General features: G+C 40.8%; 9 protein-coding genes across 17 annotated transcripts; 5 read left to right on the top strand and 4 right to left on the bottom strand.

Moving 5' to 3' along the window:
- The first annotated feature begins 11,044 nt into the window (after nt 1-11,044).
- Nucleotides 11,045-36,410, top strand: LOC110957058 (5'-AMP-activated protein kinase subunit gamma-2-like). Of its 4 annotated transcripts, XM_022202894.2 has the most exons (16): nt 11,048-11,312; nt 12,761-12,826; nt 14,730-14,979; nt 24,326-24,552; nt 26,849-26,900; nt 27,784-27,890; nt 28,665-28,746; nt 29,439-29,497; nt 29,602-29,647; nt 29,766-29,820; nt 29,925-30,051; nt 30,307-30,472; nt 30,569-30,606; nt 30,701-30,847; nt 30,949-31,042; nt 35,034-36,410. In XM_022202894.2, the coding sequence occupies exons 1-16, from the start codon at nt 11,229-11,231 to the stop codon at nt 35,063-35,065; spliced, it is 1,632 nt and encodes a 543-aa protein (XP_022058586.1). In that variant the 5' UTR covers nt 11,048-11,228; the 3' UTR covers nt 35,066-36,410. The 4 variants fall into 4 exon arrangements, with proteins under 4 accessions (XP_051809917.1, XP_022058586.1, XP_022058602.1 ...); XM_051953957.1 differs by lacking the exons at nt 30,949-31,042; nt 35,034-36,410 and having other exon boundaries at nt 11,045-11,312; nt 30,574-30,606; nt 30,701-30,846; XM_022202910.2 differs by lacking the exons at nt 11,048-11,312; nt 12,761-12,826; nt 14,730-14,979 and adding an exon at nt 18,122-18,245.
- Nucleotides 36,411-39,493: 3,083 nt separating this feature from the next.
- Nucleotides 39,494-67,219, bottom strand: bcl2b (BCL2 apoptosis regulator b). Its single transcript, XM_022202880.2, has 2 exons — nt 66,021-67,219; nt 39,494-42,102 (listed from the first exon to the last, which is right to left on the bottom strand). Exons 1-2 carry the CDS (start codon nt 66,567-66,569, stop codon nt 41,965-41,967), a joined length of 687 nt encoding a protein of 228 aa, XP_022058572.1. The 5' UTR covers nt 66,570-67,219; the 3' UTR covers nt 39,494-41,964.
- A 629-nt stretch (nt 67,220-67,848) lies between these two features.
- On the bottom strand, nt 67,849-75,064 carry kdsr (3-ketodihydrosphingosine reductase). Its single transcript, XM_022202868.2, has 10 exons — nt 74,870-75,064; nt 73,515-73,604; nt 73,160-73,216; nt 72,958-73,023; nt 72,770-72,865; nt 71,993-72,184; nt 71,593-71,676; nt 70,747-70,830; nt 70,520-70,621; nt 67,849-70,425 (listed from the first exon to the last, which is right to left on the bottom strand). Exons 1-10 carry the CDS (start codon nt 75,056-75,058, stop codon nt 70,306-70,308), a joined length of 1,080 nt encoding a protein of 359 aa, XP_022058560.1. The 5' UTR covers nt 75,059-75,064; the 3' UTR covers nt 67,849-70,305.
- Nucleotides 75,065-75,649: 585 nt separating this feature from the next.
- vps4b (vacuolar protein sorting 4 homolog B) lies at nt 75,650-85,463 on the bottom strand. Of its 2 annotated transcripts, XM_022202850.2 has the most exons (13): nt 85,015-85,463; nt 83,192-83,303; nt 82,518-82,618; nt 80,808-80,919; nt 80,120-80,270; nt 79,894-79,952; nt 79,636-79,755; nt 79,331-79,487; nt 79,039-79,187; nt 77,806-77,887; nt 77,507-77,726; nt 77,253-77,393; nt 75,650-77,163 (listed from the first exon to the last, which is right to left on the bottom strand). In XM_022202850.2, exons 1-13 carry the CDS (start codon nt 85,033-85,035, stop codon nt 77,062-77,064), a joined length of 1,527 nt encoding a protein of 508 aa, XP_022058542.1. In that variant the 5' UTR covers nt 85,036-85,463; the 3' UTR covers nt 75,650-77,061. The 2 variants fall into 2 exon arrangements, with proteins under 2 accessions (XP_022058542.1, XP_022058549.1); XM_022202857.2 differs by lacking the exons at nt 82,518-82,618; nt 83,192-83,303; nt 85,015-85,463 and adding an exon at nt 81,848-82,136.
- Nucleotides 85,464-86,043: 580 nt separating this feature from the next.
- LOC110957020 (laminin subunit alpha-3) lies at nt 86,044-142,404 on the top strand. The gene is given in 78 exon segments (XM_022202839.2): nt 86,044-86,671; nt 87,260-87,412; nt 96,106-96,223; nt 97,517-97,635; nt 97,726-97,896; nt 98,521-98,621; nt 100,096-100,211; nt 100,959-101,006; nt 101,009-101,076; nt 101,541-101,631; nt 102,751-102,882; nt 104,729-104,779; nt 104,902-104,949; nt 106,056-106,190; nt 106,833-106,967; nt 107,617-107,751; nt 108,019-108,071; nt 108,560-108,659; nt 109,513-109,565; nt 109,703-109,808; nt 111,680-111,779; nt 111,867-112,023; nt 112,619-112,757; nt 112,938-113,080; nt 113,250-113,353; nt 113,442-113,598; nt 113,935-114,098; nt 114,202-114,310; nt 114,401-114,498; nt 115,742-115,940; nt 116,121-116,247; nt 116,519-116,667; nt 117,143-117,258; nt 117,484-117,695; nt 117,871-118,075; nt 120,612-120,756; nt 120,863-121,003; nt 121,467-121,628; nt 122,287-122,388; nt 122,484-122,567; nt 123,003-123,233; nt 126,344-126,457; nt 127,146-127,264; nt 127,362-127,442; nt 127,552-127,652; nt 127,783-127,836; nt 127,930-128,081; nt 128,560-128,670; nt 128,767-128,878; nt 129,097-129,261; nt 129,409-129,605; nt 129,866-129,982; nt 130,261-130,415; nt 130,657-130,798; nt 130,925-131,024; nt 131,104-131,220; nt 131,323-131,493; nt 131,597-131,748; nt 131,871-132,074; nt 132,150-132,298; nt 132,459-132,621; nt 132,719-132,846; nt 133,170-133,314; nt 133,426-133,521; nt 133,648-133,805; nt 133,901-134,018; nt 134,122-134,262; nt 134,355-134,485; nt 134,706-134,840; nt 135,005-135,125; nt 137,737-137,870; nt 138,017-138,197; nt 138,347-138,505; nt 138,598-138,763; nt 139,125-139,279; nt 139,493-139,586; nt 139,999-140,118; nt 140,930-142,404. Coding segments are annotated over 78 exon segments (10,245 nt in total). The 5' UTR covers nt 86,044-86,404; the 3' UTR covers nt 141,073-142,404.
- A 697-nt stretch (nt 142,405-143,101) lies between these two features.
- LOC110957009 (tetratricopeptide repeat protein 39C-like) lies at nt 143,102-154,414 on the top strand. The gene is given in 15 exon segments (XM_022202828.2): nt 143,102-143,561; nt 144,754-144,802; nt 147,261-147,363; nt 147,366-147,388; nt 147,563-147,677; nt 147,784-148,180; nt 148,600-148,768; nt 148,885-148,978; nt 149,060-149,167; nt 149,239-149,348; nt 149,434-149,557; nt 149,654-149,751; nt 149,926-150,030; nt 150,130-150,168; nt 153,620-154,414. Coding segments are annotated over 15 exon segments (1,770 nt in total). The 5' UTR covers nt 143,102-143,415; the 3' UTR covers nt 153,710-154,414.
- A 1,614-nt stretch (nt 154,415-156,028) lies between these two features.
- LOC127535610 (nicotinamide riboside kinase 2-like) lies at nt 156,029-156,977 on the top strand. Its single transcript, XM_051953965.1, has one exon. It carries the CDS (start codon nt 156,427-156,429, stop codon nt 156,865-156,867), a length of 441 nt encoding a protein of 146 aa, XP_051809925.1. The 5' UTR covers nt 156,029-156,426; the 3' UTR covers nt 156,868-156,977.
- A 7,014-nt stretch (nt 156,978-163,991) lies between these two features.
- LOC110956990 (oxysterol-binding protein-related protein 1-like) lies at nt 163,992-190,787 on the bottom strand. 5 transcript variants are annotated; one of them, XM_022202801.2, is made up of 28 exons: nt 190,656-190,787; nt 190,175-190,309; nt 190,005-190,090; nt 189,839-189,913; nt 189,518-189,629; nt 189,344-189,429; nt 188,790-188,934; nt 188,505-188,572; nt 187,697-187,741; nt 187,264-187,337; nt 186,438-186,501; nt 186,189-186,290; nt 185,954-186,079; nt 185,700-185,778; nt 184,005-184,111; nt 177,782-177,950; nt 175,802-175,994; nt 173,565-173,640; nt 171,707-171,841; nt 171,381-171,478; nt 171,055-171,237; nt 170,866-170,973; nt 170,470-170,559; nt 170,123-170,249; nt 167,668-167,784; nt 165,990-166,113; nt 165,812-165,902; nt 163,992-165,286 (listed from the first exon to the last, which is right to left on the bottom strand). In XM_022202801.2, exons 2-28 carry the CDS (start codon nt 190,296-190,298, stop codon nt 165,184-165,186), a joined length of 2,907 nt encoding a protein of 968 aa, XP_022058493.2. In that variant the 5' UTR covers nt 190,299-190,309; nt 190,656-190,787; the 3' UTR covers nt 163,992-165,183. The 5 variants fall into 5 exon arrangements, with proteins under 5 accessions (XP_022058493.2, XP_022058500.2, XP_022058509.2 ...); XM_022202808.2 differs by having other exon boundaries at nt 190,579-190,705; XM_022202817.2 differs by lacking the exon at nt 190,656-190,787 and having other exon boundaries at nt 190,005-190,086; nt 190,175-190,191.
- A 15,997-nt stretch (nt 190,788-206,784) lies between these two features.
- Nucleotides 206,785-213,262, top strand: LOC110956843 (histamine H3 receptor-like). Its single transcript, XM_022202580.2, has 3 exons — nt 206,785-207,588; nt 208,187-208,353; nt 210,891-213,262. The coding sequence occupies exons 1-3, from the start codon at nt 207,336-207,338 to the stop codon at nt 211,641-211,643; spliced, it is 1,173 nt and encodes a 390-aa protein (XP_022058272.1). The 5' UTR covers nt 206,785-207,335; the 3' UTR covers nt 211,644-213,262.
- The last annotated feature ends 4,989 nt before the right edge of the window (nt 213,263-218,251 follow it).

The following is a 218,251-nucleotide window of genomic DNA, read 5'->3' as shown; positions in this document are numbered from 1 at the left end:
TTTTGGTTAATAAAATATAAACCCAAATATATTCAGTTTACTGTGATAAAAACCAAAAAGATTTACATTCATGATGCAGGAATCAGGCAGTTTTTCACTTTTTATCTTAGTTTAGTCAGAAAGATAGTTGATAATGTGTGAATTGTTGCAGCTTGTGAGCCGTAAAAGGTTTTAATCTTTGGGGCCGAGTGTCAAAAACATTTAGAAACCAACATCAACAAATCACTCAAAGATTTGAACGTCATTAAAGGGAAATCCATCTTTTACATGACAATGTCTTATTAAAGGGCATTTATTTCCAATGTAAATGTGTGATATTCATCCTCTGGAGCTTCTCTTCACATTGTCTTCTAACTGGGCTGGTTTGGTCGGGAGCACGTGCAACAAACACTTGAAAAACTGCACTTTAACATCAATGAATGACACTGAAGTTTAATCTCTACATAAATGAGACTGAGTCTAGATGTGCTGCTCTGTGATTTACTCCTAAGCTTAGGGAAAGTTCAAACAAAAGAGGACAGTTCAGATAAGACTTGAGAATGAGCTTATTTTGAACAAACATCTCAGACTTTCTCAGCTTCAGCACCTCTAGCAAGATATTTTAACAAGCAACTCAAGAGATCCAGAAGTTGGAGAGAGTTAGCTTTACCTGAGCCAAAGAACATGTGGGACGCTAACCTAGCAAACATTTCAGACTTTTCTCTGTGAATTCTGAGAAATAATTTACTATTTAATGACAGAGCTACACATCTGAACTCAGTCTCATTAAAACAGACTCTAATTCAGTGTCATCCATCCATATTAAAGTGCAGTTACCCAAAATGTTTGTTGCATGAGCTCCAACAAAATCTGTCCAGGTAGAAGGCCACTTTGACAAACAGGAAGTGGGAGATTCCAAGCAGATTTATAGAAGGGGGAACTGGACTATACTAAGTGTGGTCCAATATAGAGGGGTGTTTTGTGGGGTTTTAAGGCTGAAAATGATTATTAGTGAGACATCTGGAGGAGATATTCATTTGCAGTAAATGAAAGTATTTAAAATCTTGGAATTAAACTTAGAAGAACACAAACTCTAACAGAAAATCTTGTTGATACGTTTTTGTTTTGTTTACAGATGTTAAGTTAAAGGAGTTTTATTTGAGCCGTATAACCAAGCAACTCACTCCAGAAGACAGAGCGACCACAGGTAGATAAAGGTTCAGAGCCAAAGTAGCACCATTTATAAATGTATTTATTACTGTAAATCAGTCCTTCATAGACTTTTCAGGAAATTATTATCTCAGGTTTTCTCTGCTATTTATATTTTTATTATCTGTGATTATGTCATTATTGTAAAATAAAGTTGGAGGCATAAAGACTCATTTAGTTATTCTATTCCTGAAATCTTTGCAGAACTAAACTTCCATTTTCCTTCTTGTACTTCTGATACTAGAACTAAACGTGTCTTCAACACGGATCATCTGGTTTTAATGAATCAGCAGCAACATCACAACAACAAATTTTGAACAAATTAATGAAACGGATGTCATTTAAAGCTATCAGAGTCTGTTTTAGTGTCACATTAAAGCTGATTACTGGCAACTAGAACATTAACGTTACTGTTTTAATCACATTTAAGTTTCCTGAACTTTACATTAATGTCAACCAGCCACAGTTTTATGAACTTAATGAACCAGATTACAGGAACACAACACACTTCAGCTGCTGACAGGAAACAACACAAACATCATTAGCTTGATGCTACATTTAGCTGATAATCAGGACTGGTCAGCTAGCTTGGTTAGCATCGCCAATTCACATTAAAGCTAATATTCACTGGATGCTAACTCTCTTCTCTGGTCAACATACACAAATAAACTCCACCAACTCTTGGGGTTCACTGCTCACATTATATCTGACTCTGAAGTTGAACATAAAGTTCATTAAAACCGGCACCGATCAGTAAATTATCATTTATTCCCAGAGGAAAATTTTACTGCTCAAAGCTTGCTCTTCTACAACTCAGGAGACAAATTTGAGATTCTCATGTCAGCCTCATTTTAGTTTCTATTTTGTCTAAAAGTTTCTCATATGTTTCTCCTAAAATTCACTAGGAGAAATAGGTGAGACAGGATAATTAGAGGGAGTCATACTTGAGACTTGTGGGAGATACCTTGCTAATCTCAATACAGTGTGTTTAATGGCTCCTTTATTTCTCCTCTGGAAAAGAAAATGAACAATAGTGGAGCTTCTACAGAGCAATATGTGAGAGTCACTCACACCTCCACATGAGCATGACAGACTCATAATCGAACCCCGGTCTTCTGGGTGTGAGACAGCCACTCTACCCACTGAGCTATGCCACCCTATGCATATATTACTCTGTACACACACACACACACACACACACACACCTTATAAATGCTGCAACAAATAAGAAGTTGCCAGGATACAGCCTAAACATCTTGAGGCACTTATAATAATATATGGTGACTTCAATCATGTCACCCTCTCCTCCCACTTGACTGGATTTATCATTCTAAACACCACGGATCATTCACTCATAATATCGTGATGGGCCTCTCTCTGGACTGCAGGACGGAAAGATATAGAAGATCTTTGTACCCACAGCGATCAGGCTTTATAATTCTATAGCAAATAGCAGATGAGCTGACAGAGAAATGAATTTCCCTTTTGGGATGAATAAAGTAATCTGAATCTTTATTAATTAATTTAAAAAATATCATGTGGATTACAATAAAGTCAACATGCTAGATGATTAAAAACAACCAAAACGTTGACCTGAGTCTGAGAATTCAGTGAGCGCTTGTGGAGATCTCTTCATTTGTTCTCTCTGAGCTTAGTATGAGATGCATGAACTGAAGCTGGGATGAGAACAGATTGAGTTCTTAGAAAGAGCTCTCTGATTTCTCTGCCTGAGATCACAAAGAGACACAAAAGTTGAGAAACTCTGAGAATTATATGAGAGCTTGTTGAGATCTCTTCTGAAACTTTAAAGGAGACTAAACTGAGATTTAGTGCATCTTATTGCTCAGGAGAAAAAAATGAGACACAGGAGAAATAAGCCTTAGTCTCAGTTTGGTGTCACAGAGATCTCAAAGTTGTCTAGGAGAAGTAAATTAAACATTTTTGAGATCTCTTTTTGAATTTTCTTTTCCTCTGGGTTATTTTATTATTCCTTCAGTGTCTGTTGGTCCAACCAGCCGAAGGACTGAGTTACTAAACTGAAAACTGATTAAAACAAGGCAACGGACAGTAAAACTGTCTGTGGAAAATGTGCTGCTGCTCCACCAATAAATACCAACAAACTGAAACAAACTTGGTGGAAGTGTTGCTTTTAGTGATTTTTTAAATAAATAAAAAATATGAGGCTTTTATTTTTCTGGAAGTAAAAGGAAACGTTGCTTATCCGTAGTTTCGCTAACTTAGCTTTTGCTGCACTTTCACCATGGTCTAACTGATAGATCTTTTTTTATATATTTATTAAAAAAGCTGCACTTCCTTTGTATATTTGGTCGTTTCTTATGTTGCTGCTGTTTCACTGAAATTATTTTTTAATAATATCACTTCAAATACAGATAATTGAAAAGAAATTAAACTGGCACCGGGGCTGCAGACTGCGACTAAATGGTCGCATTTTGCGACCAAAATTTGAGCGAGTGCGAGTACATTTTTCAGCTACTCACGCATGTGCAACCAGTAAATTTGACAATTATTTTGTAAATTACTACTGAATATTTTTTGTTGCTTACAAACTTCTGCTCTACACTGCAGCCCAGTAGACAGTGATGCACAAAGGAGCTGGTTTGCCAACCGACATTAATTCCAAAAGAAGAAGAAAGGAGGCGAACACCAAAGAAGAAGAAGGCGGGCCAATGAGTGTGAAGAGCAGGGGGCGAATGACGGTGAAGCTCCTGATGTTTCACAAGGCCTTTATTTACGTTCAGCCTTATTTTAAACACAAGTTCACCTTTCTGTCCTTGACTCCTTTCTTCAGGAAACACCATAAGAGTTTGTCCCATTCCAGCTAGCTGCTTCTAAGTTGCTAGACAGCAACCGCGTGTAAACGTTTTCTTTCATCTTTACATGGATTTTCGGACTTTTCGGCAGCGTCTTTGTCATGTCAAGAAACCACTTCTTAGAGAAACACTTCCTGTGCTGCTGGAATGGTCACAAAATAAAAGCCTGTAGCATTAAAAATATGCCTTTAAAATAAAAGCCTGAAGGGAACGGTTATTTTAACATTAGCAAAACAAAGGCTTGCCAGAATTGATGAATTGATCAACAGACCTTAATAAAGGATAATTTACACGTGATTCGGTATAAATACATAACATGCACATGCATAACACATGCTTGTACTCAGCACAAGGTCTTTTTTATTATAGATTTCATCCGTCGGAAATTATACGTCAACTAAGCAGCTTTGGCAGAGTACTGCGCTCTCTGAGTGCTTTTCTTGTTATGTTTTATCAACTTCTGCACAATAAATTGTGAATTGAGAACACAGTTTCTCCATTCATTGTGCAAGTATTTATCAATAATACAGTGAAAATGAGAGGAAATGTGAATATTTACTTTGCAAGTTGATTTTGGTGTGCGCCCCTAAATTTTCCGCTTGTGCTCATAAAATTTTAAGTTAGGGGCCACTGTACTCCTCGGAAAAAAAGTTAATCTGGAGCCCTGGGCTCTGAAATACTCAATGAACTGATACATCATCTAGTGTTAAACTGAATAAGAATTCTTAATCATATAAAATGTAACTGACTGAGCTGTATTAATTAAATCGAGATGTTTCACATTGAAAAAAAACAAAACCTTGACTGAAAGATTTCAGTCAATTAAACCATAAATTCATTTACTGAAGAAAACCATCCTTTAATGTCTTAACTTAAAATGACCTACTTTAAAAAAAAAAAAAACTGGTGTAAATTAAAAGTTTCACACTAAAGATGAATCACTGATGAACATTTCATTGCATGAACTCAATAATTATGAGGAAACAGAAATCCATTTCTAATATTTCTATCAAATATGTTTATGTCTATAAAATATACTGGACATCAATAAAAGTCTCTGCATAGTGAAATATATGAAGTCCATCTGCATTTATACATCATATTGATGTTTAAATAACGGGAACTGCAGCCCACGTTCAGTCAAGTTAGCAGAAATACGGATAAACAACGTTTCCAGTTATCTCTTGCAAAATAAAAGCCGTGATTTGTTTTACAGAAAAATTACATGATTTCAAAAATGTGAGTGTGAAAATGTAAATCAAACTGTAATAAGCGTTAGCTCGCTGCTCCACTTGCTCTGAATATTTTTGTTCTCGTCATTGTCAAGCCCAAACGAAAAATTAATCCATATTCTGGCTGCATTACCAACAACAGCATCCATGGAGTGATCGGAAGTTAGCCGACCTAGCGTAAGTGCTAATGAGGTCTGCTCCGGCATGGATTATTACTGTCACACATGTAGTTTTGAAAAAAATCTTCTACAAGACACAGAACTGTAGGTCCGTTTCAGTGTGAGGTCTAATGTTTCTCTGTGTGACTGTGTCTGACTTCCTCTCATAAAATCCTCCTGTTCAGTGTAAGCTGCAGTCATAGATATCTATCTATCTACTGATTCATATCTATGTACACTAGTCTGGTCCGATGCAGTCTCGATGATGACGTTTCACGAGTACGTGACAACACAGGTCGGACAGTTACGTACTGAGAAATGGTCACAGTCTTCTTACCGCAAAGGTACAAAACTGCTCGTCTTCTCCTCCGGCATAAGAAAACTTCTTCAACGCTTCTTCAAATCCAAAGGAAATACGATCAAAAGATCAAACTCACGCCATTGCTAGGGACGCCGATCAGAACGGCGTCCCTAGCAACGGTCTGCTAGACAGACGCACGCTAATATTTGCTACGTAAATTTGCTGCTGTTGGATAATACTGTAAGAGACTAGGGCCAAGTGTATAAAAAAGACGTAAGGGAAAACATACCTTTTTATTCTTCTCTCCAAGTGTTTGCAAACTTTCTTATCCCGCTGTCTTCTTTGCAACTTCCTCCTGGGTATTTCCTGTCGGTATAAAAGATCAGTCCCTTCCGTATGGTCAGCTCCCCCTAGTGGCCTGGCGACCTTCCGTGAATTTGCAGCATCTCTCGCAGTTGTTTCGGGGTTTGTATGCAGCATTTCCCTTTTGCATTTGTTTTGTCGGTTTGTGCGTTTTTGCTTATGCAGCGTTTCTGTGAATGCATCGTTTTTTTGTTGCAGCATTTCTCTGTTGCATTTGTTTTATGTGTTTTTGGGTTTGCATCATTCCTGTGTTTGCAGCGTTTTGATCGTTTGTATTGCGTTTTGGCCGTTTGTATTGCGTTTTTTTGTTTGCGGCGCGTATGCCCTTGTCGGCCACCGTAAAATATACTCAGTCACCACAGGAAATTAATCAGACTTCAATAATTATTACTGGAGTTTATACTCAGCGACAGTTAACCCAAACAAAGAAGATATTCATAATTTTCTCGACAATATAAACTTGCCTGAACTAACGTCAGATTACGTAGACATACTAGACGCTCCATTGACTATCAAAGAATTACAGTGTGCATTAGACACTATGCCAGCAGGCAAGGCACCTGATCCTAATGGTTTCCCTGCTGAATTTCTTAAACATTTCTGGTCAATGTTAGCACCCCTTTTATTCAGCACAGTGACAGATTAAAAATAATGGTTACATAAGTCCGCACATGAATACAGCTGCAATTAAATTATTATTGAAACCAGACAAAGATCCTGCGCTTCCTTCTAGCTATCGACCTCTGTCACTAATCAACACCGACATCAAAATTATCTCAAAAGCACTCGCCTCCAGGTTGGAGAAAATTATCCCGTCAATAATTCACTACAATCAAACAGGATACATAATGGCCGACACTCCACCAGCAATATCAGAAGACTTCTAAACCTAATCTGTTTGACACAGCGCCACGACAAAGAAGCTATTGTTATGTCACTGGACGCAGAAAAAGCCTTTGACAAAGTTAATTGGTCCTTGCTCTTCGCTGTGCTCCACAAATTTGGCTTCGGAGAGTCGTTTACCCAGTGGGTATCAGCCCTGTACAACTCACCCAAGGCTACAGTCACCACTAATGGGATCACTTCACAAAGTTTCAGTCTGCAAAGAGGAACAAGACAGGGATGCCCACTCTCTCCCTTATTGTTTGTGATCTTTATCGAACCATTAGCAACAGCTGTACGTCAGAACACCGATATCAAAGGTGTCTGTGCTCTGAAGTCTGAACATGAAATTAACCTATACGCAGATGACATTTTACTTCATCTACAAGAACCCAAAACTTTAGTAAAGGAAGTATTTAACCTCATCACAACCTTCTCCCGTCTTTCAGATTACTCCATCAACTGATCAAAATCAATTATATTACCTTTAACAGAAAACCTGTGGAATTCTACGGTCCAAAACTTGCATTATTCAGATATCAGATATCTGGGCATAAATATTTTCTCCAAACTCTCAGAACTAGTTCACCTGAACTTCACCCCACATTTGGACAAAGTCTGTTATGATATGAGGCGTTGGAACAACCTCCCCATCTCCCTTTTAGGATGAATAGCTACAGTCAAAATGAAAATATTACCTAAAATCAACAATCTCTTCTCCATGATTCCATTTAAACTCACATCAAAGTGGTTCCAATCATTAGACTCTGCCATTGGCTAATTCTACTCAAAGAACAAAAAGGCTAAAATCAGTTTGACTACCCTCCACAAGAATAAACCCGAAGGGGGACTGGAGGCTCCCAACTTCTTCATGTATTACTATTTAGCCAACCAACTACAATATCTCACCAAATCATCCACATGAAGAATATAACTCCTGGGTGGAACTAGAACAGTTAGATTCTCATCAAATCAAAATCTCTGACCTTCCCTTTATCACTTCTGCCCTTAAACATCACTCCTGCTTCAAGAACCCTATGATCGTTTCTACCTTGTCTGCTTGGTGGAAAACGCTGGAAGTCACAGGGTCCTGATTAAAACTCAGTATACTCTCCCCAATCTGACACAACCCTGATTTTGCAAACAACAAAATAGTTCTTTATTTAAGCACCTGGGCAGAGAGAGGACTCACCCACCTCCATCACCTTCTGGATGATAACATATTTAGGACATATATAAACTTATTCCAAACATTTGAAATAAGAAATGGTGATGGGTTAGGGAATGGTGACGCTGCGGGGAGAGCGTCCTGCATCCTGGACGTGCTAGCTCCGGGGTGTGCATGGGGACTCATGACACTTGCTCTGGTTCAGGTGGGGGCTCGGGTGGTGGGTGGGTCCGTGTGCCTTGGGCCGCCTGGGTCGGTCTTGGCGCACTGGAGGTGTTGGTAGCTGCTCCCTCTAGTTCTCGGGGTCCCATTGATGACAAATGACAAATAAACTCATTCTGTCTTTCACTAGTATCCTCTTCCGGCCTATTCTATTCTATTCTAATCTATACTGTCAAGACATCCACAGTTATGGTGTTCAGTACCATTTGTTTGTGTATTTATTTATTGAATCTCTTTTTTTTGTTTTGTTTTGTATTATTGATGGGCAATTAGTAGTCAGGAACAACACAGCACCTGACACTCTTCAATTGTAATAGCACCACGTGTTAGCTCCTATCCCCGTTCGTCCTGTTTCGTCCTGTCCAGCCTTTGTTTCCCCTGCACATCACTGAGGTGCAGCACTGCCCTCCCTGGCTCATAATAGGTAATTCTAATAAAGAATGTCAGCTTAGCTTTCAGGGAGGGCTGGTGATGGTCACACACATGCACTGAATATTAAAATATTTGGCTGCAAGAGTAATATATGCATCAATCTCATAAACTGTTTAACACCCTTTTTGTGGAGTTAAGCAATGAGAATAAATGCAGACAAATCAGGAAGAAAAAAAGAAATCGGAGTACCAGGAAAGTAAATTTCCAACATAAAGTTTAAGTTTTTTTTTTTTTGTTTTGTTTTTTTTTTTTTGGGGGGGTGGGGGGGGGGGGGTTGACATGGGGTGGCCAATCATGCCTCCACGGAAGATCCGCCACTGGCTTGTAGGCACTAGCCATGATAAGTGCATCACTTCATCTGCCTCCCTTCTTACCCCGATGCACCCCCCACCCTCGACTCCCACCAGTTCGCATACCAAGCGAATGGATCCACAGAGGACGCCATTGCCATAGCTCTGCATGCTGTACTGAGCCACCTGGAACAACCGCAGAGATATGCCAGGATGCTCTTTGTGGATTACAGCTCAGCATTCATGACAATCATACCGGACATCCTGATCAACAAACTGGACACCCTGGGCCTCCCCGATCTCACATGCACCTGGATTAAGGACTTTTTAACCAACAGACCCCACCCGCACACTGAACACTGGTACACCACAGGGCTGTGTGCTGAGCCCCCTCCTCTATACCTACAACTGCAGACCGGCCCAAAGAAACATCATCATCAAATTCGCTGACGACACCACAGTGGTCGGTCTGATCTCAGAGGGAGATGAAACAGCCTACAGAGGGGAGGTCCAGAAACTCTCAACCTGGTGTTTAGTAAACAACTTGACACTAAACACCACAAAAACAAAGGAGATCATCATAAACTTCAGGAGGAACAGAACCGACCTGCCCCCCCAACGGTGAGTGTGTGGAGACAGTCCACACATTCAGGTTCCTGGGAGTCCAAATCTCCGATGACCTCTCCTGGACAGATAACATCACGGCTGTAATAAGGAAGGCTCAGCAGCGGCTACACTTCCTGAGAGTCCTCAGGAAGAACCTGGACAGGAAGCTACTGGCTTTCTACCGCTCATCCATAGAGAGCCTGCTGACGTACTGTATTTCCACCTGGTATGGGAGCTGCACTGAGGCAGATAGAGTGAGGCTTCAGAGGACAGTCAAAGCAGCACAGCAGACTGTTGGCTGTCTTCTTCCTTCCCTCATGGACAACTACTCCAACCGATGCCTCAGCAGAGCTCAGAACATCATCAAGGACAGTTCACGTCCCGGTTCTCAGCTTTTTGATCACTATAGATGTATTAAAGCGAGGACAAACAGACTTAAAAACAGCTTTTTTCCGAGAGGCACCACCACCCTGAACTCTCACATGTCTCACACCCAGCCAACAATATAGTGTAATTGTGCAATATACACCACTACCTCACTCACTGTTATTTATATTCACTCCGTTATTTATACTGTATATATGTAAATAGACTGTTTTTGCACTGTCTTTAAGATTCCCTGGCACTGAAAAAGATAGGCTCCGCAATCTCGTTATACATTGTATTGTATAATGACAATAAACAATAAATAGTATTCTATTCTATTCTACATGCACTGCAATCCTCTTAAATAAGAATACTTTTTTGTTTTCTTCTCTTTTTTTCACCAAACTAAATTAGACCATTAGTACCACTACTACTAATACTAATAATAAAATGTACAGGTGGTCCACACTCATGTCCACATATTAGTTCAGCTGATATCTGAGCCGCACTGACATCTGTTGGTGAAGCATTTGCGTACATCAGACCTGCCTGGTGTTATGTCAGAACTAGTTTCCCTTACGGGGTATTTTGCTGGCAGTCTGCTCTCGGTTTTGCCTTTTCTTGTTTAACCACCTTCCTATCCTAGAAAATACTTGTGCGAAGTGAAAAGGGAACGAGCTTCAGAAATGTCATGTAAACATGGCAGCTTCACAATGTCGCTGCTCTACACAAACAAAATAGACAGTGATTTGTGATACGCATGCCATTTTACACCGTTCATACCCAGTGTGATTTCAAAAAAGATCCAAAAGCGGTGTTTTTACCAGAATTGTCCCCAAAAAACGATGCATTGCTGCCGTTTCTTCCCTCTCTGGCGTTACAGAGCAGAGCCCATAGATATGGCAGAGCCGACCACACGAAGGGGGGGGGGGGACACACACATTAGGTCGGGGTGACGGATCGTGTCGTAACACCTGTAAACAGTCCGCGTCGCAACTCGTTTGAGGATGTGTGCCCTGCCTCTTTTCAGGGCCAAGCCTACTTCCTGGTGGATGAGGCAGCTCCTCCGTGTTGTCGTAGTAAGAAGTCCGGGGGGCAGCTGAAGGGACGGTGGAGGCTGTGGAAGCTCCGTCAGCCGTTAGTTAGTTAGCATACTTTGTTAGTTGCGTTGCTAATTTTTGACGAAACAATGGGAAGCACCGTGATGGAGTCCAGCAAGGAAAGCTCGAAGAAAATGCCAAAGAAGAGGAGAAGTCTGCGGATTAACATGCCAGTGAGTCGGTGAAGTATCAACTAATTTGGCTTATTTAGAAAAAAAATCGGTTTTCTGAATAACTTCTGGGGTAAATGAGGACTGAAACTTTTAGCCATTTTAGCCGTTTTTTGCTACATGCTTGCTTGTGTTTGCACGCGACGTAGCAGAGAGTGTGATTGACAGCTGTCTCTGTTATGACGTGCAGCTCATCAACCAGTTATCTGCCGCTAAATATGACATTTATTTTAGTGTTGAGAGGCTCGAACAGTCCGTTATCAAGAATAGACGTTTTGCACAGTCTACTTAATAAATATTTTACCAACGTGTCCAGCAGTAACCCTTTTAATGCGGTGTCATTGTAGCCAACTCCCCTTTTAGGGTTGCTACTAACAGCTATCAGTAATGAGGGCATCTGATAAACAGGTTTAATTGTTGCTTTAAAGAGGCTCAAAGTTCACTGAATAGTTGCTGCTCAAAAATCGTTTAAATGGCTGTAATATAATTGCTCCTGCTCTAAACGATCATGTACCTCAAAAATACTTTAAGGGACCAGAGATGTCAAGCAAAGGAAACATTTCAGAGGAGCCAAACCAACAAGTCATGAGTCATTATGGCACATACCGCTGAGCTTTGTTTATTTAAATTTCTCAATTGCCTCTATTCATCAATCTGGGCAATTAATGTCTAGGATTGTGTATATCTTCACTTCACTAGCCTTGTTAACTGAATAGTTTTACTGTAGGCTTTTTTTCAAGTTCGCATCGTCATCTCCTGGTAACTTTGAGCACACTTTGGTTTGTATCTATCTTATTCTGCATGAACTGGATACAGTCTGCCAAAAAAATATGACACAACAGAAATGCTCCTGAGGGTGATATTGAACTTTTCATTACGCATACATACATATGTGCTTTATCTCTTGGAAAACCCAACATACGCTTATGAATGCGGCAGTGTTTTTGTGGCTCACACTCGAGTGCTACATGTTGGATCTCTCCACCACTATGTGAACTTCCCCATCTTTAGCATGCTGGAAACACTATGCAGTTGCATAAAAATATCAGAACAGCCTCGTGCAGCTGCCTAATTATATCTGCATACTAAAACCAACTGACTGCTGCAACATGTGTAACATCATCTGTCTAAAGTGGAATGTTGAGCCCTTCCCTAGGTATGGGGAAGAAGCGTGTTAGGTATTGCGTTTTCGTGCAGAAGTTTCCATAGTGCTGAAACATGTTTATGTGCTTTTTGAGTGGCAACGTGAAAGCCTGAAGTCGGTGTTGTTAAAAAAAAATGTCCCTTTCACTCCTCACTATGGCAAATGTTGTCTATTTTGTTGGCCATAGCAGCATGTGGTGGCAAAGAAAGCATTCATGTAGCCCTGTTATAACGTGCCTTTTAGCTTTTTTGTTGTATTTCTTGGAACTCAGTGTTGTCGTTAACACTTCAATCTCTTTTCTGTGCAGGATTTTGGTGCGTTTGCTTCCCCTCAAGTGGAAACGAGTGGCTCAACCAAAAGTGGCTCTCAGATGGTACATTTAATGATCTTTGTGTCATTATTTTTAATTTGAATGCCAATTGTTTGTTTTCTTAAGCTTGATTCCCCCCCCCCCCCCCCCCCCCCGATTTATCTTGTCTGTTTGGCTGTGTTTTTTTTTCTTTGGACACATTTAAACGTGGATTTGGGAGAGCAAAATATTATACAAGGCCATCTCTTCTCTGCTGCCAACCCTCACTGGCTTACAGTAACATTACGCCCACTGTGTCCAGGCATAGCACGAACACATACAGGAAATTGATTTTTCTAAAAGAAAGTAGTCTCTTCCTACTGTCTGCTCTGGTTCATTTGAATAGGAATAACATCATACCATTATCTTAAATCAGCTAAAGTACATATTTCAGTTATACCTCAATAATGTTTGTGCAGTGTAGATAAAAAAACCCACTGTATTATCTTGTGTTTTGTAAGAGCCGGTTTGTATCCAGACAAAACCCTCATAGCTGGTTCACTTGCCTTAACAAGCTCTTGCACAATGAGAGAGTGAGATTTATTGGCAAACAGAAAAGATGGGTGTGTGCTCTCACTCCCTCAGATTGCAACAGGATTGGTTTAAACAGAAATGTGCCTATGGAGTAGGGCCAGGCTTCAGCAAATACCATCCTGAACTCTTGTTAAAGAGACCAGACAAAACAGTCCTTCCTTTTTTTTTTCGTTTATTTTGTCGCAGATAGGCTGACCTTGCAGTCTTCAGATGAGTATCGTTTATTTGCGATCATGCAGTTTATGTATTTTTTGCTTAGAGTAATTATGATGCAGGTTCAGTGTCTAATAACGATGTTACCAAAACACCCTTGTTGCATTTTATTGTTTTCAGTAAATACAACCCCTGGGCTGGAGATCCCTGCATATTATCATGCTTAACTGTATCAGAGCCCACAAACAGTTAAAAGATTTGTTGTTGGCACATCCAGAGCAGGCAGCAGTCGGTGGTGGGAGGAGGCTCTCGTCTCTGTCTCCAGCTAGATTGGCTGCCATCTCCCATGTTTTGTTTGGTATCTGCACAGCAAATAGAGAAGGATTTTTCTGTCTGTTTACATGAAATTGACCTTGCAAAGACAGACTTATAAACATACAAAGTCATAATGAGCAATACTGTTGCTACAGTTTAAGTAAAAGAAGCGCTGATTGTCTAATAGTGAACTCGATGGGGCTGTTCCTGACTGTGGTGAGACCATTTAACATGAAGCCTCTGCTAATGTACTGTCCAGCATAACATGGTGGCTGAAGAGAAACACAGTAATAGATTTTAACAGTACTTTGTCTAATTTAGTTGCTATATGTAGTGATTGTGACATAAACTGCAAATATGTTTATTGAGCACTTGTCTTTTTAGCTGTAATTGAATCTTGTAATGGTTTATATAATGTCATAATGAGACACCACTAGTTTGGATTTGGTGGATTTGAATTTGAACCAACCTAAAAACTCTCCTGGTGGAAAAAAATCTAGTGATCTATGAAGTGTTTATCAGTAATTCTTTTCATTTAACTTTGTGTCGCATCTAGATCATGAAAGAACACTTCCCTCATGGCACTTTGCACATGAGAATCACATGATCATGCTGATTTTTATGAGTAGCCATTAACTGCTTCAAAATGACAAACTAAACAAAACAGTGTCTCATATGTGGAGGAAAAAAGGAGAAGTGGCTGGAAGAGCAGGCCCCCATACAAAATGCAATCAGTGGCTGTCATTTCACAATAAATCTCTTCTTGACATTTACTTGTTCAGTATGGCCCTTTGCTTTGCAGAGTTTTTTCACTGCTTGGCTCTGCAGCCTCTTGCTCTTTCACATAACACAGTGGGTATACACTAAATGTTATCCTCGCTTTTACAGTCCAGGAAAATAAAACCGCTTTTTTATTGTCTTTCAGGGAGTGCGTCACATCCGTTCGGCCAGCCCCACCAAAGGAGTGTCTCCGAAGACCTCACTGCCCCCATGTCCCCAGTCTGCTCCAGTGCAATTAAAGTCTAATTCAGGTTCACCCAAAACTATCTTCCCTTATCCCTTGTATCAGAACTCCCCACCCAAGTCCCCCCGTCGCCTGAGCTTCAGTGGTATCTTCCGATCATCCTCCAATTCTCCAACTGCAAGCATCAAAATCTTTTCCAGAACCAGGAGAGGTAAGTAGGAAAGAACAGTGCATTGACTGAACCGAGTTTATGCAAACTGAAAAGGTGACTAATGCCAATTGGTGGATTATCAATAATGTTTTTACAAATGTGCACATAGAAAATTATGAAATATTTTAAATCAATCTAGGAGGAAGATACTTGAAAAGGCAGCGAGACACAATAGATGAAACTGGTTTGTCTGACGAATTTCTTGGGTTTCCTGCTTCACATACAGGGTCAAACCACATACAGGAACCCGTGTTTATCTGATTGAGTTCGCGAGTTCAGATATTTTGCTGCTTGAGGCAGAGCTGATATGAAAACACGTCCACCAGCATTTTCTCAGCTTTACCACTGAACATTGATGCACCAACAAGAGACAGAAGTCTAGGTTTCTTGTTGATAAAAACAGAAAAATCCACTGCTTTGTTTTCTGGTGGTGACAGATGAGTAATCACTTGAATGCAGATAGTAATCCCTTCATCATCAATCATCTCCTTACTGATGTCAACAACTTACTCTAGGAGGAGGAAATGGTTGTTGTTGTCAGATCAAGCTATCAGTCCAAAACATTAAGCAGTGCATTGCAATGGCACTTTGTTGTATTAAGTTACACGTTTGGCATCCCACAGGTGGGAGCCCGGCCACAGTACATTCTCCAGCTGCCATTACAACTCATTAACAGCATAATGGTAATAGTGGTAAGTGCAACTACGTAAAAATGAGGCAGACTAGGCAGAACAAGGCCTCGTTTCATGAAGAACAGACCTAACTGGCAGATTTTCAGCTCTCGTGTCTCCATGTATTTGGGTGGTTGATCGTTACATAACAGAAAACAGCCCGGTCTACATGGAAACAGCCCTCGCTGGAAGCAGCATCAAACAGCTAAAAGGATGAGTCATATGTTTTTGGCTCACACATATACCCATTCTTCTCTGTTTCCTTGCAGAGGGTCAGTTTGGCAGTGGCTGGTGGAATAGTTCAGTTAGGGCCAAACCTTGAGAGTCAACATGCTCTGTTTCCTCCGAATATTGTTATTGATGGTAACCGAACTGAAACGCACCAAAACACACACTACTGCTACAGCTCTGCAACGGCAGCTGGTCAGAATTACTCGTGTGCAGTGTGGTTTGAGACATAGCATCCTCTTTCCTGACTGATGATGTGACTTTAAATGATTAGCGGTCAGTGATCATAGTGGGAAAGTATGCTTTTAACTGGATATCGTACAGTGACTGAGTGGGCACATCAACTTCCCTCTTTTTATTAGACAAATGTTTTTGTAGACACCCTATTTTCGCCACAAGGGTGTGCTGAAGGCATAGCGATGTCTTACTTGATTTTCAAACTGCTGTTAATGAAGCTGTTACTTTAAGGCCTCTACATTATTACATAATTCAGATTTTTGTAAGCAATTGTTTGGTTTTCTTTGAAGATTTGTATGCAAAACCTGAGCTTCAAATTTTGCGTATAATTTTCTAAGGTTAACAGTTTTTTGTTGTTTTTTTTTGTCTCAGGTGTATTTATATCTTCATTTGCTCCAAATATGACTAGAATGTTGCTTCATTCCCTGCTGGTCTAAATATGTGTTTTCCCATCGCCTGGACTTTGTCAGTCTCTCACTACTGGAGGCAACTGAAGTATGTTCATACCCTTATCTGGAAGTGTCCAGACTCTCAGGAGCTCCTCTCACAGCCATGCAGGGATTTTTTTTCCCTCTCTCTCGCTCTCCCTGTTGCTACTGTGGACTGACTGTTGTCAGTAAATAAAGAAACTGGGACAGTTTTGACTGTCTAAATTCATAAAACACAGACCTTACAAGGGCAAGATGATTTTTGTGATAATGATTCTTTTTTTTTTTGCACAGGAGAAGACTTTAATGGACATAAACTCATACATGATTTTTTCTGTAACACCTTGCGGTGAAACTTGGCAAACTTCAAATTAAATTACAATGGATTAATTTTATTAGGTTAATAAAAATGTTATTACAGTGGCTGTGATGGGATCTCATATTGGCCATTTACCCACTGAGCAGAGTGGAACACTTGCATAACACGTTAATTGAGAGCTGTACTGGATATGCTTCAGCTATTGGGAGCAGCAAATACTGAGTGGGCCATCTGTTAAGGGTAGGAGAGGGTGGAGGTATTGAATGGAAGCTTTCTGATCAGCTGACAGAACATGGGATGTCCCCCTGCTGTCATCTGACGGGGGCTGGACTCAGCAGTCTTAAAGGTCAGGCCCCCAATAGTTACAGACAACTGACTGTACAAATGACAGAGATGCAGGAGCTACAACCTTTGCATTCTTCTATATAATCCTTTGTAATGCTGAACTGTAAGATTAGACAAATGTAAGATGAAATAAGGTTTTATCTCACGGAAAACTGAAATTGCTTTATTCTAAATGTACATTGCATTTTGTGAAGACGGAATGAAACAGATGTTCCTGTCCTGAATTTACTCTGTGGGAAGAAGGAGGGCAGTGGAAGAGGGGGCGGGGAGACGTGCAGCCTGAACCAATCAGTGCTTTTCCTTCTGAGACTGGCCTCCTTTTACAGGCTGCTGACACGAGTGCTATATTAAAGAGACGCCACCCACAGCTGCACCTGACAATTTACAGCACTGACGCTGCTGAGAGGGAGAAAGGCACTCCAGTTCCTCCCAGTTGTTATTTGCATCACTTTAAAGGGGGACAGATCTATGCTGAGGCTCCGTGGACTTAACAGCCTTCTTACTCATGTCTTTTCTATTCAGTACATGAACTGCAGACTTTGCCGTGTGCCCTTTTTTTGCCTGGATATACCATTTTGGCTTTTGCTGGTGACTTACTGTGGTTGTCATTTTCTGGAACTAGAAAGAAAAATGTAATGTCCAGATTTTCTCCTGAAGATTAACAAGAGCTCAGGAAGAACATCTCATACATCAAGTCTTCATCCCCTGATCGAAGGTGACCAGCATCTAAAGGACCATCTCTTCTTTAAAAGACAACTTTAAAGACTAATCTGTGATCTTTTGTCTGTTGGAAATACTTTTCAGTTTATTTTCTATAAAACTTACCTCATCTGGCAAATGGAGTGACTCTCACTTGGTGCCGTTTTGAGCCTCTGATGTGCGCCTTTCGTGATGCAGATGGTCATGGTCAAATTTACTTTTGAGCCCACAACCCACTGCGTTTCATGAAGAGGTTTGGCAGCCTGAGGAGGAGCAAGAAGCGGAAGGAGCAGGATGGGCTAGGAGGGAGGCATCAGTCCGAGGCGTCGTGTCTGTCTGGTAATGCGCTGTGCTCTGCACCTGCTACATCAGTCCTTATTTTTATCTGTGAATATCCTGCAGATTCATCTAATACTGCTGTTGTCATGGATCTTATGTTTGCTCTCTGCTGTGCGCATAGACTAAAGACAGTCACATGCTAGTATACCTTTTAAGGACTTTACATTTGTTGCATAAATATTTCCAACATTTAACATTAGTGCTATTCTCAAAACTTAAATTACTGTAAAGATGAAGCAGCCGCTTTTTAAATTGAACCAAAACTCTTCTCAGCCTGCATATGTATAGGTACTAAACGCTATTTGTTGTTGACACTACATGTGGTCCATGTAGTTTAGGTGCCGGTTACACAGCTGGTCTCCTGTTTCACGAAACCATGCAGTGCATCCGCATAAAGTAGCAGGACACAGGATAAAGGAGGTAAAGCTATGTTTGAGCGCTAAAGAAAGCAGTTAGACATTTGTCAAATTCAGATGGATACAACTGATTTACTCCATATTGTGTTTTGCTCTTCTTAACTGATGTCTCCAATAATTTTGTGATAATGTGGTATGTTGATGTAATGTATTAACAAAGCAGAACTACAAAAATGACATTTAGTTGATTCGTAGTAACTCCTCATCATGAAAGACTCATTTTTAGCCAGTCCACCTGATATAGTGTCACTTCAATGTCATTATTTCTGTCCTATATCCAAAGGTAGTTCGGAATAGCTGCTCCCTTTTGAATGCTTCATTAAAATAGACCAAAGCATTTCAGTTTATGTAGGAATGGCCAGGACAGAGTGAAGGTTTCAATGTTTTGGGACTTTTTTTTGCTTATGTGTGGAGGCATTGTCTCTGTATATAATATTCCTTCAGGTTTTCATGATAAGAAGCAACCACTGAAAAGATGAATGTGATTTTCAGAAAGGCAGAACACCACTTGGATGTAAAAATGCAGTTGCTGCAAAGCTTTAGCTCCTGATGCTTGAAGAATGAAGCACTGGGGCAATCTTTGTGGCGTTCAAGTGGCGCTTTATCACAGGCTTCACAGCTCCTGATTTAGAGCTAGTCTGACCTCGGTTGAGTAGATGAGAGCAGCAGAGTCCTGTCATAATGATGTACATCCTTATGTGGCTGTATAGATGTAGTGTTCACCATAAAGGCAGTATATGAGATGATGACACCTCAGCCTTGACCACAAGTTCTTTGATCCTGAGCCTCCATGCTTTTGGGGCCGAGACCAGGTTGCTCACATTGTTCTCTGCTGCCTTTAGAAATTCTAATCTACAGGTTAAATTTAGTAGCGGCCAATTAGAAGACATCTGTGTGCCTCTCAGCAGTACTTTGTATGTCAGTGTGAGTTGTGACTGCTCATTTACATGTTTGCCGTGATGCAGTTTGCACACCTGTGTGATTGTGTAAGCCTATCACTGCTGAGGGTGTCAAGAGTCACCTCCTCTTTTTGTCAGGAATCCTGTATTGTAGTGTTCTTTGCAAATTAGTTTAAAGCCTTGCTGCTCATTGGGGTCACGACTGTCATATTCCCCATTGCTTCACAACCTACACAATAGTCCTTGCCAGAACACCCACATCAACATAGCCATTCATGGTTTAGATTCATTCTGGTGAATTTCTGTCCACGGAATCTGTAGCAGCTTGTTAACTTTAACTGTAGAGGCCTCACGACTGCTCCAAGATCAGCTAATGAGGTTTGCATTGCTCTGTGTCAGTGTAGCTCCATGTCGACTCCTCAGGGGGCACTCAGATCGAGAGGATCCGCTTTTATGGGTGATAGAGTAGCACATCACTGCAATAAATTGTGCTAACACAACCAGAAGAGACAAGCCTGGTTACAGATCTCTGAATAACTGTACATCACTTATATATATATTTTTTAAGCAATCGGGAGTCAGACTGCAAGGATTATTTTGGTCTTTAACCTTTTTTGGTCTGCCTAATGTAGGAAAATGTCCTAAAGCTCACATTAATGTTGCTTGTTGTGTGGAACCTTCCAAACCTCTAAAACATGCAGTCGACTATGATACTAGCCAGAGGTTGGTTGGTTGCACTATTTTGGGGATTACGCTAAAATCAATTATTGAAATAGTTGCTGTGGGTTGTTGTGTAGATAGTCTAATTTGATAACTCAACTAATTATTTTAGCTCTAACTTAAAATTTGTGATCTGCTAATCTTCCTATTATAAAATACTAGAAAATGTCATTATAACCTCCCAGGCCCACATTCCAAACAGACATCTTTACATTGATCGTTTTCTCTTTCTTACTGTCCAAAAATACTGAACTATCCAGTTTGCTGTCATAAATCTGCCCTCACAAATCAGAATTTCAATCAAGGGACTGTTCAGTGTTTTTGCTTAGAAAATGTCTCATCAGTCGTCTAAATAGCTGCAGATTATTTGATTAATTCCACTAATCATTTCATCTTTCATTTAAAGAGATGCATAATGATGTGATATGGAAAAATTAATTTACTCAGATTATGACGCTAAAGAGAGCTGAGAAATTAGTGCTGCTTTTTCCTCCCTGCACAGACAGGGCTGGCTTATTAAATTCTCGCATTTATCTTTTCTGGATTAGTGTGATTCTGAAATACAATATAAAGCACTGTGTTGGGCTTTTTATTTTATTGATTTATTTAAAAAAAAAAATTGGTGCTTATAAAGTACAGCAAGGTGTCCATTTCCTGTTTCCTGGGTGGCGCCTAGCTGCCCCCCTATTAGCCAGGCTGAGGAGAGGGCTCCCAGCCCCGCTGTTATCTGCTCCTGTGGAATGTGCCACAACAGCGTGGCTAAAATAAGAAGGCTACACAGCGGAAGCAGGGCACACCAAAGAGGGCTGGTGCACGCCAACTAAATGTCAAGCGATAGTGTGGAGTGCGCTTGGACACACTGAGGTAAAATGTTCACTTGACACACAGGGCCTCCTTTAACAAAAACCTCTCGTAGCTTAAATTCATTATTATTCTCTTGTTAGTGATTATATGTAATTAGTGACAGAGGCATTGAAGCTGATGGATGTAACAAAGCTGTAGTTGGTAGAAATTAGGAGTAAAGTCACAGTACCATACTGGTCCAATACAGAGTCTTGACGTCTAACTCACTTAGTAGTAGAACTGGCTAAACTTTGAATGATGATGCTTTATTTATTAGTCATATCCAAATATAAGCACTTATTGAGGATCCTACTTTGTATATACCAACTGAGTCAAGCCTGATAGACTAAAACTTATCATGCTGTCAGTGGAGACTTCAAATGAAGTAATCTTAGCTTTTCCATCCCAGACCGGTGCTGAAATAGTAAAAGTCATCTGGACATCTCATGGTGGAGGCGGTGTAATGTGAACCCCTTTGGACCACATCATGCATGTCACTCATTGTCTGACCTCAGAGATATGGCACTGGGTGGAGCCAGGACAGCGTGAGTGTCGCATGTCAGCCTGCGTAAGATTGTGATGCTTGATGTGAAAGAGCGTGTGCAGGCTGTCATGTGACGGTGACTTTCAATCTGATACTGCTGCACAAGGAGCTGCGTCACACACAGCTGACTGTTACCACTGGATCCAGGTTCAATGTGCTCATGTTGTAGTCAGCCTAGTTTCTAAGGAGGGATGCCAGTGGCAGTAAAAACAATACATGATTGACATTTTTTTTTGCCAATGTTAATCCATCAAGGGTTCTTCATTAACACAAATCAGGAGGATGCTGATGTCAGCAGCCATCAGTTCACTGCAGTGTTGTTGAAGGATATTCCACAGGAATAAATACACCCTTTACTAATGGCAAATACAGTCAGTTAGTTAATGAATGCATGTAGAAATGTAAGACTAGTAGAATCACATTTAAGTGTGTATCACAAAAGTGTAATTGCAATGAATTTAATGGGTTTTATAGAAAGACATCATCATTCATGTTTTATTGTCAAGACATGCATTTAATTAGTCATACTAAGGATTTAATGAGATTCCAACCCAGTGAGAAGTAAGAGGAGCTCACTGCTCAGCTGTTGGACTCTGGATTCAATCCTCCACTTCTTGAGCCCAGTGGAAAGCTGCAGCATCACGTAGCACATAAAATTTAACAAGACTTAAAATTCAAGAATGTTTTTGCTTAAAGCATGCTTGAGAAAGAACTTTTACCAAGAAAGAAACACACAAAGCAGGTGGTACACTGACAACAGACTATCAACAAACAAAAGGCTCTGCACACCCACACATGTGTTTTCACTTCTGCTTAATTAGACTTCAGCTCAGGTTGAAGCTAGACTGTAATTACATTCCCACACAGTCGTGAGAGGAGGTCTGATGCAGAATAAGTGAAAACACCACTTTGGTGTTTTTGTTTTCAAAGTAAATGTGTGACTTAAGCTTCCTGAATTTCACGACGCATTGATGGCAAAAGGAAAAAAATAATTATTCTGATTATATTGTAAGGATATATGTATTTGTTGTAGAAACTTCAGGGGTCAGGTTTTTTTCTTTTTTGTTCACACTAGATGGAATAAACTCAACTCATTGGATTCCAACTGTGATATTTTCTTTTCAGGACCAATTATTAGTACTAAGAAGGCTGCAAATATACCATCCATTGCTTAATGTTGGTTGTGGTCGGAGGGGCCGTAGGCGCGGATTTGCAGCCACGCTTCCGTCAGTCTGCCCCAGGGCAGCTGTGTGAGTGAATGAATAATGGGTCCATTGTGAAGCGCTTTGAGTGGCCAAAAAAGTGCTATATAAATCTAATCCATTATTATTATTATTATTATTATTATTATTAATTCTCACTAGGGTCGCAGGGGAGCTGGAGCGTGTCCCAGCTGACTCAGGTGAAGGCAGGAGACACCCTGGACAGGTCGCCAGTCTATCGCAGGGCTACACATACAGACCAACAATCACACTTGCATTCACACCTGCAGGCAATTTAGAGTAATCAGTTAACCTCAGCATATTTTTGGACTGGACTGCACAGTGTTGTAGTGGTTAGCACTTTTCCCTTGCAGCAAGAAGATCCCGGGGTGGGCCTGGGATCTTTCTGCATGGAGTTTGCATGTTCTCCCTGTGCATGTGTGGGTTTTCTCCGGGTCCTCCAGCTTCCTCCCACAGTCCAAAAATATGCTGAGGTTAATTGATAACTCTAAATTGCCCATAGGTGTGAATGTGTGTGTGATTGTTGGTCTGTATGTGTAGCCCTGCTTTAGATTGGTGACCTGTCCAGGGTGTCCCCTGCCTTCGCCTGAGTCAGCTGGGACACACTCCAGCCTTGCGACCCTAGTGAGGATAAAGCGGTGTATAGAGAATGGATGGATGGCTATTTTTGGACTGTGGGAGGAAGCCAGAGTACCTGGAAAAAACTCACCCTCGCACGCACAGGGAGAACATGCAAACACGAACCAGGGATCTTCTCGCTGGAAGGCGAAAGTGCTAACCACTACTCCACTGTGCAGCCCAAGTGAAAATTCCATTTGGAAAACTTACAGTAACACAAAATGTTGCTTTACAAATGTGAAATGAAAAGAGAACTTTTAAACATGTACCCCTCAGTGTTGATTATCTGATACATGTGAAGTGCAACAAATCCGATAGCGCTGTTGGTGGGACATTGCTTTTTTCGTGAAATGATTTTATCTGGAATCAGTTGTTGAAAAGTAACAATACGAATAATTGGAAAAATGCTGATTGTTGGATCTGATAATTGGACAGGCCGATAATTAGTTGACCCTTAGTCAATGTAACTCAGTTTTGAAGCTATCTTTGTAATGGGGTTTTCCTATTGCTAGTACATCCCTGTCTGTCAGCACCTGGGCTGAAGCTTAAACTCTGCATTTGTGTTGTTTGTCAGCACTCAGGACTCTCGGAGTTCATGATGGGTCTCATATGCATTCCTTCTCTCTTATAGCATGTGACAGCATTAAAGTCATCTGCAGCAGTTGCAATTGTAGCACCCCAGTCTTACCAGCTAAGCCGATCTTCGATGTCAATCAGCACTGCGTCTCGGTGTCTCTGAACGGGCAGTATGGATTGACATCGAGAGTAACAAGAGATAAGCTGAGTTATCTGTACTGAACCTTATATCTCTCTGCAGCCTCTGGACTCTCCACACCTCCCACCACCCCGACCCAGGCATCCAGCCAACCTGTGTTCACCCAGGAGGCCCAGCAGAGCGGCCCCAGCCCTGAGCGCCTGGAACCGAGCTCTCGCGCTCGCTCCCTCTCCACACCTCCGGACACAGGACAGCGCCTCAGCCTTCCTTCTGCTAAACCCCCGATCCCCTCATCGAGCCCTGTGCCATCTTACTCTACCTCACAACAAGTGAGTCACACTGCAGAAAATGTATTTTTTTGCATAGAAATGCTGTCTATTTTCAGAAGGTGTGTATTTTTTGTGCGTATATCGGACAATTCAGTGGAGATCTGACTCAGATTATACAGAGTTTGGTGGGAGTTCCTGCACCCCAACACTGATAAGAAAAGATAAACCTGGTATGTGCACAGCGTCTTAAGACTCTGTAAAGTCAGTGCATCTTTTGTTATTTGTGGAGCAGAGATTTAATCAGTGACATCACAGCTACAAAAATAGTGCAGACCTCACCTCTGCAGTTTTTAGGTTTAAGAGAAAATGCTTCTCAGGTATTGACTGAACTATTCTGGGGCTCTTGAATGAACCGAGTGAAGTGTATGCTGCACTATATTTTCCTTCCCTGTAGGTAAAATGTTCTGTCTTTCCACTAATTTGATATCAGCAGCAATGATGATACTCCATGGGTCATGGGATGTTGATGCTGATAACTGCTTTTCGTTTGTGGCTACATAACAGTGGCTTATCATGCCTTCTGTTCATGAGTCATGCGCTTCTTTACTCAGAGTCATCAGAGTTTATTAGGACAGTCGTGAACAGGAGGCATGAATGCAGATCTCTTAAATTTAAGCTCTGTTACTTGAGCATTCTTCATGTGTCAACACAACTGCGCTTACAGTGTTTGCTGTGAGCACCAGTGGCAGAGCTGAGGGTGTAAATATTGTCATGACATTTAAGCCATATCTCAATCAGGATTAGACGTCAGCTAAGTCACTGCTGCAGCAAAAACAGCTGAGAACACATTTAGTCTTTGTCACAAGACTTTTTCCTGAAGCTTTATTCGGATTCGGGCAGTCTGAGTCAGGATTTGATACCAGATTTCCTTCAGCTAAAGAGGAATCACTTGGCAACTCCCTGTGCCATATTAATGAATAATTATCTGAAGACCTGTCTCAGCCTGTCTGCTTTGAGTGATTGTGGATTCTAGCCAGAGTTAGTAAATCAATATTTCATCACTGTTGATATTAACACCCAGGGACTCGTGATCGTGGTTGAGGGGGGATGAGTCGGTGCCCGTCAGCCCCTGTGTGCCTCCCCCATCATGCATTAGAGCGCCTCACAAAATAACCCACCAGAGTTGTAGTTTACCTTTTGCCAAATCCAATTTTAAAAGCAATTAGTTTAATGGCTTTGTGTATGTCTGCTTCCCTGAGGTGCTGCTGTAATACAAAAGCAGGCCGCGTGCCTGCTATGATGCGGCAGGGTGAATTTTATGAAAGTGCAGGGGTTTTGTTTTGGCGAGAGAAGTGCTGTGTCACCATTGCAGGGCAACGCTGGGGACTGTTGAGCATCCCAGAGCAGGTTTGCAGGTTTTTCTCATATTGCTGCAGTAGCTTGTTGTGAATGCACTTGCAAATTAGGGACCAGGGGAAATCATCAATCAACAAGCACACTTTGAGTATGCAAACCTCTCAGCATGACACAGCATATTTCACACTGAGAGCTGGGCTAGGTTGTGTGGGAGATGCAATTAGCCCAATTTGCATGCCATATTCTCAGGCTGCTGCTGCAACAGCCAAGGTCGCAGAGAGTTGTTTTAGTAGATATCAGCCATGTGTCTCGTTTTGTCTGAACATATTAACTTTGAGGATGTGACAAGGCATCCCCAGCTTCTTGCTGCTTAGCAACGTAAGGGATTTCCTAATATGGCGAGGCGGCCAGGTTGCTCTGCATGGAGGGGTGTGTCCGCGGCGCACCGTGCTTCCTGCTTTTCGCCCACGCTTCGTGCGAGAGACTTTTCAGTGCGGTGAGTTTTGTTTGGCAGATTATGGCTTTCACAATGAATTCAGCTGATTCGTTACAGTGGGATTATTTCTCACACGTCTGTGCCGTGGCTGTGTGAGCAGCTGCACACATCGGTTCCCCCCTACTGCAGCAAATGGATCAGGAAGGACTGTTCCACTCCCGAGTTTTTAAGGGGTGTGTGAGGTCTAATAATAAAGTACCGCCGAAGTTGCCGCTCCACAGCACAAGGTTTCATGTCACGTTACCTGTGTATATTTAGCGGACCTGGAGGGGCTTCGTGAAATCGCTACGACGCCGGTGTGGCGCGACGCAGTTCGGTTGTTTGGTGTTTTGCGCACCACAGTCGGTGTGATCATAGTCTGCTGGGCCCGCTGGGGGAAAGTCGGCATCGCTTCAGTCTGCTGCTCACTCACGATTCACAGCAAAGTTTGTGCTGGCGTGTGTGGTGTTGTGAGGATTTGCTGTGCTCCTCACTGCAAACTTCTGCCATTTCTCTCTCTCTCAGGTCTACGGTTTATTCGAAGGCATGCTGGAGAAACTTGAACTAGATGATGATGGTAAGTGCTCTCTTTTACCACTTCAAACACAGTTAGTACTGGTTTAATATTTGGTGAAGGTGAACAGGCATTCCAGTTATGTTGCTACTGTCAGATGACACGAGAGTGAATTCTGTTTTAAAGGATCTATTCACAGGGTGCTGTAGTTTCTGTTTCGTCCTATCCACAGAGATCCAGTGATTCATCCTGTCTGAATTGTATCAGAAATTTGAAGAATTCTCTCTATAGACTCCTTACTTCTGGTGTCTTATAATGACAAATATGCTGCTTTAAATGTCTCAGAATTTCAATTAATGGTAGTCTAAACATTAAATGTAGATACTTTTTTCTTTTAAATGGATCCAACAGACCTCCTGTCTGATTTGTATTGTTGTAGTTAAAGATTTTAAACATCCAGACTTTGCAGTACTGAATGCTACTAGTAACTATTATTACTGTTATTATTATTCTTATCAAACCGCTAAAACATTTTGTTGTCATCTTGAAATGACATTAAACAACAGGTGTTATATATGCAGTTGCTATATACATGTGTATTTTTTATACAATACATGAAACCTTTGCTTCATTTTCGGACATTATCAATTCATATGCCCAACGTTTCACCACCACATGTTAGAAATAATTGCTGTAATGTTCAAACTGCCTCATCCGTGAAGGATCTTTGGTACTTTACCTCCCCTGTTTTCCCACTGTTTGTGTGCTTGTTGATGCCTAAGTCAGAGCATAATTATCCGTAAGATGGAGCAGTAAAGTGGCTGTAAGTGGTTCAGGCCCGTAATGGTTGTTTAGGCGTTGTGTGTTGTTTCCAGGCTCTCATTATACATTCCCTGTGAGATTTCGCCTTCCTCTGAAAGTATTTTCCTACTTTTCTTTCTTACAGCTGCTGAACCTGAGAGTGATATTTACATGCGCTTTATGAAATCCCACAAGTGCTACGATATCGTTCCCACAAGCTCCAAGTTGGTTGTGTTTGACACAGCGCTCCAAGTTAGTACTTTATTATTTTCTCACTTTCTCTTTTTGTGATGCTAAACATGCTATGCTCCTTGTGCTGTTGCAGCAGCATGAAGTGCCCATTTGCGTGCAGACAAAACTTTTATAGAATTTTGCGGTTGCAGTCTTGAGAACTGAAACAGACATTCAGTCTGAGTTAATGTTCAAGCAACAGTTTCTATGAACTAGTTGGTCATATTGTCATGAAAGCTGTTAAACACTAATCCTAGGAAGGTCAAACCTCTTTGATGTGTAGATCTTTAACCACAAATTGTACTGGAGGTAGGGAAAACTAAAACAAAGCAATTAAGAGGTCAGACTGCATTTCAAAAGAGATATGAAGTGTTTTTCTGCTCATTAGATTAGACTGTGACAGAAACAATAAAAAGTGGTTGTCACATGATGATCGTTGCGGCATCTCTAGATTATTTTCGAATGTATCTTTTTTTTCTTCGTTATTTAGTCCGTAAAATTCTACAATTTTATTTAATGGCCAGAAATGTTTGGAGAGTTCAAGATTACATCAGGAAGGCTCTTGTTTTCGCCTGACCAACCAAAAAGACAATTGAGTTACTGATTTTTGCTTGACTGAACAACTGATTTGATTAACCTATTATCCAAATTATTTCTTATCAATTTTCTCCTGATATTTATAGAATATTAGATCAGTTTTATTCTCTTGCAGGATAATCACATGTTGTGAGATAACTTGTTTTTTCCTGTCTTATACTGGATTTTTTTATTTTTATTTTAACTGTTACATCGCAGGTTAAGAAAGCGTTTTTCGCCTTGGTAGCCAACGGTGTGCGAGCTGCTCCGCTATGGGACACAGAGAAGCAAAGCTTTGTGGGTAAGAAACCTAAAATCTGTTCTGCAAATCTTCTTTAACTCCGGGACTAAAATAATTGTCAATAGAATGATGCGTTTCCATACTTTAAAGCAGTTTGTGTAAAAGACGGTCATAGTTGTGGCGGTTTTACATTGAGTTTGTAGTATTAGACGAAACACTTGAATGAGTCTGCATATTTCGGGCCATAATTCATTTTCTTTAAACACCAACTTTTATGTAATAATTTCTTTTAACTGAGATAAAAATGTCCTGGTGCTGGTTTGCTACTCCTAAGTAAACACAGAGGAAACCCTATGGATTACTGCTGCTGGTCACAGCTAGTGGAGCGTGATGCCATATTGAGCAGAAGTCATTAGCGCTGTCATAAACCATTAAGCACAGCAATGACTTCTCTGTATTGACCTGAGTTTAAAAAACATCTCTGCTGAATCGTAGACGAATAAACCCTCTGTTAGTTAGACCGTGCCAAAAAGAAAGCTAGCCCTGATTTGATGTGCTTTATTGCAAGTCAGTCTGTAATGAATAATGAATGCCAAGCCAGTGTGAGAATACAGCAGGGGGGGATTCAGTGATGTGTTGTTTGAACCACGCCCTTGTAAGCGCTGTCTCTGCCCGGTTGCACAATGCCTTCAGGCTTAGTGCTGAATGCTGTTTGTATATTCAATGTGTTTTAATGCCTGTTTTCTTTGCAGGAATGCTAACAATCACAGATTTCATCATCATACTACACAGATACTATAAGTCACCAATGGTAAGTGCACTTGATAGATAAGGTTTGCAGGAGATTTCTTGTTTTTTTTGCTTGTATTTTTTTTTTTTTTTTACAATTAACTTCCTTTTCTTCTTGTATTTCAGGTGCAAATTTATGAATTAGAGGAACATAAGCTTGAGACGTGGAGAGGTAAGTATTGTGTCCGGTCATGTTCTGGTTGTGTGCATACATGTATATATGTGGTTTTCTTCTGTTTTTATATTGGCATAATGTAAGTTCCTACCATCTTTTGTTCCCTGCTACACAGAGGTTTACCTTCAAGCAACATTCAAACCTCTAGTCAACATATCGCCGGATGCAAGGTGTGTTTTCTGGAATAATAGTATAAATGTTCATCTTTTGGTGCATATCCAGCGGATTTGATTGTGCTACTTGTAACTAATCATGATGTTTGCTGTGTTTGCAGCCTGTTTGATGCAGTGTACACCCTCATCAAAAACAAAATTCACCGCCTGCCTGTCATCGACCCTGTCACAGGGAATGCACTTTATATTCTCACACACAAGAGGATCCTCAAGTTCCTCCAGCTGTTTGTGAGTCCCAACGCATCATCACACAGCACTGTCATTCCGTCGGTGTATGAGTGTTTAGCTTGCATAGCGTTTTAATCAATATAAGGATTTGCTCAGGGAAGGAGCCTTCAAAAGGTGCTGCCCATGCCTGGTCCCACTTTCATTTGTCTGGTGCCCCCTAGTGGTCAATGTGGAAATTACTCAAATGCAGCTGATGAGTTGTGTTAATAGTGATGTCTGCAGGCCTCATTTTGTACGTGTGTTTGTGTGCCTCAGATGTGTGAAATGCCAAAGCCAGCTTTCATGAAGCAGACTCTGGGTGAGCTGGGGATTGGTTCGTACCATGACATTGCTTTCATCCACCCAGACACACCCATCATCAAAGCACTCAACATCTTTGTGGAGAGGCGAGTGTCTGCTTTGCCTGTGGTGGATGATTCAGGTGAGATGACAAACTGCAGTACTTTTTACATAAATTGTTAGTAAATGATCTTTCTTTCTCACTGGAATTGTTTTTTTTTTTTCTTTCTTCTGACAGGAAAGGTTGTGGATATTTACTCCAAGTTTGATGTGATTGTAAGTTTAAATTTCTACAGTGTCTATTCTTGAAGCAACAAAATAACAAACTGCTTTGACTCGGTACACTGCATTTTTCTGTTTTTGTGTGTAGAACTTGGCTGCTGAGAAGACGTACAACAATCTGGACATTACAGTGACGCAGGCGCTGAAACATCGCTCTCAGTACTTCGAAGGAGTTATGAAGTGCCACAAAATGGAAACTATGGAGACCATTGTGGACAGAATAGTCAAAGCTGAAGTAAAATTTTGAAAACACGGACATATGTGTTCATTTAGTCCCCAAGAAATAAGTTGAGGACTGATTTCGTGTTCATCAGTAACTGTGTGTTTTTGTGCTAGGTGCATCGGTTGGTGGTGGTGGATGAGTGCTCCAGCATCGAGGGCATTGTTTCCCTGTCGGACATCCTCCAGGCTCTGGTGCTCAGCCCTGCAGGTATAGATGCTCAGCATTGCTAGCCCCAACTCCCTTTCTGTCCTGGACCCTGAGCTCTTTCCCCCCACCTGCCCTCTAACCCTGCCCCAGGTAGGAAACACGCCTGTTTGGCTCGTGGCTAGCTGCCGCCTGTCGCTGGCTGTAACGAGGCGCGGTGCCCGTCCCGCATCTTGTTTGTCCTGCTGGGTGCCGCTTTATGCAGCAGTGTTGTGTGGATTTCTGTGTCAGGACAAAGGGCTTGCCATCCTCTGACGAGACAAGAACTCGCTGGTAGAAAACATGCTGCTCTTTCACACACAAATTGACTGTCTGGTCTCTGTCTAATGCACTGAAATATAGTAATTGGCTTTCAAGAGACACTGGTTTTATGCTTAGTGGTTTGAATAGATGGAACAGTGCAAGAGTAGCTCTTCTCTGAGTGGGTTAAAGAGGAACTCCACTGATTGGACACACGTTGGATTGTAGGGAGCGCTACTGTGGATGTGAAAAAAGGTTTGTAAAACATTTTGTCACTTAATATGGTGCTGTTCAAAAGCTAACCAACTGTCTCGAGATGTCACTTGAGGTAGAGGCTGAGAACTTTAAGGTAAACTCTGTAGCCTGCTCATCATCTCTGCTTAAGGCTTGAAGCTCTTTAGCCACTACTAGCATAATACACACAAATCCTAGGCTGAAGTGTTGCAGATCAAGTTGCATTGTGGGTAAAGTAGGCACCAGGTTTTAACAGGAACGGAGACTGCATGGAAGCAGAAAGACAATGTCAGCTTTAAGTCTTTATCTGACAGAGTTGTAGAAGCTGTACTATGTATGTTGCTCAAATGAATAATCCTAAGAGCATTGTGAGCAGAACAGTGAAACAAAGTTGTTGCCACACTGAGGATATATTTATTAGCACTTTGAACTCCAAGCAGTGTCTATACAGTTTCTGCTTTTGTCACATATTCACTCACCGTGGGCTCATTTTTCGTTGCAATATAAAGTCCTGCACCTCTATGGAAACGGCACAACCATAGCTAAAAGTAGAGAGACCTCTGAAATGTCTTCTATGCAGTATGACAGAGTTATAATGCTATGAATCATGAAAAAAGAGAAAAACCTGAGTTACTTTTTTTCCTAGAATTTAAAAATCCTGTAATGTACAGCATTTATCCAAGAGTTCACGGGTGTCACCAACACTAGAAAATAAAAATGGCTCTGCCTCCTCGAGATTTGTTACTAGTTTAACTTTTAATTTGTTTTCATACTTTTCTCCTGCCTGCTTTGTGTAAAAACAGCCTGCAGTTTAGCCTAAAAGACACTGAATTTTTGTCTCCTGACATTGTAGCTGAGTCACTAATGGCTTCACTGTTGCACGTTTTTGATGTGTGTGTGTTTTTTAAACCGGAATCTGATTCAAGCAAGCAAATTTTAATTTTTTATTTTTTTTTTTACAAATTTTCAATTCAGACGCATAGCATAAAGGGATTTTGATTAAATATTGCAATTTTGGGCTTGGTTAAGTTTCGCGATGGATCAAATAATCACTTATTATTTAAAAAAACAATTGGAAAATTTAAAATCTAAAACTTCTTTCTGCTCTGATGAATGGTGTCATTTTTATAGGTTTCTTTAATGACTGTATGCCTTTCAAATCCATTGGTATTGGGGCTTAAGCAAGACTTGAGGTTGCAGTAGATCTTCATTACTTTCATGCTTTATGCATCATGTGTTTTCAGTTAGTGTGAGCATCAGAGACGGTACACTGCAGCAAATATGATGTCTGTATCTCAGTGTTTGTTGAAGTTATAGTTGCTGGAGTTGGGTTGTTTTGAGTTATTATTCCAAATTTGGTCCAAAGATGAGTCCAGAGGTACCACATTCAAATTAGTGGTACACTGGTTAGGTTGCTTTATGAACAGGATGTTCCACTGTGGTTCATTTTCCGGCTGTTAAATTTGTGGCACACTAATTCAGAATGTGTTCCATGTAGAAGCTTTTTATGCTTCATATTCTGCTCAGTTAATGTTTGGTTAATATGATTTAGATGTAGCTGCACTGAGCTCGACCTTGATGTGAAGTTTGTTCTTCATTGATATGCCTGAAAGAAAATGGCATTCTTGCACAATTTTAATGACATAAGCATTCGAGGCTGCTGTGTGTTCAGGTTTTAACTTCGTCAGATCAGAGTTGGAGCTTAATGCAAAAGGAGACGCAGTCATTAATTATTCTATAAATTCTGTATTTTTTTGACCCAGGGATCATTGACGTGTTTATACAGTTATTTGTATTCATGCATTGACACATCCTCACTCTACTCAAACAGATTCTTACTGGGTCTAAACAAAGTCCAATGGGGCAGTTGTGCAAGGCTTCAAAATGAATAATAAATTTTGTTTTTGAAAACGGGAAGCTCAGTTTAGACAAACGTGACTACATGCTGTACAAATAGGCAGAATTGTGCTTACTTCTCCTTTTATTGACTTTAGTTCTGTTCATCATGTGCTCACAGAAACACATAGTTGAACAAAATAAAATAATAAAAGCTGACATGTAAACATTGGTTTGTAAAGAAGCTTTAGTAGAACATTTGGAAAATATGGACTAGTTTTACTTGTGAGATTGGAGGTTGCATTATGCATCATTATTAATAATGAAAATGAATAGAAACACTTTACTGAGATGACTGTTAGGCCTCCATCAAGCACCATGATGATGGCTGAGCCTATATCCCACAGATGAAATAATATTAAACGTTTACATTATCATAGACTGGGTGTCTGTAGCAGCATTCACATGCAAAATCAGTCAAACATATTTCCATCCCGTGATGCTGTGTTGGTGTGTCTATTACCTACTTCAGTATGTACTAAGGGTGTGTTCCAGTATCTATACTATGTAGTTTGTCAAATACAGTATGCAAAAAAAAAAAACAGGATGCCTGACTACATCTGTCTGCATTTTGCTATATGCAGGCCAACATGCTTTTCTCGCTTTTGGGCTCAATAATTCAGTGTCAGGCAGAAGATACAACACACTTGGCATGGATAACCACTCATTTCACACTGTAATGCATATATGAGCAAGAAAGTTAAAGCTTAAGACACAGTGTTATAATGAAGCAGTATGTCCCAGTTATGTGTGTATATAAAAGTAAAAAGATAAAATGTTTCATTTGGAATGAATCTTAAATGTTTTTCTGGCATGTTAAATAAATAGTATGCCAGTATGGGCACTGCAACACGCCTGCAGTTTGTAATCTCCAGCATCACCCTGTAGTTACACAGAGAGTGGGCGGCGCTAATGCAACAGAGTCACGCTGGTGTAAATGTTACTATGGCCAAACAAACTCGACAAGAAAAGCACTCCACCAAGGCTGCTCAGTTGTTGTATCCTTTCTGATGGCTGAAATATAGATACTGAATCGCGTGACTTAAATATGTAGCTGGTAGCGGGAATTGATGGGACTGGGGAAAAAACCCCACAATTTAATCAACTGTTCCTTGTATCAATTCTGACAGATAAGTCCGCAGCAGTCGATTTGTAGTTGGATCGCAATCATGCGATCGTCAGCAGGCAGATGATTTAGCGTTCACTTGTAATCATAGTTACAGTGTCGCTATCTTGCATTGATACAGGAATCTTATACAAATCTGTGGATCCAGACTATAAGCCGCATCACTGCCCAAATCTAATCAGGTGGTCCTTGTGTCATTTCTGACCTGCCCTGAAAATTTCATCCAAATCTGTTAGCCTGTTTTTGAGTAATGCTGCTAACAGACAGACAGACGGACAAGTGTACGCCGATCGTCGCATAACTTCGCCGACACTGCATCTCTGAGAAATGATTTTCAAAAATACACCAGCAGTTGCCACTTTTCACCATTGGTGGCAAGATTTTGTAGTTTGCTACTTTAAACCGTTGTCATGCCGGTACTCCACCACATTGATTTCTGCATCTCATCTCAGTTGAGTCATACTTCCCTCTGCTCTTTCTGCTTCTTCTCCTCCACAGATGCCTGTAAGGAGGAGAACCTGACTGAATGAGAGAGGAGTGCATCAGCTTTAGTGGAGATGTGGTGGGAGTAAACAAATTGAAAGGTTAAAGTCGGGAGTGTGAGGCTGAGTGGAGCCAGTCTGAAGTTCCCAGAGACGCCTGCACCGGATGCTCTATAAAGGCTTGGAATCCAAAGAGCTAGACAGCTGAGTGAAGTGGAGTTCTGCACTGAGGATCATTTTTTGGGGGGGTTATTTCTGTTTGTTTGAACACTGATCAGATGCACACAGTTCATTACAGAGTATATAGGCACACACACATTCTCTCACACACACCCACACATACAGACAAATACAGCCCCTCTGGGTAAAGGGAGAAAAGTCAAGTCAGATTCTGATGAGTTCAGGACTCAGTGTTTTGGGATTGTGTAGTTCCAGTGATGATGCTGTCATCAGATGACGTAAGCCTCATATTGTAGTTGACACTGAATGTCATCACCTCCAGGAAACTTTGCTGTGGAAAGGTGAACATTCAGAGATGCAACTGGGTTTGGAAGCCAAACTACACTTCAACTACAGTGTGGCTGTTTTATGACAGTTCATAAAAAAGGATGTTAGCCCGTGCCAATAGAGCGTTCAGTGCCCAATCTTGATTTGTGCCTTTTGTTTTACCATCTCCACATTGGTTTTGTGTCCTTTGGATTTGTTTTGACAAATGAGTGCAATTATTTGGGATTGTATAGAAGGTGAATGTGTAATACTGAAGCAGATGGCAACTTGTACCGTCTGCTCCGATGATTTTCATTTATTTGGTTGCATTTTTTGTGACTAATCTTTTAAACCGTGTCGAGAATTTCGAATAGATCAAACTCCGGTAAGGAAACCCTAAATAAAGTCAAAATTACTTTGGCACTTTTATGCGGTGCCGAGACAAAAAAAAAACACAAAAAACTGTACATTAACGAGGATTCTATGAGTGAGTCCCTCTTGCTCGTCCCTTAAAGATGCTGGGGATTTTTTACATTCATTGTCAGTGATTTTGATGCTTCAGATAGTCTGACACAAACATGCAAAGCGACTCGGTTGTCTCAGCTGTAGCTCGACAGAACTCATCTCCATCTTTGACTGTAAATAGGATCGTTTTTGGGAAACGTGTCACAGAAAGCTTTATTTTTATGAATGTGTCAACCTGATTAAAGAGACTGCAGTTTTAATGTTATTTTTGTAAATACATTGTGGCAATATGTCTAGTTCAGAGAAACTTTGTATCGGATCAACATGTACTGTAAATGTGCAAGCATGAGAAACTACACTTCAGCAGTATGAATGTTATTTGTTTTACTTTTTCTATTTTTCTGGCTGCAGAAAAATAAACGGACACTGAATGTACTTTAAAGCTACGTTCTTTGGATCTTTTCTTCTCTCGATATACTCATGATAGCGGGAAGTCTGTTTATTTTTGTTTCGCAGAGATGCTTAATATGGAAGATGACTATAACTCTTAAAGCTTAAAAATGCTTTGCTGGTCTTTGTTAAGTTTAATATTGTAACCAATGTGGAGAGTAGCAGAGTTTATCCAGATTCTCACTGGGGAAAAAAAAAAGTGAGGTAGAATTAAGTAGTTCTACCAACTCTTTGTCCTGATGGCCCTATAGCAGATGTTTTTCAAATGTACACATTGTTCAGGCAAAATAGGAAACATACACTCAACAAAAATATAAACTCAACACTTTTGTTTTTGTTCCCATTTTTATGAGATGAACTCAAAGATCTAAAACTTTTTCCACATACACAATATCACCATTTCTCTCAAACATTGTTCACAAATCTGTCTAAATCTGTGATAGTGAGCACTTCTCCTTTGCTGAGATAATCCATCCCACCTCACAGGTGTGCCATATCAAGATGCTGATTAGACACCATGATTAGTGCACAGGTGTGCCTTAGACTGCCCACAATAAAAGGCCACTCTGAAAGGTGCAGTTTTATCACACAGCACAATGCCAGTGTGTACCAGTTCCCGCCAATATCCAGCAACTTCACACAGCCATTGAAGAGGAGTGGACCCCCCCAATAAAATAAAACTGTACCTTTCAGAGTGGCCTTTTATTGTGGGCAGTCTAAGGCACACCTGTGCACTAATCATGGTGTCTAATCAGCATCTTGATATGGCACACCTGTGAGGTGGGATGGATTATCTCAGCAAAGGAGAAGTGCTCACTATCACAGATTTAGACAGATTTGTGAACAATATTTGAGAGAAATGGTGACATCGTGTATGTGGAAAAAGTTTTAGATCTTTTGAGTTCATCTCATGAAAAATGGGAGCAAAAACAAGTGTTGCGTTTATATTTTTGTTGAGTGTACTTCAACTCACATGCCAAACATGCCATATTTATTTTTATTTGACATTTTTCTAACAAAACTATTAAGTTTTGCAGTTGTTATCTGTCTGTTAATGTTCATTTTGGGCCAATACAATATTTCATGTTAACACTTTTATCTGCAGATACCAACAATAAGCCTGATATCATTGTGCATCTGTAGATGTTTTAATAAGTAATTAAGGCGCATTAATTTAGTTTTTTTTAAAATTTGTCTGGAATTGAAAAGGCAAATGTGTGATCTTAACTGAACTACAAAAATCATCATAATCATCACTTTAGCAACAGTCTTGCATTAGTTCCCTTATGTATTTTTTTTCAATCCACCCCATCAGCCAAAACATCAGCTTCATAAAATAAATGTAGAGTTGTGTTATGGTGTGTATGTGTGCACCAGAAGTCTGTAGGAGTTCATCATCAAGAGGATAGGATGGGTGTGATCCCAGTGAGTCGTACTTGGTAGTCACCCCACACACTTTCTTCTTCCCTGCTGATTACCATCTCATGTGAGATTTAGTTGCTCGTCTCCCCCGTTCTTATTCCTTCTTCAAGTTCCTGCTGCTCCGCCAGCCACAGGCAGCTGAACAGCCATCACCAGAGCTGTAAGCTGTTGAGCTCTCAGCCCTGGAGCCTTTTCTCTTCATGGCATGCTGCCCTGAGGATATTTTAGAAGCAGGGATAGGCAGCCATATGTGCCAGAGTGCGCTGGGAAAAGGGTTTTTAATTCCAGCTGAACACTATAGCAGCTGATGGTATGTTTGAATTGGTCGATGATCTCCACGGTGAAATGAGGTGTTGTTTTCTGTAGATGTATACTTTTTTGTGCAGACTCTCTAAGTCAGTTTTTGGTTGCCTGGTGTTTCAGATGCTGCTGGTACATGAGTGCAGCAGCCACAAGGTGACACTGTAGCACACAATACAAGCAGAATGAAGCTTCACCCACAATCTGGTTCTCCACTTGATCTCATCCTGGTGTAATATGGAAACCACCTCTTTCTCATTGAATATTTACATCCCAAATTAGACATTAATGATCTCAAAGCAGTGTTTTCTTCTGTCTCTTTCAAGGGAATTACTAGATTTCATCAGGAAGTTTTTTAAGGCAGCAAAGTTTGCCTCTAAATGAGCCAAAGGTACCATGAGTAGATCTGATGGACTTCCAAATGAGGGGTAAAACTGGACCAGACTTACCCCAGACAATCTGCTTTGATCTCCCAATCTCCCCTGTGATATCCGGCTCTGGGAAAGCCTCCTTTACACCTTGTAGCCCTAAAGCAGAAGAGACACAGGGGCTTCACTCTCCTCCCCCTCCTCCCCTTCACTGCCCATCTTTCTGCCTTTCTCCACGCACACATTCACCATCCACCATCCACCCTGCGCTGGACTCTCTTTTGAAAGTCTAGGACTTGATTTAAAATTCCTCTTCAGAGCGTGTCATGCATTTTATATGCATAGCGAGTAGTTTTTGGTGGGGGGGGGGGAAAGAGGCTCCAGCCCAAATGAACTTCCCTCTCCGCCGCCAGTTTCCTCGGGGATAAATCTGTACACACCACCATCACCACTTCTCTTTCACTCCTCGCCCCTCATTTTCTCGCACCCACTCAACTCTTTCAACATTAGTTTTACTGCATCATGCTTTTCACAAATTCCACCGAGCAGCCCGGGCGCCGCAGAGCCTTTGAAGACAAGTGTGATCAGAACAGAGGCAGGGGGTGTACAAAACCTGGCCGCGGGGCATTTGGGGTTTTTGCACTCGTGTTTAGCAGCGTATGGAGCAGAGGAGGGAGGCTGACAAGTGCAGTGTTTGGGGACAGCTTTGATGTCTGACGGGGTGCGGCTGCCGCTGCTTCTTCTGCTGCTTCTGCACAGTCCTTCACACAAGGAGACTGTTGCGTTGGCACAAGCTGAGCTCACACTGACAGAACACAACTGTGATAGATAACAGATAATCAAAAGAGCGCCGTTGATTCACTGCCAGTGCACCTCAACATCTCTTATTCTCTTTCTGCCTTGCTGACTGGCTCACAGATGAAGCCGGGAATCAATAACCCCCCCCCCCCCCCTAAAAAAGAAAAAAAGAAGAGCAGACACAATATGAACTTGGACGGCATCTGCTTGAGAAATCTGGTTTATTAGGAACAGTATGATCCTGCTAGCTTATCGTGGATATAGCAGTAAACAACAGAAACACAATTCACTTTTTTTTAAGTGCTACAGGTTTGCGATTATAGACATAAAACAGTACAGCAACCATAGTGCTACATTCATAAATGCACAGAGAATATAAAAATTACAGTATATTGCTGTTAAACTGTTCCTATTCCTGCTCATGAATCACCTTCTGCTTCTGACACACACACGTCACTGGGAATATCACACACTGTGAGCTGTTGTAATGACAATCCGGTGGTTTTTATAGTGATAACTGAGACGAGGTTTAGGTCTGGCAGGTCAACATTTTCTTTTCTTTTTTTTTTACAGATAAGCACTGAGTTATGATTGGAGCACAAAGTTGACAAAAGTTAAGCTGATATAGTACAGTAACACTAGACAAACCCTCCACAGAGAGATCACTGAGCAACTCTCGTTAAGCTACTTTGTTTTTTTCTTTTTTAAATTAAAAGATTAATACAAGTTAACTTTGGTTTCCAGCTCTCTAGAACTATACTGTAAAGTTGTGGCAGTTTAAGCTGTAAGTAAAAGTTAAAAATCAACAGTATAGCAGCCTTAAGCCAATATTAATACGACACAGAAAATTCACTTTTTAAACATTTTTCTTGTTATAATAGCAGCCAGGAAATAATGTAGTTACAGTGTGATTCCATAGAAGAAGAAAAAAAAATGGTGAAAACAACTGATTTCTCATCAAAGCACTGTTAAAAATCTGTGATCTGGTACCTCTGAATAAATAGAAAATGCAACTTCTTTGTTGTTATTTCATCTTCTAGTCTATTCTGTTATAAATATGGTTACACATAGTGAGTATCTATTGTGTTAAGACAGTATCTTTCATCCATGCAACAAAGAAGTTGGAGATTTTTCATTGACGGAGAAATAAAAATCACTTTTCCATAACCGACTTGCTAAGCACTGTATACGACGAAATATTTGGGAGCCTTTGAGCTGTTTCCAAATTTTTCCATCAGACTGTAACACAAGACAAACATCGATAAAACAGGCTGAAAGGAACAAATCAATGACTGGATGCATTTGCGGACCGGAGAGAAGGGGCATCTCAGGTTCCAGCACACGGGACTCTGACTCTGGTGTCCGCTCAGTCATCTGTGGCCCAGTTTCCGAAAGTCCACGTCTACAACCACCTCCTTACGAGTGGGTTCTCTGCCGTTAACAAGTCACTGTTGGGACCCCACGTGCTGACAGGGCCAGCTCTGAAACCACTGAAACAATGTGACCACAAATGGACGCAGTGAGGAGTAAAGACAAGCTGCTACAGAGGTAGAAAATAAACCCAGATTGATAGTTTGTAAGGTTGCTGTGTGCTAATGGAAAGGGCTGTGATTATCTAACTTTTAAAGGGGAATAATTTAGCTGAGGAGTGTTCTCGTTCGCTTTACTTTGCTCGAGGAATGCGCTCTTAAAATGGTCCGTTTATGCTGCAGAGGCCTCCTCCCTCCAAATGCAAAATGTTTATTTTACTTCTACCTCATTCTCTTGTGCTGCACTCCACGTCTCTCTCAGGATATTCAGCAGCTTAGAAACATTTTTCAGGTTTCTTTTGCATATTCTCTCACACGCAAACCGCTCAATTTGGTTTGGTGTGCTGCAAAAAAATAAAACCAACATTTAAAAAAAACAAAAAGGAAAGAAGGAGCTTTCAAAACTCTGCAAAAGAAAGCTCAGTCTTCCACCGGCCCGTCCTCCATTACAGGCCAGGAAGAGTATAATGGTGCGGCGTGTGCAGAGTTCACTGTCTGAGGAGTGAAAGCAGAAGACGCACACTGCGCTGGTCGTTTCCATTATACATTCTGAGCAGCTGTTCTGTGGAGGAGGTCCTTTGAAGGACGCCTGCAGGGAGATAACTGGAGTCCACAGTTCAAACGGGGTCCTTCACCCTAACAAGCAGGGGCGGGGCCGCGGTCGCTTCCTCTCTGCCAGTATCACCCTCACACCCCTACTGTCAAGGCCTCCGAACAGAGGTCCCACTCATGCAACGTCTACACTAACACTCAACGTTCATGCTATAACTAGTACAGAAGCAGGCAGAACAAAACAAAAAAACCAAAACAAAACAAAAGAAAAGATGCATGCCACTGATTCCTCATCTCTCCTCAGCTTAGTGTGATTACATCTAAGATGCCTCTTTTCTAGACATCCTTTGCTCTAAGGGCCGCGCCCCCGCTTCCTTCAGCCGTTTTGATTTGTGTCTGTTTTGACATGAAGGGGCAACAAGGAAGGAGTTTTCTGCGAGAGGCTTTGAAGAGAGCCAGATTCAGAAGAGTCTGAAGGTTGTCTCTGAGGGGTCAGGGGTGTCTTTAAAAGGAAAAAGAAAAGAGGAGGAGGAGGATGCTGAGAAATAAAGTGAAGCTGATAGAAACGAGGGCTTGTTCACTTTTGTGTAAGGTACGCTCCGATGGTGAGGCTCGCCGCCCCGAGTGCTGCCAGACCGAAAACCGTCTTGATGGAGGGCCAGGAGCAACTGAAGACTGAGTCCCTCTGTCTGTCATACAGCTCCACGAAGGCATCCTGAGAGAGACAGAAAGACAGACAGACAGTTTACAAGAGAGACAAAGAATGTGCCTCCTTGGATAAACCTGCCATCATTTTTATTCCACTTAAAGACATGCAGTACCTATAAAAACTATTCACTCCCCATGCAAGGTTTTCGTCATGGTCAGTATGATGTTTTTTCTTTTTCTTTTTTTTTTTTACAAGAAATCACTGCTAAAGACTCTTTCATGTCCAAGTGAAAACAGATTTCTACATCTTTACTATCTATTAATTAAATCCTGGAGGGCAACCTGATACAGTCTGCAAGAGAACAGCGACTTGGAAGAAGATTTGTATTCCAGCAAGACAGTGACCCTTCAAACGTCACACAGAAATGATTTAAAGACAACAAGGTGAATGTTCTAAAGCGGCCGAGTCAGGGTGAAGACCTCAGTCCAACTGAGAATTTGTGGGAGGACTTTTGCAAAGACGTATGGGGTAAAACTGCCAGATTCACAAAGCTGCTTGGGATCCATTCACACAGGCTGTAATTGTGGGCAAATGTGCATCTTCTAAATAGTCGTGAATTTGGTGAAAACATTTTATTTTTTTAAATAATAGACATTACTTGATCCTTTTTGTAAATTCTTGGCAAAAAAGCCTAATTAAATTGACCACGAGCCAAAGTTGAAAAACAGTAAAAGCAGAAATCTTCCAAGACTGTGAATCATTTTACAGGCACTGTAAACATTTCAAATATAGCCACAACTATACACATAATTCTACTTTTATTCAAAATCTGAACAGGCTCCTAAAATAATTAGAAAATGAAACATCTACTGATGCTACTCAAAAAGAAGTCAATAGTACATTTGTCTGGGACTCTATTCAGCTGCAGATGGATGGATATTTGAAGCTTTAGTAAATATTTTATGTAGCAGGGAAGTAAATGTGGGACTAACTCAAAATAAACTTCAGTTTCCATGTTTATATGCACATGCAATGAAGAGCTGTGTCCATAGCAGCATCTTAGTTGTGTGTTTTTAAAGATTTATTTTCCCTCTCTGAACAGGGACAGAATATGCAGCGAAAAGAACAGCAAATGGTCCCCAGCTGGGATTTAAACAAGGGATCTGCTGCTCGTGGCATATGTGCCCATGTAATGTTCACTGTAACCACTCAGCCATCAGGTCGCCCCTCATTTAAGCTTTTAATAATTTTTTTGACAACAATGGATGAGGAAGGAGCACAGGAATAGCATGCAGTATGTCAGAGGTTTGGCTACACACGCAGTAATTAGAGGATCATTATTATTCATTGTCTTTTGTGATCTTATCATGTAAACAAATTAAAAATGAATAAATCATGCGATATATTTTAAATGCCGTGAGCTCCGCAGCTTCATTTTCCTTAATTTTTCTTGCATTGAGCTGCACATACAACACCCTTCAAAAGTTTGGGGTCATCCAGGCAATTTCAATGAAGACTCACACTTTTATTCGTTTTGACCTCCGTACCCCTTCATAAATACTCCATTAATAATCAGCCGTTTGCAGCTAGAATAGTCATTTACCACATTAACAATGTCTAGACTGGATTTCTGATTTATTTAATGTTATCTTCATTGAAAAAATTGCTTTCCTTTAGATAATAATAAGGACATTTCTAAGTGACCCCAAACTTTTGAATGGCAGCATATGTAAAAAAAAAAAAAACAAAAAAAAACATAACATTAAATAAAATAATCAAGAAAATAAAAGTAGAACTGATAATTTTTTGGACTTTTCTCTGATTTGGGAGAACTGACCCTTTAAATGGTAACTCCCTCGGCTGCCATCACATATGTGTGTTATTACACCCATGCCACAGGCAGATCCATTACTGTTCATCAGCTCTCACACCCTCCTACTCACAACCTCAGACACTCTTCATGCTGAATAACACACACACATACCAACTAAGCAGAGGGGAATCACCAAAAGAGCCCATTCGCAACAGATTTTGGTGGATATTGTTTTTAGAACATGGATGAGTACTGCAGCACTCAAGCATAAATATAGCCCGTTAATGTTCCTCAGAGGGGTCTGCGCTTTCTGCTGCTAGCAGGAGCTTTAAAAGAGGCATGCTACAAATTGGGAATGTGTGAGTGAGTGTACATAAAGAGCATCTGTGGGGCGAATACCATGACTGCATGTCTTCGACGAGGAAATACAGACATCTGCTCATAGGCAGTGACAGCATGAACAGCTGGACGGGAAGTAATGCTGCTAAGCTCTCTGCTGTCCCCCACACACGAGTAGATTAACCAAACTACAATAGAGTACATTTTAGAAAGGTTGAAGGGAGGTAATATCAGCATCTCCCAATGAATAGTTTGTCTTTTGTTGTACTGCTGACCACATTAGTAGCTGCATTGTGAATCTGCGCATCTTTGATGTCTTTGTTTCCATCTGTAATCTGACCTATCTGTGAACAATGGTGAATTGTTAAGTTTGATTCACTGCAACATTACTGTGTCAGTTCCCATGTGAATCTATTATCATTCTATTTTAATCTGTCTGGATTTAAGCCAATTTACTTACAGTAATTGTGTTTTGTGTTACTTTTATTGGAATACACGTGCTTTATTTGACCTTGATCCAGTTGAAGTAAATCTGGTTAATTATCCTCTGTTTCATAACTGTCACATTTTAGCACAGAGTTTCCTATTATCAAACAAAAACCCACACAGGCCTAAAAAAAAAGGAGGCATCCATTCTGAAGGGCTGTGGGGAGACAAAAGCATTTCCTGCTTCCCTTCCCCGTCCTGTGGCATTCCTGAGGCTGGGGGCTGGTGACACAGGGGAGGAAGGATCAGCAGTTTCTTCCCAGTTTAGGCCCTCTGGTGTCCGCACCTACAGTAAATCAGCCAGCAATATCTTTTACCACATGGCATTCTCTTTGTTGCAGCCGAGCGTTTTTAATTATCCACAGCTAAGACTGGAGTCTGCATCCACGCTCAGAAAAGCTGTGCTCTGAGCTAAACACTAACCTCAGCATGCTCACAATGGCAAACATGTGACAGTATCGTCTTACTGCGACCTGTTAACATTGGATAATTAGTACTAAAGATAAAGTGCAGCAGAGGATGATGGGATATCATTAAACCGAAGCACCAGAGCGATCACTAAATTCATCCTGAAGGAACAATGAATGCTAATCCACCCAGTAGATATTGAAATCTGTGGGGAAAGAAGTGCTCAATACAAGACAGCAATGTACAAATACTCCATTACAGGTAGAAGTGCTGCATGAAAAATCCCATTTTAGTAAAACTACTGTACTAGCAGCAACTAAATGTAGTTGGAAGTATTCAAGTCAATATACAGACTTGGTCCTTTTGGCTGATATATGATTATATCGGACATTATTTGATTGTTAACAGTGAAATGTTCATAGCTGCTGAAGGTGGAGTCAGTTTGGACTACTTTAAATCCAGCTGTACATACAGTGACAGCAGATGACTCTAAAGGGGTTGATAGATCATTAATGGGAGAGGAACAAAGCAAAAATAAATTCTGAGACATAAATCTGATTTCAGCTTTAAACATTTCATCTCATCTTTTGGATCTTGGATCATTTAATCTTTAATTTAATCCAATTTTATTTATATCGCAGCAATTCACGACATGCCATTTCATAGCATTTAACATAGTAAAGTGAAGACTGTACGAATATTAAATAAAGAACCCAACAATCCAAAGTGTCAGCGCTAGTGGAAAGGAACAAAGAAAAAAAAAACTCCAACAGAACCAGGCCCAGGGAAGGCAGCCATCTGCCTCGACCAGTCGGGGTGAGGGTGGGGATAATGATGTACTGTATTGCAAAAGCTTGTTATGTCATCAATCTGTATCTCAAATGTAACTAAAGATGTCACATTAATGTAATAGAGTATTGAGTGCAATATTTACCTCAGCAATGTAGTGGAGTTTGAGTGTAAAGTAGCTTAAAAGGGAAATACTCAAGTACAAGTAGCTTAGTAATGCACTTAACAGCAGTACTTGAATAAATGTACTCAGTTACAATCATCTGCTGACTGATTTGCCATCAGTGGAGCTTCAAAAAAATCCCAGAAAACCAGGGCCATTATGATTCATCCTCTGGGTACCATGAGTGTCTGACCAAAATGCCTTATAAGTCCATCTAATCGTTTTAGAGAGATTTCAATCTGGACCAAAGTGGGAGGCTGACCGGCGTCACCCTCCCTGGAGCTCTGCTACAGCAAAATGTCAGACAGCTTTACTATTCAGTACTGAACAAGCTCTGTCTGACTGATGACACCTCCTCCTCTGCAGGATTCAGGTATTAATAAGAGGACAAGCTTTTCAGTCAGACCTCCAGCCGAGGATAATGTGCTGGCTGGCAAAAACACTGCCATCTTTTTGTTTTTTTTCTTTTCCTCACCTCGTCCTGGAACATAACAGTTTGCTGAGGCTGTAACACCGGACCCAGCGGCAAGTGCATGTGACTGACCGCTAGCAGGGCTCGGCGAAATGGCAAACTCATGATATGTGTCCTTGAAGCGTCCCAGACAGTCGCCGTAGATTATCGTCTATTTAAGTCTGAAACAAAAGTGGGCCAATTACAGTAAGAGGTTCGTAAGAGCTGTGATGGATGTTTAAAAGAATCCCAGAAGGGCAGCGCAGACTGAGTCAGGGGGAGAGCCGGGAAGCAGAGACGGCGGAGGAGGGGGAGGATGTCAGGTGGATATCATGAGACTGAGACATGCTCCACTTCAGCTCCTGGAACTTATTTTCACCCACACAGTAGCAGGCAACTGCTGCCAACCATGTGAGTGGTGTGAAAAACAAACACTGGCGCTCTCCATTCTTTGCCTTCTTTCTCTCCTCTCGCCCTCCTTTTCTTCTCCTCCATCTGCACTGACTGTCATTATGAAAATCTGAAGCCTTTGAAGAAAATAATGATAAGCAGCTGCAGAAAAGGACACGGAAAGTTGACGGGGACCGGAGAGGACAAAACATCTGCATTCAACAAAAGATTTTATGATCCTCAAAAGCTCATTTTTGCCCTGCAGCAAAGCCATCTGCCACCAGCAGCAGGTGTGCATCTGGGAAATAAAGTCCAGACTACAGGTCTCTGCAGTATTCATTTCTCGGATCAATGGCTTTTAAAAGGTCACGGCCAATCTGCGGAGACCTGGAAGCCAATGGGAAAGTCTATCCAGGTTTACACACTCGCTTTGCTTCATTTTTTACTGCAAACAATGAATCCCTGAGAGGGATCCGCACGGAGCGAAAGAGTCAGACTCAACAGTGAGGACTTGAGAGGATCCCGTACTCAGCCATGGGGTGGCAACTTTCTGCCTGAGTGTCATGGTTACCCAGGCTGGAAGCTTCACACACGATTTGCTTTTCCCACCAGTGGGAGAGAGCCTGTCCTCGACCTCTGATTTGTTTTTCACATGATTTACACCTCTGGGTTTTTGCTCGGTGTCTTTCTCATGGACACAAAGAGATTTCTACACTGCTGTCTCCCTCGGACGGCCTTACACTATCTTATGGGCAACAGGAAATACCAAACATTTGTCAGTTCCTCTGGGTATCTCCCCCTCGCTTTTGGGAACGATTCCGCGGCTTGTGTGGAAGATAATGAGTCATCTTGTGCGCTTGGCTAGCTCTGTTAAAACCCCAAGCAGCACTTTGCCAAAACAGAAAAATGATTAGGCAGCCATCTCTGTTTTGGGACGTTTCTGTGGGTAATTGTGGGCAGACTGAGACTGAGAGAAAGGGATGTGGGTTAAAGTTCAACTTGTAATTAAAGTGCCTGTTGTGGCTCCGCTGCTATATTCACCCCTGAACCGAGCTTCTCCCCACGCTCTGTTTATTTCCTAAGCATTCACGTAGCAGCATACTTATAATATTGCATATGGTGCGCCTGCCGCCCCTCTTTGATTTCCTAATGAGCTTCTTGCAGACTCTCCGCAGCTAATTAAAGTCAAACAAAACTCCCATTTCAGTAGCCAAGGGGGAGTAATGGAAGATTTAAAAAAATGCAAGGAAGGCATTAATGTCCTTGTAATTGATCTGTTTTGATCAAAAATATATATTTATATCTCTCCCTTTCATGTGTGAGTATTATTATTTTATGTATGAATGCGTACACGGGTGCAGAAAAACACTCTCTAGACAAAACATTTGACAGGACAGAGAGCGCTCGTCTGGCAGCAAGGTCAGGATCGATCAAGTCCCCGGAGAGTCATCCATCGACCAGCCTGGCAAAAATGAGATGACGGAGGAGTTTGTTGCAACACTCATTACCCGGTGAATCCCCCTGTGTCAGCAGCAGCAAACAGCTTGGAGCTGAGGACACTGAGCCCTTCACTACCCTGTGACAATACTGCAATACTTGGAAACAACAGCTTCTCAGCCAAGTGGTGACAAACGGGGAAGCTGGGAAGCCGTACAAACGTGGCTCAGTGAATACACAAACTTTTAGTGGATCGGACTGGAAAACAGTAAGGCTGGCTCATTTGATTTGATAACAGATACTTAATTGACTAGTTAATCGACAGGAAACTACTCAGATCACTCTTTCCTGAAGCAAAAAATAATATGATTTTAAATTTGTTGGTAAGAAAACGTATTCATTTACATTTTGGCCTGTGTTTTTAGGACTTTTTTTTCTTTTTTAAAAAAATTGAATTTCCCTTCGAGAATAAATTAAGTTGTTGTATCTTAGGGTCGCCCACTTAAAAATATATATTTTTATAAATGTTAATTCATTCTTATATTATACGTGAAAGTAAAATTACACAGTTTTTACAGTATCTAAGTCAGCAAAAAAACATACTTATTTTCTTTTATGCTTTGCCCCTATTTCTAAGAAAAAATATATAAAGGCTTAAAAATTGTAATTCATTTCAATTTATTAGATTTCACACGCTTTCTGTGTTTAATTAAATACAGATGATTTAGTAAATATTTTGAAAAACTTAGCCAAAAAAAATATTAAGCTAAATTTGAAAAAAAAAAACAAAAAAAAACCATAGGCTGAAAATTGCACATAAAGTCCAAATCATAAACTGTATATTTATTCTAATGGTCTGTGTGACTGAAAAATGACAAAAATTGAAATAAGGTATATAAAAAATGCTGTTATATACATGTGTTCCTTTGAACATGCAGTTTTGTGCAATTTCCAACCAAAATAATTTTTCATATGATACAGTAACACCAGATTAAACAGAATTTTATTTAGGTAAGAAATACTCAATCAATTAAGCATAAATGGCTTCCAAAAGAATCTTTAGAAAACCTGGAAGTTGAAGTTGACCTTGCATATTCTTTCAACATTTTAGCTGTTCTCCATCACTGACATCCTTTTAAAACACCATAATGTGCTATTTATTAATGAAATAGCGTAGAATAACATTGATCTGATAAAAGAAAGTAGACGTTGTGAAACAAAAGCAATCGGAAACCTTCCTCAGCCTCAGTTTGCTTCTACTCTCGTTTCATTGCAGACTCAGGTTTCATATTTTCCACAGTCATTACATTATGTTCAAGCGCAAAGGAAGAAACTATTTTGACGTGGGATTCTACCCTAAAGCCTCATAAATATTCAAATGTGCGTCAGCACCAGCGCCGGCAACATTTGTGTGTTTACAAAACAGCTCGCTCTCCCGTGGGAGTCAGCCTTCTGCACTGGAACATGAAACGTGATCGCCAGTAAATCACCCACACTCCTCATGACACTCTGCATTTTTTTTATTGTCTCCATTATTCATTGTCTAAACTTGCCAGATAAATGAGGACCGCGAGACTTCGGTTTCTCTGGAGGTGCATAATGCTTCAGTAAACTTGGTTTTTATCCCATCAGGGAGGAGACGGAGGAAGAGAAGAAGTACTGCAGTCAAACAATCCAATTTGTACAGTAGCAGAGAGAAATTATTCTGAGGTTTTTGGCAAACAGTGACAGGTTTTAAATTGACCAGTATTTCTTTATGCACTCACAGAACCTTGACTGAGCAGTTATGTGATCCGATATTCTTGTTGGGCACATTGATTTTTACTGAAGAGCTTTGATCCGACATGAAATGAAGGACTGGGTAACCTTGCAGCCTCTGAGGAGCAGAGATCCACACTGTACAGACTCTCCTGTCACTTGCTCTCCCTCTGCTCTTCTGGTGTATCATCAACTCTATGCACTTCACCAAAGCTCAGTGTATCATATACTATCAGACACTTCTGCCAGCAAAGACACATCAAAGCAAAGGACAAGCCACACATGGAGACAATCTCTCTTCCCTTATAATGAACCTCTGCAGCTCAGGCGCTGTGTTTCTTTCACTCTTTAAATAGAGCCACTGTTGTGATTTTGACCTTGAATCCTATTTCGGCCTGAATAGTTCATCCAAAATCCTTCACAATCACCAAACCTAGGCACAATGGCTCCCCCCAAATAGATACAATGCAGCTTGTTGCAGATGGAGGTAGTGTGTAGCCTCCAGCACTCCTAACGAGACTCTCACTCAGCTCACCTGTCCTCATTGCACTCAGCTGGTGCTCATCAGCCTGCGTAGTCTATAAAAGGAGGTTTTCTCCCTCAGTTTGGTGTGACACCAAAGAGCCAACATCTTCAGTTGGTTTCTCTTGGTTTGTGTGATGAGAGTGGTTATGTGTTTGGAGGGAGAGGGTAAATTCTGGCGTTTTGTGAGGGTTTATCTCCAAGGAAATGGTTGCACTTAATATTTTCCCCCCACCAAATGATTCTACCGTTGTTTGAGGCCTCTTTATTTTAGTTTTCTTTCTTCTAGCAAAATTAGTGGGTGGCTGTGGAGAGTCATAGCTCCACTCCACCTTTTAGACCCCAAAGGCCTTATTTTTGGTTTTTTGCAAAGGTGCAGATTTTCTTTTTGTTAATTTCCCTGTCCTTCACATCATTGGCTTGCGGAAACGTAACGCAGCTAAAAAGGGGCTGTCTGCCTCGTCTGAGGTTGTCTGCAGTGGGAGCATCCGGTCCAAGAGGAAGTGACAGAGTGACAGAATCCTGTTGGACAGCTGCTGCGCTGCTATAAATACCCAGGCTTCATCTGAGCTTCTGGTTCAGTGCTTCCCAATCTAATAAAACAACTCCCATCTCCGCTGCTCAGTCCATTTAAAAGGGCACCGATGACGCGCAGGAGCAGAGAGGATGGAAAAGGGCCGCTGAGTCATCACCCACATGTGTGGAGGCCGGTGTGCTTAGAGTGCATTAAACACGACCCAAGTGGCTTTCCAGTAAAGACAGGATGTCTGCCACTTGGGTGTCTAAGAGCTCAGTGTTCTCTCCGCAGAGGCTGTGCATAGTACATCAGCTGCTCGAGTGATGTGTTAGTGGCTCTAAAAATCCACATACGCAGTGTGAAAGCAAATAAACGGTGGAGCTTTTTCTGAGATAATTGTGTGAAACCTTCTATTCTGGGTTGTTTTGTTCAGATTTTGCACTCAGGAATACCAAAGAACACTTGTGTAAAGAGCTGCTTGGAAAGTGAAAGTGCTTCACTATCTGTGGCATTTAAACCACACAGACGCACTCAATGGACTTAAAAGGCGAGGTGAGTTAATGATTAGACACTGAGGTAAAAATTTTACATTTGGAGCTGCTCTATCAGCTTTAAATCAGCTTGTAGTTGTGTGCACGAACCAGAGCACCTCTTATTTTAGCAAAACACGAGCACACGAGAGCCCCTGAAGCTGCACTGCTGTGCCTCGCTGGTTCAGATAGAAACCTCCGATAGAGACCGTGGGAACCAGCAGATTCCCAGGTGGCCTGTAGCTTCTCCTGTAACAAACAGTCCATGGGAGAGGCTCATTTCCTGTGACAAGGGCGGCACGCTGCTCCAAGCCTGAAAAGTCAGATCCGCTGACCCCTGAAGACCTTGAGACCACACAACCACCATCTCAACCGGCAACTCCACAAATAGCCCGAGTGAGCTGAGCCAAAAACTGTACGTGGATTAATGAATGGGATGTGTGGGAACACCATCTGCAGCCGACCGTCATACTCCATGTGAAGCGCATGTGGCGGCTGATTGTTCTGAAAATCCCAAGAAACTGAGTCATTTGGTTTTTTGAAATGATGCATTCAGCTTCCCATCGTGGCTTTGTGAGTTGAGCTTTTTTCTTTTTGGTTTTAAGGCCCTGACGTAACAGAATTACACAATCCCAATGTTCCGAACAGCGCTTTTCAGACATTGGTGACAGGCAGTGAAAGTCTTTGGAAAGGATTTCAACAGTTCATTTAGTGTTAAGTCACTTCCGGTGCCAGACGCTGCAGGAATGACATCACTGTCTGGTTTGAGACTATGGCTTCTCTGTGGTACAGCCAAGTATGGTTAAATCACAGAGTCTGTGCGGGTAACTAGGGAAAGACTAGAGGCAAGCCAAACATGTAGTCATACTAATACCGTGGAGAAAGCAGAGGGGGGAGCAGCAGGGGAGAGATACAGCTGGTTAGACACTGTAACTAAGAGATTTGTATTTGTTTTGAACCATTAAATGACTCCTAAATCTTCGCCCCGAGTCGAAGGAAAAGCAAACCGTAACAAAAGGGCAAGTTTTATGTTCACAAAAAAGCGGGAATGTTGTGATTTTTTTTCTTTGATGAAATCCCAAGTTACCCCTGTAATTTAGGAAGTGCTGCCAAACAACTCAAGTGTAATATCATCTAATAGAGAATTAAACATGTCAGTGGAGGAGAAAGTATTAGAACATCAAAGCTAGACACCCAGCGCCTCCCGTAGTCTCCTCTTTCATACGGGAGACATCTTGTAAAGTCGGCCGCTAAATGAAAGCTTGTCAGTTTTGGCAACAAGATAGTGGAGCGCTTTACGTGATTAGAGTACACGGGGGCCAGGTTTCAGGTTTTAGCTGTGTTCTCCGTGTACCCATGTAAATGAGAGAGGCCACAGTCTGGGACGAGGCATGCTGTGAGGAGAGCAGAGCGGAGCAGATTGAGGATCTCAGATGTCCGATAATGTCAGAGAAAACAATCATCTGTTTGAGGCACAGCTCTCTCAGGAGGAACACCTTTGAAGTGGAGAGAAGAGAGGAGAGGAGTCGAAGCGGAGTTTCCACAAAGTCACAGAGAAGTCATTCACTGTAGCTGGTGGAAAGTAACGATGTGTGTTGACAAAACTTCTACTTAATGCCCTCGGATGAATCTTGTAGAAGCTAAATATTCATGCTTAAATGATCAAGTCAGAATAAAGAAGTTATGAGGGATCTGATTGCCATTTAAAGTCAGTAACTTTGCGCTTCATCAAGACTGTTATTCAAATACTGTAAACTCTTGATTGGTTCCAACCCCTTTCATCATCTGAGTCCACTTCAATCTAATTAAAAGAGCTAAAACAAAGCAAAAACCACTGAATAAGTAAGACATGCCAACATGTTCTGGCTTGTTCAGAATCTTCATTTTGCCTGATTTTGCTTTGAATACAGTTCAGAGTTTCTACTGCAATGGAGCACTTTCACAATGCTGCGTTGTTACTTCACTAAAAGATCCGAATACGTCCTCTTTCGCTGTTCGCATGAGGGGATTAAAAAAGACCTCATGTGGGAAGACAAAGCAAAACTCAGTGCGGTAAGGGAAGCAGCTTTCCCACAGACTGACGACTGAAGTTGCAAAATCGTCTCCATCTTGCATGGAACATGAGGTCATTTTGAAACAAGGGGGGAGAGGGAAGGGGAAGCAATAATTTTTGTTACACAATCCGATTTCCGACTGAGAAATCCAAGCATATAACCACAGCCTATGTTATGTATGATTGGGAGCTCTTTTAAAAGCAATCTCAGAATGAACTCTACTTTTCCCGCTGCCCCCCAACCACCACCACCACTCTTCTTCTTCTATTCAGGCTGGGAACACTGGGGAAAAGTTCACTGACCTCTCTCAGGCAACCAGCTGATTTTCATCCAGGCAGGGGAAGAGGAATGAGAGGAATGCATTGATGTGTGGAAACAAACAACTGCACTGTGTGTGCCCGAGAGGCCTGATATGAGGAGGAATGAGCCTTGAGATAAGTCAACTGCAAGAAACATGGCTACACCCCGCACTTGCATTATGTAATACAACAAATATGTCTTTTAAGTGAGAAAATGTACATAACTGAAGCCTGATCGTGCAGCTGTGAGCAGAGCTGGATGTTAATTCCATCACCTGGTCCTTCATCCTTACTTTGGTTTGAGTTCAATGTGACTCGCAGAGACCTTGCAGAGAGCGATGTTGTGCAGCGTTCTTTAAAAAAGGCCGATTGTTTGAACTATCTGGAGCGGGTTGGCTCATTCAGAGCGGTGTGACCTTCCTTGTCTGTGTGCAGAGACCAAAGGGAAACAAGCACAGCCTACCTGATGAATGATAATAAGTTGGCCATTGTGACGGGAAAAGTCTGGTGTGAAAATGTGCAGAAAACTAATGAGGCATGTGTTAGTTTCATAATGGAGGATTTCTCCATGGAATCATCCGTGGAGAACGTCATTAGTGGTCTTCAGCAAGGGTTTATTGTGAGGTGAGCTGCGCTGATCCTTGCTGTACACTGATAATTAGACTTTACAGCTTCAGAACGAGGCCAAAGGGAAATGGATGTATGCATATACAAGGCTAACAGTGTCCTAAATGCACTCACTTGGAGTTTGTGCGATGTAATGCTCATGTGGATGTTTCTGCTTTCTAGTCAGCAGATGGATCAGCTGAGAATCAGATGATTGTTGAGTCAGATGACTTTAACAAGCACCTTTATCCTAAGTTTGCTCTATGAATTTCCGTGGAGTGACGCTATTTTCTCCTGCATCGCCCACTTTTTCACCAGCTTGAACTCAAATCAAAACCCCTTGCTCTCTTCACTCCACAGTCTTTTAACCATGGTGGCCTGATCTCCCACTGCCTACCATCCATACATTTTTTTTCCCAGCAATTACCGTGTCAGTCTCGACCTGGCTGCAGCACATGTGGCAGTAAGATTGCCTCTTTATAGCTTTATAAGCCTCTTCTTATTGCTCGCCCTTCCGTCTCACCTCCTCCTCCACAACCCTGATCAACACCTTCTGATCAAAGACACCTTCTGAAGTCCAGCTATTTCATCCAGGAATATTTTTAACCTTCAGTCCTCCCTGGAGAGCAAGAATGTGGACTCATTTGAATTCCGACCTAGAAACACTCAAGGTCAGATGGTCTGAGAGTTGATCGTGACAGACTGGGTGGTATCAGAAAATGAGTTTGCAAAGCCGGCTGATAAAACGGCAGAGTGACAATCAAAAGGTTTTTTTTTGTTTTTTTTTTAACTTTGGTATATTAAAATTTTCCTGATTAAAAAAATAAAGCAACACTTATTGGGCTCTTTATTCTTTTTTTTAAAGACCGTTTTCACCACCAAGTGCCATAAAATGTGAAAGATAAATGAAGCACTTTATAAGTCAATTTGCAGAGTTGATTAAACTTCTGGTGGTTATATTTGCCGACATGAGCCTCGTCTAGACGGGAGTTAAAACTCCCCTATAAAGCAAAATGGCGCCTGACATAACTGACTCCTGGCATCATAAAAATTTGCTCTGACATAAGTAATAAGATGACTGCATCCTTACAACATACATGGCGTAAATCATCGCCACATTGTCAAAAAAAAAAAAACCTAGAAAAACTACAAAACAAAATCACTAAGAAGAAAGAAATCACTGTCAGTTCTGGTGTTTTCAAATCTCCATGTTTTCTTTGAAGTATCTGTCATTATTTGAAGGTGCAATGACAGCCCAACAACCAATTAAAGGCAGCTCCCTCAGAGTAGACTCAGTGAAATTGTTGTAATATTACGCCCTGGCAATACTGGGTTTGCCCCTGCCAGTGAGATGTCGCTGTCAGAAGCGTGCAGTTGTAATACTCTGAAAACAGCAGGGGTTATCTGTGACGATGCCAGTTGGAACGTGCCGACAGAATGCGGTTGTAGGTTTGAGAGAACATCAAGAGTTCAGGATGGGAAGGAGATTCGTGCACGCTGCCCTAAAACAATCTGTGGCAGCGGGAACAATGTTCCCTTGGCAAAGCTTTTATCTTCCAAACTTCAGAGGCCTATCGTTTTCTCGGCACTTCAAACCTAATCAGTCGCCATCAAAGGTGACTGCGAACAGGGTGGTGCTGTGTGAGCTTTGCAAGGAGCAGAAGCTTCAGGTTGTCAGAGGAAAGAAAAAAAGTGTTAAAACGTCATTCCAAGGTCTTTCCACAAAGGCATGCTTTCCTTCAGAATGAATTTAGTTAAATTGCCTTCATGCACACTCTGACGTTTACAGTCACTGGTTCACTGTGTTAATTGAGTCTCTGCTCAGAGACGCAAACACAAACCATCGGAAACGCTCAATCAATAGAACATAGTCAAAGTGATATCCGAGCAATGGCTGACCTCACTCAGCGTCGACAGAAACGGATCAGATTTCCTGTGGCCTCCTCGCTCTGCTGCCAAAAAAATCGCACTGGGGAAGGGGGTGCAGGGAATTATTTACTCCAGACCTCCACGGATCAGGCAGAGAAATCTATTTACCATTATCTGGCTGTTGTCATTTTTTGGAAGGCCATGTACTCAGCATTTCAGAGAAAGAGCCAATAATGGCATGCTGTTTGTTAATGGCCAGTGCTGTGGCTAGTTGCACCGGGAAATCCCAGCAGAGGTGTGTGTGTGTGTGTGTGTGTGTGTGTGTGTGTGTGTGTGTGTGTGTGTGTGTGTGTGTGTGTTTGTGTGTGTGTGTGTGTGTGTGTGTGTGTGTGTGTTTGTGTGTGTGTGTGTTTGTGTGTTTGTGTTGAGGCTGAATGGCACGGCTAACAGGAAGCAAGGCACCCCGGGGCCATCTGCTCCCTGCCATGGCTCACATGTCACCCTGTGACAACACAGCATTATTGATTCACACTACCACATCCGCTTCTGTGTGTACACGCTGATGTGCCGCAGCATATGTGTGTGTATGCATATGCGCGTGAGTGTGTACACAGCCATTTTGTGGACAGCAAATAATTGATTTGCACCAGCACATCCGCTTTCTGTGTTAGCCTGCCAGCGTGTATGTGAACTTTATAAACATTAAAGGGTCAGTTCACCAAATCACAAAACCATATTTTACCACTTAACCAGCCATGCAGATGGTTTCATTTTTTGTTTAAAGCAGCACTAGTTTGTATTTTTGTATCAGCAGTGGGTCAAATAATCCAGTTGTCCTCGCCTTTATGGAGCATTTCGGCATCTTTCAGCTGATTGTTCTGGTTTTTCAACCCAAAGCTTTAGATTTACTCTCATCAACCTTGTTGCCAATGACATCAGGCAGCTTCAACAATCTGATAAACCTACTGTATGTCAGTAGCTGTCAAAGTTAGCAACTAGCAATGAACATAGCAGAGCACTGTTCACAGATAAATATATTCTAAGTGTAAACCAAAACAGCATTTTCAAGACACTGAGAACTGGATTTAAATGTGTTAGGTGCCAGGCATATGAGTTAGGTGCCAGACACTCAATTTTCATGTTGCCTTGAATATGCTAAATGAGCAAACCGTAGTCGATAATAAGTCAGTGTTACATTTACAGCTATTTTTGTCATCCCAAAGTGACCGAAACGTTGGTAACTTCTGCTTTACAGTGTCTTTGCTTCTGAAAAATAAAGTGTTTATTTTTTTCATTTAAGAAACACAAGCATTTGTTTTTCCATTTTATATTTCTGACGGGCATCAAGAAAAACTTCAACATATATCTGGGTTACACTCCCAATGCAACCGCGCCTTTGCAAACTAGAAAGAAATTTATGAAACCCTCCACGCTGCTTTTCAAACAGAAGTGGCCATTGTGGCTCTGGAAAATAATTGAAAATATCAAATCTCTTTTAAACCCTTTTGGGGGTTTGTCCCAAAAATATCTACAGTAGCGAGACAATCGGAGGAACAATTTAACCTTGCCCTATATTGATATGCTACGCCGCTTGCCAGGGTGTGCCTAGTGGCAAAGTCAACCCATGTCTCAGTAGGCTCCTCATTATCCAGCGAGCACCATGACAGGAAAGGTGGAAAACTCTTTTATCTGCCATCTCAAACGGTTCATTAGGACATTTTTTTTTCTTTTTCCCATGCAGATTAGTGGCAGGTTTTTGTGATGTGGGCGTGACGACGGCACAGAAGCAAACAGGGCAGGGATTTATGTGTAACAGGACAATTAAAGGACCACACGGGAGCAGTGATGGTAACACTTCTATATTTAGAGGCCTCTCACATGTCCCTGCATTTTTCAGGGATCTGGAACGTTACCTGACACTGGAAGTCAGGTCTCAGGGTATTAGTGTGTTATTTGTGAAGGGATGGGGCACGTGTATGTGGGTAAATGAATATGTCTCAGGTGCTGGGGTAAGAGAAAGATGCATGGCAGGGGAAAATGGAAGAAAACTATGGGAAGAAAGGAGAAATATTCTCTCAACTGGAGCACAGGCGGCTACTGGAGGGGCGTCCATTTAGTGTCTGAGTTTATCTGTTCCATATATTATTTATCAGCATGTGCTCTGAGCAGGACAGGAGTGCTTTTAAACAGCTCCGGCACGTGTCCTCCATGAAACAGGAAAACAGCAGGTTGAGGTGATTACTTATTTCAGCGAAATAATAAAAGGAAACTCAATCACATGGATGAATTGACCAATCTGTGCGCTCACACGACCCCGGAGGTCTGACATGGGGAGGTTTTTGCGGGACACAAAGTAAACAAAGCCCCCTCACGTCAGCACGTGTTCCCGAATGAAACATGCTCCGTGACATGATTATCTAACAAAAGAACAAAAAGGAAAAAAAAAAATCACCCACACCCTGCACCGGCCACTCAGGAAAGAAAAACCCAGGTCGTCTCCATTATTTATTTACAGTTTCTGTTCCCCAGCAGACATTCCTGCAGCTCTCCTGAGGAGGCCCAGAAATAAGCTTGCAGGACGGGGTGGAGGGTCTCTGGAGAGAAGGCAGGCCGTGGAAAAAGAGGCACAGCCCTCGTAAAGCACTAGAATTGTATTCCCCGCAACTGTAACAGAACAGCATTTTTTTGCCCTTAATCTTGTTTTTGCAGTGTTTTTTTCCCCCTTCATACACAGCAAAGGTCCACATTTCTGGCACGTTCATGAAATGCTCGGCATGTGTGGAATGGTAAATTATGGTAAACATGACACAGAGGCAAAGAGTGTCATTTGAAGCTGAAAAGAGATCAGACCCAGTGTCTGACCTTATGTTCCAGTCTAAGGCATGACAAAAATCCTCTTTTTAAGTGAATCTAGTTTCAGAGAGACCTCCTCTGTCTTCATAGCATCTTCTTCTATGATTAAGACCGATAGCATAGCTGCAGTTTGGGGTCTGAGTCAGTTTTATTGTCAGAAAATGAAAGCGTTGCAGTTGAAATTGCGAATAAATGACTGAATTATTTATTGCACTGCATTCAGATGAAACAAGTCTCAGATTTTCTGCTGTCATGGACATATACATGCAAATGGTCGGTGTAAAAGTTAAGGTAAAGTCCAATTATGTTGTCATTATAGACTACATACATAGATTAAACCTTTTTCAGCGTCAGAACTGTCTGAAAGAGTCAATATACTGCCACTCAAACTGTAAAACTAACAGCAAAGGGTTAAATCTGATTTCTTAAGTATTCCACACACAAAACTAAAATATTTGGATCAAAGGTCTTTGTGCTTTGAGCGTCTCACAGACCCAGATAGCAGAGAGAATACAGATCTCTGCAGGCCTGCGACTGAAAGAAAAGCCTTCTTGTCAGCCTGATTCAGAGTTTCAGCCCAAAGCAGCCTGCAGTTTGTAGGAAATGTTCCTGAGATTACAGTTGCCGGGCTGATGGGTGTAAACACAGTGGCAGATGGTGAGCGACCGAGGCCTGCGCAGCGAAAGGGGTACAGTACAGGGGAAAATCTTGGCTGCTTCTCGCCACATTAAGCTCTTTTGTGCTGTACAGTCTCCATTACAGAGCTGGGAGTCCACGTCAGGAGATAACATTGTTGTCAAAATCTCCAAACTCAGCTTTAGTTAGAATTTTTTTCCCCTTGTCTCTTTTGCTTGCAATTACATTGTTAATTGACGGGTGGGAGGGAAAAAGCCCTAAATCCTATTTGCATGAGTAATCATTTATTCCTCTGTCTGATTGCTGGAAAGAAGAAAACAGTGTTCAATCCGCACTCTAATTTGTGAGACCAGACTGTTCAGCAGCTACAAATTAACAGATGTAAAATAAATAATTTAAAAAAAGGGAAATGATTGACAGTGATGGCACGCAGCGTGAAAAGATTTCTAGCTCAGAACGGATGGATCAATCATGACTTATAGAGCTCATTACACTGTAAAGCATGTGTTCTCAGATGCAGCGTTCCTTTCACCGTCAATACAGACTACGTTTTGTAAGGAAAACGAGAGTTCAAAGCCGAGGGAAGCATAGCCTCGAACACTTCCTGAATGCTACCCTGATTAGTATTGACTCGTGTTAAACAGACTGAATTTGCATCCAGGAGACGCAAATTGGATGTAAGTGAGATCTCATCGAGAATTTTTTCGTGCTCTCCTAAGAAAGGCTGCCTGAGCGCCTCCTTTGTGATTTAGTTTGTTTGGGTTTCTGCGTTTTTGTCCCCCGCTCTGCCGACGTGTCACCTAGATGGAGATTAATGACTTCCTTGCTGTCCCAGATCCACTCAACCTCAACGATGAGGGGCTCAGCCAGATGCCCGCTATACCATAGCAACATGCAGGTCCCACCCATCGATGAGCGGATTGTGCTCAGGGAATCCCCCACAGGATGGACCCAACCCAGACTTACATTGTCCTCTCTTGACACACACACACACACACACACACACACACACACACACACACACACACACACACACACACACACACACACACACACACACACACACACACACACACACACACACACACACACACAGAGAGAAAATAGAGAAATAGGCCACCTGGCGAGCAGAAGCATTCCAAAGACACCTGATCTTGCTGTCTGAGACTTCAAAAAAAGGTTTTTAGGTGATTTAACTCCTTCCTCTCACCTGCTTTACAAAAACAAGAGTCTATATCCAAGCTAGCAGCTGCCTGTCACTGTACAGAGCTAAATGCTGATGTCTAACATGCATGGTGCATTGTTAGTATGCTGAAGTAGATGGAGCTGTTGTTGGTTATTCATTCATTCATACTGGAAATATGACTATTTTGACCCACATTCTACATAAAAGATGGATGAGGTGAACAGAGCTTCACCCATTAGACTGTCAAATTGTTTTGTGAAGCCTCGAGTTTAAAATTTATCCGTCATCATTTTTGGTCTTTTGACGAAGAAATAACAAAGGAATAGGTAGATCTACCTAGAGAAGATGAGGACACTACACACAGCAATATGGTAGCAACTTGTCAATAACAAGGCAGCCCTGCCCTAAAACATAAGCTGTCTTATCCTATATTTTACTTTAAACATGAACATAATTTACAAAATCTAAATCTCACTGTGTTCAAAAAGGCTTGAAACTAGCGATTGGGACCATAAACTCACTAGGAAAATGTTTACAGCGGTAATAATTCAAGTTAGAAGTATAGCCATCTTCTCATTGATGTTGATACAAATTGGAAACAGAGGCGTCGCCCTCTACTGGTCATTATAAAAGATGCAAGTTAAAGGCATGTTTACATTGGCTTCGCTTTTTAGACCCGGACCTACTTTCATCTTCGATTGATCTCACATAACCAGACCATTCAACAAGGAGTGATCAAAAAATACTCCGGTTCGTTTGCATTTCTTTTAGTCAATCGCATACTTCATAGTTGGATTAGGTGGAGCAAAGCCAAATATGTAGCAACAACGTGATGGAGGAATTGTTTTGGTCGATCATTTGCATGCAGGGAGGCAAGCACTGTCATTAAAATGGAAAATTCACTGAAAGAAAATAGCTGCGGTGCGTTACTGCATGATCCAAACCCTCAGAACCTCCTCAAAGCTTAAGATGTTCGATGTATTTGGTTGCTAGCCTGGAAGTTGTAGGTGTTTTCCATAGTAAGGGGGATTTTGAAAACATAGATACAATAGATAGTGGAAGGGAAGAAGAAATTCATGTGAAATGTGCGGCCAGTGGCAGGCTTATATCTGCAGTCTGTGTTCAGTGAGTCAGAGTTTTAGAGACCTATGCTTCAGCCTGATGGTGGCACTAAATTAACATTCAGTGGATCCTCCAATTATTGTAACTCGTAATGTCTGAATGCAAACCACCAGTGATGATACTGGAGATGACAGTTTTACCATAGTCTTTATGATTCATCTGTTAGGAAACATGGATGTCTCTATATAATTTTGTGCAGTTAAGTAGGTGTTGAAATCATAAGATAAACAATAACTTTGACCTGCTGACGGCCAAAATGTAGGATTCATCAAAACGACAATATCTCATGGTAATCCATCTCATAATTATTGAGATAAACCAACAGACAATGCCATCTTTCAGCATGGCAAAAAATAACCCCGACGATTAGAGAGCAATTCCTTTCTCAACATCACATCTTAAGTCGTTCTAAGTTAACCTTCAGTTGTGAAACTGCTGTTTTTCTCTTGAAGCACATTTTGGCATTTCACTCAGTGCTGCTCCTTCAGCCAGTCAGATGTCTGAGGTCAAGCATGTAATTTCAGAACTCGGACGCCGTCTGCCACTTTGTTCAATCACTTGGTATTTACTGCGAGCGCCTGTAAATAAACACAGGTGCGCCACGTGTGGGTGAGGCCACAGCCTGAACGCAGTCGTCCTCTGAGTGCAATTTCTGTCAACACGGAGGCTGAATTTTTAACTGAACGTTCAGGACAATGAAAGGACGGTGTTTCACATCCTGGAAGTAATTAGTGCAGAATTGGAGCCATTTCACCTCCAGATGGGTTGTGCAAATACAGCGACTACTTTGTCGCTCCTGAAAAACAGGTTTTGTTTGACTAAAAGTATATTTGACTCACCAACGATGCCTAGACTCAACAACGATTAGTGGGCGCTCCTATTTTGGGCTCAAATTGTCTCAAAAACAACAGGAAGCAGAGGGTGGCTGATGGAAAGCTGTTTCCACACCACTCTCACATGTCAGAATGTCAGTGATGGGTTGATTAGCTCCCACCTCTGTTTTTAGAGCCGTGGAAAACACAAGACTCACCTCTTCTCCACAACACATTGTGCGTGACGGTGTAAGTGAGCACAAACACAACCTGTCTAAACACACATTTAACCAAGTTTCCTGAGCATCTTCTAAGTTTGGAAGCTGTGTAAACTTCATTTAGAAGAATAATGTTTCTTTTTCTGGTTTGTACCTTCACTCAAAAGAGACTGAGCTCATCAGAAGTGCCTTTTTTTAGCCTGATTCCTTGCTAACCACCTCCTGGCAGATGGGGGATAAACTGGCCCATATGCACCAATAAAAAAGAGTGACCCCGAAATAGATGGAGTCTTTCAGCAAAGCCTAATATGAGATTAGATGTAGAAACGTAGCACAGTTGCTTCATCACAATGCACTCAAAGCTTTCACACACACAAAGACTGGATGCCAGATTATTTCCAAACAGTGGTGGTCATTGTTCAGTCCTCACAGGGCTGCAGATGCAGCTGAGGACGCTGAGGTCACGTCCCTGTTTTTTTTTTTTATTTCTGGGGGTGTCCAAGTACATTTTCAATCATAAACTTGAAAATGGAGGATATTTTATTGGCTAATTTCCAAGCTCAGTATCCAGTTATCTTAAGGTAACAAGATAAATTAATAAAACTGTGTTTAGACTTTAATGTTAGAAAATGCAATTTGGAAAAGATAAAACTGCATGGCTGAATAATTCAAGAGTGAAAATAGAACATCCCAGTTACTGGATAAAGACTGTTGAGCTTGTGGACAGAATTTTATGGTATGGCATCTCTACAATTCTGATTAATCTCTGCACCATTGTCTGTAAATTCATAATTCAGATAAAGGTCAGATCAAAATCGACCGACTTGTAGTTGCCGTATACGTCTCAAAGAAACTTCTCAAACCCTTCATTATGAAACAAAGTCTTTAGTTCAGCTTCATCTGTGGACAGCATGGGAAAATAACCTTTTTGTCTCATGCTGAACAATACAGCGACTTACACTATATCACATTTTAAAATCTAGTCAGCGTGTCAATAAAAAATGGAGAAGCCAAATATCACAAACCCAATCTCGAGCACAGACAATGCTCTGTATCAGTTATTAAAGGTCATGTAATACCTACAGCCCACACTTTGGGAAATTCCCTACCTGACAGCGATTCAAATGAATATTAATCAACACCAGCGTCTATCTATCTGTCTGTGCTGAGGATAAAACACATGAGCCAGTGCTAACATATTAGGCTGTTCTGGAGTCTATCTGAGCTAAAAATAATTTGGATAGGATTTTTGATTCCCCAGAGTGGAAATCCACCAAATTGACCCAAACTGTAGGCATATGCTTTGAAATAATCCTAAATAATCCTTTGGATTAAGGGGCTATACTGTGTTTCTCTCTCCAGCGGATGCAGAGACAGTCATATCCACCCAGCTGTAAAACACAGACTATGATGACCTACATTATTGCACAGTGGGCACAGACTCCAGAGACTTTGAGCAGGCATCTCAGCGGCCCAATCTGTGCAAGCTTCAAGGGGAAGGTCTGAAAAAGCAGACAATAGAGTTCCAACCTCGATGCACAGAGGACTGCATGTTAAACACAGTGGCTGCAGATTAGCACTGCGTGTTCCTGGAGGGCCCTCCCTCTGTTGCCTGCCTTTGATATGTGGCACAACCTGCCACCTCCAGGGGCAAGGCAGACTCAGGGGGAATGTTAAACGGTGCTATCCTTCGAGATGAAACGTTCGATATGAATCATTGATGGCCCCCTCAGCCTCCTACAAATACACACACACACCCCCCATTTAAGATACCTTCCAGCGAAGATAACCAGGCAGCACAAATGTTATTCTCTCATTAGGTGTGCTAATTATAGGCCGATTCACTGCACATTTGCAGGTTTTCAGGGCTGGAAAGCCAAATAACAGTTTGCAGAATGTATCGCGGCAATAATGAATGCTACTTCTTTCAGATTTCTCCCTGAATGTGTGCATAACTAAGCAGGTGAAGGTGGAGCATAGACGCCTGTCCTCATGTGTAGCTGAAGCATATGTGTCACTTAGATGTGTGGAAAAGGCCTTAGATAGCTGAAGCCTGTCCAGCTGTGCCCAGAGGCCTGAACGCATTAATGCAATAGTTTTCTGTTTGCTGACATGTGTCTGGCCTCCTCCTCCATCCTGCTGGAATCATGGACTAATGCATCCATTGACAGGCAGCACTGATGCACCATCCTGCACATTTAAACAGATGCTGTAATATACATTTTATACTGTCTAGCAGGATGCATCAAACCCTGGAGTTCAATGACCTTCTACTTTCCCTGAGATCACACTCCACTTCCCTCTAAGCTCCATGGCAGCTGTGTGGCCGCCACTGGCTGTACACTTGACAGGGCGGGTTTTATGCGGGAGCGTCGGGAGGTGTGACACAAACCACCCTCTGATTGGTCAGATAAGTTTAACAGCCAACGCCATCCTCCAATCAGAGCGGCTCACAAGTGAGGCCGTCCATCTCGAGCGTCTGCGCTGCTGTGCGTCACGAGCACATCTTAAGAATGATTTTATTAATGATCGACTACACGTGTGGTTTCGATATTGAGCCACATTTAGCCACATCAGAACACACCTTTAGGTCTCAGTTCAACATGTGTGCATCAGCTGATCCCACAAGCCCGCTTTAAAGTCCCTTCTATCAGAGCTACGGAGGACTTCTGCGCCCCCGTGGCACACAACTGCAAAAGCGCTCAACTACACGGAATCAGACCTACCCATCCCCCGTTATCTTGTATCCAGCTGTTAAGAGGTCCATTTAAATACTCCGTCATCCACTCCGCGATGTTGTCCACCTGCGATGTCATCTCCTCTTTGGCCGCGCACTCGACGCACACCGTCCCCCCGAACTCGAAGAAAGCGATAATCCGGCCCCAGTTCACCCCGTCCCGGAACAGTTCGTCTATCACCTCGGCGAATCTCCTCTGCGCCGTGGTGGTGGTGAGATAGAGCTGCCTGGACATCTCCGTGAAGTCCGGCTGGTACAGTCTTTCAAGTTCATCCCCAGCCTCCCGCAGGACTCTGTGGATGGCAGCGTGCGGGTCGGACTGGGGGAGCCGTCTGCAGAGGTGGGGGTCGCTCTCGTTGTCGGGCCCGGTGCTGGCTTCATGGCACCGACGGACCAAAGTCGGCGGAGGGTCAACTACTGACCCGTTATTAGCAGCATCTTCATCCCGGACATCATCAAACCCCCACACGTAGCCCCGTTTGGAGAGTTTATGGCAGATGTACTTTTCTACAATATTGCGATTACACTCGTTCGCCATTCCGGCTTCTATTGGCACTTTGTCTGTTCAGAGGTTCTCCTAAATCAAATGCATTCTGATCGAATTTGTGCGCTGTACAACGCTCTGCACAGGCTTGTCCAAAACTAGGTTATATTCTAATGCAAGCGATGCAACGACTGATCCCACACAGGGAGCGGATACTTGGTAGATTCAAGGGGAAATCCCTTGAACCAAGCTGCGCAGAAAAACGTTTAGAAGTCAAATTATACGGAATCCGTGTGAGCGGCAGTCTTCATTTCCCGAATCCTTGGAGGGACGTTGGCGACCTTCTCTTTGCATAGAAATCCAATATGCGGAAGAGGTTGGAGTAGTATTGCTCTATTCCTGTGCACACCACCCAGACGTGGATGTGTTCCGAATGAAAAAAAAAATCTAAATGAAAGCCAAAGTTGTCTGCGCGTAAAGGGGCTTTGAACGCGGCTGACTTATTTTAGCAGCGTTACGCACGACCTGGCGCGGGACTGTGAGCCAGACAAGGTCGGACTGAGTCCGCTTCCACGATTTCTCCTCATATCCTCCTCAGCAGCTCCCTCCCCACTGCCAGTGGGCCGCGCTCTGCTGTGAGGTATTCCTGACGTCAGTAGCGGAAAGTAATTCCTTTGGCTGCGCAGCGCACACGAAGAACTGCACTAAAAACCATTATTAGTCCATATTCTCCTGGTTGCACGTTCAATACGCGTTTTGCAGCAGCTTCACTTAGAAAAATATGAGCAGAAAGGCCTTCAGTTGCTTTCCTACACAACAAAAAGGTCTGAAAGGATTATTCATGAAGCGCACAGGAGCACCCCGTCCTGCTGAGGGACTGCTTTGATGTGGTCCAGCCACCCCCTTGTGGATGGAGATCCAACCTTGCAGTACAAAACTGATCCACCTGTATACACTTTCCCTGTGTTCTTTTATTCCCATTCTGACCTCTTCTAGCCTACGTGTAGTTTTATTATTTTCTATCAGGACAAACAAGGTATTGAAAGTCCTGCATTCTGCAAAAAAAAAAAAAAAAAAAAATCCTCCTTTGAAAAGTCTCTCCTGGAAGGTTAAAATCTGATCTTCTCAAACAGAATACCTAACATCCACCTAAACCTTGCAACATTCAACTTCTTAGCTCACGTAGAATAAATTGAGATTTGATTTTTCTGTACTTCAACTGAAATTCAGCCAAAGAGGTTTTTAGGTGTAAAAAAACAACAAAACTAGCCAGCTACAGCAAGGAGGAGACGTCTTAGGTTACAAACTTCCAGAAATAAATGAAGGATAAAGATTTTAATTTTTTCCTCACAGGTATTTATTTAGTTTATCATGTAAGAAAATAAGACAAAGAAACGTTCCACTTCTCACATTTTCTTTCAATGGCACACAAGGTGAAGGTGTTAAGTTTTTTGGCAGAAAAATAAAGTAAAAAAAGCAACAACAAAAAAAAAAAGAATGAAACAAAAGAGTGCAGTATGACTTTCATGTTCATTAAGTATCTGTTGATGACACCATTAAATGGGGGAAGCTAGTGTGGCTGTTACACAACTCAAATCTTTCGGGTATGTTTAAACATACGTACTGTAAGCATAGGCTTCATTTGCATAGCTTAAAGGTGTTAATTAAAACAAAACTGCTTTTTATATGAGCTACATGTCCTATCAGCTATGTGTTGCTACCTTAAGGTAAAAGAGAACTTCTGAAAGCAAGAAATGCACAATTATGAAAAGCTCTTGAGTGCAGGACAGTATGCCTCTAAACCAATATCAAATGAGAACATCATCAAAACATGAGTCATCCATTCTCACTATCATATCTTGGATTTTCAGTAAGGCTTCTTTTGTCATACAAAGACTAGAAATCGACCAAATACACAAAACAGCTGGCTTTTTTTTTTTTCGACACCAAAAAAATCATTTTAACTAATCTGGTAAACCACATGTGGGTGAAGTCACATTTGTCTGTGGACAGGCCCATTCTTATAGCGGTCGCTTTGTCAGTAGTCACGTCTTAAGGCTCAGAATGGGTCCCCACGCTGCTCCACAGTTTGTACAAACTAAGATCAACAGAGCAGCGACGTCGAAAAATAAATCGCGACTAAATGGATTGCAACTACAGAAATTGTCTTAACACATTTTGGCATTCAAATATTGGTGTATTTCAAAATAATATTCCTATGTTCTGATTTGTATGCTTTGTATTAAAGTACATTCTCCCCGATTGTGATGGACCGAAGGAAGACTTGCAAGAGTCCAAGCTGTACTTTTTTCTCCCTCTATGCAAAATGTTTAGAAAGCCATATGGTGAATAAAAGATTTTTCAGGACTCGACAGAAACCAGGAGGGAGTCGATGTTCTCGTTTAGAGTTACAAAGTCCCAGCTGTGCATGACAGGGTGACAGCATGTCAAAATGAGAAGGACAAGGACCTCACTTCCACGCTAGTCCCTCTACTATTTTGTCCTTCGTGTAAGACAAATCTCCAGCGCCCTCACTAGACCTACAGAGACATGACTCGAACCAGCGAGTCCTGCGCTTTCCTGGCTTGCGCCAACCCAACAGATCCTGCTCGGATCTTGACTGTGGGGTGGCTGAATATGTGCACCGACACATAGAACTGCATGTAAAAATTATACGCTTCCTTTCACAAATTCAAAGTGTTACAAAAGTATATTGGTTTAAATGCGCAGGTGAAAAGTGAAATCACGTGCTGTTTTTTTCCCCCCCTCTCTCCATTTTTAGACCTCATGGCTTCAACCCATATAGTACCTGCTTTCCTTCTTCGATGAACCTAGCTGGAATGATGAGAAAATAATTTGGTGTCTTTAATTCCCGAGACAATAAAATCTAATGGCTTTTCTCTCCCCAGGGGTCGGCTCAGTCACAGCGAACACAAACACACACATTCACACACACACAGCTCATCCTGCCCAACACTGCATGTAAATTTTTTTGAATATTATTATTTTGTGGAAATTACGTTTTTGCATTAGTAAAATAAAACAAAACAAAAAACCATGCTCTCTCTCACTTGTCAATATCACTGAATAGTGCATTTGTATCACGTCTCGGCTTAGTTCACACACGGAACACAAAAACAAAACATCCCACAGCGTAAACAAAGCGCTGAGGGTCATAACTGGTTTCAAACACAGAGGTTATTCAGTCAAAAGGGAAGGTGCTTTGCCTGCAAAGACTTGTGGTACGAAATGGTGGCGAACAATGGGCTTGTTTAGTGAAAACTGTAAAATTCTTACCAGGTGGAGATAGTTTGGTGGTACATGCAAGAATACGACAAAAGGGTGAGCGTTACCATTCTGTTTTTCACTACAGCCCCTGGTAGGAGGGAAGTTCAAGCCATATTTGGCACAACCAGTCAGACGAGCTATCTGCTGCTTTTTTTCTGTCGGCAAGAATGGAAACATGACTGTGCAAAATCAAGCACAGAGTAAGGCTGCTCCCACAAAAAGAAGCAGGTGGACACATTGAACCAAAGTCACTGGAATGCTCTGAGAGAAGTTACAAATCAAAATGGCTATGGAGTGGTTACGTCACTGGACAAGCAACAAGTAAACATCTGCTACTTTCTTTCATCCCATCTGTCTTTTTTTTAATATCAGAAATGCACTTGACTTGGCCTGTTTTTCCCCACCTACGGTTGTGCACTTGTACAGCTGGAGGAAGGGACTGGAGGAAGGGAAGCTGTGGAGAAAGTTGGGGCACTGGGCTGTGAAGAAGGTAAGGCTCCCGTTACTCCCTCTTGTCAGCTGCTTTCGACTGCTCTCTTTGAATCATGCAGCGGCGTACGATGCTGTCAAAGCTCCCCAGGTAGAAGAGAGCGATGGTCCGAAATAAGCCCATGGTGACGATCTGGACAGAATTTGAGAAATGAAGGCCGGAGCTAAAAACATGGTAGGATAGTGCTGCCTCTGCCACTGTGATAACATTACGTGTGTGGCTGTACCTGCTGGAGACCTTCTGTGATGGAGGTGACGGGTGACATTCCACAGGTGAGGGCTGACAGCATGTAACCATCGGGACCAACAGAGCTGTTGAAGTTCCCCTGCTGCAAGATCAAAGGAGAAACAGGCCGGTAAATGCACTAAAAATATCAGTTTGCCTCATAAAGCACAACATATATTTTAAAAAAACGGGACATTGGGTCACTGCAAAACAGACTGGGTTTCTTACCACTGCGTCCCGAACAACGATTTTAGCCACTTGGTCTGGTTGACAAACTCCAGCGGTTTCAGAGATTAATCTGGTCTCTAGAGGCTGGAAGAAGGGGAGAACAAACAGGAAAGGCTGTGAGTACCAGCAAAACTATCTACTCTTAACAGGGATGGAATCAGCAAGTTCTGATTCCAGCGGAAAGTTGTTGACGGGGGGGACGATTCACAAGAATGACCCTGGCAATGATAAAATCCGCGGAATTCCGTGGATCCACGGAAAATTCTCATCCCTGTCTTAAAGCAAAATTAATTATATGCTCTAAGGTTAGCATTTATTATCTTTTTTTTTCATTTTATATACATGTATCTTTGCTGTTAGAGTAACTTTGCTGTAGCTTAATTATAGAAGAGGTAATAAGAGCCAAAAAGGTTAAGGTTTGAGGTCAACCAGACAGGATATGTTTACGCCCTTAAAAGTTTTTTTGTGTTAGGAAAGACAGACTCAGCATTTCTTACATGGTTTGGACAACTCTGCTGTAAGGTTTAAACTTACAACCTTTTAAGAATGAGCCAATAGGAAAAGAAGAGTGAAGTCCGCCCCCGCCAATGTTGAGTAAGTTCTGTTCCCCATTGCAATGATGTAATTTCATCTCCATATTGGTAACAATCAGAAGACTTACAGACCCAGCAGGATGTTTGCTATCTTATTCAAGGGTAGAATCTGGGAGAAAAAAATCCCAGATATTTATCTCTAGTGTAAAAACAGGGCTCCAAGAAAATTAACATAAACAAACAGGGAGAAAGCCGCAATGGGATCACATCTTTGACACAGTATTTCTCCAGGATGTTTTTCATAGATGTTTACCTTTGTCTTGTTCTCTTCAGCCAGCCCAGGAGTGTCGGTGTCAGGAGGATATGCCACCGTCACATAGATATTGTATGGCTTTATCTGCAGCAAAAGCAGCACAAGAGACGTCTTAGCGGCTTCACACTGATGACAATTGACAAAAACAACAGGTTTTCGATATGCAGCAGAATTTAGCATGAATGCCCCCTATTGGTAGATCAGGAGCTCTCATTACAATATTCACACCACTAACATACACCCCCTCATCATCTGCCAGCAACAAAGGTGGTGTGAAAATATGTGCTAAATTATTCCAGCTACGTGTATTTTGAAAATAACTTGAGCTGCTGTGTGTTCGGTTGGTCTGCTGTCGAAATCTTTGCAAAAGCTTATTTCAGCTGGAGAAGGGAAAACGAACCTCCATCTGCAGCGACTCTGCTAAGCCGCGCAGCGCAAACTTGGATGGGGAGTAGGCCGTGTATCCGAACAGACCGATCTGTCCCGCCTGGGAGGACACGAACATGATGCGGCCCATCCGTCGCTCCTTCATGGTGGTTATCACGGCTCGTGTGGGGTAAACGCTGCCCAGGTAGTTCACCTCCATCAGTTTCTGTGGAGTATAATGGGGCAGCTCACAGTGAAGTGCTTTGCTAATGTAGCTACAGATATTCCCAAACTTGATTACACTTTTTTTTTCTACAGTGTATCCATTGATGTGGCGTATAAAATATTATCTGAAAATGTAACCACTTATTAAACCACTGTAACAGTAAGTAAATGTCCTGTAAAGTCATAAAGCTTTCAAATCTTACTCTCTGGAAAGTATTTAATGTATAAAACGCATTTCAAACGACCTAATCTCTGTACTTAGCACAAATTTATCAAACTGATGTCTTGCAAGGTTATTGGAGTGTCTCCTCTGCAGACAATGTTTTAAGTCTATAAATAAAACACAATTACCAGTCCTGAGCCAAATCTCATGTTTCATTTTAACGTGGAAACATATGACCTTGGTAACACTCATCTATAATAAATTCAGAGAACTATCTCCTTCAAATTCTGACATTTTCCCCTTGGTGTGAATATGAACTGTGAATATTTTTATCTTACATTTATAATACAAACAGTTTTTAGTGTTTTTTTTTAATTATTATTATTATAGCCGACTGACAGAACAGTGGCCACATGCACTTACTTTAAAACGATCCACCTCCACTTCCTCAAACTTTCCAGAAATGGATGTTCCAGCACAGTTCACAAGCATGTCAACAGGTCCCAGCTTCTCTTGAGCCTGCATGACAGGAAACAGCCACTTCAATACTTCAGTAATAAATTATTAAAGGAATCCGAGATGTTCCACTGGGGCAGAGAAGGTAACATTACCTGTTTTATCACATTTTCCACCTGACTATAATCACTGGAAACATCCACTGATATGCAGAGCACCACCTAATAATAATAATAAAAAAGGACATTTTACTAATGCAAGGCTCCACCAGCACTCATGCTCAATATCAACACATGCAGGGTCATAACAGGTGCTTTAGGGCAGTTTCTGAAAGCAGGATCTGTCAGAAACCCATACCTGCTTGTCATTGATGGCAAATTTCTCCACCTCTTTCTTTGCTTGAAGCAATTTATCCTAAGGGGGGAAAATACATGTTTGATCTGTTAGAAAAACCTAGGGAAATGTTAATCTGAATGTCATCATGGCTCACCTTCAAAACTACCTTGAAAACATGTCAGATCTTTAGAACATTAATAGTCACGTGCAGGCAAATTAATTTTGCACACAAGTAGAGTAATCCTCCAACTGTCATAAAACAAATTCACCCTTAGAGTTTCATAAGTGTATGACCTCAAAGGAATTGGCTTTAACAACAGACAAGCTGTGGCTGGGATGGAGGCAAAGCAATGATTGGTTGAATGTTTGTGCTGACCTCGTCTCGTGCCACCAAAGTGATGAATGCTCCTTGCCTGTAGCACTCAACTGCAATGCATTTCCCAATCCCACTTGAGCCTCCGGTCACCTTTGAAAGGATAAGCAGATCATTCATCAGAGGTCAAATACAGGGCTGACTGGCATGCAGCTCACAGGGTGGTGCACAGCTAAACTGGAAATGCAATTACATTTCTAAAATATCATGCAAACAAATACAGTTAAAGATGTACAAGTAATTTCTGCTGTCAGCTGTCAGTGACAGTTCACTAGGTACAAGTAGCTAAAGCCAATAAGATTTTGTTTAAACATTTGCAGTTTCTGATGCTATTGCATTATGCTCAGAGGAGTTTCTAACATTTAGCCGACCCCCAGTGACATAACCACAAAGTTGATCATTTACTAAGCCGACTTAGAACTTCTCTACAACTGCTTAAATAAAACTAAATATTATTCTAATCTTCATGAAGGTAGGACATGGAGCAAGTGCCATATCAAAAAGTAACTGTTTGCCAAAAAGTGATTGTGCATTTCTTGTTAAAGCTTTAAAGTCCAATTTATACACATCCACAGCTGATTCTATCTGCATCGGTGGTAATAGCAAAAGTGTGCCTTTGTTTAACTTTAAGTGTTTTGTGTAACTGAAAATTGAGAGCAAAGGAATGAAGTTTACAGTAATCAGGCATGACATTTAGGATGATTGTAGGCGATGCTGTATTACTGTTTGGATATGTGTTTTTGGTACGTATAATACGCTGGTTTAGATTGCGGTTAACATAATTTACAGGAGGGGTTTCTGTATTCATTCTGTAAGCTATAAGGTTTAAAACTTCATGAATGAAATCAAGTCATTTTGATGTATTAGCAGCATTTCAGTCAAAATGTAGAAACAACAAACACTTTTGGCAAGTGGGAATCTGCACTGCATTAATTGAATTAGCTATTCCAAACAAAAACAACAATAAGTTACAGTTTATGGCTCAGAGCAGGTAAAATAATGCAAAGCACAACAATGGAAAAGACTGCAATAGTCTTCTCTAAAGGTGTCATGTTGTAATTAGGTGGATCTCATAACGTGGCAGCTAATTAGGTAGCGTTAAGTTCTTACATTAGCAAACTGCAACGTGGGCGTGTCTCTCTCAGTAACTGACAGTTGACTGTCGTAATACATTTAGAACTACAAAAAATATATTTTGTCGAAAAGTTCTGACTCGTTACTGACCATAGCGTTAGAGCTAAAGCGTGTACATAACCTAACTTTAATGGCTAACGTTAAACTCAGCTAGCTACAGTCACGAGTGGACGTTAGCGGCCGTTACCAGCCGAAGTAGCGACATAGCCGTGTGGTGCACTTACCACGACGTGGGCCCCGTTCAGTTTCAGAGGCTTTGGACTAATAAGGGGCGATATCATGTATAACAACAACACAAAGGCAACGATGAAGGCAGCGACTACAAGAAGCATGATGAATGGCAGAAGGAGCCACCAGGAATTGATGAAAAGCCAATCTGTGATCGTGGAGCTGAATCCTTCTTCAGAGGACATGGGTGAAATCTGGCAATCGTTAGCTTGCTTGCTAACTAGCAGGCCAGCTTTTGGGGTCCGATAACAGAGCTACGAGGCAGGCGGCGTCCCAGAAAGGGGGTGGCGAAACACGGAGCTCGGAGGAGGAGTTGTTCCAAGCTTTGGCAGTGAGTCACAGACGTGTAGCGGTCAGGTTAAAGTGCCGCGGTGAACCTTGGCTCCCCGTGACAAAGCACAGTCTGCTATAACCAAAACAAATCGAACTGTGTACTGTGAGCGGACCCTGGACGCTCGTACCTGGTACTTGTAGTTCCCAAGCCCGAACTGTTTCTCTGGAGTGCTAAACGCTGCCGGAGTGTTTATTAACAACAAGTCCCACAATGCAACGCGCCACCAGTTGACTCGTCGCATCTGTTTTAGTTAGCTACACACCTATGCTAAACACCCGCTTTGGACCCACCCAGTCAACAGGTACGCTACGGAGGCTAACTAAACACCGAAAAAGACTAGCTAATTGTAACTGTCAAAACTTTAGCATTAAGCTACATCTCCATTTAGGAGTTACTGTCATTAACAAGTCGCTAATTGTTACAAATAGAAAGTAAACCGCCCTTTGTCGTAGCTTCAACTTTTATTTACACTGTGGAAATGAAAAACAGAATTGTATGCATGTGTGTCCTCTTTACAAAGAAAAGGCTCAAGAGTTGGCTATATATATGTATAGACATTTACATTAAAATGAGAGGTGTTTCCCATCGAAAACTCACAAGAGACAGTTTGCACATCTCATAAAGCAACAAAGTACTGATGTAGACAATCTCTAAAAGAGCTTACATGAAACTTACAGGTACTATACATGTCTTAGTTGTAGTGACACTGCACTTGATATATAAGCAGTATGACTAATTTAGAGATGAACCAATACAAAAAGAAGAATCTTGCAGCTTTTCTAGAAGGCACATGGTGCACACTGCCACTTATGGCTACTTCATGCTTGGAGATGCATTCCTATGTTGTAAAATACACAAGATGATGATCTCTCTACCTGAGCCATCAGTGTCCAGCTTCAACAACCCAGTCTTGTTTTATCAAAATTCGCAATGTGACTATCTTAATCTAAGGCTTAGTTCTTTTTTGCATTTTTGATTAAGGATAATCAGCAAAGCCTGTGGATAGGGATGGAAAATATGTACAGTAAGTTGTGGGGAAAAACAAAAAAAAACAAAACACGAGCTGAGTGATAAAGCAATTCAAAGCTATTTAGTTCTTGAGAAATGGGACAATAATGCTGGTCCGGCACCACTGGTGATCCACCCCAAACAGCTGTATTTGGTTCAAATAAAAAATGAGCAAACACACACAATTGTCATCTGTTTGGAAACTGGCTAAACAATCCAAAATTAGCCAAAGGGCATAATGAAGCACTCATCCTGAGTATCTCAGTCTCAAAACTCTAATGTCCACCACCTCAATGACGTATCTCACCGCAATAAATTCTATGGACTTCTAAAGTACAGTATATGCAATAAACTGCTTTTTTTTTTTTTTGCTTAAGAAAAAATAAAGAACTGGTAGGGGGCATTTAAAGGACACAAGAGCAAATTATATCTTAAAATAAATTACCTTCATTTCTAAAGCCTTACTTGCCAAAACTGTGTATGTCTGCCGTTAGTTTCTCTAATCTGCTCAAGTATTCTCCTCATCAATACCTTTAGTCTGTAGGGCATTAGTAAAACAACACTCTAAGTTTCCTATATGGTGCTGAGCTTTTATTCAAGTCTGCTATGAGTGGGAAGTCTTATTTTTCTTTGGATAATAGTGAACATCAAATAAAAACAGGTCTTCCACCCTTTGCGTGGTTATCAGTTTGGCAAGACAGAGCAGTAATCTTGCCCACTTAGATAACTCATGAGGATTACTGAATGGTTAGGATGAGACAGAGAGACAAAGAGACAAGGACAGTAAAGAAACACAATCACAACTCATTTGCTTTGGTTTGGCTTGGCTCAGCTCAATCACCCAACCTAGCCTTCCTGTCCAAAATCCTCTGTGAATTTTTTCAGCTTCTCCAGATCCTGTTCGTTAACTGTTGGCTTTGTGTTGGACTGAGACCTCAGCATGTCACCCTGTAAAGACGAAAAGAAAAAAGAAATGAAATTTCTAAAATGTCCTAAAATGAAAATGTCTGGAAAATCTAATATTCTTATGTCCTTACCATGCATACTACAGGTTCCAATAGCTTCTCCCCAGGGACCTCCATCCAAGTCATTTCAATTGCGTTGGGATCGCCTGGTGAGCAGGGAGTCAATAGGTCATCTACAATAACGTTGGGGTCGGTTCTTGATGCACCTCGCACCTTTTTGGACCAAATAAACAAACAAAATGAGAGAAAACCAAAGTGACAGTGAGTCAAATAAAACATGCAACACAGTAGAGCAAAAACAGCAACAGATATTCTGAAAGACGTACCCGTTTGAAATGGGTTGCTGACTGGACTTTTCGAACAGGCTGCATGAGAGCGTCTCTGACAATAATGCTGATATCTGCTCCTGAGTATCCATCTGTCTTTTTGCCCAGAGTGACAAAGTCAGAATCAGTGAGGCTGTTGGGGGTGGAGCCCAGATTGAGCTTGAACATGAAGGAGCGGGCGTGTTCTTCAGGCAGCGGGATGTAGATCCTCTTCTCAAACCTGCGATCGTATTATTTAACCGGTGAGCACGGGTGAATGAAAACAGAAAAGCAACTTTTAAAACACTAATAACAATTACCTTCTTCTGATGGCAGAGTCGAGAGTCCATGGGATGTTTGTTGCTCCCAGGACCAGCACTCCCTCATTGTCATTCCCCACACCTGTAAGAAAACAAAATGAAGGGGTTTCTCAATTGGCTCCCAATATTTTGATGCTTTTTTTTCATGTCAAACACCCTCAGCTTTCTACAGATTTAAAAAAAAATTACATTGGATTTGCATTACTGAGCAACCACTAAGAATCAAGAAATTGGATGCATAGATTTTTTTTTGCAAGCTTACAGACACACAGATGTCTAGACTAAATTATAACTATAAAATGAAAATAGATGATTGCAAATATGCCTATTCACAGGCAAGGAGTAAGTCTTAGTTTCTGAGCATGTACCTCACACAGCAAAAGATAAACAGAACTATAGATATATTCAAGGGTTGCAATATATCGTACAAACATTTGTGTTTTTGTTCTCTGCATTTGAAAATTAACAAGAGGAAATTTACATAATGTTAAGTGGTAACAGTTACACATATTGTCTCTTTGAAAGGACATTTTTTGGTTTTATTTTTTATTGCTGCTATAATAGTTGAAAGAAAGCCCTATAATTCCTTCCACTCTCGAGTTCAATGCAGGCTTTTGTTATTCGCTCACCAGTCAAAGGTCACATTCACTTTTACATCTGTTTGCAAGTGTGACTGGAAATCAGCACACTGCTAAGTTTAACTTGACTTACTGTGCTGCCACAGCAGTTTGTTGTCCATGCAAACATCCCACACAAACCAAAATGAATGAAGGTTTTATCAGCCATTGGAATTTATGTATTGACTAAAACAACAACCCAACTATTTTAAGGATGTACAAAAGTAGCATGTAGTTAGCCACACACTGTAGTAACAAATTTCTCCTGGTTTCTATGGGGTTCTATGGTGACCCATTTGTTTATCCCATGCTATGCAGCTAAAATGATACAAGTGGATTATTAGGATACAGAAACATATCCAAACTGAGAGGATGTTTAACTCATTGAACAAACATCCGTCTTCTTCCTGAGCCACCAATTTAGACTCCATAGGCTGTTTACTTGTTCCACAGACAATTACAACAAAAATAAAAACAGACATGAAAAATTTACCTCAGATTTTCAGTGACCATTCCATACTAAGAGTGGGAACCCTTTAACACTGAAAGACTGACGGACTACATTTTTCCAAATATTTAGTGATTACAAACAACTGCAGTATCTCATCAGACTTACCCTGCATCTGAACCAGGAACTCTGTCTTAATACGACGAGCGGCTTCGCTCTCATTCTCACTTCTTGACCCACACAGGGAGTCGATCTCATCAATGAAGATGATAGATGGCTTATTCTCCCTTGCAAGGCTGAAAAGATTCTTCACCAACCTGGGAAGCAAAAGGGGAGTTTTTAGGAAATTAAATGGCAACATGCTGCTGGTTACAATCTATTTTTTCATACCATTATTCCATATTATGTTAGATGACGCACTTAATCCATGGTTCTGCCAATTACTGCTAATATGACTCACTTTTCACTCTCTCCCAGCCATTTGGAGACAAGGTCAGACGAGGAGATCGAGAAGAAGACTGAGTTGTTTGCCTCTGTGGCAACAGCTTTAGCCAGGTAGGACTTTCCTGTACCTGGAGGCCCAAAGAGCAGGATCCCCCTCCATGGAGTTCTCTTTCCTGTCAGCAAGGAGGTAATTTAATCCATGTTGCTGTTACCAAAACACCAGCACTCTGACACAACTGCTCCATGCAACATAGATGCATGCTTCTATCATTTAAGAGCAAACCAAACAAGGTCACCTTCTTAGCAACTAAGATTTAATACCTGTGAAAAGGTGGGGGAATTTGATTGGAAGAATAACAGCTTCTTTCAGTGCCTCCTTGGCTCCCTCTAAACCAGCAACATCGTTCCATTTGATATTTGGTTTTTCCATAACAATTGCACCTGGAAAAAATAATATAGCATGTTACAAAGACGTCTAAATAATACTTAAATGATAAAATATAGTGCAATTTAGTTCAGATGAAAAAGTACAAAGCTTATAGAAGATTTACTTGGCAGAAATTACAAGGGACTACAAACCTGAGAGTTGATTTTGAAACTTCTTCTTCTCTGGATCATCACCCTCATCACTTTCATTCCTGGACACAAAAACATAGACATAAATAAAATGAGTCTGTATTCAAGGTAAAAAGAAAAGAAAAACACATTACATTATTGTCAATATCAAGATGAAACTGACTTTCAAATCATATCTGTATGACAACACATTATTTAATATACCCCACTACCCCTCCCCTTTACACACCCTTTGTCATCAGACTGTGACTCTTTAACAGGCTTGGCAGGGGGAGCTTTCTCTTTCTTCTTCAGATACTCCTTCAGTTTCTCTGCTCTGTCCAAGTATTCAGCACATTTTGCCCTGATGCTCTGTTTAGCTTTGTCGCCCTGGGCTTCATCTGTCAGGAATCAGCACAAAAAAACCTTACACACAAATTATGTCAGGCTTAAAGAGTTCTTCCTACATGAGACATCATTCTGCTTTTAGCAATAAAAACAAAAGATCCCTACTATTTTCATCATTCTTGTCATCATTACTGCTACTTTGACAGTGTACAAGATGGTTTCCATACCAATTTAAATTACATGAATCAATCCTTAATCAGTCCCACAGTAAGTTGTCAAGCTACACCAATTTTCAAGTCCCCATTAATTACATAGCACGTTTTGTAGCAACAGTCATTGCACCAGAGTGTGTTCTACTAGAAGAATAAGATTGGCACAATGAATAATCCTAACCAGTTTAAATATTTAGGTTACGACTCCACAGTGTTATTAAAATGTGAATTTACCTGAGTAATTTAAATATTAAGGCACAGACCCTTCAATATTATTAATTATGGATATTAACCTGGCTAATTTAGAACAAATTTAAAAACTGTAATCATTGGACTTGCAACACTATACACTTAATGCCAACTTGTAGTTTTCCTTACATTTTACCACATGGAGGAAGTACTGAACAGCAGCTTGGTACAGGCGCAGAGCCTCCTCGTAGTTCTGAGCTTTATCCTCCTGAGCCGCCTTGCTGGCAAGATCAATGGCTTTCTAAAAAAACAAAGTCAAGGGACAACGCTGGTTATATTGACCCCTTTAGGTACTGGCTTTAATGAAGAAATAAGGACTCTGTGAAATGAATGACAATGTGTTTGCTTAATTAGTGTGTCATGACACAAAGCAGCCAATCTAAACAATCTATACATCAATCAAGAAGCTAAATAAATAAAAATAACAGATGTAAGCACAGAAAGTTATGAATTTAACTGAGTAGGAGTGAAAAAAACACAACATTTGTCACTTGCAGGCAACATTCTCATAAACAGATTTTTGATAGCCTACTAGACGTAAAGATCACGTTTAATGCTACACCTGCTCTGTGTGGTGACCCTACACACACACCGGGCCAGGAGTGACTAAATCAGACTTTGAAAGCACTTTGTTTCACTTCCTTTTAGTTATCCTAGCGATAGTCTGCAACTATAACACGAGTTATACCTTTAAGGTAAATACAAGAGTGTGACTTTTTTTCTACGTATTTAAATTAAACATTTTTGGAGACCGAATAAAAGTGGCAGCTAGCAACCTTAATCTCATTAGGTAACACGTTAGTCACTAGAAGCTCACGGCAATCTTATACAGCTACTGCCACAACAGCAATGAAAAACAGCAATCTTTATAATGCATACAGGTCATAATGTTATCTTTTGGAAGCCTTCTGAATGTTTACAAGTTGATTGCCGGAGTCGTGCCTTGTTAGCTATCTCAGCTAACCATGCTAATTAGCGGCTAATGTTACTAACGCTAAGCTATTTTACACCGTTGGAACCATTTACACCGGGCACAACCCATAAAAACTAGGCCATACATTTCAATTGTAAGCAACTAGGATACTTTAATTAGTTTAGTTCGAAGTGTAAACAACTTTTAAAGCTAATTTAAGCGCTTTAGCAGGCTACAGGGTTGGTCCTCAACTTACCTGTAAATTATTGTTAGTAGCCATTACGGCCGATCACTTGTCCAACAATCAAAACGAATGCAACGCCGCGGTATATAAACAACTTTTACACACTCCGCTTTAGAAGTCCGCCGTACACGAAGAGTGTTAACTCGAAAATCGAGGTTTTTATCAGACTTGTTTTCGTTTCTTGGATCGCTCCCGAGTCAGATCGAGGAGGAAACTTCCGCATTGAAAAGTCGATACTCGCGAGCACGGAATATGATGACGTCAAGACGTAGCCTCCATACGATTCCAGCCACTCCTGGCAATACTGCGTTTTATAATGTTCATATTTAGAGTGACTGTATTTTAAAACTACAAAGAGAATATGGGTGTCATTTGAGACTAAACTTGCCACCTATTTTTTTGGTTACTATTTTTTTTCTTTGTAATTGATGTGGCTTGTTTTTGTGGTATCTGTGGGTAGTGGTTTACCTCATCTCTTTATGAACAGTCAGTGAATGAACTATGAATAAACTATTAACTTGGCCATTATAGCATAAAATTCTTAGATACTGACCACTTACATTAGGTTTCGAATTAAGCTGAAACTTAATTAAAAGACTGTTACAAGTCTGTTTACCCGCACTGTTGGAATACTACTCTGATTGTATTAAACAAGTATTATATAAGGCATTTCTGTAAGGACCTCTTTATTCACTTGGTACTCGTGTAATTCTTCCACTCTGTCCAGGTACTGTTTACATTTATCTCTAATTTTCTGGTTGCCATCTTTCCCCTGCGGTTCACCTGATGAAAGAAACAACAGTTGTTAAATGCCATAGGTAACAGACATTTTGTCACATACCATACCAAGAAATACACAAATGTAAATAATAAAGCGTAAAATTTTCTAAACTCTTTTTAACTGTTTCCATTTCAGGCTCCCGGTATTGTGCGTCATATTGTCACAGTTTACTGGGATGCTTGAAAAGAGGAGAGTTAATGAGTAACAGATGCACTTATAAGATAAGTCAAGATGTCTGCAGTCAAAATGCCCTATCTGTCATGTCAGTTCCTCTTGGGACAAACACAAAAATATATATCATAACAAGTCGTGATACATGTTCATTTGTAGATACTAATTCAAGAGGTTCCAAATGTGCAAAAAGGAATAATTTCTGGCCAGAAAACTGTTGTACAGGCACACTTTTAGACACAAAACAGGTAAACATATAAAAAAATTTTTTAAATCAAAATGTTACTTTTAGGTCCTAATTGACCCTTAAAAAATGACAGTTACAGTAAAACCATGTAAAAGACTGCAAGGATGACCTATAGCCTAATGTCTAATACATTAAGATTCCAACCGTGGTGACGCACGTTTCAAAATGTGCAGAAAGTACTTGACGGCATGTTGGTAGGAGCGGATGGCTTCTTCATAGTTCCCAGCCTGGTCCTCCTGTGAGGCCTTCTGTGCTACAGCTATAGCTTTCTGAAAGAGCAAGAAATGGATGAATAATTCAGATACTATCATACCTTGTGTTTCTATAGAAATCACTTTGACAATTTTGTATCAACCTCAAAATCACTTCGGAGCATCTTAATGCCCCATGAAGTGCAATCTATTTGCACTACTAAAACAAAAGTATAGTATAGTATAGTATAGTATAGTGTTGTTGTTTTGCATTGTGAAATCTGAGCCATAGATTAGAGATGAACAATATTTCTTTTTAAAAAATCATCGTGGGTTTGAGCTGAAATAATGAGCTGATTGGTTCAGAAGCTGATGTTGGCAAAATGAAATATAGTTTTTATGCTTTTAGATATCAAAATATTGCATTTACAGCTATTAAAATAACTAATTAATCAGAATTCATGTTATTATAAATGTGATAATTTAGATTTCTGGCTTCTCATCCAACTTATTAGGCAATTTTCAAATATCAGCAGGTTCTAATAACCTGTGATAGATAGTGACAATTTAGAAAATAAATTGTCTGTCAAGAACATACTGTATATACTACCGTTCAAAAGTTTGGGGTTACTTATAAATGCCCTTATTTTTTTTTTTAAAGAAAAGCATTTTTTTCAATAAAGATAACATTAAATGAACCAGAAATACAGTCTAGACATTGTTAATGTGGTAAATGACTATTCTAGCTGGAAACTACTGATTTTTAATGGAATATCTACATAGGGGTACAGAGGAACATTTCTAGCAACCATCACTCCTGTGTTCTAATGCTAGAGTGTGCTAGCTAATGCTGTTGAAAGGTTAATTGATGATTAGAAAACCTTTGTGCAATTATGTTAGCACATGGATAAAAGTGTGAGTTTTCATGGAAAACATGAAATTGCCTGGGTGACCCCAAACCTTTGAACAGTACTGCACATGCAAAAAGTTACTTGGTGAAAATAATAGCGTATTGCGTAAACTCCTAATTTCATGACCTTAGAAGCTCTATCTGAATTTTCTGTCAAATCTTAAGTCATTCATGCAACATTGTCGACATTTTGCATAGACAGAAGTTTATTGTCTTGTTTTGAGATTCATTTGCAATTGCTGTGTGCAGTTTTTTTCTCCACAAATTCAGATACAGTCCTTTTGTTTATTAAATAAGGCACCGTCTACTTAACATCTGCCTGAGCAGATAGAACCTCGATACTGTGTGGATCTGTGTAAATCAGTTATTAATATTAGAGGAGGCTCTATGTGAAGTCCACTTAGGACCCTCACAATCTCCAACCAGCAACCACACTTCAGAACAAGACCCAAAACTGCTGCTGATCAGATTTATTATGTAAGACACAAAAATCAGAATCAGAATCACTGACTGGCTATACCCCCTACTTAAAACATCTGATTAGTTGGGAATGAATAATTTCACAGACTACCTCTGGATCTGTAGCCTTCATGTGAGTCACTATATTTGGTCAGTGATGATGTCCTACCAGCTCTATTAATGCAGATATATTGACACAAAAGGTCCTGCATTCATTATAATAACTTCTTATTGTGTCATTGTGGTATATTGACCTATTTTAATTAAACACGCAATACTTAAAGAAATAGCCAGACTGAATCTCAATCATTAACAAGTATGTGTGTCAAAATTGAACCTGTCAGACAACAAACATGAACCACACTTGGTGGATTTGTTCCTATCTTTATAGACAACATATATTAAGATTGTTCCTCCTACCTGTAGATTTGTGGGCTCCATACAGAGTGCTTTCAGAACAAAACACAACAGATTCACCCTCTGATCCCCTCCGGTTTTGTTTCGTTTACCCAGCAGTGCAGTCGCTGTACGGCTAGTTCCTGTTTGCGTTTTTCTCCCTCAACATTGACACTTGCGTTCAAGAAAGCAGCCCGTCCACTCCAAGGAATGGCAACGATGCTGGGACGCGGAAACCCTCCTGCCAATGAGTCACTATGCTAAATTGTTGTTGTGCCAGTTACCAAAGACAACACGAGCTCCCGAATCATTGCTTTAAAGTTCCCACATAGAAACAGCTGTTTTCTCCAAACTAAAGCCCGGACAGCAGAACACATAAAAATTTGACAGAACGGGTTTTTCCAGTAACTCCGTCTGGAAGCTCTGGTTTCAAACTGCGAAACAGAAACCTGGAACTTTAGCTGTGTGCGTGTGCGTAACACCACAAACCGGTCACTGTTGTGTGGTGAGTGCTTCCTCCGCTCGAGGGCACCACAGCACCACTTTTAAAGGAGCATTGAAGTTTAACCCACTGGTGGGGGGGTTCCATATATCTATGGTTCCATAGGTTTGGGGCTCATCTGAATCTGCATAAAAGTGTTTTTCCATTTTCATATCAAATACGTAAAACTATAAAGTAAGAATTTCATAAAAATCATGCATTTTTTACAGTTTAAAATACATGAAGAATGCAGATGCCCCTTTTCCTGTTTCCACATTTTCATAAATTCATATGTAATTCAATCATTTATGTTCGTTTTTTGCACGTCTTCCTTTTGTGTTGCCCGAGAAACATCACAGTGCTTCTCACAGTGACACAAGTTCTATTTTTAAATGGCACATTATCACAGAGCTTCATTAGGATGATTGTGGAATTAGAAGGATTAGGATACAAAAACAAACTCTGCACCTAGTAAGTAAGCGCACATGACATGCTTTCATATCACGTTAGGCTTCAATGCAAGTTTTGTTTTTCTTATTATAAGAAATGATGGACCGAGAGAGATAGAGAGAAGAAGAATGAAGAGCTTCTGTGAAAACCGTGACAGCAGACCTTTGGCCCCACTCAGTGGATAAGCGTCGAGCTGAGACCATCGGCAGCCTGACACCTGATAGCTACACTGTGGCGCACAGTTTGGTTGGGAACACGGAGCGCTCGTCGTGGTTACACTTTGGGGGGACATGCGGCAGAAAGAGAGCACACCTTCAACAGCACAACATCAACTCAAAGCTGTGTTTGACTCGAGCAGACGCGTTATCCTTCTGAAGGAACCCCGCGCGTAAAACTCGCAGCCCATTAGCGCGTTTCATGGGGATTTATAGATGACAAGACCTGCACGCTGCGGGTTGTTCTCAGCATCTACAAGGATCTCCGATGTGGAACATGGCGAGAGGGATGAGGGGAGCTCATCTCCTCGCTGCATTTTGGATTATAACTCTGTTCAGGGACGCGGATGGACAAGGGACTTCTAATGACTTAACAGGTTTCAGTTTGAGTCCACCGTACTTCAACCTCGCTGAGAGCGCCAGTATTTCTGCCTCTGCAACCTGCGGCCAGGATGAGACTGGCTCACCGAGATATGATTTGTACTGTAAGCTTGTCGGCGGTCCCACAACTGGACTTCCTACTCAAAATATACAGGTAAGAAGAATAAAGTGGAAGTTTGGTGCAACCTCATAACTTTTCATGCGTGCGTAAAAAGGAACAGCAAGCCATAGAAGCACTGTAATCTTTAACTGCACTGTAGTTGGGTGCATATAGTGAATAGTAAGTTATTTTTTATCAACAACTATTGATAGAAAGTCCACTGAATTGCTATTTTTTATGAAGATGGTTCCGTCATATGCTCCTGCTTGTACATGTTACCACTGGAGCGTTTCGAGCCCCTTGGGGAACCCTGACAATTCTGACCAAGTTGTACAACTTCCAGAAATAGTTTTACTCCATTGTAGTTGTGTCCAACGTTTTCTAAAGCAAATGTTCTTTCAGCAGTGGTCTTACTCCCTGAGGAGTTCCCCTGAAGGGCCCTTCTTTACTGTAAAAAGCACAGCACATACCCAGGCTTTTTTTTAAAGTCAAGAATTCTTTTCCACACAATTGGTTGCACTATTTCTTTCAGCAGGGTATTTTTCAGTGTTATTCTATCAAAAAGCATTCTTGTGGTATGGTGGAGTTTTTTTTTTTTGCTGTGGGTATGTTTCTAAACACCAAATATTTGACATCATTTAGGGTCAGTTTTGTGACTACTGCAACTCCATTGACCCGAACAAAGCTCACCCGGTGACCAATGCCATTGATGGGACAGAGCGCTGGTGGCAGAGCCCTCCTCTCTCCAGGGGAATGGGCTACAACATGGTAAATGTTACCCTGGACCTCGGACAGGTGAGATTATACCTTACCCTGTGCACGAACAGATGTTTACCAGTTGTTACCTGCCGTGTGAAAAATGACAGCTCTTTGTTGACAGTAAAATATTGCACCTGAATGTTACAGAGGGAAGCAAAGGAAAATGTACTTGTGCCTTGGTTGTTGCTCTACTGCTGTGAAATGAGCTATTCCGTTTGTGTATTTGTGTATGTGGTGTCACAGCAACTCCACTGTGTGAAACTGGAAGTTTGTGGTATTTTTGGCACCACTTTCTTCATCACTGCTGTGTTTTTCTGCTGCTGGCTTGTTTTGAACGTGCTTGGAAGAAAGTTGCTCGGCTCATGGTGTTTCATTCACAAGTATTCTTCAGGTGTTACACGATTATGTTTTCAGTTTGAGCTTCATCACCTCAGCTAGCAGTAATCATGTGAATAATGTGCTGCAGTTGGACTCTTGCCAGGAGTCAAATTCACGCCCCCTTTGGCTAGAGAATATGCTTCCATCATGACCCGTGTCTCTGGCAGGAGTTTGGCTAACGGCCCATAAAACTGCACCTCACGCTCAATTATCCACTGTGAGGAAAGAGAGGAATGCTGTCTCTGGATTAGGGATCAGAAGGATGTGAAATCAGATTTGAGAAGCGCAGGTGGAGCCCTGGAACTCTTGCATGAAGAGGGGTCTGACTAGTTTTGGAGAAGAGAGTAACAAAAGTGCTCCTCACGTGTTGAGTCTTTGGCTCCCAGTGGGCGCTGTGTCAGACAATGGGTGTGGGCTTTTCTGTCTCTGTTTTTAGACAGGCTGAGCTGAGCAGAGATCCTACACGGCTAAATATAGTCCACGCTTACAAGAGGATGGACACATGCAGGGCCTTTAGGGATGTCTGCCTTTAATACGTGGTAATGCTCAGTTTATTTGGGAGCAGGGGAAAGCAGCATTATTGCATTATGTTGTGCTAAAAAGAGTGTGGCTAGATCTGTGACTGTGACTACCAACCACACAACACCCTGCCCTCTCTCAATGCAACGCCACCTCACCCACATATACCACACACCTGTCATACACATTTTTCTCTTAGTGGCATCTGTTGCAACCGGCGCGACTGTAAATAAGGTTCACCTGCCACCAGAGCATCGTAAGCTGTAGGTTGGTTTTAGCGCTCATATCTTCTAACAATTCAATAATTCCAACTGAACTGGGGGGGAAATCGTAGCAAATGGAATGATGATGATGATTTAAGTGGGCAGCTTTCTAACCTGTAGTATATCAATGCAGTGTAGTTGGGATTCTCTGTTGTTGCCAATGACAATAGATTTTCGAGACACGTTTCCATAAATGGGAGCAAAAGTCTCAGTCTAGAAACAGAAAAGACCCACAGAATATGACGATATATGTCTGTCTGTGATGATAAATGCTGCTTATATCCCCATAATTTATGACTGGGTTTTGAAATGTTGTGACGTTCTTCAGGCATGTTTTATTTACCTATCAGAGGGTTTTATTGCTCCCCTCCACCAAACAAATGCAAGCTTATCCAAGACAGTGCTGGAGCCGTAAAGTTGTATGACTATTCCCCGTGCAACTTGGATAGCTTTATAGACTCTTTTGAAATCCACAGGATAAATGATGCATTCAGTGAAATATGTGGGCTAGAACGAGCTGTAAAGGTGCTGTGGTTTCTTTCAAGACCTGTGCAGGTGGCTGTCCTGCTGCCGTCTGTACAGATCTATGCAGATATATTAGATAATGGCACAGTTGATGTTTATGTTAAAATGACGAGGTTCAAAGAGACGGGCTTTTTTGACAGAGCCGTTTCCGGTTTTTCTGTTTCAAAGAAGATTGTTTGAAGCAAGGTCGACCAATGATCAAAAGTGAACTTGGCCAGACAAATTCCACCAGCATGCAAGTGCCTTGGCTCAGAGGAATATTGGTCTGTTGGTTGGATTGAAATATCTCAACTACACTGGGATGGGTTGCCAACATTCTGAGTTTTCCTCTACCACCAAGAGATTTACAGTGAACTGTCTTGATATTTATGGACTGCCGTAAAATTTGATATAGAGGTTCCCCTTCGTGTTAATTCTTATGACTTTTGGGAATTAATGACTTTTTTTCTGAGCTGCAACTGCCCTGATTATTCTCTTATCCAGTAAAATATCACATTTTTTAGATATTTTTTTTTGGACTTTGATGTATGTGTGTTTAATACACAGAACTAAGATGGTGCATGAGGAAAACTTTCTCAGCATTTCCACACTTTAGACTTTTAGCCTCATTTATATTCAGGTAAAATATCATAGCACCACTGTCATGAACCAGAATAGAGGTGAGCTGCTTCTTATGACATGATCAGTTTCTAAATTGCCTCCTGCTCAGAAATCTCCTCTGGATAAGCTCCATGCTTCAGACAGGTCAAAGCAGCCAGGCTGGCTGCTCCCTGTTTTTGTGACTTCTTGGCTTTTGACCTGTGACCCATAATAAATCCTCTTTCAGTCAGGAAGCGACCTTAGTGATCTTCACTTGGCTTCTATATGACAGTTAAAGATGGTGTTTTGCCTAAATTACCTCTAGAATATTTCAGAGTGTCGTGAATTGTTTTTGCTGTTAAGCAGATATTTATTGAAAACTAGGTCATTTCTTAATTGGTTCACTGATGTAGCTTCTGTCTTGTCTATTGGACATTTTGTTTTGCCAAATAGATTAATATGTCAAGAGCTAATAAAACATTATCTGTCGATCCCATTATATGATACATCTATCCCCACCATAATTCTGACTACTTTTCCTGGAACTTTTGCTCTTGTTAAACTATTTACGGGACACAGTAGGTAAGCCATTGTTCTGCTAGACATTTACACCATGTATCAGACTGCCAGTCACTCCTTTTTTCTGGGGAATGTATTTTAGGAGCCCTGACCACATGTGCTTATCTGCCTGAGTGAGCCCAGAGTAGACCATGTGAGACAAACATACCAGGGCTTACTGCTGTCTGTCTCCTGTTTGATGACACAGAACTGCTTCTGACTGGTAGTAGTCAGGCACTGAATGAATATAGGATTGTACTGGTTTGTGATAGGTTCTGATTAGTTGCTGATTCATGTTCCAGGGACTTACTGGTGTTTTTTAAGTGAAGGTTAAAGCTGCGGATTATTTCTGTGGGTGTCAGGTGTTTGTTGTGTTGATGATGGAGCTTTGTGTGGCGGTTTTGTGGATTTAAATTGTGTAACAGCTTGCTGTTTATCTGTGATTTGTGAGTTATTAGCTCATCAGGCTGTGGTGGGTGTACATATGAATACCAGAAGTGCCAAATCCATGACATGGCTTTGTAATGAAGGAGGAGAAGAGTGATCTGGTTCAGGTTAGTGCAGTGGCTTTAAATCTGCTCACAAATATGCAATCGTCAAGAGAGAAAGCTTCCAAGAACTCAATTTTAGAGACATTCCCCGAGAACTTAATCCTCTCTCTCTCAGGAGTCCGCCTCCCACCAAAGTTGGTTTGAATGTTTTATTTGCAGCCGTCGCCCCCTTTTGTGTTGGACTCCTTCTAGGCGGTATTGTGTGACATCCTTTCTGTGCACTCAGAGTCTCACAAAGGTTTGGTTCTTTTTGAGCCTTGCTGAAAGTGACCTGACCTTCTCTTTTCACGGGATAAATAGACAGAAATAGAGAGGTGGTGTAATTTGGTGGTGAGAAAGTACTTAAACGGAAAACGCACACAAACACACAAGTCTCGACTGAAAACATTTCATTTTCCCTCTTACTGAGCATTAACACTCATTAAGATACAACCAAGCATGATGCTTGCTTGCATGCATGGATGATCTTGTGAGCACGCATTCAGTGTACATCACTGCACTGTGTTCTTTTAAATCATGCAGCAAATGGTTTCAAATATGTACAGGCTGTAATCCTAATTAAGGTGTCACGATTTGCATATATTTTCTCAAAATGACAAAGAATGGAGTAAATCACTCTTGAAAATCTAACCTGTTCTGCTGTAGACGTTGCTTTGTACTAAAAATTTGTTCATACAGTGTAGTTGGCTCAGTCTGACCCGAGAGACAAGATTGACTGGGAGGCATGTCCCTATGGCTGTGGTGACGATGGAGGTGATGTAAGTGCCTGTCTTTAGCTGGACTGCCTGAGGCGCCAGGCCAGCCCAGCAGATATTTACTACTCCACTAACAGCCGCCATGTGCTAGTTAGCAGTAGCAGCCTGGCCTGGAGGGTACATCACGGGTGACTGTTGGACCGCAGCTCCTCCTAAATCTGGAGCACCGATGTGGAAAAGGTTGCCGGGGTTAATGTGGGATCTGTTCACCTTTGCAAGGCCTTTGTCGTCAATTCGTGTACAGTAGTGCTAATCAGTTGTCACAGGTTTTCTGACGCAGGCATTGATGCAATGGGACGTGTTCAAAGAGCAGAGGTTTTCCGACAGCCATTTGACAGAACTGTTTTGTGGTCGTCTATATGCATTGCAGTTGAGGTCATGAATAGACATGCATCAGTATAATGATGCAATAATTCGATGGTATTTCAGTCATTTCTGTGGAAACATTGCAGTCAGAGCGTAATTATGTTTTGTGCTTAGTATTTTCAATGGTTTTGGTTTTGAACCAGTTGCAACAAAGATTCATATTTTAATTAAGACTGCTGATAACAAATGCAAATTGGAAAATATCATGCTTATTATTTTCTTGTCAGATCTTTGATGCTGAATAGTTTATGGTATAGTCCATTTTGAATTCTGCATGGCTTTAAAAAAGAAGCCATCTAATGAATAAGCAAACATATAGTTTCACTGCCAAAAAGCACACATAAGTGGCCCCACCTCAGGCTTTTACAAAAAGAAGACTGGCAACAAGTAGCAGCTTGTTGTATGTTACACCTACAGCTCTCTTGTAACTTTTAGCCAACTGTTCTTTGTTACCGTCTAACTAATTCTGTCATGGAGACTGAGAAAAATACACCAGACTAGCCCCTTCCCTTTCCACCGCCCACCTGTTACCACAAACAGTTGTACATTGCATTGTTACAAACTGGAGGGCAACTCCTCCTCCCCACCGGGCTGCAGTATGCTCTGTCTAGCTCGGTTGATCCGCTCCAGCAGAAGGTGATGCCTCCTCTCCTTTGAATTGCATTCTTCTGATCTCACATCTCAGGGCCTCGCTTAGATGGCTTCTATCTGTCAGAACTCTGATCTCTCAGTAGATTTAGTCTTTATGGCTCTGCAGCGCCCTTTGGTTGGAATTCGGGATTAGGATATTCAATAGCTGCTTCTTTACTGCACTTAATGAAAATGATCACTGCTGGATTGCTAGCATACATCTCATACCTTTTGATAGAGTTTGATTGTACTATACATTAGTTATGCACAGTGCCTCATCTTGACTTGGCAGCACACGGTACTTAGGGTAATGGAATAACTTTAGATTATGAAATAATGGAACAGTTATTGCTGCAGACAACATAGTTTGATGATTGAGAATTCTGTGGGACATTCCTACCCGGTTCATTTTACAGTACACTTCATTTAATCAACATAAAGAGATTATAATCAAAGAGACGCACGCGACAGGCACGGCAACATGAGTAACTGGCTAAGGGTCACGCAATCAGATCTTCTGTTTTAGATCTTTGATTTTTCTGTGAGTTTAAACGCTGCTCCACAGCTCTCTTACCTGAAGGGCAGGCATGTGTGAATTTAGAGGCTAAGACTTGTGTGCAGTGGTGCTGCAGTTCACACTTAAGGGTTGCAATTTATCACGCTTGAGCTGTCACACACAAACTGGGTAATAGCCATCAGGGGTCATTAATGTAGACTTGATAATTCATGCAATACACACGCATTGGACATGTAATGTTTGTAGTAAACAGATTTAGGAGTGGCTGTGTGTGTGTGTTAATTTACACATTGCTACTAGTATACTGAGAAAGGGATAAATGTTAACTTAATATGCTGCTGTTAAAATGGTGTTTGGTCATGAGGGACGTGGTTGTTTCTGTTGCCCTCTTGTGTTAATTAGAAAGCTACAGGAGATCTGGATATTTTACCCCTTGTATATTTGACAGAGGGGGTCAAGGTTAGTAATTTAAGAAGGCTGGTAAAAGGCGAAGAGGGTAGCTGTCAAACAGTCCATACCTGTCACAGCTCAACCCCTGGCCTTTCTGACACCCACCCACAGCCTCTTATGTTAAACCTCCTGGTATGATACTCTTGTCTAAAGCCTCAGGCTGCAGATCCTGGGAGAGGCACAGGATGGCTCTGCTCAAATGTTATTCCAAGTGCTTTTGCCACAAGCTTGTCAATCTGTTTCATGTCTTTCATGCCCCCGGAGTCCTCTGCTCATGTGCAAAGCATGCCGCCATCACAATATTTCATGCTCCCTCCAAACAATACGTAGGTGCTGGACATATTTCAAGAGTGTGTGTTTAGACTGGCAGGACACAGTTGGAGAGACAGGCCTGAAATTAAGCAAAGCCATGCCAGGACAGGCCTCCTTCTTCCAAGATCACACTGTCTGTTTTTGACTGGGTCTGTTTCCGGAGGATTGTTCGTGCCAACACTGACATTTTGGCGTCGAGTCAATATTAGGTGCCACAGTACAGAGATGCACAATTACTCAATTAAAAAAAAATGTGCAGAAACTAATGTTAGTTGATTGACATGCAGGATCCTTAGCTAGTTAGTGTGGAAGAAATATCCTTCACATTTAAGAGCAGGCTGGAACATCAGGAAAAGTGATGTGAATGTATCACTACCCAGTGGCATAAATCGTCAGAAAAACACAGCTGGTATCTGACTTTACCAACACTCGGGCAGAGGTTTTTCTATTTTTGATCAATTTTATGTTTGTGAAACTGGAGGATCTGTTCTAGTTGCCATCTTTATCGTGGCAAGTGGTGGAGATTTTCACTGCTGTGCGTTGCTGCCAGTGACTGGTTCCTGAAAGCAGTGGCATGCTCTGCTTTGGGGGCATTAGGAGGGACGGGGAATGTGGCGCTATGTTTGGAATCTGAGATGGGTCTGCATGCCAGCCAGCACGTCTCTAGCCACCCCTACCCCTTTTTCACCCTCCTCCCATCTCACCCTCCTACTTCCCTTCTCCCTTCCCTCCTTTACTGTCATCACCAGCGTGTGAACCAAACTTCTTCCTGGTTTTCAGGAGAACCAGCATATTGATAGTAGGCAGCTTCCAAGCTGAAAACTTCTATTTTTAGACATTTACCCATGGCTTGTGTGAGCCATTTATCTTCTTTTTTGTCATTTGTGCATCCTGTTGCATGTGAATGGAAGTGTTCTCTGATTAATTTCAAGACACGCCCCATTCAAGGCTGAGGCTGGGAGGAAGCTGTTTTATTTACTTACACCCGGACTGTTTTCCTCAGTGGGAACACTGATTAGAGGACGGTCAAGTCAAAGACTATTCACGATTTGCAGTCTAATGATTTTGTTGTTACTTACTAGGCATTTTAGACACTCTTTAAAGAACAAGGACAAACAGTTCCGCAGCCGACCTCTGAACTCTCTCACAATCCATCAACCCAAAGAGCTACTTGAACTTGAGAGTTTTAATTCTCAGTGTTGTGGGGGGGAATCGTGCAAGATAATCATGGATTCTTTTTGGCGTAGTCAGTGACTCGACCGCCGAGGCTTTGCTGTGATTTACTTTGCTTTGATATAACTCCTTGCCTCACGCAAGGAGAGACAGAAACCTGAATATTTCAAATGCCCGCTGGGGTTTTCATCAAGGTGCTGAGGGATGCTAGACGAGTGCGGGCCTGCCTTCATCCCTCTCAAAGAGAGACAGTCTATAGAAATGTCTTTTATTAAAATAGCACACCATATTTTAGATGCAGTTTTCATTCATCATTGCAATCCTGAGAGCAGGTTTTTTAGGCTGAACATTTGCGCTTACACTGCTCTGTTTTCAAACCTCATTGCTGCGGGGCTTTTGCCAGCATTTAGATAAACGGTATGTCAACCTTTTATAACAAGACAGGGGTGTGGTGGTCAGGAGTAGGTGAGGCTCTATGTTGACACTGCAGGTGTCACGTGCAGCTCGGTGTTACAGGGTTTAAATTCCAAACCAAGTCTGTGCAAAAAAGAAAGCTTTGGCTGTCGCAAATTACCTTTGTATTGTACAATGTTCAATCAAGCTGAAGTCAAGCTGGATAATGATGTTGACGTACTGCACAGGAAAGGGGCTGTATTGAGCGTCATGAGCCGGACAGAAAGCTCAGTGTTGGCAGAAACAATCATTGGCATTATTTTCTGCCCTTGATCAGACTGTATATACTGATGGAAGGTGGAGATATAAAGTTCAAAGAACAGATGGGGATCATGTGGGCTTAGCTGATGTCTTTTCACCAACCTAGCTGCACCTGCACCATTTTTGGACTTTATGCAAACAAATTTAAGTGAATTGTTTGTACTTCAATGTGGCTGCACAGATACTGCTGAAGTTCAATTAGAAGAGTAATAAATTAGTGACATGGGTAAGACTACACTAAAGTCATTAACTCTGTAGTGATCATTTATAGAGAAACAAGAATCAAGCTGATGTTGTGCCCAGACTTTCCAAAGAAAGGAAATAGGAATAGTTTCAGAGCTCCAGGCCAAGCAGGGCAGGAAACTACAATTTTTGCCAAAATCCGCTCTGAGCAGTGGCTGCCTTTTGTTTAGCCTGTTCTTTGTGTTCTGGTTTTTAGCTCTTCCATGTAGCGTATGTCCTCATCAAGTTCGCTAATTCACCTCGTCCTGACCTGTGGGTGCTGGAGCGCTCTGTGGACAATGGGAGAACCTTCACCCCCTGGCAGTATTTTGCACGTAAGTTATCATATTATTGTATTTAGCAACACTCAGCCTTTTATTGTATGTATTAAAACACTTTGTGCACACTGCCTCAATTCTCAAATGCTGAAACACAAGGACTGAATCACCTTATGGACTTGCTGATAAGATTATGACATAGAAAATTTAAGATTAACTTGCTTACGGAAGTAACCAGTCTCCCAGGATGGCAGGAATTTGTAAGCAAATCAAGAAAATTTGAAATGCACACTTAAAATTTTGAGTAAATCTGCAACATTTTCTTCATTTTTTGTCAGAAAAACACAAACAGTGCTTTGGCCATCACTTTTGGTTGCAGGTTTTCTCTTTGGATTAAATAGCAGAAGATTGAAAATTCATAAAGATGATGTGCAAACAACAGCAATTACTGAAATCCAAAAAAAGCAGAGATAACTCATTCTTTTGCAATGAACATTTATAGCAGACACTGGCTAATAAAGTTATCAGCCTACCAGTGAAGGTAGTCCAGTACATGCGTTACCAAAACCTCTGAACTTGCACAGGCCAATGAAATGCAGTCATTAGTAACTTTAATAATTACACGTGGGCCTTTCTTGCCATGACAAGTCAAAATGTCTGCTATGAAAAAGGCCTTTTGTTAAGACGGATTTAAATATATTTACAGCTGTATATTTAATCCTGGTAGTCTGATTTGACGGCTTAGGGCAGTTAAGAATAGTAAGTGTGTGTGTGTGTGAGTGTGTGTGTGTGTGTGTTTGTGTTGAATCTTGGTTTTGGAATATATTTTGTGTTAAGCGTGACAGCGGGATGCAGTAAATATGAAACCCTGAACTACATACCTAATACATGTTTTATATTTGTCGAGTCGGCATATTTGAGTTATGACGAGGCAGCTGCTCACAGAAATTGCAAAGAGACAGCTGTGACTGAATCTCACTGTATCTGCTCATATTTACTTGATCCAAGTTCATGCTCATTTGTTACCTTTGAAAGTTTAGCACTATTTGGTTAGGCTTGGTTTTTGCCTTTGAACAATATATTTCCTTTTGCACAAATACTGCAACTGGGTATTATTCTTCCTATAATTATATCCCTAGTTCAATTTGTCAGTACCATAAATTAGCTTTTGTGTTATTGAAAATATTCTTATGTGAAAATCTGAATCATTTTGGAGATATTCCTGTGTTGTAATAATTGGTGACATATCATCCATTTAAAAACGTCACTACCATTACCTTCAAATGCAAGATGAAAGGAATATGGGGTAAGAATATGAGTAGAAAGAGTTAAGAGCTCTTTTTTCGGCAGATTCAAAGCGTGAGTGCATCGAAAGCTTTGGAAAGCAGCCCAATGCACGTATAGTAAATGATGACGACCAGCTCTGCAGCACAGAATACTCACGGATCGTCCCACTGGAGAATGGAGAGGTAAACTCTCAAGTAGATAGACAACCAAAATAGTAACATTTTATGAAGAATCAAAGCACAGTTGTTGTACAATAACCTTGTATTGCTCAGATTGTGGTGTCTCTGGTGAACGGTCGGCCAGGGTCCAGAAACTTCACCTACTCACCGGTGCTGCAAGACTTTACAAAGGCTACAAACATCCGCCTGCACTTCCTCCGTACCAACACCCTGCTCGGCCACCTTATCTCCAAGGCCCAGAGAGATCCCACTGTCACACGCAGGGTGAGGCACATACTGTACAATCTCACACCAAGGTGTCGTGCTGGCAGACTCTTGTTTCCCATTTGGGCGAGCCAAATTTACTGCTATACACCACCTACCTGCCAGCTCCCTTTTTTGCTGACACAAACACACTGGCCTGCTCACACATTCATCTATGTCAACACCTAATGCCAGATCTGTCTGCCCATTCATCGGGATAATTCTGATAGCGACTAGTTTGGACAAGTCCAACATGCTGCAGGTGTGAGATATTCTTAAAGCAGAAGAAACAAACACAGTAAGGTCATACTGATGATATTTCATGGTAAAATTCTGAATACATAATTTCAGGAATGTATCTGAGATTCATGTCTCTATTGTAAACTCAAAGAATGGCGCCGTAATGTCAGCTGTTGATTTTTGTCTTACCTTATTTTATATATTGCCTTGATTCACCTTGTAAAGTTTGCCTTGGCTCATGAGTCACTGTTTAAGTTTGCACTTGTCAACTGTGTGACTCACTTCTGCTGCCAAGCAGAGCCAGACATTTGTTCTGATGTGGATGATGTCACTGAGTTGCTGATGATAACATTGCTATTACTTTGAAAGTGTCCAGATGATAACGTTTTCGTTATTTGCTGACAGTATTACTACAGTATCAAAGACATCAGCATCGGTGGACGCTGTGTTTGTCATGGGCATGCCCAGGTGTGTGGTGGGGGGCGTAACCAGGACAACCCAAGCAGGTTAGTAATGCACACACATGCCGTCATCAGCTGTACTATAAATATTGACACAATATTTTTTATTATTGCATTTATGAAATCCAACCTGAACCTTTTACCTACAAGTATTGCAACAGTTAACTTTAAAGTAGGGATGTTCCGATCAAGATTTTTGTCCAATCCGCTTTAGACATTTAGTATCTGCTGATCCCTGATACCATATCCCTCAATAATACACACTTAAAATATTGTAGATTAGCTGTACTACCGGATCCCAGGAGGCAGTCACTCAGACTACAGGCAGCTCTATGTTGGCAACCAGAGAGCATTTTGGGGAGTCTAGCAAGCAACAGGCCACCATGACAAAGACGTCTGTGATGCTTACAGATATCATAGCTCATGTACTTGTGCCCTGCTCAGATAAGCTTGCACAATGTTCCTATATCCTGAAGGCATATGTTGCAGAGTTGCCTTCCCTGTGTTATCTTTTTTTTTTTTTTTACTGTGAGTTGCAGATGATCAATAGTTATTTCAAATGTGAATTTCTAGCATCCTGCCACAAGTTGTCCTCTCCCTTTATGATACCTTTCTGACAGTGGATGTAAACAAAGAATTGGGATTAGTGTTTGACAATATCAGTGAATTAAAAAAATGTCTTGATCAACCTGGATCTTTGTCATTAGCTTGGGTCTTAACTTTCAAGTTAATCTTCAACCAAGGACTCCACGTATTCATTAACAGAGCTGAACAGTCTTTTGTATAATGGGCTACACTTTGTATAGCCAATTTAGTACAATGACTTAATGCTGAAAATGAAGGGGCAGAGATCACTAAAATGCTGCCAAATATGGTGTATCAAGTAAAGCACAGATGCAATCAGGACCAGTGAATTATTTCTGATGAAGAACAGTTACCTCATGTGTTTATACGCTGACATCACCATTATAAAAAGCAGTCGATTCTTTTCATTTTTCTGTTTACTTGTTGTGACGCTGTAGATGTTTGGGGAAGAAATGGAAAGATATGAGATAAAGTGCTGCTTTGATGCACTGTAGCCGTCTGCATTGTGAAAAGTTAAGCAACAGAACAACATTCTTGGATGCCTCATTGTGCCTTTGCAGCTGCCTCACTGCTCTCATCGCTGTCCTTTTCAGGTGTTGTAAGAAGCTGTTTTCAGCTAAACAAAACTCCGATACATCACAACATCAAAACGCAGACAGACAGACAAAAAGAAAGACAAAGCAGAACAGATTTTAATGTACCTTTGCCTGATCATTGGAAACATGACTCCAAATGAATGTTGCTCTGTGTGTGTTGGATTTATAAATGGGCATCTGTTTGCTAATGTGTTTGCCATAACAACCTCATGGTGTTAATGTGTCAATGATGCACAGCTTGTACTGCTGTTTCAGTGCTGTCAAATAAACTTTGGGGATTTTGGGTGAATAAGAACCTTGGCACTGCTTAATCCAGGTGTCTCATCTCCTTTCTTTAGATTCCAGTGCGAGTGCCAACACAACACCTGTGGCGAGTCATGTGAGCGCTGCTGTCCAGGCTTTAACCAGAAGCCGTGGCGCGCTGCAACTGTTGACAGCCCGAATGAGTGCCAACGTAAGTGTACATGTGCAATACTTCATTTGGTGTGTAAACAAAACCACATCCTGCTACTCCTCATGCTGTTGGCTCCTTGAATTATGACCCCTGGAGAGGGCTGGAGTGTCCTCTTCCCTCTTGATATTTTAGCCCTGTTGTGGATGCCCTGATATGGTGCTGTAGTGAGGCTCAGTGAAGAGTTGAGAGGACATTCCTCATATGGTATGTGTAATGAACAGCACAGTGCACAACTAGGCACTGTGGATAACTGCTTTTGGTCTCCGTGGTTAGCTGGTCATTCAGCGAGCCAGGCGGGCCTGAGGCAGTGAAAGCTTATCAGCGAGCCGTGGAGTCAGCCAGCAGAGCCTGTGTCAGCTGGGATCTAATTGCTTTGGAGTGTTGACAAATTTTCCCGTCCTGAAATACGACTTTACAGCAGCCACAAATACAGAGAGAGAGAAAGATGAAGAAGACTTGTAATCCAATCAGTGAACTCACACAGTAGAAATGCACCCCAACCATTCATAAACATTAATGAGACACAGGGGTGGTACACAGGAAGAGGATGTACTGTCGTGTTTAGTCTGGGTTTTACAGTTTCTTTAAGTACTTAACAACCAGACTTATAACTCCTTTTTGAAGAGTGAGTAGCTTAAAGTGCTTAAATACAGACCAGGGAGTCAGAGGTAATTTGCTGACTGTATAGAATGAATCTCTGTGTGTGTGTGTGTGTGTGTGTGTGTGTCTCGGGGTTTTCCTTCTCAGCCTGCCAGTGTTTCTCCCATGCCTTTGACTGTTATTATGACCCAGAGGTGGAAAAAGGGGAGCAAGTTTAGACACCTTCGGCAGGTATGACGGAGGAGGAGTGTGCATCAACTGCCAGGTATGAAATTCATATCAAGTCCAAACTGATTCTTGTGTGTGCTTATGTGTGGCTGTAGTGGTGGAGGGAGTATGAAAATGATGAAGAAAATTCCATGTTGCATGTGTAAATGTAAAGTCCTCTGTGGAGCATTGCATGTGGCATCATTTACCATACAACCTATGCAAATAAACTCTTCCAATAATCCACTGTCCTTTTATTATTCTAAGAAACTAATTCTGTCTTTTTTTTTTTTTTGGCCAAAATAAAGTTGTACTGAGTGCCATATTAATATGGGATGCTATACAATATGATACATATTGCGTCCTCTCCAAATACGGTGTTGTAATGCCAGGAACTAGAGATCCTACTGTATTGAACAAAGAGCAGTCTTGTGATCATCCAAATTGTGTTTTGTATTGGACACCTGTGTTCATTTAGTTAAGTTTGTGGGGGTCAAGCTTGATTTTTCTATTGTTCTTTAGCACAACACGGCTGGAGTGAACTGTGAGAAATGCCTTGAAGGCTTCTACAGACCATTCGGAGTACCTCCTGAATCTCCCACAGGATGTACACGTGAGTTACTTTGTATTTCTTTACCTTGCCAACAAAAAGATGCCCAATTATAAACTCTAAATATCATTTTCTTTTTCTTTTGAGAACTTTGCTTGGCAAGGAAGTGGGTGTTGGATGACTATTTTGGAGCTGGTGGGAAGAAATGTTGGCAACGTGTGCATGCTTATTTGTGTCAAAAAGTTTAAGAGTTCACTGATTTGCTTTATTGTTTGGGCATTTTTTTTCTATTATTCAGTTTTATTTATGTTGTGGTTGGCTATGGATTGAAATGTCTTTTGTGATTCATATGCGAGTGCTGCAGTCAATTTTATATTTACTCAACAAATTAGAGTGATAATAGTGTCATGTGTAGAACATCTTGTCAAACATACTGCTGTAGTGACTTGCACTAACAGGAAAGAAGAACATGTATTGCTATTTTGTGATCTCTGCATCAACATGATCTTTTATACACCAATTAAAATCAGTTTTTGCAGCTGTTATAATCAGTGCAATGAAAGCATATGGCAAAGAATTTGCAGGATAAAACCCCAGATAGATTAGAAACCAAATAATGTCTCGCCATGTAGGTATTTGACCTACAGTGTGTATGACTAACGAGTGAAGCCAAAACAGAGATTTAGTCAAAGACGGCGTTAGCATCTTGTTTTAGACCGACTCAAATGGCACCAGTGCACAAGCACTGCTGGCACCAGCGCTTGTATTCATACTAAACTGGGCTCTGCCATTGTTTACATTACTTTAATGGTCCATGGCTGGTCCTCGTGGTATAAATAGCTGCCAGTTGTGTTTGGACATTACAAAGCAGTGGAATTAAACTGGTTGCCCTGAGCACTTTGAAAAGTAAACGATAAAATCCACAAACTCAATTAAGTCAGCTTAGCAGCGGAAGGTGTTCAGAGTCAGTAAATGTTCATCATTATCTGCTTTTAGGTTCCCTCATTTTGACATGAAAGATGGTTGAAAGCTTTCTATTGTTGTTATTGAGATTTCATGTTATGTACAGAAAATATCTGCAGTCAGTTCTTTCTGTGTCATGTAGTTGATGTGCATGTCTTAATATGGTGACTGTTATTTATTTAAATGTATTTTTCCTAAAAATTTTTTTACACATATCAGCCTGCAGATGTGATGAAAGGACTACAGCTGGCTGTGAAATGGGTTCTGGAAGGTGTATCTGCAAGCCACAGTTTGCTGGAGAAAGCTGCAGTCGCTGTGCTGATGGATACTATTACTACCCTGACTGCATTCGTAAGTTTAGTTTTGCTTAAACACACCACATGCTGGATCTGAATTTGATTCATTATGGATCGGAAAATAAAGAAATGGGCAGTTGGAACACATAAACATGCTAAACATATTATTCTGTAGTATCAAGCTTCTAAGTCATGGCATGAATCACAGTGAGATAACTTTAAGTAAAAGCAGAGTGAAGACTTTCTGATGTGTTTTTTTTAGCCTTGGTTGACAGGGAAAACTGCACTGCGTGCTCAGTGTGTCAATTTAAACACATTCAGGTGAAAATTAACCCATCCTCTGATTGCTGGAATTGGTTTGTGTTCACCTCTTTTACTCTTTCATGCTTGAGTTTGTCAGTTTTCATCCTGAAGGAAGGTTTTGTCGAGATGGAAAGCTTATTTAAAAACAAATAATCCTTTAATCCTGCAGGGCTACACGTGGGGCAATGTATGCACTTGCTTCAGTATCTCAAATACCATATCTGTATCTAAATAAATAGATACAGATATTAAACGTGCAAAGAGAATTTCCCCGTGTTATCTCATTCATCTGATCTGGATCCAGACTCAGAAGTCTGTAAGGGTGTTGAGATAAGCCACCCAGTCAGTCATCTTTCATCTGTTTAAGTAATTTAGTTTGTTCATTCAGTGTTTTTTCTTTGTATGACTGACATCTGTCTTTTACAGCATTAATGTTCTGTGTTCCTGGAATTTTTTGTAGGGAGACATTCATAATTCTGTTTTAAAAACCAAACAGATCTGTAGCCTGTAGACCTGCCTGGAGTCTATTGTTTGTTATGTCTTTAACTTACATTTCATTTGCATTTAATTAGTGAAAGATTTATGACTCTCAGTTATTAAAACAAGGTCTCTTATGTCCTGCCTGCTAGCAAATACAAACTAGACTAAACAGGAGGCTGTCTGGGATTCAAGAGAGGCTTCTCTGCGGTTTTGTGCCACTGTATGAAAAGTGTGCAACTTCTTGAAGGTGAACATTTAGAATAAGACTTTTTAACATTTGCTTTTAAAGACCACTGTGGCTATAACTGACAATTACAGCGCACTGGTAACTTTGAAAACATGGTGTAACAGTAGCACATGTACATAAAGTTAGCAAAATGCATCAAGCTTGTGTGTTACACAAAAGTATTTCCATCCATTCATCATCTATACACCACTTAATCCTCATTAGGGATGTGGGGGAGCTGGAGTCTATCTCAGCTGACTTAGGGTGAAGGCAGGGGTCACCTGGACAGGTTGTCAGTCAATCACATGGCTACATATACAGGCGAACAGTCACACTCACATTACCAGTCAATCTGACCATGTTTAAGGACTGTGGGAAGAAGCCAGAGTACCTGGTGAAAACTCATGCATGCACAGGGAGAACATGTAAACTTTATGCACCAAACCACTGTGCACCCTCACTTTTTATTTGATTATCTAAAGTTTTGTGACACTAGCTAGCTTTAGCCACCTTGAGATTATGGTCATGGTCACCAACACACCAGGTGCAGCACAACTCTGAATGTGCAGACTCCGAAGCCTTTTAAAGGCAGTTTAACAGCCTCATTGAAGTTAGATTAGAGGACAGATGTCACTTTTAAGTATGTATGATAAACAGGGGCAGCAGTCTGTCCAGTGGTAACAAAATCAGCCCTCCAGCGCCTGTGAAACTCAGTAATGAACAGATTTTATTTGTCAGATCTGCTGTTTTTATATTCCTTCACTAAGTTGATTTCAATTCTTGCGCTAAAAGCAATTCTTCTCTGCAATAAATAAAACTGACACCTGAGGTTTCACTTACTCACACTTTCATCTCTGGAGGTCTTAATTTTGTGCCTCTCTTTTGCAATCAGGGTATCCAGTGAACCCGACGACCACCAAATCCCCTGCAGGTCCAATTGTAGGTGAGTTCAGTAAACACAATTTTGCAACATGTCATATCACAGCTTAGTTTGACAGACATTTCTTAAACAATCGTTTAAAATGTTATTGCAATCTCTTGTACTTTTCCCCCCTCTCTGTATAGTACCCACTGCCTGCCCTCCAGGTTATTTCGGCTCTCCCAGCTGTCAGCGTGAGTGTGGTTAGACCTGATATGCTGTTTTCATGTCTGAGCTATGTTAACCGCTGTTAATGCCTCGTCTCATTTGCATTGGCTGTATCTACAAAAACTCTGTTGATACTGTGTCCTTTGAAAAGCCTCTTTACAGGGCAGTTATTGGCTTTTTTGTCACGAGAGTCACATTTATTTGCAAGACACTAGGCTGTTAAGAGGGACTGTAGAGGACTATGTAAGGTGCCACTCAGTCTGATTTGGTCTTCTGTAGAGATAAAGGTTCACAAACATATGGTGGAGGTCAGATGAGTGAAGGCTTAATGTATATAAATGTTAGATCATGTTTCTAGACCTTGTGAAACCTGGCGAATATTATGTTTGGGTTTATTGGGATGGGAAAATACTGATGTAATGCAAAAAACATGCACAGAAACAGAAGATGACATCCAATTGTTCAGCATAACATCTCTACGTCTCAACTTTTCTTTTCCGTCAGTGGGGATTTAAGTTCAACTGGTCTCTGTCCTCTCATGACTACAATAGTCATTTGGGACTGTTCAGTGTGAACTTGCCAGTCTAATATTAGGCCTCTGCTCTACATTCCCTTTTCTGGTTTCCTTCATGCTGGGAAACTCATTATTAGTAATATGGCATTTCTATTAAAATGAAGACCTTCAGCCCTTGCATTTTTCTGTAATCTGATTTGGTTGGAAATGCAAACAGAAAACAACTTTCCATTTACTCCAGGGCTTGTCTTTCATCCAGTGAACTGACTGTGAAGGATTTTCATCAGCAGCCTTTCAAAAGCTGATTTTAATGTTTGGGAACTGCTCAGAGGCAAGGAAAACTGTGGCAGTGTTTCTGGTGAATGTCCTGTCTTAGTGCCAAGTCCATTCACATACCAATACCAGGCGAGGCTTGGCAAGACATGGGCACCAGTGTGGCTTTAATACAAAAGTATAAATCATTCTTTGTTGTCACGGTAAAGGAAAGAAAAGGCTCCGACTCATTTATAAGCAGACTTAATAGTTCATCAGGGTTACTCATTTGAATTTCTATCAGTTTGGATTTAATTTGTTTGCTTTAATTGTTAAAATAAACATTTCCAATGTGTTTGTGCACAGCGTGTATTTGTGACTACAGAGGGACAGCGTACGGGGTGTGTGATGCTTCAGGACGCTGCCTGTGCCGTCAGAATGTGGAAGGGGAACGATGTGACCGCTGTCGACCTGGATACCACTCCTTCCCAAATTGCCAAGGTGAGAGAGAATCGCCCCGCACACGAACATTCACCCCTCACAGACTGGAAAATATACAAACTTGTACTAAGGTTACGAGAAATGACGAAAAACTGTTGCAATACAGACATAAACAAAGGCAACAAACCAGAGAAGTAAGTACATTTTCACATGCCAGTATGACCAATGGAGGTATTTTGAACTAACTGTGGGGTTGGTGGGCAAAGAATTGGAACAGTTTGTCCAGTAAGCTTGTGCTGTATTGTTTCTCAAAAGTGTCCTTTTGTCTGCATGGACCAGCATGCAGTAGTTTCTGAAATAAGTACACTTTGAAAAGAAAAGGCCTTTTTTTCCCGCCAATTTAAAGTCTGACTTTAGTCTTTAAACCGTAGATGTTCCTGTGAAGCTCAGACAAGTCAATGTAATTTTAACAATTACCTAAATTACGGTAATCTGATAGAATCCCCATGTTTAAAAAATTTATTTGAAAGTATATAGTGTATGTTGTATTATTATGAAGTTATTTCTTATCTGCTGATGTTGCAAATCATTTCACGTTCATATTTCTACATTAGACTTGTGCAACCCTTTTATTTAAATTTTGAGGAATCAAGTACTTCTATAACAGCAAAATAAACTATAATCATTTCCTCCTTCCCTCAGCGTGTTTCTGTGATGGCTCTGGTGTAGCTGACAGAGTGTGCAGTCCAAACGGTCAGTGTATTTGCCTCCCCAACTACGGTGGACGGGAGTGTGATGAATGTGCACCAGGCTACTATGGATACCCAGACTGTGCTGGTGAGCAGGTTGAGCCCTCTTACGTCCACAAGTGTAACTAAGATAGATAAACCAGTTGGTTGCATGTGACCCCTGCTGACCTGAGTGCTGGTGGAAAAAAAACGTCGCTTCTGGCTTCACTTGGATCTTCTGTGCCCTCTTCTCATGACTCTGAAGCAAACAAACCCATTCTCCCACAGCATCCTGTAAATTTGTCATCTGCATAGACTTTCCTAATGCAATCTGCACGACACAACGTTTCTCAGAGAGCTGAAATATGTGATATATATATATATGCAGTTTTTCCTTGTATGGAATCATATTCCCAATAATAGACAACTGGGAGTCACTTCAGGAAATCTAATTCTTAAAATAGAAAAGCTCATCTCAAAACCAAGCTTACAGAGGAGCATTTATATAGCATTAAACTGTTTATCTGGTGCTTTTTTATTGCTCTTTTTATGATTGTGCTGTGTTTACTGATGCTTTACTAGCCTCTTTTAATGTTTTGTCTGATGTTTTGTGTATGTTATTGTATTGTAAAGCACCTTGTAACTCCAGTTTTACTGTAAAGTGTGACAGAAAATGGCTTTTTTTTTTCTTCTTGATAATATTATTAAAGTGTTTTTCATATCAGAAGTTCTTATTTCCATTTGTTTGCTATCTCCAGCTTGCCAGTGTTCACAGGAAGGCTCATATGGCACAATATGCAACCCAGTATCTGGTCAGTGCCTGTGTCTGCCAGGTGTGGTGGGCCAGCAGTGTGACCGTTGTGCATCTGGAAACAGGTTCCCCCAGTGTTCAGGTAACCACATCGGACACCATCACACTTTTTAAAAAGTGTCATGTTCAGACAGAAGCAGGCAGAAGCTGCAGTTAGATCAAAACCAATAACGTTGAATGTGATGTGTCCTTTTGGTAGAATTCAGTAACATTCTGAAGTTCTCAAAGATTTGATGATATTTTCTGTGTTGATGTAAAATATATGACTATTTTTGTACCATTTGATTAAAATGTATTTATTTAAAAAAAAGAAACTTTTGTTTATTATGTGTTCTTTTTGCTTTTCCAGCTGCCATCAGTGCGTGCAATACAGCAGGAACTGAGATCTCAGATCCTCAAACAGTAAGCCACTCTTTAATAAACGGTTATTTTGTATCTATTATATCCCCACCTAGATCATGTTTTAGTGGTCTTGATAACGAGAGGAGTTACAGTCTAAATCCAGGGCTGGGTGTGGATTTACAGAGTAACAATCATTTACTGATAACACTGCTGAACGTCATCCAGCTTTTCCCAGGAAGTGTTTTTCCCATGACACGTAAAGGTAATTAATAAAGGAAAAGAGACTTCCTTCCATTTTGAAGAATAAAAACAACAACACGGAGTAACGCTCAGCTATTTCATGTTTCTGGGAAGTCACTTTCTACCTTATATTTGGAACGTAAACAATGTTTGAAAGAAAGAAATAGAAACTGCCAATTTCCAGTCATCCAGAAAACCTGTACAATATGCAGGCACTTGCGACTGATTTGATCTGGTAAACAAATATAAGCAGGCTTCAGCAGAGGCTAGCAGTCACAACAATTCAGAGTCCTTATCTGTTGTTTCAGGGCTCCTGCAGCTGCCTTCCAAATGTAGAGGGAACTGTTTGCGACAGGTGTAAACCTCTCTACTGGAATCTAGCTACAGACAACCCTCGTGGCTGTATAGGTAAGTAAATATAAATAAAATAAGACAACTTTACTGACTTAATTTGTAAAGAAGTTAAAGAAATAGCTGGCCTCCTGTCAGCCAAAAGTGCCTCGGTTTCATTTTTTCCTTCTAATTCTGATCACTGACCAATTTCTTCTCCAGAATATTAAATTGCCAGTAGCAAGCTGACAAGGTTCTGATATGGGTCTTGGCCTCTTTTACCCAGTGGATATGTCAACATACCCCTGTCATCAAGGTCGGATCTGCCTTCCTGTCCCTCAGGCGGAAAATGAAGAATAACACAGCACACAAGCAAATTCCTGTTAACTGCTCACAGTGTGAGATTTCATGCTGTGACCACACAGTAATAAGTATCCGGTGGCATGTTAGAAACAGTGCCTCTGGATTTGTTCCACTTCCAAGCTTACAAAAGCCTATCTCCATCTAAATCAACCGAAAATCCTCAGTATTAGAATAATAATTTGGATCCCAATATAGAGCCAGTGGGAGAACAGTTCCAGGCTTTGTCCAGATATCTGTCTTATGTTACAGTTCTGCTCTGTTGGAAGAATGTTATCACTACTGCACTGCCTGAAGACACAAGAACAGAGGGAAAGTGCTTTTAACATCCCAAGAATGCTGTTGGTTGAGAGTGGCCGGACATTAAGGGATTTTTTTTTATGTTACTGGGCTGATCACAAGCTGTGGCTGAAAAACTCCTCTGGACCTTTGATGTACAGATCGCTCAAAGATTGGAGAGGTTTTTGTTGTGATTCACTGTTAGAAAATCTGTAATCAGAGTCTATTCACTACAGATCCTCTGTTACATTTTCTTAACCTTGCTCCTCTCTGTCCTTCTCTCTCATCACAGAGTGTCGGTGTGATCTGAAAGGGACTCTGAGTGGTGTTGGAGAATGTGAACAGGTGAATATTTTTACCTCTGGTGATTTTACACATCTAGAAACCAACCGGTGTTGTATCAATGTCAACAGTTAGAGAGTTTTGGCTGCTTAACTAGACTTTTCAAATATTGCTTTTCTCTTGATTGCCTGTTTGTGTAGAAAAGCGGACAGTGTCACTGTAAGCCTAATGCATGTGGACATGCATGTGACACCTGCAAGGATGGATACTTTCTGCTGCAGAAAAAGAACTATTTTGGTTGTCAAGGTAATATATTCTTCTGTACCAAAATTCCATCATTACCTTACTTAGATATTACAACAGATGAGCAAACTCATTATTTTTTTAAATGATTTTGACTATACAGTGAGAAAGGCTCAGTACAAAGGCTTATGCATGAAGCTGCACGAGTTGAAAATGTAAAATTAGAGCTCACCAGTTTTGAATATAAATGTACACTACAGTTCATAAGTTTAAGGTCACCTCGGCAATTTCATGTTTTCCATGAAAACTCATACTTTTATTCATGTGCTAACATAATTGCACAAGGGTTTTCTAATCATCAATTAGCCTTTCAACACGATTAGCTAAGACAATGTAGCATTAGAACACAGGAGTGATGGTTGCTGGAAATGTTCCTCTGTACCCCTATGGAGATATTCCATTAAAAATCAGCTGTTTCCATCTAGAGTAGTCATTTACAGTCATTTTAAAGGGGCAGACAAAATAAGACTTGTCTTCCTTCTGCTCCCTTTCATTCTAGTTTGGAGACTGTTTTCATTTACATAAAACATTTTTTTTATTTTACAAATGAATGAAATAAAGAAGGGGGCTGCACAGTAGAATAGTGGTTAGCACTTTTGCCTTGCAGTAAGAAGATCCCCGGTTCAAATCCCGGGGTGGACCTGGGATCTTTCTGCATGGAGTTTGCATGTTCTCCCTGTGCATGCGTGGGTTTTCTCCGGGGACTCCGGCTTCCTCCCACAGTCCAAAAATATGCTGAGGTTAATTGGTTACTCTAATTTGCCCGTAGGTGTGAATGTGAGTGTGATTGTCTGTCTGTATATGTAGCCCTGAGACAGACTGCCGACCTGTCCAGGGTGTCCCCTGCCTTTGCCCGAGTCAGCTGGGATAGGCTCCAGCACCCCCTGCAACCCTAGTGAGGATAAAGCGGTGTATAGAGAATGGATGGATGGATGAAATGAAGAAGAAATGAATGAAATGAAAAATTTACCACTTTAACACTGTCTAGACTGTATTTCTGATTCATTTAATGTTATCTTCATGCTTTTCTTACTGCTATTATCTAACTGCTTTTCTTACAAAAATAAGGACATTTCTAAGTGGCCCGAAACTTTTGAATGGTAGTGTACATCCACGACATTCAAGCCCAACAAGTTAACACAATGCTGATTTGACCAATCAGCACCAGGTGAATTGTTCTGTATTTCGCAGTATGCAGGAGTTTCACATCTCATGTCTGACATTTCCACGCTAGTGCACCGGTAATGAGATTAGTTGAAGAGGAAAGCAATTACTGTGTGGACTACAGAAACTAGGAGCATTTTGGCAGAAAAACATAGGAAGGGACAAGGAGAAGTTTCTGATGCTCGAAAATACAGTGACTAGGCACTTTGAGGAAGGACTCTCACCCCCATAAATATTCCACTCTGTACGTTTAATCTGACTTTTGATCCTTCTTTATGTGGATGGTACTGCTGTTGAGAACTATTATGATGACTGAAAAATTTGGAAATAAGTACTCGTCTTTACCAGTGATAACTTTAAATTTGATAACTCTGTGATGGAAGCTGCTGAAAATATATTTGTATCTTGGTAAAGTATTTAATGACAAAAAAAATATGTTTTTTTAAATGATCAAGCTGCAGATAGACCAGGCCAGGAAGACACTTTACAGTATCTTAACTAGAACTGTTTGACAATAGAACTGCAAAGGTTTGTTGTGTACTTATGGGAATTAATTGATTTTCAAAGTACAAGGTTAATTTGTTTATTATTCATTTATTTAACTATCTGGAACACGCGGCTGTATAATAAAATGTTAGTTGCAGTCTCTTTATGCCACTCACAAAATAACAATATGAGTTTTTATTTTCCTCTCTTTCCTCCTCACACAGGTTGCCAGTGTGACGTAGGTGGTGCCATTGGGATGGGATGCGATGAGGTGTCGGGACAATGTCAGTGTCGGAAGAATGTAATTGGCCGGAAATGCACAGAGTAAGACATGGCTCATTTATGTCGCAAAGCATTAAGATTAAAATGAATAAAATACATCCTTTAACTTTTTTCTCCATCTCTCATTAGGCCAGCACCAAGCTACTACTTTCCCACTCTGCACCAGATGAAGTTTGAAGTGGAGGATGGCACCACACCAAATGCCAGACCTGTACGCTTTGGTTACAGCCCCCAGGAGTTCCCCGATTTCAGCTGGAGAGGCTACGCTGTAATGTCTCCTGCACAGGTTTGACTCTTTATGTTAGTACTTTAATATACTCAATACAGAGTTGTGATCACTGACGGTTATTTTTGTGGACTATCTGCGAATTTAGTAACCTCCAAATTTCTCTTTTCAGTTCACTCTGATACCACTATGACTCTTTTGCTTTTGCCACTGCACAAATGATCCTCCTTGAAGCACACAGCCTCCGATTATTTCAGTGCTGGTGTGTGAATGTGCGCACAAGCTGTCTTAGAACTAACACTCTCTCTCTTCAGCCAGAGGTGATCCTAATGCTTACCCATGACTTTCCTGGACCTTTCCATATTGTATTGCGCTACTCCACCCCCCAACATAAGGGGAGAGCGCGAGTGAGAGCGTGGATCTTGGTGGTGGACGAAGCTGACTTTCAGTCGTGCTGTGACTGTAAGTGAAGGGTCTGCTTTGCTTTGGCTATAATTTACTTTCTTCGCCTTGCTTGCTGCCTTGACGATTAACCCGCTCTATTTGCTTCGCCTCTCTGCCCACGTGACATGATTTTTCACCTTTCTCTTAACCTTCATCGTCTACTTAAACCCGTGCCATTGTGTTCAGCTGTATGTCACTGTCCTCCCTGCAGAGTGAAGTCAGAGTAACAGTGCATGTTGATCCGAAAGACGGGAGGCAGCACATATTCCGTGTGGTTATGCGGTTCATTAACCCCAGCAGCAGCAGTGTGACTGGTAGCATCAAGGCTACCAGTAACAGAGGCACTGCAGGTAAGGCTGCCTCTGACACCGAATCAGCTCTTTCACCATCAAACTGTCAAACCTAATCCATCATTAAAGCAAACTTTTCCTTCATGACATTAATATGTAAGCTGGTGCATGGTCTTAGTGCTCGTAGACTCCTTCAGTGAGTGTGTCCCACTATGACCATCTGTGCTTGGTGCTCTGCAGGGTCAGATCAGAGCAAAGAAGTAATATTCCCTCCCAGTCCCTCCCCATCCTTCCTCACTGTCCCAGGAGAGGGCTTCGCTGAGCCCTTTACATTGACCCCTGGGAAATGGCTCATTCACATAAAGGCAGAGGGGGTTCTCTTGGTGAGTTTATAGGAAGACCCCGGAAAGAAGTTGTGAAAAGTTGAAAAAGGAAGAATTAGTCTTCTCTTGTGTAAATTCTCATTTTTCTATGTGTCATTTGTTATAGAGGAAACTGTAAAAGTGCAACAGACTGAAAACTGACATGCGCATTGTCACTCTCCTTGATCAGGACTATTTAGTGCTGCTGCCCCGAGATTACTATGAGGCACCGCTGCTGCAAGAAAAGATCACTGAGCCCTGCACATACTTACCCACCTCAAACACGGATGCAAAGTAAAATGCTCTTTTTAGTATTTTTGATCCATATTTTTTGCTTTATGTATAATTTGTTGGTCAACTGTAATCCCTTATGTTGTCTCAGCTGTCTCTTGTATAAGCACATCGCTCTGGATGGATTCAGCTCTGCACTGGGCACACAGGGAAAATTCACCAACCGAAGTGGGCGCAGGAAAAGGCAGGCTCGAGTGCGCCGTCCCACCCCAGATCACCCTGAAATGGCTGCTCTCAATGGAAGACAGGTTCGGTATAAACAAATCACTGTTAAGGTATAACCTTTTTGCACGCTGAGCTATAAAACAGATTGAGGTCATCAGGCAATGTTCCATCAGCTGTTCCAAAGTCCAAAATAAAACCATGTGATTGAACTTTTAGTTTCAGAAGTAATAGACTTGAATTACTTTCCAGATAGCTAAAGATAAATCTGTAAATGAGTACTTTAGCATGAAATTATACAATGATGTTGTATCAATTACTTTTTACCTCCCTTAATTTGGTGGCTATTTTCTGGGAGCTCAGTTTCATTATCTTAAAATCCCTAAAAGTCTTCTTTAAAATGTATATTCTGTATCCTGTAGTCGCAGCTCCAACTCAGCCTGCGTGTGCCTCGTCCTGGCCCATACGCTCTTGTTCTGGAGTATGCCAGCGAGGTGGATGCTGTCCAGAATGTCAACATACTCATCAGTGGCCAGTCAGGGGGCCAGATCCCTGCCAGGGCCAACATTTACAGTTGTGCCCTTAGGTGAGATTTGCTGCTTCAGCTTTCACACAGCTTTTACCTTATGTGAAAATAATAATGCCCTGGAGCCAGCAAATTGTGGTATGTGCTTGTTTTTCTCATGCAGCAATTTGTGCCGGAGTGTGGCTGTGGACAGCAGAAATCAGGTGGCAGTGCTGGAGTTTACTCATAGAGCAGAAGTTCTTCTGCAAACCTCCACTACATCATTCCTTCTGGTGAGGGGAAATGTTTCCACAGGATTATTATAACTCCTCAAAATCTAGGCAGCAGCATGAGATTTAATGCAAATTTGACTCTCTCTGTAGTATAAAGTGTACGCAGTGCCTGCAGAGGAGTTCTCCACTGAGTATGTAGAGCCCAAGGTGATGTGTGTCTCTACTCATGGTCGCTTCACCGAGGACAGGTAAGTGTTTACACTGCAGTTTAGGAACTGCTAGATGCTAGACTGCATGCTTGTGTTGCATAGTTGTTTTGGAAAACAGAGACATACAGCTGTTTTCCAGGTGTAACTGCATGCATTCCTCCAACTGATCAAGGTCACTTACCTGAGGCTGAACTCAGGGTCAAGCTCTGCGTTTTGTCACTCTGTCATCTAAATCTACTGTCACTCTACAACCTAATGACCAGGTTAAATGTTACACTTTTTACAGCTGTCAATGTGCGGCTCTGTCATTTACTTTATAGCTCAACCTGAACAATGTAGGAGAAAGGGGAAGTATGTCAACAAATAAGTAGTTGGAACCGACTTGGCAGAAAATCTCAATCTTTTAGTTAAGGTTATGGTTATTATACAGTGTGCTGCATATGCCCCCCAGATATTGTGGCTGTAGATGAAACGTCATGGCAGTTGGCCTAATGACCAAATTTTCAATTTTACAGGGGGTGCTATGGAGCAATTTTGCCCCACATGCGCAACTCCCATAAAATATCGAATTTTTCGCCAGTCCTGATGTGCATGCAAAATTTGACGCGTTTTGGGGTATGTTTAGGACGCCAAAATGGAGTTGAAAAGACGGGAAAAGAGTGAAGAAGAAGAAAAAGAAACCCAAGAGTTTCAGTCGGGTCCTTCGGCACCGTCGGTGCTCGGACCCTAATAGTGCAGTAAAATGTGTTTGCTTTTGAGCCTCTAAAGTGTTAACTGTTGCAAATAAGAGGTTTGATTTTGATGTACCGTTTGTTCAAATACTTTATGACTCATTGTGTATCTCACCAAACTATGCTTCCATATTAACAGAATATTAAGGCTTCTCTTTAAAGTAGCAACTAGAAGTCTAAATAGCCTAAATATTTGTGTACAAATTTAGTTGTTAAATCTGGAAAGTCAAAGTCAAAGAAAATTTCACCAAGAGAGAAATGCAGGTTTAAAGGATTTAAAGTAAATTTGAATTAGGAAGATGAAGCATCCGCAACCTAAATAGTGAGCCTGTAAAGCTATTATACCTTAGAATTATGTTGTTTTTTGCACACTGATGCAATACAGTGTGATGGTCGAAACATTTTAGGGTTTTTAAAAGGATCATTAAAGATGAATGCTGTTGGTCATGATCTCTGACTTGCTTTGCTTAAAGTCACTTTAAGCTTTTAACTTTTAACCACCATGAAAGCACTGTAAGTAAAAATACCTTGTTGCTGTTCAATGCTTCTAGTCGGCACTGTGTTCTGAGGCAGTTCGATAAACCCACCTCAGCCTGGATTCTGTATGCGGCCCGTGACGGACAGCTGTTGTCCACGCCGGCTGCTGCTCTCCAACAAAGAGAGAATGAGGACTGGAGACGGAGACGACAGTCTGGCTTGTTCCCTGTCCGTGAACCTCAAAGTGATGGGACTCTGCTTAAATTCCCTCAGGTATCAGTGTGAAAACTACACTCTGCTCTTCCTCAACTTGTTAGATCATTTGAGCTATTCTGGAGCTGACCCTGCTGCTTTGTGCTCCAGACATTCTGTGCACCCTGTCATCACAGTCATTTACACTGTCACCCTGGCTGGTTGACACTTTATCAAGTTTTGTCCTCACTTTTTTTTCAGACGGGGATCAATTTCACTCCCAAGGTGCCCCTCCCAGGCAGATATGTGGTTGTGGTCCATTACCGCCAGCCTGAACATACCTCATTCCCTGTGGAAGTGCGAGTAAATGCGGGACGTGAATGGAAGGGTGAGTGCGTGGGAGGAAATGGACTCATTCATGTCTGATCAAATTGAATTAAAAGGGTTATTGGCTCTCATTGGATATTATGTGTTAACCTTGGCAGTAACTGTAAAATCCATCTCAGTGAGGTTGCAATTTTCCCTAATAGCAAATAAAGACCATCAAAGATGTGGACCAACTGCCCTAAATAACTTTAAAATGGAGATGGATTATTGTGCAGCACGCTATTCTCCTCTGTCCTTTGTTTTCTTAACGTTATAAATACCTTTTCTTACAGGTTCGATAAATGCAACATTCTGCCCTGCAGTCTCAGGCTGCAGAATGGTAGTCATTGCTGATGGACGCATTGCCCTTGACTTGGACAACAATTCCTGGCAGCCACCCACCATCTCTGTGACTGTGCCACCTACGAAGACTCTAATCCTGGTCAGTGTTTTTTAATTGTCTCAAACACTGCCTTCAGGCAAATGAGAGAAAATTGGAAAAATAACAGACACATTTATTAGATGTACTTCTGTAAAGTCTTAAGATTTAGGAAGTCTGTGTTTTGTATAAGAGTTTAGCAAGCTGACGTCCTCTCTCCTCAGTGTTATGCCATATCCCCAACAACAACAATGAAGGGACTGTGTTCTACCTGGCAGCCCCTTACAGCTTTATAAAAGCTAAGCTTCCAGCTTGTATGAGGCAGGGGGGGCAGGATGGGTTTCGCTTGTGTGCTGTTCAGCATGCCTTACTTTTCCTTTTACAGATAAGATCAAACAAGAAAATATAGCAAAATCCCTTAAAATCCTTAGTTTTATCACTCTGTGAATCATTACAAGATAGCTCAGACCCAACCAAACAGGAACTGTTGTATGAGATTGTGTGTGTTTATCACTTGATATGTGTGTGTCTTGTGTAGGATTATATCTTGTTGGTTCCTGATAACATTTACACCCCAGAGCTCTTGAAAGAGAAGCCACTGGATAAATCTGCAGCTTTCATTCAACAATGCAGAGGAGAGGGGTTCTATATTGAGTAGGTATCCACCATGCAATACAAACTAAATAGTATATGTAATAATATTGTATTCTATTATGTGCTATGAATTTTTTCCTGAATGATATTTTCTTAGCAGTGCCAGTTTGATATTTCTACAGTTTGTTCAGTACAGCAGATGCTTTTGGAAATGGTGCCCTCTAGCTGTTCTGATCCAGTATAAAACCACATCTGTATTGAAAAGATTTCCTTTAATCTTTTTAGCCCCAGGACTTCTTCCCAGTTCTGCAGAGACTCAGCCCGCTCTCTTGTAGCATCTTATAATGACGGAGCTCTGCCTTGCAACTGTGACAAGTCGGGTTCCACAGGGGCCGTCTGTGATCCAGCTGGAGGACAGTGTCCCTGCAGGCAACATGTCATCGGGCGGCAGTGCACAAAATGTGCCACAGGATACTATGGATTTCCCTACTGCAGACGTAAGTGAATATTTGACTTGAGTGAGCCTGTGAGAATGCCCTACAGGATATTGCTCAAGAGAATAAAAATATACACACACAAGCCACATAAATCTTTGCAAAACTTTTTCTTCTTAAATCAGCATTTGCTCCCTTTAGCTTCACCTCAGAATTAAACCTCCTCTTCTTTCTGTAGCATGTGAATGCGGCCGTCGGCTGTGTGATGAAGTGACAGGACGCTGTATCTGCCCTCCTCAGACTGTCAGACCGGCCTGTGATGTGTGTCAGAGTCAGACTTTCAGCTACCACCCTTTACTGGGCTGTGAGAACTGTGAATGCTCTCCAAATGGCATAAACGTAAATGCCGGATCACAGTGTGACTACGTTACTGGACAGTGCAGGTGGGTTGAAACCAACATGGAGACAAAGAGTTTATCATCTATTAGTGGCAGCTAGTTAATTTTTTCAGGATAACACTTTTTGTGTATTAGAAATATAGAAATGTAAGAAGAAGAAGAAAAAACTGATATGCATACATTCAAAATGCATAGAAAGTACCATCTACTGGACATTAAGAAAGGCCAGCCTCCAAGACTTATCTTTTAAGCATCAACCCTGTGCGTTTGTTAAAATATTTCAATCTGTACACGCTATGGAAGTAACAAATTAAATGGTCTCTTTTTATATTTGTTATACCCAGTTGTTGTTTATCTTTAGATTTGCCAAACAGTTGAGATGTCACTCTATGATTAATGTTGCTCAAATTCATTAATGCTTAATAATATAATCTCTTAATTCTTCTTAATTGCATGATTGTGTAATTTCTCCATTGAACAGCTGTGCAAGTAATGGCTGTCCCTTGCCAATACCAATCTTTCATGCACTAATTCTCCAATGAGGATAACAGCTGGAACGCGAGGCCTGAATTTTCAAATGGTGACAATGAAACATGACGCCAAACCACTAGATGGAATAGACGAGGTGTTAGTTCACAGCCAAGTTCAGATTTTAGAAGTGCAAGTTTTAGGTTAGGCATCTGGTCAATCCCAGATTAGTTGTGCAACACGACAAGAAGCCTGAACGTACAAGCCAGACTCCTGCAGAACTATCTTCAGCGACAAAACTGACAGATGACACGACCCCCACTCAGTCTTGAGTGACGTTGATTTCCACGTCATCTGAGGAGACTATTATAAAGCCTTGATTTCTTTGTGTTAGCAGGCTTGACAAAACCTAAAACCACAGTATCACCATGGTGACTATCAACTTTGTCTAAACCCTGGTTTCCCAGATCTGTTCACATTTCTATAAAAGGGGATGTTTAATGTGTCATTTGACTCAGCAAATGGACCAATATAACACACTGTTAAGAATATAAAAAATATATTACAGCAAAAAGCTCTGTTAGTGTAAATAAGGCATGAGAGGAATGATGCCAAAAAATATTATTTGTATGCTTTGATATATTTATTGTAACATTCAATGCACTTCAAGTGCTTGCTAGCCATTTTTAATGTGACACCTGCACATTAGAGCTCATAATACATTTAAACATGATAATTTAAAAAAAAAAAAAAAAAAAGCCCGTTTAGGTCTGACACTGTTAGAGATACACTACCTTTCAAAACTTTGGGGTCATTTAAAAATGTCCTTATTTTTGACAGAAAATTATTTTTTTAATGAAAATAACATTAAATTAATAAACAATAATCTAGACATTGTTAATGTACTAAATGACTATTCTAGCTGATTTTAATGGAATATCTACATAGGAGTACAGAGGAACATTTCCAGCAACCATCACTCCTGTGTTCTAATGCTACATTGTGTTAGCTAATGGTGTTGAAAGGATAATTGATGATTATAAAAACCCTTATGTAATTATGTTAGCACATGAATAAAAGTGTGAGTTTTCATGGAAAACATGTAATTGTCTGGGTGACTCCAAACTTTTAGATGGTAGTGTACATTGAAATCAATTTAGTTTTTGGCCAAATAAAATTAAATTCATGTAATTAATTGAGTATTCTCTATAACAAATATTAAAAGGACAATCAGTTTTCTAGTTTGTGTTCATATATTCGCAGTTCAGTATTGTAAGATGGGACTTGTCTGCAAATTAGGACCAAAGATGAAAACTTATTGACATTTTCTGCATAACTAACTCAGTGTATGTAGGTTTCCATGGCAAGACGAGACATGCAGTCTGTGCTACTGTAGCTGCTCGGCTTCATTAAGTGGCATTACTAATGCACAGCTCCACAGGTTTGTACACATAATGTATTTCCACATCTGGGAATATTTATTGCACATAGAGGACATCACCGGCTGATTTAAATCTGAAACTCTGAACAGAAGTTAGCTGCACAGCATAAGTTACAAAGATGATCCATTCAGGTTAAAAAACATTTGTACCACTGAAAACTCTGGCTTTAGGCTCAACATACCTCACTGCAAACATTCATCTCGCTTTGTTGTACACCCCTCTGGTCATTGTGGGATTACACAAAGAGACAGAAGCGTCTGAGGCAGAGAAATTGTGACAGATTCTCCAAAATGCTTGAAGCAACGTACCTGCCAAGTATTTTGAAAAACTGTGTAAAAAATACACGTAGGACATTGAGGTATTGGTTGTTTTAAAGGCAAAAGGTGGTTACAAATAAATTAGAAGTTGATGTAGTTTTTCTTCTGTTAACGTAATGCACTTTTTTGTGAACATCATTAATAAATAGCAACTGTTCATGACCTTATTTTTAAAGTTTGTGCAGCTGCCTTTTAATACCTAAACTTTGCACACTACTGTATATTTTCAGAGATAATGGGATGGATGAGCAAATGCCATTATTTAAAATGTATCTGTCAACCTGTTCAAACACTGTTTCAGTTTTTATTGCAAATCTTCAGTGACAAAAATAATGTGTGTCTATTTTCACACAGTTGCAAGCCGAGGATTGGAGGGCGGCAGTGTGATCGCTGTGCTGCAGGTTATTATCGCTTCCCTGACTGTGTGCCTTGTGACTGCAATCAAGGTGGCGTTACATCCAATGTGTGCGACCCAGATACAGGCAGGTGTCTTTGCAAGGTGAGTGAAGTTCATCACATTTCAGTCCTGTTTTCAACTCCTCACTACACATTTGTCTCTGTCTTTTCTTGGCCTAACTTCTTTATCATTGCTGACATGTTTTTAGAGAAATGTGGCTGGCATCAGGTGTGATACTTGTCGGGAAGGTTCCTTCTATTTTGACCCCTCCAACCCTCGTGGGTGTACCGGCTGCTTCTGCTTCGGAGCCACTGACCAGTGTCAGAGCTCCAGCAAACGCAGGGGGAAGGTGCGTTTGCTTTTCATGCCCCTGCAGGCCTATGAATGCCTTTGGAAATTGTATGCCTGCTGAGCTTCCTTGCTGGTAGATGTCATTTGTTTGGTGAAAGCTGCACATGTGGGTGTTGCTCAGGAAAACAACCTACAAGGTTTATAGCAGAGCACATCATACCATGCAATGGTAAATTTACTGGCATCTGGGGATATTTATAATTTAAGTATTCAGAGATTTTGTTGGTAATATTTTGATGGTAATGTCTCTAAATTTACTGCATGAACTCATGGAGTCATTCACTTATGTGTTGTGAATAGTCCTAACTTCATTCTTGATGACATTATCAAGTCTTGCTGCACTGATCTTCATCTTAATTAGTACTTGGTCTGTTGATAATTCACTAACACTTCTGTCAAAAAAATATTTGGAATAACTCCAAATATAACTACATTCACCCTTGCGTATACCCTGTTATTAGTTTGTGGAGATGCGAGGCTGGCGTTTGGAAAGCCCCGACAAGGAGGAGGTTGTCTCTGTTCTGAACTCTGCCAGTAACACAGTGGTTGCAGATATCCAGGAGCTTCCTGCTACAGTTCAAACGCTACACTGGGTGGCACCATCGTCCTACCTGGGAAACCGGGTGAGTGCCTGCAGCGAGGAAACATCATGGAAATGAGAAAGCTGTTGTCAGAACATGTGTATTGGTGTGTGAATATAGAAACAGATTCTGATCACATTATTTTTATAGTCATTTCATTGAAAAAAAATTCAGAAAATTAAAGTTTTTACTCACTAGTATAATTAAGCCCTGAGAATGTAACTAAACTTCTTATTCACCATTGTTTTCACTTGGAAATAAAAATAAATATTAGTTTTCATATTCACTTTTTGGTTTAGTTCATGACTGCCTCACTTGCCATTGTTGTTCAAAATCCCCGCTTTAGAGTAGAGTATTGTAATTGACATTCAGGTGTTTATTTTTTTGTTGTTGTTGTAGTTTTGCACCTTCCTGATATTTTTTCACTTAGATTTTATTCACTCACATTGTATGCCTTTTGCTTTTATGGATTCTGTTTGGAAATGTTAATGTGTCTAAATTCTTATTGTTGTTATTATTTGGGAAAAAATGAGGTAAAATGCTGTTTTAGCTGATGAAAGTAATAACATGAAGTAATACTTTCTGACTGAAAAATCCCCAGCGTGAATTAATTCAGAATTGTTCTTTAAGCTATTTCACTAGACCCAACAGTCTCTTCCACTTAAATAAGACAGCTTTGGTCTTCCTTGTTTTCTTGTAGGTTTCTTCTTATGGTGGTTTCCTGACCTACCAGTCCAAGTCTTTTGGGATTCCCAGCGAGGGGATGACTCTGATGGACAGAAGACCCGATGTTGTGCTGACTGTATGTAGTGCTACTAGTTTTTCCACTCTTACAACTTTTACTTTGCTCAGTAATAGAAACACAGCTTATTCATCCATTTCATTATTTCCTCCTAGGGCAAGGATATGACCCTGGTCTACATGTCTCCACAAGTTCCACTTCCAGACAAGCTTTTTCAGGGTAGAGTTCAGCTCTTGGAGGTAAAATAAACAGTTTGTCGATTTTATGTACAATTTAAAGCATCATTAGGCTGTGATTTTAAATAAACCACAACGTATGAAAGTGCTGAAAGGCGCTGAACAACTCACTGATTTTGTTTCTTGGACCCTTACTGCTTGGTTTTTTGGCTCTCTGGCTGTTAAATTATAAGATATGTCTGCTTGATGTTTAGGTTTTGAACTGAAATATCTAAAATAGAAGGGGTTCATCCTCTGGCTAGTGCCGGTGTGAAAATTAACAGCGATCTGTCATTAAATTTCATTATTTCTACGTTTCAGAGATTTATTTTGTCTTCACAGTGCTGAGAAATATGAGTGTTTGATGTCCTGTTGTGTAATGAAATGTTAACTTTAATTAGAGTCCCCCTGCCCTGCTGATTTCTCAGGATTAATCCTCAACCTTTCTGTTATTGGCAGGGAAACTGGCGGCATGCTGGCACCAACAGGCCCGTGTCCAGAGAGGAGCTGATGATGGTCTTGGCCGGTCTGGTGGGCCTGAGGATCCGCGCCCTGTACTTTACTCAGAGCCAGCGACTCAGCCTGGGGGAGGTGGGCTTAGAGGAGGCTACAACCTCGGGAACTGGAGGTTCTGGAAACACTGTGGAGGACTGTTCCTGCCCCTCTGAGTACACCGGAGACTCCTGTGAGGTGAGAAGTTCAAAAACCATACAGTGTATAAAATGCTTGTATAAAAATATTGCCAATCTTGTATCCTCCTGAATAAAATTAAATCAGATTCTACTTTTCCATTGATGCTAAAAGGTTATCAACCCAACATAAGTACAAATAAAACTTGGGTAATCTTGTCTTTAGACAAAAATTTGAAAGGAGTCTGGTTTTACTGACTCTTCAATTCAGGAAGTAAAGAATCTCCATTGTCGGTATAGAGAGAGAATGTGGAAAACAAACAGAAAAAGATGGTGAAAAGGTGGAGAGATTAGGAGCTTTTTGTCAGGCTTGAGAAGCAAATGATATAATAAGTAAGGTGGGGCAATGTGCTGATTTAAACGGCATCTTGACATCTTTGAAGAGCTGGACCTCCTCATAGTTTTAGGGTGTCCTGACATGCCTGAGCCAAGCACCACACCCTTCTCCTAGTGTAAAAAATGCATCAGGTGACGTGTAAAATGTGGCCCACACTGGAAAATACCACTGGGCGAGATGTGCAGCCAAATTATGTAGCCTCAGGCTGGGATATGTCGTACATTCATGCAGATATAATATTAGCGATGAGACAGCTATAATCACTGGCATGATTACAGCTCACAGGAGCGTAGTACAAACAACCATGATGTAGTTGCTAAGGAAGAGCTTCACTTGAATTCTTTGTATCCTGGGAATGGAGCTGACTTGATCTATTTTTTTAATGCAGTGTTTGTGCTTTTAAATATCAATTTAAAAGCACAAACATTGAGCTTTTAAATAAAAGCAGTTGTGAACACAGAACCAAATTTACAATGTGGACAGGGTAGCAGAGAGCAGACATTGTCTATATATTGTTGGAGAACTGCAGTAATGTATAATAACACACTCATTTTTAAACTCATTTTATTATTTGTGGCTGTGCCGTTGCCATAGATCTACCTACCTGTGTTAGTAAGCAACCACCTGATTGGGTGTGTTTAAAGGAAGTTCATTTTATGTGCCTGGAGGCGGTATGACAAGGCGCCTCACCTTGACACATTAGGTGTGGTACTTGGAAACATATTGTTACTCATAAACCTGAGGGTGTTCACCTCACTGCACCGACAGTATGTCCACACCCAGCTGTGCTTGTTGTCTGAGGAGTGTGATTCAGGAGTGAGTTTTTCGTCTGTGTTGTCTGAGGATGTCTGACTTTCCTCTCAGTCATATCTGCTTGCACAAACTCTAATATAAACCACACACGTATACAGATTAAAGCGGAATGTTAATACACTGTTGAATATCCACTTGCTTTTTCAAGTGAAGACTTAGTCGCCTCACAATATCAGCTGAAAGTAAACACAGCAGCATTTACAATATTGTGATTTTCCTTAATTCTCTTGAGACAGTTGATTTGCTGTGCATGAATACTCACTCTTGCCCCCAAATTTGAGTGTTTGAGTGTGTCTTAAAACATTCCGTGTGTGTTCATGTGTGTGTATGAGAGCAGGAAAAGGACAGAGAACATGTAAACACATGCATGTGTGTGCCTGCATACACTCATGCTGATCCAGGAGACTGACTCAGGTGAATGGGGTGTGTCCTCTTTGTGTCTGGGTGTGTGAGTGTGAGCATGTGAGTTTAAGAGGCTGAGGCAAGGGAGAGTGGAACATTATTTCACACAGACTAAGCGTTAGGAATGCTCGATACATGCATGGATAGACACTGGTGTAGAGGGGTCCTCTTACAGGCCCTGATATGTTGGACTTTGATTGGACTTTGCTGCGCTGGCCACAGGCCCTACAGGAGGGGAGAGAGACCCCGCAGGCATCATGACAGATGGGCTCAGAGGATACAGTATCCTTCGCTTCATGACCAGGGAACTCAAAGGATAGAGTATCCGTCAGTAAATGACCAAGACAACCGATGGTTACGCTACCCCTCAGTGAATGACAGAGGACAGACAGTTCAATATCCTTCTGTTAACGACAATGCCAGTTCTCAGATTCAGGTAAAAATCTGTGAAAGTGTCGTGTATCTTGTTGTTGAAAGAATGTTATTTTACCTTTGCTGTGGGTTTTATCAGTAAGTGTCAAGTGTGGATTGTTGGGGACTTACAGACTCTTATCTCTAAACGCAAAGGGCACCCTTTAGTGTTAACTATTAATGGCACCAAATTGAAGTTGAGGTTGCTGTGTGCTGTAGCCAAACAGAGTTACAGTGTGGGAGAATCATCCTCTGGGAGTGGTGACAAAATCTTTGGAAACATTGCTGTGTTTTTGGTAAAATAAAACAGATAATGTGTTTACAGCTCATCTGCTAAACTACAGGGATAATTGGAGTTGTGTTATGCATTTGCATGTATCGTCATGCAGCATGTGTAATATAATGATATAGAACTTAAAAGAATGATCTTTATGAGGAATTTATTCTTATTGTTAATAATGGGAGACACATAATGGTGCAAACCAGTAAGGTTTTTTTTTCTAGTATTGAATTTATTGGATTTTTATCACATTGTTGTAAAACAATCATATTTTTTTAGGATTTAATTTCACTGAATTGGCCAAAAAAGTTTTTTCATCTATTTCTCAGTCTATTTCAAAGAGTGTATTATATCAAGATACACTACCATTCAAAAGTTTGGGGTCACTTAGAAATGTCCTTGTTTTTGAAAGAAAAGATTTTTTTTTTCAATCAAGATACCATTAAATTAATCAGAAATACAACATTGCTATTGTGGTAAATAATGGAAACGGCTGATTTTCAATGGAATATCTCCACAGGGGTACAGAGAAACATTTCCAGCAACCATCACTCCTGTGTTCTAATGCTACATTGTGTTAGCTAATGGTGTTGAAAGGCTCATTGATGATTAGAAAACGATTGTACGATTATGCTAGCACATGAATAAAAGTGGGACATGAAACTGTCTGGGTGACCCCAAACTTATGAACGGTAGTGTATATATGTTAGTCATATTAAATATAACATGTATATTTCTGACTTCTAGTATTTTTTGTTCTTTTAAATTACTTTTAAATTCAGATATATTTATGCAGTGGTGTACCAGGGTATATGAGTTATAATTTGATTAGGTTGGGTAATCATGTCTTTGTATTTTTCTTCTCCAGAAATGTGCTCCTGGTTACTACAGAGATGGCAGCCAGCCCTACCTGGGCCGCTGTGTGCCCTGTGAGTGCAACGGACTGGCCAATGAGTGTGAAGACAGGACAGGGAGATGCCTGGTAAGACATATGCTCTACCATTAACCCCTGTGAATGACTTCATGACCACAGTTGTTATCCGCACACATCTAAAGCCAAGAATGATTACTTCAAAATCCCCGCTTCTGTTGTGAGCCACAGTTTAGTCATTGTCTAGACCTCTCAGCTTCAGTGCACATCTGTTGGTACACTCTTATTACACAACCTTGCATCTTATCACCATCAGAAACCTTATCTGATTTGGCCGGATTTCCCCATTTTGGACTCCTCTCCCTTATTAATCTCATACCTAGGAAGATGAGCATTTACGCAATTCAAAGTCTCAGCTGTCTCTGTTGTGCTATTGTTATGCAAGATGCTCAAGACTGGGCCTGTGCATGCAATGCACGCATGGATCCACACATTTGCAGCTCAAAGCCAAATGGACACAGCCGGCTGAACTCTCTGCTCGGTGCATGAAACACAGTCTTTGATGGGTTTGGCAAAGAAATGTCTTTCTCTTTGCCCCTAGATGTTTGCATTTCTGGCTGATTGTAATAAAAGCCTTGGTGTTCATTTGATTTGGTGCAGCATGTGCGTAAAAGGCTGCAGTATACACACGAATATGTTTTTTTCCATGCACTGTTTATCTCTTATTGTAACATTTCACGCCTCCGCTCTTACTGGATATTTTTCAAGTGCTTCAATTAATACATAATGTCATTTCCAGAACTGTCAGTACAACACAGCTGGGGACAGATGTGAACGCTGCAAGGAAGGTTACTATGGAAACGCAGCTCAGAGGACATGCAAAGTGTGCCCGTGCCCATTCACTGCATCCACAAACAGGTGGGTGAAAGAAATAGAAATGCTAAGCCGCTGTACTATGATAAAATGGAAATGAATATTTTGGGAAATAAATTGTAATCTCCCTGTTGATCTTCAGTTTTGCAGTAGGTTGCAAAGAGGAATACGGAGACATTAAGTGTATATGCAGAACAGGCTACACTGGTAACCGGTGTGAGAGGTGAGTTTTTCTATACATATAATGTGGCAAATGGGGTGAAATTAGAATTTTTGTTGGCTTATGTCTAATTTGGTGCTTGCTCTATGCTTTTTATTTCTCCCTCCCATAGCTGTGCTCCTGGTTACTATGGTGATCCACTCACACCAGGTGGAAGTTGTCGGCCCTGTAATTGCTTTGGCAATGGAAACAACTGTGATCCCAGGACTGGAGGTTAGATCATTAGACCTCCATTTTAAAAAAACAAACCCCTTTGTTTACATTTCGATTGCGCTACATTTTAGTTTATTTCAATCCCCCTCTTTAAAATATGCCGTTTTTCTTCTTTCTTTCTTTTTTGCAGTTTGCAAAAACACACTGGAGCCAGGAGACACAAACACAGATGAGCACTGCGAAGGTGAATTACCGCAAAGAATCTGATGGCATGACGTGCCATTTACAATAAACTGGGTACATGCCTCTGCTAAACATGTCCTCTTTTATATTCTAGAGTGTGATAATTGTGCCCAGACTTTACTACATGACCTGGAAAAGCTGGATGATGAACTAGGAAGGATCAAGGCTCAGATGGACAACGCCACTGCCAGTGCTTCTTCTCAAGACAAACTGAAGAAGTTGGAGAAGGCTATATCAGACACAAAGGTAACATGTCACTGCACTGTAACTCTGAAGGCTATTTTTAGTGAAATGGAGAAAAAAGCCACTGTAGATATTTAAAAGCATAGATTAATGACTGATACTAAAGCCAGGACATTGTCAGAGACACAATGAAATCCACTGGGTTTTTTTTCAGAATTTGCACTTTGCACATGCCCATTACACACACAATACACATACACACAAACAGCATGGGCGTGCTTGTTCAAACATTCGGCATTCCTGATGATAAGAAATCTCAGTGAGTTCTGTCCCGCGGTCTGTGTCAGCATCAGTTAGAGACTTCACTAATGAATGCCAGTGTTTGTCATTTCCCCTTCTTCCATCATCTCTGTGTTGCATCCACTTCATCTGAGTGCGCACCCTTTGTGTATTCATGAGACACAAGGAAATAATTCAAGCATCGTCACACGATTTACACCGTCTAAATGTGACTTCATGCAGCCTACTTTACATTTTGCAGATTCTTGTCAACAAATACAGCTCTGCCATTAACAACCAAAAGTCCCAGGTCAACCAGCTGGAAGAGGACACCAGCGCTCTTGCAGACGACATCAGCTCCCTCAAGGACAAGGTAGACTATTTTTATTGTTGTATCAATCTTCAGCATGCTATGATATGTGGAGAAGTGTGTATGAATGCGAAATGTCGTCATCTGTTTTTAATTTAGGCTGATAAGAAGGCTGCTGATGCTGACAAGGCAGTGGGGGATGCCGAAAAAACACACAAGAGGGCTAAAGATTTGGATGCAGACATTCGCGACATGCTGAAGAAAATCCAAGGTAGCATAAACATAAATTCAGTGGTAGCACATCCCTGTTCTCTCTGTTGGTGTCATACTGTCACAGCTTTCTTTTTGACTCTGCCTTCTTCTGTTTTCTGTGTTGATAACCTGTTCCCTGTTGTACATGCTTTTGCTGCGTATATATTCATTTAGTGGTGCTGATTATCAGAGCTTAAATATTTGCTTTATGAAGTGTGCTCTTTTGCGCCCTTGAAGCTCTACTGGACCAGCTGAAGACTACAGACAACAGAGGTGATACGCCCAATGAAAACTTGAGTAAACTGCTGGAGGACGCTGAGCGCATGGTGAAGGAGATGAAGGACAGGAACTTTGACCCTCAGAAGACGGCTGCTGAGAAAGAAAGAGACGAGGCTAAGAAACGTACGATACTTGGTCTATGCTTAGTCAGTAGAAACTCAAAAAAAAAAAAGATCTAGAATCACATACTCAAAGTGGTTGTTAATTGGGAAAAAAGGTTACTAGTGACTAACATTTCCTTTAACCTTTCCTATCTTTTCTATTCTCCAGTGCTGGACCACATCAAGGACAAAGTAAGTAAGCAGTGTGACAAAAATGAGGCAGACGCAGAGAAGATTCGCGGCCTTCTGAAGGATTATGAAGCCAAGCTGAAGGACCTGGACAAGGCTCTGAAAGAGGCGTCAGATTTGGTGGAAAAAGCCAATGCCCAGAACGGCCTCAACTCTCAGACAATGGAGGATCTGCAGGTAATAAAAAAGTACTTAATCAGTCCTGAGGAACCTGCATGCGTGTTGGTTAATATTTTGCAATTTTGCAGTCAAACTACTGTGAAAAAGCATATGATTCTTTTTGTCTTCATGGTGTATTTTTTTTAACTTATAGCCTGCATAATAATTTTAATGTGTTATGTGTTTAGAGAAATAGGGTCAATATCACAAATATTTTCTACAACAGTAGTCAATACACAATTTTTCTCTAATCAGATTGATTCATTGTCTTCCTACAGAAACGTATTGATGATCTGAAAAAGGAGAGGAAGACTGTTGAGGACCAAATGGGCTTGGCAAAGGATGAGCTGAAGAAAACACAAGATTTGGTGAAAATGCTCACAGACAGTAAAACGGTATAACTGACAAATATGCATGTTCTTTACCTCAATATATGTAAACATTTTTGTATTTTTCTGATTCTCAATTTGAGCTGAAATATATTTTGACACACGGTACCTGTCCTGTAAAAAAATGTCTTCATCCCTGGTTCCACACCAGTGAGCAGCCAGGTCCTAACATGCCATCCAGTCAGATAATGATCAGTGTTTTTGCTTGTTGTACTCTGAGGTCATTGGCATTTCCTGGTACTATGGTCTACTTGTACCCATTCACCTGTTCTTCTCCTCTGTAGGAGTATGAACAGCTGGCAGCACAGCTGGATGGTGCCAAGAGGGATTTGACCGAGAAAGTGAATGAGATTTCCAAGGCACCGGGAAAAAAGGACCTTGTGGAGAAAGCAGAGAAACATGCTAAGGAACTTGAAAAGCTGGCAAAGGACCTCGAGGAGTAGGTTGATCATACATACTATAAGGACACATTACCTCGCCATAGCATGATGCGTAATGAGCAATTTGATTGACAGTGCTGGTATTTATGCTATGCAACACTTCTGCACTAGTTCAGTGGAGTTCAGGCATCAACTTCCAAAATATGTCATTTGCAACTATTTTTCTTTCTTTTTATGTTTCGTTAATGCATTCTTCATGCATATTGATGTGTTTTCTTCCACCGATGTCTCGTATAATAGTGCTGTGAAGAATGCAAGTGGACGTTCTGAAGTGCGTAATGCTAAAGATGCTATTGATGCCTACAAGAACATCACAGATGCCATTAACGCTGCAGAGGCAGCTGCTAATCAGGCCAGAGATGCTGCAGACAACGCCTTGGATGTAAGTCACAGATTTTATATTTTGGATATAAAGTAGCTACACAGGCATGATGTGAAATTAGTTAAGTATTTATATATCATTTTAGAATACTGAATCACTTTAACTAATGTCTTTTTTATGCTTTAGAATGTAAAAAACCAAGGACTCACAGAAAGAGCAAAAGAACTGAAAATGTCAAGTAATGATCTAGTGAAGGAAGCACAAGGTGCTGAGAAAGACCTTAAAGGTATATTACCATCCTCTTACACTGTTTTTTTTTAAATAACCCAAAAGTTCAGTCACTAATTCTTCTTTTTCTGTAACAGACGCTGTCGATGACCTTAACGATCTGAAAAAGCGCCAGACAAATGCTGAAAAGAAGAAGAAAGATCTTGAGAACGACCTTCTGGATGCACAGAAACAGCTAAAGAACATCAAAAGAGGTATCATAGAGTAGACACAGTAAGTGTTACACTGATTTGATCTGGAAGAGACCATCACATCTATTTACGGTATTTGCTCTTGCATTTGTTTCCCTCTACTAGATGACATTGACGATATGATCAATGAGGCCAAGAGGAAAGCAGCTTCAGCCAATGACACAGCCAGTGACACTATGGACAAACTCAACGCCATCAAAAATGAAATTGATAAAATTAATGTCTCTCCTGTGGACTCTAACCTGAGCAATGTACTCAATGATGTGGACCAGTCAGGTGAGATTTAAAAAAAAAAAGTCACATTCAGCAGTACTTTTTTTTCTTATTGATTTTTTTACACATTACAATTTCTTTTATCTTATCGGTTTTCTATTTGCAGTGAAGAATTTGTTGAACACCATCCCATCTCTGAATGATAAGATCTCAGAGGTGGAGAACCTGACCTCGCAGTTCTCCCCCATCAGCAACATCTCTGAAAACATCAAGAAGATCAAGGAACTCATTGAACAAGCCAGGGACGCTGCTAACAGGGTGAGGCAATGCATCCACATGATATCTACTCCGCTTAGTCCTCCAAGTCAAATTTACATGTACCCTGTGTAATATCTTTCATGGCACGGTTTAATTTCCCCTTTTAAATGTCTTCTCTCTAGATTGGGATCCCTATGAAGTTTAAAGGCGATGGTCACGTAGAGCTGCGTCCACCAAAGAATCTGGAGGATCTGAAAGCCTACACGTCACTGTCTCTGTCGCTGCAGAGACCTGGTCAGGACTCAGGCAGGGGAGATGGAAGACGTCGACGCAGACAGGCCCAAAACACCGCAGACATGTTTGTGTTGTACCTTGGCAATAGAGATGTAAGTAATTCCAATCGCATATGAGCATTTTGTTGTTGTAATTTATACAAGGCATTAATAAACTGTGTCCCGTAGTCCTCGAAGAACTACATGGGTATGGTTTTGAGGAACGGCATCCTGTACGGTGTGTACAAGCTCAACGGACGTGAATATGAGATGAAAACAGGCGTCATCAGTATGTCTCCGTCTGAGCCAGCCACGTTTGACAAAGTGGACCTCCGCAGGTAAACTTAGTCATTCTGTTGCACATTTACATTTCCACTTCTATCCACCGCAAGTTTCAATGTAGTTCTGTTCATGTTTTAAATTGCAAAAGATTGAATACATTCGTAAAGAATGTGCATGTTGTAAAAATTTGAATTTTCTTTTCCTCTTATGATTCAGAATTTACCAAGACGCAGAGATGATCCTTACCAAAGATATAACCTCAACCACGCCTGGTGCATCGATTAAGAGCGACAACCAAGGTGAAGAGAGCAAGAACCTCCTGGACATCAGCCCCAGTGACATTGTCTTCTATGTTGGAGGCTACCCTTCCAACTTCACAGTAAGCAGCAAGGAAATAAGAACAGATATACCATTATTTATTTTCTTTAGCTAGCAGTGGCTTCATTAATGCCTTTTTCTGTTTTTCTTCTCTACAGCCACCACCGTCTCTCAACTACCCCATGTACAGCGGATGCATTGAGTTCAGCTCCTTTAATGACAGAGTGATCAGTCTGTACAATTTCAAAAAAGCAGAGAAAATCAATCTGGAGACTCCATGCAGGAGGTAGGCCATAGTATGATTAGTATGGCAAATAATTAAGCTCTAGATAATGATTTTTAACTAAAAGGAGTTTGTATTTCTTCTCTATGATGACATTATGGCGGGTTCATGTCATGCTCTCTGACATTAACGGATAAAAATGTCCACCTCATCCCTCCTTGGTAGCCTAGCCACTGCTTGAACTGCTGCTTCTTTTTTTTTTATTATAGTTTTCACTCTTGTTACTCTTGAGTCAATGTTCTTAGTGTGAAATGATCAAAAATGTGACAGTAAACATCCATTTCAGAATCAAAATACTTGTCTAACTGATGCTCCACTCCCTTCAGGTATGCACATCCGGTGGATTCGTACTACTATGAAGGCACTGGATATGGCAAAGCTTATATAACAAAATCACTAAACTATCTCCTCGTTGATATGTCCATCTTTGCTCGTTCTGAAAATGGTCTGCTCCTATACGTAGGAAGTGAGGTGAGTTAGTGTTTGTGTGATAAAGTCACATTATGATATATAGTTTTAATGGAATTATATGTACTTTTTGCAAGAAAATGCTCATTTTATCTCCCGTTTTCTGTGACGTAGAACAAGTACTTCATTGTGACCATGGAGAAAGGTGTCATTTTCATACGTAGCAATTCGCTTCAAGCACCGGCTACAAGTAATGCAAAAACATTCCCGGTAAGAAGATTTATTTTGCAGTCACTCATTTTTTTTCCTCACTAGCTACCATAACTCAGCCAGATGACACTGATCTATGAAGAACCATCTATTAATCTGCATCTTGCTCCTCTTTAATTTCTACAGACAAGTGACTGGACAGAGATACAAGTCATTATGACAGCCGGAGGAAGGATTATTGTCCGCAAGGCCAGCAAAGAAGTGGCCTCAGCCCAAGCGGAGTACAACGTCAGAGACTTTAAGGAAATATATATTGGTGGTGCACCACAAGACTTGAGGGAAAGGTATGAGGTTCTCAGTATTTCTTTTCTTTGAGTGTGTGTTGTGAGATGATTGCACTTTATCTGGAATAATGTGATCTTTTTTTCTCCCCTTACAGAGATAACATCACTATGCAGCCATTCAAAGGGTGCTTGAAGAATCTGAAGCTGTTTAGAGACTTTAAACCTGTTGATGAAACAGTGGGCATCAGCAGAGGTTGTCCCATGGATTCCCTGGTATGACACTAACCTCAGCAATCCAAACCAGTTACCAACATTCATATCAAATCCCAGTTAAGTTTACGTGTCAGCTAATGAACTAATGCCCATGTTTATGCAGATGTCACGGAAGGCAGAGTTCAGCTTGGGGAGCTCACTCTCAGCCAACCTGCAGGGCTTCAGTCTGAGTGGCAATGTTATGCTCTCCCTGGGATTCAAGAGCACAGATAATCAGGGTCTCATTTTGCAGGACAAAGAGCAGGTGAGTGTGTGGCATTTTAGATCAGATTTGAGTGACAACAGCTTAGTCAGATTTTAAAACCCACCTATTTTTTTTGTTTGTTTAATTTACAGGCTAATGGGATTAATATTGCATTGGAAAACGGCTATGTGATTCTCAATTTCAACAACAATATGTGGAAATCTAGCAAACAATACCATGATGGGCAGTGGCATTACGTGACCGTAACCAGAAGAGATGGAAGGTATGAAGGAGGCAATCATTTCACATTTAATTAGTTGAATTAGTGTAACCATCCAAACATATTGAGCAATATTATGACAACTATACAGATTAATCTGCATTTGATTGCGGTTTTGATTTTTGGATTCCGCGATACAACTCAAACACCAGAAAAATTCAATATAAACAATGATTTATAGTCAATAGCACAAATGCAATAAATCCGTTGATGATTTTTCCAGGATTGTGGTGCTTATTGATGATGAAGATAAAGGTCAGATGCAGAGTGGCGGCACATCCATACCCGATACAAGCGGCGCCATTGTCCTTGGAAATGACAGGTTCAAAGGCTGCATTTCCAACCTCTACACAAGACGGTAATATTTCCTCACTTTGCATTACATAGCGGCATTATCAATACCTAAAGACTAATGAGATGTGAAACTTTTATTATGGAAGTCAATGTGATTACTTGCATGCTCAACGTATGTTCACTTAAATGTGAGCTCTTTGTTTCAGACGTTATTTGTTCTGTTCACAGGCCAAACAATCTCTACAAGGCTGAGGACTTCAGCTCTTTCCAGTCTTCTGGAGATGTCCTGCTGGATGTGTGTACTGCTGACAGTCCTGCTCAACTGATGCTGGCCCACATGCCTAAGAAGGTGAGGGTTTGTTTTACATGCACACACTAATCCTTATTAGGAGTAAAGTAAGGAAGTTATATTATCAGTCCCATTGCTGTTTTCCTGAACTAGTTAAAACCTTGCTTTTTGATAAAATTGTATTATTTCCCCCCCAAAGCAAATCAACATTTGTTAAGAAAAGACATATTGTTTGATTGTCAGAGTATATCATATTATTTTATGGTTAAACTGTCTAAACTAAGATGTGCATTATTACCATGTGACTTGATGGAGAGTGATTGATCACGCTCACTAGAAGTAAGTCATACGCAGCTTAGTCTTTCTCTTTTGTAACTTTCATTGACTTGACATTGTTTACATGATATTTTGCTGCCTTATTTCCAGAGATGAAGAAGAAGGAGTCCTCCTGATGCCGACAAGAATCTAATATTGACTTGAAAAACTGCCTGTGTGCACAGCAATGTTTTGTAGCTTATGCACAAGCTCATTTATTTGTAGTGTAACTCAATAAAAAAAAACTTGCATGACTGCTTCAGTAACCACATGATTTACTAAATGTATTGTATTTGATCAGATTTGTCTGTTCTATTTAAACTCAGTATCTTCAAACTTGTGAATAACAACTTTGAAATTACTCCATGTCTCTTCTCTTTCTTCCATGTAACTCTCTAACAGTCATTCACAAGCACTTTCCTCTAACCCACTGATGTCACACTTACTGCATTCATACACAGTGATCCCTGATTATTCAGCTATAGAAGTGGCAACATCAGTTAGTAAAAAGCTCCAGTCGTAATCCTTGAGCATCTGTTTTTGCTTTTTCACCATCAATATTTAATAAACACAATAGGACCTGCATCTGAGTCTCAAGATTTTCTGGGCTGTTATTCTGTTTAACTGATGGAATTCTTGTGAAACTGACTCGAGCATGCGTTTATATTAGGTGTTTAAGGACATAAAACCAGATTAAATATTTCAAACTTTAGCTAAAATAAACATCAAATGGGAACCCTTGTTACTAATCCCATGGTGGTCCAGTTAAGCCCTGTGGCATTTTGTGTATAATTTTGGGCTAGATAAATAAAAATGAAACCTCAATTAACTTTACAATAAATCATGTAACCACTGAGGTGTATAGAAGCACATCCTGAGATGAAATAAGAATATTTCTCAACTATTCTTGGCTTCACAGTCATTAACATTATAATATTTTGTATTATCACCAGTATAAAATATTTATTATGATAGTTTTTATTCATTTATTTGATTTTCTAACCACTTATTCTCCAACAATCTTTGACCTACAATAAATTGCCTGAATTCTCAGCTGCTTGCATTGGTTCACACAAGTACAATAACAAGCTGACACTATAGGCTGCACTGAAAAATATAATGGGGTAACTGAAAGCCGAAATAGATGAACTGGTGCTCTGAAAGTCACTCATTATCCATGAGGTTCTCATGTTGAACTATGTGAAGGAATAAATATCACACTCTGTATGCTGATCTTGTGGTGTGTGCTGAGCCTCGTCCATTATTTATATTTGTGTCATATCAAGACCTCCCGAGCCATTTCAGAAATGCATGTTAGTCTATTTACATTCTTATGATCTGTGCAACCCTATTGCAAGTACACCTGTCCAATGCAAAACTGAAATCATCTAAATCAATAGCAAACTTCTACTATTTTGCATGTTGAACTGAACAGTATAAGTACAATTTCTGATTTATGGTGAAATCAAATATAGCTGTGAGTAAACAGAAAGGTGGTGAAAGCTGTGCTGTGAACGTAAAACCCCAATGTAACCAAAATAATGTATTTAATACTGTATTTACAATTATGACCCACCAATGGCTCCAATGCTAATATATATATATATATATATATATATATATATATATATATATATATATATATATATATATGACTAATAAAAGCTAATATTAGGTTATCCTCAACTTACAGGTGCCAAGAATGGCTGAAATAAGTTGGACACATTATTTTTTCTGCATTTCAGTGGCATAAGATGAATCTGCCACAATGTTGATAACAGATGATTCATTGAAGTAATTTTCAATCCCATATTACAATGATGTACTGGTTTAAGTTTAGAAAAACATCAAGTGCTGGTTTTCTTAACCTCCTATGATTTTAAACTAAAACTAAACTGATTGGGTTTTGGGCCCTGCAAATGACCAAAACAAGCAGTTTATGTAAGCTAATTTCAGATCTGGACACCTGGAATCAACATTATTTCCCAATTATTGTACATTTTAAAGCCAAAAACATTAACTGTTGAGGAAAAACGTGCAGAAAATAATCAGATATGAATGTAAATGCTATCTGAAGCCCCACATTCATTCATCCCATGCAAAATACACCCCAGTATTAACAACTGTGGGTTGAACTTGGAATCTCATGTTTGGCTGTCATGAGTGGTAAGCCCCAATGCGATAAATAATGCATATTCACTATGATTTTTAGAATTTTTTCCATGATATGTTGTTGTGCCATCACCTTTATTTACAGAGTGGAAGCCATTCGGGATCAGCGCAAAAGTCTTTGAGCAAGTAATCATCCCAAAGTCAGCTTACTCTGAAGGTTTCTCGTTGTTTTGTGCTGTTTCAGGTTGGTGTAGTGCCTGTGGTAAATGACACTGTATCAGCGTGTCCGTTACCAGCGCTGGTTCCAAATGCTTATCGCATGGGGGGGCCTGTTAGCAGCCTGACCTACAGCCTGCCCCTACAGGTCCTACAGCCCAGGTGAGCAGCTGCCCTGACTCTCTAACATGCATGCATGCTTTAAAATAAAAATGCAAGATTTACAAAATGCCCAGTGTGCTTCGCTGAGTCAACGATATCAGAGTCAACACAGGAAATAGGATTTTTTTTTTCTTTATCCACCACAGACCCCACTTCTCTGTCGACGTGAGGACTCGCTCTCCTGAAGGTCTGCTGTTCTTTGCTACAACCAGAGGAGGGCGGTCTCATCTCGCTTTGTACATGTCCAAGGGCAGAATCAGACTGTCGGTGGGCAAACAGAACGAGATATTTAACCGAGAGAAGTACAACGATGGAAAGTGGCACTCGGTCAGTGGGTTAATATGCTACAGTCACACGTATTTAACACAAAGCCAAACTGACCAGCAATTTTGATAACTGTCACCACTGTATCACCAAGTCCACATTGCAGAATGAAGCTCAACACTTTGTTCATGTGCTGAATATACTGTCTGTAGATCATATTCAGTTTGGAGAAGAAGAAATTCCGACTGGTTGTAGATGGCATCAGAGCCAAGGATGGTCTGCTGACTAATGCTGAGCTGACATCTATGCAGCAGTTTGTGTCACCTGTGTACCTGGGCAGTGCTCCAGAATCCCTGCACAAAGAGCTGAAGGTAAAACAAACAAACACATATTTCACACATGAAAATATAACACAACAAAACAGAATGTAATTTTAAAAATTGCGTTCTGTTTGTGCTCTCAGTCCAAGGCCCTTCCGAAGCAAAGCATATCCGGCTGTGTGCGTGGTTTTAAAATGAATGGAGCGCCAATGTCAAATCCAACCACGAATCATGGTGCTGGTCCCTGCTTTGAGGGACAGACACAGAGAGGAGCTTATTTTTCAGGGAATGGAGCTCATGTCATTATCAGTGAGTACACATGATACTGTGATAATAATCTCATTATACCACACACTTCCATTTCCTGTTATATTATGATGAGTATAAAACAGGAAATGCATGAATAAAACTCTCTCGGTTGCCCTACAAATTGATTTTGCTCTCTCCCCTTTCTCTACAATTACCAGCAAATTTCCTTTCTGCAAAATTGGTTGCATATTATATATTTTATGAGTTTCAGAAGAAACTGTACAACCTGTGTTATTGATATGCTTACTTTATGGCTGCCCTCTCATTGTTTTGACTTTTTTTTTTACAGTCTCAATTATGCTATATTTTCTTTTCAAGGCAATGATGACAGCCATGATGGCATCTATTTTCTGTATTTCAGATGACTCCTTTGTTGTGGGCTCCACCTTTGAGCTGCTGTTTAGTATTCGTCCACGGAATCTGTCTGGCCTCCTGCTTCATGTTGGCGATTCCAGCAGGACTCATTATGGACCTGCGATGGGCCACTATCTCAGCGTCTATATGCTCAGGGGAGAGGTGAGACCACATGTCTGTCTGCAATATTAGTTTGTGTAACCTCAGGGGTAATTTGTAGTAAAAAAAAAAAAAAAAAGCAGCAACATCAGCCAAATCAGCAGATCTACTCCCCAGATTTTGTTAGCAGAGTATCAAAATGGCACATAGAGACTTAATTCATACTAGACCTAATGTGGAAAAAAGCCTGATGTTTGGATGTCCTCCCATATCCAGGTGGTGGCACGGGTGAACAACGGAAAAGGAGAATTCATGGTGTCGGTGAAGCCAAAAACTTCTCTGTGTGATGGAATATTCCATAAAATTTCAGGTAAGAGTACATTAAAAATAGTTTAAACTTTCAATCATGACCAAAATTAAGCTTTTTACTTTGTTAACAAGTCCGAATAGTAACACTATGGGCTTTCTTTATCATTCTTCTCCTTCAAAACCAGTGTCTGGTTTGAATAGGTTTGGCTGAATCAGTCCAATTTTACGACATAATATTGTGTAGGGTAGAGTAGTTTACAATGTTTGAGCAGAGCTGTAGGTGAGCTGGAGTGCTCAAGCTGCAGCAAGTACTGGAAGGGTGAGAGGAGAGTGGGGCTGTATATCTGTGTAGCTACACATTATACTTGTAGTTTTTGGATGGCATGTAAATGACGACCAAAGAGATACTTTAGGACCTGATATACTCATGTACTTGACATGCACTGATGTAAATATGTCCATTTGCCTTCTAGTCATCAAAAGGAAAAATGTTATACAACTGTACGTGGACACAATGGACAATTACAAGATTGGACCACCATCTTCCACTACCACTTTGACCAAAGACCCACTGTATGTGGGTGGCATTCCTGGTGAGTATTTACCAGTTCATTTTGTAAATGATAAAGTAATCTCTTCAGTTTGATTAGTGAAAGTATTGTATATGGTATATTACAATATGAGGAGTAAGTCATATTGCATCTGTAAGTAATATACTAGTATAGTCAAAAGAGCCATGTCAAGATACTGTAGTATTTTTACAACAGTAAAAAAAAATCACAGCAATGCTACCTATGAATATGAATTACTCATAAAACATAGAATACTGTAAATTTCATAAAATGATTTTAAGGTAGCCAATATGTGATTTCTTTCCATTTTTTTTTTAACAAGCAAACATAAGCACTGAGAAAAAGTGTACAAAATATGAAGGATTTGAATCCACATAAGTTTTGATTTGCTCATAGATAAGGATAAGGATAAACTTTATTGGTACCACAGTGGGGAAAGTTCACCGTTAAAGCAGCTCCAAAAGAAAAAGTATAAAAGTATACAGGCAGTGCAAGAATAAATAAGAAAAAAAAACAGTACAAAAATTACAAATAACATTATATACAAATGATGGTATCAGTTACTGCACATAAGTAGGTGGAATGCGTGTGTAAATTGGGGGAAGAAAAAAGTGCAGCAGTGAACAGTACACAGTGACGTTTTTAATGCCGCATTGTACAATCTGACAGATGCTGGAATAAAGGACCTGCGGAAACTTTCCTTACACTTAGGGTGTAACACTCTGTGACTGAAGGCGCTTATAATCAGTACAAGATACGTGAAAACTACTTCAGCTAGATCTGATCAAATGCAATCATTTATCAGTTCACCAACTCCCCGTTTCTCCTGCAGAGATGTTAATACAACAGGCGCTTCCTGTCACGTCGTCCTTTGTGGGATGCATCCAGGACATGAAGATCAACAGCGACCCGGTGACCTTCGACAGGTCGTCAGGCGTGTTTGGTCCAGTCAACCTCAAAGAGTGTCCAGGCTAAACAAAAGCATCTCACATGCATCATCATTGAACAAACCTTGGGACCACGTCCACCACAAACAATGTGCAATCTGTTACTAAGACAGAGAATGTGTTTGGTTATAAGAATGTGAGTATTTTGAGGAGTGTGTTTCAGCGTGAGTGAGTGAGTGAGTGAGTGTGCGAACGAGTGTGATAAATAGAGGTAGCAGCTTAATGTTGGCTGCTCTTTTAAACATTTCTGTATTTATTTTGTCATGAAACCATGTATTACATCAATTCATGAATGCATAGTCTACTACAAGCTGTATTACAGTCTGATGTGTTGGTCCACTGATTCTCTATCGACAATCCAATGGTAGGGAGTGTGTTTGGGATTGAATGAGGCTGCATGATGGGCAACCCAGCACTTTAGGAAAACAAATAATGCCTTTTGTGATGGTGCTGTAATTAAGATCAAAATTATTAATTCTTTGTGTTTGTTTATTTGATGTTGGATGCAAAAGTTTATACTACAGAAATTATGTTTACACCCACGGTGCTCAATTCAGTGGCATTTCAGGGGTTGCCAAGTTATTCTATATTCATATCCACTTGCCAGCGTGTAGAATTTTGCATTTTAACATCTTTAAGAGACATGGAGTGATCGCACATGTTTTTCTCCCATATCGTGTTATTGTGTCTTGTTCTGAGTTTTTTTTCCCCATGTCGCATTCCTTTTGCATGTGGATGAGGATGCTAGTTTCACCAGAAAACAGCATGTACTGAATTTTGTGTCTATTAGTCTAATAACCCATATAGATGCCATTAGAACTAGTCTCACAGCTCTGGTCAGTCATGGTTGGGACCATTTACTGTCAAATTGAAAGTAATACAACAAACAACAAAATGTATTTGAAGTACAAATTTCATCAGCAAATGTTTACTTTCTGGCTGTGTACATTTAGGACAAAATTGATTTGATAATATATATTGATATTAGGAAAAAAACATTATAGTTGGACACATTTGTACATGCATTCCTGTCTTGTGACCACATATTTGTAAAACTTTTTTTAACCTCTTCCATTAATTCCCTCAATAAATATGTTATTACTAAATCTTAGGAAAGATCATAAGATCATTTGACACTCCCAGGTTTTTTTCTGTTTTTTTTTTTTTTTACTTTAACTGTCCCACTGTATTCGGCACCATCATGTATGTATACTTTTGATTGTAATAGACACATATAATTGCAATTTTAATAAAAAAAATAGGTCTCATGTTTAATATTGGTAAATTATATATATTAGGGGCAGTGGTGGCTCTGTGGTTGAGGTGATGTATTTGTAAGAAATAAAGGCTTCCTCTTACAGACAGACGAAATTTTGATTTAAATCTAGTGCATTCAAATATGGTACATTTCTAAATACCCTTGATTGCCCTGAGAAAATGGTAATAGTGTCAGGCACTTGCTTACCAAAAGTACACATTGTATTGTACCAGTCTGACAGTAATACTTTTTTAATTTTTTTGTTTTAGAAGTGCGTTTTTAAAAAATAAACTCTTTCTTGATAAAGAAACTACTAAATTATCAAGAAAAAATAGAGATTGAGCGTTTCTTTATCATTGCAATACTGTCTGTACAGACGGTTTAAAAAAACTCATGCAGTGGGACAGAATTTTCTGTTAAATGGAAATTAAAATAAAATAAATATTTGTTAGATTTATATTTAGCTGTTTTTTAGTGGTAAATGATAAAATTGCCGTGTTTCGTACTACTCACTTCACTGTTGAAGTCCTTGAATTGACCACGCCCACTCTGGTGCTGCCTTCGTAGATAGTCTGTAAAATTTTGTCTACAGATGTTACTATGGCAAATAAATGGTAAGATATCAATAAAATTACACCACAGACAAACTAAACAATAAATTTCAGCACATTTTTTATCTTCTAATAAAATACAGCTAATTTTAAGAGTCATTGCTACAGGGATTCAAGAAAATGTGTGGTTTGTAGGCCAAACCTCGTGTCGGTTGTATAATCTAGTGGAAGTTGTGATAATTCCGGAAGCGCGCAAAGGTAGCGCAGATCCTGTCTGCGCAGGAACACAAACCGGCGGTCGGGCGGCAGAATACGGAACAGCGACAGACAACCGGCAGGTAGCGACCAGCGGAGAGACCCGTGTTCTTTAGCAGACAGCAATGTGACCCATTAATCTCCTCATTTAGAAATTCAGAGATGTCTGCGTTTGTTCAGAACTGCGCCACTGGCTGAGACTGTCCTGACTGTAAGTAAACTAAACAGAAGCACCGCACGTCCGTCCCCTCCCTCCTTCTCTCGGCCGGCCGCCTTCAGCTCCTCACCTCCGGTGTCGGGTATCTTAATGGCGGACCCGTCAGAAGCAGCGCCGGGCGGCGTGGAAGAGCAGAAGATGGAGTGGGTTAACGACGCAGAGCTGGCGCTGAAAGGAATCAATATGCTGCTCAACAATGGCTTCAAGGAGAGCGACGAGCTCTTCAGGACATACAGGTCTGTGTCAGTTTGTTTTTTGTGCGCTCAGTGGAGCAGTTCACTGGTGATGGGTGTGATGACAGGTGTAGCTAATGTCTCCCAACTTGTCATCAACCAGCTTGAGTGTAACCAGTGGAGACACAGAGGCATATTATGTGTGTTTAGCTTCCAAATTAAAACCCAGTATCCTAATCACGCTTGTCTGCTATGGCACCTTATAATCTGGTCACAAGCAGTATCAGTATAGTTTAATTACTCTGAGCAAACATCCACACCCTGAACTTGTTATTGAGCAGTCTACTGATTTTAGTAATGCTGATCTTTATTTATGGTGACAGGCTTAAGCAGTGAGCTTTAAAGCACATGTTGACACAAAACACTCGCCTGACTAACAGGTTGTCATTCCTGCCATGCCAGTAACTGACTTTAAGCTTCTTTGTGCAGGTTCAGATTGGAATTTGTGATCTTGCACATGTGTGGAGTGTAATTTAGTGTCCAAATAGGTATTAAACTTATCCTCTAACATCCCACAGGGACTAAACGCCCCACTCCAAGGGTGTGAGATAATCAACATGATAGGAAAACAACTTTTATATACTCTGCATACTCTGTTAAATGCGATGTGTGTGGTTTAGCCATAAACCACAGATTATTCCACTTTCCTGTTGGCAGGATTTTGTATACCTTCCTCAGTCATGCTGTGATGCCATTATAGGGGCTGATTAACTCGAGGAAGGGTTTGCCTTCAACTTGAACGTTGATGCCACAGGAGGTCATCTCCATGTGTCCGGACCCCTGGTGAACAGTTTAAATGTCACCTTTCCCACTAATTGCATTTAGCACTGGGTGTTCTCCTGTTCTGACTGTATCAGCACATAAAGATGGAGGGAAGTGAAAGACACAAGCACAGCAACTCCGAAGGCGCTTGTGACTGGCAGTGTTAACCAGATCTCTTGCTAAAGTTCCCCTGGTGGTTCTGTGAAGTTGCATTACATCTGCGGATTGTGGATGAATGAAATCACCGACTCTGTGAAGGGATATCTGAAGTGCCATATTCCTTTCAAATCAGTCCTGTTGTGCCTCAGCTTGTTTGTGTTTTCTTAGCGATTTGAGTGAGATGCATTCAAGAGGCTTGTCATATTTTTGTTGCTTCTTAGCAGCGCCTCCCTCACTGTCACGTCACTTATCTTCCCTTTTTCTTCTGTTTCAGAAGTCACAGTCCTTTAATGAGTTTCGGGGCCAGCTTTGTGAGTTTTCTGGTAAGTACAGAAGCAACATGCCATTACAGCGAGCGCTTAGTTCAGTGTGTGGTCCACGGACTCACAACATTTTTGAAAAAAGAGACTGTGGAACACAGTTAGTTTCATTATGAGACTGAAGGAACTTCAGTTTCTTGTGTTTCTTCAAGGCACCCAGCCAGCTTCTTTTTTTGCCCCTTTTTCTTCCGGCATTAAAGCAGACATGTGACCGATGAACACTGAATTGAGGATTGCATTGATATGCTATTTTTTCTAATCCAGTTTTCGCTCAGTTATGACATTACATAACATTCCTTTGACTGACGCCTTTGTCCAAAGAAACTGCAATTGGTGCATTGGAACTCAGAAGAGACAAGAATTAGAAGTGAACAAAAAAACAAGTGCTCAGGATTTTTCTTGTCAAGAAACTGAATTATTATTCATTTATTTTAAAAATAGTGTTTGAATACATAATCATTTTAAATCTATCCAGTATGATGAAAATACGAGTCTGCAATAAATTCTGCCCTTAAAAAGATAATAATGCACTGTTTTGACTGATTATATTAGAGAGGTATTTAACTGACACCAAACAAGTTGTTTGTCTATATCTCGTCAGTATGAAGTCTGTGATTGCACAATGTAATGGTTGTGGAATATTGACACCATTGGTGCTTAGATTGGTTACCGATAAACTTCGAGGTGTGATTGTCATTGTGCAAAATATAACAAAACTTGTTTGGAAACTCACAGCAATCTGCAGAAAACTTGGCTTTTAGTTCTGTCCTCCAGCTGGTACAATGACAGCTGACTATTCAGTGTTAAAGCCTTAACACATTCCAATACAACAGCACCACCAACTATGGCCTCAATAATAAACATAAAGCAGAATAATCTTTTCAACAGTGACAGGAACAACTGGAAGCTTCATAAAAGTAGAATTCAGAGAAGAGCCAGCGTATTGGATCACATTAGATTGGATTACATTGTAGAGGTCAGGTGTACCGACCAAAGAGGACGTTGATTGTGCTTGAACTTGACAGTTATATTTAACTGTGCCAGCACCTGACAGCATCATAAGGCCTTTGTTAGAGTAGGAAATGCACATTTATAGATTTTTAAAAAATAATATCAAAAGTGGAACCCAAATTACAACAGAGAGACAGGAAATGTTTGGTCACATAGGAGGGGAATCGAACCAGGAACTCACTGCTTGAAGGCATTTGTGTCCATTTATGTGCCTCAACCACTATGAAAGCTACTGTGACCCTGTGACATCAACCCTTCAATGGCAAAGAATGATGTGTACTCAAGAGACACACAATTGTAATCTTTCATCATTCTCCTCCCTATTTATGTAGCTCTTTAAGTGTAACCAGCTTTGCTTAGGCAAAATTCAAACAAAACAACAAACAAGCTTACCTGACCTGCCTGACTCAAAGTTACCAGGCAACTCGGTATGTGCAACGACAAGAGAGAGTAAAATGAAACATGTTATTGAAGTCAAGCTAACAAAGGGATCTTTGACCTTGTTTCTATGTGTAATTTGCCGGTTTGACTGCTTTAGTCTGGTGAAAGGTTGAAGCCAGGAATGTGATGCCGGGATAGTCATAGACTTTACTGTGTATAATTATGCTCCATTAAGTTAATGATTAAAATTGCTGTATGCTATATAACTGCGATGATTCAATTTGCATGGAAATAATGCATTGTAAAACTGAAAGTAGACACAAAACTAAAAGAAATGGAATGGTATTTTCCATTTCGTGGTTTTACTCCCCTCTATGTGTTAAAATGAGTCAATAATTTAATTTCAAAAATTGATTCACAAAATGAATGTGTTTTGTGATTCCATTGACTAATGTGTCTATTCTACACACCCACTCACTATAGCTAGCTTGGACTAATGCATTCAGAAATCTGTTCATTCATAAATACTAAACTTTAGTCAAGGCCAATATGGACTTTTTCAAACTATTTAAGCTTCAACTGCATGATCATTTTGAAACAAGTAGTTTGTGGTGCTGTTGAACTGGAATCCATTACACAGAGAGTTTCTCTCATTTAGGCAACCCTTACTGTTATAAATAGGACAGACAAAATAATGCAGATGCCTCCCAGTGTACCTTAATGAACCTCATAAACTTACAAGTAAGTGTATTTTATCGCAGAATACATTTGTTTCCTGGTTTAACATTTGCAAGTTTTCAGTTTGTGTGATCACTGTTGTTTTTATGGTGTCAGTTTTTGGTTTTTCAGTGGTCATTAGATGCAGATTCTGAATGTTTGGAAGGAAAATACAAGATTCCTTCTACGCAATTTGATATAAAACATGAACAAAAGATTTTGTTTTTCTGCATTCCGTCCTTCGTGGTTCATGCAAATGTAATCTAGGATTAGACTATTTGCATCACTTAAAGAACCATGTGGCTCACAGTTTGGAGACGTATGTAAATAATGGAGTGCTTCGCTGTTGTAGAATGCAATGATGACCTTTGAAGAGGAGAAAATGCAGATGGCGTTTGAGGACCTAAAGGCTACAGAGAGGCTGTGCGAGAGCGAAAACACTGGTGTCATTGAAACCATAAAAACAAGATCAAGCGGAGTGTGAGTAACCTCTTTGTAACACGTGTTCTAATGGAATTCATATGGTATATTTAGAACAAATGCAGTTTGCCTGAAAATGAGCATTTTATGTTGGACTGTGATGTCCATGCTTGCTTGTTAGCTTTCCTGCCAGTTTGTCGTCAGTCTACAAGTGTATTGTATTTGCGTGGGCAGACGGACTCTCAGAGGTCGGGGCTGGCTGCAGTGGACCGACTCCAGAGGCAGATCATCATTGCAGACTGCCAGGTTTATCTTGCAGTTCTGTCTTTCATCAAACAGGAGCTGTCATGTAAGGAAACTTTATGCATCTGCTGGTCCACTGTGAAAACTGCATGTTTTTTTTTTTAAGTACATGGATAGCACGTTTCACTGACCTCAGCTTCGATCCCCAACAGCGTATATCAAAGGAGGCTGGATCCTCCGTAAAGCCTGGAAGATGTACAACAAATGTTACAGCGATATCACACAACTACAAGAAGGCAGCAGAAGAAGGGCCTCTGAACAGCAAGCGATGCCGTCTCCGTCTCTGTCCTCCACCTCTGACCACAGTCGCTCCTCCTCACCCGGGCCAAGTCCATCCCAGAGGGCAGACGGCATCAGTCCTGAGGCTCTTGATCGGCTGAAAGGATCCGTCAGCTTTGGCTACGGCCTCTTCCACCTCTGTATCTCAATGGTGCCACCGCACCTGCTGAAGATCGTCAACCTGCTCGGCTTCCCTGGAGACCGTCACCAAGGCCTGTCGGCACTCACATACGCCAGCGAAAGTAAGGACATGAAGGCCCCTTTAGCTACGTGAGTACGTGAGTGAGTGTGTTTGTGTATCTGTGTTCTGGTTGTAATGAATATAAGAAAAAAAAACATATTTTCTAGAGAAGAGAACTAAGACAGTATATAAAATCCTCTCATATCCCTCTGTGAACTGCTGCAATAACAGACTCTGGCTCTTGCAGCATATTCTTTCCAATCCTGGCTTCATAATGAATCATTTTTATTCTTGGAGTACATCGGCAACTATATTTATGTTTAACTCCTTTATTAAAATCAAGAGTGTTGAAAATATTTTCAAAATGATCATCGAATTGTCAAACACTATTAGTCTCACTTTGTGGAATAGTTACTTAACAAGCCTCACAAATGGTTATGATTTTGTGTCATAAACTGGAAAAATCACCATATATTCCTGCTTATCACAGCCTGTACTTCCTTTACAGCTTGGCCCTCTTGTGGTACCACACAGTAGTGCAGCCCTTCTTTGCTCTGGATGGCGCAGACACACAGGCAGGCCTAATCGAAGCCAAATCAATTCTTCAACAACGGGAGTCTATCTATCCAAACTCCTCCCTCTTCATGTTTTTCAAAGGCAGAGTGCAACGCCTTGAGGTAAGGACATGAGAAGAATAAGCCTCATTGTCAGTTGCAATCTGAACTATTCTCCTGACTAGGGAAACCTTAATATTGTCTCACTGTAACTCACACCACAAAGTTCCCCTTTCTAGTGCCAGATCAGTAGTGCCTTGACGTCCTTCAGCGATGCCTTAGATCTGGCTTCTGACCAGAGGGAGATTCAGCACGTGTGTTTATACGAAATAGGTACGATCTTTGCTCTCTGATTTTTAACCAAATTGCTCAGCTTTAGCCTGCATCATAATTTGGGATTGCTGAACATTTTAGGTTGGTGCAGCATGATCGAGCTGAACTACGGAGAAGCCTACAGAGCGTTTGAGCGTCTCAAGACTGAATCTCGCTGGTCCCAGTGCTATTATGCGTATTTAACTGGAGGTAAACACAGTACAGAAGAAAGGGCATTTTGTGAGTCTGTATTTACTTCTAATCCACATTATATTGTGTAGCGTGCCAAGGAGCCACAGGTGATTTGGAGGGAGCGATTGCTGCTTTCAAGGATGTTCAAAGACTTTTCAAGCGCAAGAATAATCAGATAGAGCTGTTTTCCACAAAGAAGGTGAGTTATATGCATTCAGATGATTTTCTGTTGCATATTAGCGATGGAAAGTGCACTTCTAACCAGCATACACACGTTTTATCAGGCTGAGAAGCTGAGGAGCCCCAGTCTATCCAAAGAACTCTGCGTCCTCTCGGTGATCGAGATTCTTTATCTGTGGAAAGCTCTGCCCAACTGCTCTACTGCCAAGCTGAAGACAATGACACAAGGTAACACTCTGTAAAATATCTCATTTTTATCATAACAGATTCAGTTTTGTGTCTCTATTTGTTGGACATAGACAAACTATTTTGCTGTTGTTGTAGTGTTGCAGGGAGTTGATGATGCTTCATGTGAAGGTCTGAAAAACCTGCTTCTTGGTGCCATAAACAAATGCCTCCATAATACCAAAGATGCCATCCAGGTACAGTACTCTCATGTCTAGCTTGATGCATAGCATTACACACTTTGCTTAAGAGCTGCACGTGTAGTATAGTTGCAGTCTATCCGTGTATTTAAAGCACACTAATACTGTAGTAAAAATGGTGTTTTTTCCCCCCCTACATGTGTCATGACTGAATTTGTCCTCTTTTATCAGTATTTCCATCTGGCTGCGAAGGATGAGGTGGGTCGTCTGAGCAACTCTTACGTGCAGCCCTACTCCTGCTATGAGCTGGGCTGTGTGCTGCTGAACTCCCCAGAGGCAAGTTTATGTCTTTATGTGTGTGTGATAAAGACAGGCTGTCTCTCTCTGAGTTGGTCAAGAAGTCACAGTCTAAATTTTTAATTCTTTTTTTTCCAGTCTGCAGGGAAGGGTCGGATGCTGATGCTTCAGGCCAAGGTACAGTAGCCTTCTTTACTGCTTGACTTTAATGCTTTGTGATTTGTGATGAGCTGTACTTTATAATAGTCTTCATTTGAGTAGTTGGTTGGTTATGTGTCTGATGATTTGAACTCCTTCAACAGGCTCAGTTATTGGTTTTCTCCTGACAAAGCATAGTGAAGATCCCAAAGATCAAAACGTTGCCTTATTAAATTCAGTGAGATCAATTAGTTGAGTGTTTGGATTTTGTCTGATCTCTGCGATCGGTCAAAGGTTTTGCTCAAGGACCTGAAAAAAGGACTCAGTATGTGCTCATTGTGGTTAATCACTCTCAGGCAGATCAAGACACTCACTGCCTGATTTAGTGACAGCATACCCAGTGATAGAGGCGTAAGGTTGTTGCTCGGCTCCCCTTTAAGTCAGTGAACTGAGTGTAGTGGGTTTGCTGTGCATTAAAGTGAAGTTGCAGGCGGTTTGATGATTATTGTAAAAGCTGGAGTAGTTGCCGCTGAGGCCACAGACGTAGACTGTATCCGAGTGGTCCAAATAACTGCATCCATTGACCAAGAAAAAAAAAAACTCCAAGAGAGAGAAATATTTTGAGAGTGTGCAAGGGTGTCCACCTAAAGAATGGGCAGTTTCAGGAGACAATCACAACTGGCATTCATGTTCTCATGAATCATGGGGGATGTGTTTTTTGGCTGCCAGGTCCATGTCACTACTGTCATGGAGGAGCCCCTGAATTTGAATCCTCCTTTGGGTGTCATGGTGCCATGTGTTAATGGAAAACAGGGGAGACCACCTTCTACCCTGTTGGTTTATGTAAGGAGATTGTCTCACCTCAGAATGTAGTCATGACCCTGCAGAGCAGACTACATCTCATCCACACTACGCTGTCTGTATGGAGGTATTTCAGGTGCAAAATGTTTGAGCACCTGTAACATCGAATTTGTAGTTGTGTACATTGAATTTGTATGTGTATCAGCAAATCTGATTTCCCACACTCTATGAGTTGTGTACTTGTAAAATAATTTTTTGTATGTGTCGATTTTTTTTTCTTCCCACAAATACAACACAAAAATACACATTCACAAATCGTAATTACAGGTGCACAAATCACATTTACAGGTGCACAAATCATATTTACAGGTGTACAAATCCTTCTCTACAAGTCACATATTTCAACACTGACACGCTCACATTTTGCACCTATTGTTGCAGCACACTAAGTGCAAAACATACTTGTGCACCTGTATTGTACGAAGTGAAGTTGAGGTGAGAATTTGAATATGTGCAAATCTGAATGTGAACTTGTGCAATAAGTATGTGAAATAATTTACCACGAAAATACACAAATTGCTACTTACAACCACTCGAATCCTCCCCACGAGTCACACATTCTCTGTTTTCTACAGGCGCAAATCCGAAATCTACAGGTGCAAATCAGAAATCTACAGGTGCAAATCAGAAATCGTACTTCCGGTCCCGCTGAGATATTTGGTGCAAAACTACAAAACGAGCCGATCTGTGTATAAATTCTATGCTCTGAGATTGACAGACTTTTCGGCCAGTCAGGGAGACGCTTTGCCCGCCCAGCCAATCAGAGGTTTTTATTCCGTTTGAGGTCGCTTTACCGACTTCCGGATGTGGAATTTCACGATGGAGAGAGTGTCGGCAAGTCGATGTGGCTTCGGGCCAAAATGTTTGTAAACAATCGAACAGCGAGCCAACCTGCGGGCAGGTGCGCTCCGATTCCGCGAGCGGGGGGGCTGGCGATACCGCGAGCAGCTGAGCTTCTACAGCTGATCGCTGCTGCTTGGGACACACGTCTCTGATCACAGATGTATTAAAAATGACTCCCGAGACGCACACATGTTTTGCACACACTGTTGCTCAGTGAAATCTGGCTGTTACAACTGTGTCCGACCAGTAGTGCAAACGCGGAAATGCCCGGCAGCAGCCGACAACGCGGTTTTCGTGTTGTGGTGACGGACTGGCTTGGCTCCATGCCAAATCAAATTTTCAAAATCATCTGGCGGGCCAGATATTATTCCTGACGGGCCAGTTTTGGCCCGCGGGCCGCCAGTCGCCAACCACTGGTATAGGCTTTGATTTCAATATACTAAGAGGAATGGATAAGTTATTTGAGTCATTGGGAAATGCGCATTATCGAGATTAGAGCAGACCAGCCGTCCAAAACAAGAACTCCCTACACTCTCTCCATCGTGAAATTCCACACCCGGAAGTCGGTAAAGCGACCTCAGACGGAATAAAAACCTCTGATTGGCTGGGCGGGCAAAGCGTCTCCCTGACTGGCCGAAAAGTCTGTCAATCTCAGAGCATAGAATTTATACACAGATCGGCTCGTTTTGTAGTTTTGCACCAAATATCTCAGCGGGACCGGAAGTACGATTTCTGATTTGCACCTGTACATTTCGGATTTGCACCTGTAGATTTCGGATTTGCACCTGTAGAAAACAGAGAATGTGTGACTTGTGGGGAGGATTCGAGTGGTTGTAAGTAGCAATTTGTGTATTTTCGTGGTAAATTATTTCACATACTTATTGCACAAGTTCACTTTCAGATTTGCACATATTCAAATTCTCACCTCAACTTCACTTCGTACAATACAGGTGCACAAGTATGTTTTGCACTTAGTGTGCTGCAACAATAGGTGCAAAATGTGAGCGTGTCAGTGTTGAAATATGTGACTTGTAGAGAAGGATTTGTACACCTGTAAATATGATTTGTGCACCTGTAAATGTGATTTGTGCACCTGTAATTACGATTTGTGAATGTGTATTTTTGTGTTGTATTTGTGGAAAGAAAAAAAATTGACACATACAAAAAATTATTTTACAAGTACACAACTCATAGAGTGTGGGAAATCAGATTTGCTGATACACATACAAATTCAATGTACACAACTACAAATTCAATGTACACAACTACAAATTCGATGTTACAGGTGCTCAAACATTTTGCACCTGAAATACCTCCATATGTCTGCCCCAGAATGTCAAAGTAGTCTCTGAACACCTTTTGTAATGACAAAAAAAGTCCTTAGTTCCAGAGGGCTTTCCTCACCTTGTGCCAACTTAAGTACAAAAAGTGACAGGTGCACTGTTTAGATGCAGTCTCACTAATTTGAACAGTGTTGGAGCTGTCCGGTGCAGCTGCCTTGGTTGTGTGAATGGATTGGCAGTTGGCACTGACAACGTGCAGATCTCACTCTTTTTGCTAGCAGCCATCCCTGCATGACTGAGCAGATGCTCCACTGTCTGACAGGGAGGACAGGAGGAGCCCGCCAGTGGGATGTCTGCTTCTTTAATGGGTATGCTGTAACCTGATTGGGCAGCAGGTGCATTGATCTGTCTGTGCTGACTGCAGAGCTTGCTAGAAGGCAGAGCACGAACAAAATGATAATCATTGCATTCACTGCTTTTGTCTTATTTTGTGGACTGTGCAGGAGGACTATGCCGGCTATGACTTTGAGAACAGACTCCATGTTCGTATTCATTCAGCTCTCGCCCCTCCAAGAGCTGCAGTCCAGCCGTGAAGTTTAATCGACACCTCAGAAACTACTGGAAGAAATGTCTTTGAAAATTGCACAAGACACACTGGTCTTACACTGTTCGGTTTCAATTGGTTTGTATTCATTTTCAGATTTTGAGCCAATGCATCATTTATATATGAACATAAATGCTTCATGGAAGAATGGTAGGAGGTTTTACTGATGCGTTGCTGTGATGCACAATATAAATTTGGTCTTTATTGTTTACATGGTTTGTTTTAAACCTCAACATTTTAAATCAGATGAAAATCTATAAATTCATTTTGAAAGATATCGGCCATTTTGCTTCCACTGAGGGACGAATTTTCCTCAGATTTGACTACAAGTCAGGCCAAGTTGAGTAATGGCACATAAAGTATGACTGTCAAAGCAATTAACTTAATAACTCTGAAGATGTCTTTGAGAGACAGATATTTTTACTGCCTCACTGCTGGTTGTTGACATTTGCTGTAAAGATTTTGCTATTCATAGGCTTGGATATTTAACAGTGATTTCTTTTCTTTTTTTCTTTTTTTTTTAGCACAACCCTTTTTAAGCAAAATTGTTTTTAACTTGCATACAAGTTTTAATAAATGCACATACGTTGGTCCACTTCTGAGTGGCCTAAATGCACAGTGCTACTCTTTGCTGTAAGCTGGTTCTACTTTATATTTGTTATAAGATAATAAAAAGAATATAGTAAAAAATAAATACTGACTTTTTCTCTGTTTAAAGTATTGCATGTAAGTGTCATAAATTTAACATATACACCACTTCAGAAACAGAACTTTTCTTCTGAAGTCATATACACAATTGCCCAACAAATACCATCACTTATGCTTTCTCTTATTAGTTATCCTGAAAAATTTAAAATAAATCCATAGTAGGTTGTGCATGTTTGACAAACACAATACTTATGTCTAATTTTTATGTACTTTTGAATGGGCAGCTCTTTTCTAATCTTTTTGAAAACATCAAGTTAAAGCTTTAAGTGTTATCTAGTCTGTACACAAAAGTGAATGCTAGTAACTCTGGACACATGCATCAATAATAGGATTAAATTGACCCACTTATCCACAATTTTAACACTATATTGGTTTCTGCTTTAGTATTTTATTAGGAATGATGCTGATTCAATTTGCCCGCATACCACACAGGGGTGGATCCAGATCAATTTTAGTGAGGGGGCACAGGGGGTACAACAGATATTTTGGGGGGGCCACTGAAAAGTTGTAAGAAAAAAATGAAAGCTGCTACCGACCTCTCGCTTTTACAAAGTATTTTCATGTTTGTTTGTTTTTTTTGGCTCTCAACCCAATAGGAAAGCTGTGTATCACCTTTTCATTTTGGGCTGTTAACATTCAAATTATGATGGACTTGTTTCCTTGTTTATGTGAATCAGCTGCAGCATCTGCCTGTTATGTAAAACTGGTAAGCTCAACGACAGCATCCTGAGGGCAATTAAGTGACAAATATTGTGCAAGAACAGCACGATATACAACCCTGTCAATTTTCACTTCTTAGAATGTTTACTGACAATTATCACACCGAAAATAAGAAATAATATTCTGTACTTTTAGCAACTAGTTCTCAGCTGTATACCATAAACATCATAGAGTTCTGTATGCTAATCAGTCTAAATCAAAATGAGTATTACCCAATACAAAGTGAACAATCTGTACCCTTGATCTGTAGTAAAATAATCTGAAAAGTTCTGTGCAGTAATGTGAATTTGAAAATACAATAAAATATAGGAAGTAGCACTCTGTACAATTAATAGTAAACCTGAGAACAATAATAAACAGTAACAATATTCCATTTTCTTAAATCAAATACAATAAAATACAGTAAGCAACACTGTATGCATTTATCAATAAACCTGAGAACTATAATAAACAGCAGCAATACTCCATATTCTTAAGTCATTTAATAGTTCACAGCTCACCAAACATCATAGTGTTCTGCATAGAAATCACAAAAAGCTGCTCTCAATAATCTTTCACAGTGAGCAGCAGTTTTTGAAAAAAAATCAAAAATTTTGTCCAAAAAAACGCCATAGTATACTATGTCGAAAAAAAATGACATTTTTTCAACATGTCGTAAAAACACGCCATTTGATGATATAATGTAAAGTAGGCCGTGAAAAACACTATAGAGCAGTTTTTTTGGGGAAAAAAAAAACATCAAAAATTTTGTCCAAAAAATGCCATAGCTATGTCAAAAAAAAATCATCAAAACATGACATTTAGGTTGGTTTAAAGGAATATTCCACCTTAAATCTTTGAATGTTGACCTTAAAGGTTGGTTTCAGGAAGTATTCCACCTACAAGGTCCTCACACATCCACCTTAAAGGAACATTCCACTGAAAATCCCCAGACATGCACCTAAAATATTGGTTTAACCGAGTATTCCATCCAAAATCCTCAAAGAGACCTGAGGGGCTGGTTAAAAGGAATATTCCACCTAAAACCTAAACTAGGGCAGTATGTGTAGTAGCGACAGCAGACAGACGTCCTCTCTGGGTGGAAGAACTTCGTCCGAGTGGTAGCTCCCTTTTTGCTCTTACCGTACTCACTAAACTCAAGTGCCATGGAGGACTGAGCAGTTGACGTTTCTTGCCGCAACCTTCTCTTTTTCAGCTTTCTTTCATGTCTGATCACCCCCGACCCGGTTTTTATTGACCTTTTTGACCCTTTTTCCGAGCTTTGACCAATCCAAGAACATGAAGTACATCACTGACATCGGCGGCGTAACCAATGGAGGGAAAACCACCCTCACCAACCGCCTGATCAAGAACCTGCCCTACTGCTGCGTGGTCCATCAGGATGACTTCTTCAAGAACCAAGATCAGACTGAAGTTGGTGAAGATGGCTTTAAGCAGTACGATGTCATCACTTCTCTGGACATAGACGCCATGATGAGTAGGATCTATGCATGGCTGGAGAACCCAGTGAAGTTTGAGAAGTCTCATGGCGTTAATAACACCCTGGACACAGAGATCGTCCTGAAGTCCGACCACAAGGAGGAGGAGGAGACTCACATCCTCATTGTGGAGGGCTTCCTGCTTCACACCTACAGGCCTTTGATGGACGTGCTAAACCAGCGTTACTTTATTTCCATCCCATATGAAGAATGCAAAAAGAGGAGGTGCTCTAGGAAGTAGACGGTGCCAGACCCCCCCTGGCCTGTTCGATGGCCTCATCTGGACCATGGACCTGCAACACAAATGTCATTTTTCCTGTTTTCCTGTCACTCCTCAGTGACCCAAGACAGCCGGTTGTAATGTTTTTTGAGCAACACACCATACTATGACATTTTTACAGTGAAGGTTCAACTATGAAACCAGTTTGACATGTTCAGGCATTCTTTGTGTGAAAACGCAGAGATTTCAGGTATCAGAAGATGGTTTTCAACTTTCTTTGGTAACTTTCTGCTTCAACTTTAAACTAAATTTACTTCACTAAGCCAGCCCTCTGCACTTCCAGTAAGCTGTGTTCCTATTGGCTGTCCAGGTGGGTGCTTGGTGTCATCAGGAACACCTGAGCAGCTCAGTGTCTTCCTGCTTTATGTCTGCAGTCAAACATTTCCTCTGCTTCTCTTCACTGAACCGGGTTTGGCTGCGTTGCTTTAGTTTGTTCTTTAGGTGTTGGCTTGCAGCTCCCAGCAGTAAATTCATCTTTAACATGTTTCTTGGTGTGTTTTAGGGCTTTGTACTGGATAGTTGTCTTGGTAAATGTGGTTCTTTAGCCACAGTTACCACATGGTGCTAACATTTGCAGTGATTAGTGGATTTGGTGCAGCTGAGTTGTGTCTTTATCTTGGCTGTAGTGAGTCTTTAGAGGTTTTTGGTCAGACACATTCTGTATTCTTGTTTGTGAACCAACGTTGGTTGTCCAGAAGGTAAGAGTTCCTGTCCTGATTCTCTGTTTAAAGAGCTTCTCTGGTAGGCTGCAGGAGACTTTAGCGTTTGGGTTGTGCTAGTTTGGTTTTTGTACGTTTGATTTAGATGACTATCTTGAGGCCCCTCCATGTGGTTTAGTGAGGTTTTCTGTACCAGTTCTACAAAGCAACCTGCAGCAGAAGAGACTTTGAAAGTTTTTAGGAAGTTCTGGAGACCAGACTTTGGAGCAGCAGAAACATTTGTCAGCAGTTTGAGCAGGAGAAGGTGAGCTTCAGAGTAGAAATAAGAAGGAAACCTTCTTGACCCGTGTGGTAAGGTCCTGTACCAAGAGTTTGAGTAAGTTGTGAAGAGTCTGTAGTTCTTTGGTCTGAAAGCACAAGAAGAGTCGACTCATTAAAGGAGAAAACAGGAGATATTGTTGGTTCTTCTGTCACTCTTCAGTGTCCAGTTTGCTTAGACTGAATATCAAGTGTTTCTATTTTAATTGATTTACTGTGTGAGCCCAAGAAGACATCAATAAACTCCCTCCATGCTATGGACATAACATATTTTATTATCTTGTTTTTTTTTTAAATGTTTTTGAGTTTAAGTAATAGTTTTAGCATAATTTTTCTTTGGTTTAGTTTTGTCATCTGTGTGAAAGGTGCTAAACAAATAAAGCTGAATTACAAACTGAATAACTGACTAAATCATGATTGTGACAACAGAAGTATTTTATTGTGATTTAAGTTTTTGTTTCATTTTTAAGGTTGGGGTTAAAATCTTGACAGAAAAAAAGATTAAGGAAATGAACTACATTAAAAAAAACAAATCAAAAGAAACATTGAATACAATAAAACTTTTAAAAAGAAAATTAAACATTAAATACAATTAAATTATATTTAACAGACAAAATATTTAATTAGATAAAGAGAAGATACAAAACATGTAATTATGAAATTAAACATTTTTTTCAACCAAAATATTAAACATTAAAGATGAAATATTTTAGATAAACATTTAAAAAACACAAACAAAAAATACTAAACATTTAAAAAATTCAAAACATTTAGATTATCAAACCTTTAAAAAGACAGAACAGTTAAAAATTAAATGTAATGTTTAATTAGAAAATTAAATCTTAAGGACAATAAAACTTTACAAAGGAATTAAACAGAAAATACAATGAAGCATTTAAAAAGAAAATTAAACATTAAAAGGAAAGGTGATAAAACATTTAAAAAGAAAAACCTTAAAGATTTATTTAAAAAATGAAACATTGGGAGAGAAAAGGAAATTTTTCAAACAAGCCGGTTAAACAAAAAAATAACAATTAAACATTAAAAAGACAAAACATTTCAACATCAAATCAGACATTAGAAAAGAATAAAAGGTGAGAAAAGAGCAAAACTAAATATTTAAGAAGAATCAAACTAAAGACAAAACATTTTAAAAGACACCAGTTAGATTTTAGAAGATCAAATTAAACACAAGAGACAAAAAAATGATCAAGAAGAGCAAAAACAAATAAAGGTCTTAAAGCGTTTTCTAGTCTGAAATGAAAACATCAAGTTGTTTCTTCAAACATTTCCTCTTTCTATGTTCTTGTTTTGATTGTGGACAGATTTACTAAGAGCTCATTTCAGAAAACTGCTTTCCAGATAAAGTCTACTAGTAGTTGAAGGCATCGATCAAACTAATGTTACCTTCTGATCCCCACAAACTTTACTGTTCAGTGAAGAGAATCAAAGTTTGTTCAGGATTTCTAAAGAACCCACAGGTGAAGGTCTGAGAAGAACTCAGATGGATGGTCTAAATGTGAAATCAAGACTCATGGTCACAAGTTTTAAGGCTTCTGTTAACCAGAAAGTTCAAATTAACAGAGGAGAACTGAGAAACTTTTAAAACTTCAGTCCTCAGACTGTCTAAAGGTTCAAACTAACAGAGATCTACTGTGGGACTTGGAAAATTTGAGGCCTCAGACTGTGTGAAAGCTCAGGTCCTGAGGACTCGGGAGGTCTCGAGGCTTTGGAAAGTCTTGGAACTGAGGGTTCAACCCTCCAGCACAAAGGCTGAAGTCCAACCTCCTGAGAAAAACGGTCGAGTCGAGACTTGAATTTAAAAAAAAACTCGAAAATGGCTAAAAATCGATGATAAATGCGCAAAAACAAGAAGCATTAGTATCTGAGCGAGTAGCTCAAGGGGTAAGAAGAGAGACTGCCAAGTGGAAGGTAGTAGGTTCAAGACCTGCCACTGGCCTCCTTCTTTCTTTGTCTTTGTCAGGATTTTCAAAAAATTTAAGAAGGGTCTGGTCTTGAACCAGTGACCTGCAGCTCTATGGGCATATTCTGAACTCACTGAGCTACAGAGCAGACAAAATGAAATAAATTCGTCGTCCCTTTGACATCGTAGTTTCCAAGTGACCACAAGGGTGGAGCCAAGGTGGAGTCAGGGCGGAGAGTAGGAGGGGAGGTGGGTGGCGGCCTCCCCCCCTCTACGCCCCCACTGCCCACCACACCTTCCCCCGCCCGATGAGTTTTTCGAAAATCCGAGTCTCGATGAGTTTTCCTGAGTTTCTACCAGGTCGGAGGCAGAAGAACTTGTCATGAAGAGGTGTTGAAGTCGGCGAGGCTGGAGTAACTTTTTACAGCGACGAGAAGGAAGATGACGAGAAGAGCAGGTCTTTAACCAGCATCCCTAAAATCCATGGAGTCAGCTCCAGAGAAATGAAGGGAGGTCAACTTTTATCAACCTCCATCCAGACGTTAAACTTGATATCTTTAATTTGAGATTTTTAGCACCACAAACCTTTAGTATCACACTTTATTATCATTTATTAGGACTTTTTTGGAATCCACCAACAGATTTAGTTTTTGTGGAGAAACTTTATTCTTGTCATCGTGGGACTGCAGGATTTAAAACTGTTCCTTCTATTTGACCTCATGTTTGTTTGTTTGTTTGTTATATTTCATTCATTTGTAAAATAAAAAAATGTTTCATGTAAATACAAGTCACCAAACACGAATGAAAGGAAGCAGAAAGAAGATAAGTCTTATTATCTCTGCCCCTTTATCCCCAGAAATCAATTACAAAAAAGTGAACTTAAAAACAACAACAAAGAAACATGAAAAAAAAATGTGTGTATATATATATATATATATATATATATATATATATATATATATATATATATATAAATATGCATGCATATACATTCATGTACACACACATACACACCCACACATACCTATAATACAATAAAATAAAATATATTATTTTTAGTGGAGAAAGTTATTTTAATTGTCGATTAGTCTCTTAAAAACCAAATAATAAATTGGATCAGTCATGAGATTTAAATTTCTTACTCTGTCATATTTTAAATGTGACAAAAAATATATAAAAACAAAGCATCTTGAGACAATGTGACCTGTAATTGGCGTTATATCAATAAAATTTAATTTAAATTGGATGTATCTTGTAATGTTGGAGTAATTCAGTCATAAATGCTGGAAAACACATTTTCTTTGTCAATTAATCTGTTGATTGTTTACTCAAGTAATTCATTTCTTGTTTTGGTTTATAAAATATAAACTCAAATATATTTAGTTTACTGTGATAAAAACCAAAAAGATTTACATTCATGATGCAGGAATCAGGCAGTTTTTCACTTTTTATCTTAGTCAGAAAGATAGTTGATAATGTGTGAATTGTTGCAGCTTGTGAGCCGTAAAAGGTTTTAATCTTTGGGGCCGAGTGTCAAAAACATTGAGAAACCAACATCAACAAATCACTCAAAGATTTGAACGTCATTAAAGGGAAATCCAACTTTTGCATGACAATGTCCAATAATAGCACAGTTATTTCCAACATAAATGTGTGATATTCATCCTCTAAAGCTTTCTCTTCACATCGTCTTCTAACTGGACTGGTTTGGTCGGAAGCATGTGCAACAAATATCTGAAAAACTGCACTTTAACATCAATGAATGACACTGAAGTTTAATCTCTACATAAATAAGGCTGAGTCTGGATATGCTGCTCTGTCATTAACTCCTAAGCTTAGGGAAAGTTCAAACAAAAGAGGACAGTTTAGATAAGACTTGAGAATGAGCTTATTTTGAACAAACATCTCAGACTTTCTGAGCTTCAGTGCCTCTAGCAAGATATTTTAACAACAAGCAACTCAAGAGATCCAGAAGTTGGAGAGAGTTAGCTTTAGCTGAGCCAAAGGACATGTGGGACGCTAACCTAGCAAACATTTCATTTTTTTCTCTGTGAATTCTGAGAAATAATTTCCCATTTAATGACAGAGCGACACATCTGAACTTAGTCTCATTAAAATAGACTCTAATTCAGTGTCATCCATCCATATTAAAGTGCAGTTACCCAAAATGTTTGCTGCATGAGCTCCAACAAAACCTGTTCAGGTAGAAGGCCACTTTGATAAACAGGAAGTGGAAGATTCCAAGCAGATTTATAGAAGGGGGAACTGGACTGTACTAAGTGTGGTCGAGTACAGAGGGTGTTTTGTGGATTTTTAAGGCTGAAAATGATTATTAGTGAGACATTTGGAGTTGATATTCATTTGCAGTGAATGGGAGTATTTAAAATCTTGGAATTAAACTCAGAAGAACCAAACTCTAACATTTCTGGAAGTAAAAGGAAATGTTGCTTATCCGTAGTTTCGCTAACTTAACTTTAGCTGCATTTTCACCATGTTCTAACTGAAAGATCATGGTTTTATATTAAAATAGCTGCACTTCCTTTGTATATTTGGTTGTTTATGTTGCTGCTGCTTCAATTATTACCTCCACCAAGGAGGTTATGTAACACCCGGCGTTTGTGTGTCTGTCTGTCTGTCTGTTAGCAAGATAACTCAAAAATGCCTGGGCAGATTCAGATGAAATTTTGAGGGGATGTAGACTATGGTAAGAGGAAGAGCTGACTTAATTTTGGTGGCAATCCGAAAAGGATCCTGGATTCTGGATCACTTTGAATTTTTTAGTATCTTTTAGTATGTGGTCCAAAATATGACAAAAACATCATAGGTTAGTATGTCATCCAACAAATTGGAGCAAGCTGTCCAGATAGCTCAACTGGCTAAGAAGACAATTTGTCAACAGATCTGTGGCAGGGATGCAGGTTTAATTCCAGCTCATGATCCTTTACTGCATGGGTTTCCTATTTTCCTCTCTATCCTTGGCGGAGGTCTGCACTCTCTGAGTGCTTTTCTAGTATTTTAAGATCACTTTAAATACAGATAATTGAAAGAAAAAAATGTCTCTGAAATGCTCAATGAACAGATACGTTATCTAGTGTTAAACTGAATAAGAATTCTTAATAATATAAAATGTAACTGCTGAGCCATATTAATTAAATCGAAATGAAACTAAAATTTCAAATTGCCACTATCTACTGGCACTGCTACTAGAACTTGTAATACTATTGCACATGCTGATACCACTTCTACGACTCTAAAGGCTATTTATACTACTACTACTTGTACAGCTATACTACAGCTACTATAAATCATCTGGTATTTGGATGTCAAGCTGCGAGCTCGCGTTCGTGTTTTGCTAGTGGCTAATTAGTTAGCTCTCACAGACCGGAAACTCAAGATTTAATAATGAAAAAAGAGCCAAAAACTATTCTTACCTATGAAAAGTCATTCCAAGTTTACTTGCCTCAATCGTACGACGTAGTGTTTAATAGCATGCAGCACAGTGAGATATGCATACTAGTTATTTCCGTTTTCACACACTCTACATCCACAGAAAGCTCTGAAACTTTGCCCCCACTAGCTTAGTCTCGCTGTAGTACGCAGCTCAAATGGGTGTGTCCTATCTACTGATTCATATCTATGGTCTGGTCCGATGCAGTCTCCATGATGACGTTTCAGGAGTACGTGAAAATGCAAGTAAGACAGTTAAGGTACTGAGAAACAGCCACAGTCTTCTTACCGCAAAGGTACAAAACTGCTCCTGCAACTGCTTCTTCAAAGCTTCTTCAAATCCAAAGGAAATACAATAAAACATCAAAGTAACGTCATGTGTGCGTTTAGGTGCAGTCGGACAACCAAGTTGCGTTCAGGAGCGTCGGAAATCGGAGTATCAGTAATGTAAATTTCCAACGAAATTTTTTTTTTTTTTTTTTGGGGGGGGGGGGGGAAACGGGGTGGCCAATCAGATCACGGGGGCGGGACTGCCCTCCCATGTCCAAACGGCAGATCCGCTACTGCTTCCACACACAGACATTCATCAGGACCTGTTATTTATAAACCTGGATTTCACATGACTGATTGTAGATAATAAATCAATAAATTAAGAGGCTAAAGACAGATTTTAGTAAACAGTAGATGCATGAACACAGATCTACTCACAATTAAAGCACATGAAACAGATCTAGAAGTCCAATTAACATTAAGCTTTTATTTAGCAACAATAGAAATTCTGTAATAATACCCGAAAAGAGTGACAACAGGAAAAAAAAATGTATACATGTAGCAGCTATCTGTAACATGAGAAAATGAGTATACAGTGCTCAGTTATGAAGGAGGTAAGGCTTGCATAGTTATAGTGATGCACATGCGTTTATTGTGATAGATTTCAATTAGATCAATGCACATAGCACTAAGAATATCACCAATTATGCTAATCTAGGGCAAGACTTTTACACACGCACACACAAATCTAAGTATAAGTGCAGAACCAAGTGTCCCTGCTTTATTATAGTGAGAAAAAAGTGCTGTCTACAGAGTCAGGTAGACTTACACAACTATACACATCTATACAGTACTCAGTTTAGGGCTTAGTGATAATCATTGCATTGTTGAATTCTAAGTCGTACTATCGTAGTCCTGGCCATTATTCTTGTCAGATTTAAAATTTTGGTTGCCATCTTTGCAAGGAAACCAATAGATACAAATGTACAGTCAATTGTAGCAGCCTTTGCAAACAAGCAGTTAGGCAAACACATTCATTTAAACACTAAATATTTGAACCGCTCATTGTACAAGGAAAACAAAGGCAAATGTTCCAAAATGATCTATTTTAATACTCTGCACTGCATAATAGTATGCATGCACAAGTGTCAATCAGTGCTGCTTAGGATAAACCATCCACTCCATCCAAGCTGTTTGGAGTGCTGCTGCCTTCTCGCTGCACTGAAGCTGATGAGTAATATGTTTTCATGACAAAGCAGGAATTGTGAACAAACTACAAACAGTAAAACTCAGGTTGCTGTTTGAACACTTCATCTATCTAACATTAAATATTTCTAAAATGCATTCTAGTTGTTCTGCTACATGCCAATACCTTACTCAAGTGGTCAAGAACCACAATAAATAAGCAAAAGAGACTTTTTGTGCTTCATTGTTCACACAGATCTATTAAAGATTATATGCTGTCGGGTTCATTCAGTTGTTCGCTGCATTTTCTTTTTTTTTTTAAATCAAACTGAATCACAAACACTAACTGCTGTTCTACACTGACTCCACTACATTGGTGCTTTTGCTGGGAGCACAATCCCCAGAGCAGCAGATGAAGTTCAAAGGTGGTAAACGGAAATCCATGTGTATGGGATCTGTATGTGTTTTTACTCGTTAGTAAATGTCAGGCATCTGAGTGTAATTCCTGTCCCAGTAGCCTTTCAAGTAGAGCCAGTCCTGAGCTTTGTTGTGTGGGTTGGGTCCTTGCTGAAACCACCTGCAGAATTTTAACAATGAGAAGGCCGATTTAAAATAAGCACAGCAGTTGGAGACGACAGAGAAAGATAAAAGAATCACAGAGAAAAGACACACGCACACACCCAGAACCTGAATAACACCAGATAATGGCCAAACACCATTGTGCATAGCTGGGAAAAGTTGCTAGTCTTCCTTTTTGAAACCATATACCTAATGTCAAACATCATCTTTGGGTTTTTTTTGTGTTTATCAAAAAAATAAATAAATTTCTCACACACTGATACACAAACCCCCCAACACATGCAGTTGTGCACTTGGTCCTGAGGAGGGTGGTGTAGTGCAGCACTTCACACTAGAGCAAACAACGGCCAGAAACAAAGCAAAGCTTTGAACCAAACCTTGGGCCAAGTGGAGGGTTCCTTTTCAGTTACAATAATAAAAGGAAATCCACAGTTGATGACAGAATACAACAGGGAGACAATCAGTAAAAGCAGAAACACAATCAGCAGTGACACAATATAGATCACAATTCTCAGCGACTAACCTTGTTTTCCAGTCTTCTGTTGATTTGGTGCGGTTTTTCCGGGCCGTCCGCTGTTTTTCCTCAAGTCTCTTCTTTTCTGCGCTTGCCACATCTACAACACATGGATACAGAAACCTCCGAATAGGAATTTAACTACTGAAGAATGACAGAGATTCACATCCAGGTACATGCACTGTACCTATGTCTCCATTCTCCATGGCGCGGATGTCCGGTCTGAGGCGACTATCTGTGAGAGGAATGACTCCCTCCATGCTCTTCTCCAGCTCATTTAGCTGCATGGCGAACGTGGAGAATGCATAGAACTGCAACACAGAATACAAACCGAGTCCAAAATTTAAAAAAACAAACATTGATTTCTTGAAGGGCTGCACAGTGAGTTAGTGATTAGGACTGTTGCCTTGGAGCTAGAAGATCCCAGTCTGGGCCTGGGATCTTTCTACATGGAGGTTGTGTGTTCTCCCTGTGCAAGCACGGGTTTCCTCTGGGTTCTCCAGCTTCCTCCCTTAGTCCATAAGCATGCTGAGGTTAATTGGTAATTCTAAATTGTCCATAGGTGTGAATGTGAGTGTGCTTATTTGTCTTCCTACATTGACTGTCCAAAAAAAGAGTTGCACACTAATATTTCATTGGACTGTCTTTAGCTCTGAGAATGACAAATTCACTGTGGCATTATTTCGATACACTTCTGCAATGTCACAGCATTTATTTCTGTCTAGAGTTGCATTAATTTTCTTCCAAGATCTCATATTGATGATGCGAGTCAGACCATTGAGCAAAGTCTTCTCCAGCATCCCAAAGATTCTCGGTGGCGCTGAGGTCTGGACTCTGTGGAGGTTAATCCAGGTGTGAAAATGATGTCTCATGCTCCCTGAACCACTCATTCACAATTTGAGCCCCACGAATCCTGGAATTGTTATCTGGGAACATGTCCATGCTATCAGGGAAGAAAAACTCTACTGATGGAAAGACCTGGTCATTCATTATATTCAGGTAGTCAGCTGACCTCATTCTTTGGGAACATAACATTGCTGAACCTGACCAACCCCAGATCATAACCCTAACCCCCACAGGTTTGGAGGCACTAGCCATGATGAGTGCATCACTTCATTCACTTCTCTTTATGTGCCCATCACTTTGGAACAGAGTAAACCTGGACTCATCAGACCACATGACCCTCTTTCATTGCTCCAGAGTCCAATGTTTATGCTACTTAGCAAACTGAAGAATTTTTTCTGATTAGCCTCACTGATCAGTGGTTTTCTTAGAACTACACAACTGTTTAGTCCCAGTCCTTTGGGTTCCCTTTGCATAATGTATGTGGAAATGGTCTTACTTTCACTATTAAACACAGCCATGAGTTCTACTGTTGATAGAGTTTGTTCCGACCACATTTGTTCCTCAAAGATGATGGTTCTCCACTATCCTTCAGGTTTTAATAATGCGTTGGATGGTTCTTAACCTGATTTTAGTAGTTTAAGTAATCTCCTTAGTTGTTGTCTTTGCTTGATGCAGGCAAATAATTTGACCCTTCTGAAACAGAGTAACATCCTTTCCATGACCACAGGATAAGTCTTCCAACACAGAAGCTCCTCACTGCATCGGCTAGGGTTTAATAAGTTGTTGGCAGCTGAAACATATTCATCACTGCAGTAATGGAAGGCTCTTACCTACTTTTTTTTTGGACAGGCAGTGTATATGCAGCCGTGATAGACTGGTGACCTATCCAGGGTGTGCCCTGCCCTTGCTCTTAAGTCAGCTGGGATAGACTCCAGCCCCGCGCAACCCCAATGAAGATTAAGTGATGTGTAGATACTGTATGGATGATCTCTTGAACTCCTCTTTACGTCTCCTCGTACCTTGGCTGAGTTGTCTGGTCGGGGTGTGATCTTCCAGATGAGCTCGCTCCCTGGGATGACCTGCACTGTCTCAGCATCAGGTGGAGGCATCTCTTCTGGCTCCTCATCAACACTGCTCTGAGGCCACACAGACAGACACACATGCAGTATTGTGTAAAAAAAAAAATCAAGTGCTTTACATGATTCACCTTACCTTTGTATTAGTTATCTTCTGCATTAGTGTGTCAGCTGGAAATTTCATAGTTAATGGTGAAATGTTCCAGTGAGATATTTGCTATAGAGTAATAATGTAGCAAAAATCGCTGGCTTACAGCCCAGTGCATTATTACACAGTTATAACAAACAGGTGCAAAATAACATAACATGTACACTGAACCACAATCAGCTGTGTAGGGAAACAAATCTGGGTGAGGAAAGGCATTACACAAAAGGTGAGGTTGCTGAAGAAGTGAAAGTTTTATCTTAAAATACCATAGCACATGTTTATCCTGCATCAGCAAGGTCTCTCCCAGGCAGACATATGTTTCCACGTGTGCTGTCCAAGCTCTTCTGCAAACACATACAGAAGCTGCAAGACTGAGGACTGGAGACATAGTAGTTGGCCGAAGAAACAGAGGGCAGCATAGCAAGAACGATTTCTCTTTAAAACTGGAAGAAGTGCAGCAGCGCAATCAGCTCAGAAATAGCAGAAATTCCCTGATCCAGTCTGGTCGGTGAGAAAGTCTAATACTTTCAGCCAAAAAAATTAGATGCACTGGACTGATCAGAGTTGGAAAGATTTGGCTCGGACAGCATGCGACTTGTTTGCTGAAGGTTTGGAGAGCACAACAAGAATGACTGTCTGCAGGCAGTATGCAAACTACACAACAATTTTTGGGGAGCTCTTTTTGTCTTTTGTTTTTCCTTTTTTTTTTTCATGGTCAAATGACAGCACTTGAATTAGCCTTTTTTTGTTTTAAATCAATATTCTTATTAATTCAAACAAAAAAGATGAAAAGCAGCCACTTCTGCTGCTGCTCTTGGGCATTTCCCACTGTTTTTTTTTAATGTTGGTTATGATGTTCCTGCTCTTTGGGAGGAAGAGAGTGACGTTTATGATACTACGCCGTCCCATTTCAATGACGATGGTAAGATAAGCATGGATCCTGGCATCTTAAAGTGAATTAATGTTGCATCAACCTCATGCATGAATAATACATCAATAATAGCCTAATTTTACACATGATCCATGATGCTGGAGATACAGATGCAAGGTAAAAATAACATACTGCCAATATTATAGAAACCCGTCCAAAATTTCACAAATCATCTGTCCAGGAGGGTTCATGTCTTATTAAGAGGAGCCAAACTCCCCCTGGCTCCCCTGTAGTTTGCACACTGTCTACAGGCAACAGTGAGGCACCGAGGAGGTTCCTTGCAAAATCGGGGTTGGTGAGAGTACAGGCATATCCTTATACATCATGCATTACCATCAGGGAGGTGTCTGATTGGCCCCCGAATCATTCTGCAGCATGACAACAACCCCAAACATACAGCCAGAGTCATAAGGAGCAATCAGCATTGAAAAGAAGAATAATGAGCCCTGCAATACATAAATGGGCCTCACAGAGCTAGAATTTCAACATCATAGAGTCACCACCTGAGAATATACGAAGAGACAGAAGCAGCTGAGAAAGAGGAGCTGTGGCAGTTTTTGCAAGATGCTCTAAACTGATTTCCTGCCAAGACCTGTGCAGTAAGTGGTGCTGTTTTAAAGCCAAATATAAAATGGATTTAAGTGCCTTCTGTTTACTGCACAGTGAAGGAAGTGATAAATTAAACTACTCATGGCCTTTTTTTTTTTTTTTTTTTTAAAAGATCCTCACTTTTTGTACCAGGACCTAAAACCTTTGAATGTAATGAAGACAGGACCAGACCGTACGTCAAAGATGGACCAAGCCACCAGGTCTGAAAAGTGAAGCCAACACAGAACCTGCATTTTCTCTAACAGCCAGCAGAGGGCGACTCCACTGGCTACAAATACAACTCTGATTATCTAGAAGGCTATGAGAAAAGGACCCTAATTTTCACATGATTTTTCACCTCAGTAAATGTTTTTCCTGGTGAGTTCATGAGTCTAGTTCACTTCAATACAGCACCACAGTATTTACTTTGTAAGTTATGGTTCCATGTACAGCAAAATAGTCAATATGGCAGTCATTTTTTTAACCGTGGCTAACTTGTGATTGACAAATTGTGACCTGTCAATCACAACAGTAAAGTAGGAATGCACATCCATGGCATTAGAGCATTTTAATAACTGTAGACTTGTTTGGGTGCCATCTGTTGTTGTTGTTGTCTTAACTAAGAACCCAGCTACACACCCTCATCCAAATATGTTCATGTTCGGTCACATCTTTTACATACAGTCTATGGAAATAACACTGGTGTCTTTGAAAGCAGTAAAATTTTGTACCTGTTTGTTGCCCTTTTTGTCATCTGCATTCTTTTTGTCAGACTTTTTGTGGGCATCAAAAGTAGCGTGGTCTACTGTGTATAGACATTCAGTCCATTTGCCATATATCGCACATAGCTTCTTTTTGCTGCGAACACACAACGAACAGATGTTAACAAAGCACAGTTATATAATACATAACCACTGAGCAGTACTTTTCAGTAAAATTCCTGCAGTACATTAGAAACTATCTTGCTACGTTACATATGACAAAGTAGTAATTTATGAAAAATCCAATCACTGCTTTTAGGCAACATAAAAAATAACATATTGTGGGTGATAAAACCATATGTAATTAATGGTGATACCTTTTATCAAGGATGTATCCTTCAACTTTATGGAGCTCTTTACCAAACAGGCCACAGGGCTTGAACGTCATGCTGCATCTCTCTCCGGTTCTGTAACAGAATGGCAGCCTGTTTACCGATTCTCTTTCTTTATTCTCCTTCTGCAGCCGAGGCTTTCAAACATTAATTATCCTGCTCTCACTGTTCTATTCTAATGGCGACTGTCCCAGTTCTGCTCCCATGATCAATAAGCTGGACCTGAAAGTAGATCAACAATCCTCTGCAGAGCACAGAAAAAAAAAAAAAAGATATTCATGCACCCAAGTCTCTGTGCATGCAAGTCCACTACGTAGACAAGCATGTTTGTACCCACACATACACAGAGAGCACTGAGATGGAGAAAAGCATTTCTTTTACTTGTGATTGATCACTTCCACGTTGCCGTACTGCTCAATCCAAAGCTGACCAACAATGATGTTGTGGACGCAGCAGGTGGGGTTTGTCCAGGTGTAGGCCTCATTATATCTGCAGAGAAGGAGAAGAGCTCAGCAGAGACAAAAAAACAAGACAAACTCAGCACAGACACTCTCAGTGCTGCGAACTCACTTGGGCAACTCCAGTGTGATGATTCCCTTGGGCTCAGCTTCTATGCTCTTTCCCCAAAACTTGAGTTTGGGGTATATGGAACCGTGGAAGACGAAATCCTCCTTGAAGCCCTCAGCATGAAAGGCACTAACTGGAGGGTGATGGCTTACTTGCTCTGACACCCACCTGAAGCCTAAATCGTCTCTGATGGAGAACAAAGATATGTTTAGTGCTGCAGAAAATCCACGCACAAGATATACACCGAGAAACTGAATGCAAATTGTTTAGTGTATTGGTGTGTTTATGATCCATATTTGCTTGATGAGCACTGATTTTTACTGTTTTACCTGATTAGCTCATAGGTCTCCCCCAGTAGTGGGTTGAAGGGTTTCCCAGTCCTCTCCCACTGCGATGCTACAGCCGACACAGCAAATGCTGCAACACACTGCAGAGCATTGTTTTATGATAACCAAATTATAGACAATTAATTCAGTATTTGATATTGACAGGATGCCTTTGCCATTGCTGAATTTGAAGACACTCCGATAGCAGAAATTTAAACAACGGTGCAATACTATGCGATATACTGGAACACAGCTCTAATGATTTGACTTGATTTAAATAAATAATGGAATCACTTTGGAAATTAACTGTCAGAATTTTATCGTGGTACCTTCATCCTCTCGACAGAGTCTGTTGTGGCATTTGCCTGGTGGATGAGGTAGGTGTGCTCCATGTATTCTGTTAGCCGCTGGAGGAAGCTCAGAGGCTCATTAAATATCACAGGCATGGCAATCTTTGATAACTCCTGAAAAGAAGACGAGTGGGAGAAGATAAAAGACACTGAAAGGGCACAGGCTGCTTCTTGGGCAAAGGATTTCTCCAGTTATATGTTATTAGAAAAATCTCAAAAAGCAAATGCAATTCAGTATAACAGAGCTATATTGTATCTATCTAAAGCTACTGTATGATTTGCCAATCAGGTTATTAACACATTGCAGGCCACATTTACTTAGTGAACGATTTCGTCAGACTTTGAAGTTTCACAAAAAAAAACTCAGTTTTGGCCAATTAATAAGAAATATGGATGTTGCTGCAATGAAGCTACAAAGTCTGAAATGTGGACACTTCACACAGCTCTTCAACCCAGCAACACATAGTATTTATATCATTCAAGATTAGTGTCATTGATGCAGTGTGACTAAAATGTGTCACTATCTTCCCATCTCTTCCTGAGTTACTGCATTGAGTGATGCTTTTTGAAAAAGTTTTTGCAAATCATTAAGATGGGTTCTTGAGATATTGTGTTAAAAAGAGCGAGCTATGGATGGACAGAATACCTGCCACACACCCCCGCTGTTGCTCAGGCAACGGGTGTATGCTGGTCTAGTGAGTGTGCTCGGCAGTGACTTCTACTTTTAATGAGGAATTTCTGTCTTTACTGAGATATGTGCCACCTTTTTGACTTTTACCTCAATGTTGTGAGCGCAGAGCATCTTTAAGAAGTATAGTAGTACAAAGAGGCTGAATGGACTATTTATATTTTACACTGAGGATGAGTAAAGAGAGAAGACTGACCTCCACTTTTAATTTATTGTAAATTTTAACTGATCTACTTTTTGCTTTTGAGTACATTTTTACAGAAGTTATTTTTTTTCCACTTGAGGAAAATGTACACTGACAGTCAATAGAAACTGTGAGACCATATTTTTCAACATAATTTTTATTTTGAAGCCCGAAACTGGATTTTCTTCATAAGAATCATTTGTTTAGCATATTGGCATACAGAAACAAAAATCTAAAGTTTCAAGAATGATTTCAAAATAAAGAATTTCACAAAAGAAAACGGCACCTGCCAAACACAAAGTCACAACAGTCAATACCGAGTATGGCCTCCGTTTGCTTCGATGCAGGCAGCAATCCGTCGGCGCATGCTTTGGACCAGGCTTCTGATTGTGGGTTGGGAACAGCCCATACGCCTGGCTACATCACTGTAGCTCAAACCGGCCTCCACCAACGTCTCCACCGCCCGGAGACGTTGTTCATGTGATAGACCCTTCATGATGCTGTTCACTGGACTAACAATGGTGGCCTTTTTTGGGCCTTTATATAGGCCTTCAAAACCCATTCTCAAATTGTGCAGATACTCACTGAGTATTGCTTGGTGTGTATTTGGTTCACTTTTGCAAAGTGACCAACCCATGTGCAATGAATCATGACAAAATGACAACTCATCATTATCTCAACTACCAGGGCACTAGATCATCAGTAAATCCACAATGAATAATTACAACCCCCTACAAGTAGAATTCTGCGTACATTTCTACCTCAAAGTTTCTATTGACAGTCAGTATATTTATACTAACCGTACCGGTTTATCACAGCTTCCTTGCTTTATTTTTCTTAGAGTTTGGTCCTTTGCCCCAAAATCTCAAATCAAGATTGATTTTCTCCAAACACCAAATGAAAGCACAGTGAGCAGATAAAACGAGCAGACAAGAGGAGATCTTTTTGATTGTAGATGGTCTTACCATGCCAATGCATTTTTTCAGAATACTCCAGACGCTCACGTCATTCCTGGAGAACATGGGCGCTGGTAGAGATGTTCTGTAGGAAAATGGCATAAAAGGAGGGAGAAACACAGTCAGCTCTGACTGCTACCCATATCATGATATACATCCTTGTCTCTATAAAGAAACAGCTTTTAATTATCAATACTAAATCACTGGATTGTTTATTTTGTGTCAGCTGTGCAGTTTAAAGCAGGAAAAGACTGGCACGTCAGGCTCTGTCTATGCTCAACATTATTCACTTCTTTAATGTGGCACTGAGCACAAATCCAACACCTGAGGGTATTGGATAAACTGCGCGTCAAAACCATTAGTTTGTCTACTGCATTTGCGAGCTTGTACGGTTTAAAAGCTTCAGAGCCGACAGCATAGCTTGACCCACCATTTGGGAATAAAGGTTATCCGACACCTGTAAGCTAATGAGCTTTCAGCTGGTCTGTTCAAGCCTCATGCAATACCCATGAATGGATGGAGCCATGTGTGTGCGTGTGTGTGTTTTCAATATTGGCTACAAGATGCAGTCCTTTAGTTGTTTTTTTTGCTTGCTATGTTTGTGTAAAACCACCTTTGCACTATAAAGTCTGAATACCACTGAGATCAAAGCCTGAACTCTGATACATACAACCACTTTCCCCACTTGCTCTAAGTCTTCGACTCTGCTGCTCGACTAAATTCAGTGATCGCTGTGACTGAGGTTATTTTCCAGTCTTGCCGCCATCTGCAGCATGGACCAAATCAAAGGTATACTAGCTATAGGCAGATGGTGTTCTAGTCTAAAATGAGTGCTGGAGCAACTGCACAAATAAAAGCGATTACTTCAGCTGAATAAACAGTGAGGTAAGGAGAGGGGAAGAGTTTGCTCCATTTGTCGGATGAACAGAGCAGTGATGCATGGCAGACTATATTTCTGGCCTAGTTTTTTTTCCCACTACACTCTACTTCTAGATGTATTTAAACATGGAGCGTTTCATTCATTAAGCTGAAAAATGGAAATATGAGAGGGGTTTCGATGCTGAAATTTGTACCTGCTGCTGTACTTGTACATTTCTAAAGATTCATGGGAATTGTTAGAAGCTTAATGGCACTTTTTTTTAATCTGCTGAAAACTTGTACCTTTTTAGGCTCAGAATATAAGCAGAAATGCTCATTATTATCGCACATCTTTTTAGAAAGGCAGATAAAAAAAGAGGTTTCTTTAAGAACACTGGCACTGTTCAACGGAGGAAACATGCAACATCATTTCCCGTCTGGAAGTGATGTTGGATGTTGTATTCATGTGAACCTTTAAATATTTTGACGCATAAATTTCAAACTTTTGAAATGGCCATGATATCAACTGTAATATAATCAGTCTTTAAATCATTATGTACATTAAAATTATACTGTTAAAATAATGTATTCTTGTAATTTTAAAGATCTGGACATCTTGTAGAAAATTTATTGCAAGATCTCACTATGTATAGTAAAAAACAAGCGAAAGACTACCGGCCCACATACAGACAACTGCTAACAGACGTATCTTTGAATGACAGAGGTAATTTCAAATAAACAGACACCTCATAAATCTTTAATGCACAACACACACAAGCCTACACATATGCACACAGAGCTAGCCAGCCAGCCCGCCAGCTCTTTTCTCCAGCTCTTCTCTGAGCCAGCACATGCTAAATTATTCATGGATCACTTGTTGGATTAAGGAAGAGAGGCCAAGCCAGAATCAGCATGCAAGGAAATGAAAGAGATTGTCAAATCTTCACAAAAAAAAAAAGGCAACAGACTGCTCAATTGATTGTGGACTTGGAGAATTGGAGCAGTCAGGAAAAACAAAACAGGCTATTCTCTGTGGATTGGGCGCTCCAGCAAAAACACCTGACAACAAAAACAGACTGGAGTGGAAGGGCGGTATCTCATTACACCAACTCTACCCGCTGCCCTATCCTCTTGCTGACTGAGGTCGGCAGCCTATCATCAGATACCAAACAAGCAATGCACACAAAAATGAAGCCGTTCAGCAATGCCAAGTTATCCTACTAAATCCTGCCACCAGCTGTTACCTTAAACAAAGCCTTGCATACAACAAACAGAGAACAGGTTGCCCGCAGAGCCCTGAGAGTGGATCTCTTTGTACTTCCAGCCGACTCTTTGCAATCATTTAAACCAGTAAACAAGCATGACATCATAACTGGAGCATGTCCCACCTGTGCTTCTTGACTCCATTGTGTTGGGCCGGTTGGTTGCCATGGTTACCCTCCCCTGACATTCCGGTAGGCCCCCTGTGCGCGCTGGGATGGCGGAGGCTGTTGAGTAGGGGGGTGTCGCTCCCCTCGTCCTCTTCGCAGGAGTGGCTGGCCACAGACAAGAAGCCGCTCACTGAGAGCTCGGACTCAGACTCTGTGGGAGGATGACAGATGAGGCCAGACGCCGGGTCATGCCAAATGATCACACGTACAGGTTCGAGTAGCTGCCTCAGAAAAGCTCCAGCTCTGCAGCCTCAGTAGTATACAGTCTGCAAAGAAGCACTTGTGCTTGGGTTTCTCTCCAGCCTCCCCCTCCCTGCTGCCAGGCAAACTCCACCTGAGGATTGTGTTCCAATGAGAGGCCACACAGAGGCTTCATTTCCTCTAACATTGTTTGCTCTGTGCTTGCTGGATGCTACTCCTCCCCGAGACAGTGCTACTGTCACTGACATTACAGGTTCTGTCACAAACGCAAAGGAGTGGAGAATAGTGAAGGATTCTTACATGTCTGGCTCCATATGCTATTCTGTGATGGAGAGTGCTTATTGTACGTATCTGTAAATTCAAGTGTGTTTTGACAGAATTTCAAAAAGCTGCACAGATGTTCGAGGAAGTTTCAAATAAAACACTATTTCATAGGCATGCTCTATACAAAGATGTGTGATTTGGTTTTACCTACTCAGCAAAAATTATTCTTTTGTCCATCAAAGTACACTCTTGAATGAAGTCCAGCTGCAGCAAACTGAGTTGTAGGGACATCATTTACAAAGTGCATTGTCTGCTTTGTTTGTCTGTTTCCCTCTGCCATCCTTTTCTCTCTTCACTCTACCCTCACCGCAACTCATCGAGGCAAATGGCCAACATCCCTGAGCCTGGTTCTGATGAAGCCTTCTTCTTGTTTGTGGGAATTTTTTTTTCTTCCTACCACTGGAATATTTGAGCTGCACAGTGGCTCGGTGGGTTCACTGTTCCCTTGCAGCTAGAAGATCCCCGGTTCGTGTCTTGAACTGGGATCTTTCTGCATGGAGTTTGCATGTTCTCTCTGTGCATGTCTGGGTTTTCTCCAGGTACTCCAGTTTCCTCCTACAGTCCAAAAACTCGCTGAGGTTAAATGGTAACTCTAAATTGTCCATGGGTGTGAATGTTTGTCTCTATGTGTAGCCCTGTGATAGACTGGGCTACACAGTTTCCACCCCCAACCCTCCCCACCCCCACCCTCAACCCTCCCCCCCAACCCCACCCTCAACCCTCCCCCCAACCCCACCCTCAACCCTCCCCCCAACCCCAACCCCACCCTCAACCCTCCCCCCAACCTGACAGAGGGATAATTGTAGCCAAATACAGCAGTGTCCTTAAAGAAGCCTTCCTCCAGAGTGTAACGACCTGAGACTGAACCAGTGGTTCACCTTTCAGCACGACAGTGACCCAAAGCATACAGCCAAGACAATGATGGAGCAGCTTCAGGACAAGTCTCTGACTGCCCTTGAGTGGTTCTGTCAAAGCCCAGACTAGATCGTCACAGAACATCTGTGGAGATTATGAAGATGGCAGTTCACAAATGTTTCCCATCCAGTTTGATGTAGCCTTAGAGGAAGGCATCCAAAGTTTGTCGAGATTTACCCAAGAAAACTAATAGCTGCAATCTGCGGCCAAACAGGCCTCTACAAAATGCTGAATTAAGGATCTAAATACTATGAATGAGAGTTTTCAGTTTGGAATTGGAAAATTTCTACAAATGTATTTTTACTTTGTCACTATAAGATATTGAGTGTACACTGATGGCAAAAGTTGCATGATTACCCATTCAGAATTTAATCTACAACAAAATAAAGTGTTGTAGTGCTTCTGTTGTCCTCTGTATTAATGTACTTGTGTAACTCCACTGTGACAGATACAAACTTGTTGATTACTTCACCAACTGTCCACCAAGAGGTTGCTGACCTGACACAGCATCATAGAAGTCATCTCCAGTGAGGGTACTGAGTGTAGACGACCTTCTGATTTTACTCAAGGACGGCTTGAGCTCCTGGTGCTCAGTTGCCAAAATCTGCAAGGCTTCCGTCAGAGCTTTGTTCTTCTCCACCTCCTGCTCGACCTTCAGGCTCCACACCTGCAAACACAGGACCACCATACAGACAAAACACACAGCAGATGTTAAGAGTATGAAATGAACATGTGCAAAATGTGCAACAATTATGTGTATGTACAGATAACACAGCTTGCAAATATGTGATGAATGTTTGATTCATTTGAAAGAATTAATCTGCTTGTTCAGCTGTCACAGTGGCCGCATGTCTGGTTCTGACGGCAGGTCATTGTTCTAACCCTGCCCACAGATCTGGTTTCTTCCAGGCGGAACCAAACACCCCAGCCTCCGAGAGCTCTGTAGCCCAGGATTGAGTGTCTCCTCAAAGCAACCTGAGCCAGGACACTGTGAGACAGACCAGATCAGTGTTTCCTATTGTCTAACACTGTGGATGTGCGTCCTTTAGTAACTAAACAGAAGACGGAAAACTAAATAAAAATCGACAGGTGCCCCCAAAATGATAAGAGTAAGACAATAGCTACAACGACGACAACGACAAAGTTTACTAAAAACTGAAACTGCTTATGTACTCAAACGTATATGCATTATAAATGGGAAACAAAAAAATTTACAAAGCGACGAAAGTGTAGCGATCATAAAAAATGGAGTGCAGCCTTTGCAGTTTGAAAAACTTCCAGAGTCACCTTGAGGAGGCAGTTGAGTCAGAGAAACAGGAGCTTGTAAATCACACTGTAAATCTGAGACTGCAAAGGGAGGCCAGTGTCTTCGATTAAAGATGAAAAGTTCAGCCTCATCTCTTATACTGCCTGAAGCATTATCAGTTGCGTGCATGGCTATGCAAAAAGAAACACCAGTCAATGCATCTGCCAGCGTGCTCAAGGTGGGTTATAATTCATGTCTGGTACTGTGAGTGTATTTGTGGCTCACACATTTCCCTTTCACTTACACCGAGCTGCCACAACATTAAAACCACTGACAGGTGAAGCGAGTAACACTGATCATGAAGATCACGAACGAAGTGTTCTGCTGGGAAACCTTGACTCCTGGCCTTCACATGGATGTCACTCAGCAATGTCTCATCTAATTAAAGAGTCTTGCAGACCGAGCACATCTCTCGCCAAGGTAATGGCACTCCCTGATTGCAGGGGCACCAATCGGCAGCACAATGCACCCTGCCACACTATAAAAACTGCTCAGGGATGGTTGAGGAACATGACCAAGAACCTAAGGTGTTGAAGGAAAACTCTGCAACCCACAGGACCAAAGAATTTGCAGCCAATATCCTAATTAAAGACACTACAGGACATTCCCAGAGGTCATGTGCCCATGCACCAATGGGTCAGAGCCATTTTAGAGGCACAAGATGAGCCTCGACAATATGAAGCAGGTGGTTTTAGTGCTGTGACTGATCACTACATACTGTATGTTTACAACCATCACAGAGGTGAGTATTCATTCTGATGTCAATCTTCTGTGATCAACAAACCAAAAACTATGAAATTTTGAAGCTGTGACTCTCCATCCATCCATTCTCTATACACCGCTTTATCCTCACTAGGGTCGCGGTGGTGCTGGAGCCCAGCTCAGCTGACTCGGGCAAAGGCAGGGGACTCCCTGGACAGGTCGCCAGTCTATCACAGGACTACACATATAGACAAACAATCACACTCACATTCACACCTATGGACAATTTAGAGTAACCAATTAACTTCAGCATATTTTTGGACTGTGGGAGGAAGCCGGAGAAAACCCACGCATGCACAGGGAGAACGTGCAAACTCCATGCAGAAAGATCCCAGGCCCAGGCCAGCATTTGAACTGGGGATCTTCTTGCTGCAAGGCGAAAGTGCTAACCACTACGCCAGCTGTGACTCTGTCATGATATTATACATCATGTGTAATATCACCCTCAAAATAACTACTGTAAAATAGAACCTAACGTCTGTGATTTTTTACATAGTGCTCATTTTGACCTTTTAAAATCACTGCTCTACTGTAGTCTGAAAGCTCAAGCTGCATTCTATGAAATTACTTTAGTTTCCGTTGTGGTGGAAATCAGTCACACATTATAGATGAGGCAGTGAAAACACAGACACATTTAGTTATCTGTGGATTAGTATTGGCACTTCTAGGCCACTGATCCAGAACCCCTACTTGAATCTTCGAGCTGGGCTTATCCTGTAAACTGCTGGCTTTAAAAATACATCACTTGCAACCAGTCGACCTAATTATAATCAGTGTATACATGCACACAGAAAAAGTGAAGATGACTCTGGCAGAATGAGAAATATGCAGATCTTAGCGATGCAACAGTGTCATCTAACACCTCTGATCAAACTATTTCAAGCCACATTATTTGTATAAAAATTACACATTCATTATCATTCAAAAGCACAGACTCTCACACAAGTTATCCATAATCACTTCATATAGATCTCTCTTTGTATTCTAATAAAACTGACAAACTACATACACAAGATTTTTTTTTTTTTTTTTTTTTTTTTTAAATGTAACAGATGCTCATAAGCATTTTGTTTCACACGTGGTTTGACCACTGTCTGACACCTTAATTCAGGGAAAAAATTAACACTATTGCTCTTGAAATCATCACACTTTGCCATCCTCCACTACCAGTCAAAAGTTTGGACATCTTCTCATTCAATGGTTTTAATTATTTTATACATTGTAGATTAATACTGAAGACATCAAAACTATAAAATAATACATAAGGAATTATGTTGTAAACAAAAAGTGTTAATTTAGTATTAATCTACAATGTAGAAAATAAAATAAAATAAATAAATAACATTGAATGTGTGGCCAAACTTTTCACTGGTAGCATATATGCAGGTCATGTTCTCTGTGAAAATAGAAACAATATCAGTGTGGATGTTCAGATGCTGATCAGTCACATCCATTTTCTCTTTAGAAATGCTTAAAAATATCTGGTTTTCTCTTTCTAATTATAAGTATTTCTTCACATATCACACGTCTGTCCTTGCCACTAGCCTCTTTTTAAAAATAGGGTGTGAAGTAAATCACCTTCATGTGTTAACGCTTCCTGTCCCAGGCACTTGGCTTGAGAGCCCATCCATGAGCAGAACTCTTTGTTGTGTAACTATCCCAGCCAGCTCTTTCGTTCTCACTGCATCCTCTCGCCTGAGCACAAACAGCGCTATTTTAAGCCTCACTGAGGCTCTGTGCTGTAGCTGCTGCTCGAGCCTGGGAGGGATGCTTCTCCTTGGCCAACACCCCAAAGGGTAGAGCTTTTACTCTGTGCTAAATTCTGCTTCCTCTGCTGCTTAGGGGAAAGCAAATCTCAGAGGCAAAATTATTATAGCTCTATACAGTGCTAGATGTAGCTACCAATTACACAAAAATATCACCAGGTACCAGCCTTCACATATACACCCCAAATAAAGGATTAGAAATAATTATGTATACATATAATAAAATAATAAGAAGTTGGAGGCCAGATCAGTGCAAGGACCAACAAAAACATACAGACTCTCCTGGGTGAGATATGACAAGTCAGTAGTTCAGTTACTTATGTGCCAGTGGCTGAGGTAAAGGTCAAATGGTACTTGGTCTTTCCTCCAATCCCGAAGGTTTTAAAGGGCAGTCTGCTTTCTTACACTGTCGAGAAAACATTACGAATTGCTTTTGTGAAAAAAAGATACTCTGCTGCCATTCTTCTGCCTTCAGAGCAATACAGACTGACAGATCTGCTAATCCACGTGTCACCACCAAGTGGTTTCAAGCTGTAAGTCTCCATTTGTTTTCTTGGCAGGTGTGAAAGGATGCTGCTAGATAAACACCAGGAAAGGTTGGGGCCAATAAATCTGTGTTGTGTAGGAGAGATGTCACACTCCCCCTGTCCAAGGTTGTCTGTTTGGACCCCAGTCTTCACAGCACTGCTTTTGTGAAAAAGCAAATTTAACGGCACATTTCTCTCCACTTTAAATGCCATGTCGTCACCACAAGTCATACTGTGCCCTGCATGTACTGTATAAATGTGGCACTCTCGCTAGCATGCTTTAGTTCTGCAGCAGCTGCTGACATGGGACAGACCACATCTACACTGCTGAAGGACAATACTGTAATTGACGGAAAACCTTCGGAGCTATGAACCGTGCTTCTGTACTGCACATCTGCCCAGATGTCAAAGCGTGATTACAACAGCATGTTTTGTACTGTAGAAAACAAATGTGTAAGAGTCACCAGCAGATGCATCTGTGGTGGGACAGTGAAAATGAGGGATTAGAGTTAATACTGCTTAATACGGGCAATCTCAGCACTGCAGGAAATATAATCCAGTTAGTACATGTAGTAGCAGCAGTTTAGCATGAGCCCAATGGATGTAACATGCTTGTTAAGACATCTCCATCTTATTACAGTATCCGGTTACCAGAAATTAATTTTGTGTCCTTTGTAATGAGACGTTTTTTTATTGCTTCTTGGGTGATAAGACCGCAGTGAGCGTCCTCAGCTTCCTTGTGCCATCAGTGACAGGACAGTTGTTGCCAATTAGTATTAAGATAGTGTGGTTTGGCAAAGCACCGTGTAAACATGCCATTTATGGCTATAATTGTGCTGTATTATAGACAGCGGAGTTCATTAATTAAGATATCTACACTTTATTATACAAATCCATGCACGGATACAGAAGTCCTTTGTTGCGTCTCCACATGAGGATAATCTTTCAGTTACACAGCTGAAGTGTAAGTCATACAAGTACTATTATCAGCAATCAGTAGACAATGAATTCACAACAAAATTGAAGACAACAAAAAATAGACTGATATATGAGCTCTCCATTCCTAAATTAGGTGCGACAGACAAACAATTGCTGTGTTTGAATGGTTTAACCTCCAAGTGTTTATTTTAAAGGCTTATCTTTAAGTACAACCACATCAAAAAGGTCCTCAGCATAATTGAATGCATGACCGTCTCTGCTCTCACTTTGACAGAATTCATTACTTTCTAAGATGATCTCATTAAACAGATGCACTGAGCAGAGTAGCATTCAGCATGACTTCAAACACGCTCAATTTCACATTCGAAAATTCACATAATTAAATCCATAGAAAATGACCTCCGCATACTGATGAATAGCCCTCGCTTGTGCCAGCACTTCAGACCAGCCCGCATGTCAACAACACACGAAAAACATCAGAATAAATTCACAGCAAACTTCAAACGTCTCAGTCATCAGGATCAGCCTACAGCAAACACAGTCAATTGGTATTGCTGACGCTAGAGAGGAAAGCTGAGAATATTCTACGAGAACAACTGTTTGGTCTGGTACCTGTGCAGATGCAAGATGAAAGTGCCGTCACTGTCTCCTCTTGCTCCTGTGCACGGATGCTCTGGCATGTGGAAGTGTGCCTGCGAGCGTGTATTCTCACTGTGAGGGTGAATACATGGATCTCCAGCTGAGCCAGTGAATATGCAAGCGCTTGAGTTCCCTCGCTCAATGCACAGCCTTTCCCTAGAGCGGGAGTGTGTGAATCCTAGTCCAAGTGTGTGTGTGTGTGTGTGTGTGTGTGTGTGTGTGTGTCTACAGTGATCTGCAAGCTGAATGCAGACCTAAGCATAAAAGCGGATCTTGGCCATGTCCTTCGTACACACACAGTGATTACCACACTGTTCCAGTGCTCCCCAAGGGCAGAGCACAACCACTGAGACAGGTGGACAGGGACACGCACACACTAACTTCAAACCTGATTGGTATGAAGGAGCCAACGTAAGGGGGAGGGACTTGAGGATTTTGTAATCATTGAGTATAATTTATTTAACCAATGGGAGAGCAGCATGTGGGCAAGGGTGTGGGAATCAATGAACTGAAGATTCATACATGTTCAGCAAGCTGGAGCTTGACAGAAAAGCAGCCTTCTAGTCACATCAGATGAATTCAGAAGAGCCACTCAGTGTCTCTGAAATTTAACATTTTCTTATTTATAATAAACATTACAATGACATATCATATTAACCTTTCCATAGTTTATATGATTTTGAATGCATTAAATTATTTCTGAGGAATGACATTTAACATATGAGACAACCATGTTTTTAAATCTTAGTTTGTCCCACATTAACTATGATGCTTTCCTTTACCTCTTGTTGTTTTGACAGCAGCTCAAGGCACAGATGGAGAGCATCACACGTTTCACTGGCAAGTTCACTGGTTTCTTTGGCTTTCAGTAGAATAGGTGCTGCCAGAGCTTTAAAAAAGAAAAGAATGCATATACACTCCCTCCCAAAAGTATTGGAACAGGGAGGACATTTCTTTTTACTCTTTGCTGCAGACTGAAAACATTTGAGTTTGACATCAAACGATCAATAGGAGACAAGAGGTCATCACTTTAGCTTTTATTTCCAGGTATTTATCTGGATCTGATACACTGCTTAGAAAATGTCACTTTTTACATGTGAACAAAAGTATTGGAACATGTGACTGACAGGTGTGTTTTGTTGCTCTGATGCGTCCCATTAAATTGATTATTCAAACAATAAATAGTGCTCAATGTCTACGTTCAGTTTCAGATTTGGTTTTTGCCTGTGCGGACTGCATCTATAGTTAGAGGTGTAACCAGCAGGGAAACCAGAGAGCTGTCTATGGGTGAAAAACAAGCAATTGTGAAGCTGAGAGAAGATAGAAAATCAATCAAAGCAATGACACAAATATTGGCCATAGCCAGTACAACCATTAGGAATGTCCTGAAGAAGAAAGAAAGCAATGGTGGACTAAGTAACAGACGTCGAACGGATAGATCAAGGAAAACAGCAACAGTTGACAACAGAAACATTGTGAAAGCTGTAAAGAAAGACCCAAGAACAACTATTAGTGATATCAGCAACAACCTCCAGATGGCAGGAGTGAAGGTATCACAATCTACTGTTGGCAGAAGACTTCGTGAACAAAAGTACAAAGGCTACACCACAAGATGCAAAAAACTCATTTGCAAGAAGAACAGAAAGGCCAGGATGGAAAGGGAGAGGCTCATTAATCTCCATTGATGATGGAACACATGATGGCAGCAGCAACATGAACACAGAAGTCTACAGAAACATTTTGTCTGTCAATTTAAAGAAAGATGCAACCAAACAGATTGGGAGATCCTTTATCGTGCACCAAGATAATGACCCAAAACACACTGCCAAAACAACACGAGTTCATCAGGGGCAAGAAGTGGAAGGTTTTAGACTGATCAAGTCCAAGTCTGGTGATGCCAGTGGGTCACAGGCTTGATGCATTTATTGCAAGCAAAGGATTTGCAACTAAATATTAAGTCTTATACACTTTAATCCATTTTAGGTCCATCTGTTCCAAGCGAAAAGCTCACCGAAAAACTTGGTGTTCCGTTACAAATACTGATTTCTTCTAATTTGTGTATCAGATGCAGATAAATACCTGGGAATTAAAGCGTAAATGTTGATCTCTTGACTCGTATTCATCGTATGATGTCAAACCCAAATATTTCCAGTCTGTAGCAAAAAGAAACTGGCTTCACTATTTCAATACTTTTGGAGGGCAGTGTATGTGAATCAGCTTAAATTGTATGCAGCAAACGGTTCTTTTATTTTCTCTGATTATGGTCATTATCAGCCATTTCAATGATCAACTACTTTACAAATGCATAAAATATCTGAATAATTAACTCTTACTACATTTTTGTTTTGAGCTGCAAGCAAAATCGACTTTTTTTTATAATAATTCACTCAAAAGTTTAATCTGCTGTCAAAATAGTCGATTATAAATTTTCTACAAAATGACTCTGTGTAAAGTGCAGATTCGTCTGACACAGTTACCAAAATTCTCTTCATTCTTCACCATGGATAGAAATATTGACACTTCAGTGTCCAATTTCTGCTGGCAGGTGCTGGCTGCCTGCAAGAGTACAGGACAAAAGAGGCACTTAAACAGTGGAATTCCCACACAAACCAACAAAACACTCAGTTTTAAATCACACATGGTTCAAACAAAAGCTCTGTATGTCATTATTTCCCAACTTGATACTACAGTTTCTTCAAAACAAAAAACAAAAACCCAAATTCATTCTTACCTGCACAGCTTGTGTCAGGTTCCCCACTGTCACACTACTGTCATCAATTGCATCGTAGATAGTCTGTTCTTGGGTGCAGTGGCGAATGCTGAAGGATGCATGTGCCTCTATAACATCCAGCCATCGCTAAGTGGACAAATACCAGTAACATTTACATATTAGTCTAGTCTTGCAAATTCAGTTCACAAAGGTTATGTATCACAACAGTATATTATAAAAAGGTGAATCATCTCACTTTTCTTGTTGCCATTGAATTTGTCTTTGACGGGACCTTAAAATAATGTACAGTGTTATCAAAGCACCTGAGCACGAAGAAGCAATGATCCCATGGCTTGACCTGAAATTGCAAATACGGCATTACTAAGCTTGCGCTGCTCAATGTCAAACATCATTATGTTACAAGCTGCGTGTGATCACAACTAAAACAAGTATTGTCTGAGAAAGATCAATAGTTGACAACAAGCTTCTAACCTCTACTACTTACCATGCAGTAGGCTTGTGAAAGAGACATACAGCCCTGTTTTCTAACACCAGTCAGTGCATCAGCTCTAGAAGAAAACAGATCAAAGAGCACAGACACCAGACAGACCGTATAACATAATACTTGAATTATCGTGTTGCGGTTGCATGCTGCCTCTGCCAACCAGACCAGCTGCCCTTTACATCCACGGCTCTCCAGACTCATAATATACACAGTGAAGACTTTAATAGGTGGTTTAACAGGTGAAAGAATTTCATGGGTGGTCACCCAATTTTAGTGTTGCCAGTTCAGTAACTGTCCTAATGTGAAATTTGGTCACAATCTTTGCTTTTGTTCCTGAGTTATAGCATGAAATAATAGTCAGAAAAGTGTTTTTGCAGAGCATTATGGTGTCAGGGTGAAGGTGACTTAACTTTTTGGACTTTCAATGTCATCCCTTCATCATTTTATCCTATTAGAGTTTAGTTAAGTTATGGTGATAGTGACCTTGATGTTTGAGGAACAAAATCTAATTTTCAAGTGAATGTTTGTGCCAGATTTAAAGAAAGTCCCTCAAGGCTTTTAGAGGGATATAGCGAGAACACGATGGATGGACAACCTGAAAGCATAATGCCTCCGCCGTAATCTTTATACTGTACAGATGCAGTCACTGATTACAGTTCCATTTGTCCCTGCATGATTGTTGAAATACTACTGATCACTTCACCCACTTTTTTGTTTTGCTATTAGAGGTGACAATGTGTTGTATGATTCTAAACATTAAAATATACAGTAACTATGTACACTGTACACTTTTAGCTTTAGAAAACTACAGATAAAGTTATCTCACTGTCTGGGGTACCAGGACATAGTTCCATTCTCAATTACCACCCAGTGGGATCGCCATCCAAGGAAGCGTGAACTCTGTCAGAAACACAAAAAGGCAACAGTGGATAGCCTATGTAGCAAAATTAATCACAAAAATCTTTACATAGTTCAAATGCCTTTATAGAGAACAGCACTGTATCCATTTTAAATTACTTTCTAATTTCATGAGATTAAAAAAAAAACACACAAATGAATTCAAATGCAATATTTCATAAATACAACACACAGAATAACTACAGATAAAAAGAAGTGTGAAGGGTCTCTATAACAAAATTCTATGTTAAGTAACAAGAAAAAAGAACAGTCTATCATGTCAAATGTGCACAGAACATAGTCTGCACCAAAGCATTGTCTGGCCTAGGAGTGAACAAAAGAACACTTCAACATCTGGGTACCTTCCAAAGAGGGCCTTCAATCTTCTGCACCCCACTGCTCACATCCTTTGTGGGAAATAGGAAATAAGAACAAAAGTCTGAGACTCATGTACAAACAAAGCCTGGCTAACAACAGGGCTGACTAGTTTTGGTGAGATCACAAACACACAACTGAGTGAAACCTGATTATTATCAGACGTACATGACACATTTGCAAATCTATTAAACAGTTGAGTGCATAGCCTTTCTTATTTCCACCATGACGATGCACTGCTCTGCATTGAGCCTGTGCCAGATTTTTCAGACATCCAAGCAAAAGCAAAGACTGCTGACTTGTAAGAATTTCTCTCCACAGTCAAGACAGTTGTCTGCATGTCACACCCTATATTAAGACTTGGTATAAGGTCACTGAGTTCATTTTTGTTTTAAGATGCAAATATCCAGTCTGTGACTGATGCGGGACACGCAAAGTACCATCAGTAAAAAAATGAATTATTAGCTCAAGAAGTGCCTAAAAATGGGATGTTAAATCCCATGAAGAGCATCATTTGTTTTCTAAGCTTAATTGTGATGTTAGAGGAGCCAAAATGATAAATGGGGGCCAAAAATTGAATATCAAATTTAACAGCAATCTTGTTGAAGCCAATAGGTTAAATAAACAATGCAACAGATGAGCACATTGCAAAAAGAATGTTAATTTTTGTTAAGCAATCAAAATATTGCACTGAAATAGACATAAATGTGCAACTGTACCTTAAATGGTCTTTGTAGAAGCTAACATGATAATTCAAAATGAATAGGAGACTACAAACCACTCGTGTGATCTCACCTTATCTTGATAGGCTGCTAGAATCTGCTTCAGTTCATCGATACGAACCAGGTCCAGTGCGGTCTGGTCTGTAGCATCAACAGCAATACAAAAAAGGTATTATGCACCATTAGACACTACCTTGGAACCAAACCAGCAGATCATAATATTTACCATGCTTACAGATACTGAACTGCTTTATGAATAAACTGTAATTCTAAAGCAACAATTCTAACCATTGCTGAACAAACTGAATATTAGTCAGAAAAATAGGAGCAGAGGATTAAACCAAGACAAATAATGTACCATTGTTGTTCCTGATACCAGGGTCGGCTCCAGACTTCAGCAGCTTTATGATGCACTGCTTCTGCCCCCTGTAGGCTGCACAGTGTAAAGGTGTATTTCCCACTGAGTCCCTGCAGTGAATATCTGGAGCTTCTTTTGCACTGAGCTGAAGAATAGAAGTCAGTTGAATCACAGAAATAGCAACAAAAGAGACTGACATGAACCTCTTTCATACATCTGTCGGCAATGGAAATATTTAATGCTAAATATCTAAACTGTTGATCTCAAAGTAGAGCCAAAAAACCTGACAGAACGACAAATATAATCCACATTATAAGACAGTACATGGTTTATTTTTTGTTTTTGGGTGTTTGAGATTCAAATTTTTCACTTTTTGAGTGACATCAGATCAGTCAAATATGCAGACAGAATGAAGTAATTCTGCTAATTATTTTTCTCAGCAATCTCAGAAACTAAAACAGGTCAAAGAGACTTGTTAAATGCCCGAACTGGAGAGACATGCTCTCAGAATGTAATCTATTCTGTCAAAGTTCTTAGAAAGGTCAGGCGCTAACCAATTTCGACAGAGCAGTGATGTCTCCCTCTCTGGCTGCCTCCAGAAGCTTCTTCTCTCGTCTCCTTGTCTCCCTTCTCTCTGCAGCTGCACAAACCAAACAGTACTTGAGAACAAAGGCAGCTGATCCTCGGTAATGAGAAGCCATGCAAAAAACACTCCCATGATTTCATACCCTCCAGCATGGTAATGATTTCATCATCCTCCGTGACATCTTTAGGGATTTGAGCGGTTCCATTGATTATGTTGGCACAGGCATCATACCGCAGCAACAACAGAACAATCTCCTTAAAGGTCCAAAGTAAAGAGAAAAAAATCTGAGTATCACTTGTCATCAGTCATAAGCTTTGGTGGGTGAGAGGAAAACACAGCATATGATTAGAGTCTGTGACAGTTGTTCCAGCTGACATTGGGCTGACAGAAAAGCCACACAATTTACAAGGTGGACAGCATCTCTTCTTGTATAAGCTCGCAATGAAACAATAAATATTCTTACCTTCCTTCCAGTGGCTGCTGCTTTGTGTAGAGATGTGTCACCCATGTTATTTTGCAAGTTCACATCAGCACCCGCCTGCAAATGCATGTCTTCTTGTAAGTTTCTCCAACTGCAAGTACTGAACCTATCAATCAGAGTAGAATATACAATATCCACAGCTCTCTACCTTGAGCAACTCCTCCACAACATCCCCGTGTCCAAAGTTACAGGCCAGATGCAGCGGTGTCCATCCTGGGCTGCTTTTAGACCTGGCTACAGTTAGAGAAATGAAAATACAAACTCTCCTTGCTGCATTTTAAGTCCTGTTTGCCGGATAACCCGTTTCTGCCCACTTACATCTGCAGTTGATATTCAGAGAGCTATTTTGATCAATCCTCGACTGAAGGAGCATCTGGATATGAGGACAACTGCCCTCCTGAGCATACAGAAGAAGTTGGTCCTCCAGTGTGTCCTTCTCCATCACTTGATTTCCTTTATAAGACAAAGTAACTGACGTTAAATGCGTCTGCACGAGAAATGGCACCAATTCACAGCCAAATACTACCAGTTACGATAAATAAAAGTCCTTAAAGGGAACTCAGGTCTTCAAGTCAAATATTCAGTAACGGGTCGACATGATAAGTCAGTTTATTCGCTCTATTACTTTCTTGTAGCTTTTGTGCGCGCAGACTTTAAATGAAATAAAAGCGCAAATTCAACAACTCAGCGTTCCCGAACTGTGAGGGACAAAACGAACTTACCAGAACACTAAACCGTTAAATAACGCTCGGCACAATGAAATGGCAAATTCAGACTTCCATATACGGGTTTTCAGTACCTGGTTCACCCAACTTTCCCAGACTTTGCTCTGGTTCCGAAGCACAACATTTCACAACCGAAATTTGATCATTTCCACCAGCTGACAATCAGTCATCACGTGACCAGGCAGCTGGTAAACCAGTGAACAGGGGCGCAGCGACAGCAACTGTTAGACCACTGCTGAGTGTCCCCCAGCCCCAATCCAAGCTGCACACCGACAGTAATTCATAATAATATGCATACAAGGAAATGGTGATATGTAGATGGGAGACAGATTAAAGGAAAAACAACAGCTTCAGTGCTCCTTTGCATTAATTCTCCAAGGCTGTGTCCGAAATGGCATACAAACGTACTACTCCTACTAAGTGTGAAGTCAAAATTAGTATGCAGTGCATTCACATTAGATAGTATGAAAAGAATGAGTACCCGAGAAATACCCGGATGTATACTATTTCCGGAAAAATTTTAAGTATGCGCGTGACCACACTAGTCATACTCAACCGCCCCATAATGCTTTGTGAGCTACCCACCGAAATGGAAGCCTCCATGGGATCTGTGGCTGGACCGGGGCGATTGTTATTTTATTTTATGTGGTTAAGTAGTCATCCTAATCACCCCGCAGTTGTGAGAAATAGGCGTTTTCTGACCAACGTTTTAAATTTGTCAGACGCCTCACAACGTGCTACTGAATGCTAGCAGCTAGTTGCAGCAGCTCGCTTTGCATACAGAACAAGTAGCAGCTACCTCCAGTAGCCTGCAGCTACAACTGAAACGATTCGCATAATCTGGCTAATAACTGCATGAGGAGTGCCGGCTTGAAATTGCCACATTAATTATGCGACTGTTTGTTAGCGTAAAATCGACCTGAAGCCGGCATTCAGCCCAGATATTTGATAGCCGTACTTCCGGTTTTTGTCGTCGGAGGTTTGAAATGCATTATGGGAAACGTAGTAATATACTACAGTGTGAACGGTTGGCATTCTAATCATAGTTATAGTACGTAGTATACAGTATATACTCATTGAGTATGTAGTACGTTAGTATGCCATTTCGGACACAGTCTCTGGAATTCTGCTGGCACAAAAATCCACTTGGAAATTAGATTTTGTTGCTCAAACATCATCACTATCACCACACCTTAACCAAAAATCTAATGTGGACAAATCCAAAACTATGACTGCAAAGTACACTCCCCAGCATAACACCACTGGGTCATGACACTTCAGGAATCGCAGGTTCAGGTTTTTCTTTTAATTGGTCACCTCACTGTACTTTATCACTTATTTCACATCGGGAATCTCCTCTCAGGTGTAAACGTTCAAGAACTGGCACCCAGTTCCACAGGCACATTGTGTGCAGTACTGTTATGTTGAGGCCTGTCAGTCTGTCACACTTCCACAGCCTAATCAAATCTCTCTTTCAGTCTTTCTTTTGTTAGTTTTTCAGAAAAAAGATGGTTTAATGTCCTTATTAGTTCAATGGAATGTTAATGGGATTTCATCAAAGTGGAACTGTTGTTTTTAAGAAAAGTAAATGCAATACCCATTAAAGTCACTCGTTTTTTGAAAGGATGAAAATTTACTTGATTTTGTCCATATCCCCAAACCAATTTTTTCTCTTGTCATTTGAATGTGTTAGTTGTATATATGCTGCGTGACAACGTTCAACTTACAAACATCTGCTGTCTGAAGTTCTCTGTCCTTCTGTTAGACATTTCAAAGCTGGAGCTAAGTCCTCAACTCACCCAAAGTCTGTCAAGTGGTGACATTTAGACCACAAAGGTCTACAGCTTTAGGAAGTGGTATTTTTTTTAAGGTTGCTAAAAATGAAATGAAAGTGAAAAGGCCAAAAGAAAAACACTCACAACTAACTATTTCTTTGCCTCCAAATAACTTAATTTTTTTTTGCACAGTCTAGTTAAACTAAGGTTTTGCTCATAATCTGTCCATTCACTTCCTATCTTGTGCAATATATTAGATTGCACTCATGCATTGTCACTTTATTTCCAGATCTCAATAATTCCACTTCAACAGTGAATGTCACCATAACCAGATCAATCATACTTCCCTGTTTTTCCTTGAAATTAATATCGGAATTATGTGATTCAGACATAAAATCGTCTATCACGTCATAGCATACATTATTTCTCAATGACGGTTCACATGAATTTGACTCGTCCTGCATTCTATACATGAACCTCTAACAAAGTTACACATCAGAGAATTCTTCTTTTGTGCACTAGATGAGAGCACATGATGTGTTCAGATTAGAGCTGTGTTTATTTGATCGGTTTCTGCCAGAAAAACTAAAATCTGCATGTTGCCAAATTTTAGCCCCCTTCCTTAGATTGCATCATATTTCTGCTTGAAAGCTCATTCATCTTCTTATTCTATCTAGAAAAGTGTCGCTAACATTTTTTTTCCGGTTTTAAAGGTCAATTTCCTGTGTGTGGCTGTGAAGGCCCTGCTTATTTCAAGCAATTAGATCCCCTGAGGCATGTGCACATTTGAGAGGGAAGGTGAAGTGAAGTCATGCTGTAATGAAGGTATTTCAAAGATGAGTTACTTGGTCACCTGTAAGAAGAGAGAGACATGTGCTGCCCCTTCAAAAAAAAGTCACGCACTCTAATATTTCATTGGACCGTCTTTAGCTCTGAAAACGACACTCGTTCGCTGTGGCATCATTTCGATACGTTTCTACAATGACTCAGCATTTATTTCTGTCCAGAGTTGCATTCATTTTCTACTAAAATCTTATATTGATGATGGGGGAGTCGGACCGCTGTGAAGTCTTCTCCAGCACATTTCAAAGATTCTCAGTGGGGCTGAGGTCTGGACAGAGGCCAATCCATGTATGAAAATGAAGTCTCATGCTCCCTGAACCACTCATTCACAATGTGAGCACCATGAATCCTGGCATTGTTATCTGGAAACATGTCCATGCTATCAGGGAAGAAAAACTCCACTGATGGAAAGACCTGGTCATTCAGTATATTCAGGTAGTCAGCTGACCTCATTATTTGGGAACATAACGTTACTGAACCTGACCAACCCCAGATTATAACTCTAAGCCCCACCGGCTTGTAGACACTAGACATGATGAGTGCATCACTTCATTCACCTCTCTTTATGTGTTCATCACTTTGAAACAGGGTAAATCTGGACTCATCAGACCACATGACCCTCTTTCATTACTCCTGAGTCAAATGTTTATGCTACCTAACAAACTAAGCCTTTTTTTCTGATTAGCCTCACTGATCAGTGGTTTTCTTAGACCATCTAGCTGTTTAGTCCCAATCCTTTGCGTTTCAATCATATTGTGCATGTGAAAATGCTCTTACACTCAACAAAAATATAAACGCAACACTTTTGGTTTTGCTCCCATTTTTTATGAGATGAACTCAAAGATCTAAAACTGAGATAATCCATCCCACCTCACAGGTGTGCCATATCAAGATGCAGTTAGACACCATGATTAGTGTACACGTGTGCCTTAGACTACCCACAATAAAACGCCACTCTGAAATGTGCAGTTTTGTTTTGGGGGGGGGGTTGGAGACCCAGAAAACCAGTCAGTATCTGGTGTGACCACCATTTGCCTCATGCAGTGGGCAGATCCCCTACCCTCCCCCCGCCCCCAATAAAACAAAACTGCACATTTCGGAGTTCAAAAACAAAAGTGTTGCGTTTATGTTTTTGTTGAGTGTATAAAGAGCAAAGTTTCAAAATCAGAAGTACTTCTGATTGCAGAATCCACCAACATTCCGGAACCCCGGACATTCCGGAATCCACCAACATTCCGGAACCCCGGACATTCCAGAATCCCAGACAATCTGGAACCCTGGACATTCCAGAGCCCAGACATTCCGGAACCCTGAACATTCCGGAACCCGGAAATTCCAGAATCCCAGACATTCCAAAACCCAGGACATTACGGAATTCAACAACATTCCGGAACCCCGGACATTCCGGAATCCACAAACATTCCGGAATCCCGGACATTCCGGAATCCCAGACATTCCGGAACAACAGACATTCCGAAATCCACCAACATTCCAGAACCCCGGACATTCCGGAACCCGGACATTCCGGAAACCCAGACATTCTGGAATCCACCAACATTCCGGAACCCCGGACATTCCGGAACCCCAGACATTCCGGAATCCACCAACATTCCGGAACCCCGGACATTCCGGAACCCCGGACATTCCGGAATCCACCAACATTCTGGAACCCCCGACATTCCGGAATCCACCAACATTCCGAAACCCCGGAAATTCCAGAATCCCAGACATTCCAGAACCCCGGACATTCCGGAATCCCAGACATTCCGGAACCCCGGATATTCCGAAATCCACCAACATTCCGAAACCCGGACATTCCGGAATCCCAGACATTCTGGAAACCCAGACATTCAAGATTCCTGGACATTCGGGAATCAGAGTTCAAAAACAAAAGTGTTGAGTTTATATTTTTGTTGAGTGGATAAAGAGCAAAGTTTCAAAATCAGAAGTACTTCTGATTCCAGAATCCACCAACATTCCAGAACCCCAGACATTCCGGAATCCACCAACATTCCGGAACCCCGGACATTCCGGAACCCCGGACATTCCGGAATCCACAAACATTCTGGAACCCCCGACAGTCCGGAATCCACCAACATTCCGAAACCCCGGAAATTCCAGAATCCCAGACATTCCGGAACCCCGGACATTCCGGAATCCCAGACATTCCGGAACGACGGATATTCCGAAATCCACCAACATTCCGAAACCCGGACATTCTGGAATCCCAGACATTCTGGAATCCCAGACATTACGGAATCCACCAACATTCCGGAACCCCGGACATTCCGGAATCCCAGACATTCCGGAACCCCGGACATTCCGGAATCCACCGACATTCCGGAACGCCGGATATTCCGAAATCCACCAACATTCCGAAACCCGGACATTCCGGAGCCCAGACATTCCGGAATCCCAGACATTCCAGAACCCCGGACATTCCGGAATCCACCAACATTTCAGAACCCCGGACATTCCGGAATCCACCAACATTCCGGAACCCCGGACATTCTGTAACCCCGGACATTCCGGAATCTACCAACATTCTGGAACCCCCGACATTCCGGAATCCACCGACATTCCGGAACGCCGGATATTCCGGAAATCCACCAACATTCCAAATCCCGGACATTCCGGAATCCCAGACATTCTGGAATCCCAGACATTCTGGAATCCACCAACATTCCGGAAACCCGGACATTCCGGAATCCCAGACATTCCGGAACCCCGGACATTCCGGAGCCCAGACATTCTGGAACCCCAGACATTCCAGAATTCAACTACATTCCGGAACCCTGGACATTTCGGAGCCCAGACATTCCGGAATCCCAGACATTCCGGAACCCCGGACATTCCGGAATCCACCAACATTTCAGAACCCCGGACATTCCGGAATCCACCAACATTCTGGAACCCCCGACATTCCGGAATCCACCAAAATTCCGGAACCCCGGACATTCCAAAATCCACCAACATTCCGGAACCCCGGATATTCCGGAATCCCAGACATTCCGGAACCCCGGACATTCCGGAATCCACCGACATTCTGGAATCCCAGACATTCCAGAACCCTGGACATTCTGAGCCCAGACATTCCAGAATCCACCAACATTCCGGAACCCCGGACATTCCGGAACCCCGGAGATCCCGGAATCCACCAACATTCCGGAACCCCGGACATTCCGGAGCCCAGACATTCCGGAACCCCGGACATTCCGGAATCTACCAACATTCTGCAACCCCCGACATTCCGGAATCCACCGACATTCTGGAACGCCAGATATTCCGGAAATCCACCAACATTTCAGAACCCCGGACATTCCAGAATCTACCAACATTCTGGAACCCCCGACATTCCGGAATCCACCAACATTCCGGAACCCCGGACATTCCGGAATCCACCGACATTCCGGAACGCCGGATATTCCGGAAATCCACCAAAATTCCAAATCCCGGACATTCCGGAATCCCAGACATTCTGGAATCCCAGACATTCTGGAATCCACCAACATTCCGGAAACCCGGACATTCCGGAACCCCGGACATTCCGGAGCCCAGACATTCCGGAACCCCGGACATTCCGGAATCTACCAACATTCTGCAACCCCCGACATTCCGGAATCCACCGACATTCTGGAACGCCGGATATTCTGGAATCCACCAACATTCCGGAAACCCGGACATTCCGGAATCCCAGACATTCCGGAACCCCGGACATTCCAGAGCCCAGACATTCTGGAACCCCAGACATTCCAGAATTCTACTACATTCCGGAACCCTGGACATTCCGGAATCCCAGACATTCCGGAACCCGGGCCTTCCGGAATCCCAGACATTCCGGAACCCCGGACATTCCGGAATCCACCAACATTCCGGAACCCCGAACATTCCAGAATCCACCAACATTCCGGAACCCCGGACATTCCAGAATGTCTGGGATTCCGAAACCCTGGACATTCCGGAGCCCAGACATTCCGGAATCCCAGACATTCCAGAACCCCAGACATTCCGGAATCCACCAACGTTCCGGAACCCCGAACATTCTGGAACCCAGACATTCCGGAATCCCAGACATTCCAGAACCCCGGACATTCCGGAATCCACCAACATTCCGGAACCCCTGATATTCCGGAATCCCAGACATTCCGGAACCCCGGACATTCCGGAGCCCAGACATTCCAGAATCCACCAACATTCCGGAACCCCGAACATTCCAGAACCCGGACATTCTGGATTCCCAGACATTCTGGAACCCCGGACATTCCGGAATCCCAGACATTCCGGAACCCTGGACATTCCAGGGCCCAGACATTCCGGAATCCACCAACATTCCGGAATCCCAGACATTCCGGAACCCCGGACATTCCGGAATCCCACAACATTCCGGAACCCCGGACATTCCGGAATCCCAGACATTCCGGAACCCTGGGCATTCCGGAATCCCAGACATTCTGGAACCCCGGACATTCCGGAATCCACCAACATTCCGGAACCCCTAACATTCCAGAATCCACCAACATTCCGGAACCCCGGACATTCCAGAATGTCTGGGATTCCGAAACCCTGCACATTCCGGAGCCCAGACATTCCGGAATACCAGACATTCCAGAACCCCAGACATTCCAGAATCCACCAACATTCCGGAACCCCGAACATTCTGGAACCCAGACATTCCGGAATCCCAGACATTCCAGAACCCTGGACATTCCGGAATCCACCAACATTCCGGAACCCCGGACATTCCGGAATCCCAGACATTCCGGAACCCTGGACATTCCGGAACCCAGATATTTTAGAACATTGGGATTCTTGAACCCTGACATTCCAGAACTCCGACATTCTAGAACCAAGATATTTTGGAACATTGGAATTCCAGAATCAAACATCATAGAATCAAATAACATTCCAGACTCCTGTTGTTGGACCATTCACTAGACTCTGTTTGGGTCTTTTTGTCACCACTGTGTTGTTGTCACTTGTTCATCGTACACCATACACACTCAGACAATCTTGGAGGTGAACATGCTGGATGTAGAGGTCCTGGGCTGGTGTGGTTACACGTGGTCTGCGCTTGTGAGGCTGGTTGGATGCACTGCCAAATTCTCTGAAACGCCTTTGGAGACAGCTTATGGTAGAAAAATGAACATTCAATACATGACCAACAGCTCTGGTTGACATTCCTGCTGTCAGCATGCCAATTGCACACTCCCTCAAATCTTGCCACATCTGTGGCATTGTGCTGTGTGATAAAACTGCACCTTTCAGAGTGGCCTTTTATTGTGGGCAGTCTAAGGCACACCTGTGCACTAATCATGGTGTCTAATCAGCATCTTGATATGGCACACCTGTGAGGTGGGATGGATTATCTCAGCAAAGGAGAAGTGCTCACTATCACAGATTCAGACAGATTTGTGAACAATGTTTGAGAAAAATGGTGATATTGTGTATGTGGAAAAAGTTTTAGATCTTGGAGTTTATCTCATAAACAATGGGAGCAAAAACAAAAGTGTTTCGTTTATATTTTTGTTGAGTGTACTTTGAGTATTAAACACACCCATGAGTTCTACTGTTGATTTCCTATGATCATCTAAGAGTTTGTTGCGACCATATTTGTTCCTCAGCAATGATGGTTCACCACTATCCGTCAGGTTTTAATAATGTGGTGGACGGTTCAGCAGTCTCCTTAGTTGTTGTCTTTGCTTGACGCAGGCCAATAATTTAACCCTTCTGAAACAGATTAACATCCTTTTCATGACCACAGGATAAGTCTTCCAATGCAGTTATTTGAAAAAATTTGAAGCTCCTCACTGCATGAGCTAAAGTTACATAGGTTGTTGCAGCTGAAACATATTCATCACTGCAGTAATTATCCAATGGAAGGCTTTTACCTACTTGCTTCGTTAAATCCAAGTGACGACTTTTTGTTTCTTTTTTTTGGACAGAGTATACAGTATTTTAAAGGCTGTATTGATGAGGAACCTTAGTTACGGGGCGGTCATACAGTAGAGCTGCAGAGGAATAAAAAAGCTAAACATTTAAGAGAATAGATTTAGTGATTGACAGGGGTCCCATTTGAGTTTGAATAGCCACAGCAGCGTTTAAAATAAGTCTGTAAGGCACCGCTTTGTTCTGTGAGTTTTCAAAGCAACACAAGACGACCAACAGAGCTCCAAAGAGACTCAGCTGTGCTTTAATTGCAGATGAATCTGTCAGAATAGCTGCAGAATTCAGTCAAGGGTAACAAGACTTCATCACAATTATGCCAAACAAAGCCAACTGCTCTGACAAAGAGGAGAAACAAAGAAAATGAAATATGTCAAGCAAATGCTTTCTGTACATTTTACAGGCGTTCCACAAATGCAATTTATCCTCACAGCGCTCACTAGTGTCTAATCGTAGTAATGTGTTGTATTTGTGCACATACTGTGTATCAGTCATTATTATTGGTGACATAGCTAATTATAATGGTTTGGAAGTTACGGAAACACCGCTGCAGACATTAATCAAAGCATATTCATCAAATCAGGTCTGGTGAGGGAAAGAAGCGCGCTGGGTTAGTTCCTGCTAATTAGCATGGCAATTATTGTAAGCTGTCACAGTTCTTAAGCAACGGGGTGGACTGTGTGTGCTCCAGAGCGTAATCCCTCACAAATTACAAGATAATGGAGGCAAAGAGAGGCCACTGCTTCAAAAGGAACCAGGAGATAGAATCCCCAGCAGGGACATTTTAGGGACAGGCAGAGAGAGACAGCGAGCAAGGAAAAGGTAGGGGGAAAGTACAGCATGTATTCCCTTCACATAGAGCAGCCTGAATAGGGAGGCTTATTTGACAGCTTAGTAGAGTGACTGACTCCAGAGGAAACAGGCCTCAGAAGACGTTCTTCTTTTAACTCATTATGGGTCATTTTTAATGCTTCTTTTTAACTGTAAAAGCATTTTGAAGATAATAGCCATCAATAAGTTCCTTTTTTATTCTATTTTATTACGCATGAGGTCACTGGATGCTTCCAACATGTGGGATGCTTTCCTGTGTGAGACACACTGTGACATGCTCATTCTAACATACTCTTTTGTGTGCTTTTGCAAGCTGAAATGATAAATGCCAAAAAGGGACAGAGCACTTTGGAGTAAAGCAGTCCAGTGCTGCATTCCTAATGGATTGTACATAATTGTGGCGCTTTTATGCAATCAGCGTGACAGGAAATACTGACCCCATTTCTATCTTACATTAACAAGAGGTCTATATATTCATATTATGTGTGGATAAAGGAAATGCATCATATTACATGGTGGAAATTCACACAGAACATATCGTGACTGGACTCAGCCAGAACACATTAGTCATACACCGTCATATCAAGAAGATTCTCTACAAACATTGTGCGTCTGAACCACGACTGTGTAGGAAATCTTTAAGAATGAAATAACGTAACTTCTTCTAATAAAAAAAATTGTAACAAAACAGTACACTGCAAAAACTCAAAATCTTACCTAGTCTATTTGTCTTATTTTTTGTCAGAATGTCTCATCCCACTTGATTTAAGATAAATTCACTTATCAAGTGAGATTTCAGCAGGATGGAGGGACTTGTTTTAAGACAATACATCTTAAATATCTTAAGTCAAACAATCTTGAAATGATCTTCTTTTGAGTTGTATTTTATAAAAAAATTCAAAATAAATAAGCTTAATACATGTCAAATTAGGAGGTTACATGGAAGCAAAAATCTGTTTTTGAGTGAAAAACTGCAATTTTTGTCAGCATGTCTCGGTTATTTTAAGACACCTAAGCTTGACAATGATGGTAAAATAAAGCTTACACTAAGTTTTCCCAGCTAATTTTAAGATCTCAATATTCTAAATATCATATCATATTTCAAGAAATCTTACCAAGCTATTTTCACTTGTTCTTCTGAAAGATTATTTCACTTATTTTTAAGGTAAAAGTTCCTTGAAATAAGTTTTTATCTTGTTTTGAGAAGGGCATTTTTTCCAGTGTACATGTCAACTGAAGGTCACTATATATGGAAGGACCACTAAAACGTTTAAGACAACCTTTAAGATCTGCAGTAAAACTCTGGATTTTGTACCATTTTGAAGTTGCTTCAGTAATTTATGGGAAATAAAAGGTGTAGGTATTTTGCTATTTATCCTCCTGTTTATCATATGGAAATCGAGCCCAGGTGCCACATTTATCCCAAAGTTTACAGTGTTTAATAAAGTGATTTTCACTTCCGGCATCTCACACGCATTGTTTCTCTAAAATGCTCTCAAATGCATTGTCTCTTGCTTGAATGAACCCCGGTGCATCATCAGCTTTAGCTATTATGTTCCCTGGGTATTGTCAGTAGCACTGAAAGGTGTCAAGACAGTAAAGCATTTATATTCATATGAGGAGTTTTAGCTTTAAAATAATTGCTTTAACACTGCCTCTTGTTGCAGGATAGATGGGAAACTATTTTGGGAGAGAGATTATTGTCTGTTCACCTTTAGCAAGGAAACTCAACTGACAACCTCATTTTGAAGCATTATTAATGCATATTTACATCACAATAAGCAAAACCGATTCAAATGCTAGTGGAAGCAGCAAGTCTCTCCAAAGTATCTCAGTGGAAATTAGAATAAAGCAGAAGACTTGTGTGCCTGATGGTGGAAGTGAACATGAAGAAAAAAAATGTCTGTCATTGACCATGTAAGATTTTCTTCCATACATGGTTCATACATTCATAATAGTGCACACTGATGTTTACAGTGATGACTCACTCGACAAATCTCAGTTTGAGGGTGGGGTAAAAAGATATATGCATTAACCAGGGAGAAGCTTTTGAAAAGGAGATGAAAAATTTAACAAGTCAAAATACTGTCACGATGAGGCACACCCACAGCATTTCAATGAGCTTCTGTGGATCTGGAGCATAAGGTAAATGCCAGCGCCCTTCATCTCATCGCAAGCAGCTCTGCCAAACAGACTGTGAGGCTGTGAAGCCATCCAACTATGAGTTCAACTCTCTCATTAGTGATCAGCATTTATTATGTAAAGTGTGACAGCTCTGATGTGATGTGAAAACTTAGACTACCAGGGGATGTTTCTGTTGTGTTCAAATGGCAATTAGCCTGTACCCAGCATATTCATGCAGCCATGCCCAGCAATGCTCAACAGTTGGAGTGTTATGTTGCCATCACAGGTGCTTTTCTGCTTTAGAAGTTTTGAAGTTGGGATGACAGTGTCCAAATACCTTCCACAGCAAGTAAATATTTGTAGTTTTGATAAGTTTTGAAGACAGAGTAATGCACAGTCCTGAATTACTAACTCAAACAAGTACTTGTAATAAACTTTAGTTAACAATACATTTTGTAATTGCTTTTTTGTTTTACATTTTTGTGACTCTGGCATCAGAAGGCAGCTGGCTGTTAGTCAGAAACGTCTGCAGTACTCATAACTGAACAGAGCCAAGTCAGAACAAATCTATACAATCAGATTTGGACTTGTTATTAATAGAATAGATGATAAAATGTCTGCTTGAACCGTTGTTTGTCGAATGTGAGAATATCAATTTCTCATCTAGGTGAACTGCAAAAAAGCCAAAGATGGGCATTTGGAAAGCTTAAATATTTAAGACTCTGCAATTTTGCCAGATACACTTCCATCTGTGAAATGTTTTCGATGTTTGCTCATAGAGAAGTCAAGTTTTGATTAGAAGCTACAAAGAAAGCAGCGATAATTAATCATATTGTTGTATATGTTAATTTTGAAGCATGCTAAATGAAGAAAAAATACTATCTTATATTCCAATGCAGTTTTCTGGATCACTGTTTATATTCATGGTAAAAACTAAAAACAAACCAAAAAACATTTTAACAAGATAGTAATACAATCAACCTTAAGTCTTATTTGTATAAGTGACTGCTTGTTTAGTGTGTTATGTGTACACCCCAGCTTTCCTGATTTGAAGGTCTGCTAACTCACTGAAAACTTTTCTAGCTTTATTGTTTGTCATTTTTATTGGGCCACAGCATGTGGCTATTTGAAATATTCAGTCAAATTTTTTTGAAATTACAAAAGGTGCCTCACAAGGCTTAATTAAGAAGCCTGTGTTTATATAGAGACATTACCAGTAAAAAGATACACCTTCTCATTAATTTTTTTCTTTATTTTTTTTTACGAATGTCTTGCCTTCTTCATGGGGTTGGGACCATCAGTTGTGTTGTGCAGTCAGGTTGGTACATAGTCGACAGCCCTATTTAACAACTGTGAGAATCCATATTATGATAAAAACCAATCAGCTAAGTAAACAGAAGCGACGGTCCATCATTACTTTAAGAACTGAAGGTTAGTAAGTCTGGAAAATTGCAACAACTTTAAATGCATCCCCAAGTGCAGTTGCAAAAACCATCAAGCGCTATGATGAAATTGGCTCACGAGGACCGCCACAGGAAAGGAAGACCAAAAGTCACCTCTGCTGCTGAGGATAAGTTCATCCGAGTCACCAGCCTCAGAACTGGCAAGTTAACAGCACCTCAGATTAGAGCCCAGAGTTCTAGTAGCAGACACATCTCTACATCAACTGTTCAGAGGAGACGGCACCAATCCGATCTTTATGGTCAAATAGCTGCTCACAAACCACAACTAATGAAAAGCAGCAAGCACAAAAGATTTCTTTGGGCCAAGAAACCCAAGAAATGGACATTAGACCAGTGGAAATCTGTATTTCAGTCTGATGACGCCAAATTTGAGATCTTTGGTTTCACCCACTATGTCTTCGTGTGACGCAGAAAAGATGAATGGATGGTCTCTACATGCATGTCTCCCACTGTGAACCATGGAGGAAGAGCTGTGATGGTGTGGGAGTGCTTTGCTGGTGACACTGTTGGGAATTTAGTCAAAACTGAAGGCACATTGAACCAGCATGGCTACCACAGCATCCTACAGCAACATGCCATCACATCCCGTTTGCTTTTAGTTGGACCACGCACCTCCAGTCTGTGTAAGGGCTATTTGACCAAAAAGGAGAGTGATGGAGTGCTGCACCAGATGACCTGGCCTCCACAATCATCTGACCTAAACCCAGTCCAGATATTTTGCGATGAGATGGACCACAGAGTGAAGAAAAAAGGGCCAGCAAGTGCTCAGCATCTCTGGGAACTCCTTGAAGACTGTTGGAAAACCATTTCAGATGACTACCTCATGAAGCTCACTCAGAGAATGCCAAGAGTGTGCAAAGCAGTAATCAAAGCAAAGGATGACTGTTTGGAAGAATCTAAAATCTAAAACATGTTTTGACTTGTTTCACACTTTTTGCTTACAACATAATTCCAAATGTGTTCATTGATAGTTTTGATGCCTTCAGTGAGAATCTACAGTGAAAATAATCTTGAAAATAAAGAAAAAACATTAAATGAGAAGGTGTGTCCAAATTTTTGACTGGTAATGTGTATATAAGAACTAATTTGTGCTTATTGAGTGCAACTTATAATTCAGCAAACCAGTGCTGAAGGACGTTGACAGCAGAAAACCGAGTGTCTGATTGTAATGTACATCTTTATGCAGATGACACAATTTTGTAATGTAGCGCAGACACTCTGTATGCCGCTGTCAAAGTCCTTCAGCACTGGTTTGCTGAAGTTTGCTGACTGGATTAAGCTGGAGGTGCTGCATGTTTTTACTGAGTTTGAAAATACAAAGCTTTAATTAGCGTGCTTCTGCAACCTGCAACAAACTTCCGAACAATCCAAAACTTGACTCATTTACCCTTCTCTCAGGGTTTTAATTTCAGCTTACTTTACTTCCAGTTGCTCCTTGTTGTAGTTGTTTCGCTTGTTTTAAAATCTCAAATGCTCCAATTGATGCCATTTTAGAAGCTTGTTCAATATCAACCCTGTGCACATTAATGCTAAATTTAGTGTGGAAAGGTACAGTGTTACAATATGTCAGCATCTGTGCAGCCACCCAGCATTTTTACACAAACACTTGACTTTGAGAATAATGAAGAGCAGCAGCAGGGCACGGTATAATAAGCAACACTAGAACCTTTGTGTACGCTCTCTGACATGGCTTTTGTTTTGGAGTGCCCTCCATATTCAGACGAGTCTCTGCATTTGTATTTCCACATCCAACACAATGCACCTGCTAAAGTGCTTGTTGCCGTGACACACTTTCCTTGATTGTGTTTAAAATGTATGCACTCCTTTACCATATTTTACACTGAGAGAGTATACTTCACGTAAGATAAATACATGTTGGACGGTGGAAGTGCTGTTGCTAACATTTCTTTCTTTCACTCAGCATGTGACCAAGAACACCTTGGAGCATGGCCTTTGAAGGAAAGATCTAATATTAACTGGCCGACACACCTGCATGATTTTTACATTATTTATGACACTTACTTATTTCTTGGGAACATGATAGCTTTTCCAACTCCATTTTGTAATTCGCACCTCGTGATGGCAGACAAAAAAGCTTTTTTTTTCCCATTAAAGTTGTCCAGTAGTGCCGCCATGATGAAGCAGTGATGTAAACTTTTATGCAGTCTATGTGCATTAGTTTCCATGACAGCACAACATCCAGTGTCCATGATGTTGTCATGCTTTTGTTGCATTTTTAAAAGAATGACATTTGTATTTAATGAGTATTTCACGAATACTAACCATTTTAATAGCCACCAAGACACTACCCGAATACGGAACCTCCATCTTGGCTTATGAGGGATAATTTAGAAAAAAGGAGCGCAATCAGTATTGGAGAGTCTGGCCTGTCAATACCTACAGTCAGCTCATGTATATACCTAATATGTAGGTAATACATGCAAAATATGTACGTCTGTAATATGTAATCCCCAAACTACCCTTCAAAATCTATTTCTGTAGGTGCACTTGTTGCTGTTTTAAAGGACAAAACACACTTTCTGTGAACCCATGAGCACAAATTCTCATATTTGATCACGATGAACTTTGTTAAGCTTAATTTCACTCAAGTGCGATTAAAAGAAGCTGCATCACACTTGCCCCCGTGCTGCTACTGTGACATGCCGGCCTCTGAGAGATGGTGGCGGCTCCATTATTTCTCAGAAAATAACAGTAATTCAAACTGGGCTCCTCCAGTCACTTATACTTCTCTGTAGTGTTTCTCATTTTTTCCTGGACCACAGCAGGAGGGACTGACAGGGCAGTATGTGAATGCAAATAAGATCTACAGCTTCTTCTGCTGTGTGCCAGTGTTGAAAAAGTATTTGAATTATTTTAGGAAAAAATGTCTCTAACCATCTGTTGGTACACACCGGAGCTGTCAGGGTGTGAAGAAATGAAGGAAATTATTCTCTGTCAGTGACAAGAAGAGAATAATGTGACATCAAAGCTATAATATAGTTGTTCTACTGTTTATTTGCAGTTTAGAAATTTCAGTTCTGCTCACATCATGAGGTGTAAGGGTCATCCTAGTCTTTTTTTTTTTTTTTCAAACTTGAGTTACATCCATGTTCCTGCAACATCCCACATCATATTCTTTTAAAATGGGACGTGCCCACACATGACATTTCAACTGCACATGCTGTGGTGGGGGATGTGTGAATGGACCTTTTCAAGGATTGGAGTGGAGAATATAAAACAACCAGGAGAAACAGACAGACAGAAAGAAGATATATTTAAATAACTGTGTTTGCTGTGCTTCAAAAACCTCTTTTCACTGAACAAACAATGAGATGCTGCTGAAATGAAATCATTGTTGTTTTCTTGTTAGATGTACAATTTGCCAGTCTTGCTAATTTAAAGAAGAGAAACCGAAACTTGTGCCACAGTCACCATGTGGCACTCTCGAAATGCTTTTAAATCTCACACGACATGCAGCGTGCAGTGACAAAATCTGTTTTTACGCTTATCTGAATGGGTGTTCACATCACAGCAGTGTGATCACAGCAAACATGCGTAATTCATCAGGTGTCCAGGCAGCGCTGTGAAACGCGTCGTGCGCTCTCTCGTGGATTTTCCTGGACATTATTGTGCTCAGTTCCAGAAGGAAACCGAAGCTTTCGGGAACACGTATGGGGCAGTGCAGTGTCCACTCGCCTGGCACCTGTTGCTGGCTTGTTATTTTTTTTTAGTGCTGGCCTGTTGAGGATTTAAGCGCTCACATTCCATCGGGATCATGTCGGAGGAACAAACTGACTCCAGTTTGTCCTCCAGTGGCTCCTATTTTAACAATGCCTCAACTAGAGTCCAGAGCAGCTTCGTGTTTTCAGGACCCATGTTTGTCATTTTGATGGTGATGATGGTGACTTTGGTTGTTGTGATAGTTTTGGGCAACGCGCTGGTGATTTTGGCTTTTAAAGTGGACAAGAGTTTGAGGAGACAGTGCAATTACTACTTCTTGAATTTGGCAATATCAGACTTCCTCGTAGGTAAGTACAATCTTTTTCGTGGAGTAAAAGAAGACTGAGTAAAGTTTAATGTTTCCTTCTGCCAGAGGGGCTTTTTTTTCTAGACGACATGATGTGATATGATAATAATCTTTATCCTATTATATAGTCCTTATCTTCCATGCCTGTCAGTCTCCCTGGACTCAAGATAAGTATTATTAAGTACAGAGACTGCATATAGTTAAATTCAAAGATTACATTGCTGCAAATTAGTTAGATGGGTACATATTATTATGCAGTTTAGATATCTGTCAACAGCATTGCTTAATTTTTGCAACCCTGCAGTCTTTCTATATGATCTGCTCTTTCATATCGCAGTTAATGTGGCATTTTATATATACACAATTATAAAGTTAATGATGTTGCTATCATCAAATTTAATGACAATTTAAAATGCTCATTAATGTACAGTACTTTTAGCTGCTATAACATCTGCTATAAAGACTTATTTTGTGTTGATACTGTTTTATTTGATCATATTGTTGCTGATTATCTGTTTATACTCTGTTAATCAGTTCTGAGAATTAGTTTTTTAGTAGGCTGGGTTTTTGATTCCATGACAACCTAACTGTTTGTGTAGGGGCGTTCTGCATCCCCGTCTACATCCCCTACATCCTCACAGGCAGGTGGACGCTGGGCCGAGGACTCTGCAAGCTGTGGCTGGTCATGGACTACCTGCTTTGTTCTGCATCAGTCTTCAACATTGTTCTCATCAGCTACGACCGTTTCCTGTCGGTCACCAGAGCAGTGAGTGGAGCGTACTGTCCCTCAATGTGTACGGTCATCAGAGTGAATTTAGGACAGTGGTAGAGCAAAAAAAGAAAAACAAAACTTGCTACATTTGTAAAATCATGTGCAATATTGTCTTAGAGCTAAAACAGAACATTTTAGTGTTTGCTGTCATCTTGCTGTGGTTTGCAGGGATTTCACTACATCCACCCAGTTTAGTCATTTGAATAAAACTTGCTCTTAAAGCATAATGCTTAAAAAAAATCCCCTACCCATGTAAGTATACAAATGGTTCCTTCTTATGGTCTGTGGCTTATTTTCTGATGAGTCTCAGAGGTCACTGGTTGGGGCAGAGCCACCTCATTCCCCCAAATGTGCCCATCTGCAGAGGTTAATCATTCCTGACCCATTCAGGCCCAGTGCCACTCCTAATTATAGTTTTTCCCCACGACGAAGATAAAAAGAAGTCACATTCTGACTTTGGGAGACAGTCGGTTTCCGCAAATATCCAGAAAACAACACAACTGTCAATAAGCTAAAACATTTGAAGGCTAAATGTGACGTTCTTATATTCTTTAAATTTGCACTGAATTACGTTTAAATCACTGAATCTGTGTCCATGCATTGACAGTCTGTTATTTGTTTTATGTGGCACCACTGATTTTGTGTTTTCTGACCATCATGCATTTGCCACATATTTCATAATTAGCATAATTTTCAAGTCTCAGCAGCTCTTATCTCCATTTAGCCTTTTGTTCAGGCTTCTCCATGCATTACCCAGCTGACTGCATCCTATACATGTGAACGTTAACTCAAAGGTGGGATGAGGCTCGGCATGGCAGACAAAGGGAGTGCTCTGTTTCCTTTCAGAAGCAAACACTTAACATCAGAGCAATGAATACAAATAACACCAGAGAGAGAGATAGAGAGCCTCTTCTTTAATTAGCTAGCTTTGATCATAGAGATCCTCCTCTGTGCAATAGTCCTTCCAACCTGGAGAGATCAATCATCACAGAAACAGGCCACCGGCAGCCAAGTAACATTTTCCTAAAAGCATTTGTCTCTGAACCTCGAAAGACAAAGGGCCGTCAGCAGTCACAGACAAAGTTTGTCTTTGAAAAGAAAAGACAGAGTGAAATTACATGCATATGTTTAACAGAGGAAATGACAGCACACTGCAGCGTTGGAGTGAAAAAACATCATATTTTATGTGTGAGATTTGATTTTCACTGTGAGCTAAAAATCATCTGATAAAGTGTCAGTTGTTGTTGTCTAGCAACAACAATAACACAAAAACAATGTCTGGTTTGGACACCTGATTGACATGCAGCAGAGGGCAGAAGTGCTATTTGCTGATTACTTTATACAAACCTAAGTAGGACCATGTTTCATCGTCATTAATTAGAAAGAACTACAGTGACATATATTTGGAGCAGCTGAAGAGGCTGTAAAGCATGTAGTCCACTGATCAAGAATGTGGACAGGGACATAGGATGTGACTCTGATTAAGACAAGTGGTCATGAGAGGTTCTTCACTGGTTTAACATTCATTGACACACTTTCTGCACTGCACAGTCTAAGGCGTGTTATGAGTTCAGATGTTCTGTTTCTCCATCAAAATGTTCCGTAATAAGAAGAATTATTTGTCAGTGCTTTTAAACATTCAAATGCCATAGCTGGATTGTATTGTTTTTATTTTATTTATTACATTTATTGTAATATATTTATTAGATTCATACTTAATTATAAACTAAAAATCTCAGTTGTAGGCTCATTACAGTGTTCAAGGATCTTTTGTAAGGTAAACTCAAGGATTTTCTAGACGTGGTGGCATAAGTTCATGTCTCCTTCCTGAACACTGGCCTCCATTGTAACACTATCCTGTGATTAGTTCAAGGAAGTCGGTGCTGTGTGAAATAGTGGTGGAATTAATTAAACTAAATTAAGCTAAATTACTTTTACTTAAGCATTGTGTTCAAGAACATTTTAAGGCACTTCTGTCACTTTTTTCATTGCATTCAGTGTACAAACACTTGTTAATCCATTGCAATAATTTGATAAATATTATTATGATAAATATTTATAGCTATATTAAAGATAAATGTTTCACATGAAAAAAATTGCAGAGTATAAAATAATACATAGTCATAGATCAATTACACACCACTATGTAATAGCTACTGACAGATATACATAAATGTTGCATATACATTAATTCATATTTAACCCATTTTTTTATATACTTTATAACAATAAAATACTGACAGAGATCCTTCTACCTGAATAAATATTTTTGGTTTTGATACTTGATAATAACATTCATAGTATAATTTATGTTGATAATAATTGAAATGAGAGTGTTTACTTGTAATACAGTGTTTCTAAAAAAATCATTCTGTTCTATGTTTTTAAACTCTGTTACCGAAGCAGTCTGAGTAAATAGGCATCTGTAAATATCCCTGAAATAATCAGAGATTATAGCAGTAGTGGTAGTGACCTACCACTGGCAGCATTACTCAGCCATGTTTTCTGATTTATGTTTCTGTTTACTGCAGGTGAGTTACCGTGCCAGACAGAGCATGACTCATCAAGCCATAATCAAGATGATTGCGGTCTGGGTGCTAGCCTTTGTCCTGTACGGCCCCGCTATCATATTCTGGGAGCTGGCGGTGGGCAGAAGCCGCGTTCCAAAGGATGAGTGCTTCGCAGAGTTCTATTACTCCTGGTACTTCCTGCTGAGTGCCTCTATGCTGGAGTTTTTTTCTCCTTTCATCTCTGTGGCTTTCTTCAACCTCAGCATTTACCTCAGTATACGCAGGAGGAGGCTCCACAGCAGGGACGCCCAGCTCCACCTTCAAGTGAGTGAACCTGCCTCTGCTCAGGGGGAAGGTATCCCCCTGTCCCACAACTGGGGGTTTGGGATGAAACTGGCTGTAAGAGGCTCTATTCACTCCCAGAGCTCCTCTCCTAGTTTGGGTAAACTAGATCCCTCAACCAGCAGGGCTGCCCTGCCTAGCCGTCTGTCCAGGGATAAGAAAATTGCTAAGTCCCTGGCTATAATAGTATGTGTGTTTGCCATCTGCTGGGCACCGTACACCCTACTGATGATCATCCGTGCTGCCTGCAGAGGGCGATGCATCCAGCATCACTGGTACGAGGTCACCTTCTGGCTCCTGTGGCTCAACTCGGCTGTTAACCCATTCCTGTACCCGCTGTGCCACAGTAGCTTCCGCAGGGCCTTTAGCAAGATTCTGTGCCCAAAGCAGCATACGACTCCCCCATCATCTGTCCTGCGTACTGGCCAGTGATGAGCAGATTCCCATGGATGGAAAGAGATGCACAGTGTGCCAAAACTATGGATGGAAATATTCAAACTCTAACCCATGGGCAGTAGAAACTAATTTGTGCACTACAGTTTGTCATATAGACCATAATTAGTAGTTCTTAGTTGTGCTTTTCAATGTTTGGATGTATAGGGTTTGGACTGCACAGCATAATGTAATTTACTACCTTTAAGTTCATTACATTCAGCTAAAAGGCAAACACCAACAGAAGTATTATCATAATTAATATAATAGAACACACTGGAGAGAAACAGCAAGTTTAACTAAGGCATGTCAGAGAAAAGCACAACAGCCAGAAATAAAGCAGACTTTTCTTCAGGCCTGTTGTCAAATATCATGTAGGCAATATAAAAATAAGATTAATTACTGTATCTAGGATTGATTATGGTCAAGAAATGTATTTTTCCTTGACTGACTGGCACGTTTAATGTCCTCTTAGATGTCCTTAACGAGTGTCAAACAGGCTAAATAGCAAACTGTGGGTAGTTTAGGTTGTCTAGGTCTTTATATGAAGCAGCGTATATCTTGAATTTCCATATATATAGTCATAAATGTGTTGTCCACACTGTGGCGTCCTCGATTCAGCTGAGAAAAACAGATCGCTATCACCCTCTGCTGTCAGAAAGTTTACCACTCTTATGATAACAGAAGCACAGTGATGAAAACACAAAGTGCCATTACATTGTAGTAGGAAAGTGTAAATTGAGATGCGCTGTCAAACCTTATTCTGTCTCTTTTCGGGGCATGTTGTCATAGATTTAGAATGAACTACATTTCTGCACACTTTGAGTACATTATGTTCACATTTGATTCTCTATAAAAACATGATTTCTTTGCCACAATCTTCAAAAATGCAAACAAAAAGGAGCATTATTGTTGTATTTAAACTATTTATTAATTACTATTACTATTATTAGTCATTCATTATATGTTATCCAGTGATTTAAAGACTTACAGTAACCCGCTGATTGTAAGATGTTTCATTTATTTCGCGGAAACGTGTTTGACTTTGTATTAGAAAAGGAAGCCACCTGTTCAACAATTGTGCCAAGTTACCATTTTACTGTGATGACCAGGCGCATGTGTCCTCATGTGCCACTAGATGTCACCATTAACCTTTAAAGTTTCTTGTGCTGCGCTTCATAAACTGAAGTCAGCCTCTGAGATACATGGTTTACATCGACTGTTGTACTTTATTATATCTGTGTGGATTTTCTGTGAAATGTATGGTTTATGTTTGCACCAGAACCCTGAATGCTTTGAGTTGCTATTGAGAAATGTAGCCTGTTAGTCACTGATCTATAAAACTGATGGCGCTCTTTTTGCGTTTATTCACATTCTGTTGTTTCACTGCACTTATTGTCACTTAATGATTTTAAAACTTGAAGACTAACAGTGAATCGTATGCTTTCTCACATGATAAATGCTGTCCTTGTGTGATGCTGTTGAATTCTAGGAATTTGTGCAATTGGAATATTACTGTTATTAGTAGCGGCCCAGATGTTATTTGCTTGGCTCAGAGAAAAGGTACATTTTTCTTTTTTAAATCTGTGTGTTTTAAGTGATTAAAAGTTAGATTTTTTTTTTTAAAAAAAGATGCACAACTGTGTAACTAGTGAATAATCTTCATGCACAGTCTGAAATGAAATAAAAAAAAACATTTATTTCTGTGCTGTTTTGTAAATGAACATGCACTGTGCCCTGTCGTTGCAGTCCGTCTGATGCCTAATTGGGTCAGTGCCAAATGCTGAATGTGTTTTGTTTGATGCGTAGATGAAATGCTGAGGGTGCAATAGCATTTGTGCATTGTTCCCCAGTCTAGGCAGGTTTGATTTGATAGATTAAATAAGTTCTTTCCAGATGCAGACTTGTTAGAGCTGTAATTACGCCATCATGTTAGATAGCGGGGTTACTTTTGCAGGTGCCTGGGTCCCACATGGGACTTACATTGCTCAAATTGTTGCTGTTGCCTGCGTGCACATCTGGGCCCCTGGTCAGGTGCTGGGAATAAGGGCACAGCTGCAGGGAACAGGACTCTGCTCCCCTCCCCTCTTCGCTCCCTCTCCGCCCATGGCATGGTGGGGGGACAGAAGCACACGTCTGACCAGAGGGATGCAGGCGCATTTCCCTTGGGACGGCAGAACTGCATTTATCAGCAGAATGGCAGGCTGGGCTTGCTCTCTGTATATCTAAATGCGACAGCGAGGGCCGTTTCACTATGGAGTACTTTCGCTGTGTGCAGTTATGTTAGGAAGAGTACTGCTATTGATTTTGTTGATAGATTGAAATGTCATGGTATGTGTGCCAAAGCGATTGGCTACTGACTGAGGCTTTTTTGGGGATCATGCCAGCTTAAATTGGTCTAGGAGAGGCCGCACTGTGGGAAATACAGACGAGAGATAATAAATATGAACACATAGAAATGTGTGTTCATGTGCCTCTTAATCCCATTCTCTCTGTGTGTGTGTGTGTGTGTGTGTGTGTGTGTGTGTGTGTGTGTGTGTGTGTGTGTGTGTGTGTGTGTGTGTGTGTGTGTATGTGTTTATGACTGCATGTCTGTGACCCCAAGCAATGTATCTAAAAGATGTGACCCCAAATGAAGTGCACCTGTGCCCCTCAAGTTTACAGAGCCCCATTAACAGAGACCCGGTGTTCAGAGGAGGGCGAATGCCTTCCTACGTCCCCAATGAGGTTCTCCGAACAGCAAACTCTTAGATGGTCTTGTTTTGCACTTAGCCGGAGTGATTTAATGCTGAAATTTTTGTTTTTTGAGTCGGATAATACCTCATGTCTACACAATTGACAGCAAAAGGTTGTAGACATGTGTATATTATTTGGAAAAAGACGGAGGCATTTTCCCATTCTAGGATTCTGCAAAAAAAGTAGAAGCCGATATTCTGCACTTGTGGTATTTTGGAGTCACGCTCCAACATCAAAGTGTACCAGCAGACAAGATCAAACCACTTTAGTGTGCAGATAGAGGTCACAACTCTGACCTCTTTAGAAGTTGTAGCATCACTTAGTGTACATTTTCCCTCCTCGCAGGCTGCTCACTTTCTCAGCTAACTAGATCTAAACTGCAGTTAATATTTCATGAGGAACATACTCAAATAGAAAAAAAAAGACTATTTCTGCTTGATTTTCCCTTCTTCCGTTTTCCCTCTGCTTTTTCCTGCAGTGTACTTCCTGACTAGAGATTAAATAATTCCATTGGAATCCTCTTAGGATGGGTTCCCAGCACTTGGCAATTAAACAATTACATTTAATCAGCATGGGGCGACGCTTCAAGTCACCCTCATTTCAGACGTTGATTAAAAGCAATTCTGCAGTGGTTATTGCTGTCGACTTTCGAAACTGTGGTTCACTTAGGTTTACTGCATCTGTGGGGTCAGGTTGGATAGCAATATGGCAGGTTCAGTGGTGGTCGAGAGCTGTATCTGCCTCTGGTGTGTAAAACTGTAATGACAGAACTCAAGGCAGATCTTATATTGTCCCTTAAGTCAGAGCTAGTTAGATTACTTAGAGACATTTTGACCCTACAGCAAAGAAGACTCAACGAACAATGGAAAGGAGAGGGGCATTAAGTTATGCATGTGGGAGTATAGATGCTGTGTGTGTGAGATAGAGTACACGTGAACACTCTTAAACGTACTTGTCTGTGTCTATACGCAGCTGTTTCTTTCTGCATCTGCATTTAAGTGCATTTGGCTTGAATGAAATGCACCTTGACATGTACAATTTCATCATGCCATGCAATAACATCTCCCTCTGTGATGGCAAACAAGCTGAGAGAGGGCACAGGGGGAGGGGAGGTTTTTTTTTGTGCGCGCATTTGACATTATGCTCGTGTGGATGAGTGCTACGTGGCATAGTGCTGGAGCTGACTATAGTCTTCCCTGTGCAACACAGATGAGTTGTGATGGATACCCGGCCCCCTCATGTGAAACCCAGGTGCCCCTGTTTCATAAGGCACCCCACTGGCTCTCCAGCCCTCTTAATTAGCGGCTTCCGTCAGCTGGCACCCAGGCCTTCAAGCATCCGTCGCTGGCCTCCGCCGCTCACTCCAGATCCTCAGCGTTGCTAACAGATTCATACATGGGCGTGCTGAATAAGAGGCGTTTTGTAAACCTGCACATCATGAGTGAATTTCCTAGCTTCTAGATGAAATGCATGCTGGAGGGAGGAGAAAATGCTGCTCGACTCTGTGTGTTTCCTGGTTTTATTAAAGATGGGCAACTGCAGAGAACAGGCCGTGAGTATTTCTCTCAGCCGCAGACACACTGTAACAAGACATTGATGATTTTTATATGATGAAGTCAAATATAGATAAAAGGTTTCACCAGGATGGGAATGTAGCCTTTTTCCTGGTGCAGTATCATAGCAGTGCTGTAACAATAGTCTCTTCTAATGACATTCCCCTAGTAACTTCTTGCCTCTGCGAATCTCAGGAGGAAAGAGCTACAAAAAGTGATAATTACATGAAATATACATAGAGAATAAAGGGAGCATGTTTACATAACCAGGCCCATAAATATCTGACTGAGAAGACATTGTTCTCCAACTCCTTTTAAGCTGATCTCCCAGGGATGCCATTTTAATGACATGATGGTTTAAAGAGATGCTGCTCCATCTCGTTCCATATTTAATTAACTTTTGCTTTTCTGACGCAGAGGAAAAACAGAATAAAGAACGCGTGATAGAGACAAACACACACGATAGCGAGGAGACAATAACAAATAGCTGGGAGAACAGAGAGGGAGGCAGGGGGAACATGAGCAGAGACCTTGTCATGCTTTTGTGAGCTGTTTACAATACAAAAGATGCAAAGGGAGAGGAGTGGTGGAAGAGCATAAGAGGACTGACATGGGAAAGGATGGGAAAGAGCAGAGAAAGAATAAAAGGGAAGCCCCGAATTTAAAAAAAAATTATAGGGACAAAATTAAGCAAAAAGAAAAGAGGGAAAAGATACGACCAAGCAGGGAATACTGGAAGAGCGAGGACATTGTTCACTCGTGGGGCTCCATTATGGAGGATTTTTTAGTTCATCACCAATGAGCGAGCAAGCAAGCACAGAAAATAAATGTAAAACTGAGAGCATGAAGCAGTGTGTTTAGCTGATATTCAAGAAAAATAAACAACCATTAGCAAAAATAAAATCAAATACAGAAGGCCTTTTAAAAAAAATGTCTAATTTGGCCTCCTTCTCCACATTTACTTTATGCACACAAAGCAGCCTTTCTGCCATGTGTTCATTAAATAAACACATGATGCAGAGACTTCTGCTCATTTAACACACTAAATAGTGCAGAAATATGTTGACATGTTTTCCCGCACACACATCCAGAGCAGTGGACCATTTGAAAGCGGTTATGAAAAATCTTTTAACCAATGAATTTGTGTTCCGGCACTTAGATACAAAGGACTCAGCCCAGAATTTGCTCTGCCCTCCTCTCTCTCAGGCAGCGTGTTTTCCATTTTTACTGTCAGCTGTATACAGTGTACGCTGCATTATTGATAGTTTCTTTCCCTTTTCTCTCCTCTTGTTAGACTCTTCCCTTGTCCTCATCTCATCACACCAACCACATTGGCCACAGAGCCTGGAGAGTTGCGGTGAATTTGACCCCCACCTGGTCTATATTTTATTGCTTAGTGTTTAATACATTTTTGAGAATCCTCCCCCATCCCGACAAAAACGGAAAAAAAAAAAAAGAAAAAGCTAGTGGCTTGTCTATTTCAGGTGTCTGTCTTGGTGAGGCAGAGGGAGATGACTGGAGGGGGATACTCACCTTCAGTTCTCCCAGTACAGGAGACAGGGGGATCATTAGAAGGGGGCTACAGAGGAGAAAGGAGTGTGAATGTGTTTGTTTGTCTCTAAATGTATTAGCTTTGTGATAGACTGGAAACCTGTTCCTCCTGCTTTTTGCTAGAATAGACTAAGTCCCCTGTGACCCTGAACACAATAAACAGTTTAGAGCAGGGATGTTGGGATAAAAGATGTGCCCTTCCCCCATTAATCAACTCTAAATAAAGCATTGTTTAAAAAATAAGCGTATTTACAGTTCCTAGTTTTGCACGGTGTAATTTAATATCATCAGAATCACCAAAATTCACACCTCCAGGTCTGCTTCTATCTGTCCTTGGTATCTGTACATTTGCAGAAGAAATGTCTTTAAAGTAACTTTACTCTGAGAAAGATAATATATAATAGTTTTCACAGCTGGTTTTGGTTGTTTTTTCTTATTACTGTGGATATATTTAAATACAAAGAGACAGGGTGGACACAAAACTACACAGGAAATACCCAAAAAACAATGCCAAATGCCCTGGTGCTCCATCAAAAGCACCCTGGCAGGGCTACACACTGACGTTGAGGCGTCCATTTTGCTGACACAGTTCTGAAGTGAAAAGATGGCTCTCTGGATGTGAAGTGCCGGTGTGAGAGATTGGGTTACCTCAGACACTCCCAGTGGATCTCCCGGCCAAATGGAGCTGGATCTCACGCTTGGGCGCACATATTGAATGCCATAAGAGGTCTCTGAGGTCTCCTTCAGTGGAAGGAATGCACAGCCTAA

This window comes from Acanthochromis polyacanthus, chromosome 9 (genome assembly GCF_021347895.1).
Source record: "Acanthochromis polyacanthus isolate Apoly-LR-REF ecotype Palm Island chromosome 9, KAUST_Apoly_ChrSc, whole genome shotgun sequence".
Classification (NCBI taxonomy): Eukaryota; Metazoa; Chordata; class Actinopteri; family Pomacentridae; genus Acanthochromis; species Acanthochromis polyacanthus.
Note: the sequence above shows the minus strand (reverse complement) of the source record. Positions and strands in the feature narration are given on the sequence as shown.

Coding starts and splice junctions, on each gene's coding strand:
- LOC110956843 (XM_022202580.2), top strand. CDS start 207,336: ATGTCGGAGGAACAAACTGACTCCAGTTTGTCCTCCAGTGGCTCCTAT. Junction 207,589..208,186: donor AATATCAGACTTCCTCGTAG/GTAAGTACAATC, acceptor CTGTTTGTGTAG/GGGCGTTCTGCATCCCCGTC. Junction 208,354..210,890: donor TCCTGTCGGTCACCAGAGCA/GTGAGTGGAGCG, acceptor TGTTTACTGCAG/GTGAGTTACCGTGCCAGACA.
- LOC127535610 (XM_051953965.1), top strand. CDS start 156,427: ATGAAGTACATCACTGACATCGGCGGCGTAACCAATGGAGGGAAAACC.
- kdsr (XM_022202868.2), bottom strand. CDS start 75,058: ATGTCCTCTGAAGAAGGATTCAGCTCCACGATCACAGATTGGCTTTTC. Junction 73,605..74,869: donor TGAACGGGGCCCACGTCGTG/GTAAGTGCACCA, acceptor ATCCTTTCAAAG/GTGACCGGAGGCTCAAGTGG. Junction 70,831..71,592: donor CTGAAGAGAACAAGACAAAG/GTAAACATCTAT, acceptor CCCTTCTTCCAG/CCTCTAGAGACCAGATTAAT.
- vps4b (XM_022202850.2), bottom strand. CDS start 85,035: ATGGAGCCCACAAATCTACAG. Junction 82,619..83,191: donor CTTTCTGCACATTTTGAAAC/GTGCGTCACCAC, acceptor TTCTTTCATCAG/GTGAACCGCAGGGGAAAGAT. Junction 80,920..82,517: donor AGTACCAAGTGAATAAAGAG/GTCCTTACAGAA, acceptor TTGTTTTTTTAG/AAAGCCATTGATCTTGCCAG.
- LOC110957058 (XM_022202894.2), top strand. CDS start 11,229: ATGGGAAGCACCGTGATGGAGTCCAGCAAGGAAAGCTCGAAGAAAATG. Junction 27,891..28,664: donor TGTTTGACACAGCGCTCCAA/GTTAGTACTTTA, acceptor GTTACATCGCAG/GTTAAGAAAGCGTTTTTCGC. Junction 29,648..29,765: donor TAAGCTTGAGACGTGGAGAG/GTAAGTATTGTG, acceptor CCTGCTACACAG/AGGTTTACCTTCAAGCAACA.
- LOC110956990 (XM_022202801.2), bottom strand. CDS start 190,298: ATGGAGAAGGACACACTGGAGGACCAACTTCTTCTGTATGCTCAGGAG. Junction 187,338..187,696: donor TTGAAGGCCCTCTTTGGAAG/GTACCCAGATGT, acceptor TGTTTCTGACAG/AGTTCACGCTTCCTTGGATG. Junction 170,250..170,469: donor GGATACATCCTTGATAAAAG/GTATCACCATTA, acceptor GTGTGTTCGCAG/CAAAAAGAAGCTATGTGCGA.
- bcl2b (XM_022202880.2), bottom strand. CDS start 66,569: ATGGCGAACGAGTGTAATCGCAATATTGTAGAAAAGTACATCTGCCAT. Junction 42,103..66,020: donor TACAAGATAACGGGGGATGG/GTAGGTCTGATT, acceptor TGTCTCTCTCAG/GATGCCTTCGTGGAGCTGTA.